The sequence below is a fragment of the Cheilinus undulatus genome, linkage group 1 (genome assembly GCF_018320785.1).
Source record: "Cheilinus undulatus linkage group 1, ASM1832078v1, whole genome shotgun sequence".
In the NCBI taxonomy this organism is placed as follows: domain Eukaryota; kingdom Metazoa; phylum Chordata; class Actinopteri; order Labriformes; family Labridae; genus Cheilinus; species Cheilinus undulatus.
This window is the reverse complement of record NC_054865.1, coordinates 1,477,393-1,765,750: the sequence shown is the minus strand read 5'-3', so window position 1 is coordinate 1,765,750 and position 288,358 is coordinate 1,477,393. Positions and strand designations below refer to the sequence as shown.

The 288,358-nt window shown below is 40.6% G+C and overlaps 5 protein-coding genes across 12 annotated transcripts in view; 3 read left to right on the top strand and 2 right to left on the bottom strand.

Moving 5' to 3' along the window:
• sh2d7 (SH2 domain containing 7) overlaps positions 1-211 on the bottom strand; it is a 4,421-nt gene extending 4,210 nt beyond the window's left edge. Inside the window, exon 1 of the mRNA XM_041789703.1 lies at positions 75-211. Coding sequence (XP_041645637.1) covers positions 75-211 — 137 coding nt within the window. The remainder of the gene's footprint in view (positions 1-74) is intronic.
• A 3,025-nt stretch (positions 212-3,236) lies between these two features.
• Positions 3,237-30,574, top strand: dapk2a (death-associated protein kinase 2a). 2 transcript variants are annotated; one of them, XM_041788778.1, is made up of 8 exons: positions 3,237-3,514; positions 18,506-18,727; positions 22,236-22,374; positions 22,610-22,739; positions 22,823-22,898; positions 22,986-23,138; positions 23,219-23,264; positions 28,293-30,574. In XM_041788778.1, the coding sequence occupies exons 1-8, from the start codon at positions 3,453-3,455 to the stop codon at positions 28,944-28,946; spliced, it is 1,482 nt and encodes a 493-aa protein (XP_041644712.1). In that variant the 5' UTR covers positions 3,237-3,452; the 3' UTR covers positions 28,947-30,574. The 2 variants fall into 2 exon arrangements, with proteins under 2 accessions (XP_041644712.1, XP_041644721.1); XM_041788787.1 differs by lacking the exon at positions 3,237-3,514 and adding an exon at positions 3,651-3,657.
• Positions 30,575-47,914: 17,340 nt separating this feature from the next.
• herc1 (HECT and RLD domain containing E3 ubiquitin protein ligase family member 1) lies at positions 47,915-165,175 on the top strand. Of its 7 annotated transcripts, none has more exons than XM_041786312.1 (79): positions 47,915-48,094; positions 57,349-58,325; positions 61,125-61,220; positions 62,568-62,762; positions 68,321-68,632; positions 68,929-69,025; positions 73,605-73,748; positions 73,967-74,094; positions 74,301-74,445; positions 80,306-80,477; positions 81,229-81,363; positions 82,743-82,908; positions 83,255-83,380; positions 86,540-86,761; positions 90,331-90,483; positions 93,634-93,766; positions 93,980-94,171; positions 94,438-94,662; positions 94,951-95,124; positions 95,211-95,325; positions 96,237-96,357; positions 98,174-98,345; positions 102,864-103,203; positions 107,354-107,474; positions 107,573-107,624; positions 108,832-109,103; positions 109,460-109,675; positions 109,843-109,963; positions 111,259-111,496; positions 111,586-111,758; positions 112,069-112,224; positions 112,308-112,414; positions 112,489-112,599; positions 112,675-112,845; positions 113,757-113,996; positions 115,868-115,951; positions 116,973-117,532; positions 118,569-119,199; positions 119,522-119,795; positions 121,542-121,752; positions 121,842-122,008; positions 124,361-124,477; positions 125,072-125,327; positions 125,585-125,706; positions 125,798-126,024; positions 126,946-127,214; positions 129,758-129,810; positions 129,913-130,113; positions 130,206-130,380; positions 130,899-131,166; positions 131,949-132,162; positions 132,748-133,007; positions 133,542-133,669; positions 134,679-134,815; positions 136,181-136,381; positions 136,477-136,607; positions 136,699-136,922; positions 138,389-138,509; positions 138,675-138,821; positions 138,985-139,086; positions 139,170-139,343; positions 139,833-140,132; positions 141,648-141,713; positions 141,830-141,955; positions 142,316-142,454; positions 142,756-142,937; positions 143,071-143,226; positions 143,322-143,444; positions 146,570-146,672; positions 147,743-147,912; positions 148,015-148,153; positions 148,846-149,015; positions 150,403-150,572; positions 150,998-151,163; positions 151,248-151,324; positions 152,296-152,548; positions 160,012-160,164; positions 161,890-162,195; positions 164,553-165,175. In XM_041786312.1, exons 2-79 carry the CDS (start codon positions 57,375-57,377, stop codon positions 164,736-164,738), a joined length of 14,931 nt encoding a protein of 4,976 aa, XP_041642246.1. In that variant the 5' UTR covers positions 47,915-48,094; positions 57,349-57,374; the 3' UTR covers positions 164,739-165,175. The 7 variants fall into 7 exon arrangements, with proteins under 7 accessions (XP_041642246.1, XP_041642239.1, XP_041642261.1 ...); XM_041786305.1 differs by having other exon boundaries at positions 102,840-103,203; positions 118,593-119,199; XM_041786327.1 differs by having other exon boundaries at positions 102,840-103,203; positions 121,842-122,002; positions 132,799-133,007.
• Positions 165,176-173,827: 8,652 nt separating this feature from the next.
• LOC121510282 (circadian-associated transcriptional repressor-like) lies at positions 173,828-219,505 on the bottom strand. The gene is made up of 6 exons (XM_041788293.1): positions 219,311-219,505; positions 213,775-214,255; positions 205,278-205,353; positions 202,322-202,400; positions 181,814-181,928; positions 173,828-175,801 (listed from the first exon to the last, which is right to left on the bottom strand). Exons 2-6 carry the CDS (start codon positions 214,213-214,215, stop codon positions 175,451-175,453), a joined length of 1,062 nt encoding a protein of 353 aa, XP_041644227.1. The 5' UTR covers positions 214,216-214,255; positions 219,311-219,505; the 3' UTR covers positions 173,828-175,450.
• Positions 219,506-249,312: 29,807 nt separating this feature from the next.
• Positions 249,313-259,115, top strand: LOC121511124 (homeodomain-interacting protein kinase 2-like). Its single transcript, XM_041789689.1, has 8 exons — positions 249,313-249,519; positions 250,209-250,400; positions 251,242-251,420; positions 253,023-253,146; positions 253,533-253,652; positions 255,585-255,733; positions 256,258-256,965; positions 258,977-259,115. Exons 1-8 carry the CDS (start codon positions 249,313-249,315, stop codon positions 259,113-259,115), a joined length of 1,818 nt encoding a protein of 605 aa, XP_041645623.1.
• Positions 259,116-288,358: the final 29,243 nt, after the last annotated feature.

Sequence of the window (288,358 nt, the reverse complement as noted above, 5' to 3'; positions counted from 1 at the left end):
ACAGGGTCAAACCTAGACTAGCTCAACATCTTCTTCTCTCCCCTCTTTCAGATCCTGCAGTCAGACTTTCTCACCTCCTCGCAGCAAAGCCTTGAAACCAGTCTGGGAAGTTCCCGTTGTTGAGGATAAGAGGAGCCTGAGTCTCAGTGAACCAGCGGTGGACCAGCTCCTTCAGACCCCCCTCTGAAGGCTCCGTGAAGGTCCTCTCCATCCTCACAGCTTCCTGTCTGAGCAGCTCACTCCGGTCTGACTGTGAAAAGGAAGCCTAGCTGCCTCATTTGACTGTTTTAGCTGGGCGTGTGTCTCGCCTGAATCGTGCTATTGTTTCACTCTATCGGCTGCACTCAGAGTCGCCGGTTTCATTTGACTATCTCTGTTCCTGCTCACTGATTCAGTTTTTTAAGTTATTTTGGTGCTGTTTGCTGCTAATAGAGAACTACAGGACAACCCAAAAAGGTAAATCTAAGTCCTCAAACAGCCAACAGTCCTTTATCCAAACTCAGCACGTCCCAATATCTGAACATATTTCTACCCTAGCTGCTCCATGGCTAACGTTTTCATTGAGAGAGACTGTGACTCTGGGACATGAAGACAGAGACAGTGAAGACCTGGGATCCCTTACTCTCTCTCTGCTGTAGCTTTTTTTAAGATTTATTTCTGGGCTCTTTGTGCCGCTGTTATAAAGGGGGACAGTGGGCAAAAGCAAAGCTCAGGCAAAGTCAGTGGATTGTCCTGGTATCAGGTGGATCCATCTTTGAAAGGTTCCAGCTGATACACCTGTTCCTGGTCAGAGAATACCCGACCAATCAGCATCCTTTAGGGAGAGTGGGGTTGTAACCAGGGGTTTAGATGAAGGCTGCAGGTCTGTGAACAATGGTGGTGAGATTAGCATGTAGCAGCAGTTTGGTCTGACCTGGACTTTAAGAAGGAAGAACTAAGAACCAGACTGAAAGATTTTCTTGGTGGAAAAGATGTTTTAGCTCTTCTCCTGACCGGCTTCAACAGTTTTGGTAGCTGCTTCATTATCCTCACTGTCACTGGTTTTAGTGAAACCGGGACGGCCTCACATTGGTCTTTGACTGAGCGACACCGGGGGCGTAGTTAGGGATTCTGGGCCCCCAGAAAGAATATTACACAGGTTAATCAGCCCCCCCGCTACGCCCATGGCCAACACTCATCACAGCAGCTGGCTCTGCTCTTAGAGGTTTCCTTCAAATCATTAGAAAAAGCAGCCTATTTCTACTTTTTCTAATAATCAAAGTAGTGAATTCTGAGGATTTAAACACTTTACACGGCACATCGTATTCATGTCAATACAAAATAGACTTTTTAAATAATAATAATACAGTCGAGGTAGCCCACCAGGGGGGATAAAGGGGACCCAACCAACTGGGGGTGGCAAAAGTGGGCAAAAGGTGGCAAAAATGGGTTAAAAGTAAGGAAAAGACAAAGTCAAAAATGTGTTACAATTGGAATAAGGGGCCAAAAAGGGGGTTAAAAGTGGCAAAAACATGCTGAAAGTGTCAAAAAGGTGGCATAAATGGGTTACAAGTGGCCAAAAAGAGTTACATTTTGTAGAAAGCTGGTAAATGGGTTAAAAGTGATAATAAAGGGTAAAACTGGGCAAAAAAGTAGCCAAACTAAAGCAAAAGTGGGTGAAAACTGGCAAAAAGGTGGCAAAAATGGGCTGAAATGTCAAAAAGGTGGGAAAATAGATTCCAAGTGGCAGAAGAGTTGCTAGAAGGTGGTAAAAGGGATTAAAAAGGGGTAAAAAATGGACAGTAACAGCAAAAATGGGTTAAATGTGGCAAACGTTCCAAAACAGTGGGAAAAAATGGGATAATAAGAAGTGGCAAAAATACTCAAAGGCAGCAGGTGTCAAAAGAAGAGTCAAAAATGGGTCGAAAAATTGGTTTACTTGGTTAGAAATAGCATGAATTAATAATTTCAACTCTGCTCAATGCTACTGATTCAACTTACACACACTGATATCATCAGTGAATCACTGCTGTGGGAGGGCCCATTCTCTGGGGGTTGCTCAGGGGTCCAGATCTGTGGGCAGGCCTGGTTACAGCACTTGTCAGAAAGTCCTAGTCATAACATATGGTACAAGATCCCACAGCAGACCTGGACCTGCCTTAAGGCACACTAGTGTACCTTGGCACATTATTTGAGAATCGCTGCTGTAGAGCAGGGATCCTGAACGTGAGGCTCTTTTATGTCTTAATTTTGAATATATTCATTTAATTATCCATATCCATATGCCTTTTGCCATCACCCCTTTTATCCTGTTTTTCTACCCATTTTTGCCACTTTTTTGCCACTTTTACACCATTTTTGCCCATTTAAGCATCCTTCTGCCGCTACCACTTGTTTCCTATTTTTTGTTCACTTTCCACTCGGTTTTTTTTTTTTTTTTGCCAATTTTGGGCCTTTTTTTGCCACCTGTAACTCATTTCTGTCACTTCTCACCCGTTTTTGCTACTTTCTGCCCCATTCCACTTTTTCTCCCCAGTTTTGCACCTTTTCACCTGTTTTTTGCTGCTTTTTGACCATTTTTGCCATCTTTAACTTGTTTTTGTTGCCTCTTCAACCTGTTTCTGCCATTTTTCACCACTTATATTGTGGCTCTTGCAAAGGTTTTTTCAATAATTCGGCTCTTCGGTTGAGTAACACTGCTCTAGTGAGTAAATGCTTAGAGCTTTATCCTTATTTATTTGGTCTTGTGGTCTGTTCTCCTGTGACAGCAGGTGTCTCCTACCTGAACAGGTGGAGGAGCCACAGACAGGGAGCTCTGCAGCACCAGAACCTTGAACCAAAGCTTTGAAAGTGTGCAGACATTTCTGCTATCCTGTTATTCTTTACACTATCATGTGTTTAGTACTGATGTAATTCTGATTTACTCCATTAATCCTATGATGGTACAAAAATAAGCCACTGGGCTTCAGTCTGTTCCTTTTCGGTTGCTGTCTGATAAACTATCATGTCAAAAATGATTTTATTTTTGTTTTTAAACCGAAATAAAACATTCATTCAAAATGAACCTTTTACTTGCTGTGCTTTTTGACCAATCAGAACCAATGAGAAACATCCTGTACAGAATATTTCTCTCTTTTATTGAACTAAGGAGTGTAAACGGATTTAGTTTGAAGTCTTCCGGACCCCTTCCTTGTCAGGCAGGCTGTTACTTATTATTAAGAAACCGTTTCTTCCTCTCAGTAGGACCGCGGGTCAAACCGGCGTCTTTGCGCACGAGCTTCGTGTGAGTGTCCGCGTGGTGGACTCGGAGAGTCTGAGCACTGAGACAGAGGACAGGACCGGGACTGAGGAGGACGACACGCTGGAGTCTAACTCGGTGAGATGTCTGAGATGAGCTGAGGACTATTTCTGTTCCAGTGGCACCAGAACGATCCAGAAGGTTCCTCCTCTCCAGGAGCTGCAGGACTGCAGACATGGACCCATTCAAGCAGCAGAGGGTGGAGGATTTCTATGAGATCGGAGAAGAGCTGGGAAGGTACCAACATGCATGGACTGGCTCCTATTTAAACCGAAACGCATGCGTCTGCTTTAGAGCTGATAGCAGGAGAACCAGGAGAGGTGACTGATCCAGATCCACATGTAGACACTTCAGCACGTCCCTGTGCGGCACGTCTGCATGTAAAGAAATGAAGTATTTAAGCTTTCTGTTAGAATTTATGGTCTAAAGCAGTGGTTCTCAAATGGTGTGGCAAGGAGACTAGTCTAGGTGTGCCTTGGGAATCTGTCTGGACCCCTGAAAACCCCCAGAGACTGGACCCTCCCCAGCTGTGATTTATTGATGAGTGTGTGTGTTGGATCAGTAGCATTGGTGCTAGCATCCTGGCTAACAGTTAGCTCATTAATCAAGCAATGATGGGGTTGAAATTGGTGTTGAAGTTATCATTATTCATGCTACTTTTAACCAAGTTAACACGTTTCTACCCATTTTGCCACTAGTTTTGTCAGCTTAAACCATTTTTGCTGCTTTTTTGCAATTTTGCAACTTTTTAAAAATACTTTCGACCCATTTTTTGCAACTTTTTGGAACTTTTTGCCACATTAAACCCATTTTTGCTACCATTTTGACAGTTTTTGCCTGCATTTGCTATTATTTGGACATATTTAGCCAATTTTTTCATCCCTGTTTACCACGTTTTATCAACTTTAACCCTTTTTGCAGCTTTTCTGCGACCTATACCTATATCGTCACCTTTTTGACACTTTCAACCCATTTTTGCCACCGTCTTGCTAATTTTCACTCACTTTGCCTTTGTTTGGCCACTTTTTTTTGCCCATTTTTTTAATCACTTTTAGACCATTTTAACCACCTTTTTACAACATTTAACCCCTTTGTCCACTGGTGACCCATTTCTGTCACCTTTTAACTCTTTCAACATGATTCGCCACTATTAACCAATGTTTTGGCCCCTTATGCCAATTGTTAACCATTTTTGACTTTGTCTTACCACCTTTTTATCCAATTTTGCCATGTTTAATCATCACTTTAACCAATGTTTGCCACCTTTCAGGCACCTTTTGCCCACTTTTGCCGGCCCCAGAAACCTCTCCCCTTTATCCCCCGTTATGGGCCATCTTGACTGTAACATTATTTAAAAAGTCTATTTTGTATTGATATGAATATGCGTGCCTGGAGATTTTGGCTTAACCTTAGATGTGCCTTGGGCGAAAAGAGTTTGAAAACCAATGATCTAAATGAGCTGAAGAAAATAAAATCACTGCTACAGCAGCCAAATAAACACGGAGGCACTAAATGTAGACAAGAATGATGAAAAATTCATTTCTATTGCAGCTAAACAAACAAAAAACTACATTTCTCTTCATTATTTTACTGTTCTTGCACCCAGATGTAGACTTGCTTTGCAGTCAGGCAGAGAATAACAACCATGACACACTAATTCAGATAAACTTACATAAAACAGACTTTAGAGACAGGAGAGTGTTTCAAACAAAGATATGATTTATGATAGAGGCTCTCTATGTGAGCACATCAGAGAAAGATCAATAAAATCATTTAAAAAATCACAAACTGGCAGCTCTGTGACCTCAGACCTACAGGAAATGTTCACTTGGTTTGATTTTCATTTGATAAAGTAGTTTTGGTCAGGAGTTGTTTGCAAACTTCTTAATCCTTCAAAATACTTAAAGACAGTGTGATCAGAATTCAATCAATCAATTAATCAGTCAAGTAATCAATCATTCAATCAATCAGTCCTAAACTTCAGGATGCCACGGCCCGAGTAAAAACATTTAAGTCTTCCATAAAATCAACTATGACTAAAGACTCAAAGCATTCAGCTCCATATTTTCAGCGTCACAGAGTCAAACTAACCAGTCAGCATCTCTTCAGTTATTTTGATCAGGCATCCACAAAGTCACCTACATGTTCTCTATGAACATTCCTCTCTGTAGACGTAGTTTGTGGCTCCTAGAAACTATTTCCTGGTAGTATTTACAGTCATGGACAAAAATGTTGGCATACCTGGAATTTTTCCAGAAAATGCATCATTTCTCCCAGAAATTGTTGCAATCAACAAATGTTTTTGGTATACTTGTGTTTATTGCCTTTATTAGAACAACACAAAAAATCCAAAGGAAAAAGAAACTCACACAACACAAAACTCAAAAAATGGGCCGGACAAAATTATTGGCACCCTCAACTTAATATTTGGTTGCACACCCTTGGGAAATAATGACTGAAACCAATCACTTCCTATAACCATCAACAAGCTTCTTACACCTCTCAGCTGGAATTTTGGACCACTCCTCTTCTCCAAACTGCTCCAGGTCTCAGATTTGAAGGGTGCTTCTTCAACAGCAGTTTTGAGATCTCTCCATAGGTGTTCAATGGGATTTAGATCCGGACTCATTGCTGGCCACTTCAGAACTCTCCAGCTTTGTCTCCAACCATTTCTTGGTGCTTTCTGAGGTATGTTTGGGGTCATTGTCCTGCTGGAACACCCATGACCTCTGACCCAGACCCAGCTTTCTGACACTAGGCCCTACATTGTGGCCCAAAATCTTTTGATAGTCTCCAGATTTCATGATTCCTTGCACACAGTCAAGGCACCCAGTGCCAGAGGCAGCAAAACAACCCAAAACATCCTTGAAGCTCCACCATGTTTGACTGTAGGTACTGTGTTCTGTTCTTTGTAGGCCTCATTCTCTTTTCTGTAAACAGTAAAATGACGTGCTTTTCCATAAAGCTCTACCTTAGTCTCATCTGTCCACTAAATGTTCTCCCAGAAGGATTGAGGCTCACTCAGGTACATTTTTGCAAACTCCAGTCTGGCTTTTTTATGTCTCTTTGTCAGCAGTGGGGTTCTCCTGGGTCTCCTGCCATAGCGCTTCATCTCATTCAGATGACCACGTATGGTCCCAGCTGACACTTTTGCACCCTGAGTCTGCAGGACAGCCTGAATTTGTGTGGAAGTTGACTGAGGATGTTTATCCACCATTCCAACTATCCTGCGTTGCATTCTTTTGTCAGTTTTTCTCTTCTGTCCACATCCAGGGAGATTAGCCACAGCTCCATGGGTTATGAATTTCTTGATTATATTACACACAGTGGACAAAGGAATCTCAGGATCTCTGGAGATGGTCTTTAACCTTGAGATTGTTCATAGTTTTCCACAATTTTGCTTCTTAAGTCCTCAGACAATTCTGGGCTCTTCTTCCTCTCCTCCATGCTTGGTGTGACACACAGACACACAACACAAAGGTTGAGTCAACTTTTAGACATTCTAACTGGCTTCAGGTGTGATTTCTAGATTGCAGCACCTGTTACTGCCACAGGTGAGTTTAAATGAGCATCACATGCTGGAAATAAAATGATTTACCCACAGTTTTAAAAGGGTGCCAACAATTTTGTCCATTTTTTGAGTTTTGTGTAAAATTATGTCAATTTTGGCTTTTTTCTTTGATTTTTTTTCTGTTGTTCTAATGCACATAAAGGAAATAAACATATGTATGCCAAAAACATTTGTAACTGCAACAATTTCTGGGAGAAATGGTGTATTTTCTGGAAAAACTCCAGGGGTGCCAACATTTTCGTCCATGACTTTATGTCTCCACAGAAGGACTTTGCACTTCATCCACATGGTACGGTGGCCAGTAATGGCAAACGGTCTGCAATAATAATAATACTACAGTCTACAGTCTGTAGTTATATCAGGGTGTGAACGACGGGGGGATGGGGAAGATTCCTCCCTCCTGGTTCTGGTTTACCTCCTCTGATGACACATTTTCATCTCCAGGGTACAAGCAACAACATACTGGAGTGTTATTACCAGTAATGACTTTGAAAACGCAATCATAAGTCCGTCCTCGGCTCTCTCTTCCATCCGTCTCTCCCTCTCGTTCTTCCTACTACAGCGCCCCCTGGAGGCCAGGTGCTTTTTGTTGTTTCTGGTTTTGGAGCTCGTTTTGGATCAGGATCGTTTCTGTATTAGAAGCAGGTTTGTCGTTCATGAATTTGTTTTTGATCCTTGGAGAGCGTTTTGCCAGTTGCATTGCGTTTCCCCTTTTGAAGTTCGTCTGGACTTTTGATTGCGTCTCTTAAGCTGGAGCGTTTCTCTGATAGAAGCCATTTTGTTTCATTAAAGTGGGGGTATTATACCTTTTTTCAAGGCTTTACACCATCTCTCTGATACCCACGTAGTAGCTTCACATGGTTTACAGCTCAAAAAACTCCTCATGTTTCTCACACTATTTTAACCTCTGTCTAAAACGCTTCATTTTCGCTGCTGTCCCCCCGGACCTGCTTTCCCGATTTTCCGGAGGCTGGCCGGTGGCCAACTTGGTCCAGCTGAGTAAAATATGGCGAATTTTGATATACGTCCATACGTGTTAGACCCGGAGTCTGACCCTGATAATTTGGAGAGACAGGGGGAAGAAATCCAGCAGCAGCAAAGGATAGAGCAGGGCATATCTGTTTGTTAAGTGTTTAATTACTGTGTTACTAAATGGCTAAAAGGCCTTGTGGGGGCGGTCTGTTCCGCTTTGTCGGCGGCATGGATGAAGCAGTCAGGAGATAATATTGCGATGACCTCATCAGTTCGTTCCATAGAAATCTCGTCTCGGGGAAATCTCAGAGGGATTTTCAACAAACCGTTTTCAACAGTTTACACTCTAATTCTAAGATTACTGCCACATACATTTATCTTGTGGTTAATGATGAGTACTAACAAACAAATCTGAGAGCCAGTGTAACATGGAGATTAAACTAAAACTAGACTGAGAAACAAATCAATAGATCTGTGATGACTAAAACTAGACTGAGACTAACAAAAATAGATCTGTGATGACTAAAACTAGACTGAGACTAACAAAAATAGATCTGTGATGACTAAAACTAGACTGAGACTAACAAAAATAGATCTGTGATGACTAAAACTAGACTGAGACTAACAAAAATAGATCTGTGATGACTAAAACTAGACTAAGACTAACAAAAATAGATCTGTGATGACTAAAACTAGACTGAGACTAACAAAAATAGATCTGTGATGACTAAAACTAGACTGAGACTAACAAAAATAGATCTGTGATGACTAAAACTAGACTAAGACTAACAAAAATAGATCTGTGATGACTAAAACTAGACTGAGACTAACAAAAATAGATCTGTGATGACTAAAACTAGACTGAGACTAACAAAAATAGATCTGTGATGACTAAAACTAGACTGAGACTAACAAAAATAGATCTGTGATGACTAAAACTAGACTAAGACTAACAAAAATAGATCTGTGATGACTAAAAAATAGACTGAGACTAACAAAAATAGATCTGTGATGACTAAAACTAGACTGAGACTAACAAAAATAGATCTGTGATGACTAAAACTAGACTAAGACTAACAAAAATAGATCTGTGATGACTAAAACTAGACTGAGACTAACAAAAATAGATCTGTGATGACTAAAACTAGACTGAGACTAACAAAATAGATCTGTGATGACTAAAACTAGACTGAGACTAACAAAAATAGATCTGTGATGACTAAAACTAGACTGAGACTAACAAAAATAGATCTGTGATGACTAAAACTAGACTAAGACTAACAAAAATAGATCTGTGATGACTAAAACTAGACTGAGACTAACAAAAATAGATCTGTGATGACTAAAACTAGACTGAGACTAACAAAAATAGATCTGTGATGACTAAAACTAGACTGAGACTAACAAAATAGATCTGTGATGACTAAAACTAGACTGAGACTAACAAAAATAGATCTGTGATGACTAAAACTAGACTAAGACTAACAAAAATAGATCTGTGATGACTAAAACTAGACTGAGACTAACAAAAATAGATCTGTGATGACTAAAACTAGACTGAGACTAACAAAAATAGATCTGTGATGACTAAAACTAGACTGAGACTAACAAAAATAGATCTGTGATGACTAAAACTAGACTGAGACTAACAAAAATAGATCTGTGATGACTAAAACTAGACTGAGACTAACAAAAATAGATCTGTGATGACTAAAACTAGACTGAGACTAACAAAAATAGATCTGTGATGACTAAAACTAGACTGAGACTAACAAAAATAGATCTGTGATGACTAAAACTAGACTGAGACTAACAAAAATAGATCTGTGATGACTAAACCTAGACTGAAACTAACAAAATAGATCTGTGATGACTAAAACTAGACTGAGACTAACAAAAATAGATCTGTGATGACTAAAACTAGACTGAGACTAACAAAAATAGATCTGTGATGACTAAAACTAGACTGAGACTAACAAAATAGATCTGTGATGACTAAAACTAGACTGAGACTAACAAAAATAGATCTGTGATGACTAAAACTAGACTGAGACTAACAAAAATAGATCTGTGATGACTAAAACTAGACTGAGACTAACAAAAATAGATCTGTGATGACTAAAACTAGACTGAGACTAACAAAAATAGATCTGTGATGACTAAAACTAGACTGAGACTAACAAAAAATAGATCTGTGATGACTAAAACTAGACTGAGACTAACAAAAATAGATCTGTGATGACTAAAACTAGACTGAGACTAACAAAAATAGATCTGTGATGACTAAAACTAGACTGAGACTAACAAAAATAGATCTGTGATGACTAAAACTAGACTGAGACTAACAAAAATAGATCTGTGATGACTAAAACTAGACTGAGACTAACAAAAATAGATCTGTGATGACTAAAACTAGACTGAGACTAACAAAAATAGATCTGTGATGACTAAAACTAGACTGAGACTAACAAAAATAGATCTGTGATGACTAAAACTAGACTGAGACTAACAAAAATAGATCTGTGATGACTAAAACTAGACTGAGACTAAAATGCATTTCATTTAAAGACTAAAACTGAGACTAAAATAAACACAGTCATTACTTTGCCCTGAATGTGTTTTAAAATTCCAGTTTATTACATTTTTGGGATAGAGATGTCTATTCTATACATCAAACATTTAAATGTCAGTTTTCTAGAATAATTTGCCCCAAAATCCAATTTTCCATGTTTTTAATGCTTGTTTTATTAAAAATGAAAAAACATAAAATCATAAAATCAAATGATTTTATACTGAATGTTCAAAAAATCAAGATAATCACAGTTAGGTATGTTTTCAAAAGTGTTCAGCCTGAGTTTGATCTACCTTATATTGTGTTCATTAAAATACAGAATGATGTACGATATCCATGACCTCTGGTAGCTCACCTGCAGTACCTCTGAGGACCAGCAGGGGGCCCGGTCCAAACTTAAGGAAGCACTGGTGAAGTTCATACCCTTCTACCTGGTTTACAGACTTCAGTGAAACAGTTAGAGCTACAGGGATTATAGAGTGATGGATAAATGTAAGGTTAATAATGATAATATAGATAGATCTATATTATCTATAGATCTATATCTATCTATAGATCTATATATCTATAGATAGATAATATAAGGTCATCGCTGTCAGATGACTAGAAAAGAGCAATAAAAGCTCAGGTCCTTCTACCATGAAATAAGTGGATTGTTGTTTAGATGGATGATGACAGTAAATCAGTGGTACATCTGCAGATATATATTGAGTTAAATATCTTTGGTGTATAATCAGTATGAGCAGATAGCATCATATATGCTACGATCTAACGATGCATGACGCCTCTATAGCAGTTTAACATGCTGGCAGACTGCAGGAATATATGGCAGTGTTTCACCTATGAGACGAATCATTCAGTTAGTGGAGCTTTAAGAGAAACTCCTAAACATGCCAGTAGGCTATGGATATACAAACAGGATCATAAGATCATGATCTAACGGAGAATTGTCAGAGCTGCACATGGAGGGGCTGAGCGGGTGGTGGGGTGGGTCCTTGTTTACGGGTATCTCACCAACTTACACACCAAAATCTTAACAAACTGGGCGGCTACCTCCCCACCAGAGCCAGTCGACCGGTAGGGACCAGCTAAAATGGGAATACCTGCAACAATCCAAGGATGTGCATGTCAGCATGAATCCACCAGTACAACAGTTTAATAAAGTTACAGTCTCAGCATGAATCCACCAGTACAACAGTTTAATAAAGTTACAGTCAGCATGAATCCACCAGTACAACAGTTTAATAAAGTTACAGTCAGCATGAATCCACCAGTACAACAGTTTAATAAAGTTACAGTCAGCATGAATCCACCAGTACAACAGTTTAATAAAGTTACAGTCAGCATGAATCCACCAGTACAACAGTTTAATAAAGTTACAGTCAGCATGAATCCACCAGTACAACAGTTTAATAAAGTTACAGTCAGCATGAATCCACCAGTACAACAGTTTAATAAAGTTACAGTCTCAGCATGAATCCACCAGTACAACAGTTTAATAAAGTTACAGTCTCAGCATGAATCCACCAGTACAACAGTTTAATAAAGTTACAGTCTCAGCATGAATCCACCAGTACAACAGTTTGATAAAGTTACAGTCAGCATGAATCCACCAGTACAACAGTTTAATAAAGTTACAGTCTCAGCATGAATCCACCAGTACAACAGTTTAATAAAGTTACAGTCAGCATGAATCCACCAGTACAACAGTTTAATAAAGTTACAGTCTCAGCATGAATCCACCAGTACAACAGTTTAATAAAGTTACAGTCAGCATGAATCCACCAGTACAACAGTTTAATAAAGTTACAGTCAGCATGAATCCACCAGTACAACAGTTTAATAAAGTTACAGTCAGCATGAATCCACCAGTACAACAGTTTAATAAAGTTACAGTCAGCATGAATCCACCAGTACAACAGTTTAATAAAGTTACAGTCTCAGGGAAAACCTCCAGAATAAGATGGATCAAAGATCATCAGATTGATCATCTGTTGTGTCAGACAGGAGTAAATCCGGCCAGCAGACTCCATCTTTCAAACTTAGACTGTTGATGGTGTTGACTCTGTTCTGCTGTTATTCTGGCTAACGGGAGCTTTGTCATTGGTGTAAGCTGAGCTGTGTTTTTGATAATAAGGCCAGAGTTGGCGTGCAGCATTGATAAACAGACTCCTCATGTAGGTCATTAGCTGTTACTGCTGAACTCTAATGTAAATCCTACTGAATCATTAACTACCTGCTGCATGCCTTCTGCCCTCTCATGTGTCTGCTGTGTTTTACTGACGCCTCTAACAGTCTGAATGTCTCCAGACAACAGAAATGCTCCAAACAGAGCAACGAGAAGAGCAGCAGCTGGTGTTGTGGCCTTGCTGTGAAGTCGTCATGTGGAGACAACTGTTGTGCCTGTCGACCTGCGTTCTTTAAAGACCGGTCTATCTTTAGCTGCAGCTAAATCTGCTCTCAGAGCGGCTGCAGACCAGGAAGTCAAGTGTTAGCTTACAAAGCGTTGAAGGGAAGCAGAAACAGGAACAGCTGCAGCTCATAAACCTCTGAATTTTAAACACTTCAACACATGGAGCCAGGGGCGTAGCGAGGGATTCAGGGCCCCTAGAAAGACTATTACACAGGGCTCCCCTTAGTCAGCTAGCCAAGCAACAAATGTTACAAATATAAATGCATTTTGATGTTTTTTAACCATAATTTCCCAAATTATGAGCAATTTATTTATTACAGCTAAATTAAATTTACTTGCATTATTTTGTAGTGCTGGACCACACGATTTGGACATTTTTAAGAGAGGGGACTCCCACAATTGACCTATGGCTAAGCCACGCCCCCTCCACTCACTCGGACAAACAATGACCATTCAGTGACAGAAGCTATGCCAGGTGTCACAGTAGGAGACATTTCACAGGAGGCCATTGATGATTTCTGGAGACAGAAAGATCACATATCATCTAGACGTCACCAAAAGGGTCTAAACTACGCATTGGAGGGATATATTAATCATTTTATTGTTGAGAAGGTCGATAAAAAGCTTCAGTTACAAGCCAAAATTCACAGGCCCCAGTGCAAACGTGATAAACCACATCTCGTTGCCATCGCAATCTCAGACCACAAGATAGAGGATCAGCATCAAAGAGCCACTGAAGTTCAGGTTTTTAGCTCAGAATATGAGAAAAATATAACGGCCTTTTTACCATCTTTACCAAGAGTGTCTCTCTGTTAGTTTGGTGCTACAGTGTTTACATTGAATCATTCTGCATAACGTTTGCTAACCTTTGTTATCTCTGCTATTACAGATAAGTGACTGAAGCTAAGCTCCAGAAGTTAACGTTAGTTTAACTAGAGCCCTTTGGACAACAGCTAACAATGATGTACGATCACCAAAGAATGAAAACTAGAACAAAAAATGCCAACGAGCTCCCAGCAAACAACGTGACACAACGAACAACGCAGCTAGGAGCTAACGTTAGGCTAACTTTAGCTAACATTAGAGATGTTAAAGATAACTTTATATTTCTTTCCAGCAAAGTCACAATATGTAGCCTCAAATACGACGTTGGCTTACCGTAGGACAGATGTTAATTTTATCCATGTTGCGTTGATGTTGTGGTCTACCACAAAACTTTTATCCAAAGAAGACACTTTTCTCAGTTTAGATGTGGTTTAGGAACGGGTAAAAAATACACTCCCTCGCTCAGCCTCTCAGGATACCTTGTGTTGGAGTCGCATGTACCACATGAACACCGTTCGAACATTTTTAAACTTAAAATCTCAAAAAACCTCATAAAACCGGACGAAAACTGACTTTCTTCAGTGGACGTCTGGGCAGAGGATGTCCGAGTGTATTGGAGTGGTATACGCACTGTGATTGGCTCATCGTGTTTGAGGGCGGGACTTAGCCATAGGTCAATTGTATTTTCTGTTTGATACAAATTTCAGTCCGTTGACCGATTCATTTAGTCACTTTTGATACAATAATGAGACACATTATTAAGAAAAATTAAACTAGAAAAGCACTCAGAGAGCAGACCTCTGCCATTAGCCCTATCTCCCAATAGTGAAGAATCCTTTAAAAAATTCCTGGATCCGTCCCCATGTGCCCCCCACCACAGCATTTGCTGATTACTCCCTCCCTGGTGGTGTGGAAACACAGTGAGGCAAAGCATTGGCTTCGCTAGGGGTGGACTGTCATGGTGGGAGCATTGCCTGCTGGTGCCAACAGATGCACTGACAGTCTCACCCATGGTCTCACTGGACGACTGGAAGTCATGGCAGAGGGTGAATATTCCTCTATTCCTCCCAGCATTGTGAGTATTCTCGCTATAATTCGCTGTCTTTCGCTCTGTTACGCTCCGACTTGTCTCCTCGACCGGGCGTGCGCCTTTCAAACTCTATAAACTCCAGAACTTTGAATAGAAACACACCCACAATGCTGCTGGGATTGAAGTTACCTGTGTCCGCCCTCTCCTGGTGTAAAGTGGTAACAGCACAAACCTCCACCATTAGCCCTATCTCCCAATAGTGGAGAATCCTTAAAAAATTTCTGGATCCAGACGGTGATCCGTATCACTCCCAAAATCTAATCAGTTCTTCCTTATGCCATTTCTGATATTTCCTGAAAATTTCATCAAAATCCGTCAATGACTTTTTGAGTTATGTTGCTAAAAAACGAACACATGACCTCCTTGGCAGAGGCAATAAAAACACTTCTCACTGTAGGCATATGGAAGCCCATGCCATTTAAATAAAATGTGGAAGTAGGAAAATAAAAAAGAAATCCAAAGTCATAATTATGAGATTAAAATGTAAAAATATGAGATAAAAAAATCATTTACTCAATTATAACTTTTTAATCAAAATTTTGACTTTTTAATTCATAATCTTGACTTTGTATCTCATTATTATTACTTTTTATTTTATAATTATGACTTTTTATTTCATAATTCTGACAGAATTTTTTCAAGAATTGCTGTATTTTCACATTTTTTTCTTTTATATTGACCTACATGGGCTTCCATACAGGCATCTCAAGGGCCCCTCCCTACTGTGGGCCCGGGGAATCAGTACCCTTTCTCCCCCTGTGCTCCGCCCCAGCATGGAGCTCAGCAGCGTTTGTTTGTGTTGTTGTGCTGTGATGAGAGTTTCTATGAGTGTCAGCCTTATCACTCTGCAGCAGAATGTCTCTGAGTCTATTCATAGACTGAAGAGGGAAAATTTGAGCCACCGCTGAAGCACAGGCACTCCACAGTCCAGGAGCATGTGTTACTGTGAGTCCACGTTAGCTTCAATAGAAGAACTGGGGTAATAGTAGTCCAGTGGTCATGATCGTCCATGTACCAAGGCTGTGACCGGGGTTCAAGTCTGACCTGTGGCTGCTCTCTCACTCCTCTGTCCCACCTTTTAATGAAGGAAAAATCTAAGATGTTAAGAATAATAAAATAAGAAACTGACAATCAAAAATAGGGTAAAAAACTGGAAATAAAGACGAATAAAAAATGAAAAAGGAATACAAGCTCAAAAGAGGCAGAACAATAGAAGTGGAGGGGTGAAAGCTTGTGTGCAGATATAGAAGAGCAGAATGAAGTTCTATTCCTGATCTCCTGCAGGGTTCCCTGTTTCTCCTGCACACATGGCTGCTGAGGCCATGTGTGCAGGAGCTGATGAGGCTTCTGCATGTTATGACTCTGAAATAATACGAAAGCAGCTGATAATAAGTCTGATAAACAACTAATAAAAAGATGTAATGAGCCAGAATAAGATGTGAGGGTCTTACATTTCATTATCATGATTTTTTTTCTAATAAGATGCAGTTTGTTATTTTATTTCTCTTAACCCTTTACGGCACTGATCAGCAACTGGCGGCCTGGGGGCCATATCAGGCCCCCCAAAGCTTCCTGTCCGGCCCCCAAAAGATCATTAAATTCAGAAAAAAAGGAAGAGATGTTGTGGTTTTAAGAGTATCTTTGGCTTTAAATGTCTGCAACTGTTAAATCCTTCCCACGAACAATTAAAACAGTTTTAGAATGACTTCACATTTGATCTGTTTTTACTGAAATTTACTGTCATAACTATTAGATATTTAAAAAAGGGTTAAGGTTAGCAGAAGTGCTGCAAAAATGACCAGATAAAGAGGTGAAAAGGGGTTAGAGAGTAGCAAGATGGATGATAAAGTGGTGAAAAGAGGTTAAAATGTGGCCAAAAAAAATGTAAAAGAGGAAAAAAGGGGCAAGAAGTATAAAAAAATGGACACAAATGACAAAAACAGTGTAAAAAGTGATGTTAAGGGCTTAAAAAGTGGCAAAAAAATGATTACAAATGACAAAACAGTGCAAAAAAGTAATGAAAAGAGGTAAAAATGGATAAAGAGTGGCACAAAGGGGATAAAACATGCAGGGAAAGTGGTTTAAGGTGGTTAAAGAATGGCAAAAATTGTCTTAAAGGGGCAAAAAGTATCAAAAAGGGGTTAAAAGTGTCAAAAATGAGTTAATAGTGGTGCTAAAACACAACTGTGGAGGGCCTTTCTCTGGGATTTTCAGGGGTCCAGACAGTTCTGCTGTCAGGCCTGTCTCCCTGTGGCCAGCTGCATAATAGACATAACAGGGACAGATCTCATATACCTGATGACCCCTGCTCTATGGCCTACCATGGAAGGCAAAGCCGAAGATTAAATGAAATCTTTCTCAATTTGCAAAAAGACAGCATACTCATAAAAAAAACTAAGCACAGTAGTCCCATCAAATCTCTGAGTGTGCCCGATACTTTTGAGCATGCCTGTGTTTGCAGACATGTTGAAAAACTAACAAGTGTGACTTGTGACCTACAAGAAAACACTGTGATAGGTTTCATGCAGACAAGATACGTCATCATATGTACACGTAAAGTAGGACGTGCTGTTAAAGGCAGCGTTCCAGATTATGTTATAGCATATTGTTTTTGATGTGTGCCCTTTTACTACATTTCTGCCTAAGAAGGAAGGATATTTCTGGAAGGAATCAGAACTCTGGGACTCATTGAATGTGTGATATGTTAGTGTTACTCCTCTGGTTTTATATGCAAAAAGAATTTTTGCTCTGTCTCATTTGGTTGCAATTTTAGCTGCGGTTAAAAGTAGAAATGCATTGGGAGTGCTGGTGATCCCGTAGGTCTCAAAGGGCTACAAAACAGATCCATAAGATCTGAGTAGTTCTTTAGTGAAGCACAGAGCTACATTCAGACCGTTTAACTGTATGTCAGCTGTAAACACTAACAGAGTTAAATGCTGCACAGAGGAACCCTTAGAGAGGACCACAGATGGACTACAACTCCCTTCAACAAACATTCCCACTGCATTAGGAGCTTTTAGACCAGTGTTACTCAACCCTGCTCAACCAAAGAGACCAACTGTTGAAAAATACCTGTGCAAGAGCCATGATATAAGTGATGAAAAGTGGCAAAAATGGCTTAAGTAGCGTTACAAATAAATTAAAGGTTGCAAAAATGGTCAAAAAGCAGTGTGTGAAAAGGGTCGAAAATGGGGAGAATAGTGGAAGAAGGGTCAGAAAATAGCATAAATGGGTGAGAAGTGACAAAAAAAATGAGTTACAGGTGGCAAAAATGGTCCAAAAGTGGCAAAAACGTGACAAAAAAAATGAGTGGAAATTGACTAGAATGGGCAATAAGCAGTCAAGAGTGGCAAAAATGGACAAAATAATAGGAAACAGGTGGTATTTAAAGGCAAAAGGTAGCTTAAATGGACAAAAAATGTGAAAAAAGGCAAAAATTGGATATAAGTGGCAAAAATAGGCAAAAAAAAAATAGGAAATAAGTGCTATTTAATGGCTAAAGGTAGCTTAAATGGGTGAAAAGTGGCCAAAAATGGGAAAATGGGAACAGTTATTACGTTTTGGTTGTTCCAATTTTGATTCTGTAGATAAAAATCATATTAATGTATTAAAAGCTATAAGTCTGTAGCTTATTTTTAATAGTTGTATTGTAGGGGCAATGCTTCCACAGTCTAAATGTTATAATGTTAAATGTCTGTTAATGAACACCTCGCCACACCTGTGGTCTGAGGTGTCTGACTTCCATCATGTGAATGATCCTCTGTGTGGTTCTTTCTGTGTTTCAGTGGACAGTTCGCCATCGTCAAACAATGCAGGGAGAAAAGCACCGGGCAAGACTTCGCCGCCAAGTTCATCAAGAAGCGTCAGAGCATGGCGAGCTCCAGAGGGGTGAGGCGTGAGGAGATCGAGCGGGAGGTGGACATCCTGCAGCAGATCCAGCACCCAAACATCGTCACACTGCACGACGTCTACGAGAACCGCACTGACGTGGTGCTCATCCTGGAGCTGTGAGTGGGACAGCGTCACTGAACACACACAGATGAAGACAGCAGGCAAAATGTCTGATGAGGAGGTTTAGGTTTCCACATTTTAAAGGATACACTCCATCATGTAGACTTGAAAACTTCTGCTTCATCAGGCAGAGGGTTGGACAATCAATCCCTTTAAACAGGGGTGTCAAACTCAATCACTGCAGGGGCCGAATTCTGAATTTGGGTCCAACCTGAGGGCCGAGCAGGGTCCACATTTAACCACAAACTGTCAACCTCATTTTCACCAGCAATGAATTATGGGGGAAAATGATGATAATCTGATGATAAAGGATTTTAAGATTGAAAAAGGTCTAAATTAGTGGTTTTCAAAGTGTGAGGCGGGCCTCCCCTGGGGGGCGCCACAGAGCTTCAGGGGAGGCGAGGTGATTTGCTTTGCTAACCTCTGCTGTGCATGGAGCAAAATGGATAAACTTATAGTTACTATAGGGACTATGCTATAGAGCAGTGTTACTCAACCAAAGAGCCACATGATTGAAAATACCTTTGCAAGAGCCACAATCTAAGAGGTAAAAAGAGGCAAAAACAGCTGGAAGTAGCAATAAAAATAGGTTAAAGGTGGCAAAAATGGTCAAAGAGCAGCAAAAAAGGGGTGAAAATGGGGAGAAAAAGTGGAAAAATGGTCAGAAAGTAGCAATAAGTTGTGAGACGTGACAAAAAAGTGAGTGGAAAGTGACTAAAATAGGCAAAAAGCAGTCGAGAGTGGAAAAAATGGGCAAAAAAGAGGAAAAAGTGGTATTTAATGGCAAAGGGTAGTTTAAATGAGCAAAAAGTGGCAAAAAAAAATAAACTTGGCAAAAAATGGGATAAAAGTGGCAGAAAGACGTCACAAAAATGAGCAAAAACAACTGGAAAAAAATGGGGTATTTAATGATGAAAGGTAGCTTAAATGGACAGAAAGGTGAAAATGCACAAAAATGGGATAAAAGTGGAAAAAAAATGAGGAAAAAAAAGCAAAAAGAAGTTGTAAAATGAGCCCAAAAAATACAAAAAAGGGTATTTAATGGCATTATAACTGAATAAGAGGGAAAGGCAGATGTTTAAGGACATTTGAAAACCAAAATATCCAAAATATATGAATGTTAAAAATGTTTAAAGATTAGACATAAATGTTTGAAATATTGTTGTTTAATTTTTAAAATTTGAATCCTTTTTGTGGGTGGGGGTCCACTGAATGGATCAGTTCTTCTTAGGGGAAGCTCACTCTCACACACTTTGAAAACCTCTGATCTAAATGATGAGTTTAAAGGCTCAAAATCTGAGATGAAAATTCAAACTTGTTAGCTCAAAAAGTTCAAAACATGACATTAAAAGTCACAATAATGTTTTTTAAAGGCAAAAATATGAGATAGAAAGTTGAAATCATGATTCCTAACAGTCAAAATATGAGATAAATTCAAAATCATCTTTTTAAAATGTCAAAGCATGAGAAAAACATTTACATTTTGAGTTTTAAAGGTCAAAATATTACTTTAAATTTTAGATTGAGGATCTTAAAGGTGCAGTGTGTAAAACTGAATATCAACATCTAGAAGTGGGTTCTAGATTGCATTTCTCTGCTGGAAACTGTGTCAACCAGTTGAATTTAATGTGTATCTGTAATGTGAACACAATACAATACAACATGATAACTTTATTTATCCTTTTTTTCCTCTATGTTACCATGGAAACATGTAAAAATTCCAAGATGGCAGCATCCATGGAGGGGACCCTCCCTATGGAAGAATTAAAGGTTTATTCTGAGTTGTTTTTTCAAAATAGCTATTTTTGAATTTAGATGACTAAACACTTCTTTAGATAGACCGTCTTAGAAATGTTTCACTTTATTTTACCAAGTTTGTTCAGCTAAATGCTACTAGGCTAAATATTACACACTACACCTTTAAAGGTAAAGTCAAAGATGAAAAGTCTAAACTGTGAATTGAAAATGTCAACATATAAAATAAAATGTCAAAACCATAACTTTGTGTCCTAACTGTGAGATGCAAAATTAAGAAACATAAATGTATTTTACCACATTCCTGACTTTTTATCTAATTATTTTAACTTTTTATTTTTCTAATGACTTACTGAGGATATTTTAAATCATCAGGGTTAAGTTTACATTTTTAAACTGGAGGACCTCAAACCAGTGGGCCAGTACTAATAAAAATATGATAGGATCTGGTGGGCCAGGTGTAACTGTACCATGGGCCAAATTTGGCCCCCAGGCCTTGAGTTTGACACCCCTGGCTTAAAAGATGCAGGCAAATGCCTGCCTGTTTTTCAAAAACCTTGGCAACATTTCAGCCTGAAAACCACTGAAGATGACATTTTTGTATCATGACAGGCCTTTTAGAATAAACCTGCAGAGCCTCAGCTGTAGTTTTACAAATGCACTGCCAGTGTATTTGGAGTCTGTCAGAAATATTTGGTCATTATAAAAGAAAAATAATCTAAATTAGATTCCCTCACAGTTTAAAAGAATCTGTGATCATGAAAACGTGATTGCAAAAACCATGCTTTAGAGTTATAGAACTCTTAAATGTTTTAATACACAGAATATTTAAGGAGGAATGCATGCTGTACACAGCAGCAAGGAGAGGAACCCAAGGTTTGGGATGTATAACATTCTTTTTAATATGTTAAGCTCTCTCTACTAGGACTGTTAAGGAAAAAAAATCATTCAAAACAAATCTTTATAGGGGAAACACTAAATAGAGACGCGTGCACAGAGGCGATTGATTAAACAAAGAAAGTTAATATAAGACTGACGAATAAATGCTGGTAAGTGAGGAATTTTAGTGTAAACAGTGAGGGAGGACCTGCTTCTATTTCAGGGTCAGTATCCTCACCATAACATTCAGACCTGAGCTCTTTCATGAATATAGATTATTTGATGATGTGGAGCAAACCAGAAAAATGGATTAAGGTTATTGATACCTTTGAAATATGAAGCCCTACGCTGATATCATCCATCCATCTATTCACGACACCGCTTATCAAGTTAGGGGCTGGAGCCTATCACAGCTGTCATTGGGCGAGAGGCGGGGTACACCCTGGACTGGTCGTCAGTCAATCGCAGGGCTGACATATAGACACAGACAACCAGGCACACTCACACTCACACCGATGGGCAATTTAGAGTCACCAATTAACCTAATGAGCATGTCTTTGGTGGGAGGAAGCCAGAGAGAACCCACAGATGCACGGGGAGAGCATGCAAACTCCACACAGAAAGGCCCTGACTGGGAAGTAAACCAGGGACCTTCCAGCTGTAAGGCAACAGTGCTGACCCCTGCGCCACCGTGCAGCCCCCCTTGTTGATATCTTGGGGAAAATAAATGTCCAACAGTGCAGCTTTTAGATTTAGATATTAGTCTAGTCTTCCCCCTGGCAGTCTAAGAATGTTTTTAGTCCGTTTTAGTCACCAAAATGACCACTGGCACAGATGAACTCACATAGGGTGTTGGTTTTGATGTTCAAGGGTCTCTGGAGGAGAGCTGTTTGACTTCTTGGCTCAGAAAGAGTCTCTGAGTGAGGAGGAGGCTACACAGTTCATCAAACAGATCCTGGAGGGTGTGAACTACCTACACTCCAGGAAGATTGCTCACTTCGACCTGAAGGTTCGTCCAAAAATGAGTTTTAATCACAGTAAGGAAACACTGACATGTCTGCACAGGGAGATTAGCAGTGAACAGATCACAGCCTGATGTTAAATAGTTATACTGGAGTTATTTTCAGCATGCATCCCTCCCACCCTTCTCATCTCATGCCATCTTTGGAGCGCATCATTGGCAGTTATTTATGAATAATTCCAGTCTGTAGTGTTTCTGTCCTCTTTAATTCTCTCTGTCTCAGCCTGAAAACATCATGCTGTTAGACAAAAACGTCCCGCTCCCCAGGATCAAGCTCATCGATTTTGGTCTGGCCCACAAGATTGAAGCTGGAGTGGAGTTCAAGAACATCTTTGGAACACCTGAGTTTGTAGGTGAGACAGATCACTGCTTCCTTTACTTTCTCAGAGAAATGTTAGCTGTTGCCTCCACATCGACCTTACTCTTGTCATTGAAGCTCCAGAGATCGTGAACTATGAGCCGCTGGGACTGGAAGCTGACATGTGGAGCATCGGGGTCATCACGTACATCCTGCAAGTGAAACTCAGCTAACAACACAGTATCCCTCACAGACTGATGCACCAGGCTCTAACTGTGCTTCACCTTCTGCTTCTGTGCAGGCTGAGCGGAGCGTCACCTTTCCTCGGGGAGACCAAACAGGACACTCTGGGGAACATTTCTGCTGTGAACTACGAGTTTGATGACGAGTTTTTCTGCCACACCAGCGAGCTGGCCAAGAAGTTCATCAGCCAGCTGCTGGAGAAGGACAAGAAGTAAGAGCTGGAGGTGGACACGATCACAAGGAGGTTCAGCTCTTTTTACCTTTATAACTGTCTATTTATTCTTCTTACAGGAAAAGACTGACTATTCAAGATGCTTTAAATCACCCATGGATCAAGGTAAAGTTAAAAGACACCTTTGCATTCTTTTTGTTGTGTGATATTAAGGCAGACGTGCACTAAGGCTATGGGAATTAATTTGGTGGTTCGAATTTAATCTGAGTACATAAAAACTCATTAATATTCAAAAGCTGACATTACTATTCGAGCGTGTTTTTAAAATATTTTTGCTGTTTATAATCGTTCTGGAGTCTCTCCCCTCTCTCCTTGGCCTCCACTTCACCCATATGTAGGTGTAGGGACCAAATGTTTTGTCACATCTCGTGTGACATGATGAACAATAAAGTTTTCATACCAAAACACAGAGACACCAATGGCCGCCATTGGGGATGTTTATCACCAAGGTGGTTACACGCTGGTGGTGATTTGGCAAGTGAGGCGTCGCTACATCAAGAGGTGCTGATGTAGAGAGTAAAACAGCGATGCCCAACGACGGTAACCCGCTGTTATGGTGGAAAACGTCCCGGTCCAGGTATCCTCTCCTGTCCCAGCTGGCACATCATTACCTGTGCAACCCGGGCACCTCTGTCAGGACGGAGAGGGTTTTCTCCACGGCTGGGACGATAGTGAACCAAAATCTCTCTGTTCTTGATTCAGAAAACGTGGATCGCCTCGTGTTTTTATTTTCATTTAATTCTGTTCGACATTAATACCTACTGAGTCTAAAAATGGTGATTTGGACATATTTTATTATTCTGGCTGTAAAATAGTCAGGAAATGCCCTAAGTCTGAGAGCTTCGGTCCCTTTTCCCAGGAGTACTTGAACTTGACTTTTCAACATCTGGTTAATGATTATTGCACATTATATGGAATTGTCAGCAGTTTAAAAGAAGAAAAACACAAAAATAGATTTGTTTTTCATGGCTTTTATGAGAAGAAAGGTTGTTATTACTCATGAAGTTTTGATTTGACATTTGAAATGTGAACCTATACATGTTTAGAACAATCACCAGTCATTTTTTGAGTCTAGGACTCTGGGTGTGCAGAATAGAGTGCAAAAGATAACTATATACATAGGAGACAATTAGTGCAAATAAAGGTGGAAAAATGCATTCTCAACATTCTCAGTAACATATTGTTATTGCACATGACAGACACGCACAAATGCCACTAACGCTATTTTTTGAAAACAAAACGCTCGCTCTCCTTATACTCTCTTCCTTCACTCTCCTTTCTCGCTCGTCTTCTGCCAAAGCTGCCGTTTTGGCGGTGCTGTTTTACATAACCGTAATATACAGAGCTTAACAAATTTATTAGACCAGCTGTCATATTTGTCTCAGAGACCATCCAGTATCATGAAGTGCTTTAATGTGGACTCTTTCATTTTCAGTCAGCTCTCCACGTTTTACCATTTTGAGCAGGAATGAGGAATTTCAAACTGAATTCACCCAAATTTGAGCTGGCTCACTGGGCTTCTCTGAGAAGTCAGAAAGTAATCAAGCATAACATTCAACCACTAATACTCATTTTTCTGATCAGGAATGCAAGTAAATAACTATAATTTGACATATTGATCAAGAAATATTAATGTGCTTTACTATTTTTTCAGTTTTTTGTAAATCAGTAAATTTGAAAATTCATGGATAACAATAAAAATTCTATTTTAGCATTGAAAATACCATTTGAGTTAAAGAGCTTCTAAATATTGGTGTATTAACCATTGCAGAAACATAAAAATGATTTTGGTAATTACCAGTGTTGTTACTTTAGGGCAGCTGTGGCATGAACCTTACTTTGGTTAGGGTTAGGGTGGTCTAAGACATTTGTTAAGCACTGTATATCTTTAAAAAAAGGTGGACATGTAGAAGTAGAGAACACTGGCTGCATGTGTGTATTTAGGTGCTCTGTTCAGGCTCCATTACAACGTCCATCCTGTCTTCACATAAACCAGTCTGGGGTCCACTGACATACATGCATGGGTGTAGCACAGGGGTGGGAAAGGGTACTGATTATTCTGATTATGATTATTATATGATTATGATTATTATGATTAGGATTATTATACTAATATTACTTTTTGAATTTCCCTTCGGGGATAAATAAAGTTCTTGTATTGTATTGTATTGTATTGATTATCCAGGCCAACAGTAGGGAGGGGTCCTTGGGAAGTCTGCAATGAAGTGTGTGTTTTTATTTATTTTTTCTGAGGAATTAGTGTCATTACTGAATGCAATCAACTGAATGGATTGAGTAACAGACTGAAATTTGAATCAAACAGAGTGAAATTAAATACAGGAGGGCCCTTTAAAAATGTCCAAATGGTATAGTCCAGTGCTGCCAAATAATGCAAGTAGATTTAATTTAATCGTAGTAAAAATATTGCTCATACATTGGGAAATTATGGTTCAGAAATACATTTAAATGCATAGATATATGCAAAAATGATGCAACTTTTGTTGCTTGGCTCGTCAGCTAAGGGGGGTAATATTCTTTCACTGGGCCCCCCTTAGCTATGCCCCTGCATACATGAGCCATGATTCTGCAACCACTGCACCAGCTGTTCATCTATAACTATGTGACTGTGTCATGAATTATTAATATGATACTCTGGTTTAAAATGTACACATTTTAGTTTGCACTTCTCCCTTTGTATGTATTTTGTCATTTAAATTTAGGAGATATTAGCCCTTTCCTTTTGTATTGTTCTTTAAATGTTCCTCCTCCAGATTCAGGACATGTTACCTTTTTCTGGATGAAATGGACCACACCAGGGTTTTAAAGTGAGTGAGAGTGAGCCTCCCCTAAGAGAAAATTATTCATTTGGTGGACCCCCGCCCACATAAAGATTCAGATTTTAAAAAACAACAACAACAACAACAACAACAAAAAAAAACGTAACCATATTTTCAAACATTTACAGTCATGGACCAAAGTATTGGCACCCCTGGAATTTTTCCAGAAAATACACCATTTCTCCCAGAAATTGTTGCAATTACAAATGTTTTTGGTATTCACATGTTTATTTCCTTTTTGTGCATTAGAACAACACAAAAAAATCTGAAGGAAAAAAGGCAAAATTGACACAATTTTACACAAAACCCAAAACAGGGCTGGACAAAATGATTGTCCCCCTTTTAAAACTGTGGGTAAATCATTTTATTTCCAGCATGTGATGCTCATTTAAACTCACCTGTGGCAGTAACAGGTGCTGCAATCTAGAAATCACACCTGAAGCCAGTTAGAATGTCTAAAAGTTGACTCAACCTTTGTGTTGTGTGTCTGTGTGTCACACCAAGCATGGAGGAGAGGAAGAAGAGCCCAGAATTGTCTGAGGACTTAAGAAGCAAAATTGTGGAAAAATATGAACAATCTCAAGGTTAAAGACCATCTCCAGAGATCTTGAAATTCCTTTGTCCACTGTGTGTAATATAATCAAGAAGTTTAAAACCATGGAGCTGTGGCTAATCTCCCTGGATGTGGACAGAAGAGAAAAACTGACAAAAGAATGCAACACAGGATAGTTGGAATGGTGGATAAACATCCTCAGTCAACTTCCACACAGATTCAGGCTGTCCTGCAGACTCAGGGTGTACAACTGTCAGCTGGGACCATACGTGGTCATCTGAATGAGATGAAGCGCTATGGCAGGAGACCCAGGAGAACCCCACTGCTGACAAAGAGACATAAAAAAGCCAGACTGGAGTTTGCAAAAAGGTACCTGACTAAGCCTCAATCCTTCTGGGAGAACATTTTGTGGACAGATGAGACTAAGGTAGAGCTTTATGGAAAAGCACGTCATTCTACTGTTTACAGAAAATAGAATGAGGCCTACAAAGAAAAGATCACTGACTGTGTGCAAGGAATCATGAAATCTGGAGACTATCAAAAGATTTTGGGCCACAATGTAGGGCCTAGTGTCAGAAAGCTGGGACTGGGTCAGAGGTCATGGGTGTTCCAGCAGGACAATGACCCCAAACATACCTCAAACAGCACCAAGAAATGGTTGGAGACAAAGCTGGAGAGTTCTGAAGTGGCCAGCAATGAGTCTGGATCTAAATCCCATTGAACACCTATGGAGAGATCTCAAAACTGCTGTTGCAAGAAGAACCCTTCAAATCTGAGAGACCTGGAGCAGTTTGTAAAAGAAGAATGGTCCAAAATTCCAGCTGAGAGGTGTAAGAAGCTTGTTGATGGTTATAGGAAGAGATTGGTTTCAGTTATATTTTTCTCAAGGGTGTGCAACCAAATATTAAGTTGAGGGTACCAATAATTTTGTCAGGCCCGTTTTTTGAGTTTTTTGTAAAATTAAGTCAATTTTGTCTTTTTTCTTCAGATTTTTTGTGTTGTTCCAATGCACATAAAGGAAACAAACACATGTGTACCAAAAGCATTTGTTGACTGCAACAATTTCTGGGAGAAATGATGCATTTTCTGGAAAAATTCCAAGGGTGCCAATACTTTCGTCCATGACTGTATATCTAATTTTAAATATTTTTATCATTTTTATATCTTTGATATAAAGCGCTACTCAACCAAAGAGCCAAACTGTGGAAAAATACCTTCGCAACAGCCACAATCTAAGAGATGTAGCAAAAACAGCTTAAAAGTAGCAATTAAAGTAAATTATAGATGGCAAAAATGGTCTGAAAGCAGCACAAAATTGATGAAAATGGGCAAAAATGGGGATAAGAAGTTAAAAAAAAAAAGATGGGTGAGAAGTGACAAAAAACATGAGTAACAGGTGGCAAAAACAAGGCAAAAAAATGAGTACAAAAAAGCAGTCAAGAGTGGCAAAAATGGGCAAAAAGTAGGAAAAAAGAAGGTATTTAATGACAAAAGGATGCTTAAATGGGCAAAAAATGGCAAAAAAAAAAAAAAACTGTGAAAAAGGGCAAAATACACACTGCTGATGATGAAGGTACAAGTGCTTAAAGAAAGTTCCTGAGGCTTGTTAGCTGTTTTATTGATGAGGGGTGTTTTAGAGCTTTGTAAGGCGCCTTTGACCCAGACCTTTCTGATGACGCACTCATATGAATTCTCTGTTTCTCTCTCCTCTCAGTCACTAACTTTTCTTTTTCAACTTTAAAGTTCAACGAGCACAAGGAGGAGAATAAATCCGTGGAGCCGAAGAAACGGGAGCGCCGCCAGCTGAAGACGAAGCGTCTGAGGGAGTACACCATCAAGTCTCACTCCAGCATGCCGCCCAACAACACGTACGTGAACTTTGAGCGCTTTGCCCAGGTGGTGGAGGACATTGACCAGATGGAGAGCTCGTTCGTCAGCCTGGCAGCGGCTCACGACTCTCTGCAGGAAGACATCGACGCCATGGTGTCCATCTACAACGAGAAGGAGGCGTGGTACAAGGAGGAAAGCGAAGGGGTGCGACACGAGCTCTCTCAGATCCGGTACGAGTTCCGTAAGGTGGAGGCGTTTAAGAGGAGTCTGCAGGACGACATGCAGGCCTTCAGCTCCAACCTCAGCGCCGTCAGCGGCCGGTACCAGGAGAGACAGAACCACTTTGACGCCCTGCGCCTCGAGCTCAGCAACGAGCTGAAGTGGGTGCAGGAGGTGATGGGGTCGTTCCCTCTGGATGGAGGAGGAGGAGGGTACTCCAACTGTAACTTCTCCACCGTCTTCAACAACGACGTGAACGAAGCTCTGAAGGAGCTGCTGAACCGATCGTGTGGAGGAGAGCTGCTGTCCGGGATCAACCTGGACTTTGAGACTGGACAGCAGAGATAAACACCACTTCCTGCAGAATTATTTAAAATATACTCTAAAAAAAGATGAATGAAAGAGAAGATGAGTTTTTCACCACAGAATATCTGAACCATGAAATAAGCCGTTTTAGAAAAGACTAGTTAGTTTGTTCTGGTGTTATTATCTAATATTATTTCTTCACTGTTTTGTTTTTCAGCAATATTGGACATGTGATTCCTGCTGACCTGTGTCATTTACCAGCATCAGCTGCAGTAATGCTAAACTGTAAAGGCTTTGAATGCAGCACTCCGGCATGTGATTTTGTTCTGCTTAGTTTGGACACTAGATGGTGCTGCTGCACTCATTCTGTAAACAAACATTTTGATGTGCTCTCCTCACAGATAAATTGAGACAACAACACGAATGGTAAACGTACTAACAACCAAAATATAAACAATCAGTGGTGGACTCAGAGGGGGGCAGGGGGGCCAACAGGCCAGGGACACATATCTGTGTTAGAAAAACCTGAAAAAGTGATTTTTGCACAATATGTCCCCTTTAAAGGGTAGACATGCATTTTTCAGCCAAGGGCCTCAAAGATGGAAATGAAGGCTAAAGCGTATAAATTCCCCTGTGGTAATGACCTTAGGAGAACACCGTTAGCAAAGTCTCTGATTCTGAGCGCTGAAAACAGAGCTGAAGATAAACAATGCCAGTTTCTTGATTCTGTATTTCCTGGTGAGTTGTTTTGAAGCAGAATAAGCTGGGTTCATTTCCCTGTCACAGGCCACGGTTACATGATGTTTTTTAATTCGGAATTAATTATTCAGAATTAAATGATTTGAAATTAAAATATTCTCCTTCGTGTTTACATGGAAATAACAATTCCGAACTGAGGTTTACATGGAAAACATGTTTAATCGCCTTTACTCAATTCCGTTTAAGGTCTGGGGGTTGGGAAGGGTTCTGATTGGACAGGGGATGGACGTGACGTACTTTCTACCGGAAGAAAACAAACTCCGTCCGCTTCCGTCCATCCACTCTTATCATTTTATCCATATCTTCTAAGGCTCTTATTAAATAAATTGTCTCGGCTCAAGTCCAACACTTGCTTCGGGCGGCCATCCTGGAATATGTGCCCGCTAGCGTGGAATATGTGCGTCATCGTGACAGGACAAGGGAACAAGGGGCGGTAATGCACCAAAGTGATGGATGCCAACCACCATAAAAACTATGAAGAAGAAGAAGAAGAAGAAGAAGAAGAAGAAGAAGACAAGGGAACGAGCATGCGCAGAATGACCGGAATTCATTTAAATCGGAATGAGTGTATACATGATAGAGGAATTATTCAATTCGGATTTAAAATCAGAATAAACCAGCCACTTACTTCGGATTTAAGTTTAATTCAGAATGGTCATTTTCATTTGGAATTAGGTGTTTACAAGGACTTTTTAAAGAGGATTTAACTTTAATTCTGAATTAAAGGGGAATTAAAGCTCTCATGTAAACGTAGCCACAATGATCTGATGGAGGTAAAGTGTCTCATGATTCATTTAGAATACCCTTTAAAGCAGTGTTACTCAACCCTACTAAACCATAGAGCCAGATTATTGAAAAATACCTTTGCAAGAGCCACAATCTAAGAGGTGAAAAGTGGCAAAAACAGCTTAAGTAGCATTTAAAATAAAGTAAAGGTGGCAAAAATGGTCAAAAGGCAACAAAAATGGGTAAAAGGTTGCATAAAAGTGGCAAAAATGGGCAAAAAAGTAGAAAAAAAGTGATATTTGATGACAAGAGGTAGCTTAAATGGGTGAAAAGTGCAAAAAATGGTTGAAATAGGGTAAAAAATGTTCCCTTTTTAAGGTTTTCTGGGGGAATAATATTTAAGATTAAGACATAAAAGAGCCACACATTGAGTATCACTGCTTTAAAGTCACACTCTGAGTCATGCCGGGCCAGCTGCTGAATCACAGAGCTGACACGTGTTTTAGCAGCGGGGTGTGAGGTCAGATGGCAGTGACGATGAGGAGAGCTGCAGCTCAAAGAAACAGGAAGAGGTCAGAAAATACAGGAGCAGCTCCTGAAAGCATCACCCTCACACCTCTGTGATAAGGGCTTTTCAAAGAGTATTTCTGTTAGTGAGGAGATCGTGTTCAAATGAGGGTAAGCTGCCTTTTTTCATCACTAACTAGATCATCTTCCTGGGAAGCCTCTTGTCCCATCTTTTTTAAATAAATTTTGTTAATCCATAAAAAAGTGGCAATTCATCTGTTCCTCTTTTGTTTCTAAGTATAAACTCAATTCTTACCACGAGCATACATCAAACCTGTGTTTAAATACTGAAACCAGAAGAGCAACTCAGACTGAGAAACACATTTCAACATTGATATAAATATAAAAGAATTATCAAACTCAGAAAACAAAACACTCATCTGTGTATTTGTTACCTTTAGGATGGATCACTGAATCCTCTTCAGAGGTGTTTATTTCCAATTAAATACTCAACAGATCATATCACTCCTGTCCTAGCTCCTCGGCATTAGCTCCCTAAAGAATCTATTTAAAACTTCTCCTCCTTCTCACAAAGCTCTAAGTGGTCAGGCACCAACCAAAGAATGGGAGTCAGATCTTTCAGCTATCAGGCCCCTCTAGTTTGGAATCATCAGGGTCTGAGAGGCAGACACTCTCTCTACCTTCAGGAGTACACTGGCTTAAAATTTTCCTCTTTGGTAAAGCTTATCTTTAGTTGGTAATATAACATAATATGATGTGATATAATATCACATATTTAAAAAAATAATATAATGTGATATAATATAATATAAAATAATATGATATGATATATCACATAATTAAAAAATAATATAATATGATAAAATATAATATAAAATAATATGATATGATATATCACATAATTAAATATAATATAATATGATATGATATAACAATATGATACAATATATTATATATAATATAATATAAAATGACAAAAATATAAAATAATATAATGTAAAATAATATAATATAATGTATTGTAATTTAATATAATATGATTTAATATAATGTAAAATAATGTATGATATAATATGATGTAATATAATATAACATGGTATGATATAATATGATATAATATATTATAATAGGATATGACATAATATAAAATAATATGATAGAATATAACATAATATAATGTAGTATAATATAATTCATATTTATGATATTTATTTGTTTTAGGCCTTCAATTTGCATTTATTTATGAATTTTATCCTTTTCCTACCTTATTTTTTTGTACTATTTTATATTTCAGTTCTTAGGTCTTTAGTTTTGGTCTAGTCTTTTTCATGGAAATAGGTTGTTGACAAACATTTGATCATAGTTTTAGTCGACAAAATGAACACTGGTCCAGAGTTTGTTTATTTCAATGTAACTCATACACTCAGCAAGTGCGATCATTGCATTCAGAACATTAAATAAGCATTATTACAGGTAAGACAAAGTCTTGATGCTATGCTCAGTTGGTATCATGTTCAAAAAATGTAATTTTGAGTGTTATAAAAAATACAGTGATCTTTGTAGTATCTATGTGTTACTGCTGATTTCAAAGCAACTTCCTCAGAGCTGCAGGATGACCTGTGATCAGACCAGACTCTTCATTCAACTCACCGTCCAGTCTCAGAGCTCCACCGTAGCCGTCATCTCCCATCTCCCATCCTGTCTGGGTGCAGCTTGCCGTGAGAACTCAGGAAGACGGTATTGTCGATCTCTTTTGTTGTTGTTGCTCTTTTTTGCTGTTGTTGGTATCGCTCTTTTGTTTTGTTGTTGTTCTTTTTTGTTGTTTCATCTGTGTAACTAAACCTTTGATTTTTGACAACTATTTTATTTAAAATATTAAAAACTTGTAATGAAAGTGTATGTTTTATTACTTTTAAAATCCTTAAACAAATTTTTCTTTCCAAATTGTTAATTAGCAGTATTAATATTTATATTTCATAATATTTTATTCAAGCAATTATATAAAATATATAAAACATATTTTATATTGGTGTTTTGCTAAATTTGATAGATTCTTTCAATCTAATATGTTATTATCTTTATTATATAAGCCTGCCACTACCACTCATCATTTGAGGCCAAATAAATTTTATTCTTAACCTTTAATTTTTTAGAAGCCATATAATCTAAACCTGCCACCACATTTTAAATCCTAAAACTATTTCTTCCCAAATTATCAATTAGAAGTATTTCTGTCCATAATATCTATTGATATTTTTCTAAGCTTAAGTGTTTATCATGATAAAGATGTTTTATATTGGTCATTTTATTTAAATCTTACTTGTTATAATCTAAACCCACCACCAGCCCTCATCGGAGAACAAATAAACTTTATTCTTCACTACATTTGTTATTTAAAACCTTTAATTTCAAGCTATCTGTATTTTCCTTTATTTGAATTTCTCTGCTATCTTTTGTTTATCTAAACCCTTGGATTTCAGCTACTCCCTGATTTCTAAAATATACACCTCTTTATTCTGATGAAAATGCATAAATTATTTTTCTTTTAAAATCTTAAAATATGTTTTTACATTTCCAAATCATCAGTATTTCCCTCCATAATCTCTAATGATATTTTCTTAGCTAAAGTATTTACTATGATAAACATGTTTTTTTTTTTTTTTTTTTTTTTTTTTTTTTGGTCATGCTAATTAAAATCTTACTTGTTATAATCTAAACCCACCACCACCAACCCTCACTGGAGGACAAATAAACTTTATTCTACACTGTGTTTAATACTTTAGGTGCTGTCTAATATCTTTATTTTAAAATTATGACCTATAAATATATTATATATTTTATATTTGGATTTTGCTTGGTTTTAATAATTTTTTTCAGAATCATAATTGTTATAATCTAACAGTTTGATTTTAAGCAATTTAGTTTTTTCTCTCCTATTCTGTGATTGTTTTATATGTGTAACTGAACGCTTGAGTTTTATCTACTCTGTTATTTCAAATATTTACGTTATTCTAAAAAAAATGTACAAGTTATGTTACTTTTATTCCTAAATCTATTTTTCCCAAATTATCAACTAGAAGTATTCCTGCTCATAATTTCTATTGATATTTTTCAAAGCTAAAGTATTTATTACAGTATTTATTACAATAAACAGGTTTAATTTTGGTCATTTTTATTTCACTCTAACTTGTTTAATATACCCCGACATCAGAACTTGATTCTACACTACATTATATGTTTTAAAATAATATCTAATATTTTGATGGCAAGGGTCTTTATCTTTTTAATTTTCATTCATACTTTTTTGTATTTTATTTTATTTTATTTTATGTGTGTGCTTTCTTTCGTTTGTTGTCTGTCGTGTGTTTGTGTATGTGTATAACTAAATAGGACTAACTAAGTGTCGGCTACCTGGAAATTTGAAAAATTACTTTTTTCCCTCACTCAATTTTCCAACTCTTTCTTCTCTACCAGTCGCTTCTCTTTCTTTTGGCTGATCTTTCCTTCCAAAGCCATTTGTTCCCTAACAAGCTTCTCCCTCTTCAGCTGTTCTTTAATTTCCATGCACACTTCTCATCCGGGTTAGCACCTCCAGCCTCAATGCATGCCTCTTTGGTGTGGCTCTTGGAGAGCGCTTTGACGATCTTGTCCCTCTTGTATTCCATGTAGCTAAGCTTGAGTCTGGAAATGTAGCCCCTCTTTGGAGGAGATTCCTCAGATTTCTCCATTCTCTCCCTTAAGATCTGCTCCTGTCTCTCTCTTTCAATTTATTCCTGTCTCTGCTTCTCCTCCTGCACCAGTCTCATCCTTTCCTCTATTTCCTTTTTCTCTGCTCTCTCTGACTCCTCCAGTTTCCTTGCCTCTGCAGTCTCTTCCTGCTCCCATCTCTCTATCGCCCCCTGCCCCTGTCTTTCCCTCTTCTCCCGTTCCTGTCTCTCCCTCTCGTCCCTCTCCTGCCTATCCTTCTCTTCTTGCTCCCATCTATCTCTCTCTTGTTTCTCCCTCTTTTCCCCCTCCTGTCTGCTCCTCTTTTCCCATTCCTCCATCTTCCTCTCCTCCCCCTGCTGTCTCCTCTTTTCCTGTTTCTGCCTTCTTTTCCCTCTCCTCTCCTGTCTCTGCTTATCTTCCTGGTCCCTTGTGTCCCTCTCTTCCTGCTCCTGCCTTTCCCCATCTTCCTGTCTCATTTCCAGCTGCCTCCTCCTTATCTGTTTCCTGTGTCTACTCTCCCTCTCCTCCTGTTACCTTGCCCCCATCTCCTCCTGCTCCCATCTCTCTATATCCTCCTGCACCAGTCTGTCAAAATTCTCCTCTTCTTCTATTGCCTCCTGCCCCTGTCTCTCCCTCTTATTCCGTTCCTGTCTCTCCCTCTCCTGCCTATCCTTCTCTTCTTGCTCCCATCTATTTCTCTCTTGTTTCTCCCTCTCTTTCCCCTCCTGTCTCCTCCTTGTTTCCCATTCCTGCCTCTTCATTTCCTTCCCCTGCTGTCTCCTCTTTTTCTGTTTCTGCCTTCTCTTCTCTGTCCTCTCCTGCCTCTCCCTCTCTTCCTGCTCCTCTCTCTCCCTCTCTTCTTGCTCCTGCCTCTCCCTCTCTTCCCGCCACTCTCTCATCTTCTCTTCCCGCCACTTTCAGGTCTTCCCCAGGGTCTCCTCCCAGTGGGACTTGCCTGGAACACCTCACCCGGGAGGCGTCCAGGAGGCATCCGGACCAGATGCCCGAGCCACCTCATCTGGCTCCTCTCAACGCGGAGGAGCAGCGGCTCTACTCCGAGTCTCTCCCGAATGGCCAAGCTTCTCACCCTATCTCTAAGGGGTGAGGGAGATCGATTCCTGTCCTGCCGCTCCACCATATGAGGTCTGTGAGCTGCACTTTGTCTGGTCCCTCACCTAGGACCTGTTTGCCTTGGGAGACCCTACCAGGGGCACGAAGCCCCCGACAACATAGCTCCTAGGGTCATTGAGACAAAAATATGACAAACAGCCCAAATGGAAATTTGTGAGTTTGAAAGGTTAAAATATAAGATAGAAGTAAAATTTGTGCGTTTAAAGGTCAAAATATGAGTTCAAATTCAAAATCATGAGTCTAAAAGGTCAAAATATGAGATTAAAGTCAAAATCAAACATTTTAAAGGTCAAAATATGAGATTAAATACAATGTTGTGAGTTTAAAAGTTCAGAGTATGAGATAAAAGTCCAAATCATGAGTGTAAAATGGTCATAATATGAGATAAACATGAAAACCATGATTCTAAAAAGTCAAAATATGACAAATGAAGTCAAAACTGTGAGTCCATAAGGTCAAAATATGAGATTCAAGTCAAAACTAATTATTTAAAAGGTCAAAATATGAGATTAAATTTAAAGTTGTGAGTTTGAAAGTTCAGAGTATGAGATGAAATTCAAAATTACAAGTGTAAAATGGTCATAGTATGAGATAAACATCAAAAACATGATTCTACAAGGTCAAAATATGGCAAAGTCAAAATTGTGAGTCTATTAGGTCAACATATGACAAATGATGTAAGAATTGTAAGTTTTAAAGGTTAAAATATATGATTAAATTAAAAATCATGAGTTTGAATGGTAAAATACGAGATAAAAGTCAAAATCATCAGTGTAAATGGTCATAATATGAGATAAACATGAAAACCATACTTCAAAAAAGTCAAATATGACAAATGAAGTCAAAATTGTGAGTCCATAAGATCAAAATATGAGATTAAATACAAAGTTGTGAGTCTAAAAGTTCAGAGTATGAGATAAAAGTCAAAATCACAATTCCAGAAGATCAAAATATGACAAATGATGTAAAAAGTGTAAGTTATAAAGGTCAAAATATGTGATTAAAGTCAAAATCATGAGTTTGAACAGTGAAAATATTGGACAAAATTCAAAATTTTGAGTGTAAAATGGTCATAATATGAGATAAACATCAAAAACAAGATTCTAAAAGGTCAAATATCACAAATAAAGTCAAAATTGTGAGTCTAAAAGGTCAAAATATGAGATTAATGTCAAAATAAAACATTTTTAAGGTCAAAATATGCAACCAAATTTAAAGTTGTGAGTTTAAAAGTTCAGAGTATGATATAAAAGTCAAAATCACGAGACCAAAGGGTCAAAATGTGAGATAAACATCAAAATTGTACTAACTAGTTTACAAGATTGAAATACCAGGTATGAGATTCAATTCAAAATCAGTCAGAAAATTTAATATACCAAAAAAAAAACATACAAATTGTGAGTTTAAAAGGTCATATGACATCAATGTCAAATCATAAGTCTAAAGGGTCAAACTATGATAAAATAAACTCAAAATCTCCATCTCCATCTTCATCTTCTTCCGCTTATCCGAGATCGGGTCACGGGGGCAGCAGCCTAAGCAGGGAGACCCACACTTCCTTCTCCCCAGCCACTTCGTCCAGCTCTTCCTGGGGGATCCCAAGGCGTTCCCAGGCCAGCCGAGCGACATAGTCTCTCCAGGGTGTCCTAGGTCTTCCCCGGGGTCTCCTCCCAGTGGGACTTGCCCGGAACACCTCATCCGGGAGGCGTCCAGGAGGCATCCGGACCAGATGCCCGAGCCACCTCATCTGGCTCCTCTCAATGCGGAGGAGCAGCGGCTCTACTCCGAGTCTCTCCCAAATGGCCGAGCTTCTCACCCTATCTCTAAGGAAGAGCCCAGACACCCTGCGAAGGAAACTAATTTCAGCTGCCTGTATCCGTGATCTTGTTCTTTCAGTCACGACCCACAGCTCATGACCATAGGTGAGGGTGGGAACGTAGATCGACCGGTAAATCGAGAACTTCGCCTTTCGACTGAGCTCTTTCTTCACCACGACGGACCGGTGCAGAGACTGCTCACTGCAGACGCTGCGCCGATCCGCCTGTCGATCTCTTGCACCGTTCTTCCCTCACTCGTGAACAAGACCCCGAGATACTTGAACTCCTCCACTTGGGGCAGGGTCTCATTCCCAACCCGGAGAGGGCATTCCACCCTTTACTGACTGAGGACCATGACCTCAGATTTGGAGGTGCTGATTCTCATCCCAGCCGCTTCACACACGGTTGCGAACCGTTCGAGTGAGAGCTGAAGGTCACGGCCTGATGAAGCCAACAGAACCACATCATCCGCAAAAAGCAGAGACCCAATCCTGAGGCCAACAAACTGGAAGCCCTCAACGCCCTGGCTGCGCCTAGAAATTCTGTCCATGAAAGTTATGAACAGAACCGTTGATAAAGGGCAGCCCTGGCGGAGTCCAACCCGCACTGGAAACGAGTCCGACTTACTTCCGGCAATGCGGACCAAGCTCTGACACCGGTCATACAGGGACCGAACTGCCCTTATCAGGGGGTCCGGTATCCCATATTCCCGGAGCACCCCCCCACAGGATTCCCCGAGGGACACGGTCGAATGCCTTCTCCAGGTCCACAATACACATGCAGACTGGTTGGGCAAACTCCCATGCACCCTCTAGGACCCTGCCGAGAGTGTAGAGCTGGTCCACTGTTCCACGACCAGGACGAAAACCACATTGCTCCTCCTGGATCTGAGGATCGACTATCCGACGGACCCTCCTCTCCAGGACCCCTGAATAGACCTTACCGGGGAGGCTGAGAAGTGTGATCCCCCTATAATTGGAACACACCCTCCGGTCCCCCTTCTTAAAGAGGGGGACCACCACCCCAGTCTGCCAGTCCAGGGGCACTGTCCCTGATGTCCACGCGATGTTGCAAAGGCGTGTCAACCAAGACAGCCCTACAACATCCGGAGCCTTGAGGAACTCAGGGCGGATCTCTTCCACCCCCGGGGCCCTGCCACCGAGGAGCTTTTTGACCACCTCAGTGACCTCATTCCCAGAGATAGAAGAGCCCACACCCGAGTCCCCAGGCTCTGCTTCCCCATCGGAAGGTGTGTCGATGGGATTGATGAGGTCTTCGGAATATTCCTTCCACCGACCCACCACGTCCCAATTTGAGGTCAACAGTTTGCCATCTCCATCATACAAGGTGTTGACAGCATACTGCTTCCCCCTCCTGAGATGCCGGATAGTGGTCCAGAATCTTCTTGAAGCCGTACGGACGTTGTTCTCCATGGCCTCCCCGAACTCCTCCCACGTCTGGGTTTTTGCCTTGGAAACCTCTGAAGCCACAAACCACTTGGCCTGCTGGTACCTGTCAGCTGCCTCAGGAGTCCCGCCGGCCAAAAAGGCCCAATAAGAGTCCTTCTTCAGCTTGACGGCATCCCTCACCGCTGGTGTCCACCAGCGGGCTCGGGGGTTACCGCCACAACAGGCACCGACCACCTTACGGCGGCAGCTCCTATCAGCCGCCTCAACAATAGAGGTACGGAACACGGCCCACTCGGACTCAATGTCCCCCGCCTCCCCCGAAACTTGGTTGAAGCTCTGTCGGAGGTGAGAGTTGAAGCGCCTTCTGACAGGGGACTCCGCCAGATGTTCCCAGCACACCCTCACAATACGTTTGGGCCTGCCAGGTCTGACCAGCATCCTCCCCCACCAGCAGAGCCAACTCACCACCAGGTGGTGATCAGTTGACAGCTCTGCCCCTCTCTTTACCCGAGTTTCCAGGACATGCGGCCGCAGGTCCGATGATACGACTACAAAATCGATCATCGAACTGCGACCTAGGTTGTCCTGGTGCCAAGTGCACATGTGGACACCGTTATGCCTGAACATGGTGTTCATTATAGACGTTCCATGACGAGCACAAAAGTCCAGCAACAGAACACCACTCGGGTTCAGATCAGGGGGGCCGTTCCTCCCAATCACCCCCTTCCAAGTCTCACTGTCATTGCCCACGCGAGCATTGAAGTCCCCCAGCAGAACGAAGGAGTCCCCACAGGGAGCGCTCTCCAGCACCCCCTCCAGCGACTCCAAAAAGGGTGGGTACTCTGAACTGCTGTTCGGTGCATACGCACAAACAACAGTCAGGACCCGTCCCCCCACCCGAAGGCGGAGGGAGGCTACCCTCTTGTCCACCGGGGTAAACCCCAATGTACAGGCTGCCAGCCCGGGGGCAATCAATATGCCCACACCTGCTTGACGCCTCTCACCAAGGGCAACTCGAGAGTGGAAAAGAGTCCAACCCCTTTCAAAGAGGACTGGTTCTGGAGCCCAAACTGTGCATCGAGGTGAGACCAACTATATCTAGCTGGTACCGCTCAGCCTCACACACAAGCTCAGGCTCCTTCCCCACCAGAGAGGTGACGTTCCACGTCCCCAGAGCCAGCTTCTGCAGCCGAGGATCAGACCGCCAGGGTCCCTGCCTTCGGCCGCTGCCCGCACACAACGCATCCGACCTCTATGGCCCCTCCTACGGGTGGTGAGTCTATTGGAGGGGGGGCCCATGTTACTTCTTCGGGCTGTGCCCGGCCGAGCCCCATGGGTACAGGCCCAGCCACCAGGCGCTTGCCATCGAGCCCCACTCCCAGGCCTGGCTCCAGGAGGGGGCCCCGGTGACCCACGTCTGGGCGAAGGAGATCGATTCCTGTCCTACCGCTCCGCCATATGAGGTCTGTGAGCTGCACTTTGTCTGGTCCCTCACCTAGGACCTGTTTGCCTTGGGAGACTCTACCAGGGGCACGAAGCCCCCAACAACATAGCTCCTAGGGTCATTGAGACACGCAAACCCCTCCACCACGTTAAGGTGGCAGCTCAGGGAGAGGTAAACTCAAAATCATGAGTCTTTAATGTCAAAATATGAGATTAAAGTCAAAATTGTACACTGTAAAGGTCAAAATAGGAGAAAAAAAAATCAAAATTGTGCCTCCAAAAGGTCTAAACGTAATTAAATTCACACACAAACAACAAATGTGCAACAAAGATCTTCAAGAAGCAGACAGAAAACTTCAGCTAGATGGTTAGTTATTGGAAAGACTGGCCTAAGTCTAAGTTAAAAATTCACTGAGGAAGTTGGCCTGAGTCAAATTTAATGCCTTATGTGTATAATGTCCTGGCAGCAGAAATGTATTCAAAGTGAGCAAAAATAGGAGTAACATTTCTCACAATACCAAAATCTTTTTCTTCTTTTATAAAGATTGGTGGAAAGATGTGTGCCTCAATGCATTACAGACTTCATTTCATGAACAGTCTATATTTCCTTGCTTTTAAAATATTTTAAAATGGATTTTTTTCTCTACAGCACAGTAAAAACTCATCATTGATATAATTATTACTTTAATGCTGCTTTAGCACTGTGGTGATAGTAATCCTTTGGTATTTAAAAAAACAGGAGTAAATGAATCACAAATGTCTGAAAACGTTATTAGCTTGAAAAACGACATTTTGAGACAATTTTGTGGAAAGCATAGACATTATATACGTAGACGCTTCATTGGCCAGTGGGCCGTACGTCAACGCCGCCGCCATCTTGCCAGAGGTAGTCCACGTTATACAAACGACTCATAACGACCACTTAAATGTAAACTTGTGTGTTTTTAATCACAAAACCCTTCATCCTTCATTGACTTACATTGTTTATGAAACGGTCTTTCCTCTGGTAATATGGCGGATACGTTGACGTATAGCGACAGCGGGGAACCACGCAGCACACATGCTTACTCTACTGCTGCAACTAGACCCATCTGAGCCTACACTCCCTCCTAGTGGTGGCTTAGTGAACTACAACAACCGTTTTACATAGGCAGTGCAAATTAAAGCTGTAAATGCATAGAGGGCATTTCATATACAACACTAGAAAAGCACTCGGAGAGCGCAGACCTCCGCCATTAGCCCTATCTCCCAATAGTAAAGAATCCTGTAAAAAAAGAAAAAATCCTGGATCCAGACAGTGATCCGGATCACTCCCAAAGTCTAAGCAACCCCCCCCCCCCCCATTATCCCATTTTCGCTAAATTTTTACCACATCTAACCCTTTTTTGCCAGTTTTTTTTATTTTTTTGCCAATGTAACCCATTTTTGCTTGCTTTTTTGGAACTTTTGCCACATTTAACCCATTTTTGCCACTTTTGTTTGAGTTTTTTTTAACCACATTCAATCCATTTTTGCTACCTTTTTAGGAACTTTTTGCCACGTTTAACCCATTTTTGCTAGCTTTTTGGAACTTTTTCTACAGTTAACCCATTTATTGCTGCCTTTTTAGGAACTTTCTACCACATTTAACCCATTTTTGCTACCTTTTTGCCCCATTTAACCCATTTTTGCTATTGTAATGCCATTTTTTGCTGCTTTCTCCCATCACTGTTAACCCCTTTTTACCACTTTGAAGTAACTTTAACCCTTTTGGCCACTTTTCTGCCACTTGTGATCTATTTTGCCACCTTTTTGCCACTTTTGCCCACTTTTGCCTTTGACCACTCTTTTCCCCATTTTGCCCTTTTTTCTTATCATTTTTATCCCATTTTTTACCACCTTCTTACACGGTTAATCCTTTTAGGCCAATTATAACTCATTTTTGCCACTATTTTGACACTTTCAGATTTTGGCCAATGTCAACCCATTGGTTGGCCACTTCTTTTTACCAATTTTCACCCATTTCTGACTTTGTTTAGCCAATTTTTGCCCAATTTTGCCATGTTTTTTCATCACCTTTAACTCATTTTTGCCACCTTTTGCCCACTTTTGCCATCTTCATGATTCCCCAGTTGGCTGGGCCCCAGAAAGCTCTCCCCTTTATCTCCTCTTATAGTCCGTCTTGCCTGTAACATTATTTAAAAAGTCTATTTTCTATCAATTTAAATATAGTGTGCCTTCAGATTTTGGCTTAACCTTAGGTGTGCCTTGGGTGAAAAAACCACTGGTTAAGACTAAGTCCTGCAAACTTAGATTAACATTTGAACCTCAGTTTTGTGTAATTAAAATAATTGGTTTTAGACTTGTAGTGAATACTTAAATAGTTGATGTAGAACAAGCACTGCACACTAAAAATAAACAAGTTTTTTAACTGACAAAAGTCAAGTTTAGTTTACTTGTTATTTTTGAGGCAACAGGTTTCCATATTTTTTTTAAGTAAGCTCAACTAATTTTGTTTTACAGTGTCCAAGTGACTTGTTTAGAATAAGTAGCTATTTAGAACAGGTTAAAAAATACTGAGTTAATTCAGCTCAGTGTTTCTGACATCGGTGCAAAGTTTGAAGGAAACCAGTCAAATCTCTCTGAAATATCATGTTCACATTTTGGCCCACACAGACAGAGTGTGTGTCTGTGTGTGTGCCTCAGCTATCACCATGGAGGGGGAATAAAACAGCCCATCCCTTCTCCTTGACCTTCTCTGTAATCTCACTGTCTGAAGCTCTGAACCACCAGGAGGACGTTCTAGTTTTCCTCCTCATCTCCGCATCTTCATTTTTACATCCTTTCATTAATTTGAAGTCTGTGTTTGAATCCATGCAGCCCATGCATTCAGTCCCCTTTCAGTAGGTTTTTTGTTTGTAGATACTAAATTATTTGCATGTAGATGTTGCATTATTTCTCATGAAAACTGCGTTAAACGATTTTCAGAGGCTTCCTTTTCATGACCTTGGCAGAAACAAGAGCTATTTAGTATTTCTGCATGGACTGATGTGGATGAAAAACAGAAAACAGAAACATGTTGTGTTTCTGAGATAATCAGTGAAAAGCTGCTGGGAAGGGCTCAGCGTCTGCACAGCAAAGATAACGCAGAGTTCACATCCTGGCATCACACAGTGACTCCTAGCCTCCACACAATAAATATATATATATCACATAAATATTCTTTAATGACTGTAACTGAATACTGATGTGGGATCTTTCCTGATGTATACACAAGACCAGGTTTCTTAAACCCTTCAGTAATGACTGGATATTCTTTATTAGATGAAATGACATTAAACAGAGAAATGTTGGTACTGATCACCACTGACTGGCTGCATTCATCCTCATGTCTGTGCTCTGTGAGTGTGTGAGCTGGACGTCTCTGTGCTCCGTGAGTGTGTGAGTGTGTGAGCTGGACGTCTCTGTGCTCCGTGAGTGTGTGAGTGTGTGAGCTGGACGTCTCTGTGCTCCGTGAGTGTGTGAGTGTGTGAGCTGGACGTCTCTGTGCTCCGTGAGTGTGTGAGTGTGTGAGCTGGACGTCTCTGTGCTCTGTGAGTGTGTGAGTGTGTGAGCTGTTTAAATTCCATTATTTTATTTTCTTCATTTAATGGAATTCTTGAGGAATGGAAGTCATGTGGCCATTGGGAAAAGTGAGCATTCCAAAATAAAAGCTTCCATGTCAAAAAGAGCCATCCATTGAATTTTATAGTATTATAATAGGCAAAAATGGTCTGTAGACAATGTGTGATAACAATGTAAATTGTAAACGTACTGGCAATTTAATGGACTGTAATGTTATTACTTTTTGAAAAAAAAAATATTCTTATTTCATACATATAAAATAAGATAAGATAAGATAAGATATTCCTTTATTAGTCCCGCAAGGGGGAATTTTAATTTACAGCAGCAAAAACTATCTTAGACAGAGCAGGCCATTGGAGACAGAAAACAATAGAAATATAGTACAAATAAAAGGTATATTGCAAGAGCACAAATAAATCCAAAAATCTACATATATATATGTGTATATATATATATATGTGTGTGTGTATGTGTGTGTGTGTATATACACACACACACACACACCCCCACACACACACACACACACACAGTATATAACTATTATCATACTGTTAAAGGCTCCCTGTGTTGTCTCCAGGTCCTATGATATTTGGGGCATAGTGTGAGAGTGTCTCTACATGTCTGATGTCACATAGAAGAGCCCTCAACCCCTCAGGTCTTTAGGCTCAGTTCACCTCAGATGACTGTATCTGTAGGTAGATTTGATCTGCAGTCAGGGGAGGATGATGTCCTCAGTGAGACAGATACAAACAGGAGTGACGTGGAATAGCATAATAGACAGGGACGAACACAACAAAAAAAAAAAACTCTCTACAAAATTTGAAATTATTTTTCAGATTACAGAAGGATAAAAATAAAAGAGCTGAAGCTCCACCAATCTCTGTTGTCCAAACGATTGCAAAATGCTGCAGAGGTGCAATTTTGAATGCTTCTATGGAAGATAAACGTGATAGAAGGCCGAGGGTGCCTTATAGGTGACAAAACGTGCCTTATTTGGTGCCCTCTTAGTGGACAAAAGTTCACAACTTGTACCTTTTGTGCACAGTGTGTACACAAAATTCCCCTCCCTTGTGTATATTTGTGGAGTACATGGTTCATAATTACTCATCTGTTTTATTACAGGAGCTGCAGTAGGTAATCAAAATAAGAATGCTTACTCTTAAACAGGGTTTCCGTCTATTTCACAATACACCTGACTTTTTTTGTGCTGCGGAGCCCCAAAGCATGCAGCAGGTGCACTTTTATTATCACTCCTGCCCCTCAAACATTCTGAGTCCACCTCTGCTCTCAGGGCTGGTCATCGCTTTACTCAACCCTGCTCAACCAAAGAGCGAAAAAGCCACAGTCTAAGTGGTGAAAGTGGCACAAACAGGTTGAAGAAGCATTGAAAATAAGTTAAAGGTGGCAAAAAAGGGTCAGAAAGTAGCAAAAATAGGTGAGAAGTGACAGAAATGAGTTACAGGTGCCAAAAATGGCACAAAATTGGCAAAAACGTGGCGAAAAAATAGTGAAAAGTGACTTAAATAGGCAAAAAGCAGTCAAAAGTGGCAAGAAAAGGGCAAAAAATAGGAAACAAGTGGTATTCAATCACAAAAGGTTCCTTAAATTGGAAAAAAATGTGAAAAAGAGCAAAAATGGGATAAAAGTGGCAATAACGGGCAAAAAAAATAGGAAAAAAAGATGTATTTGATGGCAAAGGCTAGCTTTAATGGGTGAAAAGTGGCAAAAAAGTTTCCCTTTTTAAAGGTTTTCTGGGGAAATAATATTTAAAATTTAGACATAAAAGAGCCACACGTTGAGTATCACTGCTGCAGATATACTGCCAGACAAAGGGGCTCTGCTCCATCATGTTCCTATGAAATATTTGGTCTCATTTCTGTCATGAAATTTAGTGAGGCAAACATGCAAATAGCATGTTGTCCTGATTATGTGTTGGAGTCATTTTTCATGCAGAAATGAAAACTTTCAGGTGGAGAGGTTGGCACTCTTACGTCAAAGCAAGAAGGTTTGAATCCTCTATTTGGAGTTTGCATGTTCACTTTAGAACGGTGGGTTCTCTTCAGGTTCTCTGCCATCCTCCCTAAAACGTACTCATTAGGTTAACTGGTGTCTCTTAAATTTCCCACAGGGCAACTGTGTGTGAGCATAAACATTTGTCCGTCTCTTCATATCAGCCTTGTGATAGGATGGGGATCAGTCCAGGGTGTAACCTCGTCTCTCACCTTAGCATGCCTGATCTCGCCCATTTCTTGATGCTAAGTGAGGTGGTGTAACTGGCAAATATTTGATGACAGAAACATGCAACTGGGGCTGTGAGCTCAGGCTCATCCATAGGTAGAGTTCATCTTCTCTCTCAACCTGGAAGTCTTGGCTTCAGCCCCCAAAAGCCACATATTAATGTGTCCTTTGGCAAGACACCTAACCCCGAGCTCCTCCCACTGCTTCATCAGTGACACGTGAATGTTTGAATGTGGGATGAGTGGGAATGAATAAGTGGGACCTTCACTTAAAACATGCTTTGAGTGGGCAGATGAATAGAAAAAAGCTCTAGAAGTCTAACTCCATAGATCAGGGGTGTCAAACTCAATCACAGCAGGGGCCGGATTCTGAACTTGAGTTTAACCTGAGGGCCTACCAGGGTCCATATTTAACCACTGAGTGTCAACCTAAATGACTTTGAGATAATAAGATCAACATGACAAGTTAAAAACTCAAAATCTGAGATAAAAAGTCAAACTTATAAGATTTAAAAGTAAAAACATGACATTTAAAGTCAAAATAATGTTTTTAAAAGGCTAAATATGGGATAGAATACTGAAACCATGAGTTTTAAAAGTCAAAAAGTGAGATGAAATTCAAAATCATGATTTTTAACAGTCAAAATATGAGGTAAACATCAAAATCATGAGTTTCAAATGTCAAAACATGAAATTAAATTAAATTCATGTGTTTTTAAGGTAAAAAAAAAACTGAAATAAAAGTTAAAGTTATGAGTTGAAAAAGGTCAAAACATGAGGTAAAAGTCAAAATCATGACTTTAAAAGGTAAAAAAACTGAGTTACAATTAAAAATCACGAGTTTTTAAGGTAAAAAAATGATATAAAAGTGAAAATTATGAGTTGAGAAAGGTCAAAACATGAGGTAAAAGTCAAAATCATGACTTTTAAAGATCTAAATAGGATTTAAAATGATCTAAAAGTTCAAGTTATGAGTTCAAAAAATCAAAGTTATTAGATGTAAAGGTTAAAATATGAAATAAAAAGTAAAAACCATAACTTTTAGTCATAACTGTGAGATGCAAAATTGAAAATTTAGAGAAAACACAAAGTTCTTCCTCACATTCCTGACTCCTGACAAGTTCACATTTTTATACTGGAGGAAATCTGCAGACCTCATACTGGTGGGCCAGTTATAATAAAAATATCATGTGATCTGGTGGGCCGGGTATAACTGCACCACGGACCGGATTTGGCCCCCAGGCCTTGAGTTTGACACCCCTCCATAGACTAAAATTTATGTTGCCAGTGTTGACACGGTCAAAATAATTAGAAAGGACACGAAAATGACCCCCCCAAAATAAACAAGAAATAAAACAACATTAAGCTTCCTGTTCTAGAAATGAACATTATAAGCTGTATTGATAATGAGTAAGTCTCGTGAGAGTTAAAGTTACAACCAAACCCGGTTCCCCCTAAATAAAAGCCTGGACTATTAATTGAAGCTTTACTAAACTACACCATTACCTTTCAGTGTTTTATCCTATTACCGTAACCGTTCTTTAAACCGTTCATCATGCATTAATATAAAACAGACAGGCAGACAGACAGACAGGGAGGTGTAACGTCACGGCGGGGCTGGGGCTGAGAGAGGGGCCGGGTCTGAGCGGTTTGATCGCAGTGAAGGTAACGGGGAGAGGCGGGCGGAGACATGGAGATCCATGCAGGTCTCTGTCTCCTTCCACAGTGACCCAATCAAGGCGAACATATAAAAACTGAACTGCAATGAAGCACAGTGACTTTCTTGTATAAGCACAACGAGAAGAAGAGGAAGCCGCTGACAGTTTACGGTAAGCTTTTATTCTGCTAACGGTAGAAAGTGCAGCGAACAAGCTAACTGGTGTTTCGGTGTAAAGAGTGGCCGTGTTATCTGACGACTCTCAGCCGAATGCGTCTGTGGTTGTCGTAGTTACAGTAGATGATGAAAACGGAAAAAGTCCGAAATCAATGCTTCTGTCTTCTCTAGGTTTCTATAATGCTAACAAAAGTAGTTATGTTGTGCATCATTATTAAGAAAAGTAGCAGACGGGATATGATTAAGGCGTTTTTCGGCTTTGAACAGTAAGTACGACAACCACAGACGCTTTCGGCTGAAAGCCGCCAGTTAACACGGTCTCTCTTTAAACCGTAACACCTGCTATGATACAGCAGATAAGTCAATGCATTTCTTGACAAAATAAAAAAACACTATACTGAGCAGAGACTTTTAGCATAAATGCATGTTATTATGAGCAGATGACTTACTTATTAGCACCCTGTCATACCTGCACATTGACGTGTTACGCCTATTTTAACCTAATATTTATGCTTTGCTAGCTGAGTGACGTTAGGAGAGTTAGCTTACGTTAGCTAACATAAACAGTAGCGTCAGTTGACAGCCGTCTTTATTGTTTGAATTCAAAGAAAACACAGCCATAATGGACGGTAAAGTGTTGGGCAGCAGTAATAGTGAGTAATGCTTTTGTGAACGTGCCTGGTGTCATATAACATCTTTATTATGGGGCCGTCTGCAGTAATGTCAGTGATTTGTACAAGTGTTAGCTAGCTGTAGGTGATTACCATTACAGGGTAACTGCCCCTCTAATCTGACATAACAAGCAGACTAGTAAACCTTCTAGCGCTGTAGGGTTTGCTACCGCTGGTTAGCAAAATGCTAACGACACAGATTGTACCAAAACAAAATAAATGCTGGTAATGGGTCGTATTTGTACATTAGTTTTCATTCAGCTAGCTCTGTGCTAACTTCTGCTGCATTCAGGATCTCCTCGAATGCTCGGAGATCCGAAAATATAGAGCCTTTCTCCCAAGTACACAATCTTTGAGTCATTAAGTTGAAATAAAATTGACATAATTACTAAATAATGCAGCATAGTTCATCTCTCAAGGCAGAATTATGTCCACTAGCACGCACTACATTTACATTTACAGCTACAACTTAATGTCATATCTGTATCAGGGTAGAGCCCTGAATTATTTAGCTAATATGGAAGTTAATACCCAGATTCCTTAACCGACACACTTATTTTTGCTAAATTTGCGTGAAGTACTTCACTGGGCCCATATTTGTAGAGTTGTTCCATCTTATTGCAGTCTTCCTTTAAATTTCCAAAGTCTGATACGAATACATCCGATAATGCTTACACCAGTGGTTCTCAAAGACACACTAGTGCCCTATGGAAGGTGTAAGTGTGAGGTGGGAATTTGTACAACCATACATTATTACTACAACTTCATGGCAAGTACTGTGACCAGGCCTGTGCACAGATCTGGCTGGACCCCTGAACAAAAAAAAAAAAAAAAAAACAGAGAATGAGACCCTCCCCTGGTGGGATTTATTAATATCAGTGCATGTGTGTCGGATCAGCAGCATTTTTGCCATTTTTCATCACTCTTATCCTCTTTTTACCAATTGTTTGCAACTTTTAATCATTTTTAAACACTTTCTTGCTACTTTTAACCATCATTATGCGCATTTTCACCCATTTTTTTGCCTTTGTTTTGCCACCTTTTTGCCCTATTTTGCTATACTTTTCATCACTTTTAACCCATTTTTCCACATTAAGCCCATTCTCACCCATATTTTGTCTTTGTTTGCCACCCTTTTGCCCTATTTTGCTATACTTTTCATCACTTTTAACCCATTTTTACTAACTTTTTTTGCCACTGGTCACCCATTGTTGCCACCTTTTTGACATTTTCACTAGTTTTTGCCACTTTTAACCCATTGTCTTCCACCTTTTTGCCAATTTTTGCTATAATCAGGCAATTTTTTTCATCACTTGAATCCCTTTTTACCACCCTTTTTGCGACTTTGAACCCATTACTGCAACATTGTGCCAATTTGGCCTATTTTCATCTTTGTTTGGCCACTTTTTTCCCCATTTTTTGCTACATTTTTTCATCACTTTAAAGCCACTTTTACTACCTTTGCCAAGTCTTTTTACCTTATTGACACTTTCAACACATTTTTGCCACTGTTACCTCATTGTTTGGCCACTTTTTGCCACATTTTGCTCATCTTTTACTTTGTTTCACCACTTTTTGCCCAATTTTGCCATGTTTTTGCACTTTTAACAGTGTGAATATGGTGCGCCTTGAGATTTTGGCTTAACCTTTGTTTTTCCTTGGGCAAAAAAACCTTTGAAAACCACTGGCTAACACCACCCCAATAATCAGACTGTAGCCTACTCCTTAACAGCCATAGTGTTGGTTGTAACCTGATCAGTTTGATTGTAAACAATGTGAAAGAGTGTTTGAGAGAAAGTCTTTCACCTTCACAGATATCTAGGGAAAAAAAGAATTCAAGAACTGACAGAAAATGACAACGATAAAGACCATATTGTCCAGCTAAAAGGATTGTAGCTGTCATAGATAGTCAGATAGTCGTTTAACCACAGTTTTGATTATTATGGATTAGGTCTGCTCATTTTATCACTACTGCAGTATTAGCTTCCACATTAAACAGAGATGCACTGATACTGATACCAGTATCGCAGGGGTGTCAAACTCAAGCCCTGGGGGCCAAATCCGGCCCAGGGTGCAGTCATACCCGGCCCACCAGATCATATGGTAATTTTATTATAACTGGCCCACTGGTATGAGGTCTGCAGATTTCCAATAAAAAGATTTGATAAAAAATCAGGAATGTTGGAGAAATTTGTGTTTTCTCTATATTTTCAATTTTGCACATCACAGTGATGACTAAAAGTTATTGTTTTGACTTTTAATTTCATTTTTTAACCTTTACATCTCATACCTTTGAATTTTTATCTAACATTTTTATCATTTAGATTCATAATTTTACATTTTAAATTCTATTTTGACATTTTTAAGTCATGATTTTGACTTTTATCTCTTTCTTTTTTATCTTAAAGACTCATAAATTTGAAATTAAATCTCATATTTGGACATTTTACAGTGATGATTTCGATGTTTATCTCATATTTTGACGGTTAAATATCATAATTATGATTTTTTTCTCAGTTTTGCTGACAATTCCACCTCCTAACTTTGACTTTATCTCATTTTTTACCTTTATAACTAATGATTTTGAATTTTATTTCATATTTTGACCTTTAAAACCCATGATTTTGACTTTTTGCTCATTTTTTGACTGTTAAAAATCATGTTTTTAGTATTCTATCTCACATTTCACTTTTCAAAAAACATTATTTTGACTTTAAATGTCATGCTTTTATCTTTAAAGCTCATAAGTTTGTCATTTTGTTTAGATTTTAAGTTTTTAACTTATCATGTTGACCTTTTAATCTCGAAATCATTCATCAGTGTTTTACCCCCCTATAATTTCTGGTGACACTGAGGTTGGCAGTCTGTGGTTAAATGTTGGCCTGTTCAGCCCTCAGGTTAGACCAAAATTCAGAATCTGGCCCCTGCTATGATTGAGTTTGACACCCATGCAGTATTGGGTAACGGTGCTGGTACCAAGTGTAAGTACTGGTACTTGTACTCATAAACATAACAGACACTGTACTCAGTACGGGTTTGGGGTCATGTCACCCTCTTATTTTGTAAGTATGTGGTTAAAGTTTGATCCATATCTGCAGTTTTTTTATATTTTAACATCATGAGAAGAAACTATGCGCTGATAAATTGTGGAATTAAAGGATTAGGAACATCTGAAGAAAATAATACAAACTTTCAACATAAATTTAAGAACAGTCATGATCTTGTAAAGTACTCATTTGTACTTTGTATTGTTGAGTACCCAAATTTAAGTACATGCATTCATACTTGGTGTGGGATAATGTTGTATTGGTGAATCCCTAACAATAAGCAAACAGCAAAAGTCCATATTTTCTGTAGTGAATAAGAAAAATTATTTAAATGCCTTCTCACTCAGCATGTGCTGCTTGCATTTAACACGCTGTCACACCCTTTTCATGCAGTCAAACAAAATGAAATCTAAGCTTATCTATCAGCTATTTTCAGCGTAATTGTTGCAAATATAGTGAAACAAATTCTTCATTTCATTTGGATTCACAAGGAACATGCTGCAAATAGCTATGGCTGAAGCTGATGTGATTTATTTAGAAATAAATCACATTTATTATTATTATTATTATTATTATTGTAAAGAAGCATAGCACAGCAGAAATGATACATGTATTGCAAAGATATCAGGATGACGCCTTCCCCTCTATCAGTCATGACTAAGTGAAAACAACTGTGATAATAATGTGAGATACTACAGAGGTTTTTAGAAGCTTGGATGCTTCCATACTTCTTCAATACCAGGTGTTTTAAAACAATAGAACTTATGTTTTTAGTCATTTATATTATAGGAAAGTACAGACATTTCAAGAAGATATGAACAAATTCAGAAGTACTACTTTATTTGGCTCTACATTTTAATTTCAGTCACATAATCGCACAGCTCTGGTTTACACTACAGGGATTCCCTCGCAGACTGAAGGGGATTTTAAACAGTAGTTTATTTTCTTACTACAGTAGAAGGCAACCCCTTCCAGGCACAACACCTGAGATGAACTATGTGACTGTACACATGAACTGAAATAACCGGAGAAGCATGCAGTAAATTGTAGGTTGACAAGACAGTGGGTCTGCCCGGCAGACAGACGGAGGGCGATTCATGTGCTGTCAGTCTGGTTAAATCACGTGAGGTTAAATATGGTAACATACAACGCAGCCTGAACACCTTGTATTTTTTTGCAACGCTACAACAGACACAGAAGAAGTGACATAATTACTGTTTAAAGCACGTAGAGCCTCTAAGCTTTGGTACCAAATCATCTGACACTGGTGTGATTCATACAGCTATCACCATAACAGTGGTGCCACCATATCAATAACAGTGATATTAGAGTGTATCTGATCACACCTTACATTTTGTCTTTGAGGATTTGATTTTAAGAAGACAAATAAAGAAGGAATTGAAAAAGCACTGAGAAGCCAGTCATCAAGCCATGAAATCTAAATAAAATGTTTATTTCTTCTCACAGGTGCAGAACCACGCGTCTACACTGTAGTAAAGAGCCACATAGCCAAAATCATAGTGGCGTCATGATGACAACGTTGATTTATCTGGTCTGTTTTTAGGTTGATCTGATGGTAGTCAGAGACGGCGTTTTCAATACCATGACCACTTCAGTAACCAACGTTCAGACGTAGTCCAGTACCTTCTATAGCCTATGATTGTTTTTTCCTTTGCGCCATCACACTGTTTAGATCAGGGGTGTCAAACTCAATCACTGAAGAGGCTGGATTCTGACTTAAGGTCTAACCTGAGGGCCTAACAGGCTCCATATTTAACTGTCAACCTCATTTTTCACCAGTAGTAAAATTATGGGGAAAAATTAACAGTGATGATAAATGATTTTGAGATTTAAAAAGTCAAAATGCTAAGTTAAAAAACTCATAATCTGACATAAAAAGTCAAACTTATTAGTCCAAAAGGTTAAAACACTAAATAAGATGTTAATAAAATGCTTGAAAAGGCAAATGTATATTAAAAAAATTAAAAACCATATTTTCAAGGCAAAAATATGACTCTTAATTTAAAACTGTGAACCTGAAAGGTAAAAATGTGAGATAAAAGTCCAACTAATAAATAGAAAAGGTCAAAATTTGAGATAAAACATCAAAGTTATTGGTGAAAAAGGTTAGAACAAAGGATTAGATGTTAAAATAAAGCTTTTAAAGGCAAATATATAGATAAGAAAGTCCCAATCATGTTTTAAGGCAAAAATATGACTTAAAATTTAGAATAGTGCACCTAAAAAGGTAAAATATGAGATAAAAGTGGAAATAACAAATTGAAAAGGTCAAAATATGAGGTAAAAAGTCAAAATAATAGCTTGAATTCATAATTGTGCAATGAAGAATTCAAAATGTGAAATGAAAACACAAATGTATTTATTTTCCCACATTTTTTTGTTTATTTATTCCTACTCTTTTTTTCACATTTTTATGAATTAAGGAAATTGATATCATCAAGTTTAAGTTTACATTTTTATACTGGAAGAAATCTGCAGAGCTCGTATTTTAGGACCAGTTATAATAAGAATATGATCTGGTCTTGTGGGCCGTATGTAACTGTATTACTGATGAATTGGTAAAGAAAATGTTTCTCTTTCACACATAAACTAATGCTTGATTAATGGTCCATGATTACTCTGAGTTAACCCACAAAGGTGTAAATGTAACTGTGTGGTATTTTCAGTCTTCTGTATTCATGGTTTTGTTGGGTTTGTGTAGTTTTATCTTCATTTACTCTCAAGTCAGAGACAAACATTAGACGTATTCGTTAGTACAGTATTATCATATCCAACAGGAAACTAAACAGCCTCGTTCATCAGCTGCCTCTGAAACAACGCCTGGATCAGCAACGTAATCAAGAGTGAAAGAAGAACATGATTAATTATTGCTTCTAAAGCCATTAGGCACATTAAACATCAAGTACTTTAGAGTATCTGCAAATGACTGTGTGACCTAAACTCAGATCTGAACCTAATCTATCCTATCTGACATGTTTGCATCATCTTCTGAGTGCCAGCTGAGGAGTTTTGTGGCCTGGAGTTGATGTGCCTGCTGTATCTATTGTCAAGATAAGCAGAGGAACTGGTAGGGTTCTTTCTGAGAGCTGGTCTGGTTAGCTTCTGATAGCTGGGAGGGTTAGCTTCTGAGAGCTAGGGGGTTAGCCTCTGAGAGCTGGTCTGGTTAGCCTCTGATAGCTGGGAGGGTTAGCCTCTGAGAGCTAGGGGGTTAGCCTCTGATAGCTGGGAGGGTTAGCCTCTAATAGCTGGGAGGGTTAGCCTCTGAGAGCTGGGAGGGTTAGCCTCTGATAGCTGGGAGGGTTAGCCTCTGATAGCTGGTCTGGTTAGCCTCTGATAGCTGGGAAAGAAGAACATGATTAATTATTGCCTTCTGAGAGCCATAGGCACATTAGCCTCTGATAGCTGGGAGGGTTAGCCTCTAATAGCTGGGAGGGTTAGCCTCTGATAGCTGGGAGGGTTAGCCTCTGATAGCTGGGAGGGTTAGCCTCTGATAGCTGGGAGGGTTAGCCTCTGATAGCTGGGAGGGTTAGCTTCTGAGAGCTGGGAGGGTTAGCTTCTGAGAGCTGGGAGGGTTAGCCTCTGATAGCTGGGAGGGTTAGCCTCTGATAGCTGGGAGGGTTAGCCTCTGATAGCTGGGAGGGTTAGCCTCTGAGAGCTGGGAGGGTTAGCCTCTGAGAGCTGGGAGGGTTAGCCTCTGAGAGCTGGGAGGGTTAGCCTCTGATAGCTGGGAGGGTTAGCCTCTGAGAGCTGGGAGGGTTAGCCTCTGAGAGCTGGGAGGGTTAGCCTCTGAGAGCTGGGAGGGTTAGCCTCTGATAGCTGGGAGGGTTAGCCTCTGAGAGCTGGGAGGGTTAGCCTCTGATAGCTGGGAGGGTTAGCCTCTGATAGCTGGGAGGGTTAGCCTCTGATAGCTGGGAGGGTTAGCCTCTGAGAGCTGGGAGGGTTAGCCTCTGAGAGCTGGGAGGGTTAGCCTCTGAGAGCTGGGAGGGTTAGCCTCTGAGAGCTGGGAGGGTTAGCCTCTGATAGCTGGGAGGGTTAGCCTCTGATAGCTGGGAGGGTTAGCCTCTGATAGCTGGGAGGGTTAGCCTCTGATAGCTGGGAGGGTTAGCCTCTGATAGCTGGGAGTGTTAGCCTCTGATAGCTGGTCCTACAGTTATGTCAAGCTTTACGGTAGTAAACTTTCCTTCATGTATTGATTCTTTAAAGCAAAGTTTGGACTCTAACACCGGTTCTCCATGGGTCAGCATGTGCATAATGTTTACATTGAGGTACCTTGAGTTTGTCCTTGAATGTCCACTCTAACATGAGTGGACAGACTTTCATCAGTGCTCTAAGACTGTGGTTCCCAAATGGGGTGGAGTTTGGTCAACGTTTTGTCATTAAAACAGTATAACCACTGACAATATTGTGATAAAGATGCTATTTTTGCAGGGATATGAAAACAGTGATTTTTTAGCATGATTTTAGGTGTGCCTTGGACTAAAACAGCCTGAAAACCACTGTTCAAGGGGCAAGGAGTCAAAATTCAAGCAGTGGTTGTGAGAATATGTATCTGTTTTCTAATCTAAGCTAATTCACTCTAAGGGCTAGTTTTCTTCCAAACAGGGTCACTCTGGAAAAGTGGGAAGTGATGATGCATTGGTCTAATGAGCATTACTGCACATGGCTAGTTTTTTAGAAAAATAATAACAACCTTTTTATTTTTCACAAAGTAGTTTATAAATCAGTGCCAACACAAATATCTTTACATTTTAAACCCAAATAAATAAATTTCATTGATCCGGCTGCTGCTGGAAAATCTACAAGCAATATCAGTAGACACTAATTGATTATGTTCTGTCCTGCAATAATGCAGAATCATTCATGTCCACATGCATCGTAGGAACTCTAAATATTACCACCCATAATTATTTATACTGGCAGAAGCAATTAGCTGCCACATGACTTGGCACTCTGTAAAATTTGTCCTTCATTAAATAAATCAAGTTCTACATTTTGTCCTTTGACACATGTGCATTTTCGTAGATAGCACAAAGATGTAAACTTGCAGAAAATGTCAAGGAAACCTGCCTACACCAGCATTACATTTAAAGAGATGATGATGAACTGTTTAAAAATGTCTCTTCTGGATCTGTTTTCATGCATAGTAAAGAATTTTCCAAGAAGGCTCACATGAAAATATGATGAGCTTTTAATAACATTGTAAACATTTCCATTAAGTTATTTTAATCAGAAGGAAAGCATTTATCCTGCAAGGAATTGATTAAATAAACCATCTCCAGTATGTCTGCAAACTACTCTATATCTCAGCCTTGACCGTCTTCAGTAAAGGCAGTCTATGTTTGATTTTACATTGATTACTTGTCTGCTCTGATCATTTATAAATGTGTCGTACAAGAATTTGTGACATATGCAGACATTAAATAATGCCTGCATATAAAACATATATAATCCAGACACTAAGAGGACTTATCATATTAATATTTAGCATGATTTGGTCTTCCTGTTTCCAGGACTGATGGCTCCAGAGTGACATGCCATGGCTTTAATGATCCCCCCGGTGAAGCTCAAATGGCTGGAGCACCTGAACAGCTCATGGATCACAGAGGACAGCGAGTCGATCGCCACGCGGGAGGGAGTGTCTGTGCTCTACTCAAAGCTGCTGGCCAACAAGGAGGCGGTGCTGCTTCCCCAGCAAGTTCTTTGTCTCAAAGGGCCCCAGCTCCCAGACTTTGAGCGAGAATCCCTCTCCAGCGATGAGCAGGAGCACTATCTGGATGCTCTCCTCAGCAGCCAGCTGGCTCTGGCCAAGATGGTCTGCTCCGACTCCCCCTTTGCTGCTGCCCTGCGCAAACGTGTGCTGGTGCTGCAGAGGATCTTCTACGCACTTTCCAACAAATACCACGACAAAGGGAAGGTCAAGCAGCAGCAGCACTCCCCAGAGAACAACTCGGGCTCTGCTGACCTGCACTCTGTCAGCGAGCGACCACGCTCGAGCACCGACGCCCTCATTGAGATGGGAGTTCGGACGGGCCTCAGCCTTCTGTTTGCTCTTCTTCGCCAAAGCTGGATGATGCCCCCTCCACCTGGTCCTGGTGGAGGTCCAGGGGGCAACATAAACTTGTGTAATGATGTCATTCACACAGCCATCGACGTGGTCAGCTCCCTGCCCCCCCTGTCTCTGGCCAACGAGAGTAAGATACCCCCAATGGGCCTGGACTGCCTGGCCCAGGTCACTACCTTCCTGAAGGGGGTGACCATGCCAAACTCGGGGGCAGATATTTTAGGGCGGCGGCTGGCCTCTGAGCTGCTGCTGGGGCTGGCGTCTCAGAGAGGATCCCTGAGGTATCTGCTGGAGTGGATAGAGATGGCTTTGGCTGCTTCAGCGGTGGTCAGCACGATGGAGGAGAACAAGGTGGTCCAGAACCAAGAGGGACTCATCGGTTATGACTGCTTCATGAACATCCTCATGCAGATGAGACGCTCTCTGGTAAGAAAACGTCACCAGACATTTTCTAGTTTTCAAGGAAAACTTCCAAACTAACTATCTGACTTATAAGAACTGAGTATTAAAAACTAGATTGATAATGGTTTATGTATTTGATTTTTTATGATCATGATTTAAAGAGTAAGTCTGTTATAAAGTTGCTAATTGGTTGTACTTGCTCTGGTGGATTTCTCCTTGCTGTGAGGTTTATGGCTGCCAGGTCCAAGGTGAATAGCTACAGGAATACAGAAGATGTGGTTACTTTACAGTTGTACTTGGAGGTGAAGAGTAGAGCAAAAACCACAAATTCATATGTAAACCACAGTTATTTCTCTCATTTTCAAAAACCAAATCCTTAAAGCATACAAAGAAAGAAATCTGTTGGTTCAGGAATTAATCTCATTTACCATTAGTTTCATAGTTACAGAAGAGGATTAGGATCATTCAGACAGCTTTGTTTTTCAAATTCTGAGCAAAAGGTCAGAATAAATAGCCTTGCAAAGCTCTCATCTGAACCGTTTGGGCCCGGTTAGAAAGTGACAGGACCAGTCAGCGTCGAGGGGCAGTACTTTTGGGCGGCGGAGTCGTGATGTAAGCAAGCAGCAACGAGTGGCTGGTGCACCCTAAATTCTTTTTCCATCTGCCGCCTGACCTCCTGTACACAGTAGTTAGGTTTTTCCTCAAAGATTTTTTCCTCTACTCCTGTTAGGGTAGGGCTGTGCACCTGCCCTGATCTCACAATTCGATTAGACAAGGATCATTATACAATACAAGAACTTTATTTATCCCCGAAGGGAAATTCACTATGTGAATATTCACTACTAATTCACTACTATATTCACTACTCATTATGCCAGTCAATATGATATTATGATATTTTACTGTGGATTGCATATTCTGCTTTCTTTAATGCTGCACATTGATTTTTTCATCAATGAATATTTGCCGCCAGATAAATCCAAACTCCGTTTTTATTTTTGGAAAGTGCCTACGAGAGTTGTGTCAAAGTAAATGTATTTATACTGTGAACCAAAGTAGATGAACTAAATAGTTTCAGTAAATCTATCAGTAATGTTGGTATACAGTAGGGGTGAAACGATTCCTCTAATTATTCGGGTGATTCAAATCAAAAAATTCCTCGAGGCAAATTATCTGCCTCGAGGCTTTGCTTAAATCAGTCATGTATCTATACGCCTGTACTGTAGCCTGGACATCGCGACATTGCACGGCAAGCTGTGTTTCACACGAACGGCTATTTGTGTGGCACAATGTACTTGTTTTCGCTGTTACTATAACGCAACACGCATGATACGAGGCGTGAAAATCACGAAGGAAGAGAAGTTGATGCAGTGATGCTTACAGGCATGCGTCCTGCGTTTTTACGCAGCCACTGCCTGCGGCTGGCAGATATGGTACTAGGCCTAATGAACCTACGCAGATCTCCGAGTTGATCTTGCCTGCTGACTCGCTTGAGTGAGATAGCACTTAGTTTGTGTCTGCAGACTTAAGGGAATGTCATGAACTTCTGGTTTATTGTCCCGATGGTTTCACGGAGCATCATCAGGCGTCATGATTCAAGTCCTGTTTTGGGGCTTTCCCTCTCTCTCTCTCTCTCTCTCTCTCTCTCTCTCTCTCTCTCTCTCTCTCTCACCCTATCTCTCTCTCTTTCTTCCACGAGTACACATCATACATTTAATTATAAATTATTTAAAATTCAGCGCACTGACGTCTTGATTGCAGCGTATTTTTCAAGAAGTTTCTACATCCCAAATAATTTTATAAGACTTATATTGATAATGAATTGACACCAATTAAATAGAAACACACTATTGCCACAGACGTTGACTGAGACTAAATAGGTCAAAGTTCATCATCATATAGTCAGGATTCAACAGGTCACAGAAGCAGCTTTAGCCCTTAAAATGCATTCTCTATGTCAGTGGACAGTCTTAAAAGGTCATATTTTTATGATGGATGAACTCACAAACAAAAATGTGCAGAAATTTAAAGTGAACACGCTTTGAAACATAGACCATATTCCTGTAATCTAAAGGTTCACCTTTTAGACATCATCAGACCGCTGTGTGAATGATGGAGCTTTATTGTTTCTATAATGTGAAATATTACACACATGTATAAAATACAGGATGTTAAAATGATTGTGTCCCTTTACTTTAATGACAAATTGGAAAATAAAAATAAACTACAATAGAAGAAATAAAGTGTTGACACCCAAAATTTCCTAGGAGAGGATCCCTGAAACCCCAAATATGGCATAATCTAATGTCATTATTTAACTTCCTTTCCTTGTAACGTTAAGAAATGTAAACTGTCATCAGAACTTCATTGCACTTTGTAAAATATATTTTCTTTAAAGAATAATACTAATTTTGAATATAGAAGTATTTCATTTAAGGGACCCAGCTTCTTTTCTCATTTTGTCTAGTACTACTTCTCTTGAAAAAGCCAAAGTGACTGATTAAAAAATGCAATATTTCTTATTAGAGCACTCGATTAATTGTCAGAAGAATCGATAGAATACTCAACTACAAAAAGAATCTATTACTGCAGCCCTAGTTTGAACCCTATGAAGCATGTGTGTGTAATCACAACAAGTGTGTAATAAATTCAGACAGGTTTGTGGTTGGCTCCCTTCATGCTGTCCACAGACTGGATTTGGCCGGTACCTGATACCAGGATTAGATTGGCCCATCTCTGCTCTTGTTGTGATGTTCATATCTGGCTGATTAGATGTCCTAGAATGCATTGTTAATGTTGAGTTGTTTATGTGTGATGTTTCAGGGCTCCTCAGCAGATCGCAGCCAGTGGAGAGAACCAACACGCACATCTGATGGCCTCTGCTCTTTGTACGAGGCAGCGCTCTGTCTGTTTGAAGAAGTAAGACATTTCGAAAGCATTTTTATATTCAGGACTTTGTGTTTATATCAGCTTGTGTGTTTGTAACACCTTAGTGTGTGTCTTTTGTGTTGTCTTGTCTTCTACTCTTCTATAAACTGGCCTTGAGTCTCATTAAAGGTGCTGTATAAGTCCTTGTTATTATTATTATTGTCAATAACATGCTCCTCATTAGGGCTGGGAAATTAATCGCAAACTAGATTAAATCGCAATATGGCCTGCTGCAGTTTTCAAATCTCAGAAGTTGCAATATTTCTTTAACTTCAAATGTATCTAAATACCAGTTTAATAAACCAATTTTTTTTTTTTTTACAGCAGAGATTTTATGCAGATTATACGAACATTAAAGTGTCCATTTTTTATAATGGTTTACCAAAGTCCTCCTTTTTGTGTTTTATTTGTTTTTCTCAATCAACATGAGTAACATAAAAATGATAGTTTCCTTAAAGGGATACTTCAACATTTTGGCAAGTTCGCCCATTGCCATAATTCCTATAGTCTTAGTAATAGGTTCGTTTCCTTTAGTTGTTGGTGCAAGCTGTTTCTAGATCTGGGGGGACTGATATACCAGCTGCACAGCTAACACTATGTTAGCAGATGGAATTTTTGCTTTCCCTCATCAAACTCGTCAAATACACAATCCAACAACTCCAAAACGCTTCCGTGGACAAGTTGAGACCTGTACATTCATAAACAAAGCAAATAACATCACATTTGCAATACGAGCAAAAATAGTTGGCTCATTCTATCTAACACTGATGAAGCCTAGCGTTACTTCAGGAAAGCCATACCCCAGCTGTGATCAGCTGGTAGCCAGCCTCACCTCCTCCACCCCAGCCGCCTCCTTTATAGCTTAGAGCTTGTTGCACCCTCATATTCAGATTCATGCTGCTGTGGGTTGATTGCTTCTGAAATAATTCCATTGTTTTCAATACCCATGGTCTTATTTATGCAATTATTTATTGCTTGAATATGTCAGAAAATACACAAGATTGACCCAAGAATAATCACGTATTAAATCACAATCGCAATATTTTGGGGAAAAAAAATGCAATTAGATTATGTTTGCAAATGGTTCAGCCCTACTCCTCATAAGGACAAATAGCCTGTGATTATTTTAGTCTCTTCTTTGTGTGCAGGAATCTCACAGTTGCTACTACACATCACCTCAAAGGCTATATCTGATTTTAGCTCTATTAAGAAATCTGTCTGTAGGATTTTACCTTTAAGAGTTAATCATCTGTTGGAAAAAAGTACACCAAGAAGACAATTTCAGACTATATATCTTTTTGTAAGCCATTCTTAAATCATGCTCTTTACTTCCTGCAGGTCTGTCGGATGGCGTCAGACTACTCTCGCACATGTGTCAGTCCAGACAGCATCCAGACAGGAGAGGCTCCAGTGGTGTCTGAAACATGTGAGGTGTATGTATGGGGCAGTAACAGCAGCCATCAGCTGGTGGAGGGAACACAGGAGAAGATCCTGCAGCCAAAGTTAGCCGCCAGCTTTGCTGATGCACAGACAGTAAGAGAAACTTCATGTTTGTGTGTTGCAGAGCTGTTTGTCTGCTGATGTTCAGGAAGGGAATATTTGCTTTTAGCTAGAATGAGTAATGATATACCATCGCTCATCACTGATGGACTTTTAATGCTGCAGAGTCTGCAGTGTCCAGGTTTAAAGCTCCGCCTTCGATCAGAAAGTGCAAAGCTGTGGGAAGCTTGTTTGGCCGTGCTCTGCAGGTTACTTCAGTGTTCATGTTTTTACTCTGTATCAGGGCTGGGCGATATAACCAGTTTTTATCAGGTTTCCTTCTCTGGAGGTTTGCACTTTAAAATGTATGCTTAAACCCTCAAACAAGCCTGTGATGTGAAAATCACGAGTCTTTGCAGATCACTGATTGATGTTTTTGAAAGTGTCTGTGTTCAGTTCTGACTACGCTGCGACTGCACCTGTGATTTCAGGTTTCATTTTTCTCCTGTGGTGGTAAAATTGTAAACTTTAAAACACCTTATTTCTTATTGTGGCATTTTTTAGATAAAAATATTCAAATGACAAAAGAAGTGGGGGTTGTTAGAGTGAAGACCCTGTCAGAAATACCTTGTTTTTATCATTGAGTTAAATGAGCATCAGTGCTGCTACAGGTAGTAGCTGGAGTTTGGAGTTACAGTATTTACAAACGCTTCTTTGACCACGATCAGAGCTGCAGTCCATTTCTTTGATTCATCCCAGACTTTAAACAAACAGTTAATGGGATGAATCGGTTTTCATGTTGATGCAGTGTTAGCAGGGCTGGGTATTATTAAGAACCTCACGATTCAATTCGATTTCGATTCTTTAGGTTGCGATTTGATTCGATTTTGACTTAAATTCTTCAGTGTCGATTCAGTAAGAAGTAGAAATACACAAATAACCTGTTGACAATTTTTTAATAATTAATTTCATGCCCATGTTAACATATTTGGTAAGTCACCTCACATTTTTGAGCGATTAAACATCTGAAAATAAAAATTTGCACAATAATAACTTATTTGTGTATATGGAGTACAAAAGTAAAAAACATGACAGCTCTGTATAAACACTGAAAAAGTAAAGTGTATGTAAACTTAAATACTATTTCTGTCCTCTTGGAAATTGTGATAAACCTCACATAACATGGTTATGGTTGGTTCTTGTTGTTTGGTCAAGTGCGGCCTCCGTCCATACACACGCGAATCACACGCACAGCGACCCCCACTGGCCAGGAGGTGAATTGATTCAGAGGATTTGCTGAATTGATACTGAATTGGGGGAGGAAATATTGCGATGCATCGATTAATCGATATTTTTACCCACCCCTAAGTGTTAGGTTGGGCATTTTGCAGCAGGGTTGGTTTCATCCCCAGCTCCTTCAGCCACATGCTAGTGTCTGACTTAGGCAAGACTCTTTACCCCAGTTTGCTGCATCTGTGGCATGTGAATGTGTATGGATGTGTTTAAATGGGATTATTTGATACTGATGGCCAATCCTCCACTTCAGTGTGTGAATGTGGAATAAATGGCTGTGTGACCTGTGGTGCAAAAGTGGTCTGAGCCACCAGATGACCAGAAAAGTGCTATACAAGCTCTGGTCCATTTATTGCATCTGTACCAAAACTAAAGCATAGACTCAGCATGAAATAAATGGAGGTGTAATATTGTTTGTTTTTGCTGGTCGACATACAACTAATGAGCTGCTAACTAATTTGTTAATAAGGTCAACAGGAAGAAGGCCCAAAGTAACTAGCTTAAAGGGGAAATCTTATCTCCTAGCATAGCAGAGGCAGACGTACTTCTAGTGATAAAGTGATGCTAACTATCCCTAGGACAAGGAAAGTAGTCCAGTAAAACATCCTAATGGATGTGAAAACTGTGCACATAACTGACTGAATGATGCTCTGTAAATCTGTTGTTCAGTGTGAGGAAGTAAAAGGATAAAAATACAGCGTGAAGACAATTTTGTGTTTTTAAATGATTTAAAGGTAAATCAGCAGCTGGCAGGCCAGGTAGAACATGGGTGTTTTAAAGGCTGATGGAGGACTTTGGTGTTTCTCAGAATAAAAAGGGAATAAATCTGAGCAAATTCTGATTCTATAAAAGTTTGATTTGGCTTAAAGCTTCTATTTGTTGTTCTTTTATTTATACTGACAGTTTTATATCAGCCTACACAAGTCTTATTTTTCTACTGTGACTCATGTTTTAATGCCTTTCTTCTCATTGAGTAACAACAACACTAAAGAAAATCCATGAATGAGCCCCTCCCACCTCCTCCTCCATGGTTACGTCTTTATCTGAACATCATTTAATGTCAATTTTGTAACTTCACTCCACCCTAATCTTTTATTCTGGATTTATTATAAGAACAAGCAGTCATGAGTTTCTTCTGAATTTTACTCCCTTTGGGTTTAATGAGGAGAACATGCTTCCTCACAGCGTTTAAAAATGGAGTTACATGGACATGCTGATATTCAGCACATTCACATTAAAATGTCTCTACAGCTAGTGCTACAGCTGTGCATCAGAGTAATCTAACATGCTCTATTATCAGGCCTGTGTTATGTGTTCTTTGACCTGTATTTAGTAGACGGAGAGCATAAGAAACGGACTTTTGCTGTTACAGATGGAGAGAACAACACAATGTTAATTTTCTTACCATAATGTTTTCACTATTAAACCGCATTATGATGATAAAAACAGACAACAGATGTGTATTTCACTAAGGACATTGTCTTTATTACATTTCACATCTTTTTCTTTCATAGGCTGTGGTTAATCGATGGTTGGCTGATTTCATCACAATCATGAGTCATGAAAATAGACATGCCATTCTGTAAAGTAGAAAATAGATTTAAAACCAATAAAGGAAAAATGCTTAAATTCATAGATACTAGGGCCGGGCAATTAAATATGATTAAATTGCAATATGGCCCGCTGCAATTTTCAAATCGCAGAAGTTGCAAGATTTCTTTGACTTGAAATGTTTCAAAATACCAGTTTAATAAATCAATTTTATGCAGTGGCAGAGATTTTATTCACATTTAAGTGTTGATTTTTATAATGGTTTACAAAAATCCCCCTTTTTGTGTTTTATTTCTGTTTTTCTTAATCAAAATGAATGACATAAAAATGATAATGCCCTTAAACAAAGCAAGTGACATCCAATTTGCAATGAATACCTTCAGGAAAGTCATACCCCAGCTGTGATCAGCTGGTAGCCAGCCTCACCTCCTCCACCCCAGCTGCCTCCTTTATAGCTTAGAGCTTGTTGCACCCCCGTATTCTAATTCATGCTACTATGGGTTAATTGCTCCATAAATAATTTCATTGTTTTCAATACACATGGTCCTATTTATGGAATTTTTTTGTTGCTTGAATTTGTCAAAAAATACATAAAATTAACTCAAGAATAATTGCATAGTCGATCGCAATATTTCTGGGAAAAAAAAAAATCACAATTAGATTTTTTTTTGCAAATGGTTCAGCCCTAATAGATACATAATGATATGCATTAGGATTGTGTCGTAATCTGCAGAGTCCAGTTTGCAGGACTAATGTACCCAGAACTCCTTTTACCCGTTTAGAGAGGGACTTTGGGACCAGAGAGCTAAAGTAAGCCTGAGTAGAAGAAGAAAGTCTGTAGCTTCCATCTCTTTTCAAGTGAATAAAATCATACAGGTATGATGGAAGCAGGTTAAGTGTAGCTTAAAAATACTTTATGTCAGTGTTTGACAAGTGTTGCTTGTCAATGATTTTGTGTACGAGTGGCCAGTGAAGACCAATCAAATCAATCATACAGAATCAGTGTTAATTTTGGCAGCTGTTTTAATTTTAGTCTTAGTCTCAGTATTTTGATTACGTCTTTTAGTTTAAGTCACATTTAAGTCATATCTACCCTTTTTAGTTTGAGTCTAGTTTTAGTCTACGAAAACTGAAAAACGTTTTAGTCCTTAAAAAGTCCTCACATTTCACATCTTTACTTTTAAGCCAAGCATTTATTCTCTACCTGAATCTGGTACCAAATTAGGGCTGGGAAATGAATCGCAAATTAGATCAAATCCCAATAGTCTGCTGCAATTTTCAAATCGCAGAAGTTGCAATATTTCTTTAACCTGAAATTTGTGCCAAAATATCAGTTTACACCTCTTTTTTTGCAGCAGAGATGTTGTGCATTAAATATCATGCAATCATTCAAGGGACATTTTTTATACTAGTCTGCAAAAATCCTACTTTCTTCATTTTTGTTCATGTTTCTTATTGAATATGAGAATGATATGAAGACAGCCATTCACTTCAATACAAATTTCATATCCAGTTTGCAGTACAAGTCTAGATCAGCACAATAAGTTATCTTTTAGAAGTAACATAAGATGAAGAACTTTAGAAATAATTGCATATCAAATTGCATTACTGGGAGTAAAAAATAGCAATAAGATTATTTTCCTGAATTGTTCAACCCTATATCAAAACATGGTAGTGTGTTCTCTGTGCTCTGCCAAACCTGGGGTCCCTGCTTTCTACAGCTGAGAGGCAGAATAGACACAGATGCATTGTTTTTGACAGATTTACCCACAGTGGAGAAATATCACAGATTTTGAATGTCTGATGAAAACAACATCACATTTTAGTCTAGTTTTAGTCATCACAGATCTATTTTTGTTAGTTATAGTCTAGTTTATGTCATGGAAAACAGGCTGTCGACAAACATTTTTAGTCATAGGTGTAGTCGACAAAAGTAATACTGTACAGAATACAATGATGCAAAGATTTAAGGCATTGGGAAAATGCATGTATATATAAAACATCAGTGTTATCAGTCAGTGATAAAAGTGGTGGCAACACGCCTTTTTCAGCAAAAGAAAAACATCTTTTTGCTGAAATACAAACCAACCACAGCTTTGACTTTGTTACTAGCTGCTCAATAAGAAGCTTCAAAGATGGACTCATCAGAACCCAAGGTATTTATAAGAAGACAAGGACTCAATCCCATCACACTGAGATGTAGTAATAGAGGGCAGGTTCAGCTTCTTATTCTTTGAGTTTGAAGAAAAGTAAAGTCAAGGATCCTCCTTTATCTCCCGACCCACCCTGATGCTCATTTTTCTGCAACAGCGTAATATTTATTACTGCTGCCACTTTAGGTTTTTCAGGAAATGGCTGAAGCATGCAGAAATTTCAGCAGTTACACTTAAATCTTCATCATTTGCCTTCCTGACCTTCTCATGGAAAATTCAGAAAGGCACTTTGAAGTTGATTTGAATAAGGAGATTCTGGTGCGCTGGCAGCACCTTCCTGCTGATCCGTCTTGATCTGCATTTATTCACTAACCTGTTTATTATAACTGGTGTCATATTACCATACTTTATGAAGAACACCTTCATCTTGGTAGAATGGTGTCTCGTTAGTGCATTGTTTGTCCCTTATTGACCGTCTTCCTCTGCAGCCTAAATCATTCTTTGTATAATCAGTTAAAGATGTCCAGAGCTTATCATTACACTCTCTATTTTTATCTCATCCCATTTCACTCAGTCTGTCTATTAATAAATTATCTTTTCCTCATTTCTCTGCAGATTGAAGCAGGTCAGTACTGCACTTTTGTGATCTCCTCCGATGGCTCCGTTCGAGCCTGTGGGAAGGGGAGTTATGGCCGCCTGGGGCTGGGAGACTCCAACAACCAGTCCACCCTGAAGAAGCTCACCTTTGAACCCCACCGCGCCATCAAGAAGGTGTCGTCATCCAAAGGCTCGGACGGCCACACGCTGGCCTTCACGACGGAGGGTGAGGTGTTCAGCTGGGGGGACGGTGATTATGGCAAACTGGGTCACGGGAACAGCTCCACTCAGAAATACCCTAAACTTATCCAGGGGCCACTGCAGGGGAAGGTAGGGTTTCACTTCCACACATACACTATTCTGTTCACAACCCCATCTTTCTGTTTGTTAAACATGGTTCTGAAATGTTCTCCTCTCTGTGAAATATTTCTGCACAAAATATACCCCATTTTAATTGAAATGATTGAAATGTGCTGAATATAGAAATCCAGATGATGCATTTTATATGAGCTTGTTTAGGCAGCTTTCTGTCCTCTATAAAAGGTAAAATATATATGTATATATATTTACATATTAATTAAAACATGATAAAGATTAAAAATGTACATGGCTGTTGTTTGCTTCAGGTGGTGGTGTGTGTGTCTGCTGGATACAGACACAGCGCTGCAGTCAGCGAGGATGGAGAGCTCTACACGTGGGGAGAAGGAGACTTTGGGAGATTAGGTAAAAAAATGAACTGATATATCCTGAGAAGTAAGGGATGCCTTTATATTAACCTGAACTTTAACATAGGCCCTGTGTAGGGCTGTATGTTAACTTTTTCTGCCCATTGCGCTAGTGCTACAGAGGTAGCACAATATAAACCAACATCTCTAAAACCAACATGTAACCAAAACATATGCTTAGTAAGTGAATGTACTTTAAAACCAACACCACAACAGCCTAATTTACAGCTCTCAATTAATGTCTAACAAAGCAAACAGCCAATCATCGTTAAGAATTTTGGGGTGCAGCAGAAAAGAGAGACGCTGACGGTTCATCTCCACATTCAGACACAAAACAAGAGCAACCTGCAGGAAGCTGACTAACTTCATAGAGATGTTGGTGCTTAAAGATGATTAGAGCAGTATGATTTGGAAATCAGACCTTGAGATAGATCAGACACAGGGGGAGATGATCTTCCTTCATGAATGCTATTTGCTGCTGTCCCCATTTTATTTGTCTTTTTTTGTAATTACTTAAACTTTAATGTGTTCTAGAGACCGAAGTTTGCTTCTTTGTTCATCTTTAAACTGTGTTTCAAGGACTGAAGTGTTAGGTCTATGCATTTATATATTGGTATTGATCTGCTAAATTGAATTTGTAAATATCTCCATATTGTATAAACCCCAATTATTGTTAATCCTAGAAATAGAATAAAGTACAGGTTTTATGTTCTTATGTGGGCCTTTTTAATGGATTTCTTGCAGGTCAATTCAAAATGACCAAGGACCACAGTTGGCCCACGGGCCATAGTTTGGATGCCCCTTATATATTTACTGATACTCAGGGTAATAGGAAAATATTTGTAACATTATTAGAATTTCATTAAACACTGTTAGAGTCTGGTCCATATTGTACTATCACACTGGGTTCTGATGTTTATAGAGCTAATGTAAATGAACGCTCTTTTCTCTCTAACAGTGTAATCATAACATCAGAACTATTGGAGTTAAATGGTAAATAAAACAAAAAAATCTATCTCCAAATCGTGTCTTTACCCTAACAATAGAGATAAAGTTTATGCAGTGTTGGATGTATTGATCTACTCCTCTGTGCTCCTGTCTCTCTCTCTCCCTCATCTCTCCATCAGACACTGCTGTCTGTCTGTCCGTCTCCTATCAGACCTGTATGCTACATTCAGACGCGTATTAGCTTGTTCACCAGACAGAAGCAGCTACGATATTAGTGAAGGGAAAATGCATCCTTTTATTTATTAACCTTAAATCAGAAGTTTGCACAGACTGAGCGCTCTGTCCTCTTACTGACGGTTCACTCACTGTGACTGTCAGTGCATATTTGGAGAGGTTGAGGAGAACAGAGAAGTAAGCTAGGAGATACTCGTTTTTAACATCGTCCAGCCTACCTGCCTCAATAAAAAACTTGGGATTAAAGCAGTGCTCCTCTTAAACATACCAACCACTAGGACTGGGAGTATATGGCCTAAAATTGATATCCCGGTATATTTTTGCTATATCCCGATACATGATATATATCACAATATTTTGAAATGGCCTCTCAGCAGCTGTATAATGTTTAATTTGGCCCCAAATGACACTAGGTTGGTGATAAAAATAGACTGTTCTATTGGATTTTTAATAAAATTGTTTGCAGAAAGTAAAAATCATTATAAAGTTAAATTATGCTGTTTTATTTTGAAAAGAACTTCATTCAATCTTTTACTTATAAATCAAAAATACATAAATCATGAAATACTCTGTATTTTACAGTGTATGGGAAGTCCTGAAATGTTTTCTGTTATGTTTACTATTGATGATTATAAAATGATTATTTTCCTCATTAAGGGTAAAGCAAACCTACACAGAACTCACCAATCCTGCATGCAGTAAATGGCCAAAACCCTGCAGTCTAGTCCACCATTCAGGCTCACAGCTGTGATTATATTAGTCCATTATCTGTGCTGATGAACGCTGGACCACTTTCTGACAAGTTCATAACATGAGAGCGTCTTTAGACCTTATTCAAGAAACTGTCCTGTGTGATCATGGAGGAGAAAGCTTGTCTAGAGGCAGGAACATTTTAACTTCTCGTTGTTGGTGTTTGAACTGTTAGACTGAGATAAGTCTCCATTGTTGTGGAGATGTGGATCACATCTGTCCGTTGCTGGGCCGTCTTCTCTCTGACATGTACGACTCTGGCAGGGAGTTTTCAGCAAAATGTTAGCCTCTAACTAGCCACGCTGCTGTGTTTACCTTCCTCTCCCTTGCTTCTCACTGCTGATGCGCATGTGCAGAGGAGTTTTCTGGATTGGTGGAGGAGAGAGAGAGTGAGCTCGCTGTTGTGAGAGTTTCGTTCAGGGACAATGGGAGAAGCGAAAGTCCAGTGAGAAATGCATGCTGACGACTCAAAACTTCCACATAATTTATTCTCGGATATTCGCGATAAAGTCATTTTTTACATCGTGGGTGGCAAAAGCCGGGATACATCGAGTATAGATATATCGCCCAGCCCTACCGACCACCTGTTCTGTGTATGCTCAGAGCCTACCCCGTCTGTATGAGCTGCTGCAGGTCACTCTCTCACCATCGTATCAGCTGCGGAGCGTGGCTGCTCGCACTCCAGATGCAGGGGATTACGCATGACGAGAGGAAATAACATTCTGCTTAAATCTAACGTGCCAGAAATATAAAATTGGGCATGAATTTCAAATCTCAAATCAAAGTGGAGTGAAGTTTTTGTGACAACAAGTTAAACCTAAAGTCTTATCTGCACCTGTGCAATAAGAACCAAGAGACCAATTTTCTTGTAGCATTAGCAACAAATATGTCACACTGAACAGCCCTGCTGTAAGCCTCTGCTGACTGTCAGTTTTAAAACTGTAAAGTTTCCTTTCAGTTAATGCTGAGTTATTTTAGGTTTTAGTCGTCTCTTATGGTGCTCCCACCTTTTGAAAAGTTCAGTTCAGTGAAAATTAAGATTCTCTTTGAGTAGTATCTCATTGGAGGTAGATATCTTTAATAACACATTGATAAATAAATAATTAATGTCATATATCTCCTTGTAGTTCAGTTATTCTGTTTTGAGTTTGGTTTATCCCGTTCAGGGGTTCTAGGCCAGTATAACCTCAGGACCGACCATCGCCTGCTTCAAGAGAAATTTTGACCACAATTTCTAATTTTTTTTCTCCTTGCAAATGAATTGGTTGAAAAATGGTGCAGCTTCTACAATGAAGCTTCTACAATAAAACAAATACATCACAGAATTTTTGCAACTTTTTCAGGGCTGCATGGTATTATTACTATGTGATCCATATCATTAGTATAGAAGATGATTAGGGCCATTGAAAAAAATGAAGATCCCACCTTTTTTCCAATTCAAGGAGTAAGTTTGGTTTCTGAGAATGAAGACAGCATTCTGAAAGTAAAGTCAGAATTAGGATGTTATAGTCGGAATCCAATTGTTATTATTATTATTAATAATAATAATTTTTTTTTTTTCTTAAATTTTGGGCCAAAGAAAGTTAGATCCCATAAAAACCATTCAGTGGCCCTGATCCCCTTTGTGAATGTGAATCAAATGTATTTCTTTCTCTTTTCTATCAGTTCGACGCTAATGAAGGTTGTGAAGTTTTCCTAAGGAACCCCTGGAGGGATCTTCCTTTTAAGCTTTTATTAACACGTAACTGTGAGACGTGGCTCTTTATCATTTAAACCTCCTAATGAGTTAGGCACTGCTGACAACACCCCTGAATCTCATTAGAGGTTTGTGAATTGGCCCTGGCTGCTTTCAGAGAAATAGCATAGACCTTTTGCTCAACTGTTTGCTTACTGTAACCCTGAGTATTTCATCTTTGCTTGATTTCAATGAAGTCAGAGAGCTTTTACTGCAGCTGGATTTGAAGACCTCCCTCTTATGTGCTCAACAAAGTGATAAAATTTACCTGGACAAGACAAGGAGTCAGACCTAAAAGAAAACCTTTTCTTCAACTCCTGGTAGAGCATGGTCCGTATGAGCAGAGGCCAACTCTAATCACAGCAAGCCACGTTCAACCACTTACCTATGAAGGGTTTGAAATTTAAGATGGCACTTTGATCAAAACGCGATTGAGACTTTCATTAAATCAATAATCTCAAGATGGGACTATGTGACTGTGTTTCTTTGTTGTGGGTTTGGTTGTTAATGTGAAGCATTTATGGTGACATTAATGTCTGCAGTCACAAACTGTAGGTGAATCAAAAGGAACAGGATGGGGAAATGCTAGCTTATATATATATATATATATATATATATATATATATATATATATATATATATATATATATATATATAATTTGTCTTCAAGATGAAATAACAGGGAATTTGGCAAAAACAATGTTGACGTAACATGCAGTAATGCAAAAAAGCTATTAAACTTGTGACATTGGCTTACTTTAGAAGAAGATGAGTCTTTTCTGAATGCAGGCTGCAGGAGAACCGAGCTCTCCTTTAGACCCTCTATTTGCAAAAAACCCCTCCAGAACATTTTTTCTTTAACCATGCTTTAGTCCAATCTTTAATCCTGACATCTTTCCTGGGACTGCAGGTCACGGTGACAGCAACAGCAGAAACATTCCTACTCTGGTTAAAGACATCAGTAATGTGGGAGAGGTGTCATGTGGGAGCTCTCACACTATCGCTCTGTCAAAGGACGGACGCACGGTGTGGTCCTTCGGAGGAGGAGACAACGGTGCGTCAAATTCATCCCTCAGTATACTTCAGAATTTGAACAATTTACATTTGCATGTTAGGACCTTTCTAGTGTAAACGTTTCCACGCTGGAGTTTGAGAATTAAGGAGACTCCTGTATTTGGTCTTGAAGTGTGTCAGAAATGTGTGTCAAACAGTTAAATATTACCAAACTGTGATAATGTGCTCACTCTGTATTTAACTTGTGTCATCCTGCAGGAAAACTGGGTCACGGTGATACCAATCGAGTCTACAAGCCAAAGGTAGTGGAGGCCCTGCAGGGTATGTTCATCAGGAAAGTCTGTGCAGGAAGCCAATCATCTCTAGCCTTAACCTCAACGGGACAGGTACAACATCACTGAGGACACATTTAACAAAATAAAAACTCAAACTACAGGCCGGATCTTTTTCTGATGTTTACACTGGACATTGTGGTAGATGCCAAGGTCAGGACTGGTTATATCAGAATGTTTTCTTGGAGCAGGACCAAGAGTAAAAGCTTTTCGGTGTGTAATCATGCAGTGATGCTGATCCATGCCTTTTTGGTTTTTAGGTGTATGCTTGGGGCTGTGGTGCTTGTCTTGGGTGTGGTTCCTCTGAGGCCACAGCGCTCAGACCCAAACTCATCGAAGAACTCGCCACGACCCGGGTGGTGGACATCTCCATAGGGGACAGTCACTGTCTCGCCTTATCACACGGTACATGTCTTTGTTTCTTGGCCTCACTTTCTCCTAGCTGTCTCTTTTCTCTGTAAAGTTTATCTTTAAAATCTCAGAACAATGATTAATAAATCCTTGTTTTGGTTTGTTGTGTGACAGAAGGCTATGTTATATTAGCCACCAGGCCAAATTGAAGCCATGAAAACATCTTTAAGTATATAACAATAACTTTCAACAGAGTTTAGAGCTAAAAATTCAGAGTTTAATTTTCTCATCTTAAAGTGATCTAGTATTCCTAATATTTCCATTCCTTGTGAAGCTGTGTTTCTCTTGTGTTTATGAAGGTTCTTGTTGTAAAGTTTTGCTGATACATTCCGTTTTTTTGGTCCTGCTTTTCAAAATAAAAGTCTCAAGGACAGCAAGAAGTGAAGACTGTTATTGTGACAAATTTTGCAGAACTAGAAAAAGAAATAGAACGTGTATAATCAGATACTTCATAGAACTTTAGAACGCCACGCTGTCAGAGACTAGGGTGTAACAGATGGATAGATACAGTGCCATGAAAAAGTATTTGCCCCCTTTCTGATTCCTGATTTTTTTGCATATTTATCACACTTAAATGTTTCAGATCATCAAACCAATTTCAATATCTCACTACGACAACAAAAGTAAATTCAAAATACAGTTTCTAAATGATGATTTGATTTATTAAGGGGGAAAAAAATCCAAACCTATCTGACCCTATGTGGAAAAAGTTGTTAAATCATGAGTTAACTGGGATTAACCAAAGCTGAGTTCAATTTCAGTGGCCACACCCAGGCCTGATTACCGCCAGATTTGTTGAATGAAGGAATCCCTCAAATAGAAGCTGTCAGACAAAGTGAAGTAGGCTACAAGATCTCAGAAAGAAATGTATCATGCCACCATCCAAAGACATTCAAGAACAAATGAGAAACAAAGTGATTAAAATCTGCTAGTCTGGAAAAGGTTACAAAGACATTTCCAAGGCTTTGGGACTCCACCGAACCACGGTCAGAGCCATTATCCACAAATGGAGAAAACTGGGAACAGTGGTGAACCTCCCCACGAGTGGTCAGCCAACCAAAATGACTCCAAGAGTGTAACGACGACTCATCCAGGAGGTCCCAAAAGAACCTAGAACCACATCCAAAGACCTGCAGGCCTCACTGACTAAGTTAAGGTCAGAGTTCATGACTCAACCATGAGAAAGACACTGGGCAACTCAGGCATCTTGGGAGAGTTCCAAGGCCAGAACCACTGCTGACAAAAAAAGAACACAAAGGCTCGTCTCACATTTGCCAAGAAACATCCTGATGATCCCCAAGACTTCTGGGAAAATATTCTGAGGACTGACCAGACAAAAGTAGAACTTTCTGGAAGGTGTGCGGCCCGTTACATCTGGAGTAAAAATAACACAGCACTTGATAAAAAGAACATCATGCTAACAGTCAAACATGGTGCTGGTAGTGTGATGGTCTGGGGCTTCTTTGCTGCTTCAGGACCTGGACCACTTGCTGTGATTGATGGAACCATGAATTCTGCTGTCTACCAGGAAATCCTGAAGGCCAACATCCGGCCTTCAGTTCATGACCTCAAGCTCAAGAGCTCTTGGGTTTTTTACCCCTTAAAAATTTAAATAATCATTCAGACAGTGCATTTTGTATTTACTTGGGTTGTCTTTGTGAAATATAAAATTGGTTTTAATGATCTGAAACTTTAAGTGTGATAAATATGCAATAAAAACAGGAATCAGAAAGGGGGTACATTCTTTTTCATTACAGTGTGTAATCAAAGGCCACCATGGCTGGTAGGTTGGGCAAATTCTACCAAGACAGAACAAAAATATGGCATTAAGTTGGCTGTTACTATTTTTTAAATAGCCTACATATATTTTAAAATCTCTCATATCCCCAGGCTCATTGCATACACATGACTCGTCTGATGGTTACTCTGATCCAACAGTGAGTTCAAAAAGGGCTGAACTGTTCAAAAAGCATGAGGAAATAACAAGTACAAAGACCAAGCAAATATTTAAAGTGAAATTCAGATATTTTTAGACATTTGCCCTATTTCTATGTAGGGCAAAATTTTTCAAGTGTGTAATAGATTTCTTCAGCCTTCAGCAGTGAGACAGACTGTAATGTCTGGAACATAATCCATGATGGATGAAAGTAAAAGTGGTTGTTTTTGTCACTAACAAGCTAACACTGTTATTCTAAGTGGCTGGAATCATTACAGTGAGGATCCCTATGGAGGCGGAGTTCTCAGTTAAAGAGGAAGCTGATTTTTAACCACAAACAGCCATCGCATCACTCTACAAACACACCACAACACAATGCTTGATAAAAACAGTTTTTCCCGCAGAATAAGAGGCTTGCTGGCCTACAGTATATGGAAGCTTCTGTTTGATCATGTCGGGTTATGTTCAAGCTAATTCCTCTGTCCTGGACGGTTGAATTTGTCTATTTACTCTTGTTGCTTTGAGGAGAGTACTGTTTTCTTCTGACTGTGGTGGACAATATCATCGTATGATAAGCCCTTTCTCTTACCATCATGTTGTCAGAGTCTTTAGTGTAACTAAACTCTCAGACCACCTTTTCAGATGTAAACCTGTGTATATGCAGATTTAGCACTATTAATCAGTAGGGATGCACCGAAATGAAAATTCTTGGCCAAAACCGAAAATGAGGAAATCAGGGCCGAAAACCGAAACACCGAAAAAATATTATGCCAATTATTAGTACCATTGCATTTATGGCTATGACTGTGTCAGCTACTAACCTCACTAAAATCAATTGCAATTGCAACAATTAATATTAATGCTTCAAAGAATAAATCAGTTACAAAATTATGCAAATATTTATTAAGCATTTCATTCCAACAATGCACAATATGAAATAAAATAAAATACAAAATAAAATGTTTAACTTGACCCCACTCATGTCTACATTAAATCAGTGGTTCTCAACCTTTTTTCAGTCATGTACCCCCTGTGAAGTATTTTTTCAGCCAAATACCCCCTAAACAGCGCAAAGCTTTTTTGCCAAAAAGAAAGACATTAAAGAGCACTGTGACAGCCGTCTGATATATCAAACTTTGTAACTGATAAACACTTTCAAATTACAAATAATAGATTTTTTTTCATACATTTTAAATGTTAAAAATGCATGGCTAAAGTCATGGTCTTCTTCTCGTCTCTAAATGTGGGAATTCAAATTAATGTAGCTGTTGAAAACAGTGACTGGAAAGGCTTTAAACCCAGAAGTGTGTAAAACTCTGCTTGGCTGCAGCGGTCTCTCTGGAACAATTTGGAAATAAAAACATAGAGTAAGAGAGAACTTAAAACCTGTGAATAATTAACTAATTATAAAAAAGACTTCTCTTTTCTCAAACTGAAATCATGAACTTAGTTATAGATCAGCATTTCTTCACAAAAAATAAATCATAAACTTTTTTATGAATGGAGAGGTTGTGAATACAGTGATTGACAGGCATGTGCCAGTGTGGGTCAAACCATCCTGCCATGGGGGAGACTCAGGGGGGTTTTAGGGTGATTAAATATAAGAGCCTACACAATATTAACTCCAGTTTATAAACTTAAGGTCCTTACACTCTATACCCAATTTTTTTCATACAAATTATTTACACAAAATATTTACAGTTAGAACCTGTAGCGAGTCAAAGCAAGCTTCCACACCTGCAACATCATTTTGCAGCGCGACATTGCTGCAGATATTTAAGTAGCGCATTTGTGCTCTTATGGACATGTCCGGCTGCCTGTCTCCCTCTCTACCAGGCTAAAAAAAAGAGGCAAAAACACAAGAACTGATATAGACAGATATGAGGAGATATCAAACATCAGGTGGTGTTGGAGAGGAGGACATTTTTGTTCTTCTGTCTACCTTAAAAATCGGCACCACCATCACCATGTGCGCTCGTTGGAGCAAAACTCACACAGCTGGAGCTGTTTCTAAACTACCGGTACTTTAGTGAAATATTTACCAACACAGTCTCCTCTGACCTCAGACAAACGACTTCTAAATGCTGCAGATAAACCAGCTAAATGACTTCTCTGGACAGTCTTGAACACAAACAGGTGAGCCAGTCTGTGCGCTGTGGAGAGAGTTAACTCTTCTCACCACGAGCCTCAGCTGTGCCCTTATTACTCTTATTGATCATATTTGACATAGAATGGATGAAAAGTCACACCCTCCTCTTACAAACTTGGCTGGCACCGTGAATGAAACAGTGAAAAGAACGGCACTAACGTCCTGGCTGTGCGTAAAAGCGCCGCGTTACGCACAGAGTGAAGGACAGAGAGGGGCAAACCTCCTTTTATCTTCTGCTTCAGTAAATATTGCTGTTTATCAGAGGACAGAGAAAGCACACCGCAGACGTTCGCAGCACGAATGTGATTTTAGAAAGAAAGGCGTAATATACTCGCAAAATCGTGTTGCTCCTGACGTGCAAGGAAAAGCGCTATTTTTCTTAAATTGCCGGCATGTATTTTAAAATCTCACCTACCCCTGGAGTGCCTTCACGTACGCGTACCTCTATTTGAGAACCACTGATTCAATGCGTGCTAGCCGCGGTTTTTGCTTGCGTCATCACAACGTCGTGTTTTGGCCTTGTTGTTTCGGTGATCAAAATCTTTCGGCCGACAACCGAAAATGCACTTTTGGGCCATTTTCGGCCGAAAATTTTCGGCGGCCGAATTTTCGGTGCATCCCTATAATCAGTTATGGTTTAGATCTCAACATTTTATGTCAAAATATGTAAATTCTACATCTTATGTGTGTTCCTGTAAAGCGTCCTTGGGTTCCTTGAAAGGCGCTATATAAATTCAAGATATTATTATTATTATTATTATTATCTTGTGTTGAATTGTGTTTAGTGACTGCCCTCTAGAAGGTGAAACCACTTGCTACAAGTGAATTATATTAAAAAAAAATCTTCTGGCTGGCCTGAAACCAAGGTAGATAAAACTTGGGGGTTTGTTTATGCTTGAAAATAAAAATCTACGCCTGTCAGTGATTAAAACACTTACTGTTAGGTTGCACTAACGCTAGGCCCAGCTGCCTCATACCTTCCTGTTCTCTCTGAGTGGCCAGACAAGTGCAAAAGCTAACCCTAACCCTAACCCTAACCCGTCCTCCAGGGCTGAACAAGTCATTGAAATTTTATTGGAAGTTTTATTGGAATGCAGTGGTCTCTAAGGTTAAAAGTGTGCCAAAGATCCATTTCAAGAACAATTTTAATTCAAATATGTAAGTCTTCTCCAACATGTCCTCTCTTTTCTCCTTGGCAATAACTGCAGTATAATAAATTGCTGATCAATATTCATCAATTCCAACTTCAGAATAATTCGATTGCTCTCAGTTTTGATAGGCTTCAGTACAAAAACAAGTAGAAAGTGTGGTAACAAGACCAGACAAACAAGTACGTGGTGCTCACAAGGGCATAGACCAGTGGTTCACAACCGGTCTAGCCTCAGGACCCACTAGTCTTTTTCATGACAAACCACAACCCAATTTTCCAAACGTTTCCAACAACCCATGTTTAGTTATTTTAAAATGTTGCTGTTTTTTACCTTTGAAGGAACCAAATAATACATGACCACTGACATGTTTTACACCCCCCTTTTCCCATGATATAGAGAATGGAAAATGATCTGATGGTCAGCGTAGAGAACATGACTTGTAGTCAGCCATGCTGCTTGTTGTGTATCGGTGCCTTTGCATAAGCTGCTGTAGTGTGACAAAGCCCAGCTCTTCATTATCTTGAACAAATAGGACTCAGTCTTAGAAGTAACAGCATAAGGACTAAAATCATCACAGTCTTAACCTATTATATTTCCTTTTTCCCACCCTCCATCTAGACAATGAAGTCTACGCATGGGGCAACAACTCCATGGGCCAGTGTGGACAGGGGAACTCTACGGGGCCGATCACTAAACCCAAGAAGGTCGTCGGCCTGGACGGAGTCGCTATTCAGCAGATCTCAGCCGGCACGTCCCATAGCCTGGCGTGGACGGCTCTGCCCAGAGACAGGTCAGCTACCATCATACTGTAAATATCGGGGGTGGGGGTGGGGATGGGGGGCTGGATTTATAGAACAGGGGAGGAGATTAAGCACATAGTTATTTTAATTATCTTCTAAGGAAAGAAACTGATTTTTAAAGTATTTTTTATTGCCATGAGGTTGAATTGTTGCAGCATTTTTAGCTTTAAGTTGATGTTGTGTCTTGTTTTACCCATTTCTGTGAAAAATGGTTATGTAACAGTATGTTGTTAGATAACAAACATTTGGCGGATTATTTAAGCATTTATTTGCTGCTGTAGCCAGAAAAAGAGTGGTTGATTTTTCAATAATGAGGTTTTAAACTACTCAGTGTTACTCTCTATGCCTACCATATAAAAATAAATGGTCTGTTTTTTCTCCGAGTGTTGTGACTCTGACATGTGGGAGGTTTCTTTTACAGAAAATAGTCTGCATAATTTGGCACTGCCACAGAGTTTAATCCAGTTTGGGGACTTCCACTGACTTTGTAGAGTAAAGTTCGCTTGGGCAGTATTCTGTAACTTCTGTATATTGATAAACTTGTTGGCTAGGAGTATGGGATGGTATTTTCATATTAGGTTGAGTCCAGGCCTAGCAGGGATCCACTAAAAGCTGGTCTGGTCTGTGACCCTCTTCTGGGTTAAGAACCGCTGGTCTACAATATATCTGATGCAAATCCCTTCATCCCCTCAGCCTCTGTGCTCCAGCATTCATCAATATTTCCTCTCTTTGGCTCTCCAGACAAGTGGTGGCGTGGCACAGACCGTACTGTGTCGATCTGGAAGAAAGCACCTTCTCCCACCTGCGCTCCTTCCTTGAACGATACTGTGACGGCATCAACAGCGAAGTTCCTCCTCTGCCGTTCCCCTCATCCAGGTGAGTGACAGCAGGGTGAAGGCAGGTTCATCTCTGACCAGATACTTTGACTTTACCTGTGTTTTCTCATGTTATTCTCTTTAAGCTTAGTCATTTACAGATATTAAATAAAGAAAAACCCACTGAAATAACTGAAAACCAGTGTTAACTTTGGCAGCTGTTTTTAATTTTAGTATCAGTCATTGTCTTTAGATGAAAGGTCTTTATTTTTTGTCCCATTTTAGTCATTTCTGCCCGTTTTAGTTTTAGTTTTAGTCTAGTTTTAGTCCATAAAAGGCCTCACATTTTAGTCTTTACTTTTAGTCCAAGCATTTATTTTCTTGCCTAAATCTGGTACTAATCATGGTAGTGTGTTCTTTGCACTCTGCCAAACCTGGGGTCCCTGCTTTCTACAGCTGAGAGGCAGAATAGATACAGATGCACTGTTTTTTGACAGATTAACCCACAGTGGAGAAATATCACAGATTTTGAATGTCTGACGAAAACTACATTACATTTTAGTCTAGTTTTAGTCATCTTGATGAAAACTAAACTTAGTTTTTGTCAGTTTTAGTCATCACAGATCTATTTTTGTTAGTCTTAGTCTAGTTTTAGTCATCACAGATCCATTTTTGTTAGTCTTAGTCTAGTTTTAGTCATCACAGATCTATTTTTGTTAGTCTTAGTCAAGTTTTAGTCATCACAGATCTATTTTTGTTAGTCTTAGTCTAGTTTTAGTCATCACAGATCTATTTTTGTTAGTCTTAGTCTAGTTTTAGTCATCACAGATCTATTTTTGTTAGTCTTAGTCTAGTTTTAGTCATCACAGATCTATTTTTGTTAGTCTTAGTCTAGTTTTAGTCATCACAGATCTATTTTTGTTAGTCTTAGTCAAGTTTTAGTCATCACAGATCTATTTTTGTTAGTCTTAGTCTAGTTTTCGTCATCACAGATCTATTTTTGTTAGTCTTAGTCTAGTTTTTGTCATGAAAGAAAAGGCTGTCGACGTGTAGTTTTAGTCACAGGTTTGGTCGACGAAATTAACTACTTTAAACTGATGAAGTAATGATGAAAATAATTTAAAAAGAAAAAAGAACTGATAATAATCAAAGATTGCTTTTGAATCATGGATGAACAGAATCAGTGTTTTCTAAAATGATTGTGTTGAAGCACAATTCAAAAGCAACGTCTGATTTTCACTAGTTAATTTTCAGTACATTTTTATTGATTATTACTTTGTCAGTTTAGGTTATTTCGGTGACCATTGTGGGGTTTTCTTTCTTTAACAGAAGGGTCCCAACTATTTTGTCCATGTGTGTAAATTATATTCCTAGATATATATGTCAGCTTGAAACGCAGCTCCGTCAAGGAAGGGTTTTGCATTTCTCATATTATTGCAGGGAGCATCATAACTTCCTCAAGCTGTGCCTTCGACTTCTGTCCAATCATCTGGCTCTGGCTTTGGCGGGGGGTGTGGCCACCAGTATCTTAGGTCGTCAGGCCCGGCCTCTGAGGAACCTTCTTTTCAGACTGATGGACTCCTCAGTACCAGATGAGATTCAGGAGGTGAGATGACAAAGATCTGCTGTTTTTAATAAAGACAAAAAGACCCCCACCCTGGTTCCTGCCAAGAACTCTTCCACAGCACTGAAGGTCCTGTCCCTGAAAGTACTGCAGAGTAGTGGTCCTCGTAGTAGAAATGATCTCCATCTACTTACATAAAAATCATACCTTCTCTTTTGTGAATGCAGTGAGTTGTATTTTCTTTATAAGACTTGTTGGTCTAGGTGAGAGAAAAATGCTTGTACTTGATTCAGCTCTGTACTGAGTGTTCTGTGTCACCTGTGAAATGAGAACCTAGATCCTCCGATCACCTGAAGCCCTGACAGCTTGTCTGCCTCTGTCCCTCCAGGCGGTGATAGAGACTCTGTCTGTAGGAGCGACCATGCTGCTGCCTCCACTCAGAGAGAGGATGGAGCTTCTCCACTCGCTGCTGCCCCAGGGCCCTGACCGCTGGGAGAGTCTCTCCAAAGGACAGGTGATACCGCATACTTTTAATATCTTATTTTATACCGATAGGGCTGTACTGTCTGTAAAGTGGTTACAACCTGCTGATAATAAACATGAAGGGCCTTGTTTAGAATCCACATCCAGAAATATTTTGATGCAGACATCTTTATATTCAGTAAAGATAAGCTGATAAGCTGGGGCGTTTCCACTTTAGCTCATTGTTTTGTACTGGACCAGAGTGTGATTGCCAGCTTTGAAAAGTAGTTTCAAAAACTACTAGCTCATCTGTTTCAAAAGACCATATCAAAGGAGAGGAATAACTTCATCAAAATTGCAAATAAAATAAAATTCTGCACACTGTCAAAATTGCACAAATACGTTTGCGACTCTTGAGTACAAAACATTCACAGTGTGCCGGAGTTTGCTTGCAATTTTCATCCACAGAAAGAAGAAATGGGCCAGAGACGAATATCTGTTTTTGTCTGCATGTTATGAAACATTTAGTTTAATTTGATTAATTTTGATGTTAGTCGGCTGTTTGTCCATGAACAAACTTGTTGTCTACTCATACGTGGGCCAGTTTTTCTGGATTAATGAACTCTGAGTGAAATAATGATCATGTGACCCGCTGTTGTCCTCAGTGTGACCCCCCAGCAGCAGCACGTTTGCTGTAAGGCTCTGTTGTTTGTAAGGATTACTTTGATTATCCAGTAATCCTCTGATTGTTTTCTTGATTAAAGGATTTAAAGCTAAGTCGATGAACTTAAAAATGTCTCAGAGGCCAAAGTGATGTTTGGGTTTGTTTGATTCTTCTTTTATTATTATTAACAGCTGTTAAAAGATGGAGACTCTCGTGGAGACATGGAAACATGGGGAGCCTCATCCTCCTGACAGGAGGATGAGGCTGAAAAAACATATCTATGCATGTTAGGCTGCTTCTGTTAATCTGGTACTTTAAAACAGCAGTTATGTTGTTTTCAAACAACACAACAGCTGTTATTTTGATAATTATGAGAACTTCCATTGCTTTAAAGAAAGCATCAGGATGAGTCAGTCGGTGCATGAAGGAGGAAAGAATCATTGAACTCACAGTGTGCAGAATTAATGTTTTGCACACTGTTAGCAGTATTTGATGGAGTTACACAGCTTTAAAGTTTTGGTAATTAAACAAAGAAATGACTAGGGATGGGTACCTTTCACGTTTGAACCGGTACAGTACCCATTCCTGGTACCTGTGAACTGGTACTGGCACACAACGGTACCCATTTTTGGTGCTTTTGTGGGTGAATAATATGCTAAAATAAATGTTATATAACCTAAAAACTTCTGAATTTTAGATATTTATTTCTCAGTATCAAACCCAGTGTTTTTTCTTACATTGCACAAATTAAAACCCAGCCCACTACCCCCTATTCCTCTAATTTACCATCTTTGAAAAATGTGTTTTGGGGTCCATGGAGGGCAAATAAGTTAAAAACAAATGAACAATAGAGTATGAAGACAAAATAACTAAATGAATAAATTAAAAATTTTACCAGTTGAAGTTTTACAAATGAAAGTAAACAAACTACTTGCTCTACCATGAACTACATGTACTGCACATCTTATTTCCTCATGCAGTTCTTTTTCCAACAAAATTAAGATGTCTTTCCCTGGTAAGAGCAGAGTCTGCTCCTCACCCATCAATCAATCGTAACCATCCACACAGCACAACCGAGCCTTAATACGAACAAATGGCACACTCCTGAACTGTGCACACTGAGTCTGTTACGTTCTATTTGTATTTACTGCAAAAAGTTAACAGAAAGTGGCACATTGATTCATTCTGCGATAAAAATAAGCAGTGAGGACTGTCACTCCTTCAAAATCACTCTGAATCCATCCTGACAGAAAGCTTCATACGAGCTGGAGAGATGGAGAGCAACTTTTAGGACGCACTCACACTAGGCAGTCTGTACTGTGCCTTAATCCAGTGTCTGTTAGGGGACTGAGAGAACAAATGCATCCCTCTATCTGGTATATTTCTGTAGTTGATATCCACATGATAAATGGGCAAATCACGCTGTTTAAGGTGAGGATTCTGTAGAAGAGAGAGGGAGAGAGGGAGGGGGGCGAACGAGCAGGAAACAGCAGGAGTCGATCTGAATCATCAATCATCACACAGCTTTCTCAGTTTAGCGGTTTTGCCATGGTAAACCGTGAACTTCATGTCACAAATATTGCAGCGTAACCTGCATCGTATTTTGAAAAGTGGAGCGCTACCTTTGACCGCTTCCTATCAGCCATGCTTGTTTTTTTAATTCAGTCAGCTGCTACCAACGTCATTACTCTTGTGTGTGCAATGCTGCGTTTGCTACTGGTGTATAAAATTGACTACTCTTCCACTCTCTTGCAGTCACAAGAATGTGTTCAGGTACCAAAACATGGTACCGTTTGATTTTATGTGAGTCGGTGCTCGGGAGGACAGAATTCGGTCAGTGCCCATAAAAGTACAGAATTCTGTTTCCATCCCTAGAAATGACCCAATATTTTTGATAACTAGGACTTCCATTTTGGTTGCCCTGGTATGGAAACGCATAGCACTGTCAAGCCTGCACAATACTGGATTATTGCCAATATCTAATACCCCGTCTAAGATGACCGCCTCAGTGCTCTCTACTGTGATGTAAACTACTGCTAACTGACAAAGATGGCGTCTTGTAGAAGTAGTGAGGTTAAACTCTGTGGTGATGTAGAAAATGGGGATGAAGTCGTTCACAGGCTGTTTCAGGTCAAACTCATGTATAACAGAAGCATGTAGTGACGGCGTTCAGCTCAGGAATGTGGACCTGCTAGCACTGCTAATGCTAACCACATTCTTTAAACCAGCGTTGTATGGTTATAATGTAATGCTGGTTTACAGAATGTGTTTATTTAAGCGTAGACTAGTCATTTAGAAATTGTGTAATCAGGTGTGAAGTTACACTCTAGTACCTTATGGAGGCATATTAACACCAAATGATAGTTCTAGGTAACTTCGTCTCTGCTGTTTCTGTTAACATGCCTGTAATACCATGCAACATTAATCTATATAGTTTAATTTTAGCAGCTTCATACTGAGCTTTAAATTCTGGATCAAGAGAACCCTAAATTATTGAATTTTAGGTTGTTTTCTGCAGGGTCTTATTGTACTGTATTATTTCCTCAGAGGATGCAGCTGGACATCATCCTGACCAGCCTGCAGGACCACACCCATGTGGCGTCTCTCCTCGGGTATAGCTCTCCTGCCGACGGCCCCGAGGCTCTTTCATCTGCCTCCGGCTTTACGGCGTCTCCAGACCCGACATACGGCGCCACAGCAGGCCATCCTGACACCCACCTGGCTGAGATCCTGATGAAGACTCTGCTCAGAAACCTCGGCTTCTACACGGTGAGTTTTTAAATGGAGCTCTATTGGAGGGAGAGTTTCTCTGATTGATTTGACTCTGCTTTAATCGATTAATAAACAATGTTTGCAGCATCATGGCGATCCGTTTAGCATTGACAAAGGCAGAAGGGAAGGAAGTCATCAGTAAAGTGGACATATCTCTGCCTCACTCCTCTCTCAGAGCTGCAGAATGACTCATATTTAATCCTTTGTTATCATCACCTGCTGCCTCTTTCCTGGCACAGCAGTGGTTTGTTCCTGTGCTTGCTCTCTGAAGGCTGCACTTATTGATTGTAACACACAGAGGGTTATTTTAAGTGTGTGTGATTATGCAGGCCTGAGCAATGAATGATTCTCAGACTGCAGGGCTCTCTGTCTCTGAGTCACTGCCTCTTTCTCTTCATGCTCCTGAGATGTTTCTCAATCTGCCGTCTGTTTCAGAGAAAGAAACATAACCACTACTCAATGATAAAATGTGATTCAATCAAAACATACAATGACTTGGATAAAATGACATTCTGTAGCTTGAAATCAGATATTATCCAAACTCAAGATAATATCTATACTCCAGGTTACATCAGAGGATTGAGAATAAGTAATGTAGTTATAGGACTCTTTAAGAAAGTTGAATGTTGTTTGGAGCCTCAGTGATTTGCTGAAGTTCAGTTATTGTGGAAAAATGAGTCGTGACGTAAACAAGCAGCAGCAAGAGCTGGTGCAGTTATGGAGGAAAAGATTAGTGTGGATGCTGCTAAAGCGCCAGTTTTATCAGAACTTGACGACATTTCTTTGTTAAAGAAGAACAAAGAACGGCAGTGAGTTGTTTTCTTTTCAAAAACGACAAAAGTCGTGTACTGACAAGGGGTGTAAATCACCAGTTTCATCGTGATACGATACTATATAGATTCTCAGGACAACGATTCGATATTAGCTGATATCACAAAGTCTGCCACGATTCAATTTCAATTCGATTTGATTTAGAGGTCTGCGAGTGATATCAGACGATACTGTGAACCCATATACCACAATCTGTTACTTTTCAAATAAAGGAAAAAAACACAATATTGATACGTTTTGAGAATTTTATTGCCAAAAGCCATTTACATAAGAAACATTCTTCAACAAAGTGAACAAGGGGATGCGCAGGGAGACTTTCAAAATAAAAGTGCAAGGTAAAGATGGTGATGGATATCAATGTTTATACTTTCAATCAATTTGATTGAATCATTGCTCAAACAATCCATATATCGATCCAGGTCGATGAATCGTTACATCCCTAGTACTTACATGTCTATAGTTGCCATGTTTTGCGTTATTCCTCAGTAGCTGCACACGTGCAACTCGATAGCGGCTACGTCATGTGTTTTGTTGCTCTGATTGGCCCATAGAGTTGTGACAGACAGAACATTCATCCAATCACACTCTGAGCGTTTCCTATTGAAGCTTTCCCAGATGGATGTGTTTCACACATCCATCTGGTGTGTCAGGTTAGAATTTGATGGCAGCAACTCATCTCAAAAAAGTTGGGACAGAACAACAAAAGGCTGGAAAAGTAAGTGGTACTAATGAAAAACAGCTGGAGGAGCATTTTAACACTAATTAGGTTATTATCAACTGGCCAGTAACATGACTGAGTGTAAAATAGGGGTGGGAGAAAAAATCAATACAGCATAGTATCGCAATATTTGTTGTGAGGTACATTGTATCGTCTCATCCATTTTTTTTTTTTTTTTTTGTTTGTTTTTTTTTATGAATTGCTAATATGAACTGAAGTCTATGATAATAGGAAAGTGAAATCAATTATTTGGACAATTGTTTGTCCAGTGAGTTCGGCAGAGGTGATGGTCATAGAGCAGGAGAAAGTTAGTACAACAAACATGGCAGCACCACGGGAAGGACATTAGGAATGCAAGCAGGACACGAATGAGATGGACATGACACATGGGGTTTGCAAGAAGTGCTACATGAAAATAAAATACTGCGGAAATACGACAAACATGAGGGCAAGACTAATGCTAAATCAGCTAAAGAGTTGAAAAAATAATATAGATCGCAGTATATCGCAATACATGGTATCGCAATACTCACTTTATTGCAAAATGTTAAAAATGGAAATTATATTGAATCCTGACCTAAGTATTGTGATAATATCGTATCACGGGGCCACTAGTGATTCCCACCCCTAGTGTAAAAGGAGCATTTTAAAGAGTCTCTCAGGAGTAAAGATGGGCACAGGTTCACAGATACGAGCATTAAAAAACAGATGTGATTCTGTACTGAAATCACTGCCTGGGCTCAGGAACATTCCAGAAATCATTGTCTGTCGACACAGTTGGCCGTGCCATCCACAAATGACAGTTAAAGCTGGATCATGGAGAGAAGAAGCCATATGTGAACAGGATCCAGAAACACTGCCATCTTCTGTGGACCAAAGCTCATTTAACATGGACTGAGGAAACATGGAAAACTGTTCTGTGGTCAGAGGAAACATGGAAAACTGCTCTGTGGTCAGAGGAAACCACAGACATCGTGTCCTGTGGACTAAAGAGGAGAGGGAGCATCCAGCTTGTTCTCCTGGCTCAGTTCTAAAGCCTGCATCTCTGATGGTATGGGGTTGCATTAGTGCCTGTGGCGTGGGCAGCTCTAACATCTGGAAAGGAACTATCAATGCTGAGAAGTAGAGGGAGGTTTTAGAGCAACACATGCTCCCATCCAGACAACATCTCTGTCAGGCAAAGCCTTGACTATTTCAGCAAGACCATGCTAAACCACATACCACATCCATCACAACAGCATGGCTTCACAGGAAAAGAGCCTGGGTCCTGGACTGGTCTGCCTGCAGTCCAGACCTTTCACCAATAGGAAACATTTGGAAAAATCCAGGAAAGAAGACCCAGGACTGTTGAGCAGCTCGAATCCTACATCAGACAAGAATGGGACAACATTGCTCTCCCAAAACTCCACCAGCTGGTCTCCTCACTTCACAGATGTTTACAGACTGTTTTTAAAGAAGATGGTAAACATGGCCCTGTCCCTACTTTTTTGAGATGTGTTGCTGCCATCAAATTCAAAATGAGCTAATGTTATCATGAAATGTTAAAATGTCTTGGTTTAACATCTGATCTGTTGTTTCTGTTTTACTGAGAATCAAATATGGGGTTATGAGATTTGAAAATCAGTAACTTCTGTTTTTATTTACAATTCATGTGGCGAACCAACTTTTTTGGAATTGGAGTACAATGAGTATAATATTTCAAAGAAGGAAACAAAAGTCACAGGAGATAAAATAAAGAAGAGAAGTTTGAGTCATTAGATCTTAGGCTAAGTTTTAGCTTTAGGACCTGAGGCTGGTTTTTGAGTTCTCACTGCACATGTTCTCAGTAGTTTTCATGACCTGCTTTAAATTCCAAGACCAAACGATGACGCTCTGAACATTTACCTTTTCATTAACTCACCTGAGCTCACCTCTCTCAGGCCATGACACACATGTCCCAATTTCTTCTGACACGGTGATCTCTGTGAACCCTCAGTAGCTCATACCTGATTTTTCTGTGTGTTTTTGTGTTGTTTAGGATCAGGCATTCGGAGAGCTGGAGAAGAACAGTGACAAGCTGCAGCAGGGCACGTCCTCGTCTGACAGCAGCCAGCCGGCTCACCTCCACCAGCTCCTGTGCTCCCTGCAGAAACAGCTGTTGGCATACTGTCACATTAACTCTGTCACTGAGGTACAGCTCCATCTCTTTACATCACTGCTGCGCTATGGAGGAACAGTTTACATCATCTTTAACTCTTCTTGGTCCCCATCCATCAGGGTCATATGATTAAACTGCCCATTCTATGACATAATGTTTGTTTAGGTACCAAGAAGAATTGGTAGATGACTGCTGCGTGATGTTGGATTTGCTGAAGTGATTAGCTTGTTAACTTCAGAGCTCACATGGTTTTGTTTACGAGCTGTAAAATGATGTTAGACATCTCCAAATCAGTCTAAAGCTGATGAATGAGGCAGAGTGACTCCGGGTTAAATCACTTTTGATGCTTGCATGCTTTCAATGCTTTGGTCGTGGATATTTAGAAGTTCTAGTTTAACAGAGATGTGTTCTCAGAATGTTCCTGATGCCAATTAAGTGTCGGTCTCTCTCTTGGAAATAATCTTAGAACATTTTAGGTTTACATGTGACACCACATTCAGTGATTGAGGTGTGTTTTTGAATATAAATAAGGGGTCAAGAGTGAATAGAATAGCATCAAAATAGATACTGATTCTCCAAAAAGTCGTAGAAAGTAGCATAGATCCCTGCAGACAGACTGAACCATGACGAGTGGATTACTGTGTTGTTAAATGCCATCATTAAATACATGAATGGATATGTCACTAAAAGTGAGCGTCTATTTTTACTTTTCTAAGTTCCACCTGGGCTAGAGACATGCATTAGTGTTAGGATGAGCTGAGTTTGAGTTCTGTTGAAGTACTGTTGGCCATTTGAGGATTGGGATTTACCATTTAGGTATGTCCTGTAGATTCTGGCATTGGCACCTTGAAAGGGTCTTTGTTCTCTTGCTATGTTTGTTTTTAGCTAAATGGGGAACGGCTTCATGTTGTTCTCTGTTTGGAACCCCCGAAATTGCAAGAGCTATCAAGATTAATCACACTAATGATAAAAATAAAAGGTCAGTGATTGGGAACACAAGGTTCATATGAGCCGTCTGAGTTTTTAAAGGTAAATGAGACATTAAGGAGCAGCGGTGGACTTATTTTACATCACTGTGGCTGAAAGGAGTTGTACAGTGGCTTAACAGAAGTGTGCTGAACGGGACAATTATTTAATTAATCACAGTTAATAAAAAAAGTCCACAATAAGTCCCTTTATCACACTTTGGTTCAGCCATCTCAATGACCCCTGCAGCCACAGTGAGTCAAAATAAGTCCACTGCTGCTCCTTAACGTCTCATTTCACTTTCATATCAGGCCCAGTTGCGGAGCGATTCCTCCCCCTTTTCCCTGCTGGCTTGCTTTCACACTGGCAACATCGCTCCGTGCTGGGGCCCACTTGCGTCTGTACTCAGTCTGAAACAGCAGGTGGCAGCATGCTTGTAGCTGGTTTACAACCCCGCCAAGGAGGAGAGAGAAGAAGAAGCTACCATGGCAACCACTCGGGTCATGACCTGAGCGAGGATTGTTTGTGTTTATCCCAGCAAAAAAGTCTATCCTGAGGCCATGGATGATTTGAAATCACTTTTTAAGATGCCAGCAACTTTTCTCTTTGTATCTGCACATCTACGTGCAGCTCAGAGGATTAAATGGGTTTGCGCTGCACAGATACAGCGTTTTTTGAGGCGACAGGAGACTTTAATTGCCTTTGCAATTGTTCATCTGTAAGGTGAGTCACAACAGACCATTTATTGGATCCTGATAATTTCCGCCCTTTATAGAGGAAAAATGTGAACAAACTGCCGTGCTGTGGATAGAAGTTTAGTTTTTACGATGACGTCATAAAGCTGATGTGAAGCTCTGTCCTGTAGCCGGGTACGGTTGCATTCACATCTCATCTAAACCGTGCCAGAGTCCATTTGACCTGGTGCCTGAGCTCAGTTTGTTTGCATTCACAATAACAAAAACAAATCAGGTTTCAGGCTCAAGTGCACTCGGATCCATGACTGGGCCCCTAGTGTTAAAGCCACCTTACAAACTTATGACAGCTCAGTGGACAAGTCAAAAATCATCTTTGAGTTACCAAACATTTACCTCTTTACTGTTCACTTACTTTCCTTTACATCCATGACAAGTTCAGTTTTCTGTGGTTGAGTTCATGTTAAAATCTCCACCTCTAAGGTTGTACAGGTAGATAAAGTCCCTGTCCAACCAGGAAGTCACTTACCCTTAAGCAGGGTGTACATTTTGCGATTTTCCTGCAATTCAGCCACAAATGTAGAGTCTCACAACTCACTCTGAAGTCGGGCTGACTTTCAGTCAGATCAGGCGTTGTTTGTCGTGCTGTGAACAGGGGGGTATGACCGCTGACCACAGCCCGTCGTACGACCCCATGACCTGCTCCTGACTGGCCGGAAGGATTTCTGGCATGTTTGATATTTTGGTTGAATGATTCCAGACACTTCACAGTGACAGCAGAAACGGGAGCAGAATAAACAACTTTGGGGGATTATTCTCCTTTGTAAATGGTCAGACAACGTCCTAAATTACCATGACAACAGCTAGACTGACTTTCTGATGCACACCTGCTATGATAAAGGAAATAAACAAGCAGGAAATGCTTGTGCACGATGGACGTGCGTCGTAAATGATTCAGTCGCACAGTATGAGATGACATTCTGCCACGACTGTCGTATGGTCGGCTTGAAATTGCACAGCATATACCCAGCTTTAGTTAAAGACTGAAGAAACAAAAATGATACTGAAACAGTTTTGAAAGCTAAATAGTGAAATTTAAACTTAAAATAAAAAGGATTAATATTAATTTAATTAACTCCAGAAACTCTGAGATTATTCTCAACTGAAAAAATTCAACCTTTTGACAGCCTTACCAATCACTAAAACTTTTCTTGATAGCATGCTAGGGCTCTCTCAGCTCCTCACTTAAATTAAAGTGAGAGCTATTTTTTTTAGATGGAGGGTCAGAGCACATGCTGCTCTGGAAAGGAATGAAATCAGCTACAAAGATGACCAAACCAGTGAACAAATGGTTAAATTTTTTTATGTATGCAGCATGCAGTACAGACACCATCTGATCTAAATTCCTGGTCCTGTGAAGCTAAAATCAAGATTAAAATTAAAACATGATTTAAGGCTCACCATTAATATAGACTCTTACAAATGTAAGAGGTTTACACTGTCTGATCCTGATGTGTTTCTGCAGAACTCGAGCAGCGTGGCTTTACTCCACAAACATCTGCAGCTCCTGCTACCTCATGCCACGGACATCTTCTCCCGCTCAGCCACTCTGATCAAAGAGAGCTCGTGGAACGGCAGCATACGAGAGAAGCTGCAAGGTGAGGAAATGCTGTCATGGAACAGAAACAGTCTGGTTTCTTTCTCTGACCCTGCTGCTACCTCGGTCTGTTTCGCCTCTTATGCACTGATTCTTCACTTTTAAGGAAAACACTCTCTAATCATATTTTTTTTTCATTAACTGATATTCTTTAGTCCACTTATGAACCAGATTCTCCACCAAAACTTCCCCCTCTGTCTCTTCTCCTCTCCAGATGTGATCTACGTGTCAGCGGCGGGCAGCATGCTGTGTCAGATAGTCAACTCGCTGCTGCTGCTTCCCGTGTCAGTGGCAAGGCCTCTGCTGAGCCACTTGCTTGACCTGCTGCCTCCTCTGGATCGCCTCAACAGACTGCTGCCGGCTGCCGCACCGCTGGAGGACCAGGAGCTGCAGTGGCCTCTGCACGGTGAGAAAAGATGAATATTTACAAGCTGAAGGATCCGAAAGAGCTGGTTTGAAGTCTTAGTTAAAGGTCCCCTCATGAACTTCTCCGTCAGTTTTCTTTCTCTTTGTGGTCGCTGTTATTTTTAGTTGTTGGGGATTAAAAGCCAGGAAAGGCTTTGAATGAAGCATTTCCTGTCTATTAAAAAGTTACTGAAATACCAGCCAAAGTGAAAGATGTAAAGACTTTAGCCCTCCTTCGTCACTGCATCCCCTTTTCTAACTCTGCAGGTACGTCGGACTTCGCTGAGCCAGCCTCGGGGATGTCCCTGCCTCCGTCAGCGCTCTCCTGGGTGTGGTTGGTGGATCTAGAGAGGACAGTCGCTCTTCTGGTTGGCCGTTGCCTCGGTGGGATGCTGCAGGGAGCTCCAACATCTCTGGAGGAGCAGGACACTGCATACTGGCTCAAAACGCCACTCTTCAGCAACGGACTGGAAATGGACATCCCACAGCTCGGTAAGGACACGCCCCTGATGGCTGAATTCATCTTTGTGATTGTGTAATATACTTAAAGGTTTTACAATTCTTTCATCACCCTTTGGACAGTTAAACAAGATTATTTTCTATTTAAAGGCAGGGGAAAAATGTTAGTTCAGTAAAATAGCCAAGCCACTGATTCATAAAATGATAAGGCTGCCACAAAGCTCCTAAAAATGTAGTTAAACTTCAGAAGTTGGTGTGTAGTTATTTGCTGTTTCTTCTCTGATAATTGCCATGTTCACTGTTTGTCTCTGTGTCCTCCAGACGCCTGCATCAGCTCGTTATTGGAGGCGGCTCTGTCTGGAAACGAGGAGCAGAAGCCGTTCGACTGCACGCTGCGTCCTGACCTCAGCGTGTTGGTGGATCTGGCGCTGGGTTCCTCTAAAGAACCGGCCAACAGTCTGTGGATCAACATGCAGGACTACGCCATCAGTAAAGGTCTGCACGATGATGGGAATGAGCTCTGTTTTCTGTGAAATAGAAGGGACTGTGTTCTTACTGGACTGTGTGGTTTTGTGTTGCAGACTGGGACAACGCATCCCTCAGTAACGAGTCCCTGTTAGACACTGTGTCCAGGTTTGTGCTGGCGGCTTTGCTGAAGCACACGGGGCTGCTGGGACAGGGCTGTGGAGAGGGAAGGTATGGTAACAGTTCATCTTTGGTTATTTAAGAATTAAAGTGGCAGTAAATAACAGTATTGAACATGTGATCAAAACCTCCCACCTCTCATTCTTGTATTGCTCTACTGAGCCCCACTCAGAAAATGAGACGATAAAACATAAACAACCATTGTTGGTGAGACCGTTCAAACCAGCTGGATATATCAGAAGTAGATGACAGAAGCACAGACAATTACAGCGTAGCCCCACACAAAGAGAAGAGAGCGAGATGAAGAATGGAAGCACGATGCCAAAGGCAAAGTCTGACGGAATAAAAAAACACACAGGCCATCATACAAAATATGAATGATCCATTATGAAGCATTTTCCTTTTTACAGCTGATGGCTTTCTGTTGTCCTCTCAGGTGCTCCTTTTGAATGTATATATATCCTAGAAGAGCACTGACCGTGAATACCAGAGATGATAGCAACGTTTGAAATGACTTTTTAGGTGGTTGTGATACAAAAGTTTTTCAGTCCTTCTTTTGGTACTTTGCTTCCATTGTGCAAACATTTTCTCTCATGTTTAACCACTAAAAACATCAGGATTTGTCAAACAGGAGACGACTTCTGCTTTCTAAAAGCCTCTTCCTATATTCAGCAGCTAGATGAACAGGATATCAGCATTAAACTGATTGGACACAACAGATAAACATCTGCAACTGATATCTGTTTATGCCTCACTATTTGCTGATGGCTGATGTTGGTCAACAGGGCCAGTATCAGTCAAAGCCAGTGTTTAAATGATGCATCAGTGCTGCAAAACAACATTTTTTACGGTCTATAAAGCTGAAGTTAAAGTAAAGCTTTGTTTTTCAACTTGGCTGCAGTTCGAACACTTCTACTGAAACAGAATGTATTTAACATCTCCTATTTTCATTTTCCCATCAGGTACCAGCCGTCAAAGTCCCTAGCAGAAGTTTATCGCAGTGTTTATAAGGTCAGAAACCGCCTGCTGGCCTGTAAGAATATGGACTTCATCCAGACCAGATCCTCTTCACGTGAGAGGAGGGTGAGAAATCAGAACTTCATAAATATGCATTAATTTTGTAGTAATATGCATGTTGATTGTGGCTGCGTCTGGGCATGAACAATAATGGATTTTTGCTTTTATCTTATATGCCAGTGTCAACAGAATCACTTTAGCTGATACGGACAATAGTACCGATATTTAAATATATATTTCAGAACTATAACTCCAGTCCTTGAAACACACTTCAAAGTCTTAGAAATGAGGATAAGCAAAGATAAAGACTTCAGCTGACCTAGGTCCATTTGTCCTGCTTATAACTCTACAGACTATTTGGACATACTGCTGATATTTAGAGCTGATATATGCAAATATTTACAGGGGATACAGGCAGATATTTACAGGTGACACAGGCAGATATTTACAGGTAACACAGGCAGATATTTACAGGTGACACAGGCAGATATTTACAGATGATACAGGCAGATATTTACAGGTGATACAGGCAGATATTTACAGGTGACACAGGCAGATATTTACAGATGATACAGGCAGATATTTAAAGATGATACAGGCAGATATTTACAGATGATACAGGCAGATATTTACAGGTGATACAGGCAGATATTTACAGATGATATAGGCAGATATTTACAGGTGATACAGGCAGATATTTAAAGATGATACAGGCAGATATTTACAGATGATACAGGCAGATATTTACAGGTGATACAGGCAGATATTTACAGATGATACAGGCAGATATTTACAGGTGATACAGGCAGATATTTAAAGATGATACAGGCAGATATTTACAGATGATACAGGCAGATATTTACAGGTGATACAGGCAGATATTTACAGGTGACACAGGCAGATATTTACAGGTGACACAGGCAGATATTTACAGATGATACAGGCAGATATTTACAGGTGATACAGGCAGATATTTAAAGATGATACAGGCAGATATTTACAGGTGACACAGGCAGATATTTACAGGTGACACAGGCAGATATTTACAGATGATACAGGCAGATATTTACAGGTGATACAGGCAGATATTTAAAGATGATACAGGCAGATATTTACAGGTGACACAGGCAGATATTTACAGGTGACACAGGCAGATATTTACACGTGACACAGGCAGATATTTACAGGTGACACAGGCAGATATTTACAGGTGACACAGGCAGATATTTACAGATGATACAGGCAGATATTTACAGGTGACACAGGCAGATATTTACAGGTAACACAGGCAGATATTTACAGGTGACACAGGCAGATATTTACAGATGATACAGGCAGATATTTACAGGTGACAGGCAGATATTTACAGGTGATACAGGCAGATATTTGCAGGTGATACAGGCAGATATTTACAGGTGATACAGGCAGATATTTACAGGTGATACAGGCAGATATTTACAGGTGACAGGCAGATATTTACAGGTGACACAGGCAGATATTTGCAGGTGATACAGGCAGATATTTGCAGGTGATACAGACAGATATTTACAGATGATACAGGCAGATATTTACAGGCGATATAGGCTGATGGTTTCAGTTGATATAGGCTGATGGTTTCAGTTGATATAGGCTGATTTACAGCCAATTACAGCAGATATTTACAGCAGACTAAGCAGATATTTACTGGGTTATAGGCTGATAATTATAGACATTATAAGCTAATAGTTACAAATGATACAGGCCGATAATTACAGAGGTCATACCGGTTGTAAATATTGGCAGAAATGTACTTATCTGCCGATACAGATATCACGCCAACATTGTGCATTTCTAGCATCATCCTCTTACTCCCTGTACCCTGATGGTAGTCATTTGGTTTCAGATATCCGACAATCAGGACTCTCTGGACATGGACCCTCAGGAGCACTCTTTCACACGCACCATTGATGAGGAAGCAGAGCTTGAAGAGCGAGCCGACCGTGAGAGAGAGGAGGGGCACCAGGAACAAGATGATGAGGAGGAGGACAGGGAGCATGAAGTCATGACAGCTGGGAGTAAGTAGACGTGCCTGGAGTTGAGTTAATACACTACCAATGTGCCAATCATAACCAGTTTAGTCACACTGAACTATAAAATTTTATCAGAACAGGATGAAGCATTACACTGCATTCCAAATTATTATATAAATTGGACTTTAGTGTCATAAACATTCAGTTTTTTTGTTTTTCAATGAAACTCATGGATGGTATTGTGTCTCAGGGCTCTCTGGATCACTGAAATCAGTCTCACACACCTGTGATCATTAGTTTGCCAGATGAGCCCAATTAAAGGAAAACTCCGTAAGAAGGACGTTCCACATTATTAAGCAGGCCACAGGTTTCAGCAATACGAGAAAGAAAAAGGATCTCTGCTGCTGGAAAGCCTCAAATAGTGTAATGCCTTGGACAAGGTATGAAAACATGAGATATTTCAGGAAAACTTAAGAGTGATCATCTTACTGTGAAGAAGAGATGTGTGTGTGATTCGGAGCACAGACGGGTTTGTGCAGATAAAGGTATAATGAGTAATTAAGAGAGCAGCTGCTAAAATGCCATTACAAAGCAGCAAACAGGTATTTGAAGCTGCTGGTGCCTCTGGAGTCCCACCAACCTCAAGGTGTAGGATCCTCCAGAGGCTTGCAGTCGTGTATAAACCTACTATTCGGCCCCCCCCAACCAATGCTCACAAGCAGAAACGGTTGCAGTGGGCCCAGAAATACATGCAGACTTCTTTTCAAACAGCCTTGTTTACTGATGAGTGCCGTGCAACCCTGGATGGTCCAGATGGAAGGGTAGTGGATGGTTGGTCGATGGCCAACATGTCCCAACAAGGCTGTGATGTCAGCAAGGAGGGGGCAGAGTCATGTTTTGGGCAAGAATCATGGGGAGAGAGCCGGCAGGCCCCTTTAGGGTCCCTGAAGGTGTGAAAATGACCTTGGCAAAGTATACAGAGTTTCTGACTGACCACTTTCTTCCATGGTACAAAAAGAAGAACAGTTCCATCTGTCTGAGGTCAGAGGAGACTGTGTTGGTAAATATTTCACTAAAGTACCGGTAGTTGAGAAACAGCTCCAGCTGTGTGAGTTTTGCTCCAACGAGCGCACATGGTGATGGTGGTGCCGATTTTTAAGGTAGACAGAAGAACAAAAATGTCCTCCTCTCCAACACCACCTGATGTTTGATATCTCCTCATATCTGTCTGTATCAGTTCTTGTGTTTTTGCCTCTTTTTTTTAGCCTGGTAGAGAGGGAGACAGGCAGCAGGCAGCCGGACATGTCCATATGAGCACAAATGCGCTACTTAAATATCTGCAGCAATGTCGCGCTGCGAAATGATGTTGCAGGTGTGGAAGCTTGCTTTGACTCGCTACAGGTTCTAACTGTAAATATTCTGTGTAAATAATGTGTATGAAAAAAATTGGGTATAGAGTGTAAGGACCTTAAGTTTATAAACTGGAGTTAATATTGTGTAGGCTCTTATATTTAATCACCCTAAAACCCCCCTGAGTCTCCCCCATGGCAGGATGGTTTGACCCACACTGGCACATGCCTGTCAATCACTGTATTCACAACCTCTCCATTCATAAAAAGGTTTGATTTATTTTTTGTGAAGAAATGCTGATCTATAACTAAGTTCATGATTTCAGTTTGAGAAAAGAGAAGTCTTTTTTATAATTAGTTAATTATTCACAGGTTTTAAGTTCTCTCTAACTCTGTTTTTATTTCCAAATTGTTCCAGAGAGACTGCTGCAGCCAAGCAGAGTTTTGCACACTTCTGGGTTTAAAGCCTTTCCAGTCACTGTTTTCAACAGCTACATTAATTTGAATTCCCACATTTAGAGACAAGAAGATGTACCATGACTTTAGCCATGCATTTTTAACATTTAAAATGTATGAAAAAAATCTAATATTTGTAATTTGAAAGTGTTTATCAGTTACAAAGTTTGATAAATCAGACGGCTGTCACAGTGCTCTTTAATGTCTTTCTTTTTGGCCAAAAAGCTTTGCGCTGTTTAGGGGGTACTTGGCTGAAAAAATACTTCACAGGGGGTGCATGACTGAAAAAAGGTTGAGAACCACTGATTTAATGTAGACATGAGTGGGGTCAAGTTAAACATTTTATTTTGTATTTTATTCTATATTGTGTATTGTTGGAATGAAGTGCTTAATAAATATTTACATAATTTTGTAATTGATTTATTCTTTGAAGCATTAATATTAATTTCTGCAATTGCAATTGATTTTAGTGAGGTTAGTACACAGTCATAGCCATAAATGCAATGGTACTAATAATTGGCAAAATTATTTCTTTCGTGTTTCGGTTTTCGGTTTCGGCCAAGAATTTTCATTTCGGTGCATCCCTATTGTTGAGAACCTTTGGAGCCTCCTTAAGCTAAAGACCTATGAGGGAAACAGCAGCTCTGGGAGGATATTCAGACCTCCTGCAAAGAAATTCAAGCAGAAACTCTCCAAAAACTCACAAGTTCAATGGATGCAAGAATAGTGAAGGGGATATCAAAGAAGGACTCTTATGTTAACATGGAAATTTGAGATGTTTTTGATTGAAATAGCTTTAATTTCAGTAAATATGACCTCCTGATGCTGCAGATTCAACCAATTTTCAGTTCTTTACAACCTATGAAATGTTTTGAAACTCTGCTGTGCTTAATAATGTGGAACAGTGAATTTTGAGTTTTTTATTTTTGAAAAAAGAAAAAAAAAGTTATCGGGAGATTTGTTTAATAAAATTTTAATTGTGCTCTAATGGTTGATGACTTGAAAATTATACTATCCGTCATTTGCACCGACTATTTAGGAAAATCAGAGAAAAATATAATTTGCATAATAATTTGGAACTCGGTGTATTTTGATATTTGATAAGCCTGAATACATCAACCGTTTGGATGGTTTGTATTTGACTGTGCAGTTTTGCTTTGCACTGATAAACCGACATTTACTGGCTTTTTAAATGTGTTAATGTCTGTTATTTTATTGAGTGCATTTTAAATATATTTTGTTAATGATTTTTGTAGCTCTGTTTTTGTTGCATTGGCTCATATGGATTCTGACAAGCATTGATGTGAAAGCCTGCACTCTGACACAGTGGCTGAAGAGGATGCAAAGAATTTGAATTAATATCAGACATGCCAGTGTTAACACAATAATTTCAATGACATCAAGTTTTAAAATAAATGCATTCAATTTCTTTAAAACCCTTTTAATGACATGCTATTTTACATGCACTGTAGCTGAGCTCCTGTACTGTGCAATATCATTCATTTCACTTTTGAACACCTTTTGGACATTTATTAATTTACTTAACATCAGTAGGAAATTCTATTTTGCATGGTTAAACTGGTGTTGCAACTTTTAACTGACCAGAAGTTCCTGTTTTCTTTCAAATTAAATGCAGATTTTTGTTCAGACAGGAAGTAAAGTACTTTTAGTCCAAGTAAAAATTATGAGGTTAGAGCATAAAAAATAACTTTTTAATGTGAAAGCCTCTTATCATAATTGTTCACCATAACTGGAAGCAGCTAAACGTGACCATGAGCATGTAAATGCTCTCACATTAACTGGGATTATTGGACTTCAGTGTGTCATTTTGTACATGCGCTCCTGCACATCAGAATGCTAGTGTGAAACATTCTGATGACTCAAACCGAGCTGATGTCTGTCACATATCACTCTGCTGCTGTTCCATGGCAGAAATTTTCCCAGTGACAGTACTGATACCAGTTTACTGCCCCCAACCACTACTACCTATACATTTGGCCTATAACATGAAGGGGTAGGGTGAAGAACATCAAATCATCGCCACCACTGCTGCCCTGGAAGTGCACAAATGTCTGTAATTTCCCCGTAAATACGATTTTAAAATTACAACAAACATTTTCCACATTGATTTGATGTTGTTTCAGTTAATTTGTGTCCACCTGATTTTGAACAAGCATTCTAGAAATCGCTGTGCTGATTTATCAGGAACCTGAAGAGTGTGCAATTTTTTTCACAAGGAGTGTTCACAACTAACCCTTATAGCTCTTTTAAGAGGGGCGGCACTCAGAACTCAGGGGAGGGAGCTAAAGTTAAGAATTAGAGTTAAGTCATGGTTTCAGACCACACTGCTGCAGCACTCATCTTAATAATCCATCTAATAACCTAAAATTGACATAATGGGACAGTCTTATGTGGTCTTACCCAATATGGCGTCTTACTTACAGTAATGTTTGTGCCTTTACTCTTAAACGCTGAAGCACTGAGGTTCCAAATTAAATAATATACATAAATAAATTATGAAATGAGCTTTTGAGCACTGCTATGAGTAACCTTTAAAGGTAAATTTGTAGAGCAAACTTCAAAGTGTTTAAAGCTAAATGTTTTATTTGCATTAGCAGGAGTGTTTTATTTCTGATCTTTGCATCCTCTCTGAGTGCATCATGTGACCGTTGCCTGTTTTCTAACCCAGCATCTTGTGTGTGTTTTTTGTGTGTGTGCACCATGCACAACACAGAAATCTTTCAATGTTTCCTCTCAGCACGGGAGGTCGCTCGCAGCCGGGACCGAGAGCGAGCCAGCAGCAGCACCGGACTGGGATCGGGCTCTGCTTCCAGGAGCGGAGGAGGTGGAGGTGGAGGAGGTGGGGGAGGAGGAGGAGAGGACGACTCCATCCTGTCTCAGGAGGGGAGGAGAGGCAGCTTGGGGCTCCCAGAAGGCCAGGACCTGTACACGGCCGCCTGTAACTCCGTGATACACCGCTGTGCTCTACTGCTGTTAGGGGTGAGCCCGGTGCTGGGAGAGCTGAGCAAACAGAACCAGGAGGATGGACAGACCCAGTCCAACCCGGGGACGCAGGAGTGTCTGAGCTTCATGACCAGGTCAGAGCGAGACCACAGAGATACCATGAGGAGGGAGGGCATGAAGGTGTAGAGATAAAATGTTTGTCCTCTCTTCTTTTGTTATAAAGAAATCTCTCTTTATCATGTCTTTATTCTCAAAGACAAGTATCAAATGTGTTTGTTTTTCCCCTCTTATTTTGAGGTGATTTCTCAAAGAGAATTTCCTTTATTATAACGCTGAAACAAACTCTCAATGAAAACGTATGAAGAAGCACATTTACCCTGTAAAGGGCATTTTCACATGAAGCAAGATTGTTCATAGCTTGTTTGAGCATGATTGCTCCCCTCCCCCACAGGTTTGCATTATTTAATGTCTTAGTTTGAAGTAGAAAAAGAGCTCAGTAGCCTCCAAGGTTTGAATCAACATTTAATTGCTAACATTTTTTTCAGTAAAAATACACACCAAATTAAGATTAAAATCTGCAGATATTTGTCTTACATCTTGCTTAAAAAAACATGATTGCACTTGATTTTTGGTGTCAAAGAGCCTTCTCCTTGTTATTAGCTGAGATAAAATATGGCTTTAAAACTACAGACACTGCATTTTTCCACTTTCTGTACATGCAGAGCCATGCATTACTGGGCCAATCAGAGAGCCGGGAGGGTGTGTCTACTGTTCTGTAAAAATTTAGTTCAGTTCACGCCGGGACCTTGAAACCTTTAACCTACTTTTATCCTGTTCAAACAGGTTTCATCAGATCTCCTACCTACATCTTTAGATTCCTGCCTGGGGCAGATTGAACCTGATGGTATCTGGTTTCTGTTCTGCAGGGTGGGGTGTGTCGCTGTCACTTTAATGTATATGCATGCCCTCATTTACACTTTCAGGTATTATGTACTGAGCTGTATATCAGGCTTTAATCTGAGACTTAATGGAGTGACTGGAATAGTCACTTTTTGTCCTTACTTTACATCTAGCCATGCATTTTAAGCCCCAGGAAGAATGAGTGGTGGAGCACCTCACCTGCCTGATCTAACCTTTTAATTACAGTGGACATCAGGCCCCCCACCACCTCTGTAGAAGAATTCACCACCCACATTTTCTAAAAAGTTCAACCCCTGTGTGCCAGTTTGGCTCAGTCCTCACCCCACTGGTCCCAGGATCTAACCCAGGTCCTGGTGCTGTTTGGTGAATGTTTTAGCCCTCCCTACCTCTCTGCATACTTCCTTTCTCTCTCTTATCAGCTGTCCTTCAAAATAAAGGAAAAACAGCTTCTTTTCCACCACTGAATTGTATCAAATAAAAAATTTTGAAGTTTTGGGCTCAAAAGAAATAAAATGCATGTGTTCATTTTATTTTTCTCCATTTTCCTGAGAAAGCACGGACATTTGGTCATTTCTTTAGGAATTTCCTTTTCATTTTGGTAAAAAAAAACCAACTTTGTTATAAGAGGAAAAAGATATAAATAATTTGAACTTTAAAGAAAAAGACCAAAATACCCATGAGATTCCAGGAAAACCTAAAACAATGTATGAAGTAGGGCTGGGTATTGTTAAGAACCTCATGATTCAATTCGATTTCGATTCTTTAGGTTGCGATTCGATATTGATTTAAATTCTTCAATGTCGATTCAGTAAGAGGTAGAAATACACAATTAATCTGTTGACATTATTTTGATAATTATTTTCATGCCCATGTGAACATATGTGGTAGGTCACCTCACATTTTTGAGCAATTAAACATCTGAAAATAAAAATTTGCACAATAATAACTTATTTGTGCATTTGGAGTACAAAAGTAAAAAACATGACAGTTCTGTATAAACACTGAAAAAGTTAAGTGTATGTAAACTTAAATAATATTTCTGTCCTCTTGGAAATTGTGATAAACCTCACATAACATGGTTATGGTTGGTTGTTGTTTGGTTGAGTGCGGCCTCCATCCATACAACGTGAATCACATGCACAGCGACCCCCACTGGCCAGGAGGTGAATCGATTCAGAGGATTTGCTGAATCGATATTGGATTGGGGGAGGAAATATTGTGATGCATCGATTAATCGATATTTTTACCCACCCCTAGTATGGAGGCACTGTATGTCCACTTAGGCTTTATGCTGTATTTTTTTCCTTATAATTATAAATAAAAATTAGCATTTAATATTGCATACACACACAAACGTACCGTAAATGGGCACCGTTATGTACTGGTACAGATTGCAGGTACTGGCCATTGGTTCAAATGTGAAAGGTAGCCAAACTTGAAGCACAGAGACATGCATACATGCAGTATGCAGTAAATAAATTTACTGCCTATGAATCCCAGATTTTCAGTCAATTGAAAACAGCAGTAAGCACATACACTATATTGCCAAAAATATTCACTCACCCATCCAAATAATGTAAATCAGGTGTTCCAATCACTTCCATGTCCACAGGTGTATAAAATCATCACCTAGGCATGCAGACTGTTTCTACAAACATTAGTGAAAGAATGGCTCGCTCTCAGGAGCTCAGTGAATTCCAGCGTGGTACTGTGATAGGATGCCACCTGTGCAACAAGTCCAGTGGGGAAATTTCCTGACTCGTAAATATTCCACAGTCAGCTGTCAGTGGTATTATAACAAAGTGGAAGCCACTGGGAACGACAGCAACTCAGCCACCAAGTGGTAGGCCACGTAAAATGATGGAGCAGGTTCAGTGGATGCTGAGGTGCGTAGTGTGCAGAGGTGGTCAACTTTCTGCAGAGTCAACGCTACAGACCTCCAAACTTCATGTGGCCTTCAGATTAGCTCAAGAACAGTGGTAGAGAGCTTCATGAATGGGTTTCCATGGTCGAGCAGCTGCATCCAAGCCATACATCACCAAGTGCAATGCAAAGCGCTGCATGCAGTGGTGTAAAGCACGCTGCCACTGGACTCTAGAGCAGTGGAGACGCCTTCTCTGGAGTGACCAATCGTGCTTCTCCATCTGGCAATCTGATGGATGAGTCTGGGCTTGGCAGTTGCCAGGAGAACAGTACTTGTCTGACTGCATTGTGCCAAGTGTAAAGTTTGATGGAGGGGGGATTATGTTCTTATTTTTCAGGAGCTGGGCTTGGCCCTTTAGTTCCAGTGAAAGGAACTCTGAATGCTTCAGCATACCAACAGATTTTGGAGGGAACAGTTTGGGGATGGCCCCTTCCTGTTCCAACATGACTGTGCACCAGTGCACAAAGCAAGGTCCATAAAGACATGGATGAGAGAGTTTGGTGTGGATGAACTTGACTGGCCTGCACAGAGTCCTAACCTCAACCCCATAGAACACCTTTGGGATGAATTAGAGCGGAGACTGAGAGCCAGGCCTTCTTGTCCAACATCAGTGTGTGACCTCACAGATGTGCTTGTGGAAGAATGGTCAAAAATTCCCATAAACACACTCCTAAACCTTGTGGAAAGCCTTCCCAGAAGAGTTGAAGCTGTTATAGCTGCAAAGGGTGGACTGATGTCATATTAAACCCTATGGATTAAGAATGGGATGTCACTGAAGTTCATATGTGAGTCAAGGCAGGCGAGCCAATACTTTTGAGAATATAGTGTATGTGCTTGTTGATCTGCTGAAATATCCTCTTGTCTGCATTTTTCATGCCAGTATCTGTCAACAATCAGCGTCTTAATGTTCATAGTGCTCCACAGCCCAGTGTTGATTTATCCATAGACTCTGTTAAACAGAGTTTTAAAAGTAAAGACATCATCCTTAAACTTCTTTTTAACTGTTTGTCTAACATAGCTCATGATGCAGGAGTAGCCAGTGACACACACACAAACTTAAACACACAAACATATCAGACAATTCCAAGAATGAAATTTCTTGTTAACCCTTGCTGCTCCTGTAAAATTAGACTAAAACCCCTCAGAATGGAACACAAAATAAATGAATTATTTAACTGCGATAAGGGGGAAAGCATTTTTGTTTTCCTGCTCAGATAGTTTAGTGACTGACAGGCATGTGCACAGAGAATTATGGTAAATTGGACAGTAGAAATTGAGAATAGTGTCAGATCTGAAGGGGAAAGCTTTGGTCTGATGTTGGCAGTATTTCTTAAACGTCTGAATACGTTTTGTGATCTGGCTGTCAGATGTCAAAAGCTTTTGTCACAGATGGTTCTGAGGTTTTCAGCAGTTTCTTGTGCCGTGTTTTTGCTTTGTAGGAGTGAAAGTCTGAGTGCAGAGAGCCGCTCGGTGCAGAGCAGCCCAAGTTACAGACTGATGAAGTCCAGAAGCGAGTCTGACCTGTCCCAGCCCGAGTCAGACGAAGAGGGATACACACTGGTACATCTCACACTCTCTATTTACTATCCTTTATTATCAACAAACTGAGGAAATTCTGACTTGATTCAGAGATAAATTAACCTCTTGTTTTCTTCCAGAGTGGAAGGAGGAACGTTGACCTAGACTTGGCGTTCTCTCACAAAAAAAGAGGTAAAATACGATTCTTCTGTCTAACTGTGAGGAGAAACGATGATTCAGGGTCTTTGTTGTCATCAGTCATGTGTTACTCTTGTCTCTCTGTCTCTCGATCCCTGTGCCGATAGTTTATTTGCTTCTTTTGGGCCAGTTGAGCCCCAAACGCAAGAGGAGCTCCAAGCAAGTAAACGATGGCATGTTTCTTCCTCTTCCTCTCTTTAGCTCATACTTCCATAACCACGACGCCCCTATCCCCATTCATCCATCATGATGAGGGCCTTACTTTGAGCTTAACGTGAAGACTACAGTGGCCGACAAGGGCAAACAGTTACCAACAGCTAAAAGACAAGTGTACACAAGTGCATGGCATATTCAGAAGTGCTGCAAAGGAAAAAGCACATGCAAACAAAAATAGAGTAAAATACAGCGACTGAAGCCTGCAGCAACTGGAAGAAATTTGCTGCAAAAGGCAAAACAGCTGCATTAATATCAAACATGCTGCAAAACATGAATGATACAAAATCAAGAGACATAAAGGAGAAGCAGCTGGGTAACAGAAATACTGCAGACCCATCATGTGAGTCATGTCTGTTTGTTGTCCGTTGCAGCGTGTTTCAGTCTTTGCATTTGTTCCAGATGATTGCATTCCCCTTTTTTGTTGTTGCAGCATTTCCAAATATGCTCTGCATTTATCCTCATGTATGTCATTTGCCCTTGTCTTCCACTGTAGCAGAATCTTTAAAGTCCAGTCACTGAGATGGTACGTACACTGCTTTGTGAGAGATTGATGAGCCTGTTGTTTAGATAAATCATTCTCTGTTCTGACTGTTTAACTTTGCACAATGATGGCTCATTTCTCATGAAGAATTTAATTTTTGTCACTAAAGAGGATCGGTAAACTAGAAGTGACTATTTAATAGATGACACTCTGGCTTGAGGGACTTTAGCTCCGACATGGAAACATCCAGCGTGGTTACCATTTCACCTGTGGGCTGCAGCACGTCCTCCTCAGTGGGTACCACAAACCCAGTGCTCCCATTATAGATGACTTCATTGGCTTGTGCTGCATGAAGAATCAGCATTCAGCCATTCAGTGAACTCTCTTGCAGTAATAATGCATCACCAGCTAAGAGCTTCAAAGAGACATCCATCAGTGGAGTGATCAGTGCATTTATGTGTCTGAAGGGCTGCTCTCTCCCTCTCTCTCCCCTCCTGTCTGCAGGTTTTCTCCACAGCTCTCCAGACTCCCTGGCAGAGTCGTGGTTCAGGGCCAAACTGAGCCGGCAGCGCAGCTACAGCTCCGCCCACTCCTACGAGGAGTCAGACCTGGACCTCAGCCGCTCTCTGGGCATCCACGCTCTGATCGACAACATGGTCAGCTTCATCAGCGGTGACATTGGACTCGCTCCGGCCTTCAAGGAGCCAGAGGAGAGTATGTCCACCAGCCCACAGGCTACGATTCTCGCCATGGAGCAGCAGCAGAGCCGGGCTGAGGTGAGGAAGACAACCAGGACTTTTTTAGCTCCCCACCCCCCCCGTGTTATTTCAAACTTCAAACCAAAGGAGGAACAAAATGGTGATTTCCATGAAACAGGTCACACAATCAGTTTTACTATAGCTCTGTGGACCCAAAATAAACAGATTTTACTGGGATTAAATAACAATAGATAGGCTGTAGTGCCTACATAGATGAAGGTTTGTGAAAAGTCTGCATTCATGATTTTTCAGTTGTGAGTGCATACAACAAACCAACAGCTTGTTGTGTATTTTTAATGGAGTTTGGTAGGAACTGTCAGCCTTAATATATTCACTGCGATGTGATTAGTGTGTTAAACATGTTCTATGTCCAGCTGCGGTTGGAGGCGCTCCATCAGATCGTGGTGTTGATCTCTGGTATGGAGGAGAAAGGCAGCCAGCCTGGCAGCACAGATCGATCCAGCAGTGCCTTCCAGTCCTCATCCCTGCTCACCTCCGTCAGGCTGCAGTTCCTGGCCGGTTGTTTCGGCCTTGGCACGGTCGGCACAGGGGGGCTAAAGAGAGAGAGCGTGCAGCTGCATCACTATCAGGTATGAAGCCACAAACTTCTTAAGTAAATAACGTCACATGACAGTCACTGCAACCTGTTTACAGCTGCAAACTGAAGCTATCAGCTAAAGAAATCCACATCTTTACATCCGCCATTTAGACCCCAAATATGTTGTTTAAATGTGGCAGTGTATATTTTTTCTTTCAGGATGGTGTGAAAGCAGCAAAGAGGAGCATCCAGATGGAAATCCAGACGGCCGTCCATAAGATCTACCAGCAGCTGTCCGTCACTCTGGAGAGGGCGCTGCAGGCCAACAAGCACCACATAGGTAATACAGGCCCATTAGCACTTTGATTTAAAGGTTGTGATTGGTCATTCAGATACCAAGGGATGTCTCTTTAGTCTGTGCATCCATACTCTGCATTAACATGTTCAGTGTTATCAGAACTCTCTGCCCTTCATCTTATTTTACAGCATCGTTTCTGTGGCTGTCTTACTGTGGCTTGGTATTCCTGCATCCTGTGTGCAGTGAAGCTGCTGAATGGGGGACAGCTAGATAAAAGAGGCTCACAGTGCCTCTTTAACAGCTTTTCTCCCTCATGTTGTCAAAAACCTGCGTTTTAAGAATAGCATTTTAACTTCACTATCGTTATTCTTGGGGCTTTTTGCCTTTATTTTTGATAGAAAAGCTGAAAAGAGACAGGAAACATCCCCATGATCAGGAAATAATCACATGATCAGTGTGTCAGGGATTCTAGCCTCCAAATATGGCTGCCTGTTCAACAGCTGAGCTAAACTGGCTTCCTTACACGTACTTTTAAAGAACAGGTTGATATAATATTTAGCAAATAAATCTTGTACTGGTTAGATTGAAATGACGACCCAATTCAAGAGGACTAGTTTGGAGGGATGATGAGTTGTTCATGGATGAGCCAGTTCTAAGAGCCGGCTCCTTTAGTGAGTCAGGATCTGGCTCCAACTGGAGAGGCAGTTTTCCTTTGCCTTCTTTTGTTGTTGTTTTAGAGACATAAAATGTCAAAATGTTACCAAATGAGGATCAGTTTTTCAACTGAAAGAGCAGCGCTTGTTACCGAGCTGAGATAAATAATCTGGATCTCTAAAAAAAAAAAAAAAAAAAAAAAAAAAGCCAAATTTCCCATCTCTCCAAGTGAGGCTGCATGGACATCCTTGATGCCATGGTAGTGTAACACAGTCTAGTCAGGATGAAAGTGTCACAGACCAGCTCTGAGCTACTGGGTTTCAAACCACCTTCAGTACACAAAGCTTTAAGGATTACCACCTGGTCTCTGAGTGATCTTGTTTATGTGTTGTATAAATGGGGTAAAAGAGTTCTGCTGAAAACCTGCAGAGGAACCTCAAGTCTGAATGAGGTCCCATGACTCACATGTACGTTTCCATCTGTGTGACATGAATCTGGCAGCCTCACCTATCATGTTTGTTTATGAACCTGAAATCTGCCCTGAGCTGTTCTCTTGAAACAGTTCATGTTAGCACACAGAAACAAAATCAGGACAACTGTAAAAACGGGTTGAGTCAGATTTAGTCATAAAGGGCCTTCCCGTCTGATTTGATCTTCTCCTCTGGTTCTTTTCTCCTCCCTAGAAGCCCAGCAGCGCCTCCTACTGGTGACAGTGTTTGCTCTGAGTGTGCGGTATCAGCCTGTGGACGTGTCTCTGGCCATCTCCAGTGGTCTGCTCAACGTTTTGTCTCAGCTTTGCGGCACAGAGACGATGTTAGGACAGCCGCTCCAGCTGCTACAGAAACCTGGGGTATCCCAGCTCAGCACCGCCCTCAAAGTGGCATCCACGCGCCTGCTGCAGATACTCGCCATCAGCACTGGGTGAGAGCTTTAGGAGGTCTGAAACTGGAGAAACCTTTACCCCGCAAACAGATTAAATAAACCCCTCTGTTTATTTTCTCTTATTTCAGGACATATGCTGACAAGTTAAGTCCGAAGGTGGTTCAGTCGCTGCTCGACCTGCTGTGCAGTCAGCTGAAGAACCTGCTGTCTCAGGCCGGAGTCAGCCTGCTCTCTGTAGGAAGGGATCCGGAGGACGCCAAGCACGAGGATGGAGCAGACTCTGAGAAGAAGGACTTCAGAGGTGACAGAGGAGTTTTCTGTCTTCACTCTTAATGACACTGGGCTTCATAAACAGATATAATCTGAAGATTTGTCTTATGTTTGTACTTAAATTGCTCCGGTTTAGCTCAGTTGGTAGAGCAGTGGTTGCAGGTTTTAATCCTGGTCTTGGTACTGTGTGGTCCATATCTTCCACCACTCTCTGTACCTGTATTTGGTGTCTTCTCTGAATAGAGGCAAAAAGGCTCAAAATTGTTCTTAAACACTCAGTAATTTCAAACAGAACACGATGCAGCCTGTGACTGTAACTTTGTTGTTTTATTGATTTTCAGCTCTGATCCGTAAGCAGCACACAGCTGAGCTTCACCTCGGAGACTTCCTCGTCTTCCTCAGAAGAGTCGTGTCATCCAAGGCCATCCAGTCCAAAATGGCTTCCCCGAAATGGACCGAAGTGCTGCTTAACATCGCAGCTCAAAAATGCTGCTCAGGTAAAACCAGCTCGATCAACATGATCAATAATTGATGTGATAGAAACACAGCAGAGACTGGAGCTCCTGTTCTTTAATGGTAGGGGTCCCTCTGGTGGGAAACCTGAGAACTCGTCTCCTCGCCCTTCATGTCCTGGAGGCTGTCCTGCCTTCCTGTGAGGCTAATATGGAGGACGACCAGATGACACAGGTACACAGCTTACTTTGCAGACACCGGTCCTTTAGTACAGACGCTTTAAGCTCACCTGTTTGACTCTTTTTCAGGTGGTTGAGCGTCTCTTCTTGCTGTTGTCTGACTGCATGTGGGAAGCGCCCATCGCTCAGGCCAAACACTCAATCCAGATTAAAGAAAAGGTTCAGGAACTCAAACTTCAGGTGGATAAACAACCTTTATCCTCATCTTTTAATGTGGTGGTGGTTTTTGTGAGTGACTGACTGTTTAATCCACAGGGAGAGGCTGAGGAGGAGGATGAGAACCTGCCCATACAGGAAGTGTCCTTCGACCCTGAGAAAGCTCAGTGCTGCGTGGTGGAGAATGGGCAGGGGCTGACTCACGGCAGCGGGGGAAAAGGATACGGCCTGGCCTCCACGGGGATCTCCTCTGGATGTTATCAGTGGAAGGTCAGTTATTTTTCTATCTTTTTTTAGAGGTAGAAAGGTTTGAGTTCTTACTGAAGATTGTGTCTCAGATCAGTAAATACCACTACTCAGTGTACAGATCTGATACTGTCGACAGACATAAATCTGCTTGGTTCTGCTTTTCCAAAGCATTAATGCAGCTGTTAGTTGATAAAAAAGCAAAAAGACCTCTGTTATATAGAGACCCTGCAAGCCTGTAAACCGGTGATTTCAAACTTAAGATGTAGCCAAAATATCAAGGCACACCATCTCCATGTTCATGCAAAATCTCCTCTTAAACATTTGTTTATGTGTATCTTTTTTCATGCATAGTTGTAGTAACAATGTATGGTTGTTTATTTTCACAACAAACACACCTAGACGTTCCTGGCCTTCACCATTTGGGAACAACTGAAGCACACAAATACACTCATAAATGTACATTTCTGCAGCAAACATTTCAGCTATATCTGCTGTATTCACAGTTGTTGATTAAAGTAATCTGCTCTAGCAAATCCAAAACCCTTTGCGCCTGTTACTAGGCATTTTTACACTGAACTGTAGAGGTAGAAAATGCCAGGAATACCACAGAGAAATCCTGGCTTTCTAAGAGGTTGTCCAATTTTTGGGTACTTTGTGATAATGCAACTTTTAAATGATATTTATCATAATAATGGTTATCTGAAACAATGATGCAATCAAAAAATACCAGTGCAAACACACACAAGTATCTTTATGTGTGTTTCATATATTAAGTGTCTTGTTTTTAATACATTTAATGCGTTTATTTTTGCTTATTAATCCTCTGCCTTGGAACATAGAAAACTTATTGAACTGTTCTCTAACATGTGCATACACATAACAACATATCCTTGTATTGGCTAACTTACCCACTCATTCTTTTTTTTATGTAGTTCTACATCGTGAAGGAGAACCGCGGTAACGAGGGAACTTGTGTTGGCGTTTCACGATGGCCCGTGCACGACTTCAACCACCGCACCACGTCTGACATGTGGTTATATCGAGCATACAGTGGAAATCTTTACCACAATGGAGAGCAGACGCTAACACTCAGCAGCTTCACTCAGGGGGATTTCATCACCTGTGTCCTGGACATGGAGGCCAGAACCATTTCCTTTGGCAAGAACGGAGAGGTGAGACCTGAACGGACCTCTGTGTTCAACATCAGACAATGAGGCAGAGATAAATGCTTCAGACAGTGGGGATATACAGTCATGGACGAAAGCATTGGCACCCCTGGAATTTTTCCAGAAAATACACCATTTCTCCCAGGAATTGTTGCAGTTACAAATGTTTTTGTATACACATGTTTATTTCCTTTATGTGCATTGGAACAACACAAAAAATCAGAAGAAAAAAGACAAAATTGACACAATTTAAACAAAACTCAAAAAATGTGCCAGACAAAATGATTGTCCCCTTTTTAAAACTGTGGGTAAATCATTTTATTTCCAGCATGTGATGCTCATTTAAACTCACCTGTGGCAGTAACAGGTGCTGGCAATCTAGAAATCACACCTGAAGCCAGTTAGAATGTCTAAAAGTTGACTCAACCTTTGTGTTGTGTGTCTGTGTGTTACACCAAGCATGGAGAAGAGGAAGAAGAGCCCAGAATTGTCTGAGGACTTAAGAAGCAAAATTGTGGAAAAATATGAACAATCTCAAGGTTAAAGACCATCTCCAGAGATCTTTAAATCCCTTTGTCTACTGTCCAAAATATAATCAAGAAGTTTATAACCATGGAACTGTGGCCAATCTCCCTGGATGTGGACGGGAGAGAAAAACTGACAAAGGAATGCAACGCAGGATAGTTAGAATGATGGATAAACATCCTCAGTCAACTTCCACACAAATTCAGGCTGTCCTGCAGACTCAGGGTGCAAAAGTGTCAGCTGGGACCATACATGGTCATCTGAATGAGATGAAGCGCTATGGCAGGAGACCCAGGAGAACCCCACTGCTGACAAAGAGACCAAAAAAAGCCAGACTGGAGTTTGCAAAAATGTACCTGAGTAAGCCTCAATCCTTCTGGGAGAATATTTTGTGGACAGATGAGACTAAGGTAGAGCTTTTTGTCAAAGCACGTCATTCTACTGTTTACAGAAAACAGAATGAGGCCTACAAAGAAAAGAACACAGTACCAACAACCCCAAACATGGTGGAGCTTCAAAGATGTTTTGGGGTTGTTTTGCTGCCTCTGGCACTGGGTGCCTTGACTGTGTGCAAGGAATCATGAAATCTGGAGATCATCCAAAAATTTTGGGCCGCAGTGTAGGGCCTATTGTCAGAAAGCTGGGTCTGGGTCAGAGGTCATGGGTGTTCCAGCAGGACAATGACCCCAAACATACCTCAAAAAGCACCAAGAAATGGTTGGAGACAAAGCTGGAGAGTTCTGAAGTGGCCAGCAATGAGTCTGGATCTAAATCCCATTGAACACCTATGGAGAGATCTCAAAACAAAAGGGCAATTTTGCAAAAGAGGAGTGGTCCAAAAATCCAGTTGAGAGGTGTAAGAAGCTTGTTGATGGTTATAGGAAGTGATTGGTTTCAGTTATTTTTTTCCAAGGGTGTGCAACCAAATATTAAGTTGAGCGTGCCAATAATTTTGTCCGGCCCATTTTTTGAGTTTTGTGTAAAATTATGTTAATTTTGTCTTTTTTCTTCTGATTTTTTGTGTTGTTCCAATGCACATAAAGGAAATTAACACGTGTATACCAAAAACATTTGTAATTGCAACAATTTCTGGGAGAAATGGTATATTTCCTGGAAAAATTCCAGGGGTGCCAATACTTTGGTCCATGACTGTACTTATGAGGCAGGGAACTGTTCAGCATGTTTGCTTTTATATGAGGCGTACATGTATTTGTTAAATAGTGTTTTATGCTGTGGAGAACTCTAAATACTCCAAATTTAACTACAGAGAAAGTCCTTAAAATGAAAAAGATAAAAACAGAAAGCTCTTTAGTCCCCTTTCCTCACAGAACTTGTGATTTTTTTTTTAACAGGAGCCAAAGCTGGCATTTGAGGACGTTGATGCTACAGAGCTGTATCCCTGTGTGATGTTTTACAGCAGCAACCCTGGAGAAAAGGTGAGAAAAACACAAACCTCTCCAGGTGAAAACACAAGAAATCACAAACATGGGCTTTTCAACCAGTGGCTGTTTTAAAAGTTTGTACTCCATCCTGGTATGATGAAGCATGTTTGCGGTCATATGACCCTGATAATGATGTGAAAAAGTCAGATAAGGGTCAGGTATTGAGGATCAGCTGTTAGGAATCAGCGTGAAGGGAGGAAAGTTGGTCCGCCAGAGCTCTAGGTGGCGCTGCACGTTGTGCTTATCATCAGAACATTTCTACATCCATCGGCTATGATCCCTACACTTTACAACACAGTGATTTTTAACCACAGGTGAACTGGTTTACCTGGAGAGGAGGTGATCCAGATCACTAATGACTCAGACCTGTAGACCTCCTTCTACAGGTCTAGACGGATGAAAGGAGACTAGAGTATAGAGGAGCCTAGGACTGAGCTAAGAGACTAGCTGAGCCTCTTTAGCAGCTTTTTTCCCTCGTTTTGTCTTTTAATGGAAACACTGATACACTATTAAGATAATAAAACTCCTGGGGTAAGAGACTGAGTAATGATGAGTCATTCATGAGCAGGTCAGCCATGAACAATAGGAGCTATGTCCTGTTTGAGAGCCAGTTTCCTTTCTTTTATTTTGCTGTTATTTAGTCCATATTCAAAAAGCCAAACTGGTACCAGATGAAGAGCTGTTTGGGAGCCAAAAGGCCAGCTCATATTCCTGAGCTGAGCCAAGTGATCCAGATCTATTAAGTTTTTTTCCTTTGAGATTATGTTTGGGGCGTTTTTGCCATATCCAGATAGGACAGCTGAAGAGAGACAGGAATCATGGGTAGAGAAAGTGGTGGAGGACATGCACAGCGCTGGACCAGGAATAGATCCCTCGATTAGTGCAATAAGGACTCAGGCCCCAGTACGTGGGTGCCTGCTCCACCAACGGAGCCAAACTGGCACCCAGGGTGGTGCATGTCAGGTATCCATGCTCACCCTGCTCATACGTACTGTTTGCTCTGGTTATTCTCCAGGTGAAGATCTGTGACATGCAGATGAGGGGAACTCCTCGAGACCTCCTCCCAGGTGACCCGGTCTGCAGCCCCATGGCCACAGTCCTAGCTGAAGCCACCACTCAGTTGATCCGGATCTTACACCGCACCGACCACTGGACTCATCGCATCAACAAGACCATGATCGAGCGGCTCCACAAGATCAAACCTTGCTTCAGAGAATCAGCCAGCGTGTCGGGCAGCAGCGGGGGTCAGCGGCTGAAAAAGAGCCGCTCGGTGCAGAGCCGTGAGGAGCACGACGCTCAGAGAGAGAGCCAGGACACGCCCACTAGGACGGAGGAGGAGCGTGGACGCCACGGGCGGCAGCACGGTCTCGGGGAGCTGTCGGAGCACCACCTGAGGACGCTCTGCACCGAGGTGTGGCCAGTCCTGGCGATCATCGGCGGGGCGGATGCAGGACTGCGTGTGGGTGGTCGATGTGTGCACAAACAGACGGGAAGACATGCAACTCTGCTGGGCGTGGTCAAGGAAGGAAGTACGTCAGCCAAGGTGCAGTGGGATGAGGCGGAGATCACCATCAGGTATTGTGTGAGACTTTTCTGTGGCATCTTATGTCACCTTTGACTTTTCCCTCTGTGTCGCTTTGTTTGCTAGTCAGTTTTAAAGAAATACTGAGTTTCAAACTTGATGGATCCCACTTAGTCATAGCATTTGACTTTGTTTTTGTTATTTCTCTACAGAAAAAAACGTTTTTGCTGTGCATGGCCATTCAGTTAAACCATCTAGATATGATTTCTGGTCCATATTGTTGATCCCTTTTAAAAAGAAATAGACTCAGTGGTCGTTCTTATATTTTAACATATTTAATGTCTTAATACCTTTCTAGTTAGCTTTAGTCAAAGAGCCACCTGCTAGAAAGAGGGGCTGAACCTTCCAGAACAAATTTTATTGGATTTACAAGCACCTTCAAGTCCTCATTTGATATTCTTCCAGATCAAGTGAATTTGTTTTCTTTCACTATAATGGATTACATTTTCTTCTGGTGTGTCCAAACATGTTAAAATGAGTTGTATTCATGTTGTTAACAGTAGTGCGAGGGCCAGGCAATGGCTGCTTGTTGCTTAAATTATTCATTCATTTGCATAGCCATTAGGTTAGTCTTTAGCTGCTGAACTCAGTGTTGTCCTCAGAACCTTATCTGACCTTTTCATGCTGTAAACACTGCATAATGTAAAACAGCTGCTGTCATCAGAACACTTTTGTAGGTCCATCTACTTTGCATGAATTCTGTTTAAAGTCATTTATGGCATTTTGAACTGCAGAGTGAGCTCAGTGTTTGTCCCATTCTCTGTATAAGCCTCCAGCTTTCACTCCTCATGATTCATTCTCCCGTCCTTTGGTTTGATGCTTCCACATTTTGTTTTTTTGCTCTTTTGCTTCACTATGATCCACTGCTCTTCTGCATGTCTGAATTAATCACTGGACGGCATGCTTTGTAGCCCTAACATCCCATCTCTCTGTTTGTCTGGCATGCTGTGCTCTTTCTCTCCTGCCCTGTCCCTCACTTTGTGTTTCCTTCCCTTGTCTCCTTTCACTCTTCATTCCCTTCGATTAAAGCTTCCCAACTTTTTGGTCGCCTAGTGACACTCCTCTCTACAACCTGGAGCCCTGCGAGCCGCTGCCCTTCGATGTGGCACGTTTCCGTGGACTCACTGCCTCCCTGCTGCTGGACCTCACCTACCTCACCAGCATCCACGAGGAAACTGCCGCAAAGCTCAGCGCACGGCGTCATGAAAAGAAGCACCGTAATGCAGCGTCCACTGGGCACGAGCCAACCAGTAACGAAGAGAAAGCAGACAACGAGGGACACAACCGCAGTGAACAAAAAGAAAACGCCGGAGCCTCTTCTGGAGCAAACACCACCACCTCAGACCTCCGGGTATCTCACAGCCTGGACGAGGTGAAGGCACATGTTGCCCCAAACTCTAAATCCGAGAGCGAGATCTCCTCCGTGGTCAGCGGGGGGAACGAGGCTCTTTTCACCACAGCCACTCACACTCCAGCTGAAGGGAACAGGAAGAAAGGTCACGACCACAGCTCCAGGAGTCATGAACACTCACCATCATCCATCGCCACGCAGTCAGAGATCCACGCCGTGCAGCTGTCCTACCTTTACCTGGGAGCCATGAAGGCACTGAGCGCCCTGCTGAGCTGCAGCAAGTATGCAGAGCTGCTGCTCATCCCAAAGGTACTGAAGCGGCTCGGTTTAGTCCTGTAGAACCACTTTACCGCCTCTGTAACCATAATGATGATAGGAATCATAATGATTATTTTATTTTTACAGCACTTTTTAATCAAGAGTTCAAAGAGAGCGTTGACAAATGTTCAAAGGCAAACAGAGCAAAGCATTAGAACACAACAGCAAAAACCAGAGCAGCTTCCTACTTCTAAACACAGTGGAGAAGTTGACAGTCTTGGTTTCCACCTTCGTGTTGCAGCTAGTTTCATTTATCTTTTAGATATGCTGATCGACCAAAGTTTCATGTATCTTCCTCTCTTATTTTACCCAGGTGTTACCAGAAGCGGCTCCCAGTGGGCACAACGCTGATCTGAACGCTGGCTCTGGTGGGAGCACGTCTGCCGCGTCACCCGTGTGCCAGGAGGAGGTGGAGATGCGTGCAGCCCTGCAGTTTCTCATGCGTCACATGGTGAAGCGGGCAGTGATGCGTTCTCCGATTAAACGGGCTCTGGGTCTGGCCGACCTGGAGAGAGCTCAGGCCATGATCTACAAACTGGTGGTGAACGGGCTTCTGGAGGAGCCAAGCGGAGGAAAAACGAAACCAGGTGTGGTGTCACCTGTATTTGATAAGACATCTGAAGATAGGAAACATGGGGAGGGAGAGTGGGGGAAGAATTCTAGCAAGTGATGTCAGGATCAGCTATTAAACCTGTGGCCAGTGTAAAGTAGAACCATAACATCTAAGTACCATATATGGAGGCCTGCTCTGCCATCAGAGCTATAGGGACTTTGCGGTTCAAAAAAGAAGTTTAAGGCCGTTAAGACAACACAAAACAAACAGACCCAGGAGGGGACTGAGTTTAGAGTTGAGGGTGTTGAAGAGCTGTGTGTGTGCGTGGGGATGGATGTGTGTGTGTGTGTGTGTGTTTGTTTGCCAGGAGTGCATGGGAGTGTATATGGAATGCATGCATGTGCTTTGGTGTGTAGGTTGCACATGTTTATGACAAAACGAGGGAGAAAAGCTGCTCAAGAGTATCAGCTAGCCTCTTAGCTCAGTCCTAGACTCCTCTAAAATCTGGTCTCCCTTCACCAGTCTGGACCTGTATTAGGAGGTCTGCAGGACTAAGTCATCACTGATCTGGATCCCCTCCTCTCCAGGTAAACCAGTTCACCTGTGGCAAAAATCACTGTATTGTGTAGGGATCATAGCGGATGGATGTAGAAATGTTCTGATGATAAGCACGATAAGCGTGGTAAGTGTGCAGCGCCACCTAGAGCTTTAATGGACTAACTCCACTACATTCACATCAGTTCCTAACTGCTGATCTTCACTTCCTGACCCTCTATCTGATATTTGTCTGCCATCAGGGTCATGTGACTGCTGACTTTTGCTCTACAAATTTTCACAGCATCAGAAACAAAACCAAAGACAGGTTTTCATCTAAAAACTCAAATAAATTATTGGGGCTGGCACCCAGCTGACAGTCAGGTGGTGGATTAGTTGGTGGACATGCTCTCATATAAATGAGTTTAAAAAGATTTATTGTGCTTCAAAAAGCTGGTTATTTTTGTAAAGATTGGATGATATCCAGTTTTGTTAAATCTTTCACAAATTGTATGCACTTTACTGCCATGTGGCAAAAAATAATATAATATAATACACAAAAATCAGATAATATAAGAGGCTGTTGTGGAGGTTGTGACCCGGGAGCAGTGAGAGAATAGAGACAGGCTGGACAAAAGCAAAGCCAAGTGAAAGATGTGCTACATGGAGGCAGAATATGTATAAATACTTCCACTACAACTAAAGGTCTCAGAATCTCTTTCTTATTGCATAAAAGGAGTTGTCTAGCTAAAATATTCACATGAATTAAAACTGAATAGACTCAGTCTTAGTCCTCTCCATCCAATTCCAGGAAAGATCTAATCCAGAGTCATAACCTCCAAATAGATCCAACTGATTCAATTCTACAAATATCAAACCCTTTTAGATTGCTCTGGCTAAACTCAGAAAGTACAGTAGCTAGGTGAAGCAGCTTTTCACAATAAAAACCCCCGGGGCAGAGACGGACATAATGGCTTATTATTGATAATACAGGGTAATACAGGATTGATAAATACAGGAGGGCTAAATACTCCTACCTTGTAAAATTACATTAACAGAACTAAATTTAACTGAAAGGTTAAAATTTTATAACTGTTTTTAAACATCTACAATGAAAATAAATTAAACATTCACCCTTGATTATTCATGTTTTAACGGGCACTCTGGTTTTGTTCGTCTTTGTTTCATCCTCGCTGTACTCTGAGATTCTATCTGACTTTAACCTTTGTCCATGTTTCTCCCCCAGGTGTGAGGAGTGAACCAGAGGGGGAGGGGGAGGGCACAGAGGGGGAGCAGTTAGCACAGACCCCCGTCACCACCAGCCCCTCTGCCTCCAGCACCACCTCCTTCATGAGCTCATCTCTGGAGGACACCACCACCGCCACCACACCCGTGACAGACACAGAGACGGTCCCGGCCTCTGAGTCTCCGGGGGTCATGCCCCTCAGCCTGCTGAGGTCAGATCAGATGTCCGAGCACGCCGCCTCTACTCTGGTTTTGTAATATAAGATGGTGAATATGATCTGTGTGTTTGATGTGACTACAGGCAAATGTTCTCCAGCTACCCCACCACCACGCTGGTTCCTACCCGTCGAGCTCAAACCCCCCCAGTGTCCTCTCTGCCCACCTCCCCCTCAGACGAAGTGGGACGGCGGCAGAGTCTCACGTCCCCTGACTCCCAGCCCAATAGACAGCAGAACAGAACAGGTACCTGTAAGTATGGCCGACTGCTTCACTAGCCTGCGAGTCGATGTGTTAGAGTGCTCTGTATATGCAGAGCCTTAAAGCTCAGCCTGTTTGAGACTAGGGCGGCTTGAGGTTTAACTTTGTTTTTTGGAGGGAACAAACACTCAATGGCTTAGTTTTTTTTTTTTATTCTTTATTTGGGATCACACATAATAGACAGTGGTACAATGACTAGCAGAAAGACTCCCAGCATGATACCTCTTTTAAGTTTTTCTTGAACATAGAGATAAAATGAAGGAAAAAAATAATAGCAATAAAAAGAGAAAAAAAAAACAACAAATTACTATTTACACTTAGTGACATTAGAACATGAGGTGTCTCTTATCTAATAAAACAGGAGAAAATATTTTCATACAGGTGTCTGTAAATAAATGAGTTCAAACAAAAAAAGGGTGTTTAGGAAGGATATAGATTTTCCATTTTTCCCACAATTCTTGGAATTCTTTCTTCTGGAGCCGCAATGAAAAGGTGATTCGTTCCATTACATAGATTTCATAAGTTATACTGTACCAATCTTCTATAGTTGGAGCTTCTGGCTTAAGCCATTTTTTGTTATTGCCTTCTGGGCAGCAATACTCAATACTGCAAACAAAGAGTTGCTCCCAGTTAAAAGTAAATGTAGTCACAAATATATTTGCCAATTCTTTATGGATATCACTCCAGAACCTGTTCACTTTGGGACAGGTCTAGAGCAGATGAAAATGATTAGCTTCCTGGGAACCACAATTCCTCTAACAGTTGGAGACAGAGTTGCTTAGTTTAACCCCTGTAGTAAACAACGGCCTGTAAATATATGACATTTCTGGCTGATAGATGAGTGACTGACTGAAACGCTGAGGTGAGAATGAGACATGTCGAAACAGTGATTGAATCAGAGATACAAAGAGCAACACTATGACCAAGTCTAAATAAACACAGTATTCTCCTCATGGAGAATAGAAGTTAACTTATTATGCATTTACAATCATGTGCAATCAAAAGTAGCAGCACAAGGGAGGAGGAGGGGGAGATTCAAACGGTCTCAGATCAGCTCGTTTCTTCACCAGCTGCTAGGCTAATGATTTTCAGGAGCATCTCTGTGATCTTACTGATTTCCAGGTTAGTATTGTGTTATGTCAGGAGTGTCAAAGTCAATCACAGTAGGGGCCAGATTCTGGATTCAGGCCTAACCTGAGGACCTAACAGCATCCCCTTTTTAACCAGAAACTGTCAACCTCATTTCACCAGTAATGGATATGTACTGAAACTTAGCACTGATGATAAATTATTTTGACATTTAAAAAGTTAAAAAGATAAGTTTAAAGGCTCTCAATCTGAGAAAAGTACATTTATTAGTTCAAAAAGGTAAAAACATGAAATTGAAATTGAAAAAAAATGTGTTTAAAGTCAAATATATTCAAAAGAAAGTCAAAATCATTAGTTTAAAAGGTCAAAATATGAAATAAAATTTGTAATCATGAAATTAAAAGTCAAAACATGATTCGAAATTTCAACTTGTGAGTCTAAAAGGTCAAACTATGGGATTATGAAGTCAAAGTAAGGAGTTGAAAATATGAGGTAAAATATTTGGTTTAAAAGGTCAAAATATCACTTAAAAATTAGAGTTATAAATCTTAGATGAGAAGTCAAAATTGTGAGTTGAAATGCTCAAAGTATGAAATTAAAAGCCAGAATCCTAAGTTTGAGTCCTAATTGTGAGACGCTAAATTGAAAATGTGAAATTAAAACACAAATTGATTTCTTTTTCCCCATTCCTGACTTCTTATCTAAATATTTTTACTCCTTCATTTTTCAGATTTTGTGACTTAATGATATCTTAAATCATCAGGATAAGTTTGCATTTTTATACTTGAGGAAATCTGCAGACCTCAGACTGATGGACCAGTAAGAACAGAAATATGAGATCATCTTGCGGGCTGGATTTAACTGTTCCATGGGCTGGATTTGGCCCCCGGGCCTTGAGTTTGACACCCTTGTGTTATGTCATGGTAGCTGCTGCTTTGCATTTCTGTGGTACACTGACCTCACAAGACAGTTTTCCCCTCAACAAAAGCTCTCAGCATGTTTAGTCTCACAAGATCTAAATCCCATAACACCCCTAGTGATCAATAATGCAAATTTAGACAAAAGAAACCAATCAGATTTCACCACTACCCTTAGTCTCTGTTCCAGCGATGGGCAGGGGGGCATTTAGGGGGTAAAAGTTAGAAAAAGGACCGGGACCAAATTAAGGAGACTCATCAGACTCTGCAAACATATCTTCATAACGGGGATTCTCAATCTTTGAAAGGCTAATTCACATATTAATGTTTTTTTCAGCTCTGTCAGACCCAAGCAGCAGGCTGTCCACGTCGCCTCCTCCTCCAGCCATTGCTGTGCCGCTGCTGGAGATGGGCTTCTCTCTGAGACAAATAACCAAAGCTCTGGAAGCCACCGGTAGGTCTCCAGATTCGTGTGCTCCCATAACAACACCGTAGATCTAACTTCATTCAGGTGAAAAGGTTAAAGAGTGGTTCTTACCAGCATGAATAAGACCGAACACTTAGACTTCAACACATCAGAGTGAGGGAAAGACCCGAGGCGAACTGGGCTACAAATATTATGTTTTCAATAATTTATCTTTACAAAAAGAGCTTAAAATAAAATGTCAGACATGTGAAATAGAGAAAAATGCTAATGCCTATTCTGTAGAACTCTCACAGCTGATGTAAAGAGAATAATTGTGGTCTGTCACAAATAAGCAGCACAGTACATGAATGAGAAACAGCACCAAAACAACAAGATATGGATGTTACCTCTACAAAAATGAAAGATTTCTCTAGATTTGGAAACTTTTGTAAATATCAAAGCTGATGTTAGTAAACAGTAGAAGTGTGCAGTACTTATATCTGTAGACATTTTTAACTGAAGCATATTTCAGTGGAGGATTTTGTCATCATTTAGCAAACATTCATCATTTTTAAGTACAGTAGACCTGAGCTGACCTGAACCATGGCCATGCTAGTACCTCAGGTGTGTTTCTGCTCTCAGGTGCTCGTGGAGAAGCAGACGCTCAGAACATCACCGTGCTCGCCATGTGGATGATTGAACACCCTGGCACAGAGGATGAGCACGACGAGCCTCACACCCGAAGCGGTAACACCGGAGTGGACGGGTCGGACTCGTCCTGTCCGGGGGCTACGGCATCGGCTGGAGGGAAGTCTCTGGACCGCAGCTCGTACCTGTGCTCACCTGGAGACATCGCCAGCGCTGACGCTGCAGAGATGGAGGAGGGCTTCAGTGAGAGGTAGATGTTGGAATCTCGAATCACAAATACATGTGTGAAACTTTGTTATTTAGGAATGTAACAATATCAAAATCTCACAACATAATTCCTCACTAACAAGTCCAGGGTACGATATTCATTGTGGTATAAAAAACCTCCAAAGCAACGAATGAAGACTGGGAAAACAGTGACGTCAACATTTATTAAACAAGAGATGCCAATGTTAAATGTTAATTTGTGAAAGTATTTTTGAAGAAGTGTATTTGTGTTGTCTGTAGTCCTGAGGGTCTGGATCAGGATGCTGCGTCAGCCTCCAGCGGTCCTCCGCTCAGAGGGCGCTCTGCTGCAGGCAGGAAACACCGCTTTGACCTCGCTGCTCGGACGCTGTTAGCCCGCGCTGGTGAGAATGAGAGACACCTTTTATCCTTCTCATGCAAATCTAATGGCAAAAAGCCCTAATTTCCTCACCTTCCTCCTCCTATCCTCTTCAGCCGGTCTGTACCGGTCGGTTCAGGCTCACCACAGCCAGTCCCGTCGGGAGGTGCCATCCCTGCAGCAGCAGCAGGATCCGGGCGCTCTCTACGACTTCAACCTGGATGAGGAGCTGGAGATGGACCTGGACGAGGAGACCATGGAGGCCATGTTCGGACAGGACCTGGCCAGTGACACGGACATTCTGGGAATGTGGATCCCGGAGGTACTGGACTGGCCAACATGGGTGTGTGTGACTTTATGCTCCGGCTCGAGGGCTGCCATTATTCTGCTCTTTTCCCACAATGCATCACTTCTCATGCACCGTAAACTCATAGTGGACATGCTCAGTGAAACACATCTGCAGGGTCAGACACTCACTAGGGCTGGGCAATACAGAGTAAAACACATAAACATCTTTCAGCTGATATGAGATACATCTGTATTTATGGATATTTGTTTATGTAGAGAATTAACAAAAGGCTGTTAAAGAACCAGAAATATTAATCAAATCATTAAAACCTGTTTGATAAAGTAAAAGTCCTGGACACCCAATAATGGACAGATTTCAGTTTTAGTTCCGGCAACAGATTTTAGGGAAAGTTTAACAGTATTTAAAATAGATACCACCCAATCCTGATTCCAACACTGGGCATTTTTGATCATCGTGGGTGTCTCTGACTTAATTCTGCCCTGATATCAGACAGGTATGAATATTCTTCTATTTTACTCTGAATATAAATGCTCCCAAAATAAATGAAATGTTTAGTTTGCCATTTGAACATTTAGCGGTGAATAAACATATGACTGTTGTGTTCTTGCAGTAAACAGTCTTTTTCTTGAGTATTCGGCCTGGCAGGACCTTTTTTTAGTTAACATCAGCTACATCTGTATCTATGCTGTCTGACCCTGTATCTCATTTGATAATAGATCCATTGATCTTAAAGTCCATACATTGCCCAGCCCTGACCTTCACCCCCCTCAGCTCAGCTAAACTAACGCCTCAGTGCTGCTTGTATTTAACTCATGACTGCAGAGCTCCCATCATTCATATTTCTATCACATCACACTGCATGGTCGCTTCCCGCCGGTCTGAGGCCTAACAGCTCCGTCGTGTTTCTGTGTCTGTACGTGTGAACGTGAATGTTGGTGTGTTCATCCCTCGCAGCACGTCTGCGAGACAGACGACAGGGACGAGGTGGTCGTCTGTGAGCTCTGCGAGGCCAACGTGGCCAACTTCAACCAGCACATGAAGAAGAGCCACCCCGGATGTGGACGCAGCGCCAACCGGCAGGGCTACCGCAGCAACGGCTCGTACGTGGACGGCTGGTTCGGAGGGGAGTGTGGGAGTGGAAACCCGTACTACCTGCTGTGTGGCGCCTGCAGAGAGAAATACCTGGCTATCAAAAGCAAAGCCAAAGTCCCCATCGTAGAGAGGTACAATGAAGAAACACACAAGGAAAATCTTCTTAAGCAGCCATTTATCTTCCCTCCAACTTTTTATCTTTGACCAGAGTGCAATGACTGTGTCATTTAACAAGTAGCATTTAGTAAAAATCTACACCATAAAGACCTTTAAAGAAACAGAACAACACAGACGGTTCTCTTTGACCCAGAAATCTCCCCTTAGTCTTTTCTCTAAAACAGCAGTGTCAAACTCAAGGCCCGGGGGCCAAATTCGGCCCGTGGTACAGTTATACCTGGCCCGCAAGATCATATCATACTCTTATTATAACTGGCCCTGAAATATGAGGTCTGCAGATTTCCTCCAGTATAAATAAACAAACTTACTTTGGTGATATCAAATATTCTTAAGTCATAAAGATGAAAAAAAAAATATAAAGAATAAAAATAATTAGATAAAATGAAATGCGGGAAATTCATTTGTGTTTTCATTTCATATTTTTGATTTTGCATAGCAAAATTATGACTTCAAACTATTATTTGGACTTTTATCTTATGTTTTGGCCTTTTATATTTATTATTTGGACTATTTATTGCATTTTGTGACCTTTTACATTTATTATTTGGACTTTTAGCTAATATTTAGGCTTTTCCAATTTATTATTTTGATTTTTCTATCTCATATTTTGACTTTGTCAATTTATTGTTTCGACTTTGTCTTATTTTTTGGCTTTTTATATCATATTTTGACCTTTTTAATTCATAGATTTGACCTTTTTATCTTGTATTTTGACCGTTTGGGTTCAATATTTTGATTTCAAGTCATAGTTTGGCCTTAAAACCATGATTGTGACTTTTCTTTTTTTATATATTTGCCTTTTAAAAGCATTAGCTTAACATCTAATTTTGTATTTTGACCTTTTGCACTGATAAACGTCTTTTTTTAATCTCAGATTTTGAGCCTTTTAAATTAAAATTTTGACTTTTTAAATCTCAAAATCATTTATCTTCAGTGCTAGTTTTTTCCCTATAATATCTTACCGGTGAAAATGAGGTGGACAGTTTGGTTAAATGTAGACCCTGTTAGGCCCTCAGGTTAGACCTTAATTCAGAATCCGGCCCCTTCTGTGATTGAGTTTGACTCCCCTGCTCTAAATCTTCAGATTTTTCCCACAACAATGGTCATGACCCAGTTTAAGGCAGTTATTTTCCTAAATAATCTTCAACTATGTGGTGTCAGTACGATTATTGTACTGCCCTGTTTCATCAGTGCCTCCCTGACCTCTAACTGTAAATATCAAACGTGATCTTGGTCTGAATGACTAGGACTGAATATCCTCTATCCAAAGAGAGTGAGCTTCATGAACGGGTTATTATGCACTTTAACAGCTCATGTACATGACGGAGAACATAAACAAATCTAGTCCTCTCGGAAGGCGGGGTTTAAACCAATTTTACTGCTACTACTTTTTCCAACCTTTGCTGTAAGTCATCGATCTGGGATAAAATACTCAATTTTGCAATCCCAGGTTAGGCTGCCTCTATTTATGTATTTATTTTATTTATTAGTTTATTTGACAGGAGCCATGCAAAACTAAACTGTCAAGCCAGAGTTAGCTACAAAGCTAATTTTCATCTGTGGTTCCTGGGCAGGAAGGTGTAAGAACTTTACATTATAATGATAAAATAAAACATGCTAGCATTTAAAAAACTATACACATCCTACTCAACAACAGTCAATCACTTAAAAAAACACATTTAAAATTATATTTCATTGTCTCAAAAATTGATGCATTCAGAGGATTAAATCAGTGATCACATGATTGTTTTTTCCTTGAGCCATGATTTCAGAATCCTGTCAGAATCCTCCTAATATCCAGCGAGCAGACCGGGCCCCTTGAAACATCTTAAAAAATCTTAAATTGGACTTTTGAAATTGAAGGCCAAAAAAAAGTCTTTAAAAATATATATATTTTTTTTTTTACATTGAGAGGTCTTAAATTATAGACGACACTTTGACTAAGACATGTCCCATTGCATTCTTTGTTTTCTAGCTAAATTCATTTGATTTTAGTCATTCTTTTTGCGTATTATCTTGTCCATGTTACTGTTTAGAGTGTTTACAAACCATGATCACAGACAGTTGTGCGGTTCCATGGTCTGTGAGTTTTTGAGGATCATAATATCAAAAATCAGTTAAACTGATTTTTTTCCTGTTGTCTCCTATTTTTTTGAATTGGTTAAGTTTAAAAAATCATTACCTTGTAGGTCAGGACCAAAAACTTGGTTGCAAAGTCATTTTAATGTGATCTGGGAAAAAGTAGAAAATAGTCAATGACATGCTTTCATTCTGATGAACTGCCTCATTACCATTCGGTAATTGAATTTCAGATTTGTGGTTGATGAGGCGATGGTAGATCCTGACTGGTCTCGTCTGAGGAAAGATTTCCTCAGTAAGTTGGGAAAAGGATACTGGGAATCAGGCAGGATTGTTTTTTTGGCACCTCAGTGTGACTCCTCCTGTCTATCTTACTCATTTTCAGAAAGGCTAATGTTTATGTCTTCTGTGTGCTCAGGTATAAGGGACAGGCTCCAGACCTTCTGGGAAAGCAGGACAGCGTCTATGAAGGTACACAGAAACTCAGTGATACATCTGAAATGTTCCTGCGATCTTAAACAAATGTTTTTCTGTGGTTATAAACCCTGAATGTTTGGATACGTCACTCTGCAGAGGACTGGGACATGCTGGATGTGGATGAAGATGAGAAACTGACTGGAGAGGAGGAGTTTGAACTTTTAGCGGGACCTTTGGGCCTGACTGAGCGAAGGATCGTCCCTGAAGCGGTTCAGTTCCCCGACAGCGACCCGCTGGGAGCCTCTGTTGCCATGGTGACTGCCACAAACAGCATGGAGGAGACGCTGCTGCAGATCGGTGAGGACAGATGAATTCATTCATCTTTTGGTTTTCCTCTGGTAGAAATGGAGTGTGCTCAGGTTCATATCAGTGAATGCGTTTGTGCTCAGGCTGTCAGACCTCAGTGGATAAGAGCTCTTCAGGCAGAGTGACCCTCGGTGAGCAGGCGGCGGCCTTACAGAACCCTCACGACCGGGTGATGGCGCTACGGAGGGTGACAGCTGCAGCTCAGGTGCTGCTAGCCAGAACCATGGTGATGAGAGCGCTGTCTCTGCTGTCTGTCAGGTAAAATACACACCTGCATCTGTCTGTAAGCATTTAGAGTTCTGATTTTATCATAGAACATGTAAACCGAGGTCAGACTACATGGCTTCTAGATTTACTTTTCAAAATAAAAGCAGGTCTGACTATCCTATATTAAGGCTGCATAAAACCCCAAAATGAAACAAAAATAGTTTTAAATACAACATATTGGAATAATAAATTGACAAAAGTGGAGATTTATCACAGTAAACTACAGAAATTCTAATATTAAGGACTTTTAATGATTTGACTGTTTTTACTGATCCACTGCATCATATTGAACCACAATCTTACAGTCGGTACGTAGACTGAGATGCTCCTTGACACGTTGACCCCTCATGTGGCCCCTCTAGGAATGACACACTGCGAATTAGATAGGAAGAAACTTCTAATTCAAGACTTTAAGCAGCAGACTTTAAAAGTAGATTTAGTCAGAGCATTCAGTTCTAGATTTCTTTTGCATAACCCCCCCCCCTTTTCTCTTTCTTTCCCATCCTCAGTGGTTCCAGCTGCAGCCTTGCCGCTGGTCTGGAGTCACTCGGTTTGACCGACATCAGAACTCTGGTCAGGTTGATGTGTTTGGCGGCAGCAGGTCGAGCCGGTCTCTCTACAAGTCCAACAGCCGGCTCCGGACATGCTGAGAGGCCCCGAGGAGCCGCCAAGGCCAGCAAACCCATCTCCTGTCTGGCTTACCTCAGCACGGCTGTGGGCTGCTTGGCGTCCAACAGTCCCACCGCCGCCAAGCTGCTAGTGCAGCTCTGCACACAGGTACGCAGACTTGGACTGGGTGTTTCCCACAGCTGAGATGTCACTATGATCATACACGTTGATCTTGGATAATAGAATGTTTCTGCAAAAAAATCTCAACACAGGAAAGGCAAAGACAACTGACTGCTTAAAACAAAAAATCAAAGTCCTCAGAGGTTTTAGAAGAACTTTTAAATGTCCTGTTTCGAATCCCTGAGCTTTTGATGAATACATTTACAATATTATTTCATTTTTCAAACTTAAAATGACGCTCTCTGTTGACTTTTGTGCTTTATTATCATACAAGGCTATCTGACAGCTAACTATGCTGGTGTGCTGTCACGTCAATGGAGGTTGGCTGTGTTGTTTTTGTAAATCTTTCATACTGTGTGATTTATGTCTGGACATTCTGGTATTTGAAGAAATCTTGGATACACCACTATCTTCATTTTTAGCCTTGGATAGACTTTTCCATCAATGCTGGTTTGTTTTAGTCTGAGGCGTGTGTGTTTAGTGTCTACTGCCACCTGTTGGCTTTATTTGTTGACTGCACCAAAATCATGTTAATTTCATAACTGCCTTATAGATTCTGTAATATCTATCAGTGCACATATCTGAGGAAGAGAGATGAGTTGTACAGTGTCTTTGAGTTTTCATGAGAAGGGCTTTATAAGTAAAATGTATTAATGATTGTTATCATATATTCCCACATCCATTTTTGAGCACAGGCCTTGACCTGACTGGCTCATGGTTTGAAAGAAAAGCTCTAAAAATTCATTTCACTTTGTTTTTTTCCTCTTCAGAACCTGATTTCTGCCGCTACCGGCATGAATCTGACCACAGTGGATGACCCGATCCAGAGAAAGTTCCTGCCCAGCTTCCTGCGTGGTGTGGCGGAGGAGAACAAGCTCATCACGTCTCCAAACTTCGTGGTGACTCAGGCTCTGGTGGCACTGCTGGCTGATAAAGGAGCCAGGCTCAGACCGGCTTACGACAAGGCGGACATGGAGAAACGAGGTTTGTAGACTCAGAGGACGAAGCAGAACATAGTCCATGTGCTCTGACTTTTGTGACATAGTTAATGTGCATTTCATTATCTCATTGGTTGATCCATTACCCTTTTATTGTGGTGAGTACAGAGATGTTAGACACTTTGTCTTCATACATTTTTAAATATTGAAATTATGGAATTAGACAGATATGAACATGGCATCACCTCGACTAAATAAGCCATATTATTTTTTTTTGTGACACCGGTTCATCAAATTGACTAGTTGTTGCTCAAAAATTTAAATCCCACCAGAAAACTAAGTAATTAGAACAAAAGAGAACAGTTCCCCTTCCTGTTTTATGTTTTTAAGGTGGAGGTGATGCTGAAGTGTATTTGTATCTGGCTCAGCTCTGAAATGATCTCATGAAAATCAGCATGCATTTGTGTAATTCATGCGTTATTGCTGTAATTCATCAATCATGCCTGTTCAGCTCTGCATTGTTTCTGTTCATTCAGATCATCTCTGTTTTCTGTTTTCATGTTTGTCTTCATCCGTGATTCTTCTCTCACTCACTGGGAAACCTTGTCACCTTGTTTTCCATGTCGAGCAGGTCTAATTGCGCATTTATATGCCCATCCTTCCCATAATCCCTCCGCTGTAGGGCCTCTGGAGCTGGCCAACGCTCTGGCGGCCTGCTGCCTGTCCTCCAGGCTCTCCTCCCAGCACCGCCAGTGGGCTGCTCAGCAGCTGGTCCGCACGTTGGCCGCACACGACCGCGACAACAACCAGAACCGGCCGCAGACCTTCGCCGACATGGCGGGGGACCTGCGGAAGTGCTCTTTCATCAAACTGGAGGCTCATCAGAGCAGAGTGAGTGGGGAAACAGATTTATCTGACATTTTAAGACTCGGACCTGATTCAGAGATGTGTGGGTGGATTGTTGGTCCATGCACTTTGGTAATCTTATAAATTTAATTTATCCAACACTGAAAAACTTCAGTCTTTTTATGCAATATGACAAAATGTCATTGGAGCAAGCAGCCTAGCAGAAACAGACAAGCTTCCCTTCAGAGGAGAGGCAAAACCTCTTCAAGATTTTTGACAAAATGCAGTTGCATTTCACCCTGGATTCACCCTCTCCTGGGTGACTGATAACCTTTGCAGATGAGACGGACAACCTGATCCTGAGAGCAAAAGTGGATGTTTCAACCCTTTAGGACTAGGACCTGAACGAACATTTTGGTTGATTAAAGTCGTCCACTATTTTTATGCATCTCTTCTTAGACATAATGACGTATGGAGTGCACCGAGCTAACAGCTCAAGGTTTCATTGGGTTTGAATTAAATGGTTCTCATTCTTTAATCTTCTGTTTAAATGTTTGAGTTTCCATCTCTGTCTTCCAGGTGATCACCTGTGGATGGTGCAGTAAGAAAGGCCTGTTAGCAACCAGTGGGACTGATGGGACAGTCCGAGTGTGGAACGTCACCAAGAACCAGTACACCCTCCAGCAGACCTGCATCTTCAACAAGGAGTAAGGACTTCTTAAACAGCACTAAAGCCTGGTTTAGACTCCTGTGTTGAATCTACATCCAGCTGTAGTCGCATCCATGGTAGTGCGTTGGTGTCTCCATCTAGCTCTGCAATTTGCCACCCAAACAATACCAGGCTGGGGGATTTTTATGCCAGTTTCTGGTCCTGCTTGTTGGAGTACAGATATGGGTTGCACCAACTGTGTGTAAGTTCAAACGTAGCCTATTTTGAACGCAAGTTCTTTCTTACAACGATTTTACGCTGTCCTAACATTTAAGGTGTTGCACCAGCTGTGATAGTTTCTACGTAGGCTTAGGTTATAACTTAAATCTTACACCTAACCCCTACTAGGTGTCAAGTCCTCCGTAGTGTACGTCTGTCATAGTGATAGCTCCAAAAGATGTGATAACCCTGAGGGTGACGAGGAGTTGAGATTTATTTATTAGCAATCCCCCCCCCCCCCCCCCGACTGGAAAAGAGTGTGTAATGTTGTAGTTGTACTGATAATTATTGATCATCTATTGATTGTACTGCAGTCACTGCAAAGAACATAAGAGAGGAGGCTGTTAAATCAGCTGAGGGTGAGGAAGGAGAATTTTTTCGCTGAGAGCTACATGGATGAGGAAATTAATGTCTGATATTTTTGAATAGTAATGAGTAGAATCGACTAGTTTTGTTGCTGTCTGCAGCCATTTGTGTCGCAGTGGGGTACACAACATATGTCAGATCCTGCAATGAGATTTAAGAGCAGGTAACGTTGCTGATTGCATTTAATAAATGCTAATTAATGATTGAGCAGTTACATGTACTTGCGTACTCCCTAAAGAGCTTAACGTTGTGCTAACGATGTGCAAACGATGTGCAAATGATGTGCTAACATGCTGCCTCATTCAGCTTTATGGGGTGATAATATGTGGGACTGTTTCCTGCCGCACTGTAGAAGCTAAATGAAAAGAAACAAAAGCAGCTGCAGCTTTGGCTCTGATTTGTGTGAATGGTGTTTTTTTCAGTGATGGCTCTTCAGAGGAGGGGATGTCCGGTTTAGGATCTCCCAGCGACCCGTGCCTGTCTCCTCTGGCGTGGAGTGTCACAGGGAAATACCTGGCCTCAGCCATGGAGAAAATGGTCAACATCTGGCAAGTGAATGGTAAGGATTTATGTATTTCCTGCTGTGTAGTTTTGGCTAAATGTTTCAGTCTGAAGTGTTGGAGCAGCTTGTATGGTGGTGTGTGAGGTCTACAGAATATGAATGAGAGGACTAACACTTTTATAGCTCCCATTTAAAATGAATCTGAGGACTAGATGTGGTTCAGTCATCACTTCCTCCTCTCAGCACTCAGCCTGTAGCTTGCTCCATCTGTCCTCGGACACTTTCAATCGCCTCAAGCACCAAAGTCCATAATCACACTGCTGATAACCGCCACAAGCACATTCTCTCCATCTGCCATTTTAATGTGGCTGTGTCCTTGCTGCAAAGGCAATGGGAACCCATAAGTTTAGGTGGACATTATTCTGGGATGATATTTACCCACAGGCAATCAGTGTGCCTCTCTGGAAAGTTCTCTTTCCCCCAGATTCCACATACTCTGTCTGCACAGTTATCTGCATGCAAAGTGCATGGCAAGGCAAATCACTCCATTTTCAGTCAGTTTTTACAGTCCAACAGTGCACACTCCAGCCGTTTACGGCACCTAGAAGCACCACTCTCCTGCTTGAGCTGTGTGCCAGGTCTGCATTCACTTCTGGCTGATGCCAAAACACGTGAATCCAGGTAGAGCCAATGCATCCCAGCAGGAGGAAGAATGTGCAGATACAGCTGACTCAGAGGTACATCACCCTGCATGGGTGCAGTTTTGTAATCAAAAGTAAAAAAGATACAAGTGGAAAGAGGCCACAGGCTCTGAGCATCACCATTCAGATCTCCAAGTGACTCGTTTGTATGAGACAGCTGTCAGATTTGACTTCCTCACTCGCCCCCACATTACCAGAATCAGTTAGGATTCAACAGGTCATGTTCACAATTTTACACCTTAACATAAGCTTCAGAGGTCTGTGGATGAACACTCATTTTTTATGGAGGATCAATTTACAAACATAAAAATGTGTCTTAAAAATTAAATAGACCTTGATCATAATTCTACAAGAGTATAACGCTTTCATGGCTGCTAGAATGTGAAACGTCACATTCATGCACCAAATACCAGATAAATATAAAGCAGACAAAAGAAACTGACATTTACTAATTTTATGACAAAGTGGAAAACAAAAATATACAAAAATATACTAAATAAAGCATTCAGCATTCTTTTTTTTTAAATTTCAAAGGAGAATGCTTAGAAAAAGTGAAGTGAAAGTGAATCTGAGAAGTTTTGTAGAATGTAGTCACTCAGAGCACCTGTTTAAGGAGCTCTCTGAAGAAGAGCCACAGCTGTGGAGATGATAGAGGTGAATAAAGTGTTAAAAGAATAATTGATAACCGGCTTACCTACTGATACTGTTTTCCTCCTTTAAGGTGGTAAGGGTCTCCTGGATGTGCAGCCTCACTGGGTGTCGGCTCTGGCGTGGCCTGAAGAGGAGGCGGAGTCTCTCTGGTGTGGTGAACCCAAAGACATGCTGCTGGTGGGGCGTATGGACGGGTCTCTGGGCCTCATCGAGATACTCGACTCCTCCAGCATGCACCGCACCGAGCTGGAGCACTGCTACAGGAAAGACGGTAAGAATGACGTCTGATCTCTGCTTTTAGAGACTAAAAAAAAGCTTCTGTCAGATTAACCTCATCTGTCTGTCACTTGTTCTCTCATCTGTCAGTGGCTGTGATGCACATAGCGTGGTACAGTGAAGACAAGCCTTTCGCTGTCGGATACGCAGACGGGAAGCTGCTGATTGGATCTAAAGAGCCTTTAGAGAAAGGAGCCATCGTTGTCATCGATGCACACAAGGTTTACTGTGATACTGAAATAAATACACTGTTTTGATCATGAAGTCGTTGGAGTAAAGCCACGTTCATACCTTTTTGTTGTTTTTTTCCAGGAGTCGATCGGCAGCATGAAGTGGAGTCCTACCGGTCAGATCCTGCTCACATGTGCCAAAGAGGAGACAGTGAAGTTGTGGGCCAGTCCGGACTCTGGCGCCGGCTCAGACTCTGGCTCTGGCTGGCGCTGCTTGCAGAGTCTCAGACACCCATCGCAGGTTAATGGCGTGGCCTGGTGCAGCCTGCCAGGACGAGCACCAAAACCCCTCAGCATGTTAGCCATGTAGGTCAAACAGCTGGTTTAAATGCTGCTCTTCTTTCTGCACTCGTGTTGACATCTTCATTTATTCTCAGACTGTTTGAGAAATCTTTTTGGTGATGTTTACGTCTGACACAGTGTCAGCATAACACACTCACTGTCCACACTGCATACAGGAACCCGGGCGTATGACGGGCAGTTTTCATCCGATTAAGAGATTTTGAAGTTGCACAGTTCCCTCTGATGCTGGGTTGACTTTCAGCATGATCATATCTTGTTTGTTGTGCAGTGCACATGAGTGCCAACCATGGCCTGACTGGATGGATGGATTTCTTACATGTTTACTGTTATGGTAGTACAACTGCACAAATCCCACTAAAGAGCATAAAACACGAGCAGAATCCTTAACTTTGGGGCCCTTTTCCCTTTATTAACTAGTGGATAGCATCTTAAAGGTCACATATTATTCAGAATACACTTTTTCAGGCTTTTCAAGCAAAAATATGTGCCCGTAGCCTGTCCACCTTCCCCCCAAGAATCAGAAAAATCCATTCCCTCCACCCTCTCTTTTTCCACCTTTCAGAAAATGTGTGCTGAAACAAGCCATTCTCAGATTTTCCCCTCATGATGTCATGTGAGGAGTTAGCCCCACCCCTCCCATTTCAGTCAGCCCTCTCCACTTGGAAGAAAGTTCCGCCCTCCTCTCCCAATCCTCCTCTTGGATCAGGAGAGCCACATCCATTAATCCACATCCATTTCCTGAGAGGGGCGTAGTCAGGGGCGTAGTCGGACAGCTCATTAACATTTAATACGTGCGTTGTAAGTGATTCAGTTTCACAGTATGAGTGGACACTGTGTGCACCCGGCTTCAGATATTTAATTTCCTGCTCTTTAAATTTCAGATTCCTCTTAACAATCTGAAAGTTAGTGCTTTTATTTCTAATGCAGAGAAATCAAAATTTCATGCTTTTATCAAAGAATCCTTGACTGTAGGGCATACAGTTTTTCCTCCGGGTTGAAACTAATCAGAGCTCAGTGCTTTTTTTGGCTTGTTTAGATTTAGTCATTAGAAAGACCTTACATTTCAGTCTTCTCTTTATATGAAAACCATTAACTTCTTCAAACTAATTTATTTAGCCACACTGTAAAATGAAGCTAAATTTAAAACCCTAATATTATTGCTCTATAAATACTTAAACTTCTGTCAAATACACTGATGAAAAAACATCTATTACTGTGTTACTGCCCATCCCTACATCCAACAGTCCAGCACTGATATTATAGTCTGGTTTTAGTCTCCTTGATTAAAATGAAATCTTTAAATCACTGTTTTTATCTGCAGGCCTCTGACTATCTGTGTCTGAGTAAACACAGACACTGCTGTGAGCTGAACCAGCATGAGACGACTCCAAAACTTTCTGGAAACCTGCTGACTTTGTCTAAAATCTGTTCTCACATTTTCGTGCTCATGTATTTGTTGTTTTTTTCAGATGCTGTCAGAACGGCCTCGTGTCAGTCTGGACTGTTCCTCAAGACATCTCCAACTTCCCAGAATCCTCCTCTTTTGACTCAGAGGGATGGTGGGAGAGTGAAGTCACTCCTAAATTCATGGTACTGAAACACGTCCAGTTTGAAGTTACCTCTATCAGAGACTTTTCTTCTTCAGGTCTTTGAAGTGATAATGTAGTGAACCAGTTAATTCTTTGTCCAAATCATTAAATACATTTGACAGAAGTTGGTTGGTTCTTCCTTTAACATGACGTGTCCGTGTTTCAGCCCTCGCGGTGGTCAGGAGACGGAGCCACGTGTGTTTTCCAGCTGAAGGGCCACATCACTCCAGTCCGGACGCTCGCATTCAGCCCTGACGGTCTCGCTCTGGCGTCTGGAGGAGTGGGAGGCCTCATGAACATCTGGTCCCTGCGGGTAAGAAACAGACTCAGGATGTATGGTAACACAGCGGATACGAGTCACAGACGTGTAAAGATGATTCATCGCAGACGTGTCTGACCGACGGCTGTAGATCACGCCAGTTTACGTTCATGCTGAATACTTCTTCAGACTCACTGTGTCTGTCTGTGTCCTTCAGGACGGCTCAGTGCTGCAGACAGTCGTCGCCGGTTCAGGTGCCATCCAGAACATCGTCTGGATCCCAGATGTGGGCGTGGCTGTCTGCTCTAACAGGTCAAAGGTGAGATATCCTGAGTCCTGTTTATCCCTGTTTTACTCCATCACTAAAAGAAAAGCTATTTATTGACTCTTCTCTGTCTCTAGGACGTGCTGGTGGTGAACTGCTCCAAAGAGTTCATGTCATCTAACCACGTGTTGGCCACCTGCCGCACAGCACTCAAGAAGCAAGGCGTGGTCGGGCTCAATATGGCGCCCTGCATGAGAGCCTTCCTAGAGAGACTTCCTGTCATGCTGCAGGAGCAGTATGCCTACGAGAAGGTACACCACACTGAGGGGGTGTTTCCTACAACATCACAGTACCATGCTGACAGATCAGCTCTCATGGATGGTATTATTATGATTTATTCATCTCTATAAAGAGATATCTACAGCCAAGGTCAGCTAACGATCCAGCATAGATCAAACTACACAGATCCACTTGACGCTGTGTTTAAAGGCCATTGTCAGTTATATAAAGTGTCTACGAGAGAATGATAGATGATGATTGGCCATTCTGTAAATCCTTTATTGTAGAGTGATGCAGGTTAAACAAGAGTGTGACTTGTCTGATCAGATAAAAACAGACCAGAGGTCCTCACAATGGATGATTAAAATCTGATGAGTTTAGTAGCTGCCTTAAAATGCAAAAAAATCTGGATTTTTTTAAAATAAAAACTGGATCCTATGCAAACCCAGTCTTAAAGTATTAAATAAATATAATTGAACAGTTTTAGCTGAAGGGTGCTCCTCGTCTTCTTCCCCCTCCAGCCTCACGTGGTGTGCGGTGAGCAGCTCGTCCACAGCCCCTACATGCAGTGCCTGGCCTCCCTCGCTGTGGGCCTCCACCTGGACCAGCTCCTGTGTCGCCCCCCTGTGCCCCCTCCCCTCCGTCACTGCCCTCTGGAGTCCGGTACGGCCGTGTGGTGTGCCAGTGAGTGGGCGTGGCTCGACTGTTTCTCCACCACAGTGAAGGCGGCAGAGGCTCTTGCTAGGGGCGCAACCTTCCCCGAGTCGTTCTCTGTGCCTGACCTGGAGCCGGTGGCAAAAGACGAGCTGGCTCTGCTCATGGTGAGAGATGTCGCTGTTTCTGATGATGCTCAGTGGCAGTATGATAAAAATAAGTGTATAAATATGCTTCAGTAGTTGTATGGTAACAGTATGTTTATAACAACAGTATAAGGACAGTCAGTGAGTAATAATGCTTTAACAGTTGTATGAAAACAGTAACATTAAAACAACAGTTTAATAACAGTGTTTAAAAGCATGGTAATAACAGTGTAATAACAGTTAGTATATAATAACGCAGTAATAACATTATAATAACAGTTAGTGTATAATAATGCTTAATAACAGTGTTTAATAGCGTGGCAATAACAGTATAGTAGTGTACAATTAAACCCTAACAGATGTGTGATAACAGTTAGTGTGTAATAAAGCTTTGACAGTTGTGTGATAACAGTATAATAATAATTAATGTATAATAACTTGGTAATAACAGTATAACAACAGTTAGTGTGTAATAACATGGTTATAACAGCATAATAACAGTAAGTGTGTAATAACACGGTTATGGCAGTATATTAACAATGTATAATAAAGCTCTGACAGTTGTGTGATAACAGTGTGTAATAAAGCTCTGAAAGATGTGTGATAACAGTATAATAACAGTGTAGAGTATATAATGCTCTAACAGTCGTGTAATAACAGTGTGTAATAACACGGTTATAACAGTATAATAACAGTGTGTAAAAAAGCTCTGACAGTTGTGTGATAACAGTTTGTAATAATGCTCTGAATGTTGTGTGATAACAGTATAATAACAGTTAGTGTATAATAATGCTCTAACAGTCATGTAATAACAGTGTGTAATAACACGGTAATAACAGTATAATAACAGTGTATAATAAAGCTCTGAAAGTTGTGTGATAACAGTTAGTGTATAATAATGCTCTGACAGTCGTGTAATAACAGTTAGTGTGTAATAACACGGTTATAACAGTATAATAACAGTTAGTGTGTAATAAAGCTCTGACAGTTTTGTGATAACAGTATAATAACAGTTAGTGTATAATAATGCTCTAACAGTCGTGTAATAACAGTGTGTAATAACACGGTTATAACAGTATAATAACAGTGTGTAAAAAAGCTCTGACAGTTGTGTGATAACAGTTTGTAATAATGCTCTGAATGTTGTGTGATAACAGTATAATAACAGTTAGTGTATAATAATGCTCTAACAGTCATGCAATAACAGTGTGTAATAACACGGTAATAACAGTATAATAACAGTGTATAATAAAGCTCTGAAAGTTGTGTGATAACAGTTAGTGTATAATAATGCTCTGACAGTCGTGTAATAACAGTTAGTGTGTAATAACACGGTTATAACAGTATAATAACAGTGTATTATAAAGCTCTGACAGTTGTGTGATAACTGTATAATAACAGTTAGTGTATATAATGCGCTAACAGTCATGTAATAACAGTTAGTGTGTAATAACACGGTTATAACAGTATAATAACCGTTAGTGTATAATAAAGCTCTAAAGGTCTTGTTGTAAGAGTGTGTTCTCTGATTTTCAGGACAACAGTAAATGGGGTTCTGGCATGGATGAACAGATCATGTCCTGGGCCACCTCCAGACCAGAGGTGATTGACGCTCTCACCTGGATCAGCTCTAATGACCGGTTTCTCTGTTTAATCTCGTACTCTGCTGACGATAGCAGTGGTTTAAACTCTACCTGTGCTTTTGTTTGTGTTTGTAGGACTGGCACCTGGGGGGGAAGTGTGATGTGTACTTGTGGGGTGCAGGTCGACACGGACAGCTGGCTGAGGCAGGCAGGAACATTCTGGTGCCCACTACAGCGCCATCTTTCTCTCAGGCTCAGCAGGTACACTCGCTGACTAATGGCTCTATTTTATGTAAACTCTAAGAACTCAATCTTGTTTCTGTTGTCACCACCAGGGGGTCCAGATAGTCATATTGTCATTAACTCATAAAATCAAAGATTTAATGCAACTTTTACCACATATGAAGAATAAACATTTACCACTATTTTAAGTAGTGCCTGGTTGTAATACTGCCCTACCACCAGCAGGTGGCTGGAGCACACTGAAGTGCTGCTAGTTGTCAGTAAACATCAAAAACAAGAGTTTAGGGTGATAACACAGTTATTGCTCTTCTTGTCTCTGTGCTGTGTCTGACTCCTTCCCCCTCTGTCTCTGCTCTGTTTCCACCTCTCCTTTATCAGGTGGTCTGCGGTCAGAATTGCACCTTTGTCATCCAGCCTAACGGGACAGTGTTGGCGTGTGGGGAGGGAAGCTATGGCCGTCTAGGACAGGGAAACTCTGACGACCTGCACGTTCTCACTGTCATCTCAGCTCTGCAAGGTGTTTGATATATGAGCATTTCAAAAATGCCATAAATGATAAATATGACCTTATTTATTGTATTCTGTTGAATAAGATGTTGGAACTATGAGGAGTAACAACCTCAGATATCTGTGATCAGATATCTCATGTACAGAGGCTTTGTCCTCAAAATGAGTGACGGGGGTTCAAGTCCTGTCAGTCCCTGGGCATGAAATACTCATATGACCCAAGTAATTTACCTGTTAGCATCTGTTCATGTTTAGCTGTCCTAATTGATGCCTAATTGAAAGACTGTTTCTTCATCTCTGTGGTCTTCCAGGTTTCGTTGTGACTCAGTTGGTGACGTCCTGTGGCAGTGACGGTCACTCCATGGCTCTGACGGAGAGCGGCGAGGTTTTCAGCTGGGGGGACGGAGACTACGGTAAGCTAGGTCATGGAAACAGCGACCGCCAGCGCCGACCACGACAGATCGAAGCCCTGCAGGGAGAGGAGGTGGTGCAGGTCAGTAAGGGGCGGTTTCATCTAGCTTTTATGGACGTGTGGTTCAGAGTTAACAAAAACAACACACTTTGGGTCTTTTTAAGTCCAACTGCTTCTACAATCCTCTTTCATTTTCTCTTTTTCTGTCCCTCAGATGTCGTGCGGTTTTAAACACTCAGCTGTGGTCACTGCTGACGGGAAACTCTTTACGTTTGGAAACGGTGACTACGGCAGGCTGGGCTTAGGAAACACCTCCAACAAGAAGCTTCCAGAGAAAGTCACAGCTCTTGAAGGGTACCAAGTGGGACAGGTGGGACAGGAGACTAAATGTTTTTATTCTTTGTTATTAATGAGCACAGATAAAATGATTGTAAGAGTGTGGAACTATTCTTTTGTCCTTTTTAGGTGGCCTGTGGTCTGAACCACACATTGGTCGTCTCTGCTGATGGGATGATGGTTTGGGCATTTGGTGACGGTGACTATGGAAAACTAGGACTTGGAAACTCCACAGCCAAGTCCTCTCCTCAGGTAGGAGCTGCTGTGTTTCTGATGGCTGTTTCAGACTGGCAGCAGTGTAACAGCTGCATTATGCCTGCAGGGTTTTTCCCGGCTCAGTTTGAGGCTGAGGTGGTACCAGTCTGATCATGTGCACTGTCACCTTTCTATGGGGGTCTAGGGCATGCTCCCCAGGGAGGAAAAATTGTTCATTTTAAAGTTAGATACATCAAACTAGTGCACTTTAAGAGGCTAATTCTATACAAATGTTTTTCTCTTTGTGCAATGTTGTGCTCTTGGAGCTACTTAAACCAGAGACACAGTGATTACAGTTTGATGTACCAATTCTAACTTCTGCTGTTTCCTGGTCTGACCTCCTGATAAGGATTTTGGATTATACCAGTTTTTGTCCTTAAAAAGTTTCTTTTTTAAATCATAAAGCCTTTTTTTTACCCTCTATTTAATGGGTGTTTAAGGTCCATAATAAACGCTGACTGACTAATGATAAAACACCAACTGTTCCCAAACTTATAAACTTGTCAGCTACAGTGCTGTGGAAAGTATTTGCCCCCTTTCTGATTCCTGATTTTTTTGTATATTTATCACACTACAGCCGGCCACACACTACAGGACTTTAAGCCTGATTTGGGGCAAGATTTGACTCCCCCCACAATCATGGGGGCGTATACCGACTGGAACCTCGTTATTTGTCGATTATTTGTCTGAGTAGTCTGCATGTGTGTGGTGTCAACACAATTCATTTACTGCTCCAAATTATGTCGTAGCCTCCCAAACCCCGAATCGTAAATATCAAACACGTTTGATATTTACGATTCAAGGTCATAGTGCCGCTGACGTAGTACCCACAACAACCAATGAGAGCGAGCACACCGGGTAGCGTCACCAGATGAATCATACGTACATTCACCACTCACAACCATAAACACAATGATACCTAAATTCCAGCCAGGATTTCGTCCTGAGTCTTTCCCTTGTTTTATGATTGTTGCTGCACCTGTAAAACATGCCAGGACAGTCTGTTGTGAAGAGACAGCATGACTGTATCGACAGACATCCGTGTTTTTTTTCTGAAGTCACGTGATCATGCAAGGTTGTAGGCAGGTCAGCAGGTGTGTGGGCTCCAGTGATCTGACAGTCTGGCTGAGTCGTCTAGTGTGTGCGTTCAGAGGATTAAAGATGAAAAATCTTTGGAAATTGTCCTGAAGTCTGTGGTCTCCCACAGTTTTAAAATCGTTTCAGGTTAAAAAATCTTTCACTGTGTGGCCGGCCTTAAGGGATACTTCAATATTTCGGCAAATTCGCCCATTGCCATAATTTGTATAGTCTTAGTAATAGGTTTGTTTCCTTTAGTTGTTGGCTCAAGCTGTTTCTAGATCTGGGGGGACCGATAAACACTATTGTTGCAGATGGTATTAATGCTGTCCCTCATCAAACTTGTCAAATACACAATCCAACAACTCCAAAACGCTCTCGTGGACAAGTTGTGACCTGTACATTCACCACGCTGTGAAATAATCCTGGAACATTACGAGACGGAGATGTTTTAAAGTTAAATGCAAAGCCGGAAATACCCTCCAGACATGGCTGCTGCACTGTGTCACTCCGCCCAAGAAATTGTGTTACATAATTATACGTTATTATTTCATAGCGTGGTGAATGTACAGGTCTCAACTTGTCCACGGAAGCGTTTTGGAGTTGTTGGATTGTGTATTTGATGAGTTCGATGAGGGAAAGCAAAAAATACTGTCTGCTAACATAGCGTTACCTGTGCAGCTGGTATATCAGTCCCCCCAGATCTAGAAACAGCTTGCACCAACAACTAAAGGAAACAAACCTATTACTAAGACTACAGGAATTATGGCAATGGGCGAATTTGCCAAAATGTTGAAGTATCCCTTGAAATGTTTAGTATCATCAAACCAATTTTTTTTTATCTCACAGAGACAACTAGGGGTGTGGCATGAGATCTCACAAAATCAGAACGCCACGAGATTCAATCTTGCGAGATCAATATTGCACAGACACTTGAGGCAGCAGCTCTCCTTACAGAAAACAATACAAACTTGAAGTTATAACAGATTTCAAAGATGCCCTGGATACCTTAGAGCTGTTGTTGAGAGAGCTAATGAAGAAACGGAGCTGATCTGTGACCTATTCAGTCACCGCTTCAAACCCCACCCCCTCCTTCACGTGTGCTACTGGAGGCCGACATTTTCCACCAATGCATAATAAGTTCATGATTACAGTGGTAAATGATGAAATGCTGCTGCTGGGAACCTGCGCAGACTCTGCTAGTTTGTGTATGTGCGCAGACTCGTCATGCCTCCTTCTCGTCTCACCGTCTGTCAGTCACTCATCCATCAGCTGTTGCTGTGCTATCATCAGACAGAAGTTTAACATGAGTAGCTAACAGGCCGTTGTATATTGCAGCGGTAAACTGAGCAAAACAAACTCAGTCTGAGCGCCATAGAGTCCACTGTTAGCTCCAAAAAGCGAAGTTCTAGCTCCAGTTAGACACGCCCTCTTTGTTGTCTGACAGCAGACAGAGCAGAGACACACACTCACTCACCAACGCACACACTAACGCTCATCTGTGTGTCGTGTCCAACACTGTCAAAGCTCATCTGAGAAAAAAAGATCACAAAACGATAAAATAAGCTATTTCTTTAAATTACAGCAAATGTGTTATTGACAGAAATATTTCTTTTGAGTGTTTTAAAAATGGATGTCCTTAAAAGAGGATGAGAAATTGTTTGATTTTACGGATGCAGCTCTTTATATTTAGGTCTGTTGTAAATAGGTTTTAAATTACTTTCAAAATAATCTAAATGAATTATGTTTAAATATGATATTAAATATAATTATTGCAATTCTAGCGATGGGAGCATAGTGTAGTAAATTAAAGATTTTATAGAATATTAAAATGAAGAGGTCTGGTTTGAAGAGCATTGAAATGTACAGTTTTGAGTAAGAGTTAGACCAGACAAACTGCAAGCATTGATAGCTTATCCAGTACAACAGGAGTTAGTTGGCGCTGTGAGGTTTCATGTGAGCTGTGAAGTGAGGATGTTCATCTGTTAAACTAAGCATGCGTTTGTTTCTGAGTAAATCTATCACGTTTATTTTCATTTCCTCAGAAAGTGGACGTTCTGTGTGGAATCGGCATCAAAAAAGTCGCCTGTGGAACTCAGTTCTCTGTGGCTTTGACCAAAGATGGAAAAGTTTACACGTTTGGCCAAGGTATGATACCTTTTTATTAATAAACGTATTCATTTTTTTTTTTTTACCTCGGCTCATGGTAGAGGTAGGAGCAGGGACTAATTTGACGTTATTTAAAAACATACTAAGTGTTTTTAAAGCAAATTTGCATGCTATCAGTGAACCGGATTCTTATTTTTTAATTTACTTTTGCTTCACACAAAAAGTTGAGTGTTAGTTTTTGGCTGATAAAACATACACGTTAAAAATCTATATTCCTTTATTTCTTAGAATGTTAACTGTGATATTATTTTTAGATATAAACTTTTTGTGTAAAGACTTCAAAAAAATGTGACTAAGATTTTGTACATTTTGATGTTTTCTTCACTAATGACTGATGAAAGAAAAAATGTCAGAGTTGTAAAATGTATTCATATAGTTTAATTTTTTAATGTTTTATTAAAACGACACATTTGCAGTTTGTCGAAACAAAGACTGTGTAGATGGACGTTACTAAATCCAAGATGGCAGCATGAACTGTCAGCTCCCGATTTAAACGTCGTGAAACCCAGAGATGCATCTTCCAGGAAGATTGAAGACAGTACTGATGTTTGACATTAGAATTTAGACGATGTCCAAAGTTTTTTACACAGCTGTTTTCATTTGAATATTCCTAGTATGCCGTCTATTTCTCTCCATTTGACCACAAAATCAGATCAGAGTTTATCTAACAGGTTTCTTGTTCTGTCCTGTAAAATCTCTGATTTGATTCATCAGTTAGATTTATTAGATGTCAGCAGAAGTTTGATGGGACACAGAAAAACTTTGGTGACTGATTTTGGTTCATGCCACATACTTTAGCCCATGGCAGATGTTTGTGAACAGGGCTGGAAACCGTTGTAATAAACATCTCTATCTTTGGTCTGGAGGAAGGAGTGGATGGTGACTCTACAGCTTGGTTTATTCACACCTAAGAAGGAAAATCGCTCTGCTGGCAGAAACCAAATAAAGCCGCCATGCCAAGTTTCAATGCCAAAACCTCACTCTGTTAGACCTCAAAGATCCATCAGCATTAATCTCACTTAAAGATTTTATTGTTTACGTTCATTCAGACCGTCTGATAGGCCTCCCTGAGGGCCGAGCTAGGAATCACAACCGTCCTCAGCAGGTCCCAGCTCTGTCAGGGATCCACATCCAGGACGTGGCTGTGGGAGCTGAACACACGCTGGTGTTGTCCTCCACCGGAGACGTTTACACCTGGGGCAGCAACTCAGAGGGACAGGTAACCCGGGGACCCACGTATACGACCATGTTGGGATTTGGGATCATAGTGACGCTTAAATCATTGATGAAGCTGACTTTCTTCTGATTCTCTGCCGTGAAGCTTGGTCTCGGTCACACCAACCACGTCAGAGAGCCAACAGTGGTGACGGCGCTGCAGGGCAAAAACATCCACCAGATCTCTGCAGGACGCTGCCACAGCGCTGCCTGGACCGCTCCGTCTGTGCCGCCCAGAGCGCCAGGTAAGATTAGCACTCACATACTAACGCCCTGTTTGAAGTTACTGCTCATGTTCAGCTACCAGGTGACTTTATGTTTATACTCTGAATTAACAGTCTGTCGTTAATAAAGACCTGACATCAGAACACGATCAGACTCAGACCATATTTGGTCTACATTCAGGCATGCCCACACAGAGCATTCAAGGCTGAACACTCGCTGTCTGATGTGCAGACTTTTATCCTGGAGGTCACATTTCCTGTGTAGTAAATACCAAACTCAGGCACGGCCCATTGTTTTCAGATGAGGCATTGTCCCTGTTTGATGAACAAACACAAAGGAATGTCATGTTTTATAACTGGGAGCTGCTGAGTCCTAATACCAGAGATAGAGTACATACCAAAGGATTATTTACATGTGATAATAGACACAAGTACGTGTAAATGAATTACAAGACAACCAAATAAGATCTTAATGGATAGCACTGTATAATCAGGTGCAGTATGGGTAAAAACCAAATGGTTAGTAATGATGGAGACAGCTCTGTCATTAGTGCCAGGGTTTTAGCTTAGTCAGTAAATGAGGCGTGTGTACCAGAAGATTTACTTTTACCATCCTCTCTCTTCTGCCATCCTCTCCTTCCTCTTGTTTTACCTCCCTCCTCCTCTCCTGCCTCCGCGGTCGTTGTGTCCTCCCGTCTTTTCCTTCTCTTCAGGCTCATCCGTTCCTCTTCAGCTCGGTCTTCCCGTTGCAGTTCCTCCTCAGTACAGCGGGTTGAAGGAGGTGAGCATCGAGGCGGTGAGGGCTCGCCTTCGACTCCTTTATCACTTCTCTGACCTGATGTACTCGTCATGGAGGCTGCTCAACCTCAGCCCCAATAACCAGGTACCATCACCACCAGCACGTAAAAACATGTTTTTGTCTAAAAGATCAGCTCAGTGCAGGGCTCATCGACCACATTCGCACTAGGGCCAGCTTTTGTCACAAGACGCTGTAGGGGCTGGACTACACCGAAATAAAATAAAATAAATATTAGTGTAATAAAACTGTCATTGTATTAGTGTTTCTATTTTATTTCAAAATCATCATAAGAGCAGTTGAGATGTTTCAGCAGCATACTTCAGTGGCTAGTCTTTTTGTCCATCACTGGCTTTGACACTGATCTGCTGTGATTGGTGAAAAATGAGCAGGAAAAGCCTTTAGATCAAAATCCTCTAACTCACGGGTGTCAAACTCAAGGCCTGGGGGCCGAATGCGGCCCACGGTGCAGTTTTACCAAGCCCGCAAGATCATTTCTTATTTTTATTAGAAGTGGCTCACCTGAATGAGGTCTGCAGATTTCCTCCAGAATAAAAATGTAAATTTAAACTTGAAGGTTAAAAAGAAAACCTTGTTGGGTCATTTAAATCTGAAAAGTAGAGAGTAGAGCTAGTCAGGAATGAGGGAAAGAAATTAATTTGTGTTTTCATTTCATATTTTCACTTTGCATACCAAGATTATGATTTAAACGTAGGATTTTGACTTTTTATTTCATATTTTGACCTTTTAAATTCATAATTTTGACCTCTTTTCTCAAATTGTGACCGTTTAGGTTCACAAATTTTCATTTTAAATCATGTAACCTTTTGAGCTTCTACATTTGACTTTTAATCTCATATTTTCACTTTTTAAACTCCTGATCTAGAATTCTATCTAATATTTTGACCTTTTAGACTCTTGATTTTGTATATTATCTCATATCTTGACCTTTAAAGTCATGATTTTAAGTGTATATCTCATATATTTGCCTTTTAACAACCTTATTTGACTTTTAATTTTGTATTTTGACCTTTAGGAATTAAAAAGTTGACTTTTTATCTCAGATTTTGAGCCTTTAAACTCATTTATTCATTTATTTATTTAGCAATTATTTGACATGGACACACAGCAACATTGATGCAGTGATATTTAATCATTTTAACTTTTTTTTAGAAATCTTAAGATCTTTCATCATCACTGTTTAATTTTCCCTATAATTCATCACCTGTAAAAACACGGTTGACAGTTTTCGGTTGAATCTTGACCCTCTTAGGCCCTCAGGTTAGACCTAGATTCAGATTTGGGGCCCTGCTATGATTGAGTTTGACACCCCTGCTCTAACTGATGAAACAGTCCTGTCTGTCAAAGTGGTGTCTTGTGTTAAAGTAACAAAGATTTAGATTGTAGAGGATTTACAGCAGTGCCACATTTTAGTTCAGTCTTTAATTGTCCAAATCTGTCATTTTCCCTGCAGAGCTGCACATCCCACTACAACGCCGGCACCTGGGGGATCGTTCAGGGCCAGTTGAGGCCCCTGCTGGCCCCGAGAGTATACACTCTGCCCATGGTGCGCTCCATAGGAAAGACCATGGTACAGGGCAAGAACTATGGCCCCCAGATCACCGTCAAACGGATCTCCACGCGGTCAGTGAGCCTCTTGCCACACTGAGACTTCAGTTCATGAGAAATACCAGACTGAATATCAGTGTTTGTACAGGAGGACAGGGATCTTCTCTCAGAACAAACTCAAAAACACTTAGCTTTGTTTGAAATGATCTTGTTTCACCTTTCTCTCAGTTCAAAAAGTTATTGGGATGTCATGATCAATGTACATATGATCAGATCAAACCTGGCCAAGTCGTTCCATATTTAATGAACATTGTCGTGGATCATACCTGTGAATTTGAACTGAATCATTCTGAAAGGAGAGATTTACACCTTTATTTCTACACATTTAAAATGCCCTGTGTCTGATACAGGCTGTTGTAAAGACGCCCTGGGTCTCTGCAGGTGTCATGTGACTGAAACATTTATCAACATTGAACAGTTTTCCACATTTCTCTGTGCAGGGGCAGGAAGTGCAAACCGATCTTCGTGCAGATCGCTCGTCAGGTGGTGAAGCTGAATGCCTCGGACCTCCGCCTGCCCTCCAGAGCCTGGAAGGTCAAACTGGTGGGAGAGGGGGCGGACGATGCTGGCGGCGTGTTTGATGATACCATCACGGAGATGTGCCAGGTATGAGCGCAGCTCTTAGCAAAACCTTTAGAGTTAAAGAACTGCGGTTCTACCTTGACGTTTCTGACTCTGTGGCGTTTTTAGGAGCTGGAGACGGGGGTGGTCGACCTGCTCATCCCCTCCCCCAACGCCACAGCAGAGGTCGGCTACAACAGAGACAGGTGAGGGAGATGTGTAGAAACCATCCCATTCATTTTTAAAGTCTACCTCTTGTTAGAACTACAAGTTTATCTTATAAAAGAGCTTAAATTAGATAAAAAACTTTACAGACACCAATAATCGACTCCAAAATACGAACATGACCTGTGGAGCTGCTCACACCAATCATTTCAGCCCGTCTGCCTGACAGTATGTGATGTCGGAGTGAAAATGAATAAAAACATGGTAGCTTTGGATGTTTTTACTCCCTGCTACACTTGGTTCAGCTAAGCTTTCTAAGTGGTGCGCTTCATTTGTCCTGACAGTCAAACCCTGGTGCAGACTAAGCAAAGTTTTATTTTATTTTTGTAGATACACCCACAACACTGACAGCGAAAAACCTTGATTAGAAATGTAATTCCTCTCTTAAAAGAGATTTAATCATAATAGATTCATACTCTGATGCTGATAAGCAGCACAGACTGCTCAGGATCAGTGCTTTTTGCCTTTTGTGTGTTAACGCTCCATTAAAAAGGGTTTCTCTTGTCTTTCACTTGTTTATTTCGTTTTAAACTTCTTAGTTTGAGATTGATGCCATTTCTTGCATTCCTGCATGTTTTCATCTTTGCATCTTTCCTTTTTATATCTGTAACTTTTCCAAGGTCAGGTTGTTTTCTCACAGTCGCCCTTTTTTCCAGTCCTGCACAACACAAGACCAAAATAAAGCTGCTAAAAATGTGCTTTAAGCCCAGTTGTTCTGCTATAAAAAATATAGATACCAAATAAACAACAGAGTTTATTATGAACTTGCTTAAATCCCCCCATAACACAGTACAAGTCTTCAAAGAGCAGCTAATGTGCTGTTTTCTTCTCCAAACATGAACATTAACAGTATTTCTATTAGGCCAGTGTGCTGACCGGTCTACTGTCCAGCTGTCAGCATCATTAAATCCACACACACTAACATCCTCTCTGCCTCCTCTGGTCCTTCAAGGTTCCTCTTGAACCCGTCCGCCTGCCTGGACGAGCACATGCTGCAGTTTAAGTTCCTGGGTATCCTGATGGGCGTGGCCATCCGAACCAAGAAGCCCTTGGACCTCCACCTGGCCCCCCTGGTGTGGAAACAGCTGTGCTGCATCCCTCTGCAGCTGGAGGACCTGGAGGAGGTGGACCTGCTTTACGTGCAGACGCTCAAAAGCATTCTTCACATTGAAGACAGCGGCATCACCGAGGATAATTTCCATGAGGTGAGGGATCAGGATTTACTTAGATATCAGCTTACGTCGCTATAATGGTGGTATTTTTAAATGATTGGCTTGTGCTGAGCATTCTGAATGCATGTTTGAGGGTGGGTAAAATTCTGATTATTGATTGTTTCCTTCAAAGCTGATATTGGTCAACTTTAAACAGAGTCCGGCTAAATAAAGACTTGGGCATGTCACGATGCACCTAAACAAACCTAATCTGATCTCCAGGGTCCACATTCACCTTGTGGGGTTCTTATCTGCCTGACCAGGTCTTCTTTTACCCGGTCAGGTCTTCATACACCGAGGTGTGTCTTTGGCTTAGTCCAATTTCTAACTTTTACTCCAAGCCCTTGACTTCGTGTGCCCCCTTTCCCCTTGAAAGAGCGTTTAAGGGGGTTGTGGTAGCGAGGTGGTGTGGACACAAGCTGTACTGGTACTGAGCTGGTACTGAGCTGTAGTCTCCCGTGGTGCGTTCACATCAATCTGGGCAGTTCTTGGTGATCTTGGGTCTTTGAAATGGACCTTTTCAGGGGGTTGTCACGTTAACAGAATTCTAGTAATCACAGTGACAGCACTGAAATATTTAAGACACTGGTTCAAATGAGTCGTAGAGTGAGGAAGAATGAACATTTAACTGGCAGACATTTTTGATGAAAGGCTTTTTTTCTCTCTTCTTTTCATGTGCAAACTGTCTCTATTGTCGCTAGCATGCTCAGTTTACCCATTTCCTGTCTGAACCGCTCGTCTGCTTGTTTTTGGCGGTCTGAGCAAAGGCTTGGATTGGCCAAGCAGAGTTACATGTGATGATTTCTGTCACCAAGTCCAAAAAAGCTGCACTGCACAGTAGACAGACTGCTGTTTAAAAGCAGAAAAAGCTTTTCTGTTTCAAATGAAAATGCACAGGAGTTAGCATGTTGATCCTTTATAATACCCCCGCCTATAGAGAGCCCAGACCTTATTTGTTTGTGCAGACCACAACCCCAGCCTTCATACAGGGCAAACTGAGTCAGGGTCATCATTACTGGAAATACAGTTTATTTCAATGGGCCGCCTTTGTGAAGACCAGGCAGTATTTGTTTGACACGCTTTAGTCGGCTACACTGTGTGCTCTCATTTCAGACTAGTAATGGCAAGAGAGGTCAGAGAACTTAGACTTTTCTTTGTTTGACATCTCTGGAGCAGAACTTCTGGAGAAGTTCGTGAAGGTGTGAGGTTCCGTTCAGTGCTGCTTGTCATAATCTCCTGTAGTACAGAGGTAGATTCATAACGGAAAGAGAGGAGGGACATAACTCAGTATTTCTTTGTTATTTCATTTTTTAAATGTGAAATACTAAAGTAAAAATGCCTAATGCTCCAAAAATGTTCCATATTAAAGAAAATTGTTGTTCTGGAAATTTGCAGAAGGTCAAAGTTCACAGCTGCTTGTGTCCACACAGCCTGGATTTATGATTCTGGATGTAAATTAGCCTTTGGCGTCATCATTGGAAACTTTTACAGCTTGTAAAAGCTGAAGGAGCGTCATTTCTCCTCCTCAATAAACAGTATTTACTCTAAACCAGCGCCCTGACACCACTCTGTGTTTAAGCTAAATCTCCCACTAACACCAAACCTCCCAGGGCGACTGATGACTGTTTTGAAGAAGTGGACGCGGCGTTACCTCGACCTCCATGTGAACGCTTGATTCATCAGAATCACACAGATAATAAGCAGCCAGCTCCAGCCTCTGAGCCTGTTTTTATTCCCACAGACCGACTGAACCGTCACAGTGATGTCACATACCGAGGCCGGCCACGCCCACGAGGCAGCCAATCATGTGATTTACAGGACGTTGATCCTGTTTACAGACCACAGAGAGCAACACTAACCCAATCTGAGCTTGCATTCCTGACTGTGACAACAGGGACAGAAACGCAGCTCTGACATGTTGAACAGAGAGAGCTCAGTGGTGGGGGGGCTACAGGGGCCCAGGAGGGTCTAAATACAGCTGAAGTTCATAGAGGTGCTCTATAAAACCAAATCTTCATCAAATAAACAGTTAAAAACACTTTAATTGGGAAAAAAGTCATCTTTATCTTCTATAGTATACTAAAGAGGGAATATGTGAAGCTGTTTATGCTGCAGTTGAGTGAAACGTTTAAGGAACTAATGATAAATGACTAAATGACCCTGCTCCAGGTATGCTTCTCACCTGCTGAGTTAACACAACAACTCTTGTGTTTCTCCTTTTGTCCATTAACAGTACAGGCACATTTAAGGTTAAGCTAAAGTCTCAGGACACACCATATTTAAATCAATACAAAATAGACTTTTTAAATCAAGGTGGCCTATAAAGGGAGAGCTTTCTGGGGCCCAGCCTACTGGTGGATCATGGGGATGGCAAAAGTGGGCAAAAGGTGGCAAAACAAAGTCAGAAATGGGCAAAAATGGGTAAAAAAAAAAAAAAGTGGCCAAACAATGGGCTGAAATTGGCAAAAACTTTTTGAAAGTGTCAAAATAATGGCAAAAATGAATTTCAAGTGGCCTCAAAGAAGGGTTAGGTGTTGTAAAAAGGTGGTAAAAATGGGTTAAAAGTGAAAAAAAAGTGGTAAAATTGGGCAAAAAAAGTGGTCTAACAAAGGCAAACATTGGCATAAAGGTGGCATAAATGGGTTGAAAGTGTCATAAAAGGTGGCATAATAGATCACAAGTGGCAGAAATGGCAAAATGTTTAAAGTTGCTAAAAGGTGGTAAAAAGGGGTTAAAATTGATGGCAAAAAATGGCCAAATTGCACGAAAAGTAGCAAAAAGGTGGCAAAAATGGGTTTAATGTGGCCAAAAGTTTCAAAGTAGGGGGAAAATGGGTTAAAAGTAGTAATGAGAAGTGGCAAAATACTAAAAAAAAAACAAAAAAAAACAGCAAAATGGTTTAAGTTGTCAAAAGAAGTGGCAAAAATGGGTAGTAATGGGTGGCAATAATAGCTTGCCATGCTTTTAAGTGCTTAATGAGGTAACTGTTAGCCAGGACGCTAGCACCAATGCTACTGATCCAACACAAATACACTGATAACATCAATAAATCCCATTCTCTTGGGTTTCTCAGGGGTCCAGCCAGATCTGTGGGCAGGCCTGGTTACAGTACTTTCCATAAAGTTGTAGCAATAACGTATGGTACAAATTCCCACCTCATACCTGGACTTGCCTTAAGGCACACTAGTGTGCCTTGCCACACCGTTTGAGAACCACTGATCCAGATTCATGTTCAGAAGTGATCAGAGACTCCTCAGTTTCATCTCCGTGTTTTTGGAGTGTTTGCCAGTCACATCCCTGAAGATGAAAAATGGCCATGCTGCTGAACTATCAGAATGTTTTCACTTATGTAATAAGAATGTAATCCAACATATTCCCCTGCTTTTTCATCCTGGGCCAGAATCAAAGGTCTGACAACAAAACAGATCCATTACTGAAGCGGCTTTTAAATGAAGACAGATGTCAAACCCTCAGCCAGCAGTGAATAAAAGGCACACCAGTGTGGAGGTAGGCAGAGCCTGGAGCAGCTTGCATTTGCAAGAAAACAAATCACCATGACCCTTCCTGACCAACAGTAGATCAGACTTTTACTCCGTGCCAGCTGGAAAAAAATCAGTTCACACACGAACTGCAAATATTCATTTCTACAATTCTGAATTAGTTCAAACTTTCCAGAAACATCTGCCTTTTATTACAGCAGCTTTAGCCCAGCAGACCTGCTGCTGGTATTTTTTTCCTCTTCACACCAGATGAAGCTAAACTAGTGCAAAGACAGTACAGGAGACGTGGCTTGTTAGCTGTGCTGTTAGCATTAGCAGCACTAGCACTTAGCTTTTAAACTGTACGATGATAATAACCTGGATGGTCTCTTTCCTCTGTAGCCTAAGGACACGGCGTCTGTGGTTTCCTCTAACCACAGAACAGTTTTCCATGTTTCCTCTGACCACAGAACAGTTTTCCATGTTTCCTCTGACCACAGAACAGTTTTCCATGCTTCCTCAGTCCATGTTAAATGAGCTTTGCCCAGAGAAGACGGACCACGGTGTTTCTGGATCCTGTTCACATATGGCTTCTTCTCTCCATGATCCAGCTTTAACAGTCATTGGTGGATGGCACGTCCAACTGTGTTGACAGACGATGATTTCTGGAATGTTCCTGAGCCCATGCAGTGATTTCAGTACAGAATCATGCCTGTCTTTAATGCAGTGGCCCCTGAGGGCCCCTTCAGCCTTGGCCCTTGCTCTCAGAGATTTCTCCAGATTCTCTGAATCTTTGATGATATTATGGACTGTAGATGGAGGAGATTCAAAGTCTCATGTTTTTCACAGCTTGGTGAACCTCTGCCCATCTTCACTTCTGAGAGACCCTGCCTCTGTAAAATGCTCCTTTTATACCCAGTCATGTTACTGAGCTGTTGATATTTAAGCTAATTATCAAAATGCTCCTCCAGCTGTTTTTCATCAGCACTTTTCTTGTTTCACTGTCCCTACTTTTTTGTGATCCCTTGCTGCCATCAGATTCCAGATAAGCTCATCTATTTCATTAAATGTTGGACTGTTTTTTTCAGGTTGTTTGTCTAATGCGAACATGAGTTTGATGCTCTGAAACACTGAGGTGTGACAGATATCAGGACTTCCCACAGCGCTGAAACTTTAGCTGAACAACGTCCCATCAGTTATCAGCTGATGCTGTGATCCTGTGTTTAATGAACACTGTTTTTAGTGAATAGTGTTTAAATTTGTCTGTTTTGTGTTTTTTTATGTTAGATCTGTCAACTAGGAGTTTAAGTGGATTTGAAATGATTCCCCCTGGAGCATGCAGAATTAGTCACAGATCCCTGTGTTATGAGTAACATTTCCTACTTTGGTTAAACAACATCTTGGAGAAGCTACAGTAAAAACCTGGACTTTATTTCTTTGTTTTGAAACTCTGGGATGGATTTAAAAAGCCTCGGGGAGCTGTGGGGTGGAAAGGGTTAAACTGAGAGCCAAACTGAGGCTCTGGTACATGCTGTTCCTCTCCCAGACTGATACTAGATCAGTCTGTGGCCTGAGCCATTACTGATACGTCCACCCTCACACTAACCACAGCTCCCCCCCCCTTTATAAACCCACAGCATCAGAAAGCTAACACATCCAAACAACCTCACACAACCCCGGCTCTGTAAAAACCCCGGCCTGCAGGAATGCCAGGGCCGCTGTTGATGCAGCACATCCTGCCTGCCGGAGAGACTTGGCCCCGCTCCCGGCCGTGTAGAGTGAAGGGGAGGGGGCTGGAGCCACAACAGTGCCACGGCCGGCTTCATCAGCCAGGCCAAGGGAGGAGAATGCTGCATCTGCTGCTCTGGCATGAGAAGAGGAGAGAAAGAATCTCCTTGTGCTCATTTTCAGCCCGTCCGCTGGCTCTGCTTTAAATTCTGCCAGACGAGCCGTCAAATGTCCCACCATGGTTTTAGGACGCTGCCAGGACGGTGAATAAATGAATGCATGATCACATAAATTACAGCTTGTGTAACCCATGGGCTGCGTCGTTGTTCTTTCCAAAGACAGCTTTTACCGCCCAGTATTACAAAACATTCAGAGCAGAGCCGAACAAACGCTGTGGCTTACTGAACACTTAAACAATAACATGCCACTTTGACATTTTCTGATTTTACAGAAAAAATACTGAGAATATAATCCAGTAGATTTTCCAAGATGATCAGATGTGTGCTGGCAGCTCACTTGATCATTTTTTAAAGGGAAATCTAGAGCTCAGAGAATTGATCAGTCATTTTAAATGATCAAATGATTGATTAAATGATTAAATGAGCTATTTTTACTGACATGCACCAATGACAGCATCTGTATATTTATCTGACCTGCTGTTCTCATCTTCTTTTCGAAGTTCTATATGAAGAAACGATCCTCCCTCACGTCTAAATGAAATATAGTGATTACTCCATATTTTGTAATCTTAGAGATCCTCCTTTTTTAGCTCTGATGACCTGTTTCCTGCCAGGTCAGTAATGATATGTTGTTTGTTGATGTCTTTAAAGTGTGATCACTGTAAGTCTCCTTTGTGCTGTTTTTGTTCTGATATCCTGCAGTCAGGATTCTGTCTGCCTCTGTTTCTCCTCTCTTACCTCCACGTGTGACCTGATGGTGACTTCTTCTCCAGACTGGTCTAAAGGACCCTTAAAGAGTTCATGCCAGCAACATTGTTGTTTGCATTTTTTGACTTCCACCAAAATGTTAAAATGGCTGAGTGAATCTCCCTTCCTCCTAAATATTTGCTAATCTTTCTTTTTAACCCTCTGGTACCCCTTGTGCCAAAAATGCAAACTTAGTTAATTTTTTTTTTTTAAGCTTGTCCTCTTTCACAATTAATATTATCATGTATTGTATTTTTTTTTTTTTTCATTTTTGCACAATTGTCAAAATTCTGTCCCAGCCACAACAATCAGGCCAACAGAAATAAAGTAAACCTTTTTTATAGCGTTAATATCCCTGCTGTCTTTAGATCCATACGCCATTAAGACATGAATCATGCATTTTCTGGTTTCTGGGCTTCATTTGAGAGTTGGGGCTTTACATTTGCACCTGGACCATTTTTTTACCCTGTGACATCACTTTTACCATATATGGGCGAGGGCAGGAAATCCATGTTTTTTCCACCAGATTTCAGTGTTCTACTGCCCTCTGCTCCCCTTCTCACTAACTCTCTGAGGTTTTGTTTCAGTGCAGATCAGTGTGTGAGTCTGTGAGTGTGTCTGTGCAATAATCAAAAAATAAGTTCTCTCATTTTCATGTAGTAACTTGCAAAAAAAAATCATTTCTTGTGTATTTTGCATCTAAAAATGCAGTGACATCATCAATGAAACATGGCATTTAAAGGGTTAAAAAATTAGAATGAATGAGTATTTGACATTTATGGTTAGGGCTGACCTTAAATGAGAATAATATAATTAATAACAGTAAAACAATTTTAAATGTATGATATTTATAACATGATTTAAAGGTGTGCATTTATGCACAGAAGGGTGAAAAACGTGAGTATTTTAGAAAAACTGACCTCACAGAAAAACTAATAATGCATTTTAACCAATGATGCTACTAATCAATGACATATGCCAGGCTGCAGTCAGCCATGAATACGTTTTTCACTTTGAGTGTAGTATCTTGAAAAAATCAATTTGTGTTTTTTCATCAAAAAATGTTGTTTGTTTACATTACAAACATGGCAGTTAAAGGGTGAAAAGATATGACAGTTATTGAGTATTTGGTATTTTTGTTAATGGCACAAGGTGATGAAACAAGGAAAAAAATAAACAGTTAAAAATAAAGTAATATCACTTTTTTATTTACAGTTATAACCCCCCTGTGCTTTTTTTGCACACTAGGAGGAAAATGAAGCAGTAATTTGTAGGACACCAGAGGGTTAAGTAATCCAGTGTGTTTTTTGTGTTTGTTTTGCAGATGATTCCTCTGGATTCTTTTGTCGGGCAGAGCGCCGATGGAAAGATGGTACCCATCATCCCTGGAGGAAACAGCATCCCTCTGACGTTCTCCAACAGGAAGGAGTATGTGGAGAGAGCCATCGAGTACAGACTGCATGAGATCGATCGACAGGTCAGACTCCAGATTAAAGAATGAGAGCTAGAGAGAACATCAGGGCCGTGTGGTGGTTCCTCCCTGAGATCACTCCTCAGTGGAAAACAGCAGATGAGAAAGTGATGCTGAGAAGTTATGTGCAGCGACTCAGACCAGTGCTGATATTTGGTAATAACAGGATTGAAATTTCTCAGATAATATTGAAATTGCAGTTACTAATTGCAGCTGTCCATGCAGTTGTGCTCTGCAGTCTGACATATCGATTGTGATCAGATTAATTGTGCAACACTAACGCATACAAGAGATGAAGGATACATTATTTTACATCTACTACTGCACATGTGCGAATATCAGTTTTTTTTTATTTTAGTAATTCACAGTAAAATTCAGAGAACTGATCAAGTTGCATGCAGAACTATCAGGCAGTAGGTCATCACAGATACACCAGCGTGACACTCGAGGCAGATGCATAATCACACAAAGCGATCTTGAGAGAGTGTACTGCTGCTTAAAGCAGAACCTTGTCCTGGCGCTCTTTAACGCCTTGGTCTCATAAACGGTCTGTTAACGGCGGTCTGTGTCACAGCTGCAGGTGAACATTACTGTCAGAGTCACAGCAGCTGAAGACATTACTATGGCTGAACATGTAGAAGAAGCATCACTTCGAACATCGTTAGAGGGTTACTGATGTGTGAGGGACAACACGAGAAGTTCTGTCTCTCTCCACTGTTCCTCCTTCTGTGTGGGTTTGTCAGAGCTTCTATCAGAGGGTAGGACGTCTGCAGAGATGGGAACTGATATGATTTTATTGATATTGATGCCATTATCAATTCTTCTTATTGATCCAGTTTTTTATTGATTCCTTCCTGTGAATTTTCTTCTTTGTAAACGTAGACTACATTGGTTTTCATTAGTAAAAACTCTAATTTTATTGATTCTCTTTCTCTCTGAACCAGATGAAAACCACCTTCAGAGAGAGTCAGTGACCAGCACACTTTAACGATAGGCTCTAATGATCAGTTTAGAGAACTAAAAATGTTCAACATATAGGAGGAGAATAAAAATAAAAATTCTCTTGTTTTGTTGGAAATGTCTCTGTTAAAACAAAACGATCTTCAATCTATGAAGCTGAATTAGAAAATAATGCTCCTGCTCATTTTCTTTAAAAGATAAAACCTTAAAATTAAAAAAAAATAAAGTAGTCTCTGGATCTAAGAACTCTGGATGAATGAAAATAAATGGAACTCCTGTACAGAATTCACCGTTCCTGTGTAGAAAGATGCCTGCCTTGCATGAAATCACTGCTTCACAGATGTTGCACGTCGCTCTGTTGGCATAATTTTTGAGAATGAAGCCACACTTTAGACCACTTCAGTCTGTTTTTGTGACTGTCCGCCATGTTTACTTCCTCTGTTCTTCCTCACTTCGCTGACTGACACCCTCTCTCTCTGAGAGAGAGAGAGAGAGAGAGAGAGAGAGGCTGTGTTTTTGAAGGCAGGTGGAAGTAAGGCACGTGACTAAATGTCAGTGTTGATAGATTGAACTGGTTTTGATTTCCATCCCTAGGACAGTATTTGTTTGTATTATAGTGTCGTATTTATGAAATGGAAGTAGGACGGGGGTTTAGATCTGTTCAAATATGAATTAAAGTCATCAATAAGAAAAAAATCTTAAAGTTAAGACAATCTGTCGCTCCATCTTCATATAAAACTTTAACGCCGTCCCTCCTCTCTCCTCCTTTAGGTCGCGGCGGTGCGTGAGGGCATGTCATGGATCGTCCCTGTGCCGCTGCTCTCTCTGCTGACGGCCAAGCAGCTGGAGCAGATGGTGTGCGGGATGCCAGAGATCTGCTGCGACGTGCTGAAGAAGGTGGTGAGGTACCGGGAGGTGGACGAGCAGCACGCGCTGGTTCAGTGGTTCTGGCAGACCCTGGAGGAGTTCTCCAACGAGGAGCGCGTCCTCTTCATGCGCTTCGTCTCCGGACGCTCGCGGCTGCCCGCCAACACGGCTGACATCTCGCAGAGGTTCCAGATCATGAAGGTGGACCGGGTGAGTCAGGAGGGAGCGGAAAGTCTGTGTGAATTTATGAGATACATCCAAACATGCTGAGAGAATGGCGCTCTGGTTCAGTAATGGAGGTTTTGTTATTTTGATTTTGAGGATGGTCTGCACTTTAAGAAATCAAAGGTAAAGTTATGTTGCCAGTGATTTTTAGATTTTAAACAAAGAATTTGTGTGATTTAGGCAATGATGCAGGAGGTTGTAAAGCAATGTCGATGTCTTTGTGCAATTTGGTAAGTGTGGGGAGGAGTTTGAGAAATAACCAATGTTTAAGTGCATTTATACTGTGGCTGAAGGATTTTAGGAAACGCTGGCATGTTCAGGCGGTTTTTGCAGAAGTCAGAAAGAAGTTTCCATCGTTTGTAATTCAGACAGCGAATGCTGAAGTTTAGGAAATGCTGCCAGGGAATTTGAGCCGTTTAGACAATGTGCAGGAGTTAAGGAGATGTTGATAACATCTTTGAGCTGTAACTAAAGTGTGAAGAGGAGTTCAGGGAATGTTGGGGAAGGTCAGAAGCCCGAGAAATGTTGAAACGTTACCGTTAGTGTGTGCAGGAGTTTAGGAAGTGTTGCCAACGTTTCTGTGAAATTTAATCCAGACAGAGTGGAGGAGTCTGGGAAACTAGCTGCTAGTTTTTTTTTTTTTTTTTTTTTTTTTACAGTTAAGGGCATTTGTGCAAAAGTGAGGGAAATATTTGCAGCATTTGTGGGCTGGTGCAAACATGTGAACAGTTTGGGAAATTTTTCTTCGCACAAAATGTTAGCAGGGCTGTTGTTCATTGCCAGAGGTTTGTGTAATTTTAACTGTTCAGGAGTTCAGGAAATGTTGACAGCATTTCTAAAGGTTTGTAGAAAGTGTGAACAGGAGTTCAGGAAATGTTGCTAACGTTTTGTGGATTTGAAGAGCATGTGGAAAGAAGAACATTGACAGCATTTCTGTGCAGTTTAGGCAGAGTTGTGTGTTCAGGAGTTTGGGAAACATTGCCAGTGTTCTTGCAGTTTAGAAAGTGTGGACAGGAGTTCAGGAAATCTGACTGTTTTTTAGCATTAAGAAATATGAAAGTGTATAAATTGTGCTGATTTAAAAAAAAAATGTAGTGCAACTAATCGAAAATTAGATTAAATTGCAATATGGCCTGCTGCAATTTTCAAATCGCAGAAGGCACAATATTTCTTTAACCTGAAATTTGTAACAAAATACCAGCTCAGAAGTTTTTTTGCAGCAGAGACATTATGCATTACATATCATGCAATCATTTTAGGGGCATATTTTTAGAATAGTGTACAAAAAAATTATATTTTCCTAATTTTTGTGTTTTTCTTGTTGAATATGAGAGTTGTATTAAAATTATCATTCCCTTTACAACTACAGTTCATATCCTATTTGCAAAATGAGTCAAAATCATCATCATTAGATATTTTTTCAAAGTTGTCCAGCCCTGGTTTAATCTAATATTGTGTTGGGTTTAGTATAGAATGAATTATTGCTTGTTTTGTTGGAAAATAAATGAGATGAGGAACTTAAGAAATAACATTATAAATATTAAATTGCAATGGCAATATTGGGTAAAAAAAATCACAATTAGATAATTGTCCCAACTGGTTCGGCCCTAATTTAAACACAGTGTGCATGAGTTTAGGAATGTTGACAACTCTTTTGTTGACCTTGTATGACAGAGTGTATGAAATGTTTAAGATGTTTTAGAGAAATGTTAACAGTTTACCGGAGCATAACCCTGTTTTTGTACAATTTAGAAGCAATGCAGGAGTTTGTAAATTGTTGCAACGTTGTTGTTTTTTAAAATTTAGACTGCATGTGCATGAGTTAGGGAAATGTCTCCAATGATTCTGAAATATTTAGATAATGTGGAGTTTTGGAAATTAGCCGCTGTTTTTGTACATTGTAGAGCACTTGTGCATGACTTCATAAACACTGACAACGTTAGAGGCAGCATAACTGGAACAGAACAGCTACTAGTATTTTGTGCAACCTAGGAAATCTTATTGTTTTTCTAGCAGTGTAAAAAATTGTTTCTAAAATGTTCTGAAGTTGAATTTCTTTTTTTTAGCATTTAGACACAGCATGAGTTAAGAAACTGTTGCTAATGTTTTTGAGTTAGACAGTAAATACACAGTTTTCCTTCAGCTGTTTTTTGTTTTTTATAACCAAGGAAGTCCAGACTTTGTTGCCTGTGTTTTCTTGCTTTGGTGTCAAACATGAATTATTATTTTCTTTTAGCAAAAGAAGATCTGAAAGTGAAATAAAAGTGTCTGGAATAGCCCTTCCTTGTATGACGGACCCTTTCACTCATCTAAATCTCTGCTCTCTCTGTTTTTCCGTGCAGCCGTACGACAGCCTCCCCACCTCTCAGACGTGTTTCTTCCAGCTTCGTCTCCCTCCGTACTCCAGCCAGGCCGTCATGGCCGAGCGGCTGCGCTACGCCATCAACAACTGCCGCTCCATCGACATGGACAACTACATGCTGTCCAGGAACGTGGACAACGCCGAGGGCTCGGACACGGACTACTGACGCCGGCCGGTCACATAGACGGTCTCATCCGAACACAAACACGATGCTCAGTCATCAGTGCACAGACGTAGGGAACTCGTGAGCAGGCGGGCCACTTTTTAAATCATTTTATCTTCTTTAAACAGCACAGATTTTCATTTCTCCCTGTGGTTTATTAGCAGTTTTTAAACGACAACACAGAAATCCACACGAGAAGTGCATTTAGTGTTTCTTTTTTCATTACTCCACATCCCATTTTCAGGGTTTGTGCATGGAGGTTTATTTGTTTGAAATGTGTATAGAAGAGAGCGAGTGGTGGAGGAAAAAGAATATTGTACATTGTGTAAAATGCTTCATTAGGAAATGTTTTGCATTATATCCATATTTATTGTTTTCATTGCCTATGCTGAGTTCCCCAAAGCAGACAGAAAAACAACAATAAATGCTGCAGAATTCAACCTGCTTTGTGCCTTTTTAAAGATTTTTCATGCAATATAAGAATTAAATATGCAAACATAAGTTTTTGTTGCATGACAGCTAGAAAATCTAGAGTTTTAATGACATTATAATACAGTGTTACTCAACCCTGCTCACCCAAAGAGCCAAACAGTTGAAAAATATCTTTGCAAGAGCCACATCTAAGTGGTGAAAAGTGGCAGAAACAGCTTAAGAAGCATTAAAAATTAATTAAAGGGGCAAAAATGGGTGAAAAGGGGGGAAATGGGGGAAAAAGTGGAAGAAGGGTTAGAAAAGTGACGAAAAAACGAGTTACAGGTGGCAAAAACGGTTCAAATGGGGCAAAAATGAGTGGAAATTGGCTAAGGGCGCACTCACACTGCTCGAGCATCCAGGCCTGGGCACGGATACGTCACGCGCCGACGTCATCACACGAAGCATCCACCGTTCATGACTTTATAGGTGTTGGTGACTCTGTATTTATAAGTGTTTTTTTAGGCTGTAAAATATCAACAGATTTCTACCATGTCTGATCTGATACCAGAGGTATTTCAGCTGACACCTGACATCAGCAGCTACATACAGAGCCCAGTGAGGAGAGAGAGAAAAACGGTTCATAGTGGAGAGTTATCGCTCACAGCAGCTAATCTGGAGTCTGATCAGAGTAACAAGCACTTCTGATGAATGAAACCCGGACTTTTTCTCTCATATGAGCCCCTACAGCTGCTCTTCTGCGTGTCAGTACACTACGCGCCCTGAACTGAGCCTTTTCTCTGCGTTTGGATGCCTTTCAGTGGTGCACCAAACAAGCTCTCATGTCACCGGAGAGCCTGTGTTCAGATCAGGATTAAATGTTCAGATCAAAGATGTTTTTAACGGTGGTGGGAGCGATTTTAACCCTCTGATGAGTGAATGCGCCTCAGGATTAATAAACGATGCTCCGTTCAAACGTCAGCGATCAAGATCCCAATTTCACTGCTTGGTGACATGAAATAGAATTAGAGGTCGGTTATTTCAGTGGATGATACTTTGGTATTATGTCTTTTAATCAGAGAGGTTAAATCAGCCATGTGATTAACCGTCACACACTTGACCGTGTATTTGACACTCTCCTTTACGCACGGAGGATGAGAGGTGTTTGTTATCCTGTGAGCTGCTGTTTGTGACTAAAACAAGGGAAGAAGTTTTATTTACAAACCAAAAATCCTCTCACAGTCATTAAAGCCTGACTTTGCCAGAAACTGGTCAGAAATGTGGACTGGACTGGGATCCATTAGAAAGAGGTGGTGGAGCTGTGCGAAGTTAAATTCTTCAGCTCTTATAAAATCTTTGTAGCTTGATGAAATACAAAGAGACAAAACACATATTTCTCTCTCTCTTAAACCCCTGCTGTCTCTACAGCTGCTGCCTCTGCTCTGGGGTGGGTCCTGTTGTTGTTACTTCACGCTACGTCACATTCCCGCGCTTGTGCTCCTTCATTTGCATCCGTGCCGTGCCTAGGCCCACCTCATCCATCCGTGCCGGGGCCGCGAAGCGTGCCGCGCCTAAGCACAGAACGATTGCACTCACACTGGCCAAACGTACCAGGCTTTAGGCTGAAACGGCCACAGGCACGGTACGGATGGACTAGTGTGAGTACACCCTAGAATGGGCAAAAAGCAGTCAAGACTGGCAAAAATGGTCAAAAAGTAGGACGGAAGTGGTATGTGATGACAAAAGGTAGCTCTAATGGGTGAACATCTGTGAAAAAGGGCAAAAATGGGTTAAAGGTTGCAAAAAGAAGTGGCAAAAATGGTAAAAAAATAGGAAACAAGTGGTATTTAATGGAAAAAGGTGGCTCTAATGTGTGAAAAGGGCAAAAAAGTTGTTCTCTAAGGTTTTCTGAGGGAATAATATTTCAATTTAAGACATAAAAAACGTAATACTATGAACGCACACTGGATTGGATTACCTTGAGTGTGCTGACGGGGTCGATAAGGCCTCAGATTGATTTAGTTTTTAATGCAGACATTGTTGATCTGAGTTAATCCTGATTAATGTGATTAATCTTGACCCTGCTCAGTCAGGGTTAGGGTGAAAATCTGTCTAGTGTTTGAGAACGAGGGATAAAAAGGGAAGAGACAAGCATTTTCTCTCAGAAACATCACATTTATTTCAGAAGTACAAAATATCACAAAGGCCATTTTAGGAGTAAATAAAAGTGAAAAAGTATTTACATAAAGAAAAACCTCAACACATCAAACTGTGAGCTCGTGTTGGTCAGAGCTGTCGTTAAAGGGCAGGTTTGGATTTCTCTGTCTGAAAACACACATTTACGTACAGAGCAGGCTGACAGTGAACACATCACGGTAGCAGAGCAGCGGTTTATGGGGGACCTGACGACCGACGCATTGGCTGGAAACCTTTAAGAAGCACAAGCAGGGAGTGTGTTTGAATAACTCCAACACCTGCAGGGAGTTTGGTTGGACTTGTTCACTGGTTTTGTCAGTGCTTGGTCAGGCTTCATCCTTAGACACCCGCCGCCCCTCCCTCTTAGTCCTAACTCTACATTCTGCACGCTCCTGTCTAGTGGAAGGGTCCCTGATTCTAGTTGAATTGAGGAAGGCCTAAGTTCTAGGGCTGCATGGACCTTCAGACGGAGATTTTCAAGAAAAACACACCACACAGAGGGGGTTGGGGTGAGAGGGCACTCCAAATCAAGAGTTAGACTAAGCCTTAATCATCAGGCTAAACAAGAAGGAAGAAAAGCCTAAAAATAATGTTTGAGCGGTAAATTAGCTACCACCCTGTTTGTATTCGAACAGCTGAATTGCAGGAAAGAGAGCACTGGGAACGGCCAAACTAACAGCGCGTACACCCCTCACTACCAAACTATCCAATAAATGTGCAACCGACACATGGGAAACTCACATTTTTGTGTGAGCCCTGAGAAGTCTGAGTTTTTGTTCCCTCCTTACTCCTTACAGCAGATTCTCCTCGTGTTGTTGGGTGGTTGTTTTTGGTATAATGAGAAAAATCTACACAACAGTTCAGTGTTCTAAAGCAGCTTCAGCCAAACTGTGAAAAAAGTCTGATTCAGTCTCCACCACATTTACAGAAGTGATCTCACCAACAGGTTAAAGCACCAGTGGAGTTCATGTTCCAGTAAAATCTCCCTGTTTAAATAAAGCTTCAGCAGTGTTGACTTCTAAATCTGTAAAATGAAGTGAGAGGTTTCTCTGGGTCTAATTCTCCCCTGTAGCTGCTCTCAGGGGCATAGCTAGGGATTTTGGGCCCCCAGAAAGAATATTACAAAGGCCCTCCTTAACTGGCTAGCCAAGCAACAAATCAGTGCATCAGTTTTTACAAATACAGTGCTTAACAAATTTATTAGACCACCACCCAAATAAGGTTTATGCCACAGCTGCCCTAAATTAACAGCATTGGTAATTACCAAAATCATTTTTATGTTTCTGCAATGGTTAATACACCAATATGTAGAAGCTCTTTAACCCAAATGATATTTTCAATGCTAAAATAGAATTATTATTGTTATCCATGAATTTTCAAATTTACTGATTTACAAAAAACTGAAAAAATAGTAAAGCACATTAATATTTCTTGATTAATGTCAAATTCTAGTTATTTACTGTCATTCCTGAACAGAAAAATGAGTTTTAGTGGTTGAATGTTATGCTTGACTCATTTCTGACCTCTCAGAGAAGCCCAGTGAGCCGGCTCAAATTTGGGTGAATTCAGTTTGAAATTCCTCATTCCTGTTTAAAATGGTAAAATGTTCCTGTTTTAGTTTTTAGTTTTAAACTAGTTTTGAAAGATTTCTAAAATTTTTATGTTTTCTCGTTTTTATGACAGGTGGTCTAATAAGTTTGTTAAGCACAGTATATATGCATTTAATTTATTTTTGAGGCATAGTTTTTCTTCATTTATGAGCAGTATTTTCACAGTGGTTTAACTGAATTGACTTGCATTTATTTCGCAGCGCTGGACTATACCATTTGGACATTTTTAAGGGAGGAGCAGAGGCCCCCCAGTATTTATTTTACTCTATTTGATACAAATTTCAGTCTGTTAACTGATTCATTTTGTTGCTTTTGATTCAATAATGACACTAACTACTAAGAAAAAATAAATAAAAACTCACTTTTCATTGCAGGCTCCTCAAGGGCCCCTCCCTACTGTGGGCCCAGGTAACCAGTACCACCCCCGCCCCCCTGCACGCCCCTGGCTGCTCTAACTGCTAATGGTGTGAGCCAAGGTCTTGCTCGTCGTATTCCTTGCTAGTTAAAGCCTGAATATTGCAGTGAGGCTGCAGAAATCCCACACAGAATGTTCCAGAGTCTGACACTCGTAATGCAGGGAAGCATATGAGTTTACAGCGTTTCTCTAGGAAGCACAGCTAACGTTTGCACAGCCTAACACGGGACAGACTGGTCGTTAATGCACCAACTCTCTCTTATTAAATTTCCTATAACCTAGCTACTATAAGCCTTGGTTATTCTATTAAATCTTACTGGATGTTAGCTAATCTAACGTTGATTATGTAAGGCCTCTCACATTAAAAAAATCAGTTAAGATTTTAAAAATCTGTTGGAGTGTCAGGCTCACGTGGGTTTGAAGCTCTAATTTCCTCTCTAGATCAGTGGTGAATCAGGCTCATTGTGTGCAAACACCTGCAAATGCAAGTCCTTTAAGAACAGGGGTGTCAAACTCAGATTGAGTCTGGGGCCAGATTTGCTCCAATGAGACGTCCTGAGGGCCGGACTTTTTAGGCCAGGAGTGTCTCATAGCGGATTCTGAATTTAGGCCTGACCTGAGAGCCTAACAAGGTCAACATTTAAACATAAAATGTAAACCTCATTAGTAAAATATGAAAAAAAAAAATAACGCTCATAATAAATTATTTTGAGATGAAAAAAGTCAAACTAATATGTTTAAAGGTTCAAAGTCTGAGATAAAAATTCAAACTTATTAGTTCAAAAGGTTCAAACATGAAATCTGGTGTTGTTGTTGTTTTTGTCTTAATCAACTCCCTACATCTATAAAAACAACTCCAAAAACTACCGAGACTGAAAAATCTTCTCAGGAATGACTTTATGATTCATCCATTTTTCAGAAATTCAGCAGTCAGCCCTTACTAGCAAATATGATGCATGTTTAACACGCATTTATCCGTCCATTCTTGAGAAAAACTGCCCTTTTCTGGGGCAGTTTTCCTTTTTAGGCATTTTGTGAGAGCAATTTACCTGCCTGGGTTTTTTCACTTCCTGCACAGCATATTTAACCCGACAGATCTATCTGGGAAAGCTTCAATAGCAAACGTTCGATAAAAGGCAGAGGCTTTGAAAAAAACTCGGAGTGGGATTGGATGAACGTTCTGTCTGTCACATCTCTGTCGGCCAATCAGAACAACAAAACACGTGACATAGCTGCTATCAAGCTGCGCGTGCGCAGCTACTGAATAACGTGAAACATGGCGACTGTAGACATGTCAGTACACGACTTTGAAAAGAAAACAACTCACTGCTGTTCTTTGTTCTTTTAATGAAGAAATGTCGTCAAGTCCTGATAAAACTGGCGCTTTAGCAGCATCCACGCTAATCTCTTCCACCACAACTGCACCAGCTCTTGCTGCTGCTTGTTTACGTCACGACTCTGCTGCGCCTGAAAGTACCAAGAGGGTCTGGCTGCAGACCTCGACAAAACCTCTACACTGGGGCGTGCGGTAGCAGACCCCGACACCTACGCTATTAAAACCCGAGTGGTTCAGTTAAGTTATTAAAACCTGAGTGGCTAGATTTAGGGTAATCCAGTGGGCAAGCGGCTAGAGCAGAAAATTCAGCTCGGGCAATGTACGTCATGCCCCAGTGCAGAGGTCCGCCCCAGTGTGCAGGTCTGCGGCTGAATGCCCCAGCGTAGAGCTTTGCTCGATGTCTGCAGCCAGATACGTCTCGAAAGTACTGCCCCTCGTCGCTGATTGGTCCTGTCACTTTCTAACCGGGCCCAAACGGTTCAGCTGGGAGCTTAACAAGATGGATTCGCCAGTGAAAAACAAGGAAACGGGCGTATCCATCTGCTTTGTAAGGTTACAGCATATTAGCATCAAACCCAGACTACATAACAGCCATTCAGCTAAAATATCTCAACCTCCTGATAGAGAAAAATCTCACTCTTAGAGCCCGAAAATCTGTATATTTGAAAGAAAAGAAAATATTTAAACAAAAAATATGCTATTAAACAATTTTTAAAAAGTTTATTTGAAAGTTTGGCCCCCAAGGTGCCTGTATAGGAAAAAGCGAAAAAGCTGGCCGTTGTACAAATGTATTTGATGACCCCTGTTTTAAACCATCAAGTTCATACGTCTACTGGAGGAAATCTGCAGACCTCATCCTGCTGGGTCATACCAGTTATAACAGAAAGATCTGTTGGCCAGACACAACTGTACCATGGGCCATATTTGGCCCCTGGGCCTTGAGTTTGACACCCCTGTTTAAGAATATCAGCCTCAAACTGAGACGCAGAGTGTAAATGACGCTCATTCATGGAAACAATGAGCTCCACCTAGTTTGGAGCAAATTGCACATTTTGTAGATCCTAAAAAGTTGCCAACTGTTTGAGAACAGAAAACTGCGGCAGGACGAATCAGCAGAATCTTCACAGACACTGAGTGTAAAGCTCCACATCAACATCATAGATCTGGTTTATAAAGGCGCCTCATTGGTCGTGTAATTGTCTTTCTGTATTTCTAAACTATCGATCAAACTGTGCTTTAAAACCTGTGCAACAAAGTTTGAGCTTTTATTTCCAAAGCCGATTAGAAAATCAGCAACGGCCCACATCTGATCTTCTGCCATGAACAGACGTCGTTTCTTTAAAGAACTCTGAGATTCTGTCAAGAGTCTCTAATTTTGGCTTCCAGGATGAGGACGCTGCAGGAAGCAGTTAAAATGGTCGGCACAGAAAGCTCCGTTAAGCTCCCTAGAAACGCCACTTGTTGCTAAATAAATCCTTCATCAGAGGCTTAAAGGAGCTTCCTGGTGTGCAGACCGTTTTTACTGGTTAGGTTGGGGATGTGTGTGACTGAATTAGACGGACTACTAGAATCAGGATGGAGAATATGCAGGATGGGTGCTCATATCCTGTTTTCAGAAGAGAAATCTGCCGTCCGAACATCTCTCATCATTAAATATGTTCATATTAGAGAAATATCCTGATAATTCCTGATGTGGGTTTAGTCTCCGGTCACCAGACGGCTCTGCTGCGTTTTCAGCCTGAGGTAGAGGAATCTTTCAACAGTGAAGAGGAGCTGATCAAACGGAGCAACAGTCTGAAGATCACTCCACGCCTCACCAAGGCTGACAGAGATCCCAGGATTAAAGCTTGGATAAGAATCTAGTAAAGGTCCAATGATATCGGTACGTTTGAGACCACAGCAGCAGGAGTGGACACCACATACTGGATCGGTCTTTTAATTACAAACTCCTTCAGGCCGTCTAAACATGGGTGATCTTTCAGAGCCCAAACTTAACTGCTGTATTTGCTCACATCTGGACGTGGCTCTTTGTCGTTGCTTGCAGCAGCTGTTGGTTAAAAATCTGAATGAAGGTCCGAGTTTTTTAAAGCTTCAGCGTCGGGTTACACCAGCTATGCACAACTCAAACTGGGCATGTGCTATATTTCAAATACACACAGGGCTGCTGAATTAGACTTTTAAAGACCATTTTAAGACTAAATCAAAGTCAAATGTTTTATAGCAGCGTTCATCAAGTACATTTGCACAAGGGCCAGATTTAGTCTCAACAGAAACTCTTGGGGCCGGACTTTCAAATCCACAAAAATTAAATGAACATTTTGGTCTGTTTGAAATATTATTACAGTAGTGTTTGTATTTTCCTTTTAACTACAGGACATTTTCAGTCATCACCAGTGAGATCTATCCCTATTATCTAGAATGCAGCACGCCTGACAACAGGATTGGCCGGACTGCTGAAAATCCAAGAGAGTGGGCCCTCCCTAATTGTCATTTAGCACCAATATTAACTCATTTTTGACACTTTTAACCCCTTTTTGATTTTTTTGCCTCTTTAACCCAATTTTTGGATGATTTTAACCCCTTTTAAACCACTTTTCCTGCATGTTTTATCCCCTTTGTGCCACTCTTTTATCCATTTTTGACACTTTTCTTCTATTTTTGACACTTTTTAACACCCTTGATTACATTTTTTTCAACAACTTTTGCTATTTTAAAACCATTTTTCCACTTTTAACCCATTGTTGATACTTTTTGCCCATTTTGCCTAATTAACCCAATTTTAACCCCCTTTAAACCCTTTTTCCTGCATGTTTTATCCCCTTTATGCCACCCTATTATCAATTTTTGCCACTTTTCTTCATTTTTTGCAATTTTTTAACCCCTTTTCTTTACTTTCTTGCACTATTTTTTGTCATTTGTAACCAATTTTTGATACCTTTTGCCCCTTTGTTCCTCCTTTACCATTTTTGACACATTTTAACCTCTTTTCACAACTTTTTTCTGCCAATTTTTGCAACACTTCTACCAACCTTAACCATTTTTTTAAATATCGACTAATTTTGACAGTAAATTTCTGTAAAAACAGATCAAATGTAAGTCATTCTAAAACTATTTTAATTTTAATTGTTTGTGGGGTGGATTTAACAGCTGCAGACATTTACAGCAAAAGTATAAATCTTCTTCTCCTCCTTTTCTGAATTAATGATCTTTTGGGGGCTGGACAGGATGCTTGGGGGGCCCAATGTGGCCCCTGGGCCGCCAGTTGATGATCAGTGTTTTATAGTGTTGGTGCATCTTTGATTTTGTAGATGTAATTATTTCCTAAATTAATAGCATGACTTTATCCAAAGAAACTGTCACTGATAGTCCTCCGGACCAGAATAATATTTCCCCTTTTCTAAATCCAGCTGTCTGTGACTTGACAAGCTGAATCCCAGTAAACTACATCAGACAGCTCGGGTCGAGTGGCCACGGCTCGTTTCAGAGTGCTGTGACATTTGACCGCTGACTGCAGCCGTAGTGTGCATGTGCGTTTTCAGAAACTGCTGTTTTCCCTGTTTACACGGAGACAGGGGCGTTTTGAAAAACTTCCACTCTGGAGCCTGTTTCCAAATTGTTCCATTTTCCGGCACCAAAACGGCGTTGTCGTGTAAACGGACAGACGCCACAAAAGTTTTGCGTTTTCACCTGAAAACGCTGTTGTGTAAAACAAGGCCTAAAGAAGTATTTGTTTTGTCTGATTTAATCTGGCACGTTGCTGCTCATCGGGTGGTTAAGGCTTCTTTAACGCTGAGTATTTATTCCTGATACAGACACAGGCTGTCCCACACTGTTAGGTCTGTTTGTTTGGTTGAGCAGCACTAGCAGGGATGTCAGGGGGATTCAGGTACTACGTGGACACACAGGAACACTGTCAGGCCTCATAAATGTTTAAAATTAAAGGTTTTACCCTGCAAAATGAGGGTATGGAAGTCTACCAGCTGATCAGGCTGCAGAGAAACACACCAATGAACTTCAGCTTCTCTCTGTCCCTGCTGGTCTCTGCTGTTCATGCACTGTTCCCAGGTCAGATTTAAAAACCCGGTTTTAGATGAATAAATAATCCAGATGTCTCTATACCGGGGTTTGGTTGTATTAATGTTACTAAAACGGCCCTCGGGACGTCTCATTGGAGTAAATCCGGTCCAGTGTGTGCATTTGGAGGATTATAATGTTAAAACCAGTGATAACAGTCTGTATGAGGGCGGTCTGCCATGTTTCTAGCATCAGTTAAGATTTGAGCTCATCTAGTGTAGAGTCAGCCTTCCTAGTCTCCACTGAGGGTTTCTGATATAACTTTAGACTGAATTTATGCATAGCTGGGGCAGCAGGACACGGTTCTTTCTGAAACCATCCCCATTAAAATCCGCCTGCATGGTTTTAAAGGAGTGTGGTATCAAAGGTACGGTATCATGGACCATTCTGACATCCTTGATCACATTCAGATCCAGAAACACTCTCCACGTTTTCATCCTGTCTTTGTGTCCGCTCTGCCAACATCATTCCAACCTCAGAGCTCTTCAGAGGAAACTCAGAGCCAAATCCAGTCCCTTTGTTACATTCAGACTCTTCATGGTCATTGTGATCCAGACCGCCGGCGAGTGCAACGCTGGCAGCAGATTTAAAATAAAAAATGAGAAGAGTCTGAAACATGGGTTTGTAAGGCCTTGGACTGAGTGGAAGCCATGTTTGTCCAGAATAATCCGTCTCACAGCGCCCACTGATCCTCCCCCGCTGTCCGGGGAGCGATGATGCTCTCCTTCGCCTGCAGGAGGCGCTCCAGACACGGCGAGATGATCTTGAAGGGTGGCGGCCCCCTGCTGATGCGAGGAGGAGCAGAGGGGAGGCGCCGTGGAGGATCAGGGTGGAGGTCTGAAGTTGAGGAGACGGCGCTGTCCTGGGTGGGCAGAGGTGAGGAGGGGGAGGCGGCGACCCGGGGGGGCGTGGGCTCAGGTGTTTTCAGGGAGCAGATAGGAGACGTGTGGAGCCATTTGAGACGAGTGGAGGAGTGAGAGTCCACGTCAGAGAGGGGAGGAGGAGAGGCACAGCTGTGAGGAGGCTGGAGAGGAGACACAAAATATACAAAACTTTACTGACAAGAACAGTACAGGTTACTGCTTTTAATATTGGAGAAAACAATCCAGCCCCGCTATGAAGTCTTCTATTACCCAGAAGTCTCTGCTGGTCTTAACGGTGGTGATTTGTTGGCTCATTTGTTTTGGCTTCCTAACGGCTCCTCAACTATTCTACTATGCTTTTTAGGAAATTAAACAAATATAGAATATAGTTTCAGCCATGACTGATGCTGATTTAACTGATATGATCGATACAAGTTTACTGGACCACAACATCGTCTATAAAAAGAAAAGCATTCATCCCCTTTATTATTTCCCCATTATCCTTTTATTAAATTTATAAAACATCATGGCCAATATCATTTGGCTTTTTCAAGTCCAGCCACAAATCCTCTGTTTGATTGATGTCTGGACTTTGACTCAGCTCCAAGAACATTCCCTTTGTTGTCCTTGAACCATTTCTCTGTAGCTTTCTCTGGATGCTTCAGCTCATTGTTCTCCTGCAGACTGAATAAGATTGTCCTCCGGGATTTATTTTACCATCTACCTTTACAAACCTTCTAGGGTCGGCTGCTGACAAGCATCCCCACAGCATGATGCTGCTGAGAAGCATCCCCACAGCATGATGCTGCTGAGAAGCATTCCCACAGCATGATGCTGCTGACAAGTATCCCCACAGCATGATGCTGCTGAGAAGCATCCCCACAGCATGATGCTGCTGAGAAGCATCCCCACAGCATGATGCTGCTGAGAAGCATCCCCACAGCATGATGCTGCTGAGAAGCATCCCCACAGCATGATGCTGCTGACAAGTATCCCCACAGCATGATGCTGCTGAGAAGCATCCCCACAGTATGATGCTGCTGAGAAGCATCCCCACAACATGATGCTGCTGAGAAGCATCCCCATAGCACGATGCTGCTGAGAAGCATCCCCACAGCATGATGCTGCTGAGAAGCATCCCCACAACATGATGCTACCACCAGCGTGCTCCACAGTGGGGATGGTGTGTTTGTGGTGATGTCAGTGTTTGGCGTCTTGTCTGATGGTCTAAAGCTCCATTCTGGTCTCATCAGACCAAAGAACTTTCTTCCTCTTGACCATGGAGTCTCCCACAGTCCTTCTGGTGAACTCTAGTCCAGATTGAATCTGAGTTTTCTTCATCAGTGTCTTTCTCTTTGCCACTCTCCCATAAAGCTCTGACTGGTGAAGAACCAGGCCAACAGTTGTTGTCTGCAGAGTCTCTCCATCTCAGCTGCTGAAGCTTGGAGCTCCTTCAGAGTAGTCATAGGGTGCTTTCACATTAGGCCCAGTTGTTTCAAACTGCGCCGCAGCGCGATTCCTCCCCCTCCCCCTTCCCCCCGGCTTGCTTTCACACTAGCAATATTGAACCGTGCCCGGGTGCACTTGCGTATCTACTCGGTCTGAAACAGCAGGTGGCGGTATGCACATAGCTGGTTTACAACCCCTGCAAAGGAGGAGAATGAAGAAGAAGCTACCATGGCAACCACTGGGGTCATGACCTGAGCGAAGACTGTGTTTGTTTCGACCCGGTAAAAAGTCCATCCTGCAGCCGTGGATGATTAAAATCACTTTTAGGATGCCAGCAACTTCACTCTTCGTATCTGCACATCTACTACAGCTCAGAGGATTAAATGGGCTTGCGCTGCACAGATGGTTTTTGAGGTGACAGGAGACTTTTATTGCCTTTGCACCTCCTCTCACTGACTCACACTTGTGTTCATCCGTAAGGTGAGTCACAACAGACCGTTTATTGACTGGATTCTGATGATTTCCGCTTTTTATAGAGGAAAAATGTGAACAAACTGCCACGCTGTGGAAAGTCTTCATGGTGTAATGGTAGCCAGGAGTACTGATGAACCAGTGACTGGACCTTCCAGACACAGGTGTCTTTCTACTACAATCACTGAGACACATTCACTGACCTCAGCTGATCCCCATTTCACTAACTGTGAGGCTGCTAGCACCAACTGTCTGGGCCTCTGCTGGATTAAGTCAGTCACCTTAAAAGGGTGAATGTTCATGCAGTCATTTATTTTATGTTACAGATTTTCTTTCAGTTGACTTTGCTCTGCAGAAATCTGTTTTCACTTTGGCATTAAAGAGGTTTTTATTTTGTAAATTCATTTGTCAAAAAGCCAAATTTATATTGTCCATGGTTGATTTATGAAACTAATAAAAGAGGGTGAAGACTGTTTAAAGGGACTGTAACTCCCAGCTGGTCTGTCTATAAGGCTGGAAAAGAGAAAGGAAGGAGCTCAGAGAGGCTAATAACACGGTCCATCGGCAACTAAAGCAAGTCTGACCAACATTTATTACAAACCTAAACATTTCCCATCGCTCATATAAGAAACTTAAACACGTTTTATTATTGCCTGTTTTCATCCAGCTCCCTTCTTAGTAAATCAGTTTGAGTTTTTATTTCTTTAGACAGCAGATGAACTGGTTGTATGTAACTGTTAGCTCAGAGTGTTAGCCATGCTAGGACCTGCACTAAAGAAAACTGAAACTAAATCCTTAACTGAGGTGTTTGACCCCGACGATGACTCGGTTTTTAACCTCTTTACTTCACTGACACAGCCTTACTGAGCGCTGGTTATTTAGAGAGAGGAGGGTGAGCTAGTCTGAGCTAAGATAACCCTCCCAGTAAATGACGGAGCATTGGTCAGTCCATGAACATGACTAACAACCAGCTGTTTATCCCTGTTTCCTGTCTGGCTCATCTCATCATCACTAGATGATTATCTTGTCCTCTGACTTTTTATCTTGTTCCCACAGCATACTGTTCTCTCAGATGTCACCAAGGAAGCAGCAGACAGCTGAACATAGCATGTGATGTTTTATTTACATTCACCTGATAGTCATTTTACCATGCAGACCTTGAATGCATCATAGCTGTTTGTAAGGGTGGGTTAAAAACAGCTGATTCCCCACTTATTCTTTTAAATCTACAGATAATGTGCTTGTATGTCTAGAAGATTCAGTTGTTGTCCTGTGAACTAAATATTATTATCATAATAAAACCAGGTAAACCAAGAAAACAGTCTTATTTCCCTGAATCCTGATCTATTTATGGAACCTATTTCTACATTTTCTGCACCTACAGTATTTTTAAATTGTCTGTCCTATTGTTCATCAGGCACATTTGAACGGGGATTCTTCCAGCTGTAGCTCTACACTGCTAGCCTGTTCTTCTGTAGTTCTCTATGACAGTCCCAGACGGCTAAAATATTAAATATTAACATAAGGAAGACTGGGATTAAAGTCACGGACACATGGCCACGCAGTAAAGACCGTACCTTAACATGATCTTGATTTTTAGTCATAATGGGGTCAAACAGCATTTATTTATGGAGCGTTCAAGTTGGCGAGGACTCGCTCCATCCTGCTGAAAACAAAGAGGAGAGGAGCTGCAGGCTGAGATCACTTCAAGCAGCCTGCATTTAAATGAACGCACAGAAACAGATGATTAAACTGTTTAAATCTTTTATAATAACCATGGATATTTTAAAGATTCACCGCTGTTTCTGTCTTGGCAGGTAAACCTGGTGTAGAGAGGCTTGCTAAGAACTCAGTAACAATAAAAAGCAGACCAATGTCAGCTGTAGCAGTTAAAACACCAGGGGTGCGTCCGAAAAGTCCATCTTGCTTAGGAAGGTTCCTAACTGAGTGAAACGACCCGGAAGTATTTTAGTGTCGGCCACGATAAAGGCCGTTCAAATTCTCCAAGTGAAAAGGAAAGGAGCTTCATTATTTCCTTTATTATCTCCTTTAGCCTAGGAAACACTGGAGCATCCTTTACCAAAGGAGGCATGAAAAGATGTCCCACAATGCTTTGTAAACTTCATTTAAAGTGACGCACCTGTTGACCGCTCATCAGAACAGGTGAATAACGTGACTGTAACTTTACTAGCCCTGATTTAAACCGTAAGATTCAGTCAAACGTATAATCCATGAGATAAACGGAAGGCAGTAGGGATGAACAGAGGAATATTACAGACCTGAAAACTTTATCATTCATCTTATGATCACCATTTCATTTCTTCTCATTTCCACTTCATTCAAACAGTAAAGCGACCAGTCAGTGTTTTAAACTATGTGTTTTGCTATTTTGAAATATTAAAGTAAATGTGATAAACCTTTGATAATCACAACCAACCAAAGCGATGAATTCGGCATGTTGTGAATACAGGCTGTATCTATCATCATAATTACGCAGGGAAGATGCGGTTTCTAGAGCTTTTCACATGACGAGCTGAAAGAAAAACAGAACCAGAGTAGACTCTATAGAAAAATTAACAGAGACGAAAGAATTAAAGAAACAAATGGATAGGTAGGGAATAAAGCAAAACAATTCGTTGTGAAATTAAAGGACTTGAACATTATTCATCTAGTCGTATTGACTTAGCAGAAAGTTCAGATTAAGAGAAAAGTTTCTGCTGTTCTGGACGTTCACAGTCACAGTTCCTCTTCCTGAAGAGACTTTAGGATATAAAAGTCTTAATGAGATCATATCTCTGACGTTTCAGCGTTTCATTCACAGCACACAACAGAGAACGCACTGAGCGGTGGATGCCAATTTTGTAGTCCATCAACGTTAAATTGTAGTTTTACACAAAAAAGTTTGAGTTTGTCGGGGGGCAGGGGTTTAGTGTGGGTCTGTATAAACAATGGGAGCTAGCTGAGCCGTTAGCCTGGCAGTAGCATTGGTATAGCGCCAGTTTAATCAGAACTGAACCAAATTTCTTTGTTAAAACTAGAGCAGAGAGCGCCACTGTGAGCTCCTCCTGGTGGAGAACAGGTTTCTGCTCCTTTCCTGACCGGCTGCGGCGTTTAATCCACATCATAATCCACCTCCTAAACTACGGCAGCGTTTACTGGTAGGTCTGCTGCAGAGCTGTGCATGTGTGCTCCTACATCATGTTTTGTTGCTCTGATTGGCCGGTGATGAATGTGATGGACAGAATGTTGGTCCAATCAGATGTTTTTTTAAGTTCTGCCGTTAGATCACTGTGAAATATCAGCGCATGGATGTATGACACGGTCTATCTGGTGTGTCAGGTTAGCAGATAAATCTAGAGGCCAGTCAGGGTTCTATATAAAGAGCTGGTTCATATTTTTGACCAGCAGGATCCACCACCACGTTTCGGTCCCTGTTCACAGCTGATCTGAGCCGATGAGGAGGATGTGTGTCCTGCAGGAGATCAGGTTATTGTTATAAATCTTCCTGCTAATCCCAGCTGCAGACTCAGAGGGTTTCCTTTACTTATTCTCCAGGTCGGCAGTCTGGTTGACTCTGATTCATGATGTGCTTTTGGAGCTCTGAAGAACTGACTCACGTTGGCGCTCCAGTGCTGTTTGTGCTGGACTCTCCGGTCCGTGTGGCTCAGATGTAACGTGTGTTTGGATCAGATTGGTCTGCACCGTACTGAAACAACCCAACAGGAACACATGGACCTTCACACCCTCGTTTTATTACAGAGAGAGACTGTCTGCAGGTAAACGTCTATAGAGTGTATTTATGTTGTCTCCTTAAACAGGATGAACATTTACACCGTTCTGGGAGGATGAAGTCAGCAGCTTTGCTTTGTTGTTTGTGGCTTTTTTGTCATTTCTGGATAAATGATTCCTGAGTGTATTTACTCATCTGTGAGTGGACACATTCTTGTGTTTGAGGCCGCTCTGGTTTTCCCCTCTTTATTAACCTCCACTCTTCTTATGAAACGCCGGCCGTCTCCAGTAAAAACACTTTAAACCCTTCAGAGGATTCAGTTACATAACAGCTCCATGTCTTCACTGAGTACACGGGGAATATGCTGCAGCACTCCATCTTTGTTTTACCCTTTTATAACTCCTGTTTTTATGTTTTTATTTGTCTGTCTTTATAGAAATAAACTCCTCCATGAGCCCATGCCAGCACACGGACTGTAGCGTCGCACATTTACAGTATCATCAGATAAAGGCGAGGGATTGACCTTGAGTTTCTTGGCTGCGGGGCTGTCGTCGGTCTGCGTCCCGTTCAGTTTGATGTGAGGAAACCAGCTCTGGAGCATTTCTTCTATTTTCAGTAAAATGCTGAGGAATCGTCCGCTGTAGAAGAGAGAACAGAGTCCATGAAATCACTGAAATACTTTTATCAATGCTTCAGGCAGCTGTCACGCTCCTTACAGAAATACTTCAGAAATAAAAGACCATTTAGGCTGTTAAATGTTGATAAAGTTTGACCACTAATTTCTCTGAAATTTAGCTGTTTAGTTCCTTCAGACGTGTCTTTAGTCAGACCAACGACCTCAAACATAAAACTGTTTACTGACACTCAGAGAGGTCGAAGGGCGGCTGAATGTTCTGAGATTTAAGAAGCAGAAACCAGACAGAGACCGCTTAGAACAGGGGTGTCAAACTCAAGGCCTGGGGGCCAAATCCGGCCCATTGTGCAGTTATACCGGCCCACCAGATCATAAGATATTTTTATTAGAACTGGCCCACCAGTATGAGCTCTGCAGATTTCCTCCAGTATAAAATGTAAACTTAACCTTGATGGTTTATAACATCCTTGTTGAGTCATAAAAATTAGAAAAAGTAAACAGTAAAAATAATTTGATGAAAAGTCAGGAACGTGGGAGAAATGAGTGTTTTCTCTAAATTTTCAATTTTGCATCTCAGACTTATGACTTAAAGTTAGTGTTTTTACTTTTTATTTCATATTTTAACCCTTACTTTTTATAAGTTTGACTTTTTCTCTGATATTTTTACCTTTTAGATTCATAATTTTAAATCCTATTTTGACCTTTAAAACTCATGATTTCGACTTTTATCTCAGTTTTTTGGCTTTTTAAAATCATGATTTTGACTTTCATGTTTTGACCTTTTTCAACCCCTTACTTTGACTTTAAGCTCATTTTTTTACCTTAAAAACTCATGATTTTTCATTTTATTTTATATTTTGACATTTGAAACTCATGATTTCGATGTTTACCTCATATTTTGACTGTTAAAAATCATGATTTTAAATTTTATCTCACTTTTTGACTTTTAAAATTCATGGTTTCAGTATCTATTTCATGTTTTGCCCTTTAAAAACATTATTTTGACTGTAAATATCATGTTTTTACCTTTAAAACTTAGAAGTTTGACTTTTTATCTCAGATTTTGAGTTTTTAACTTATCATGTTCACCTTTTAATCGCAAAATCATTTACCATCAGTACCAAGTTTTTACCTCCTATAATTCATTTCTGGTGAAAACAGTGTTGACATTTTATGGTTAAATATGGACCCAGTTAGGCCCTCAGGTTAGTCCCTAGTTCAGAATCCGGCCCCTGCTGTGAGTCTGACACCCCCGGCTCAGAACGAGGAGAATTAGCAAACAAAGATTTATGGAGAAGGACAAGTTTGTTCTTCCAACTCCAGCCCTTATTTAGAAGATCTTTGATCTATAGGGGGCGCTACACACACCAGCAAAGACAGAGAAGAAGCTCTTACACATAAAGTCTGTCCACAAAGTCCAAGAATCACTCCTAAAGCATCACCATCACAGGAAAGTGTCAAAGCAGGAGGAGAGGAGAGGAGAGCCTGACTGCTCTTACAGATGTTCCAGATGTGACGAGGGTTTGCTATAAAAACTACAATTTACCATTAATGGACTACAAAATGCACACCTATGGCCCGGTGTGACCTCTGTGTTTGGTGCAGCCGAGGAAAGGTGAAAACCTCTGAGATGAAAATAAGGTTTTATAACACGACTGAGCAGCTGGAAGACCACAGTCAGTACCAGTCAGTGAGTGAAATTTAAGCCCTCATTCTTTGACCTGTCATTGGTCAGCTACAGTGAACGACCATCATCCTCCACCGTCCCAGTGGAGCCAGGACTGACTGGGACAGACATCAGTGGAGTTGACTTTATTTCTCATTCTCTCTGGTGAAAAAGCTGCAAACAGATAAAAGCACTCTGACTCTATCTCACAAACAGCATCACCAGCAAACACAGCTAGCAGATAAATGAGAACAAATATTCAGCTCGATGTCCACAGGTAGGCCTACCTGTCGAGAAAGGCACATTAAAACTCATTCCTGCTGTTGCCATGGGGATTTGAGATTCTGTCTGACAGTTTGAGAGGAAAAATCCCCCAAAGTTGAGGATTCTGCTCCTGGTTCTGCTCTCACTGTGCAGTAAAGGTTGTTACAGTTAAAACAGGTTGATTTGGTTATCTGACACTAAAATAAAAAAAGCTTTTATATAAATTTAGCTAAGATAACCTTTATGTGAGTTTATGAAAACCAAAGTCAAACGGATGAGGGCCACATGTCCTCGGTGTTATTTCTGATACGAGCGGACTCACAGAAACGTCCTGACTGAAGACTTTACACAACACTTTTTTAAGGTCCTGAGTTTAATTCAGATGTCAATTTTAATAAATAAATGAGAGGTTAAAGCTTGTCTTTTTGGATTTAAAATAGTACGATGTTTACATTCTTTTACATTCTCACCACAGACCAGGATCTCATAAAACTGAACTAAGCCAATCTTTACAACATTAAAGCTAGACTCACAAACCAGAACGTAAAACTAAAATATCCTCGGTGCTGTCGTATCAAACGTCAGAAATCCCTCCAACGGTCAGGAGCAGCTGGTCGGCCCATGGTCAACACGCCAAACGACGCTCAATCAGGCTGAGCGCCGGCGTGATTTCTGAGCGGGTCATACGGCCTTGACAGCTCACAACTCCCATGATTCTCAGCTGCCTTTTGTTATTGTTTAGATTGAGAGCCCCCTGGTGGCTGAATTTATGTACAGCGGGTTTAAAGATGCAGAAGGACTCTAAAAATGGTTATTTTGACTTATACTTTGATTTTAACAGGATTGAATGTTATTAAAAATCACAATTTCTATATCACTAATGTAAAAATGATGATGGAGTATAAACTTGATTATTCCAATCGGTTATTCCAAAAAAGTTGGGACACTGTGTAAAAAGTGAATAAAAACACAATTTCATGATTGTCAAATCTCATAAATCCATATTGTAGATCAGGGGTTTTCAAAGTGTGTGAGAGTGAGCCTCCCCTAAGAAGAACTGATTCATTCGGTGGACCCCCACCCACAAAACATTTTTAACATTCATATATTTTGGATATTTGGGTTTGCAAATGTCCTTAAACGTCTGCTTTTCCCTCTTATTCAGTTAAAATGCCATTAAATACCCCTTTTTCATATTCTTTTCCATTTTTGCCCTTTTACACATTTTTTTGCCACTTTTTGCCCGTTTAAACTTCCCTTTGCCATTATATACCACTTGTTTCCTCTTTTTTGCCCATTTTTGCCACTCTTGACTGCTTTTTGCCCATTTAAGTCACTTTCCACTCATTTTTTGTCACTTCTCACACATTTTTGCTACTTTCTGACCATTTTTTCAACTTTTTCTCCCCCTTTTCACCCTTTTTTTGCTGCTCTTTGACCATTTTTGCCACCTTTAACCCATTTTTATTGCTACTTCCAGCTGTTTTTGCTTCTTTTCACCTCTTAGATTGTGGCTTTTGCAAAGGTATTTTCAGTCATTTGGCTCTTTGGTTGAGTAACACTGCTCTATTGTCCCTATAGCAACTATAAGGCTATCCATTTTGCTCCATGCACAGCAGAGGTTAGCAAAGCAAATCACCTTTTGTCAGGTTTATGGTTCTGCGCCTCCCATGAAGCTCTGTGGCGCCCCCCAGGGGAGGCCCGCCAACCACTGATTTAGAACTTATCAGATGTTGAACTGAGATATTTTACCACTTCAGGAAAAATATTAGCTAACAACAAACAGCTGAAAGAGTTAGTGATACCAATGAAAAACAGCTGAAGGAGCATTTTAACACTAGTTTTAACACAGGGTCTCTCAGAAGTGAAGATGGGCAGAGATTCACCAAGCTGTGAAAAACATGAGACTTTGAATCTCCTCCACCTACAGTCCATAATATCATCAACAGATTCAGAGAATCTGGAGAAATCTCTGAGAGCAAGGGACAAGGCTGAAGGGGCCCTCAGGGGCCACTGCATTAAAAACAGACATGATGCTGTGGTGAAATCACTGCATGGGCTCAGGAACATTCCAGAAATCATCGTCTGTCAACACAGTTGGCCGTGCCATCCACCAATGACAGTTAAAGCTGATCATGGAGAGAAGAAGCCATATGTGACCAGGATCCAGAAACACCACCGTCTTCTCTGGACCAAAGCTCATTTAACATGGACTGAGGAAACATGGAAAACTGTTCTGTGGTCAGAGGAAACATGGAAAACTGTTCTGTGGTCAGAGGAAACATGGAAAACTGTTCTGTGGTCAGAGGAAACATGGAAAACTGTTCTGTGGTCAGAGGAAACATGGAAAACTTCTGTGGTCAGAGGAAACATGGAAAACTGTTCTGCGGTCAGATGAAAACTATTCTGTGGTCAGAGGAAAACTGTTCTGTGGTCAGAGGAAAACTGTTCTGTGGTCAGAGGAAAACTGTTCTGCGGTCAGATGTATTTTTTGTTCATTTTCATTAATGTGTTGCTGCCATCAAATTCAAAATAAGCTAAAATTTTTCCTGAAATGGTGAAATGTCTCGGTTTAACAGCTGATCTGTTGTTTCAGATTTACTGTGAATCAAATATGGCTTTATGAGATTTGACAACCATTAACTTCTGATTCTAATTACATTTTTACACAGTGACCCAACTCTTTGTACATCACACCTCCTCTTTATTGTGATTCCAATAAAATTTTGATTTTTCAGACTCAGTACTTGTGACTGAAGATAAAATGTTCTTCTAAGTTTTGGAACTCTTTGATATTAACATTTATAGAAACTGGAATATGGATGTATCCAACATTTAGAGCTGTGAGGTCATTCATTTCTTCAGTGACATCGAGGAGGTCTCACTGCACATTAACACCCCCCCCCCCCGCCCCTTCTCTGATCAGATGGCGTTGCGATGTCTCGCCAATGGCCGTTACATAATCCTCATAAAGCCTCTGCAGACTCATCGACGAGTCGCTGCATCTGATTGGTGGACGACATGAAACGGCACAAAGACTGAATAAATAAAAAGGCCTGAGTGTGTGTGTGTGTGTGTGTGCATTCCTCCATGTCTGTGTGATGCTATCTGATCACACATACGAGGCTCACATGACGTGGAGGCGAGTGGAGCATGTTCAGCTCCACATGAGAAATGTGACCGCAGCACACACACATGTACACACACAGCCCACACGTGGCAGCAGCGGGGGGGGCGGCCCTCCTTCCATTCACAAGCTATAAATAGAACAGTAAGCCCTGGAGCGCCGCAGAGGCCCCGCCCACCGCTCACAGCCACACATACACACTGTACTGTAATCCAGCCAAGTTTTATCAACCAAAAACGCCGCTACACTCCAGTCACCAGGAAGATGAACATTTACTGTTTTACTGATAACCAATGTCAGAGTGATTCTTTAAACATTTAAAGAATTTATCATTTATTATTTCTATTTAACTTTAATTGATCCTATTGATCAGGGACCAATCACTGTCAGCCATTTTTATATAAAATGTGATTGGTAGACCAAAATCAGAGCAATAAAGGAAACAAGTATGAGAACACACTCAGCTACATTAAATAACTGATTATTTTATATTGAAAAGAAAGAAAAATAATCAAGTTTTTCACTAAAACCTACATTTCTTTTCTATGCCCTCACATGTAAATTAGGACAGTCAAAAGAATAAATGTTTCATTAGTGATTCATCTCAGAATTTCTGCAGTTAAACCTGATTAATTGCATCCTTTTATTTCATTTAAAAGTCACTTTTTTCTCAAAAAAGTTCCACCAGTGCCGCCATCTGGGTGTACTGCGGCTGTACACACCAGGAGCCTGTAGAGAGCGCTGCACAGCGCCATGAAGCCCTGAGTCGCTCATTGGAATCCTGTTTATTTCCCTTTAAATGGAGCCACTGGTAAGGAACACACATTTGTGGGATGAGCAGCAGAGCTGAGGATGTTGGCTCCACCCATCTTAAACTGCTTATTCTGCTGTTTCTACCAACTCTTGTTTCTGTGACAGTTCTGGTCAGCATGAGTCCAGAATCTGCCTACAGCAGCTGGATCGTAGGGTAAAGGAGGAGATGTGGAGAATGTTATGCTGATTTCTCAGTTTGGTCAGGTGACATGCTCTAGAAGAGTCCTGATTGGTCCAAACCTCCTCATGTGAGAATTCTGGAGGCCACTGTTCTCTTAGGAATCTGTAGGAATTCTGTAGTCTTCCCCACATCTGTGCCTGTCAACAATCCTGTCTCTGAGCTCTGCAGCTCCTTTGACCTTTGACCCTTGGTTTCTGCTCTGATATCATTGTCAGCTGTGAGGTCTTCTATAGAGAGGGGCAGAGCCTTAGAATCATGTCCAATCAGGTTGATTTAGGACAGGTGGACTCCAGTGAAGGTGTAGAAACATCTCAGCAGAGACCAGAGAAACCTGAGCCACGTTTACTAAAGGCTCTGAGTGCTGATGTCTGCGTGAGATTATAGTTTTTAAATAAATGTGTAAAAATATCTAAAACTCAGTTTTCCCCTTTGTCATGATGGGTGCTGAGTGTAGATCAGAGATTTTTTTACACTGTAGCTTCGAGCTGATGAAAGGAAGGAGGTCTGAATCCTCTCTGTAAACACGGCTGACCTGGAGCCTCTTTTGGACTAGGGCTGGGCAATTCATCCAAAATTAGACTCAATCTCATTATGGCCCTCTGCTCTTTTAAAATCCCATTAGGTGCAATATTTCATCAACCTGAAATGTGAGTCAAAATACCAGTATAAAACTTTTTCATGCAGCCGAGATGTTAAGCATTACATATCATACAATCATCCAAGTGCCATTTTCTAAGAACAGTCTACAACATGGGTGTCAAACTCAAGGCCTGGGGGCCAAAACCGGCCCGTGGTACAGTTCTACCTGGCCCTCAGGATCCGATCATATTTTTATTCTAACTGGCCCACCAGTATGAGGTCTGCAGATTTCCTCCACTTTAAAAATGTAAATTTAACATTCAAGGTTCCAAATATCCTTGTTAAGTCATAAAAATGGAAAAACTAAAGAGTAAAAATTTATCGGATAAAAAGTCAGGAATGTGGTGGGGGGAAAATTTGTGTTTTTATTTAAGACTCTCAATATTGCATCTGAGATTTACGACTTAAACTGATAATTTTGAATTTTTATTTCATATCTTAACCTTTTTAATTCATAATTTAAACTTTTATCAAACATTTTGACCTTTTGGAGTCACAATTTTAAATTTTAGGTCATATCTTGACCTTTTTGACTAAATTTTTCTAATTTCATTGCATGTTTTGACCTTCCAATTCCTAACTTTGACTTTTAATCTCATATTTTTACCTGTTTGACTCAAAAACTATGATTTCAACTCATATTTTGACCTTTTAAACTCATTAATTTAACTTTCTATCTGATATATTTACATATAAAAACATTAATTTAACTTTCTATCTGATATATTTACATATAAAAACATTAATTTAACTTTCTATCTGATATATTTACATATAAAAACATTAATTTAACTTTCTATCTGATATATTTACATATAAAAACATTAATTTAACTTTGTATCTGATATAATTACATAAAAAAAATTATTTTGTATCTGATATATTTACATATAAAAACACTATTTTAAATTTTAATTATGTGTTTTTACCTTTTGATCTCATTCATTTAATTTTTTTTATCACAGAGTTTGAGCTCTTAAACTTAGCATTTTGACTTTTTTTTTTTCGAAAGGTTTTCTTGTCCAAAATGTATCTCTGGTGAAAATAAGTTGACAGTTTATGGTTAAATCTGGACACTGTTAGGCCCTCAGGTTAGACCTAAATCCAGAATCCGGCCCCTGCTGTGGTTGAGTTTGACACCTCTGGTCTACAAAAACCCTACTTTGTCATTTTTCTATGTTTTTCTTATTAAATATGAGAACGATGTAAAAAATTATCACTCCCTTCAATACAACAACTCACATTCAATTTACAATGAGTCAGAATAATCAGTTAGATATTTTCCAAAATTGTTCAGCCTTAGTTTAATCCAGTATTATGTTACAATATACAGAGATTTATTGCTTGTTTGTTGGAATATACTGCATTTAAAATGGAGAACTTAAGAAATATAGCATATCACATTGCATTCGCTATATTGGGAAAATTAATGGAAGTTAGATTATTTTTCCAAATCATTCGGCCCTACTTTGGACTGATGTTTTTCCTAATATTGAGATTATGTTTTAATATGCAATGATTTTTTAAGTTCCTCATCTTCTGTATTTTAGTAAAACATCATTCTACATACTGACTAACATAATAGACAGATCAAACATAAACTGCTGTTTCAATATAGCCCACATGTTTTGTAGATCTGCTTTAATCACACACTGATTGGTTGAAGTTACAGGCTTTTATAATCAGTCGTCATGACGACAGAACAACGCTCTGACAAACAAGTGTGGAGTAAACATGAAAGTCATGATAAAAACTAATCTGAGGCTTTATCAGAGATGATCCAGACTCACTCTAGTAGACTGGGATTCTGACACACGTACAGGATTACAGAAATATTCTATCACCTTCAGGGATCTGAAACTGGATTAACTGTTCAGACCAGGTTTATGAGCACCTGTTGGATGCAGGTCTGGGTTTAATGCTCATTCTTTCACACAGTTATGACTGCAGAAGCTGAAGGCAGATACTGTGCATCTCTTTACCGTGCTTATTTATTGCAGCATATATAATTGCACATTGCAAACGTTCTTGTATTCTGCAGGCCTGATGTAAGTATAGAAAATAAAACAGGTCATTGTTTGGAGCGTGGTTTAGAGGGAAACAAACTTTTTTTTAATCCAGTTCCATTATTATTTAAAGAGGACCGCCTTTGACCCTGAAATCCTCTGATTCATCCTGATTAGGAATAAAAATCAAACTAAAGAGAAAATAAAGTCATAATGAAGGCAGACCCTCTCTGCTCTCTCTTTTCCTTTTTTCTGTATTTGTAATAAAAATGTTTTATCCCCCCCAGAGTTTTCTATTTACTTTTCATCAGCTCTCGCTTTAAATCTAAATCTGTAAATCCTGATTTATTCAAACATTTTCTGATGTTTACGTCACATTAGGAGGAAGAAAGGACCATTTTACTGAGGCTATAACCTGCAAACATTCAGCTCTCCTCGGCTGGGCTCAAATAAAAACAGAGAATCATTTTTATTTACGGCCTCCTGCCTCCTGCCTGAATGAACACGGTAAATATCCAGACTTTAAACATCTCTGCTGACTCGGCTTTACGGCCTGGTCGTCTCTGATTTTACAGCCTGCTGTTTATCGTGAAACTCTGGATCCTAAAATAAACATGTCGTCTGTCGTGGTTCATTATGGCCGCCGTGTTTCACCCACACTGCAGGATGTGTGTGTGTGTTCAATCAGACGTTGGACGCGTCCCGCCTCCTCCGCTGCAGCGCCGTGTGCGGTCCTATCAGACGAAGCGTTTAAACTCATAGCCCACATCCCATCTACTGACCGACCACGAGAAACTATGAACATGTTGGAGGAAACGCTCGTCACGATTGTGGTTTTATAGAAAATACATCATAGAAGAACTAGAGCTGTGAAACTACAGGAAGCACAGCAGACCTTCTCCTCTCCTCTCTTAGTTCTAACGTTTTAAAGGACGCTAGCTCTAGATCTTAACTCCAGGTCTATCTCATGACTTCTAAACTGCCAGCATTTTCACTTGTTTGACCTGAAAGCTGATCAGTGTGCAGGTTTTTGTGCTGATGGACCAGTTTTGGTCCAACAGGCTGATATCAGTTAACAGGTCGTTTGCAGTCACGTCACAGTGAAGATCCTGACGGAGGCAGGGAAAGGATTCCTGCATGGAGAAGCTAGCGCTATCAAAACGGATGAATCCCAAAACATAAGCAGTATAGCTCACACAGAGACACGGCTGCAGACGTGGATCCATCTAAAGTCTGGGGGGGCAGAGTCAGGAAAAGCCACTTCCACAGAGCACTCCAGTTCCCAGTAAACCTGGTCTCTCTGGTGTATCAGGAGCTATTTTTGACAAAACAAGGGAGAAAAGCTGATAAAGAGGCTCAGCTAGCCTCTTAGATCAGACTTGTCCAGACTCTGGTCTCAGTCCTAGACTGCTCTAGACTCTGGTCTCAGTCCTAGACTGCTCTAGACTCTGGTCTCAGTCCTAGACTGCTCTAGACTCTGGTCTCAGTCCTAGACTCCTCCAGACTCTGGTCTCAGTCCTAGACTGCTCTAGACTCTGGTCTCAGTCCTAGACTCCTCCAGACTCTGGTCTCAGTCCTAGACTGCTCTAGACTCTGGTCTCAGTCCTTGACTCCTCCAGACTCTGGTCTCAGTCCTAGACTGCTCTAGACTCTGGTCTCAGTCCTTGACTCCTCCAGACTCTGGTCTCAATCCTAGACTGCTCTAGACTCTGGTCTCAGTCCTAGACTGCTCTAGACTCTGGTCTCAGTCCTAGACTGCTCTAGACTCTGGTCTCAGTCCTAGACTGCTCTAGACTCTGGTCTCAGTCCTAGACTGCTCTAGACTCTGGTCTCAGTCCTAGACTCCTCCAGACTCTGGTCTCAGTCCTAGACTGCTCTAGACTCTGGTCTCAGTCCTTGACTCCTCCAGACTCTGGTCTCAGTCCTAGACTGCTCTAGACTCTGGTCTCAGTCCTTGACTCCTCCAGACTCTGGTCTCAATCCTAGACTGCTCTAGACTCTGGTCTCAGTCCTTGACTCCTCCAGACTCTGGTCTCAGTCCTAGACTGCTCTAGACTCTGGTCTCAGTCCTAGACTCCTCCAGACTCTGGTCTCAGTCCTAGACTGCTCTAGACTCTGGTCTCAGTCCTTGACTCCTCCAGACTCTGGTCTCAGTCCTAGACTCCTCCAGACTCTGGTCTCAGTCCTAGACTGCTCTAGACTCTGGTCTCAGTCCTAGACTGCTCTAGACTCTGGTCTCAGTCCTAGACTGCTCTAGACTCTGGTCTCAGTCCTTGACTCCTCCAGACTCTGGTCTCAGTCCTAGACTGCTCTAGACTCTGGTCTCAGTCCTTGACTCCTCCAGACTCTGGTCTCAGTCCTAGACTGCTCTAGACTCTGGTCTCAGTCCTTGACTCCTCCAGACTCTGGTCTCAGTCCTTGACTGCTCTAGACTCTGGTCTCAGTCCTTGACTCCTCCAGACTCTGGTCTCAGTCCTTGACTGCTCTAGACTCTGGTCTCAGTCCTAGACTCCTCCAGACTCTGGTCTCAGTCCTAGACTGCTCTAGACTCTGGTCTCAGTCCTTGACTCCTCCAGACTCTGGTCTCAATCCTAGACTGCTCTAGACTCTGGTCTCAGTCCTAGACTGCTCTAGACTCTGGTCTCAGTCCTAGACTGCTCTAGACTCTGGTCTCAGTCCTAGACTGCTCTAGACTCTGGTCTCAGTCCTTGACTCCTCCAGACTCTGGTCTCAGTCCTAGACTGCTCTAGACTCTGGTCTCAGTCCTTGACTCCTCCAGACTCTGGTCTCAATCCTAGACTGCTCTAGACTCTGGTCTCAGTCCTAGACTCCTCCAGACTCTGGTCTCAGTCCTAGACTGCTCTAGACTCTGGTCTCAGTCCTTGACTCCTCCAGACTCTGGTCTCAGTCCTTGACTGCTCTAGACTCTGGTCTCAGTCCTAGACTCCTCCAGACTCTGGTCTCAGTCCTAGACTGCTCTAGAGTCTAGTCTCAGTCCTTGACGCCTCTAGACTCTGGTCTCAGTCCTTGACTCCTCTAAACTCTGGTCTCAATCCTTGACTCCTCTAGATTCTGGTCTCAGTCCTTGACTCCCCTAGACCCTTGTCTCAGTCCTAGACTCCTCTAGACTGAAGTCTAAGTCCTTGACTCCTCTAGACTCTGGTCTCAGTCCTTGTCTCCTCTAGACTCTCATCTCAGTCCTGGACTTGTCTAGACTCTGGTCTCAGTCCTTGACTCCTCTTGATTGTGGTCTCAGTCCTAGACTCCTCTAGACTCTGGTCTCAGTCCTTGACTCCTCTAGATTCTGGTCTCAGTCCTTGACTCCTCTAGACTCTGGTCTCAGTCCTGGACTCCTCTAGACTCTGGTCTCAGTCCTAGACTCCTCCAGACTCTGGTCTCAGTCCTAGACTGCTCTAGACTCTGGTCTCAGTCCTTGACTCCTCCAGACTCTGGTCTCAGTCCTAGACTGCTCTAGACTCTGGTCTCAGTCCTTGACTCCTCCAGACTCTGGTCTCAATCCTAGACTGCTCTAGACTCTGGTCTCAGTCCTAGACTGCTCTAGACTCTGGTCTCAGTCCTTGACTCCTCCAGACTCTGGTCTCAGTCCTTGACTGCTCTAGACTCTGGTCTCAGTCCTAGACTCCTCCAGACTCTGGTCTCAGTCCTTGACTGCTCTAGACTCTGGTCTCAGTCCTAGACTCCTCCAGACTCTGGTCTCAATCCTAGACTCCTCCAGACTCTGGTCTCAGTCCTTGACTCCTGTAGAAGGAGGTCATGAGTGATCTGGACCCCCCCGCCTCCAGGTAAACCAGTTCACCTGTGTAGAGTGTAGGGATCACAGCTGATCAGTGTTGGGTAGCGCTACTTTTGAAACTAACTGGTTAGATTACTGCGTTACATACTGACAAAAGTAACTTGTTCCGTTACTTCGTTAGCTACGTCTAAAACTAACGTGTTAGAGTACTTTTACGTCACTAAATATTAAACGCTTTAGCCAATCATTCCACTCGGCGGTTTGAAAAAAACAACAGATAACGACGTCTGCATCTGAATGTCAGACTCTAATGCCAATGAACAGCCTCATTTACAGCCCATAATCTGTATCTGTGCAGCCGGAGAACACCGCTAACAGACAGGGAAACCTTTACAGCATTTTAACATGCTCACAATCTGACAACAAGCTGAGCTGAGGCCGACAGAATCACACCAACGCTGTGTGTAATAGCAGCGCGTAATCGGAACGGCTGCACAGCTGATTGAATGAAAGCAAACGGAGCTTTTAAACTTATTTCACCAGGATGCCGCTCTTGTCCCTTTTATCCAAAAGTCCATCATAATGGGGATAATTCCACAGTCATGCTGTCCTCTCTGTCATCTCGCTGGAACAACAAGCTAACAACGCGCACATCATGGCACAGAATGTTCACCTTCCGCTGACACAGCGCTACGTACCAGCGTGACTACAGGAAGAGAGAAGGACAAACGGAGCAGACGATTCAAGAAGCTTCCTTCATTCCTTTCTCTCTTGTTGAAGCCCCTGAAGACAAAGGATTTTTTTAGTAACAGATTACTTTTATGAAGATGTAACTACTAATGGGATTACTTGAATTGTAAAACTAACGTGTCAAGTTACTCTTTACAACAGAAAAGTAATCTGAGTACTCTAAAGGATTACTTTGTAACGTGTTACCCCCAACGCTGCTGCTGATGGATGTAGAAACGGGGAAAGTGCAGCATGCAGCGCCACCTAGAGCTTTAACAGACTAACTTTCTCGCTGATGTTCTTCACTTCCTGACGTCAGAGTCTCTCTGAGATCACATGACTGCAAAACAAGCGGCACCTTCAGTTCAACGTTGGTGAAGCCTGTTTTTTCATATAAATGAATATTTAAATTCATTTTCTGTCTCATCAGAAATCTCATACCAGAGCCTGTGAGGCTGTAGTTTAAGGTGAATCTTCCTATGATGTCAGCCGTGTCTGAACCGTCCTTTAAGGGAGCAGATGTGGAGTTTTCTTCTGACTTTATTCCTAAAATCAACATTCAGACGAACTTTTCACCAAGAGGTCAAACTAAAGTTTGAGTTTCTCTCCCTTCTAAAGCCTTTTTTGGTGAAATGCATCGTCTCATCCATCAATAAATCAAAGTATTGATCAACACAAGACTGCGTCGTTTCCTGAGTTGTAAGCCTGATTGTGTGTGTGTGATTGTGGGTGTGTGTGATGTGTGTGTGTGATGAAATAAAGTGGTGTGAGTGAGCAGCAGTGGTCTGAATGTTTCCTGATGTTTGCTCCACGTGTTCTTCATCAGCTGCAGTTTGTGCCTCTTATATAATCTCTCTCTCTCTCTTTATATCAGACCTCTGTACGGAGGATCTCTGTGAAGGAGTCTGATCTATCTGAGGCATCGTAAAACAGCTGAGAGTGAAGTGTGCCGAACGAGGATTTCATAGAATCACATCTGCAAAAAAAAAAACTACACAAATCAGAGCTGAAGGCTAACTCCACAGCTTAACACCTTCAAACATAAACATCTGCAGCTCTGAATGTAGTCATCCCACAGAAATGTCCACAGATGTAAAAGCAGATAACTCCAGCAGGGAAACATCACCTTCAGTTATAACTGTGTTAGACTGTAGTCATGGCCATGAAACAGGAAGTAGGGCTTTTTTCAGAGTCTTAAAACAATCGTAGAGCAATCAGTCCTGGTGCAACATTTTTGAATGAGAAGGAGAAAGGATTGATATCAATTGTGGAAAATTCTTCTTGAAATAGGCGCTCAGAGGGGTTCCTCTGATCCAGCAGACGTTTTTTCACATGAACTCACAGGACAAGGCTGTGCTGCTTCCTATCAAAGCGAGCGACAGTCTTAAACATGGAGGGTACAGACTTCCCGAGACTAAAGACAGGGAATTTAAGTTATTATAGAACTTAAAAAGCTGTCTGATGAGCGTTTCTGTACGTTATTGATCTGTTTGGACACCTTTAAATCCACTCGGCTCAGATCTATGGCTCTCCGAGTGTTTTAGGACTCTGAAAAAACTACTTCCCGTTTCATGAAGAACAAAAAACTGACCGTTTCTACATTTTTCTGTGACTTGATCTTAACCCTCTGGTATCCCTGCAAATCGCTGCCTAATTTTCCTCCTAGTGCATAAAAGCACAGGGAGGTTATTGCTGTAAATACAACAGTTATATTAGTTTATTTTTAACTGTTTAATTTTTTCCTTGTTTCATCACCTTGTGCCATTAACAAAAATACCAAATACTCAATAACTGTCATATCTTTTAACCCTCTAACTGCCATGTTTGTGATGTAAGCAAACAACATTTTTGATGAGAAAAAACACAAACTGATTTTTTTCAAGATACTACACTCAAAGTGAAAAACGTATTCATGGCTGACTGCAGCCTGGCATATGTCATTGATTAGTAGCATCATTGGTTAAAATGCATTATTAGTTTTTCTGTGAGGTCAGTTTTTCTAAAATACTCACGTTTCTCACCCTTCTGTGCAGAAATGCACACCTTTAAATCATGTTATAAATATCATACATTTAAAACTGTTTTACTGTTATTAATTATATTTTCTGATTTAAGGTCAGCCCTAACCATAAATGTCAAATACTCATTCATTTTAATTTTTTAACCCTTTAAATGCCATGTTTCATTGATGATGTCACTGCATTTTTAGATGCAAAATACACAAAAAATGATTTTTTTGCAGGTTACTACATGAAAATGAGAGAACTTATTTTTTGATGATTGCACAGACACACTCACAGACTCACACACTGATCTGCACTGAAACAAAACCTCAGAGAGTGAGAGAGAAGGGGAGCAGAGGGCAGTAGAACACTGAAATCTGGTGGAGAAAACATGGATTTCCTGCCTTCGCCCATATATGGTAAAAATGACGTCACAGGGTAAATAAATGGTCCAGGTTAAAATGTAAAGCCCCAACTCTCAAATGAAGCCCAGAAACCAGGAAATGCATGATTCATGTCTTAATGGTGTATGGATCTAAAGACAGCAGGGATATTAACGCTATAAAAAAGGTTTACTTTATTTCTGTTGGCCTGATTGTTGTGGCTGGGACAGAATTTTGACAATTGTGCAGAAATGAACAAAAAATACAAAACATGATAATATTAATTGTGAAAGAGGACAAAGTTTTTAAAAAAATATCAACTAAGTGTGCATTTTTGGCACAAGGGGTACCAGAGGGTGAAACTGAAATGAACTCACTGACAACAAACCTCAAACCTTCAGATTTCATTACATCTGAGAAATTCTTACAGTTTAAAAGAGGCTGAGACTTTTACCTTTCCTGTAAGCGTAATAAATCCATGCATGTGCTTCTGGTTTATCATGTTTGTGGGCAGTTATGTTTCCGGTTTAACAGGAGCTGATATCCGTTTGTTTGCATGCACAGTAAACATGAACTGTTGAAGTCTGATAAAGACTTTGTCCCTGAATCCATGATTTGACTGCCATGATCTAAATTCATAAACATCAAACATGCTTGAATCCAGATTTGGCTGTTCTCATGGGAGCAGACCAGGGAGTAGCGCTGCATCAGAACCACTTTTTAGCCCAAGTACAAGACTGAGTAAAAACCCAGACTGAATAAAAACCTACATACTGTACTAAAGAAGACCTACAATCTGAAGGTTTTATTCATAATATGTAATGATCCTCCACTGTCCTCTACATGATCTTTCTCTACAGTCTGCTGGACTTGAACATCCTCGTTTATGTCAGAGCAGAGGTGTCAAACTCAATCACAGCAGGGGAGGAATCTGAATTCAGGTCTAACCTGAGGGCCTAACAGGGTCAAGATTTAACTGAAAACTATCAACCCTGTTTTCACAGGTGATGATTATAAGAAAAATTAAACAGTGATGATAAATGATTTTAAGATTTAAAAAAAAAGTCAAAATAATTAAATATCACAGCATCAATGTTACTGCATCCATGTCAAATAAATGCTAAATAAATAAATAAATGAGTTCAACTTTATAAGATTAAAACTCAAAATAAGGTTTTTAAAAGGCAAATATACAAGATAGAGACTTAAAATCATGAGTTTAAAGGTAAAAATATGAGATAAAAATCTAGATCAGGAGTTTAAAAAGTGAAAACATGGGATTAAAAGTCAAAGTTAGGAGTTTTAAAGGTCAAGATATGATTTAAAATGAAAAATAGTGAGTCTAAAAGGTCAAAATATGAAATAAAAGGTCAAAATCCTAAGTTTCAGTCATAATCTTGGGATGCAAAATGAAAATATGAAATGAAAACAAATGAATTTCTTTCCCTCATTCCTGACTTTTACTCTAATTATTTCTACTCTGGGTTTTTAGATTTTTATGACTTACAAGGATTTTTTTTTAAATCTTCAAGGTTACATTTACATTTTTATACTGGGGAAAATCTGCAGCCATCATCCAGTGAGCCACTTCTATTTAAAATATGAAATGACCTTGCAGGCCGGGTAAAACTGCACCGTGGGCCGCATTTGGCCCCCAGGCCTTGAGTTTGACACCTGTGTGTTAGAACATCACCGACTCCATCTCCGCTCCTGTTGGATTACTGCGACTCAAACATCCCGCTGTAGAATTAGACTGAGTCCAGTATCTGCAGAGACCTGGGGTCAGAGTCGACCCTGGTACACAACACTGGTACTGGTGTCAGTGAGTCTAAACCTAGAAGCGTCGCCATGCTGGGCTCTCAAACAGCTCAGAGAACATCAACACAGCTAAAACTCAACCTCAGCCACGATTTCTACCATAACATTCTCACGTTTAGTTAGACTGAAGGAGGAAGGGTCAGCATCTCTCTACAGACGTCATGGTCAGTGTTTGACAGGATCTAACGTCACGTGTTTATGCCTTTCAAACAATCAAACACTTATGGGGCTCTTAACTACAGTTCTAACTGTTCTGCTGTTGGGTATTTGATCAAAAAGAACAGTTTTAGAAGGAGACAGCTGACCTTTTCCCCACCTAAGACTTGAAAGAGTCTTTGAACCAGCTCAGGACCCTCATCATGTCTCTGCACCAAGTCTCTGGGTCCTGATTGGGTCAGCTCTAAGTGTAAATCATAAAATCAACCTTCGAATGTTTCCTGTGATTGTCAGACTCTCTCCTCTCAGCTTATTGTTCTGTTCTAACAGACTAAACTCTAACGGAGGAGACTTCAAAGATCGAACAAGGCCGTCTGAGATCTGCTCCATCACCACAGTGACGTTTCTGCAGGTCGCTCAGAGTGCAGGAGGAAATCTACGACACAGTCAGTGTAATAAATACCAGCGTGTATAACTAAAGGTTCTCTTTATAAAAACAGGAGGAGTGATTGAACACAACCACGGCTCTTTGTTTGTCCCTGCAGGCTTTATTTAACAAACTAGTACTAAGAGAGCTGATATTATACTGACAATAATGATTCTGTTTAGTCAGCATCAGACGGAGAGTCCCAGTCTACTCCCCACATTCTCACAGGTGTGTTCATCAAACATGAACTCTATATAGATGGAGCCAGACTTAGACCTCTATGCCAGCGGTTCTCAAATGGTGTGCTTTGGCACACCAGTGTACCTTAAGGCAAGTCTGGGTGTGCCGTGGGGATTTGTACCAAACGTTATTACTACAACTTTATGGCGAGTACTGTAACCAGGCCCGCCCACAGATCTGGCCCCTGAAAACCCCCAGAAGACTGGACCCTCCCCAGTCGGGATTAATTGATGATATCAGTGTGTGTGTGTGTGTCGGATCAGTAGCATTGGTGCTAGCATCCTGGCTAACAGTTACCTCATTAAGAGCATGACAAGCTATTATTGGGTTAAAATAGGTGTTGAAATTATTCATTCATGCTACTTTTAACCAAGTTAACCAATTTCTCTACCCATTTTTGCCACTTCTTATTACTACATTTGACCCATTTTGCCACTTTTTGCCACATTTAACCCATTCTTGCTACTGTTAGCCACTTTTCACCCAGTGTTGTTATTGTTTGGCCATTTTTTCCCATCACTTTTAACCCCTTTTTACCACCTTTTAGCAACTTTAACCCTTTTTTGCCACTTTTCTGCCACTTGTGATTTAATTTGCCACCTTTCTGACACTTCAGACCATTTCTGCCACCTTTTTACCAGTTTGTGCCCACTTTTGCCATTATTTGACCATGTTTTTGCCCAATTTTGCCCTTTTTTAATCACTGTAAACCCATTTTTACCACCTTTTTACAGCATTTAACCCTTCTTTTAGGCCACTTAAAACCCATTTTTGCCACTATTTTCAACAAGTTTTTGCCAGTTTTGACCCATTGTTTGGCCACTTTACCTTCTTTCACCCATTTCTGACTTTGTTCGGCCACTTTTTGCCCAATTTGCCATGTTTGTTCATCACTTTTAACCCATTTTTGCCACCATTTGACCACTTTTGCCATCTCCATGATCCCCAGTTGTCTGGGCCCAAGAAAGCTCTCCCCTTTGCCCCCCTCATAGGCCACCTTGACTGTGACATTATTTAAAAAGCCTGTTTTGTATCAATTTAAATATGATGTGCCTTGAGATTTTGGCTTAACCTTTTTACAAATATACATGGATTTTAATGTATTTTGAAGCATAATTTCCCCATTTATGAGCAATACTTTCACTATGGTTGAACTGAATTTACTTGCATTATTTTGCAGCACTGGACTATACCATCTGGACATTTTTCAGAGAGGATCAGAGGCCCCCCAGTATTTATTTTACTCTATTTGATACAAATTTCAGTCTGTTGGCCCATTCATTTAGTCACTTTTGATTCAATAATGACACTAATTACTACTACGACAGCAGGATGAGAAAGTGTTTGTTTCAGTGCCTGAAGCTGATCTTTGTGTGACTTTTAGAGATAAAGTTTGGTTGTTCTCTGAGCAGCTCATTATTTCTAACAGTATTTCTAACATCTTTAACTGCTGCCACACACAAACACCAGATTAAAGCTGAGCTGGGCTGAGAGCAGGAATCAACAGTAGAGTGTCCAAAAACATGAATCTAACGCCGTCTATTTTTATCAGCTGTCGACTTTAAATCAGCCTAAAGATGCTCTCTTGCTGATTTTCAGTTTTCAGGATCTGACGGAGGCAGAGAAGGGTCAAAGACGGTAAAAAAGAAGCGCAGCAGGGACACTGAGCTGCTTTAGCGCTGATATTTAAGGGTGTTTTCACATTAGAGGATTTTTACTGTGCCGGGTGCGTCTGCCCCCTCCTCTCTGGTCTCTTTACTCTAGAAACATCTGTTTGTGCCAAAGCACTCTGTGCATGTACAGTCCGGTCCTGTGGGGGGCGCTCTGCACGTCTTTAGTTTGCAAATCCACCGAGAAGAACAAATGAAGATAAAGCAACCATCTGGGTGGAAACTACCTGGGTCAACATCTGTTTATGCTCCATGTGAACTCATCCTGCCACTACAGATGTTTTTATGAACGACCCTCTTCCTGCCTCCATCTACCGCCTACCTAACATCACCCTGCAGAGGACGGACCAGGACACTACGGTTCCTGAAGAGACAGGAGAACTGACTTTACTACCCTACCCTCTGGTAGGTACCTTATATTCAGGCCCAGCTGGGTTCACATCGCCCTGGGACTCAAGTATGGCCCGCTTGTGTGCACAGTAACCAAAAGAAATCTGGCCAAGTCTCTCTGAGGTTCTTACCCGATGTGTGGGTTCTGAAGGACCCCCATAATTCTCTGGATTCGGTCCATGGCAACGCTCTCCTGGAAGCTGCTCAGACCTGCAGGACCACAGAAACAAAAGAGACTGAAAGAGAGGAAAACTGACATGATGAGAATATCATCCAAACCTGACACCACGGCAACAGCAGGAGAAAAGCTCATGGCTCCACAATACAGGACCCTTCGTGGTTTTAACTGCATACGGGCTCCACTGTTTCAAACACGGACTAGACCAGTGGTTTTCAGAGTGTGAGGCGGGCCTCCCCTGGGGGGCGCCACAGAGCTTCAGGGGGGGTGCAGAACAATAAATCAGAAAAAAGGTGATTTGCTTTGCTAACCTCTGCTGTGCATGGAGCAAAATGGATAAACTTATAGTTACTATAGAGCAGTGTTACTCAACCAAAGAGCCACATTACTGAAAATACCTTTGCAAGAGCCACAATCTAAGAGGTGAAAAGAGGCAAAAACAGCTGGAAGTAGCAATAAAAATAGGTTAAAAGTGGCAAAATGGTCAAAAAGCAGCACAAAATGGGTGAAAATGGGGAGAAAAAGTTGAAAAAATGGTCAAAAGTAGCAAATATTTGTAAGAAGTGACAAAAAATGAGTGGAAAGTAACTTGAATGGGCAAAAAGCAGTAAAGAGTGGCAAAAATGGGCAAAAAAGAGGAAACAAGTGGTATGTAATGGCAAAGGGAAGTTTAAATGGGCAAAAAGTGGCAAAAAATTGTGAAAAGGGCAAAAATGGCAAAAAGGAGAAGCAAAAATTGGGAAAAAGGAAACAAGTGGTATTCAATGGCAAAAGGTTGCTTAAATGGACAAAAAGTGGCAAAAGAAATGTTAAAAAAAGGGCAAAAAACTGGATAAAAGTGGCAAAATGACGTCACAAAAATTAGCAAAAAGAAAGGGAAAAAAATGATATTTAATGATGAAAGGTTGCTTAAATGGGCAAAAATGTGAAAAGGGCAAAAATTGGATAAAAGTGGAAAAAATGGGGGAAAAGAAGCAAAAAGAAGTTGTAAAATGGCCAAAAAAACATGAAAAAGGGTATTTAATGGCATTATAACTGAATAAGAGGGAAAGGCAGATGTTTAAGGACATTTCAACCAAAATATTCAAAATATATTCATGTTAAAAATGTTTAAAGATTAGACATAAATGTTCGAAATGTTGTTTAGTTTGTTTTGGGGTTTTTTTTTGGATCCTTTTTGTGGGTGGGGGTCCACCCAATGGATCAGTTCTTCTTAGGGGAGGCTAGACCCTGCTGGTGCCTGGTCATCTCTGACTCTCCTTGCTCTGTTCCATTTTCACAGGTACCATCAGGTAAGAGCTTCTGTTGGTTTTCCTTCAGACTATTTAGGCTCCTAACATTTATTTTCTTGTATTCTCGTGTAATTTATGGTACAAATTTGTCCATTTTCTGCACTGGGAAGAGGAAGAGTGAACATATATGTGGAAGCACTAAAGCCAACTCTGATAAATCAGCTTGAAGAGATCATCAATACATACTATCTCTCCATGATCTAATCCAGTACCCCTGTGACAGACGGGGGGGGGGCATGCCTGGGTTTGTCTCACACTCCTGGTCCAAGCTTTGTTCAAGAACTGACAACATGAGAAGATCTCCTCCATCAGCACGGTTTGCACTGGGAAAAGTGTTTTTATGATGGATAAAGCATCTAGTCAAAAGTAAAACTCTGACTGTCTTTCTCTGCTGTTTACACTGATGGAAGTTTGGAATTTACTGATGGCTGCTAAAAGCAGTCCTGGGATCTGCAGTGGTTTTCTTCCAGATTAAAGCTTTAAAGTTACGATGGGACGTGCTCCTGCTGAGATGAACGTCTGACTGATAAAAAGCGTCCTGTAATCACGCCGGGTTGGTCTTCCTGCTCTCACATGTGTGCTGGCTGCATGTTGGAGCATGTCGGGGAACAAGCTGCTCATATCTCACCTGTCTGTGAGCGTCTTTGATCCTCCTTAATCCCTCAGCGTCTCACTTTAAAAGAAGTTTAATGACCCGTGAGGCTTTTGATGCGTTTTGTTTGTCCTGCAGCTGTAAATGTGCACGCTCTCTGTGCATGAGTCTAACAGCAGAGGCCCATGATAACCGCTGGATGAGTGTGAATGTCTGTCTACAACTTTTATGAAAGTAGAGAAACGAGGAGCAGCAAGCAGTAAGCCTCAATCAACATTTTTAGTCCTAGCTTGACCTTTGACACAAGGTTTAGATTGTCTGTCTCATATATTTGCCTTCTAAAACACGTTTGATTTTTAATTTCATGTTTTGACCTTTTGAACTCATAAGTTTGACTTCTTTTCTCACATTTTGAGCCTTTAAGTTAAATCTGACCATCATTTACCATCAGTGCTCAGTTATAACCATAATAATGAGGTTGCTAGTTTAGTGAACTGTGACCCTGTTAGTCTCAGGTCAGACCTGAAGTCCGAGTCCTGCTAAAGCAGCGACCGCTGTAGAGATCAGCGAGGATGAAGCTATAGAACCACACTAGGGGGTTTTTGTGGTGTTTAGTTGTTTTAGTTCTTCTGACCGGCTGTAGCATGAGGTTAATTTAGCAGCTGGCTCCACTGACAGTGAACAGTCCTGGACTGACTACAGCTGAGGTTGTGTTTGTAGTTTACACTACCTCACATGTTCTGTTGCTCTAATTGGACTGTCCTGAATGTGACAGACAGAGCACTCCCCCAGTTTTATTTTGAAGGCCCTGCTGTCTATGGGGCGCTGCCCTGATGGATGTGAAGTATATCCCATGAGAATATGGAACAGCTGATCAGGTGTGTTGGGTTAAATCTATTACCCATTCAATTTTCAGCACAAACATTCCCCTCGGTGTCAAAGCTCCTGATGTTAAAGATCCCTTTCTGTCTGATTTTTAAACAAACCCCCGTTGGTCATTGTGTGAGGCAGGATGGGACACTTACGTTGGGAGTACCTTCCTGATCGGAGGCCTTGCAGGATGGAGGACAGCGGGGCGATGTAGCACTGCAGCTCTGAGCACTGAGGGAGAGCAGAGAACGGTTGGTTAGCATGCACAGCTTATCGGCTGCTCCTTCTTCCTGTCCCACTTTTATTGATTTACAGCTTTAAGTGTCTGATTGTCCATTTACAGCCGCTCTGTCTGACACCATTAACGCCGGAGGTAAATGTCCACGTGGCGGTCAATAAGGGGCCCGCATGAACAGCTGATAAAGGCTAATGGAGAACCGATCACCATTGACAGCTTCACACGTGCCGTCTCCTCCCAGCTAAGTGTCTCAGACCGGAACACGAGCGCTGAATGAAACCCTCCACTATCAGGTCGTCTTACACGCCGTGATATCAGCGGGTCATGTTTGATACGGCCCTCTATCATCTGCTGCTATGGAGCTACTGTACCACTTCCTCTCACTTGGGGTCTTAGATTTCTGTCTTTGGTTTCTAACAGGAACAACACAGAGAGCTGCTTCATGCCATCTTTAGAAATCCACAGCTGAAGACTGATGGAGGAGAAAGAGACAGTTTAGAGAATCCAGAAAAAGAACAGAGACTATAAAGAAGGAGGCATTGTAAAACCCTAAATAACAGTTATTCCTAAAAGGGATTCAGCAGAACAAGGTTTAAATTTGAGGTTAAACTAGAATTAACACCTGGCGGTTAAAACTGTGGGGTATATGATCACCACAGTTTCAGGGAGAAGGCCTGGTTTCTGTGGTAGTCTGATTGTTTAATCTTATAAATGGTGAACAGGAGGTCCAGGTCCAGCAACAGTCATCTTTGACTTTAAAATCCAATAATCCATCCATGTGCAAAGTCTGAAGAAAATCCCTTAGAGGGTTTTTGAGATCCTGCTTTCACAAAACTACCCAGGACTGAAGTTCTGTCAGCCTCAGCCGTCACTGTCACCGAGGTTAAAACTGTCACCTGATGTTAAAGCGTACAGCCTCCTGTACTTCAGAGAGCTTCTAGCTACTGCCATCATGCCCGTTTCTGCCCTGGGAGCTTTTATTGTGAAATGCTGCCTTACTGACAACATTGATGTTACAAAAAAAGATTTTTAACAGTAAAACCTAGCTTGATAGGCTTTTTTTAAAAGCTAAACCAGCACAGTAACAACATGACTATTGATATATCAGCTGATATTTACCTATTTAATCTAAACTCAGCACAAAAAGTAGGTAAAATTTGTGTTTGGTACATTATTTCTTTGTTGTAACAATGCTTCTTGGTAATAAATCTTATACCGTTGGAAAGCCTGTTTATTTCCCTTTTAAATGATGCCACATTTGTAAGGAACATGCATTTGTGGGATGAGCAGCAGAGCTGAGGATGTGGGTTGCACCCATGAAAAATGCGCCAAATCTTCTCTGCCAATGCCAAACAGCTTGTGCTAAGTTTATAATACTGATAATCAGCACTTTAAACCAATATCTGCTGATGCTGATATTATGTTGAGAATATTGTGCATCCCTAGTTCCCTGTTCTCAAACAGCCTCCACAGTCACCAGATCTCAGTCCAATAAATCCACATAATGAATGAGTAGCTGACAAATCTGCAGTAACAGCCTGATGCTGTAGAGTCACAATCTCACAGGAATGTCTCTAACATCTTCACACATCTCTGACACCAGGAATCAAGGCAGGACTTCAGGCAAAATGGGGTCAACTCTGTCCTAGTAAGGTGTACCTAATAAAGTGGCCACTGAGTGTTTAACTGCTCTTCTAAAAGTAGACAGCTTTAGTTTAAGATAAAGACTGCTACAACAGTGTTTTCTGCTTCTTTGACGTCAGATGAGGTTGAGTAATTGCTGAATAAGGAAAGCTCTGGTCCAAGTAACAATTAGAGGATAAAAGTGACTAAAACACAGACGACAACACCTGAAAAACACCTGACCAAGCCAGGACTCAGCTTATTTCTCATCCTTTCAATGCTGCGTCTCTCTTAGAAACGGTTCTCTTTGAAAGAGTTTCATCCTTTGAGTAACATATGTGAAAACTTGTTTCTTTAGCCGATAATTTCAACGATTTAAAAAATGACCAGAAACATTCAGAGGCTTAAATGCACATTTAAAATATTCCACCACCAGGGGACTCACAATCCAAATACTAACATGAAGGCCCTCAGTGTAGCAGGCAGTCTTTTCATCGACTAAAACTATCTAACGATCTGTGATGACTAAAACTAGACTGAGACTAACAAAAATAGATCTGTGATGACTAAAACTAGACTGAGACTAACAAAAATAGATCTGTGATGACTAAAACTAGACTAAGACTAACAAAAATAGATCTGTGATGACTAAAACTAGACTAACAAAAATAGATCTGTGACGACTAAAACTAGACTAAGACTAACAAAAATAGATCTGTGATGACTAAACTAGACTGAGACTAACAAAAATAGATCAAGATGACTAAAACTAGACTAACAAAAATAGATCTGTGACGACTAAAACTAGACTAAGACTAACAAAAATAGATCTGTGATGACTAAACTAGACTGAGACTAACAAAAATAGATCAAGATGACTAAAACTAGACTAACAAAAATAGATCTGTGACGACTAAAACTAGACTAAGACTAACAAAAATAGATCTGTGATGACTAAACTAGACTGAGACTAACAAAAATAGATCAAGATGACTAAAACTAGACTAACAAAAATAGATCTGTGATGACTAAAACTAGACTGAGACTAACAAAAATAGATCTGTGATGACTAAAACTAGACTGAGACTAACAAAAATAGATCTGTGATGACTAAAACTAGACTAACAAAAATAGATCTGTGACGACTAAAACTAGACTAAGACTAACAAAAATAGATCTTTGACAACTAAAACTAGACTGAGACTAACAAAAATAGTTCTGTGATGACTAAAACTAGACTAACAAAAATAGATCTGTGATGACTAAAACTAGACTAAGACTAACAAAAATAGATCTGTGATGACTAAAACTAGACTAACAAAAATAGATCTGTGATGACTAAAACTAGACTAACAAAAATAGATCTGTGATGACTAAAACTAGACTAACAAAAATAGATCTGTGATGACTAAAACTAGACTAAGACTAACAAAAATAGATCAAGATGACTAAAACTAGACTAACAAAAATAGATCTGTGATGACTAAAACTAGACTAACAAAAATAGATCTGTGATGACTAAAACTAGACTAAGACTAACAAAAATAGATCAAGATGACTAAAACTAGACTAACAAAAATAGATATGTGATGACTAAAACTAGACTAACAAAAATAGATCTGTGACGACTAAAACTAGACTAAGACTAACAAAAATAGATCTGTGATGACTAAAACTAGACTAACAAAAATAGATCTGTGACGACTAAAACTAGACTAAGACTAACAAAAATAGTTCTGTGATGACTAAAACTAGACTGAGACTATCAAAAATAGAACAAGATGACTAAAACAAGACTGAGACTAACAAAAATAGATCTGTGACGACTAAAACTAGACTAAGACTAACAAAAATAGATCTGTGATGACTAAAACTAGACTGAGACTAACAAAAATAGATCAAGATGACTAAAACTAGACTGAGACTAACAAAAATAGATCTGTGATGACTAAAACTAGACTAACAAAAATAGATCTGTGATGACTAAAACTAGACTGAGACTAACAAAAATAGATCAAGATGACTAAAACTAGACTGAGACCAACAAAAATAGATCTGTGATGACTAAAACTAGACTAAGACTAACAAAAATAGATCTGTGATGACTAAAACTAGACTGAGACTAACAAAAATAGATCAAGATGACTAAAACTAGACTGAGACTAACAAAAATAGTTCTGTGATGACTAAAACTAGACTAACAAAAATAGATCTGTGATGACTAAAACTAGACTGAGACTAACAAAAATAGATCAAGATGACTAAAACTAGACTGAGACCAACAAAAATAGATCTGTGATGACTAAAACTAGACTGAGACTAACAAAAATAGATCTGTGATGACTAAAACTAGACTGAGACTAACAAAAATAGATCAAGATGACTAAAACTAGACTGAGACTAACAAAAATAGATCTGTGATGACTAAAACTGACAAAAACTAAGTATGGTTTTCATCAAGATAACTAAAACTAAACTCAAATGTAATGTAGTTTTTTGTCGGACATTCAAAATCCGTGATATTTCTGTGGGTAAATCTGTCAAAAACAATACAGCTGTATCTATTCTGCCTCTCAGCTGTAGCAAGCAGGGACCCCAGGTTTGGCAGAGTGCAGAGAACACAATACCATGATTAGTACCAGATTTAGACAAGAAAATAAATGCTTGGACTGAAAGTAAAGACTAAAATGTGAGGACATTTTATAGACTAAAACTAGAGTAAAACTAAAAAGGGTAGAAATGACTAAAATGTGACTAAAACTAAAATGCATTTCTTTTAAGACTAAAACTAAGAGTAAAATTTTAAAAAGCTGCCAAAATGAACACTGGTAGAGAAGAAACTATGGGAGGAACTCCCAGCCATGGTAGGAAGGCTGGAGAATCATCGTGACCAGATAAGCAGCAGGTCATGCTTCCTGACAGTATTTCAGACTGGGGGCATGTTTGCTGCCTGTGGGCCGAGTTGAGTCAGGAAACACTGAAACTAGAAAAGCACTCGGAGAGCGCAGACCTCCGCCATCAGCCCTATCTCCCAATAGTGAAGAACCCTTCAAAAAATCCCTGGATCTGTCCCCATGTGCCCCCCACCACAGCATTCACCGATTACTCTCTCCCCAATGGGATGGAAACACGGTGAGGCAAAGCATTGGCTTTGCTATGGGTGCCAGCAGATGCAACCATGGTCTCACTGGATGACTGGAAGTCATGGCAGAGGGTGAATATTCCTCTATTCCTCCCAGCATTGTGAGTTTTCTTGCTGTCTGTCTTTCTCTCTGTCACGTTCCGACTCGTCTCCTCAGTCGGGTCTTTCAAACGCCAAAACTTTGAATAGAAACATGCCCACAAATGCTGCTGGGATTTAAGTTGCTCATGTCCGCCATCTCCTGGTGTAAAGTGGTAACAGCACAGACCTCCGCCATTAGCCCTATCTCCCAATAGTAAAGAATCTTTTAAAAAATTCCTGGATCCAGACGGTGATCCGGATCACTCCCAAAATCTAATCAGTTCTTCCTTATGCCATTTCTGCCATTTCCTGAAAATTTCATCAAAATCCATCCACAACTTTTTGAGTTATGCTGCTAACAAACAAACAAACATACAAACAAACAAACAAACAAACGAGCACGGTCACATAACCTCCTTGGCGGAGGTAATCAACGGTTGAATGAAATTTACTAGTTTTAGTCCAGAGATGTGCATAGTTATAGAAACAGGATCTTGTTATTTTTCTAATGTTTCCTGCTATAAAATGTTCATAGCTTTATTCTATTAAATGGTAATTATTTAAGGGTTAAATTTATGGTTGAAAGAGTTCTGAAATGATCTATGAGCAAAAACATTAGTTCACTTCCTATGGCTTTCTGCCCTTTGAGGATGACTAAACTAAGACTAGATTAAAAAAAGATCAAATGGATGAAAAGTTAAGTCTTCACCACGGAGACTAACATGTTAGAGCTGGACTTGATGACATTCAAAATCCAAGAGATTTCTCCACAGTACATTTGAGGTATGCAGTATTGTCATTAGTATATTTAAATTCAAGTAAGTATTCATAGTGCATTAATATGAGCTTATAACAACTTTACAACTTGGCTGAATAAATAAAGTCGAAAAAGACTAAAATATCTAATAGTTTCATCAACTAACATTGAACTACAATGTATTTAAATTTCCTCCACTCGAGACCAAAACTATAAAGAGTGAAAATGACTAAAATGTGACTTAAAGTCATTTTAACCTAAAGCCTAAGTTTAAATTTAAAATAGCTGCCAAAAAACACTGTTTCACAGGCTTACGTAGACTTTTTAGACTAACTGTATAAATACCTGGTATCCATCAGATCCAGACAGATCAGTTATCATAAATTTCAGCATTCTTCATCTCTCTGTCGTCTTTGAAACACAGATGTATCAACAATCTTTCCCTCATGTTGACTGACCTTTGTTGATAACTTTTGAAATATTTGTTTACTATTTGGCCAAGATTCAGGGAAAATTAGGGATGCACAATATTATCGGTCTGGTATTGGCAGATATTAGCTAAAAAAGGCAAATATCGGTATCGGCAGATATCAAAATTTCTGCCGATATATAGAGCAGATATTTTGCCTTTGAATTTCAGCATACATTGTAAATATTGTGTATATGTACTAATAAATTAATGAAGTTTTAGGCTGAACCAACCGATCTATGTCAGTTGAGGTCTTTTTCTTTACTTATCTTCATTCTTTAAACTTTGAAATGTTTTTTAACGACTAAAGTTTGTTTCCTTGGTCATCCCCAAACTTAAAGTGTGTCCATAAGGACCGAAATTTCTTGTCCAAAAAGCATATTTAAATATTGGTATTGGCTAAAATGAATCTGTAAACATTGGCATATCAGATATCAGCAAAAATCCAATGTCGTGCATGCCTAGGAAAAATCCCCCAACATCCCCAGCTTCACCAACACTCTACCCTCAGCTTTTAAAGATGATGTCATCCTTTAAAATGTGTAAAACATTCTTTGTCTTTTACAGGCGGGCCAGTCAGGCTCCGCCCTCTTTGGCTGTGAAGCCATGCTGTTGTAACTCACGGAGAATGTAGCTCGGCTACATCTCGCTGAATTAAAAAAGACAACCAATCACCAAGCACAGACAGCAGACAAAGAGGCGGAGCTGAGGTGAGTCTTCAGGCCATTTCAGACTGGAAGCGTTGCGTGTCCACTCCAGCATGAGCCATGACAGCTTTCATACCATCTCCATAAGCCACAGCTCCGTCATTCAGCATCAGTTTTACCTTTATAAACCTCCCACAAGTGACCTGATCAGTGTACAGCAGAACTGTGACAGGAGGAAAGCACAAACCAGAAGTGCTCTCATGCTGTGTTTATCCTTCCTGTACCGGTGTGGACACAGACAGCTTCACTTAAAGTAGAAGTCTGGAGAACAACTTTATTAAACAGACGCATTTTTGGCTAGTGACCTTCATCAGGGTCATCAAGAAAAAGACTGCAATCATATTCTACAGATGTGGACATACATATTTGCTCCAACAAAGTAAATACTGCTCTCCATCACTGTCCTGTCCATTCTGGCCAATAAACACGCTCCACGTGGAAAATTAAGTCAGATCTTTATTTTCTACATTCTACACGAGTGACGCACGGTGCTCTGAAAGCTCTGATTAACATGAAAACAAAGTGAAAATCAATGACCGTCTCATGCTGCCAGTCTGAAACAGCTCCTGACAAACAGCTACAGCATGCTGGCTAGTGGTCGTATCAGCCATACCTCTAATTATACACCACTGGTGTGTTCCTTCAACCCAAACAGTTAAAGAATAAACCCCCCTGTCCTGTGTGTGTCCATAAAACATTGACTATTCTGACCAAAACATTGTATTAACTAGGCTGCAAACGGGGCTACCTCTGCTGAAAACTGGACATTTGAACATGGGGGTAAATGGGACCTCTGCTGCTTCTGATCACGGCCTCTAGTGGACATGAGAGGAACTGCAGTTTCAGATTTTAACCATGGAGGTTGCTGTTTGGGAAATATCTTTAGTGTTATTATTCACTGTGCTCTATAAGAAAAAGTTACTTAACTTAAACTAAAACATTGAGAATATTCCAAGGCCTTGATCCTTGGCTCATAACTTTAGATAAACGTCTATTATTATAATTTATGTGGAGTCGTGGGTCTAATTTTCACCAGCTTTCTAGAAGCATGAGGATAATTATAGAAAATTCAGAGCCTCTGTGTTACCATGTATTGTGCAGTGATTCCCAAACTGGGGTACTCATACCCCTAGGGGTACACAAAGTGATGTAGGGGGGACGTGAAAAATGAAAATAAGAGCATGATTTTTCTTTCTGATTGATCTTTGAGAAGGAAAACTGTTCTGAATTGTCCAAGATTCATATAGTAGCATATATTCAGTCAGACACCCTTCTCATTAAAGCTGAGGTGAGCTTGTTCTTAACAGTTTAAAGTTCATAACTGAATATGTTCTAGAAATGTAAATTTCTTTTTTCAAAAGTGAACTGGTGTTTCTAACTGAAAATGCTGGTAAATAAGTCTATTTTGTGGGAAATAATTCACTTTAAGGGATTTTATTTGTATGTTATGCATGCTAAATGTGGGAGGTGAGGGTGGCGGCAGGCTTACAGACACATTTCTTTTTCTAGCGGCTATAAGTGCGTGAGAGTAGGGGGTACATGGCTGGAGGTCAAATGTCTGAAGGGGTACGGGCTGTGAAAAGTTTGAGAACCACTGTATTAGTGGAACAGACCCTGCAGGAGTGGACTTCTCACCTTGAGTAAGAAAAGTTCATTTTCAGTGTCTGCTTCTGTGGTTTCACACAGGCCGTCCTCGCCAACGCTGTGTACTCTCTTCCTGTTTAAACGAAGCTCCGCCCCAACAGAGACCTGCCCACACACCGACATGAATCCATGAACCAGACTGACTGGGGCCGACTCTGAGTCAGATCCTTCGTCCCTGCAGTCGCTCCTCCTCCACCTCCTCCTCCTGGCTGCCCCACAGTGGGAGCAGCTGTTGGGAGATTCCCTTAAAAATGATGGCGATGATGATGATGATGATGAAGGTGATGATGGTGACACTGATGGTAATAACGATGATGAGGGTGCTACAGACAGCTCTGCAGCATGCAGAGGACTTAATCTCTTCGAGCTGTCGTAGTCATCCTCATCGCTGGCGAGCCAGTCGATGGAGTAATCCGAGTCGGAGGTCGACATGTTGGCGCTACAATCTCATCCAGCAGAGAGCATCACCGAGCTGCACAGACAGCAAAAGAGGGAAACTAAATACAGGGTCAGGTGATAGGTCAACAGGAATATAACATTTTTAATGAAAATCAGTCAAAATATACAAGATATGGGACCATAATAACAGCTTTAACAGACCCATATTTACAGCTGTTACAGACCCATCTTTACAGCTGTTACAGACCAATATTTACAGCTGTTAAAGACCCATATTTACAGCTGTTACAGACCCATCTTTACAGCTGTTACAGACCAATATTTACAGCTGTTAAAGACCCATATTTACAGCTGTTACAGACCCATATTTACAGCTGTTACAGACCCATACTTTTAGCTTTTACATACCCATATTTACAGCTATTACAGACCCATCTTTACAGCTGTTAAAGACCCATATCTACAGCTGTTAAAGACCCATATTTACAGCTGTTACAGACCCATACTTACAGCTGTTACAGACTCATATTCACAGCTGTTACAGACCCATATTTACAGCTGTTAAAGACCCATCTTTACAGCTGTTACAGACCCATGTTGACAGTTGTTACAGACCCATCTTTACAGCTGTTACACACCCATACTTTTAGCTTTTACATACCCATCTTTACAGCTGTTACAGACCCATATTCACAGCTGCTCCAGACCAATATTTACAGCTGTTAAAGACCCATATCTACAGCTGTTACAGACCCATATTTACAGCTGTTACAGACCCATCTTTAGAGCTGTTACAGACCCATATTAACAGCTGTTATAGGCTGATGTTAACAGCTGTTATAGGCTGATGTTAACAGCTGTTATAGGCTGATGTTAACAGCTGTTATAGGCTGATGTTTACAGCTGTTATAGGCTGATGTTAACAGCTGTTATAGGCTGATGTTTACAGCTGTTATAGGCTGATGTTTACAGCTGTTATAGGCTGATGTTAACAGCTGTTATAGGCTGATGTTAACAGCTGTTATAGGCTGATGTTAACAGCTGTTATAGGCTGATGTTAACAGCTGTTATAGGCTGATGTTAACAGCTGTTAGAGGCTGATGTTTACAGCTGTTATAGACTGATGTTAACAGCTGTTATAGGCTGATGTTAACAGCTGTTATAGGCTGATGTTTACAGCTGTTAGAGGCTGATGTTTACAGCTGTTATAGACTGATGTGTACAGCTGTTATAGGCTGGTGTTAACAGCTGTTAGAGGCTGATGTTAACAGCTGTTATAGGCTGATGTTAACAGCTGTTATAGGCTGATGTTTACAGCTGTTATAGGCTGATGTTAACAGCTGTTATAGGCTGATGTTTACAGCTGTTATAGGCTGATGTTTACAGCTGTTAGAGGCTGATGTTAACAGCTGTTATAGGCTGATGTTTACAGCTGTTATAGGCTGATGTTTACAGCTGTTAGAGGCTGATGTTTACAGCTGTTATAGGCTGATGTTAACAGCTGTTATAGGCTGATGTTAACAGCTGTTATAGGCTGATGTTTACAGCTGTTATAGGCTGATGTTTACAGCTGTTATAGACTGATGTTTACAGCTGTTATAGGCTGGTGTTTACAGCTGTTATAGGCTGATGTTTACAGCTGTTATAGGCTGATGTTAACAGCTGTTATAGGCTGATGTTTACAGCTGTTATAGGCTGATGTTTACAGCTGTTATAGGCTGATGTTAACAGCTGTTATAGGCTGATGTTTACAGCTGTTATAGACTGATGTTAACAGCTGTTATAGACTGATGTGTACAGCTGTTATAGGCTGATGTTAACAGCTGTTATAGGCTGATGTTAACAGCTGTTATAGGCTGATGTTTACAGCTGTTATAGACTGATGTGAACAGCTGTTATAGGCTGATGTTAACAGCTGTTATAGGCTGATGTTTACAGCTGTTATAGGCTGATGTTTACAGCTGTTATAGACTGATGTTAACAGCTGTTATAGGCTGATGTTTACAGCTTTTATAGACTGATGTGAACAGCTGTTATAGGCTGATGTTAACAGCTGTTATAGGCTGATGTTAACAGCTGTTATAGGCTGATGTTAACAGCTGTTATAGGCTGATGTTTACAGCTGTTATAGGCTGATATTTACAGCTGTTATAGGCTGATGTTTACAGCTTTTATAGACTGATGTGAACAGCTGTTATAGGCTGATGTTAACAGCTGTTATAGGCTGATATTTACAGCTGTTATAGGCTGATGTTAACAGCTGTTATAGGCTGATGTTAACAGCTGTTATAGGCTGATGTTAACAGCTGTTATAGGCTGATATTTACAGCTGTTATAGGCTGATGTTAACAGCTGTTATAGGCTGATGTTAACAGCTGTTATAGGCTGATGTTAACAGCTGTTATAGGCTGATATTCACAGCTGTTATAGGCTGATGTTAACAGCTGTTATAGGCTGATGTTTACAGCTGTTATAGGCTGATGTTTACAGCTGTTATAGGCCGATGTTTACAGCTGTTATAGGCTGATGTTTACAGCTGTTAGAGGCTGATGTTTACAGCTGTTAGAGGCTGATGTTTACAGCTGTTAGAGGCTGATGTTTACAGCTGTTAGAGGCTGATGTTTACAGCTGTTATAGGCTGATGTTAACAGCTGTTATAGGCTGATGTTAACAGCTGTTATAGGCTGATGTTTACAGCTGTTATAGGCTGATGTTTACAGCTGTTAGAGGCTGATGTTTACAGCTGTTATAGGCTGATGTTTACAGCTGTTATAGGCTGATGTTAACAGCTGTTAGAGGCTGATGTTTACAGCTGTTAGAGGCTGATGTTTACAGCTGTTAGAGGCTGATGTTTACAGCTGTTATAGGCTGATGTTAACAGCTGTTATAGGCTGATGTTAACAGCTGTTATAGGCTGATGTTTACAGCTGTTATAGGCTGATGTTTACAGCTGTTAGAGGCTGATGTTAACAGCTGTTATAGGCTGATGTTTACAGCTGTTATAGACTGATGTTTACAGCTGTTATAGGCTGATGTTTACAGCTGTTATAGGCTGATGTTAACAGCTGTTATAGGCTGATGTTTACAGCTGTTAGAGGCTGATGTTTACAGCTGTTAGAGGCTGATGTTTACAGCTGTTAGAGGCTGATGTTTACAGCTGTTAGAGGCTGATGTTTACAGCTGTTATAGACTGATGTTTACAGCTGTTGTAGGCTGGTGTTTACAGCTGTTATAGGCTGATGTTAACAGCTGTTATAGACTGATGTTTACAGCTGTTGTAGGCTGGTGTTTACAGCTGTTATAGGCTGATGTTTACAGCTGTTATAGGCTGATGTTTACAGCTGTTATAGGCTGATGTTAACAGCTGTTATAGACTGATGTTTACAGCTGTTATAGACTGATGTTAACAGCTGTTATAGACTGATGTTAACAGCTGTTATAGACTGATGTTTACAGCTGTTATAGGCTGATGTTAACAGCTGTTATAGACTGATGTTTACAGCTGTTATAGACTGATGTTTACAGCTGTTATAGACTGATGTTAACAGCTGTTATAGACTGATGTTTACAGCTGTTATAGACTGATGTTTACAGCTGTTATAGACTGATGTTTACAGCTGTTATAGACTGATGTTAACAGCTGTTATAGGCTGATGTTTACAGCTGTTATAGGCTGATGTTAACAGCTGTTATAGGCTGATGTTTACAGCTGTTATAGGCTGATGTTAACAGCTGTTAGAGGCTGATGTTTACAGCTGTTATAGGCTGATGTTAACAGCTGTTATAGGCTGATGTTTACAGCTGTTATAGGCTGATGTTAATAGCTGTTATAGGCTGATGTTTATAGCTGTTAGAGGCTGATGTTTACAGCTGTTATAGGCTGATGTTTACAGCTGTTATAGGCTGATGTTTACAGCTGTTATAGGCTGATGTTTACAGCTGTTATAGGCTGATGTTTACAGCTGTTAGAGGCTTTTTAAGGTGACAGGTACGTTCTCGGCCAGGTCCCCCTTGAAAAAGAGATCTTTGATCTTAATAGGACTAGCCTGGTTAAATTAAGATTAAATAAACAGAGCTTATCCAGATCAGTATTTACAGCTAAAATATTCATATCGGCTGACAATGTTTCACAGCTGTTATCAAGAGGCTGATGTTTACAGCTGTTATAGGCTGATGTTTACAGCTGTTATAGGCTGATGTTTACAGCTGTTATAGGCTGATGTTTACAGCTGTTATAGGCTGTATTTTTATTTTTGTCTTTCTCTTTAAGACCTACTGCTTTAATTTTTTTCTTTCACATGCATTTATTTTTGCAGCACCATTATTTCATATTTTGTTCTTGTATTTACTGATTGACCTTTCTCTGATCGGCTGACGTCTCTGTTGTTATTTTTGTGAGATCCTGCCTTTGCTTGTCAGTCAAACCACTTTGTGTACATCTTTTAAAGAGATGCAGTTTAAAGTTATTACTATGATCATTTTCATTATTGCAGCCCTGATTATTAAGTTTGTAAAACATCAAAAATTCCAGTCACAGCCCCTTCTAACACAAGATCACATTTTCAAAAGCCTAAATGCCTCCAATAAACGTCATTCCTGTGAATGAAAACAGAGAGATTGGTGTCTGAGTAAACTGAACCCTTAAACTGTTGTCATATTTAGTGAAATAACTTCATAAATACTTTGGTTATCCATATTCAGCTCTCATCATTGAGGAACTTGATATAAAAATGAGTTTCAACCCTTCTTTGTCGCTGACTTAACAATGCAGAGACTTCTGATCATTGACCTGATTACTTCCTGCTGCCCTCCGCTGCCGTTGAGAGTCCCAGTCTAACCAGTGCTCCCAGCACAGACACTCATAAACACATTACACCGCAGCTGAATGAGCGCGCGCAGACACGGGCCAGTAGATTAAATAACCTCCTCAGCTCCTACCAACTGGGCAGGTCGGCCAACATTATGTAAGAAAACATCCAAACACATGGACCTGCTTCATTCACATGCACGCTCACACGCGCACACGCTGCTCATACAAGTGAGTGTGAAGAAAGAGAGAGAGATGTGTGTGCAGGAAATTAACACTTAAAAGCCTGTAATAAGAGAGGAAACAGCGCGGGAAACTCACCTGCACAGGTTGTTTTAAAGCGCTGAATTTCACCTCACAGGGATGATCTTTAAAAAAGAATCCAGGTGATAAATCCAGGTGAGCTCGCTGTGAGTGAGTGAGCTGCACAGACACTCAGCTGGAGGGAACCGACTGTTCCCCGACCTGCTCGGTGAGCTGAGGACACGAACCAGCAGCAGCAGCAGCAGCAGAGAGAGAGAGAGGGTCTATGTATGAGAGAGAGAGAGAGAGAGAACGAGAGGGTCTATGTATGAGAGAGAGAGAGAGAGAGAGAGAGAGAGAGAGAGAGAGAGAGAGTCTATGTATGAGAGAGAGAGAGAGAGAGAGAGAGAGAGAGAGAGAGAGAGAGAGTCTATTTATGAGAGAGAGAGAGAGAGAGAGAGAGAGAGAGAGAGAGAGTCTATGTATGAGAGAGAGAGAGAGAGAGAGAGAGAGAGAGAGAGAGAGTCTATGTATGAGAGAGAGAGAGAGAGAGAGACTGATGATGGAGCGAAACCACCGAGCCAGCAGACTGCAGGCGGGCAGGACTTCATCAGCCCGTGCAGCCTCTCCCTGGGCAACGTGTCTGAGAGGGGCGGGGCTTCAGTACGGCGGCCCAGAACTGAGAAAACGTTTCCACACAGCATATTTAAAATAGTTCCCCAAAACGCTCCACAATATCCACGAGAGAAAAATATTTCACTGAATACATAAAATAGTTCCTCAAAACACAAAAAATTAATGACACACAAAAATGAACCATTTAATGCAAAATAATAATACACACAAAATGGATAAGGGTCAAAATATTTCACAAAAAGGTTTAATCAAAAAAATTTTCCCACATTGCAAAAATGTTTTATGTCTGAGCAAAAAATATTCCAAAAGCACTCACAAAAAACTTATTTCAATGAATGCACAGAACTTCAGACAATGCTACAAAACAATCACACATAGTATAGATGTATATAAACTGATAAAACCCATGAAACACAAAAAGAATTTCATTAAATGTAAAAAATGTTTGTGAATGCAAAATGTAACCAAATGTGAAACCCAAAAATATCTTTATAAGATAATTCCTTAAATACAAAAACATTTGACAAAAGCAAAAACATACAGAAAATACTTCATATTTGGTAAAGAAAAATGATTTTAATGACATAAAAATGACTGACATGAAAAGATAGTATATATTATTTTATATATATGATATATATGAGATTTGATCCTCCCCAATCTTTTTTACACACACACACCCACACCCCCCCCCCCCCACACACACACGGCATAAAAAGGCACAAGATGCACACAATGTTTCAGGTAATGCAAAAAAAAAACCTCTTCAGTCTAGTTGATTTAACTGAATGTGCAATGATATCCACAAAATGCAATCAAAAAAGAAAAAAAAAGGAAAAAACAAACAAAAAGAAAGAAAAAATAAAATCTTAAAAAATGTAAAAATAAAACAAAATGTTTCAAAAGATGCCTGGATGAATTTCATTAAATAAATATGACATGAATCCTTGAATTAAAATAATAATAATAAAAATTTAAATCACAACATGTAAGTGTTTTGTGACACATGAAAACAATTGTTGAATGCAAAACTATTCAACACACAAAAATAAATGAAAAATTTGGTAATAAATACTATAAAATTAAAAAAATGCCAAAAAAAATACAAAAATAAAAAATCATAAAACATGATATGATTCCATGAAACCCGAGCATTTCTTCAAAATAAAAGCAAATACTGAAGTACAAAAATATGTAATTGTGTTTCATTAAAAGTTTTTGAGTTTTCTTAAATGTTTTTGTGGTTTTTGGACAACAAAAACTTTGAACTGGCTCAAAAACATTTCACTAAAGAAAGTTTTAACACAAATAATCCTCTTAATAATTTCTGTTCAGCTTTTCACTGAAACAAAAAAAGTTTCAGGAGAAGTAAAGAAAAAGTAACAAAGCACACACACACACAAAAAACCTTCATGAAACTCAAGAAATGTTTGTAGCACACTAAAACATCAGACTGTTGTTGAAGTTTATGTTTTACATTTTAGTGTACTTTTTGTTTTGTATTAATTGTAATGTTTATGTAGTTGACTCTGTGGGCCACCGTAGATCAAACTCTCCTCCCTCACACACTCACACACTCAGCGGAGCAGGAAACGGTGTCACACTGAATGGAAATTTATCACCGCGGAAAAACAAACAAACCGAGCTGGAACAAAAAGTACAAACGTGACCCCGATGACGTCACAATACGCAGCGTCGCAGCCTGTTTTCTCCTAATTAAGCTCTCTGATTAGATCAGAGCAGTGCGGCACGCGACGACCGGAGGACTAACCAAAGCTGCGTTCAAGTCCCGGGAGAGTTTTCCAGAATAAAGTTCTTAGCAGAGGAGGGTCTGTGGATATGATGAAGAATAAAAAGGCAAAGACAATGCAACAGACATTCAAACTTTAATACATGTCCACAGAACTGATTTAAAACACTTTTAAAGAATATACACTTATTTAAAAACAACAACATAAAATTACAACATAAAATTCAGAACATGATAATGAAGGCTAATTAAATTTGACGGTAAAACACATTCACTGTTGTAGACCTTCATGGTAATGATATTTGGCTTTATAGGAGAAAAAGGCGCATGTCAAACATTTCTTCACATTTAATGTAGAAATTTCTTGAAACACTCGTGTCATCTTTAATATGAGAAACCTCCCTGCATGTGCCCAGTCACAGCAGGATTTCTTTACCAAATACATTACAGTAAGTCAGCTATAGTGTCATTGTAATAAATGAAAATATATCATCCTATCAGATGAAGGCACATCTCAACCCCATAAATCCTGAAGGCCCCTGGCGGCAGATGTTTTTGTAACTATTGGGTTATTTATTAAATGCACATATAACATGTTCTACAGCAGCAGAACGCTCTGGTTCTCTGATTCTGACCATTGACCACATTAACCACATTAACAGTGATCCAGCTCTCCCCGTTCTCTCCTGATCAGAATATTCCATCAAAAGCAGAAAGAGCCACCACAGCCTAAATCCAGTCCATAAACAGGACTACATCCACAAAGATCCACGGACTGTTCCTGAGCATTTCAAATTAGCCGTTGTTGTTCTCAATAGTCTGCTGTTGTTATTGTAGTTGCTGTATAGAAAAATGTCGGCCAACCACAGTGATAAACAGCTGATTTAGTGTCATTTCCTGTTCTGTCCTTCTTATCTCTGAACCTGAACTAGCTAAGGCTCCATGCTGTGGTCAAATTAAATCTCTAACTCCAATCTAAAGGGGTAACTCAGTTCTTCTAGAGTCAATGAATTAAACCAAGCTAAAGTCAAAGTCTGATGATGTTTTTCAGTTTCACTGCTACACCAGTGAAACCAGGACTCATGGCTGATGTGAGGTCAGAGGTCTTTCACGATGGCGCCATGTCAGAGAATACAACAGTGACGTGATCAGCTGACTTTCCACTGACTGTGAGCTCATAGGTGGCAGGGAAGGCACCCCCAACTATGGCTGTATTAGAAGCACTGTCCGAGAAACAATGACCACGCATCAAAAAGGATTATATGGACTCAACATCCACAAAGAACTAGAACTCCAGATGTCCTGAGAACACTGAGAAATTAGCCCAGCAGTGTTAATTCCCTATACTAAAACTATGACTAAAAATGGTTGTGAACAGCGATTTTTCCACAAAAACTAGACTAAGATGAACAAAAATAGATCTGTGATGACTAAAACTAGACTGAGACTAACAAAAATAGATCTGTGATGACTAAAACTAGACTGAGACTAACAAAAATAGATCTGTGATGACTAAAACTAGACTGAGACTAACAAAAATAGATCTGTGATGACTAAAAAATAGACTGAGACTAACAAAAATAGATCTGTGATGACTAAAACTAGACTGAGACTAACAAAAATAGATCTGTGATGACTAAAACTAGACTGAGACTAACAAAAATAGATCTGTGATGACTAAAACTAGACTGAGACTAACAAAAATAGATCTGTGATGACTAAAACTAGACTGAGACTAACAAAAATAGATCTGTGATGACTAAAACTAGACTGAGACTAACAAAAATAGATCTGTGATGACTAAAACTAGACTGAGACTAACAAAAATAGATCTGTGATGACTAAAACTGACAAAAACTAAGTTTAGTTTTCATCAAGATGACTAAAACTAGACTAAAATGTTATCCAGTTTATGTCAGACATTTTAAATCTTTGATATTTCTCCACTGTGGGTAAATCTGTCAAAAATAATATAGCTGTATCTATTCTGTCTCTCAGCTGTAGCAAGCAGGGACCCCAGGTTTGGCAAAGTGCAGAGAACACAATACCATGATTAGTACCAGATTTAGGCAAGAGAATAAATGCTTGGACTGAAAGTAAAGACTAAAATGTGAGGACATTTTATAGACCAAAACTAGACTAAAATGTTTTAAGTTTTTGTCGACTAAAATTAGACTAAAACTAAAAAGGGTCGAAATGACTAAAATGTGACTAAAACTAAAATGCATTTCATTTAAAGACTAATATTAAGACTAAAATTAAAAATAGCTGACAAAATGAACACTGGAGCCCAGTTATAACTAGAAAACCACTCGGAGAGCGCAGACCTCTGCCATTAGCATCATCATCAGCAATCATCGTGACCAGATAAGCAGCAGGTCATGCTTCCTGACAGTATTTCAGACTGGGGGCATGTTTGCTGCCTGTGGGCCGAGTTGAGTCAGGAAACACTGATGAAACTAGAAAAGCACTCGGGGAGCGCAGACCTCTGCCATTAGCCCTATCTCCCAATAGTGAAGAAAAAATTCCTGGATCTGTCCCCATGTGCCCCGCACTACGGCATTCGCTGATTACTCCCTCCCCAGTGGGGTGGAAACACAGCGAGGCTAAAAATTGGCTTCGCTGCGGGTGGGCTGTCATGGTGGAAGCATTGCCTGCTGGTGCCAACAGATGTACTGACAGTCTCACCCATGGTCTCACTGGACGACAGGAAGTCATGGCAGAGGGTGAATATTCCTCTATTCCTCCCAGCATTGTGAGTTTTCTTGCTACAGTTTGCTGTCTTTCTCTCTGTTACACTCCGACTGGTCTCCTGGACTGGGCGTGCGTCTTTCAAACTCTATAAACTCCAGAACTTTGAATAGAAACACACCCAAAATGCTGCTGGGATTGAAGTTGCTCATGTCTGCCCTCTCCTGGTGTAAAGTGGTGACAGCACAGACCTCCACCATTAGCCCTATCTCCCAATAGTACAGAATCCTTAAAAAAAAATTCCTGGATCCAGACGGTGATCTGGATCAGTCCCAAAATCTAATCAGTTCTTCCTTATGCCATTTCTGCCATTTCCTGAAAATTTCATCAATATCCGCCCGCATTTTTTTGAGTTATGCTGCTAACAAACAAACAAACAAACTAACGAACGAATGAACGAACGAACGAACGAACCCGATCACATAACCTCACATAACGTGCAAAAAAACCACAGAAGAAGAAACATTAGATTCAGTAATAGCGGATCTACAAAGCCCGCTGGTTTCTTCTCTACTCAGCATCTCTGTGCTGTTTTTAAAAAGCCTTGGATGTGAGAGCAGAGAGGTCAAAGGTGATTGTTTCTACACTTACAGGCTACATGTGGACATAAGGAAGGAGAGAGCATCAGCTCAGTGTGTTTGTGAGTGCTCTGCTCAGGCTCTGTGACAACATCCACCCTGTATTCACGTGAGCTAGTGAGGTCGATTTACTCAACCACCTAACTGCTATGTGACATCACAGCACACTTCATTTAACATAAATACAACCCAATTCCAAAAACGGTGGGTCGCTGTTCAAAGTAAATAAAAATAGAAGTCAGTGATTGTCAAATCTCATAAATTCATATTTGATTTATAATAGAACATAAACAGATGTTGAAATGAGACATTCGACCGTTTCATGAGAAAATACTTGCCCATTTGGAATTTCATGGCAGCAGCACGTCTCCAATCATTGACTTCTGTTTTTATTAACATTTTGCATAGCGATCCAGCTGAATTAGGGTTCTACTTTTACACAGCGTTTACCTGACTGTTTATAGTTTTTATTTTTTCCTCAGAGAGGCGTTTTGAATGAAAAACAATCATAAATAAAAATGAGAGCACTTTGAGGTAAAATGTGAGTCCCAGCTGCAGCATCTTCACCATCCCAGTCTGTCTTTAAAGAGAAGGATCCATACGGTGGAGTTCTTTCAGAGACTCATCACATGACTCAGCAGCACATAAACATTCACCACACCCCCACAGGATGTGACTAACATATGGAAAACAGACATTACTACTCTATTAAAGCCTGTTTCCATAGGGTCAGGGGTCTGCCTGATTGTTCATCATAAAGATGAAACTCTTAAAGAGCTGAAAACAGGATCCCAGTCTGCCCAGTCTCAGTAACAGTGTGGATGTAAAGGCTCTTTGTTGTAAATACGTGTTAAAGGTTTCCGTCCTGCTGTCTGATCCCGTATAAGGTTATCGCTAACAGGATGTGACACGCTCGACCAGTCCAGGGTTCAGTGGCCTAATCTGACTGAAGGTGCAAGTCATCACTGGGCAGAGGGATCCAGCTATTTTCTGGATAACTGATAGGCTCAGCGAGGACGGAGTTAAACCCAACAGAGACCAACACCACAAACAAAGGGGACGATTGTGTAACACCAGGGGCGTCTCCAGGAACAATGAACAGGAACCACATACGGCCCTGAACCAAGTCCCCCAACCTTTTAAAATGTTCTGTTAAACTAGAACCATTACACAAGTAAACTTTATAAATGTTCTATGAAACTGGAACCATTACACATGGAACCTGTTAAAATGTTCTATTAGACTAGAACCATTACACATGGAACCTTTTAAAATGTTCTATTAGACTAGAACCATTACACCAGTGACCTTTTAAAATGTTCTATTAGACTAGAACCATTACACCAGTGGCCTTTTAAAATGTTCTATTAGACTAGAACCATTACACCAGTGGCCTTTTAAAATGTTCTATTAGACTAGAACCATTACACCAGTGGCCTTTTAAAATGTTCTATTAGAATAGAACCATTACACATGGAACCTTTTAAAATGTTCTTTTAGACTAGAACCATTACACCAGTGGCCTTTTAAAATGTTCTATTAGACTAGAACCATTACACCAGTGACCTTTTAAAATGTTCTATTAGACTAGAACCATTACACCAGTGGCCTTTTAAAATGTTCTATTAGACTAGAACCATTACACCAGTGACCTTTTAAAATGTTCTATTAGACTAGAACCATTACACCAGTGGCCTTTTAAAATGTTCTATTAGACTAGAACCATTACACCAGTGACCTTTTAAAATGTTCTATTAGACTAGAACCATTACACCAGTGACCTTTTAAAATGTTCTACTAGACTAGAACCATTACACCAGTGACCTTTTAAAATGTTCTATTAGACTAGAACCATTACACCAGTGACCTTTTAAAATGTTCTATTAGACTAGAACCATTACACCAGTGGCCTTTTAAAATGTTCTATTAGACTAGAACCATTACACCAGTGGCCTTTTAAAATGTTCTATTAGACTAGAACCATTACACCAGTGGCCTTTTAAAATGTTCTATTAGACTAGAACCATTACACCAGTGACCTTTTAAAATGTTCTATTAAACTAGGACCATTACACTAGTGACCTTTTAAAATGTTGTATTAGACTAGAACCATTACACCAGTGGCCTTTTAAAATGTTCTATTAGACTAGAACCATTACACCAGTGGCCTTTTAAAATGTTCTATTAGACTAGAACCATTACACCAGTGACCTTTTAAAATGGTCTATTAGATTAGAACCATTACACATGTAACCTTTTAAAATGTTCTATTAGACTAGAGCCATTACACCAGTGACCTTTTAAAATGTTCTATTAAACTAGGACCATTACACTAGTGACCTTTTAAAATGTTGTATTAAACTAGAACCATTACACATGGAACCTTTTAAAATATCCTATTAAACTAGAACCATCTCACCACTGACCTTTTAAATGTTCAATTAAACTAGAACCATTACACATGGAACCTTTTAAAATGTTCTACTAAACTAGAACTATTACACCAGTGACCTTTGAAAAAGTTCAATCAAACTAGAACCATTACACCAGGAACCTTTTTCAAACATTCTCTTAAACTAGAACCATTACATCAGGATCCTATTAAAATGTTCGATAAATCTAGAACCATTAAAACCAGGATCCTTTTAAAATGTTCTATAAATCTAGAACCATTACACCAGTGACCTATTTAAAAGTTCTTTTAAACTAGAAGCATTACACCAGGAACATTTGAAAATGTTCTATTAGACTAGAACCATTACACCAGGAACCCTATTAAAATTGTCTATTAAACTAGAACCATTACACCAGTGACCTTTAAATATGTTTTGTTAAACTAGAACCATTACCACAGGAACCTTTTAAAATGTTCTATTAAACTAGAACCATTACACCAGAAACCTGATAAAATGTTTTATTGAACTCAAACCATTACACCAGGAACCTTTTAAAACGTCCTATTAATCTAAACCATTACACCATGAGCCTACTAAAATGTTCTAAGAAACTAGAACCATTACACCAGGAACCTGTTAAAATGTTCAATTAAACTAGATCAATTACACCAGTGACCTTTGAAAACATTCGATTAAACTAGAACATAACACCAGTGACCTTTTAAAATGTTCTATTAGACTAGAACCATTACACCAGTGACCTTTTAAAATGTTCTATAAACTACAACCATTGCAACAGTGACCTTTTAAAAAGTTCTATTAAACTAAAAGCATTACACCAGGAACCTTTTAAAATTGTCTATTAAACTAGAACCATTACACATGTAACCTTTTAAAATATTCTATTAAACTAGAACCATTACACCAGTGACTTTTACACCAGAAACCTGTTAAAATGTTCTGTTCAACTAGGACAATTACACCAGTAAACTTAATAAATGTTCTATTAGACTAGAACCATTACACATGGAACCTTTTCAAATGTTCTTTTAGACTAGAACCATTACACCAGTAAACTTAATAAATGTTCTATTAGACTAGAACCATTACACATGGAACCTTTTCAAATGTTCTTTTAGACTAGAACCATTACACCAGTGGCCTTTTAAAATGTTCTATTAGACTAGAACCATTACACCAGTGGCCTTTTAAAATGTTCTATTAGACTAGAACCATTACACCAGTGGCCTTTTAAAATGTTCTATTAGACTAGAACCATTACACCAGTTACCTTTTAAAATGTTCTATTAGACTAGAACCATTACACCAGTGGCCTTTTAAAATGTTCTATTAGACTAGAACCATTACACCAGTGGCCTTTTAAAATGTTCTATTAGACTAGAACCATTACACATGGAACCTTTTAAAATGTTCTATTAGACTAGAACCATTACACATGGAACCTTTTAAAATGTTCTATTAGACTAGAACCATTACACCAGTGACCTTTTAAAATGTTCTATTAAACTAGGACCATTACACTAGTGACCTTTTAAAATGTTGTATTAAACTAGAACCATTATACATGGAACCTTTTAAAATATCCTATTAAACTAGAACCATCTCACCACTGACCTTTTAAATGTTCCATTAAACTAGAACCATTACACATGGAACCTTCTAAAATGTTCTACTAAACTAGAACTATTACACCAGTGACCTTTGAAAAAGTTCAATCAAACTAGAACCATTACACCAGGAACCTTTTTAATCATTCTCTTAAACTAGAACCATTACATCAGGATCCTATTAAAATGTTCGATAAATCTAGAACCATTAAAAACAGGATCCTTTTAAAATGTTCTATAAATCTAGAACCATTACACCAGTGACCTATTTAAAAGTTCTTTTAAACTAGAAGCATTACACCAGGAACATTTGAAAATGTTCTATTAGACTAGAACCATTACACCAGGAACCCTATTAAAATTGTCTATTAAACTAGAACCATTACACCAGTGACCTTTAAATATGTTTTGTTAAACTAGAACCATTACCACAGGAACCTTTTAAAATGTTCTATTAAACTAGAACCATTACACCAGGAACCTGATAAAATGTTTTATTGAACTCAAACCATTACACCAGGAACCTTTTAAAACGTCCTATTAATCTAAACCATTACACCATGAGCCTATTAAAATGTTCTAAGAAACTAGAACCATTACACCAGGAACCTGTTAAAATGTTCAATTAAACTAGATCAATTACACCAGTGACCTTTGAAAACATTCGATTAAACTAGAACATAACACCAGTGACCTTTTAAAATGTTCTATAAACTACAACCATTGCAACAGTGACCTTTTAAAAAGTTCTATTAAACTAAAAGCATTACACCAGGAACCTTTTAAAATTGTCTATTAAACTAGAACCATTACACATGTAACCTTTTAAAATATTCTATTAAACTAGAACCATTACACCAGTGACTTTTACACCAGAAACCTGTTAAAATGTTCTGTTCAACTAGGACCATTACACCAGTAAACTTAATAAATGTTCTATTAGACTAGAACCATTACACATGGAACCTTTTCAAATGTTCTTTTAGACTAGAACCATTACACCAGTAAACTTAATAAATTTTCTATTAAACTCGAACCATTACACCAGGAACCTCTTAAAATTGTCTATTAAATGACAGCCATTACACCAGTGACCTTTAAATATGTTCTATTAAACTAGAACCATTACCACAGGAACCTTTAAAAATGTTCTAGGTTACTTGAACCATTACACCAGGAACCTGTTGAATTATTCTATTGAACTCAAACCATTACACCAGGAACCTTTTAAAATGTACTATTAATCTAAACCATTACAACATGAACCTATTTCAAATGTTCTATTAAACTAGAACCATTACACAAGGAACTTTTGTAAATGTTCTGTTAAACTAGAATGATTACACCAGTGACCTTTTAAAATGTTCTATGAAACTAGAACCACTACACCAGGAACCTTTTAAAATGCTCTAATAAACTAGAACCATTACACCAGTGACCTTTAAAATGTTCTAATAAACTAGAACCATTACACCAGTGACCTTTAAAATATCCTATTAAACTAGAACCATCTCACCACTGACCTTTTAAATGTTCAATTAAACTAGAACCATTACACATGGAACCTTTTAAAATGTTCTACCAAACTAGAACTATTACACCAGTGACCTTTGAAAAAGTTCAATCAAACTAGAACCATTACACCAGGAACCTTTTCAAACATTCTCTTAAACTAGAACCATTACATCAGGATCCTATTAAAATGTTCGATAAATCTAGAACCATTAAAACCAGGATCCTTTTAAAATGTTCTATAAATCTAGAACCATTACACCAGTGACCTATTTAAAAGTTCTTTTAAACTAGAAGCATTACACCAGGAACATTTGAAAATGTTCTATTAGACTAGAACCATTACACCAGGAACCCTATTAAAATTGTCTATTAAACTAGAACCATTACACCAGTGACCTTTAAAATGTTCTAATAAACTAGAACCATTACACCAGTGACCTTTTAAAAAGTTCTATTATACTAGAACCATTACACAAGGAACCTTTTAAAATATTCTATTAAACTAAAATGATTACACCAGTGACCTTTTAAAATGTTCTATCAAACAAAAACCATTACATAAGGAGCCTTGTAAAATGTTGTATTAAACTAGAACCATTACACATGGAACGTTTTAAAATGTTCTATTAAACTAGAACCATTACACCAGGAACCTTTTAAAATGTTCCGATAAAATAGAACCATTACACTTGTGACCTTTTAAAAAGTACTTTTAAACTAGAACCATTACACCAGTAACCTGAAGAAACGTTCAAACTAGAACCATCACACCAGGAACCTTTTGAAACATTCTTTTAAACTAGAACCATTACACCAGTAACCTGAAGAAACGTTCAAACTAGAACCATCACACCAGGAACCTTTTAAAATGTTCCGATAAAATAGAACCATTACACTTGTGACCTTTTAAAAAGTACTTTTAAACTAGAACCATTACACCAGTAACCTGAAGAAACGTTCAAACTAGAACCATCACACCAGGAACCTTTTAAAATGTTCCGATAAAATAGAACCATTACACTTGTGACCTTTTAAAAAGTACTTTTAAACTAGAACCATTACACCAGTAACCTGAAGAAACGTTGAAACTAGAACCATCACACCAGGAACCTTTTGAAACATTCTTTTAAACTAGAACCATTACACCAGTGATCTTTATAAACATTCTATTAAACTAGAACCATCACACCAGTGACCTTTTGAAACAGTCTTTCAAAACTAGAAGCATTACACCAGGAACCTTTTTAAACATTCTCTTAAACTGGAATCATTTTGAAAGTGACCTTTTAAAATGTTTGATTTAACTAGAACCATTACACCAGTGACCTGAAGAGACGTTCAATCAAACTAGAACCATTACAACAGGAACCTTTTAAAATGTTCTATTAAACTAGAACCATTACAGCAGGAACCTTTTAAAATGTTCTATTAAACTATAACCATTACACCAGAAACCTTTTAAAACTTCCTATTATACTAGAACCATTACATCAGTGACCTGAAGAAACTTTGTATTAACCTAAAATCATTACACCAGTGACCTTTTAAAATGTTAAACTAGAACCATTACACCAGGAACCTTTTAAAATGTTTGATTAAACTCAAATCATTACACCAGGAACCTTTAAAAATGTTCTATGAAACTAGAACCATTACACCAGTGACCTTTAAAAATGTTCTAGGATACTAGAACCATTACACCAGTGACCTGCTGAAATGTTCTATTAAACTAGAACCTGAAGAAACATTCAATCAAACTAGAACCATCACACCCGGAACCTTTTCAAATGTTTGATTAAACTAGAACCATTACACCAGGAAGTTCTTATAATGTTCTGTTAAAGTAGAACCATTTTACCAGGAACCTCTTAAAATTGTCTATTAAACTAGAACCATTACGCCAGTGACCTTTAAATATGTTCTATTAAACTAGAACCATTACACCAGTGGCCTTTTAAAATGTTCTATTAGACTAGAACCATTACACAAGGAACCTTTTAAAATATTCTATTAAACTAAAATGATTACACCAGTGACCTTTTAAAATGTTCTATCAAACAAAAACCATTACATAAGGAGCCTTGTAAAATGTTCTATTAAACTAGAACCATTACACCAGTGACCTTTTGAAACAGTCTTTTAAACTAGAAGCATTACACCAGGAACCTTTTTAAACATTCTCTTAAACTGGAATCATTTTAAAAGTGACCTTTTAAAATGTTCTATTAACCTAGAACCTTTAAACCCTGGCAGTGTTCTGCCATTGAAGCGTGTAAAATACTAGCATAAATAGTTTTGATTATTAACAGGGAAGACATCTTATAGTTGTGTCATTAAATGTGTCTGTGTAAAATGGCTGGTGGGTTAAAGTTAGAATAAACCTTGATGAAACCCTGGTATATTGCCCCTATGTTAAACAATCATAATTGATGATTTAGAGTGAATGCTGCAGTTTGTTCCAATGCTTGGCAGTGAAAATAAAACAAATCTGGCCGTCTCAGTCTCTGGGTTTTTATGATAATTTATCACTTTCTCCGAAACCTCTAGAAACAACACAAATATCCTGTTATCATGGGAAATAGAGTCAAATCCAAAGTTTGCATTTCCTCCCAGCATTAATGCAATGATGTACCTTTCACACATGTTGGTCCTGTCCCAGCCTTTAGTCTGAGGTCTGCACTGAAACATTCCTCATTAAGATGTGTGCGGTGGAGGAGTATCTCCAGAAATGTGGGTCATGGTTTGGGATCAAGAACAGGGTGGTGGTCCTGAGGTAAGGGGACCAAAAAACCAACAACAAATCCACAAGAGTACTAAAATCTGCCAGGTGTGGGAATTTTAATGTGATGCCATCCAGAATATGGAGTATGTATGTAGACGAGGCTGAAGGCCTCTGATTTCTTTAGAATTCATTCTTTTAGATGAATTTGGGCTGTCAAGGTTAATCACATTAAGATTAACTATGATCCACTATTAGTGCACTAATTTTTTTTGCCATTAATCTTATGCTTTATTGTCCCTAACAGCACACTTTGGTAAATCCATGTCAGCGCTCCCTGCAGCCACAGTGAGGCCAATAATCACCACTGCTCCTTAACATCTGGAAGAACAGACTGTAGTCACACAGCTATTTTAGATGCTAATTATTGGAATTTTAAAATGTGATAAAAGGGTGAGAGATTAATCTAGATTAAAAATGTTCATTTTTGAAAACCCTCATTTTTATTAATTCTGAGAAAAATGACAGACAGTAAAGTCCCTATTCTGACTTTAATCTCAGGATTCTAATGTTTAAGTCAGAATTCAGTTGTGTCACCACATGGAAAAAAGAAATAAACTGATAGTAATAAATAAAACCAGTGTCCCTTATATCCATGTGTAATACTAACTGCCACTGAGTGATATCACGGGTGTCAAACTCAAGGCCCGGGGGCCAAATGCAGCCCACAGTGCAGTTTTACCCAGCCCGCAAGCTCATTTCATATTTTGATTAGAAGTGGCTCAACCGAATGAGGTCTGCAGACTTCCTCCAGGATAAAAATGTAAATTTAACCTTGAAGATTAAAAAAAAATCCTTGTTTAGTTGTAAAAATCTGAAAAGTAGAAAAGAAATAATGAGATAAAAAGTCAGGAATGACGAAAAGAAATTGATTTGTATTTTTATTTCATATTTTGAATTTGCATCCCAAGAATATCACTTAAACTTAGGATTTTGACCTTTAAAATTCATCATTTTGACCTTTTTTCTCTTATAATCTGACCTTTAAGATTCACAGTTTTTCATTTTAAATCATATCTTAACCTTTAAAACTCCTAATTTTGACTTTTAAGTCCATATTTTCACTTTTAAACTCCTGATCGACAATTTGATTTAATATTTTGACCTTTTAGAGTCACAATTTTTAACTTTTATCTTCTATTTTGACTTTTTAAACTCATGATTTTAACTCTCTATCTCATCTATTTGCCTTTTAAAACCCTTCTTTCGACTTTTAATTTTGTATTTTGACCGTTTGGACCTATAAAGTTGACTTTTAATCTCAGATTTTTAGCATTTAAACTCATGTATTCATTCATTCATTCATTTTTTTTGTAGCATTTATTTAACAGGGACACACAGTAACACTGATGCAGAGATATTAAATCATTTTGACCTTTTATTTATTTTTTTTTTAATTTTTTTAGAAATCTTAAAATCAATTATTATCACTGTTTATTTTCCCCTATGATATTTTACCTGTGAAAACACGGTTGACAGTTTTCGGTTAAATCTTGACCCTCTCAGGCCCTCAGGTTTGACCTAAATTCAGATCCTGCTGTGACTGAGTTTGACACCTCTGTATTAAATAAACATAATTAAAATCCCTAAGAGACAGAAAAAGCATCCTTTTTGTTGTTTTTGAATTCGTTGAAATCTAACAGAATCCTTCATAAAGTTTGAAGTGTGACTGAATTTTAGTTGAACATTGTTTCAGTGCATAACGGTCCTGGAAGACTGTCAGAGAAACTCCCTGTAGCAGAAAAGTCCAGCACTGTGGTCACATCTTAAAGGACTAAAGATGCATCGGGGTGAAGGGTCGTCCCATTTCATGGGAGCAGATTTCACCACTACCCCTGATTAACGACCTGAGGGGGAACTTGAATGGAGGATTATGGGTAAAAGTTAGAAAAGGAGCTGAGCCCGGGCATGTGGGAAACTTTGAACACACCGTAAACACGTGTGTTGGTAAACCTTCCCCACATTCCTGCTGCTCCCTCATGAACTGCAGACTCTTTGGGCTTTGACACAGTTGGCAGCGAAGCCGCTGACAGGAAGTGGGCCAAAACTCTGCAGCTCATTCTCCAGGCAGGTTAAAAATTGTTCAGTGAGCTGATGAAACATTGTATGGGTGCAGAAATTAACAAAGGCTGTTTGCACCATTTCATGCAAATCCTCCGATCCTGTCAAAGGGAAAGTGTCAGAGGAATATAAATGAAGTGAATCAACCCTACGGTAAACATGAGGGTTTAAAAACATTCAAGGATTGACCTACATTTAGAACAGTGCAGGGTTAGTACAGCACAGGGATACAGGCCTGTTGAGGGTTCAGGCGTAGCTGCTGGAGGTGGAGATCAGCTGCTATCTGATAGTTAATGAAAGGCCTGATGCATCAGAAAGCTCCATAGAACGCTTTGGCTCTAATCTCAGCATGAGTCAGCCTTTGAGTGTGTGTCAAAGAGTGTGAAACCACATAATCCCATCCAGCCGTGATTAAAAGGGCTTTATCTGCTGCTTCCTGCAGCGTCTGAGACATGAAAAGTGTCAGATCGATGGTTGTCAGGTTTAATGACGCGGGCCGAGTGAAGGTGTGTGGAGACGAACCGCGAGGAGCAGACACATTAAACATCCTTCTGTTAGAGAGAGAGGAGGAGGGTCTGGATTTATGGCTGAGACAGCACGGGTGATGGAAAGATCTGGTAGGTTAGTAGAAACACAGTGACACCAAAGAGAGAGGTGCACAGAAACTGTTGAAGAACGAGTGAACTGCTTATGCTAACGCTAGCACAGAAGCATGCTGGGAGAAGGAATATCTCACACAGGCTGATGACTTGTTCAGGTGTGACTTTATTCTCCCACCCTCCAGGTAAGGATAAGAACGTAGCAGAGCCAATCCAGAGGGAGATAACGCCATCAACAGTCACATTTCTTCTTTCATGAACCACTCACATCTTGAGAGGGACCTGGATTCATCCGAGGATCTCCACTCCACACTAGAAGGCAGAAAATCTTTGCCATATCTGCTCTTCTGCTGCTGGAAGTCACCTGAACTAAACGTCTTTTTCATTGTTTTCTTCGTGCATCGCCGCCATATTAATAGAGATAAGTTTGTCACATAACGAAATATAAGTAGACAAAATATATGTGACTTTTCAGACTAACAAGCACAGCGATTACGTAACATTAATTTCACTAAATCGATTTATGATCCAAATTCACGTATCACTGAGCACAGACATAAAATGAGCCGGGGGATTGGCTGGCTGGATGCTGACGTCGCCGCCATGTTGCTAGAGGCAAGTTCACTACGTCATTCAATACAGTAGACAAGGACTGTGCACGTTTTCCGAATAAAAAGCTCAAACCATAAGATTACATGGATTTTAATGAATCATTTAATTAATGATTCATATAAAAATAATAACTGATAGTGAAATAGAAGTATATATAAATAAGTCATAAATCATTTTTCATGAAGATGGTCCATTTTGGCGGAAGTGGTCCGGCACAATAAACGCTACACCAGAAGTACTTCATATACGCGTGATAAAGGCCTTGTTCTTGTTCTTGCCTTCAAGTTACTGGAATAAAACGGCCAAAGGATCTGATTAATATATAAATATGATTATATAGTTTCAAAATAAAAATATCTATACATATATGAAACTGTATTAAAATATAAAGATTTTATTTTAAATCATGGAGTACATCATCCATGTAATCTCATCGTTTGAGCTTTTTATTCCAAAAACGTGCACAGTCGACATCGCATATTATCTCTATGCTCAGTGATACGTGAATTTGGATCATAAATAGATTCATTAACACTAATGTAACATTACCGCTGTGTTTGTTAACCCAAAAACTCACAAATTTTTCATCTACTTGTATTTCCTTACTTGGAGGACTTGCCTCTTCGAACATGACAGAGACACACGGAGAAAACAACGAAGAAGACGTTCAGTTGAAGTGACTTCTGGTATTATGCTGTGTTTGATAGTACTCGGAACTCAGAAAAATCCGGATCGGAAATTCCGACTTCCAAGGTAAATGCGTTTCATTGTGTAAGCTCGGAAAACATGGCCGACTGCAGTAAGCTGATGTTTGTTTTGATGTTTTCGAGGATCAAAAATCACTGTTGGGGAAATACATTAGCTACTTGAGGGAGAGAGAGAAAGAGAAACGTCACATGCTGTAAGTATGACTGGAACGCACCAGCGAGGGAATCCTGCATACGTCATTGAACGGAGCCTGAGTCAGAGTCCTGAGCTCAAGGGCTGTTCTATTGCACTTTTCCAATTTGGAGGTCGGATTTATCCGAGTTCCAAGTACAATCGAACGCAGCATTAGAAGACGAGATATGACGGCGATTTTCCGACTTCCGGTGTGAAGTAGGAGTCCTCCGATGCATCCGGGTACTCTTGGCACATCCTCCATCCAGAGCCTGATGCTGGTCAAACTCCAGCGGTGACTGTTCGGGTTCATTCAGGCCTGTTTTAAATCTTTCTGACAGATAACAGCTCTTCACACAGTCAGTGACATATTTACAGTTTTTTTCCTAAATAATATTCTTTCTTTTTGCTCTTTGACAACAGGTACCTGAGAGCCTGAAACCACTGCACTGACCTGAACCATGACCTCTGGGAAGAGTTAGAACCCGAATGAAAAACTTGACTCATATACACAGCCACAGGCACCAGTTTACATGGTTGCTGGTTGAACCGATACACCGATTTTAAACTCAGCCTTCTAAATCAGACTGTTCCAGTCCCAGCTGGTTTAGTAGACATGTTTGTCTCTGTGCATTAATAATATCACATCGCAGAGGTGTGGAGAATCATAGTCTTGGTTTATCAGGTTGTCTGTAAAACTTTGTGCTACTGTTGACTCTGCAGACTGCATCTACAAACAGCAGCAGGACAACGAGGTGGTCCATGTCGGACCCAGCTCTGAATATCAGCAAGGAAGCTTCTAAAGACAATATTTCTGTTTGGCTGGAAATAAAGAGTAGGTGTCAAAAGTGCCCTCTTCAGAAACTCTGCTGAGAGTGTACCACTGAATGCACTCGGCGTTTTTATAAAGTGCTTATTAGAGGCAAAGACGAAGAAGATATTTGGGCCCGAATCCAAGTCCAGAAGAATACTTCGGCAGTGAAATGTGGTTTCTGGAAGATTCTTTGCTTTCAGGTCAGACCACAGAGAGAACCAGATCCAGCAGCTGTGTGCTCTCCTCCTCAGGGCTCTGCATGTCTGAGCTGTTGTTGTTCAGACTTTTAGACACAGCATCGATAAGACACCAGCGTGAGGACAGAGAGCACAGACAGAGCTGCTGTTGTTCGGTGTGCAGGGACGTCCACGTGAAACAGACAGAGAATAAAACAGTGAACCTTACATGACTGAGACTGATACGTCAGCAGTTATGACTTCTGCATGTTTCATTCAGAACACAAACTGTATGAGTTATTAGCAGGTCTACAGGTTTAATCACCGGTTTAACAAGGCTAGATGCAATCTCCTGAGTGTGCGTCTAAATCTACATGTTTGGGTTTCATTCAGAGCTCTGGGTAAGACTTCTAACCTCATAACATCTCTGTCATCAGCAAAATCCCTCTGGAAAAGCTCCAATCCTCTATGTTTGTGCCGAACAGAACACTGCCAGGACCAATCAGAATCCCTGAGGGAAGGGGGCGGGAGCTGTTAGCTCAGATGAAGCTTTAGGAAAGTGGCAGTTTCATCAGAACTGGACCACCTGTCTTTTTAAATCCAGACTAGAGAGCGCGGAGCAAGTTTGTCTTGGCAGAGAAGATGTTTTTGCACTCTCCCGACTGGCCTTGGCATCAATCTTACTGAAAAGCTCCTACTTTAGTAATCTACAGCAGTGGAAGCTGTCAGCTCAGGAGAAGCACATGCACACAACCTCATTTTGTCTTGTGGCTGTGATTGGCCCGTCATGGATGTGACTGACAGACCGTTCCTCCAGTCAACTTCAGGGAATTTTTGAAAATTTCTGCCCTTCCAACACGCTTTGTATGGGATCTTTCCCAGACAAGTGTCGGAAGAATAATAATAATAGAACAAGAAGTCAGTTTGAATAAAAAAATACTGGATTCACATTCAATCTTATTGCTTATATATATATATATATATATATATATATATATACTCCTGATCCAGTGTTAATTTTGGCAACTATTTTTGATTTTACTCTTAGTTTTAGTCTTTAAATGAAATGCATTTTATTTTTAGTCACATTTTAGGCATTTCTATCCTTTTTGGTTTTAGTCTAATTTTAGTCAAAAAAACTTCAAACGTTTTAGTCTAGTTTTAGTACATAAAAATCCTCACATTTAAGTCTTTACTTTTTGTCCAAGCATTTATTTTCTTGCCTAAATCTGGTACCAAATCATGGAAGTGTGTTCTCTGCACCCTGTTGAACCCGTAGACTATACAAAGAATTGGACAAACCCCGTGTGACGTCAGTCGTCTGCTCACAATAGGCGGAGAAAAACGGCTCTTGAAGCCAATCTGGGGATGCTTCCACATTGAAATCGCGGTCTCAACCGAACTTTGGATCAACCTAACGGCCTGCCCACTAAGCGTGACTTCCTGTCAGCCTGCTAGCTAGCATTCCAGTTGACAGAAACGTAGCCTCTGCCTGCCGAGCTATCTGTCAATCAAATGAGATGCACCAATCAGCTTTCATCCTAAATATAATCCAAACGATCGTGGTACAAAAAAATTCACCCCCCGTACAGTGGGAGCACAATAAGACACTAGCTAATGAGACACGTTTGGTGTTTTGAACCAGGCTGGAAACCAGTTTATTCTGTGTGTCAAAACCGGCTGTTTAACATGTGTGCAGACGGAACTTCAGGTGTTCCTGCAGCCAGCCTCAAGTGGACACTCGCGGTATAGCAATTTTTTGCACTTCCGCATTGGCTTCATTTTTCAGGACCGGAGGTTGCCGCTTGGATACAACAGGCTTTAAGGGGTTTGGACCACATCTCAAAAAACCTGAAAACCCCCTCAAGACAGAAAAAAAAGTTTGAATAAAGGACTCAGCAATGAGTAGCTCCACCGTTCTTGTTGATCACTTCAAAAATTGGTTTTGGCATGCTTGATGAGAGTGTTTCCAGGAGGCTAGTGGGAACGTCGCTCCAAGTAGAGAAGATGGCTTCATGAAGGTCAACCACTGTCTGGAACTGAAGTCCACTTTTGTAATCTTCCCTTGCCATCCATCCCAAAATGTTCTCAGTTGGATTTAGATCAGGGGAACACGCAGGATGGTCCGAAAGAGTGACGTTATTCATTACCATACACACGAGGGCCCTCAGTCCTTACCACACAGACGAGGGCCCTCAGTCATTACCACAGAGACGAGGGCCCTCAGTCCTTACCACACAGACCAGGGCCCTCAATCATGACCACACAGACGAGGGCCCTCAGTCCTTACCACACAGACCAGGGCCCTCAGTCATGACCACACAGACGATGGCCCTCAGTCATGACCACACAGACGAGGGCCCTCAATCATGACCACACAGACGATGGCCCTCAGTCCTTACCACACAGACCAGGGCCCTCAATCATGACCACACAGACGAGGGCCCTCAGTCCTTACCACACAGACCAGGGCCCTCAATCATGACCACACAGACGAGGGCCCTCAGTCCTTACCACACAGACCAGGGCCCTCAGTCATGACCTCACAGACAAGGGCCCTCAGTCATTACCACACAGACGAGGGCCCTCAGTCATGACCACACAGACGAGGGCCCTCACTCATTACCACACAGACGAGGGCCCTCAGTCATTACCACAGAGAAGAGGGCCCTCAGTCATGACCACACAGACAAGGGCCCTCAGTCATTACCACACAGACGAGGGCCCTCAGTCATGACCACACAGACAAGGGCCCTCACTCATTACCACACAGACGAGGGCCCTCAGTCATTACCACAGAGACGAGGGCCCTCAGTCATGACCACACAGAAAATGGCCCTCAGTCATTACCACAGAGACCAGGGCCCTCAGTCATGACAACACAGACGAGGGCCCTCAGTCCTTACCACACAGACCAGGGCCCTCAGTCATGACCTCACAGACAAGGGCCCTCAGTCATTACCACACAGACGAGGGCCCTCAGTCATGACCACACAGACGAGGGCCCTCACTCATTACCACACAGACGAGGGCCCTCAGTCATTACCACGGAGAAGAGGGCCCTCAGTCATGACCACACAGACAAGGGCCCTCAGTCATTACCACACAGACGAGGGCCCTCAGTCATGACCACACAGACAAGGGCCCTCACTCATTACCACAGAGATGAGGGCCCTCAGTCATGACCACACAGAAAATGGCCCTCAGTCATTACCACAGAGACCAGGGCCCTCAGTCATGACCACACAGACGAGGGCCCTCAGTCCTTACCACACAGACCAGGGCCCTCAGTCATGACCACACAGACGAGGGCCCTCAGTCCTTACCACACAGACCAGGGCCCTCAGTCATGACCACACAGACGAGGGCCCTCAGTCATTACCACAGAGACGAGGGCCCTCAGTCATGACCACACAGACGAGGGCCCTCAGTCATGACCACAGAGACGAGGGCCCTCAGTCATTACCACACAGACGAGGGCCCTCAGTCATTAACACAGACGAGGGCCCTCAGTCATGACCACACAGTAAGAGCCCTCAGTCATGAACACACAGACGAGGGCCCTCAGTCATTAACACAGACGAGGGCCCTCAGTCATGACCACACAGACGAGGGCCCTCAGTCATTAACACAGACGAGGGCCCTCAGTCATGACCACAGAGACGAGGGCCCTCAGTCATGACCACACAGACGAGGGCCCTCAGTCATGACCACAGAGACGAGGGCCCTCAGTCATGACCACACAGTAAGAGCCCTCAGTCATGAACACACAGACGAGGGCCCTCAGTCATTAACACAGACGAGGGCCCTCAGTCATGACCACACAGACGAGGGCCCTCAGTCATTAACACAGACGAGGGCCCTCAGTCATGACCACAGAGACGAGGGCCCTCAGTCATGACCACACAGACGAGGGCCCTCAGTCATTACTACACAGACGAGGGCCCTCAGTCATTACTACATGGACGAGGGCCCTCAGTCATTACTACACAGACCAGGGCCCTCAGTCATGACCACAGAGACGAGGGCCCTCAGTCATTACTACATGGACGAGGGCCCTCAGTCATTACTACACAGACCAGGGCCCTCAGTCATGACCACAGAGACGAGGGCCCTCAGTCATTACTACACAGACGAGGGCCCTCAGTCATTACCACAGACCAGGGCCCTCAGTCATGACCACAGAGACGAGGGCCCTCAGTCATTACTACACAGACGAGGGCCCTCAGTCATTACCACAGACCAGGGCCCTCAGTCATGACCACAGAGGCGAGGGCCCTCAGTCATTACCACAGACGAGGGCGTGTCCTGATGAACAGCTGATTTCAGCTTAATTGTTGTTTTCAATAAATTACTCAGATTTTTTTCTCACTCCCATTTCTTCTTTTTGCATTTGAGGCTCTACTTACAACCTTCTTAAGATCAAACCGTGCAAAATGTAAATTCTAGCAATTTCTCAACTGGTTTTAAAGTTTTGATGAGGAGTGATCAATAGTTGATACTGTTAATATAGTTTGACTGCCATGTCATAACTGTGTCTTGTTATTCTGATGTTATGATTCTGGAGCTGCTCACATGTGGACTTTTCTCTCCTGCTGTCTCACTGCGAGCCTTTACACTGAACATGTGACTCCAGAGAGATTATGTAACTCCTCTTTCTTTCATAATGTCAGTTACAGTAAATATTCTCATATAGTACACCCGCCTGGTTGCATAATTTGGGGCTGGACCAGAAGGTGCTCTCTCTTAGACTTCCTGTGTGATTGTTTGTGGTTTCAGTGCTCCTGTAATCGTCCCTAACAGCCTACATCAGGGGTGTCAAACTCAATCACAGCAGGTTTCTGACCGAATGTCTAACCTAAGGGGCCTAACAGGCTCCACATTTAACGGTCAGCCTCATTTTTCACCAGTAATGAATTATGGGGAAAAAATTAACAGTGATGGTAAATGATTCTGAGATTTATAAAGTCAAAATGCAAAGTAGAAAAAACTCAAAATCTGACATAAAAAGTCAAACTTATTAGTCCAAAAGGTTAAAACTCTAAATAAGACATTAAAATAATGCTTTTAAAAGGCAAATATATTAAAAAAGAAAGTCACAATCATGTTTTTAAGGCAAAAATAAGACTCAAGATTTAAAACTGTGAACCTAAAAGGTAGAAATGAGAGATAAAGGTCCAACTAATAAATAGAAAAGGTCAAACTATGAGATAAAATGTCAGAGTTATTAGTGGAAAAGGTTAAAACACTAAATAAGACTTAATATGACTTAAAATTTAGAATAGTGCACTTAAAAAGTCAAAATATGAGATAAAAAGTAAAAATAATACAGTAAAAAGGTCAAAATATATATGAACATGGTCAAAGTATAAAATAAAAGTCCAAATAATAGACTGAAGTCATAATTATGCAATGAAAATTTTAAAATGTGAAATGAAAACACAAATTAATTTCTTTTCCGACCTCCTTTTATCCAGTTATTTTTACTCTTTATTTTTTTCACATTTTTATGACTTAGGGATACATGATATCAAGTTTAAGTTCACATTTTTAATCTGGAGGAAATCTGCAGAGCTCATGTTTTAGGACCAGTTCTAATATGATCTTGTAACTGTACCACGGGCCGGATTTGGCCCCCGGGCCTTGAGTTTGACACCCCAGTCTAAATACTCTACTAGTTATAATAAGGACTTCTGAATGATGCTCTGTATTCAAGCTTTAATATCATGTCTATCTCTGTAAACGGCAGGTAACACATAAAAAATAGTTTGGTACTCATTATTTATTTAATAAGAGATTAAAAAAAATGTTCTAAAAATATTAAAGTCTTATCTCTTTGTGTGGCACTTCTTGGTTAATAAAGCTTTAATCAGTGAAGACAGAAACATCCAGAATATTTTACCTGATGTTATTGGTCTGTTTTATTGTTATATTTGTATGTTTATGTGTTTATGTATTTTGCAAATCTTGTAGCACAGAACAGACATAATCCTAGAGTCCTGTTTGAAACTATTAATAATGTTGTCTCTTCTCCATCACCCACCCCCCCAATTTCCTCTGATGATGAGTGTGAAAGATTTCTATCCTTTTTTGTTAGCAAGATCAACGACATCCAAGCACAAATCACTCCATCTTTTTCTTCTGCTGTTCCCTGCCCACCTCACCAAACAATCCTGGACAAGTTCTCTCCATATCCTATCATTGTTATGCAGATGACATTCAGCTTCATATATCTTTTACACCTCAAAATTACACTAAAGTGTCAGTTTTACTCAGTTGTTTGAGTGCCATTAAAGACTGGATGTCAGACAATTATCTACAGCTAAATGCTGACAAAACAGAGGTCCTTGTCTCGGCCCCAGATGGTTTAGTGCCAGGGATTTTGGAGGAACTTGGTACCCTGTCTACTTATGTAAAACCTGTTCTTCATAATCTTGGTGTTTCATTTAGCCACTCTTTATCTCTAGATCAACATGTCAATAATCTGGTCCGTTCTTGTTTTTTCCAACTAAGAAATATCGCACAACTCAGACACATTGTTTCTACAGCTCAGATTGGGGAGGGTTATTCACACTTTCATTTCCTCCCGTTTAGACTACTGCAACTCACTTTTCACCTGTCTTAGTAAAACATCTATAAATCGTCTACATTTAGTAAAAAATGCTGCAGCCAGACTACTCACCAAGTCTTCAGAGAGGTCACACATCACACCAATTCTGTATTCTCTCCACTGGCTTCCCATACACTTCAGAATACATTTTAAGATTCTTGTGGTCTGCTGGTTGTTCCACACTCCAGACTAAAAACTAAAGGTGACTGTCATTTAAGGTCATTGCTCCAACTCTTTGGAACTCACTTCCATTGAGTTTAAGATCAGCAGAAACAGTTGATCCTTTTAAAAAAGCAACTTAAGACCTACTTGTTTGGTCTGGCCTTTACTTAATCTGTTTTGTGTACTGTGTATTCTCTTATTGTACCTTTGCATTAATTGCTTGTGTTTCTTTTACCTTTTTGTAAAGCACTTTGTGACCTCGCTGTTCTTGAAAGGTGCTATATAAATAAACTTATTATTATTATTATTATGTGCATGTTTAAAAGGATGTGGTCATGTTTCTGTGAATGTTTGTATTTTGGTGTTCTCATGTAATGTACATATAACCTAATGCTTCATGTTTATTTCTTTTTTTTTTTCAATTCAATTCAGAATGAAAAAGACAAATTTACACATTAAAATTTAAAAATTCAAATATTCAAATGCACAAAATCAGAGGTTTCAGGTTGGGTTGGTTGGTTTATTATTAGAGGTATTATTTATTAGTTTTTTAATGGATGATATGTTTTAATTTTGTGTAGTCTGCTTCAGTTTAAATCGTCTGCAGTACTTCCAGAAATAAACTTGACTGTAAATATAACTTTGTATGAATGGAGACATGGTGTTGATTTATGTGTGAAGATTTTTAAAATACATTTTATGTCTTTTTAAAATTCTCTCATCCATGCTGCAATTCCAACATTTAATATGTCTGTATACATTTCTGTGCTGCCAAAATAACACATTAATTTTGATTAATGAATCACCCAAAAATATCTATAAACTAATCACATTAGAAAGTAACACAAATTGATCGCACTGACATCAACCATCCACCATGGCGTTGTCAACTTGCCGAAGAAAGCCAAACTTTCTGTAGTTTTTTGATTTTTAACATTTTATACATCCAAAAGAAAGCACCATGCAGGACTCGTGACCAGGGCAGCCTCTCTCCCTGCCTGTCTGCGCCTGCGCATACACTCACGCAGATGAGCTCTCAGCTGCATGCAGACACTGCCATCTGTAGCCGCTGAATCTACTGATGTGAAGACTGTTAAAGTTTATTCCTGGCATTGCTGAAAAACCTGGTAGCAGGCTCTGATGCTGCTCATCAGCACGTTCTTTCCTTATTAACTTTGGAAAGGAGGACACTTTGCAGCACTTAGTTAAGCAAGAATAATCGTAACAAACAGGACTCTAGCGTATTCCCCACTACAGTTTTGTCCATGATAGTGATGGTATCATGACACAGTGATTCTGAGATATATTAGCTGAAGGACAGTTTGATCCAGGACCACCCCTGGCCAAAGTGAGGCCCTAAGCAGACTCTGACATGAGGCCCCCCAACACTATCGCAACTATTGCCTCAACAGTATCTCTTAACAATCCTCAGAAGTATCTTAAAATAACTAAAGGATATATCACTACAGTGAAAATACACACAAAGTCTTTGCTATTTAGCCTGAGTCAGTCGTGTATTAAGACACAGTTCTCAGTAAAATTATTATTGATTTTAGCCAGGTGGGGAGGAGGCAGCGACGGCATTGTGCGAGGAGGCAGAAGGCTGCAGGCTAGGCTAAGAGCAGCCCCACACAAACCTGTCGTACTGAGCATCTTTCTCTCGGATACCCACTCCCTCGCCAGGAGGATGGGCGACGTGAGGCTGCAGATTTCTAACCACCACTTGGACAACTGTGTTTGCTACTACAGAGGAGACTGCACGCACTTCATTGATCACGGATGGCACTGATCTCCAAAAATAGATATCTTTAGGGTTAATTTACCAACATGTGACAGCCAGGTAAAGTTTATGTTTAGTCTAGCTAGACTAAACATAAACTTTACCTGGCTAGACTGGTTGACAGAAACGGAGCTTCAGCCTGTCAAGCTATCTGTCAATCAAATGAGACGTGCCAATCAGCGTGAAGTGCGGTTTATCCTAAATATAATCCAAACGATTGTGGTACAAAAAATTCACCCCCCATACAGTGAGAGCACAATAAGACACTAGCTAATGAGACACGTTTGGGGTTTTGAACCAGACTGTAAACCAGTTTATTTCGTGTGTAAAAACTGGCTGAGTAACATGTGCAGATGGGACTTCTGGTGTTCCTGTAGCCAGTCTCATGTGGACAGTTGTGGTATTGCAATTTTTTGCACTTCCGCATTGGCTTCATTTTTCAGGACCGGAGGTTGCCACTTGGTCATAACCATAGATATATACAGAAGAGTAGATAGGACACGCCCCTTTGAGCTGCGTGCCTACGGCGAGGCTAAGCTAGTGGGGGCAAAAGTGTCGGGGCATTCCATGGTTGTAGATGGCACGAAAACTAAAACAACAAGGATGCCTGCACATTGTGCTGCATACAGTTTCACACTACACCGTACGGTTGAAACAAAGAAACTGGAAATAACCTTTCATAGGTAAAATTAGTTTTTGGCTCTTTTTTCATTATTAAATCTTGTTTAGAGCCTCAGTAAATACCTGGCTACTAGCAAAACACTAACGCGAGCTAGCAGCTTGACAGCTAAATACCAGACGATTAATAGTAGCTGTAGTATAGTTGTACAAGCAGCAGTAGTAGTATAAATAGCCTTTGGAGTCGTAGAAGTAGTACCAGCATTTGTAATAGTATTACCAGTTGTAGTAGCAGTGCCAGTATCAGCAGTAGTAGTTGCTGTACTACCACTACTAGTACTAGTAGTAGTTATATACGTTATAGTTATATCTATAGTTATATACGTTATTTAAGTCTATAAACATATATATAGAGAGTGAGAGAGAGAGATAAGGAGGGAGAGAGACAAATAAATTAATATTAATGATTATTTGATTACCTTTACAATTAAATCTTTTGATCTAAAAACATATTTTCTATATATGTATATCTTTATCTTTCTATTTTTATACGTACAACTTTATGTCTATGTGTATACATTTATAAATATTTAATGGCTGAACATAAACGATTCCCAGACCTCTGGACTTAAAGAGTAAAATAATTAAAATTGTAGGCTACACTGGTAGAAAGCCCTTTTCCGTTTTTTCTTTTAAAGTCACGTGTTCTGTATTAATAGCACATGTTTTGACGTTGACAATAAAGCAAACCAGATGAAAATCAGTTGAGAAATGAGCAATTTGATTTATTTTCAATGTACATGCATTGCCTTTAATGAGAACGTCGCCCCCGCCAAGATGGCCGCCACGTAGGCACATCGCATAGCGGGCTGCTACAGTGTTCTATAGATATCTATGGTCATAACTGTTAGACTCCATGTTTGATAGCACTGTACCCCCACATTGTGTTGCCATGGTGACGTAGAATTTTGGCTTTGATCTTACATCACAAACCCTTGTAATAAGGGGAGTTCCGGAAGTTGGAACCACACAGTCAGCTTATTTCACTGCAGGTAGTCTAATGAGACACACCGGTCGAGTTTTCTCAGCGAGTTTACTGAAGAAACGGATCAAAGTCGACGATTTTTCAGGTGAGTAAATGTTCAAACACAGATAAAAATAATCTAACAAAATCACAGCTGTCAGATTAAACCTTAAAAACAGGCTGATTTAAAGGAAAAAACAGTAATCAAACGCAATCATGTTGTTGAAATATTAAACCAGATTATTTTTCTGATCCTGGGCCACAACTGAAATCAGGATTACACGAGAACTAGGAAAAAATTAGAACAAGATTTTACAAGGTGGTTTATTTTTATGGGGAAGCGTATTGAATGAGTTCATAGAAACACAGCGGGAGCAAAATGAAACTGGTCTTTGCTTAGAAAGCTTTTTTACCTGAAACTTTAAAACTGTTAATTTTAGCAGTTATTTTTATTTTTAATTTTAGTCTTTAAAAGAAATGAATTTTAGTTGTAGTCCCATTTTAGTCATTTCTACTCATTTTAGTTTTAGTCTAGTTTAGTCGATGAAAACTTAAAACATTTTAGTCTAGTTTTAGTAATGCACCAGCTTCCAACTTAAGAGGACTCTGCATTTATTATTTTAAGAAAAGATTGAAGAAAATTACAGTTTTATCATCTTAATTCAGCCAGAGCTCACAGAGAGGTGGATATTTACTCCTATTGTCTTTTCAGATGGCCGCCAACAGGAAATTTAACCTGAAAAGATTAGTTCAGGGACCAGGAGACGGCAAAAGCCCCCACCAGCTCCCTGACGACTACGAGTTCCTGGAAGTAGTTGGTGAAGGCAGCTACGGGAAAGTGCTGAGGTGTTTTTGCAAAGACACTAAAAGTAAAGTGGCCATAAAGATCCCAACAAGGCCATTTTACTCCAAACCAGAGGTAAGAATCATTCAATCATCCATGCTAAAGTTTAACATCCAAAAAGAGAGTTAAGATAGAGCTAGAGTGAACAGATTTAGGCAGAATTCATGATAACAGGTCCAGATATGTTAGTGAATAACTGCCCTCAAATATTAGACAAAATCATTGGTTTTGTTTTAGTTTAACACCAGACATTTCTTTAGTATGATGAATGAACAATCATTTAGTCTTCTTGTTTGTTAGCCTTTCATTGAAACCTTTAGCACAGCAGTGTAATTTTGCCTGGCTTGTAATTTTCTGAAACTCTCAGATACAGATGAAATATGCCTCCTTATCAGAGCTTGACATTTACACCCCCCAACTAGCCAAACATGGGTGGATTTCAGATGTGGCAGATACCAGATTGACTCAAACTAGTCACTCTGACCAGCTGCATGTCTGATTTTTTGAATGAAGTTAATGAACAGACAGTGTTTCAATATTAGTATTAACTTAATATGCATGAAAGAGGGAAACGGAGCATGTGTTTCATCTCATTCCAGACATACCCAATTTGGCACATACACATAGTTTCCCAACAACAAAACTGTGGCTAGTAAAAATTCTTAGTGGCTAGTAACTTTTCAAAACAAGTAGCAAAAAAAGTTAACATCAAGCCCTGCTCCTTATGGCTTAGTCTCATTTAACAACTTGTCGTTTGTCTCCAGCTGGCCATTCTTGAAAAGTTAATGGCGGAAGGACTGGACCAGCATAACATCATTGCGTGCCATGGAAGTTACCAGACGAGTCATGGCACAGCGCTGGTCTTTGAAAACCTGGATCTCAGCCTGCAGGAACACATCATAAAGGACCGTTGTAAACGTATGCCCCTGAGCGACATCAGAGCCGTCATCTCACAGGTATGTACACCAACATGTAGATCAGGGGGTGTCCAGACATTTTCAGCGAGGGCCGACTGGGCCACTTTCATATAGCTCACCTTTAGTTAGAGGACCCAGCCTGATATACTGTTAGTTAAAGATGCACTTAGAATGAAATTTACCTGATGAAAAATAACAGCCGCACCAAGCCTCGCTGAAAAGAACCAAAAAAACGTTGCAGAAGATTTTATAATTTTGGGGCATTAAATCACAGAGTCGTCACGAAGGGGGAAAAGGAAAAAAAGTTTTTGGTGGAAAGTTTGTAATGTTTAAAAAAAAAGGTTGAGGAAAACTTGGATTCATGAAAACTTGGCTAGTTTTGGGGGGTTAGGCAAGTGTCATAAATTCACACAGTTGAAAAAAATTTTGCGAAAAATGTCTGAAAAAACATGGAAAAACACCCAAGAAGGCTTTTATATTGGAAGGAAGTTACATTTAGTCAGAAAATGTCCAAAAATTGCAAAACAAGTGGTAAGGAAAGTTTTCATTTTGGAAAATTAGTTGGTAAAAAGAATCATGATCTGATAAAGGTGTTTAAAAAAGGAAGTTGTAAAAAAATGCGAAAGATGTTAGGACTTTGGGGGAAAAATTGGCTTAGAGGCTGGAATATTGCTAAAAAATTCCCCAAAAGTCTCAAGCACTACGAAGTGTTGAAACGGTCCAGATCACGGTCTACTGTCGGCCATATTTCATTTTATTTCTATAATTTTCTACAGACTATTAAAATATGGACCACAGGCCACATTAGTGCCCTGGGCCATAGTTTGGACACCCCTGGTGTAGACAGAGGGGACTAACTCTGAGTGTGTTGTGCTTTTAGATGGCCGTAGCTTTGAAAGCATTGAGGAGCAGCAAGGTGATCCACACTGATATTAAACTGGATAACATCATGTTCGTGGACCAGACGCAACCCTTGAGGGCCAAACTGATTGACTTTGGACTGGCCATGAGAAGCTCTTCAGTTCGGCCGGGGATGATGGCGCAGGCAGTTTGTTACAGGTAAGATTCTGATAATCAGCCGGCACACTTTAGGAGGGAAATCCATGTTTGTTTCATCTAAATACAGGAGGCAGAGGCCGACATTTCCTCTAAATTTTAGGATGAAAGACCTTTTTAAAAAGAAAAATGTAATAATTAAAAAAATTATTTTAACTCTTTAAAAGTCTTACATCAACATTATAAGACAAAAAGTCAGAAATAAGAGATTGTACTTCATAAATATGATTAAAAAAAGGGGAATATATTAAATTTTTTTATAATATTGAAATTTTACTCATAACTATCTCAAAGTTTGGACTTTCTTCTCATATAGTTGATTTGTCCTCATGTTTATGACCTCAAATTCCATTTATTGGGCTTTTTATATCATAATTATCACAATTTATCTTTATTCAGACTTTATCTCATAGTTATAACCTTAAATCTCATTGGGCTTTTATTCTTAATTTTGATTTTTTTTTTTTTTTCAAATCATATTTATTCAGTATTACTTTATATCTTGGGGACCTTTTTTTTTTAACCATAATTTAGACTTTTTTTTATCCTTGTTACAACCTTAAATCTTATGAATTAGACTTTTATTCTGCGCTATGACTTCAGATGTTATGATCATGAATTTTTATATCATTATAACTCTTTTTAAAATCTTGTTATGACTTTACGACTCAAGGTTTTTGCACTGAGTTATTTTCTGATCCGTTTAAAAAACAAACGTCACACACTCAAACCTTGCACAGAGAGTCCGTTGTATTTTATTCGTATTCGCTGTGAATATTCGTAGAACGTGCCAAATTGTTTGGTACTGTGATGAAAATAATGAGGCTGAGCCTGTGGCAGTAGCTGGGTTTCCATTACAGTTTTATCAAAAAAACAAAGCGATATTTCTAAAATTTCAACAAAGTACAATGTCGCTTTGAATGTGTTTCCATTGACGAGCGTTTTGGGCACGAGCCCCGTAATTCTCGTAAAATCTCATTTCGCGATTTTCTGCTGCGAGGAAGCTGGACGCTGAAAACCTGTTGTGTGTTGGTACGGTTACAATCACATCTACAGCGGTTGTCTTGACAATTTTGAACAAAAGACGAAGACAATAGATGATAGTTGAGAGGCAAAGTTCAAATGTTTGGTGAAAGCTATGAATAAGGGTACGAGTATGATGTATGAAAAGTCTCTTCTCCTCTTCTGTCCACACGTACCGCGCCATGTTGTCTCAGAGTGACTGGTCATGTGACACTGTACGTCACCTCCTGAGACCTGTAAATGCGGAAAAGTGTTTCCATTGCACTTTTGTGATATATTTCTATATCGAGGCGTCTGAAAAACCTTCTCACCAGAGCAAATTATTAGCGATATTTGAGAGGTTTTTTGAAATTCAGGTGTTTCCATTAACATTGAGATTGATTTGTATTTTATGTGTGAAAGATTCAGATGAAAAAACAGACTCAGTGTGCAAAGGCCTTTACTCACATCTCAGAATGTTTTTAATTGTGCAACTTTGTTGTCAACCAAAAATGAGTGGATTGCAAACATTAGCAAGATGACTTTTGATGAACTTATGTCCTGACGGTGTCGCTGACTCTGATGCTTTTCTGCACCAATCAGGGCTCCAGAGGTGTTTTTAGGACTTCCCTTCACGGAGGCCATCGACATGTGGGCTCTGGGCTGCGTCCTGTTCACTATGCTCTTCCGCCGGCTGCTGATTGAAACACCGGATGAAACTGAAACAGTAAGTCATTTATTCATGCTAACAGATGTAGCACAGCTGCTAAGGAAGGGTTAGCTTTGAACCTTTAATTCTGTTCAACATTACGAACACTTCAGACATAAATGAAGGATGCAAACATAACGGCTAGTTTACTGGAAACGGGGAACCATCCAGAGGTTCACCAGGTTATTTGTTCAGTAATGTTCTCAGATGTTGGTGAGATCTGTCATTAAATTATTAATATAAAAGAAAGACGTTTAAATGCTTATTTTGAAGGTTTTCTCTCAGATGACAGAGGGATTCAACTTCCTGTGTACCGTATGTTGGTAATAGTTGTTGCTGTTAGCATTAGCATGTAAACAGAAGAGAAATGTTGTTGCTGACGTGTTCATGGGTCTTATCTGCAGATGAACTTGCTCGTTGACATGCTGGGTCAGCCGCCGGACGAGCTTCTGGACAAAGGACGATACACAGGCAAGTTTTTCACCAAGACGTCGTCCGGACGCTGGAAGATCAAGGAGAAAAAGGTATTTATTCTACTCTATACTCTAAGTTTTTACAATTAAAAATAACGTATTTGATGACTGAGCAAGCTTCCTACTCCAACCTTAAAATAACATTAAAAAGATTTTAGGAAATGTGGAAACTAGCAGCTAAGATTCATATTAACACACTAAATCTGCTTCTTTCAACAACCTAAGGAGTCTACAATCGAGAAGAAAGCCCCTTTCCATCGAGATCCTCTGCCTTCATATCTGGAATATTGTAAAAAGGTACGTGTGAAGCCGCTTCCACTCAGTTTCATGTTGTGTTCACACCACTACAAATTCATGCGTATCTAAACACACTATCATAGGGGGTTTACTTTTTTCACATGTGTACGGGAGCGAGAGGAGGGGCCTCCTTCTCCAACAGTCAGTCAACGGTCAACAAACATGGCAGCTAATTACACCAATTTTGCCAGATATCAACCCGTTGTCATCACTTTTTTACCACCAATTTTGCTAACTTCAACACATTTTTGCCACTTCAAACCCATTTTTGTCTGTTTTAAACTCTTTCCACCACTTTCTTCTGCCTGTTTTTGCCACTTCTAAACCAAATCTTGCCACTCTCTGCCTAGTTTTGGCTCTGCTGACACATTATTAACCCCTCTTTACCACTTTTTGTGCCACATTTGACAATTTAATATGCTCATTTTTGCCACTTAAATGCCATTTCAGCCGCTTTTTTAATCCCCTTTTACCACTTAATATGCCAGTTTTTGCCACTTTAACCAATTTTTGCCATTTTTAGTTATTTTTTGCCACTTTCATCCAATTTTTGGCACTTCTAACTCATTTCTGCTACTTTTAAACTCCAATGGCACCACCTTTCCCAGCATTTTTAACCCATTTTAGCTATAAGTATTTTAATTCTGTTTTAAACAAAAGGATTAACATTTTTAAGAGGGCTACCTTCTGCAAAAATGAATTAAATTTATTTCTTTCCTTGATAAGAGTGGTTATGATTCAGGTTAAATCTAAAATACCACAGCTTAACTTTACAATGGACCGTGATTTTACTGGCCCCCAGTTTGGCTGGGCCATTTTTCCCCCCTAATGGGCGGCCTTGTGTCCACATGACTATTCTTGAATGTGCATGGCTGTGTTCAGCCACTGTCAGGCACAGTTGGGGCCCCTGGTCTCTGGCACCTTTATTTTGGGGGCGGCAGGCTAAAAAGGTTGAGAACCCCTGCTCTAAGTGAGCTGCGTTTTATTCCTCTGCCGGTAGAACAGGCACGTTGTGTCGTATAGCTCAGGCCACAGACAGACTCCACAAGTCTCTCCTCCTTTTTCCAAGTTCGAATGAACCTCCTTCCCCTCCAGTCTGGTCCTTCGGGGATCCTCCAGTGACGAAAGTGAACTACGTCACTTGAGAATTCACTTAAATTTTGATTTTTAAACTCTCTCAAATAAGCAAACGATGCTAATGGGCTGTTGAAGCTGTGCAAATTCACCTCATCTGTGTTTTTATTACCTTTACATGAAATAACTCGTGAATGATTTTAGTTTCTTTCCTAACTGGGGATCAGTAGGATCTGACTGCTTTAAAAGCTCAGCCTTGTCTTTTAACAGGAATTAAGAAACTACCTACAATCTCTGTAAACTGTTCTTCAATATAGTTTTTAAATAAATACCCCAACATTTCTTCAAATAGTCTAAAGTTAAATTTTTCAAAAAACCCCCAAACTCTCAAAGCAAATTCCCCCCAAACGTACAAATATATACTGAAAAGTCTCCCATTTTTAAAAGTGAACTACTGAAACTTGAATGGACATTCTCCACAGTCATCTTAGGAATCCTCTTAGTAGAAATGATTACCATGTAACGTCCTCCTATGTGGATGCAGGGTCTCAGGATGATAATCTTAATATTATTAACAGTATTGCTTTATTAACCCTCCTGTCTCATTTATAGTTCAGGGCAGGGAGCAACGATGATCCAGAAGAGTACCAGCAGTGCATCCAACTCTTGACGGCCATGCTGACGATGTGTGAGAGCCAGAGGATCACTCCTCAGGAGGTCCTCCAGCATCCCTTCATCACCCAGACCTCCCAGTGCATCCTGTAAGTGTCCATCTGTTTGTCTTACACCGCCTTGCTCACACAGTACTGTAACATCCGGAATATCAGTTGCCTCAGTTTATAAACTTCTTAGGTGAAAATGGTATTGAACGTGCTCCTTATATGCTGGATTCTACAGTATTTGATGATACAGTGTACTTAAAGGGAGTTTTAGGAGCACATCTTAAACCAGGGATGTCAAACTTAATAACAGCAGGGTCCGGATTCTGAATTTGGGGGATTTCTGCATAGAGAAGTACCATCAAAATGCAAACGTTTTTTTTAACTGTTTCTGACATTTATAAAAATCAATAACAATTGCAAAAAACCTGTCCTGGGTGGTCAGTGGGGTAGTACTATAACCCTTAGCAGAGGTTTTCTGAGCCAGGTCCATCAGAGATGAGAGGGAGGGGTCATAAATGATCATGTGGTCAAAGTAACATGACTACAGAGTTAAAACTTCTGATTTAAACACACTCTTAGAAAAGCCAAACTACATACTGACTGTGAATGTTTGAAATCAACAGGAATAAGACATACAGCACTAAGATCCATCAGTCCATCAGTCACCACCGTCAAGCTCCCACAATCCCTCAGTCAACAGAAATCAACGTCCGTCCTCTAGCAGCACAAAGTGTAGAAATACACGGAAAGAAAAAGAAGCAGGAAGACACTAAAAAATCTCCTCCAGTCCCGCCATCAGGTGTGATCATGGTCCAACCTGCAAGAGCTGAAAACACATGCCAACTGGAAGGTGGAGACGAAGACAGGCCGCCACTGAGAAAGGAAGTCTCAGTACAGCCAATAAACAAACACAAACAAAGATCTTCCACCAGCAAGAAACAGTTCCAGCATCCTAGTCCCATCATTAGAACAAAAGTTATCGCGGTTCGACCTGCAACACCTGAAAACACACAGGAACTAGACGACAAAGACTCAGAGCTGCAAAAAGACAGGCCGCCACTGAGAAAGGAAGTCCCAGTACGGCCAACCAACAAACACAAACGAAGATCTTTCACCAGCAGAGACGGCCCCAAGAAACAGTTCCAGCAACCTAATCCAGTCCTTAGAACAAAAGTTATCGCTGTTCAACCTGCAACACCTGAAAACACGCAGGAACTAGAGGATGAAGACTCAAAGGTGCAAAAAGACAGGCCGCCACTGAAGAAGGAAGATAGGCTGAGGCTTACAGAAGGGGAGGGGCTAAAGCAAAAAGAAGAGGAGAGAGAGGGAAGGTAAGTAGAAACCGTTCTGTCTACATGCATTCTGCACTTCAGACCCCGTCCACACAGAGACGAATTCAGGAGTATACGCAAAATTTTTTTTGTCGTATCGGCTTTTCTTTCACACAGAAACAGCGTTTTGGGAGGTAAACGCTACTGTTTGAAACCGAGCCCTAGAGTGAACAAATCCGTCACACATGCACACGTCGAACCAAAACAGCAATGGCGTTTACATGGTTGTGTTCATGCTACAGAAGCTATTTAGCTTATTATGGCTTTTACAGCAAAATCTGATGCTATGACAAACAACATTCACCAGATGTTCTTAAATCCAACATGGAGAACAACCAGAAGAATGAGAGAATCTTCCTCCCTCTTTTGGTGCATTTCTGTGTAGCTTTACAGCGCCACTTACAGGCTTGGCATATATACTACAGCATTTTCAGTGCTTCATGCTTACGCGGACATTTCCTGAAACGATCCTGTGTTTACGGAAAACTTTTTCAAAACAAAACGGAAATATAACGTTTTCGTCTCTGTGTGGACAAGGCCATAGTCTGAGCTTTTAATGCAGCCTTTTACTTTGATATCACCACATTTCTAAGGCTAATTTAGCATTTTTACATCTCTGTTATTACACATCACACCCTTATTAAAGATCAGAGTAGGGCTGGGAAATACGTCACATTTTTCAGATAAATCAGTGTATTTTCAGACGAGATAATTCAGACAACATTGGTAAATCTAGTTCCTGATTTATACTGTCAGCTAAAGGTGTAATGCTACTATGATAGAAGAAGCACTTCAGTCTCAGTCATTATGGACCAAAACTCATATCTTGATGTTTTGAGCTGAATACATGACTTACATGGATTTTATTTATAGAGAAATTTAAATGGTTGTGAATTCATAATTTATTACTTGTTTCAATGTTGAGTAAAATGGATTCTCAATAGCGTATATACTGCAAATTCACAGTGAATGTTCCAATAGATGTGGCTCTGATAAATTTAGAGCTTGTGATAAAGAGAGCAGTGATTTAAGAGGGTGGAAAAAATCTTTGTAAGAAAATGTTGACCATGTGTTAGGCTAGTGTTCCTCAACCCTGCTAGACTAAAGATCCAAGTTGTTGAAAAATACATTTGCAAGAGCCACAATCTAAGTGGCGAAAAGTGGCAAGCAGGGGTTAGGGTAGCAATAAAGTTAGTTAAAGGTGGCAAGAATGGTAAAAAAAAAAAAGAAAAAAAAAAAAGGTAAAAATGGGTGAGACGTGTCATAAAAGGGATCACAGTGGCAAAAATGGTGAAAAGTGTCAAAAACATGGCAAGAAAGAGTGAAAAGTGGGTAAAATGGGCAAAAACCAGCAGAAGGTTGTAAAAAGACAAAAATCAGCAAAGAGTGGCTAAATGGGGAAAAAAGTGGAATTTGATTACCAAAGTTAGCTTAAATATGCAAAAAAAAAATCACAAAGCAGGATTAAAGTGTCAAGAAGAATGGCAAAAACTGGTCTGAAAGCAATAGAAATGGAATAAAACTGGCAGATAATTGCAAATGTGGGCAATGGAAATATACAGACAAAAGATAAAAGTTTGACACTTAAGGCTGAATGTACAACTGTGGGAAACAAACGGATTAAAGTGACATGCAATGGATAATTTCTGAGGTCAGAGTTTCCCTTATTTAAGGTTTTTTATTGGGGAATAATATTTCACATTAAGACAGAAAAGAGCTACAGGTTGAGTATCACTGTGTTAGACTGTCTGTTGGAGTTGTCTGAACTTTTGATGGTTAAAAACATTAGGCTTGATTTGACCAGAATCATGTCAGGGTTTATAATTCTGTTACCGTGGCAACCATGTGTCCAAGAGATCCCATCCAGATTTTTATCATGTTGTTGTCATTCAGCTTAAAAACACTGAGGTATGGATTTTTGGTCCATGTTGCCCAGCCCTAGATCAGAGAGCTCCTTCTTTCCTTTGAAGAAAAGTAACCGAGATAAAACTCTGAATGTGTTTGTGTTTAGTTTGAACACTGAGGACAAGAAGACACCCCTACCACCAGAAGACGGCGAGGAGAAGAAGAAGAAGAAGAAGAGCCGCTGGCAGAGGTTTTGTTCCTGGATGAAGAAGAAGATCTTCTGTCGGGCTGTGGACGTTCTCTAGGACGGCAGAAAGAGCTGAAGCTCTGTGAGGGTTTCTGCAGCAGCATCACCAGTGTTGGGAGAAAATCCTTCAGTCTATTACACATAATTCATAAATACCCATAATTCCAAATAAAGAATTCCTGTGCTGTGGAGGGAAAACTGACGATCACTTAAGGCCGGCCACACACTACAGGAATTTAAGCCCGATTTTAGCCAAGATTTGACTCCCCCGACGATTGCGGGGCGTATATCGACTGGAGCCTCGTCGCAAACGATTATTTCTCTGAGTAGTCTGCATGTGTGTGGTGTCAACACGATTAATTTACTGTCTTGTCACGTTGTAGCCTTCCAGACCCTGAATCGTAAATATTAAACATGCTTGATATTTACGATTCTAGGTCACAGTGCCACTGACGGAGTACCCACAACAACCAATTGAGAGCGAGCACACCGGGTAGCGTCACCAAAAGAATCACACGTACTTCACCGCTCACAACCATAAACACAACTGTACCTTAATCCCAGCCAGGATTTCATCCCGAGTCTTTCCCCCATTTTATATTGATTGTTGCTGCACCTGTAACTCACGCCAGGACAGCCTGTTGTGGAGAGACAGCATGACGGTATCGACAGACATCCATGTTTGTTTTTTCTGAAGTCAGGTAATCATTCGAGGTCGTAGGCAGGTTGGCAGGTGTGTGGTCTTCAGTGATCTGACAGTCTGGCTGAGTGGTCTAGTGTGTGCGTTCAGAGGATTGAAGATGAAAAAAATCTTTGGAAATTGTTCTGAAGTCTGTGGTCTCCCACGGTTTTAAAAATAATTTCAGATTAAAAAATCGTCCAGTGTGTGGCCGGCCTAAGTCAACTAATCAGATCAGGAGAGACGTTTATGAGCTCAGGGCATATCAAATAAGAATCAAAGAAACCCGCAGACCGGTTTGGACCTACACTGGGTCTTCATTAGGGTTTGCCACCATGCCCTGATGAAAACCCTGACCGGTCCAAAGCAGTCTGCCTTTCTTTGACTTCTATGGACTTTTATTAGATATGCTCAGAGCTGTTTGACTTTATCCTGGATCAAGCGAGTGTGCCTGAAGATGGCCCAAGTGGCTTCCCTTTTTAACCAGTCAGATTGTTTGATACAGTTTGCTTGTGTTTCTGCTAAGGCCTCTGAAAATGATCAGCTTTAAAGTGGAGCAACCTCCTAAATAATCTGCGGCGGGACCTCGGGGTTTTATTCTCAGTATTTAATAGACACACCTGCATTTTACCCAACACTGGAGATAACTGCTAAAGAGATCCTCACAGAGTTTCAGAGGGCAGCACGGCAGCCTGGTGGTTAGCACCGCGGCCTCACAGCGGGAACATTTCCTGTCTGTGTGGAGTTTGCATGTCCTCCCCGTGACTGCGTGGGTTTTCCCCGGGACGCTCCGGTTTCCTCCCACAGTCCAAAAACATGCTGCTGCAGGTGAATTGGCCACTCTAAAATGCCCCCTATTCTGATCTAATAACATTATGGAGACAAGGGTGAAGGTAAAGAGACTGGGCACTTTGAGATTAAACCGGAATGACGAGATTGAAAGAAGAAATGCTGAGAACAAAGTCAAACTTAGAGAATAAAGACTTTTTCTCCTTTTTAACATTTTATAATTTGCAGCAAAGATCCATGATCAATAAATCAGTGATCGATCTCTCTTCGGTCTCCCATCACGTATGGAGGTGGAGTCTGTCACCTGTGCGTCTCTACAGGTGATCAGACGGAGAGGAGGAAGAGAGAGAAGAGCGCTGTTATGTCCTCCTGTTAGTGTATGAGGATTTAAAACAATAACAAGGAATGTAGACTATCTCTAAAAAAATGCCAATTTCAATTTCTCAATATTTCGACTTAAATCTTGAAGTGCTGAGCATTATCTTTCCCTCATCTGTGTCCCTAACCGTTTCATGTAAAATGAAATAGAATAAAACAAAACAAAATGCTCTTACTATCTCATGAGTTTTTGTATCATCTTTAAAAAGTGACTTTGTGACCCTTTAGTGAAGGCGGCGTTGGGGAAAAAAAAAAAAAAAAAAAAAAGCCATCATCCAACTTTATTGATCATTAAGATGTTAATGATATATTCAGAATCATTGTACGGTAAACATCAATATTATTCAGCCTGCATTTCCAGTCAGGATTAATGTGAACATTTACAGTGACTTCTCCAGTCTCAAAATGATTCGGCCCCAGGACCGGCGATGCTCTGAGGCTGCTTAGAGGCTTGGGCGTCATTGGACCTTCCATGATCCCAAGCAGACCTCAGATTCCACTGAGGCTTGGTTGAAGAAGAAGTCCTGGAAGATTCTACAACGGCCATCACAGTCGCCTGACTAGAACCCCAGAGAAAATCTCTGGTGGGATTGGAAGAAGAAGCTAAAGTCATAGAAGCTAGAGTCCTCTACTAAGGACTAAAGATGCTGCCATGAAGGGGTCGAGTGGCATTTTCAGTTGGATTTGGGGAAACTGCTTGAAGCACTAGCTGTGTTAAGCTATTTCAGTTCCTTTTGTTTGATTTGTTCACTGCAAACAGCAGGAAGTCTAAAGTTTCACAATATCAGGTTAGAATGGTTCTGATTGTAACTGTGAATGAGTCTCACTTTGTGAACTTACCAACTGAAATAAACTTTTCAACTATATTCTATTGTGCTGAGTCATACCTGTAACTACCGCATAAATAAATAAATATAGGTGTATTTGTTGCTTTGATAAGAGTGATTGTTAATCAGGTAAAACAAAGGTTATCACATCTCAAGTTTACGATGCACCATGATTTTGCTGACCTCCATGGGCCCCAGAAAGCTCTCCCCTTTATCCCCCCTTATGGACCTGCAGAGTAAAGTAGTGTAACCTGAAGGTGGTGGAGATGTTAATAACAACGTGGAAAACTAAGACTCAGGCTCAAAGCAGCCAGGATATAAAGAAAAATTTACAGCAGATATGAACCCAGTGCTAGAATCAGCAGGATAAAACTCAGTCAGCTGACTTAAGGAGGCCGCATCTTATTCTATGATGCGTTCAAGGTTAAATGATTATCTGCAAAGTAAAAAGATATCGTTGTTCAAATGAAACTTCAAGGGGAATATATCAGGTTTTAATGAGAAACCTGAAAAATAAATAACCCTTAAGAGTTCCTTTGATATCCTACGTATTTGTGTCTAAGGACAAAAAAAATGTCTGCTTCCAAAAATATGTAAAAATATAAATATGTATATTTTTTCCATTTTAAATGAGTCAGTCTTTTAAAATCATCTATTGTTGGAAAATACATTTACTTTGCAGTCTTGATTGAAAAGTGGTATAATTTTATTTTTTCATTTGTATTTATACAGCATAAGTCAAAATCAATTAGATTTAACAACAAAAATTATTTTCAGGGTGTTTTATCAACACAAAAACCCAGTGAATGGGCCCTCCACAGTCATGATTTAATGATGACATCAGTGCATGTCTGCTGGATAAACAAAATCAGGGCTTTTTAACCACTTTTCACCACTGTTTCTGTTCATTTATGCCACTTTTCACACTCTATGCTCAATTTTTCCACTTTTAATTCACTTTTGAACCCTGTTTTCCTACTTCATCCAGCCAATTGTTGCAACTTTTTCCACTTTATACCCTTTTTACCACTTTTTAGCAGCTTTTCACCATTTTCCACCCATTTTGGCACCCTTTTTGCATTTCTGTAACCATTTTTGCCACTTTTACCCATTTTTGCCTGTAAAAGCAAATCTGCAACTGTATTTTACTTTTAACCATTTTTTTCCCACTTTGAACTCATTTTTGCCCGTTTATTTACAAGTTTTTACAAGTTTATCTGGCTTTTTTTTTTTTTTTTTGCCTGTTTTTGCCTCTTCAACCCATTTTTGTCACTTTTAACCACTTTTCACAATTTTCTTCACTTTTTTTTATTGCTTTTCTATAATTTTTTTTGACTTTTTAATCCCATTGTTGCCTCTTTTGAACCCTTTTCACCGCTGCTTTCACAAGTTATAACACTTTTTGACACCTATTTCATTGTTTCCACTTTTAATTATTCAACCAATCACATGGTATTGATATACACAAATATACACAAAATAATTGGATATGTAGTGTTTTTTCACAATTAAGTTGACAACATATGTTGAAACCTGTGAAAACAAAGAAGATGGATGGTCTAGGACACCTCTGAGAGAAAGAATGGGAAAACTGTGTTTACTACTACAGAGAAGACTGCCAAACATAATTTCATTGCGTTTTTACAACGCAATGACAATAAACGACTAACTAACTCACAGGACCCCATCAGACTGTTCAGTGTGTTTCAGTCAGGGACTTTATTAGTTTAAGGGTGTACTCACACTAGGCCATCCGAACCGTGCCGTATTCTAACCGTGCTGGAGCCCATCTGACCCCTCCCCTGTCCCCCCTTTGGCCCGCACTCACACTGCTCAACGCATCCAGGCCTGGGCACGGATACGCCACGTGCCGAAGCATCCACCGTTGATGACTCAGTATGCATAAGTGTTGTTTTTAGGCTGTAAAATAGTTACAGATTTATACGATATCTGATCTGACACCAGAATTATTTCCCCTGACCTGGAAGCTACATTAAAGTGGGGGTATTAAGCCTTTTTCAAGGCTTTACACCATCTCTCTGATACCCACGTAGTAGCTTTACATGGTTTACAGCTCAAAATACTCCTCATGTTTCTCACACTGGCGTCCTGAAAACCCCTTATTTTAACCTCCGTCTGAAACGCTTCATTTTCACTGCTGTCTCTTTAACACCCCCCCACCCCCCCGCTCCACGTACCTGCTTTCCTCTGATTGGCTGATTTTCCGAAGGCTGGCTGGCAGCAGGACTCAATGTTTTGTGCCCGCCCCTCCAATGTGGCTAATGTTGTTATGCTAGTACTTGTAAACTTTGAATGAACCGGTCCGACTGAGTAAAATTATTATTACCTGATTTTATCTGAGTTTGACATGTCTAGATCTTTTTACCTGTGCCCACTTTGCTGCCTGACTACTGGTATTTTATTTGCATTGTATTTCCTTTATTGCATTGTATTTCTCTTTTTTGTGAAGCACTTTGTAACTTTTGTTTTGAAAAGTGCTCTATAAATAAAGATTATTATTATTATTATTATTATTATTATCAAAATATGGCGAATTTTGATATACGTCCGTACATGCTAGACCCGGAGTCTGATCCTGATAGTTTGGAGAGAGAGGGGGAAGAAAACCAGCAGCAGCGAAGGATAGAGCAGGACATATCTGCTTGGTAAGTGTTTAATTACTGTGTTTCAATTGCTAAATGGCTAAGACACCTTGTGGGGGCGGTCTGTTCCACTTTGCCGGCAGCACGGACGAACCACGAACCAGTCAGGAGAAAATATCGCAATGACCTCATCAGTTCGCCCCATTGAAATCTTGTCTCGGGAGAATCTCGGAGAGATTTTCAACGAGCGGTTTTCATCAGTTTACACTCTGATTCCAAGATTTCTGCCACATACGTTTATCTTGCGGTTTGAAAATTTGCATACGTGGAGTATGGACACCCAAAATTGTGACTTTATATTTATGTTTTAAAAATTGGAAAAGTATAATACCCCCTCTTTAACCCTCGGTCCCTACTATGTCCATTTTGAGGACATTCATCATTTCTATCATCGTTTTTTTTTTTTTTTTTTTAGTTAATAGTCACATTTTTATAGATTGAGGCATCAAATTTGGCCAAAGTTATTATTTTTCTTCATATCAAAAAAAAAAAAAAAAGAAAACCGTGTCACCCATAGAACGGCCATGACACGAAGTAGCTACATCCAGCCTTGTTTGTCTGAAATTGGACACATAGACTTCTATTAAAAACATGTTTTTTGACTGGTTGTCTAGGGCACCAAAACAACTTATAGCACCCATTTTTCTGCAGTCAGTCGATCACCAGGGATCTAAATTTCACCGTTAAACAGTGATCCAGCGGATAGTGCAGCGCACCATTTTAACCCTTTCAGCAGCGCAGACATTGTTTTCCTTCCATGCGCTCAGACTGTTTGGAGCGCTATTTCACCCGCTAAACATAACCAGAATTAAATGAACCGATTTATGCCACTAGATATGGATGTCTGAGTGGGCTAGATGTGTAAGGAAAAGTTTGTGTGTGACGGGTGTAAATCTGCGTGTATGTTTACAAGCGGACATGCCGTAAGTGAAATGTTTACTTTAGGATATATTACCTGTGGATTCTGCAGCCTGGGACTAAAAAAGAGGGACATTTGGACAATTTCAACTTTGCCCTCACTTCATAGTTAGTGGATTTACAAGCATGAGGATAACACGGGTCTTTTCGATCAATAAGTAAGAATATATCATATCTCAAAGATGCAGTACATTTATATCTGTGAGTAATTGGAATATCTGTAGTCACATTTTGGTTAGAGATGGAAATGCGCGTGTTCGTGGATCATATCCTACATATATCCTCTGATTCTTTATGCCTGCACATAAAATAAACCTAACATGAACAAATGCATTCAATTGAATGAGCTTTGGTGAAGGAGGAGGCTCGAGAAAAGGATGGTAAAACTGGCGTGTTTTACGCACGGATGGACTCCTCTGTTTAGCATAGACGCTATCTCACTGAATCCAAGTAATAGGCATAGTGGACATTAAGTATTATAAAAAGGGTGTAACATTGATTTTTTTTTTTTTTTCAGTAGTCAGGGTTGAAGTTGTTGAAGAGATCTGAACTAGTGAAAGTTTTAATAAAAAGTTGAAAAATTAGTATTTTATTAACACCTTTCTGCATGTCCGTTTTCAGACAAACAAGGGTGGATGTAGCTAAAATATGGCATTCAGCACTACAGAAAAAATTTCAATGCATCAAAATAAATTTTACTATTCATCATTGGCATGGCCCAGACTCTATTGAAAAAAAGTTTTTTTTCCTAGATCATTTTATATGGGAGTTATGGTGTTTTTGTGTTTTTTACCATAAAAAAAATAGCAGTGACATAGTGTACAGTAACTGGCATAAAAAACGTGTAACGTTGAATTTTTATTTATTTATTTTTTAGTAGTCAGGGTTGAAGTTGTTGAAGACATTTGCAGCAGTGAAAGTAAAAAAAAAATGTTGAAAAATGATTATTTTATTAGCACCTTTCTGCATGTCCGTTTTCAGGACAAACAAGGACAGATGTACACCGCGTTCCACATTATTATGCAAACGATGTTTTTCTCTGATTTTCTGAATATCAATGTGAATGACAGTCATAATATTTTTCAAGTCATCAACAGTTAGAGTATAATTCAAATGTTTTTGAACAAACTTAATAATGATAACTTTTTTTTTTTTAATAAAAACCTCAAAATGCACTTTTCCACATGTTCCACATTATTAAGCAGGCCACAGGTTTCAGCAATATGGGAAAGAAAAAGGATCTCTGCTGCTGAAAAGTGTCAAATAGTGTAATGCCTTGGACAAGGAATGAAAACATTCGATATTTCAGGAAAAATTAAGCATGATCATCGTACTGTGAAGAAATTTGTGGCTGATTCAGAGCACAGACGGGTTTGTGCAGATAGAGACATAATGAGGAAGGTTTCTGATGGACAAATTCATCAGATTAAGAGAGCAGCTGCTAAAATGCCATTAAAAAGCAGCAAACAGGTATTTGAAGCTGCTGGTGCCTCTGGAGTTCCACCAACCTCAAGGTGTAGGATCCTCCAGAGGCTTGCAGTCGTGCATAAACCTACTATTCAGCCCCCCCTAACCAATGCTCACAAGCAGTAACGGTTACAGTGGGCCCAGAAATACATGAAGACTCATTTTCAAACAGTCTTGTTGACTGATGAGTGCTGTGCAACCCTGGATGGTCCAGATGGAGGAGTAGTGGATGGTTGGTGGATGGTCCCGGGATGAGGCCGGGACGTCAACAAGGAGGGGGCGGAGTCATGTTTGGGCCGGAATCATGAGGAGAGAGCTGATAGGCCCCTTTAGGGTCCCTGAAGGTGTGAAAATGACCTCAGCAAAGTATACAGAGTTTCTGACTGACCACTTTCTTCCATGGTACAAAAAGAGAACCGTGCCTTCTGTAGCAAAATTTTCTTCAAGCATGACAATGCTCCATCTCATGCTGCAAAGAATCCCTCTGTGTCATTGGCTGCTATGGGCATAAAAGGAGAGAAACTCATGGGCTGTGTTCGAAACCGCATACTTACCTACTACTCATACTAACTATTTGAGTATGCAGTGTGTCTACACTGGCAGTATGCGATTTTTGAGTATGCGAGAAGTTCCCGGATGCATACTGCATTCGCCAGAAATGTTGAGTATTCATCATGAGCTTACTACGCATACCCAAATTACCCAAGATGCAACGCAACGTGACCGATCGTCACTTCCTTGCCGCGAACAGGACAGGAAAAAAAATTATTTTTTTTAATTTTATTTTCTTAGATATAATTTTACTGCCAATTTTTATGCTAGGAGGCATGTTATATTAGCGATTTCTCATTGGATTTACATTGATTAAAAAATAAAATAAATACAAGTAACTTACATCTGACAACAAGCCCAAGTCGATAGCGACCATGATGTACTGAAGACGGCGGGCCGATCTTCGTCTCATAACCGACAAGACTCTCCGCCGGTAAGGCATCATGACTGGTCAAATTCCGTCAACGGGACGAGATCAGTCCAAACGGCAGTCAAGCAAGATATATTGCAGGTAGGATCGCTTCTTTGTTTTTCAAAGTAAAAGCACTGATTTATCATTATGGGGTTTATGTATGAGAAAGGGAAAGGGGTGTTTTATTTTGTGAAAATAACCGGAAGAGCGTTGCTCACTATGGCTAGCTTAAATTTCGCCAAATTCGTTCGAACAAAATTTTAAACGATTGGTATTTGGACGAACAAACAACACACTCGGGATCTAAACGGCCACTTTCTTGCCAGATATTTTTAAAAAATCACGATAAAGTGATATATTTAAAGAGTTTAGAGCTAAAGTGACATCAGCTTCAGCCTGTCAAATTCGGCTCGGGTAGGAGCGCAATGCATTGTGGTTTTGGTTTACAAACCAAAAATTCTCTCACAGTCATTAAAGTCTGACTTTGCCAGAAACTGGTCAGAAATGTAACCTGACACGCCAGATGGATTTTTTTCACACATCCATCTGGGAAAGCTTCAATAGGAAACGTTTGGGAAAAGGCAGAGGATTTGAATAAAACTCAGAGTATGATTGGGTAAACTGTAAACTTCTGTCTGTCACATCTCTACGGGCCAATCAGAGCAACACAACACGTGACGAAGCCACTATCAAGCTGTGCATGCGCAGCTACTGATGAATAACGGGAAACATGGCAACTACAGACATGTAAGTACTCGGCTTTTGTCTTTTTTGAAAAGAAAACAACTCACTGCTGTTCTTTGTTCTTCTTTTAACGAAGAAATGTCATCAAGTTCTGATAGAACTGGCGCTTTAGCAGCATCCATTGTTAACGTCTCGACTGTGCTGCGCCTGAAAGTACTGCCCCTCGTCGCTGATTGGTCCTGTCACTCTCTAACCGGGCCCAAATGGTTCAGATGGGAGCTTTGCAAGATGGATTCGCCAGTGAAAAACAAGGAAACGGACGTATCAATCTGCTTTGCAAGGTTATCATAAATGTGGACTGGACTGGGATCCTGCTTTCTCTAGCATGCAGCTGCTGCTTGGTGGGCTCTCTGAGGCGGGTCCTCTTGTTATTAACTTCACGCTACGTCACATTCCCGCGCTTGTGCTCCCTCATTTGCATCCGTGCCTTGCCTAGGCCCACCGTGCTGGGGCCGTGAAGCGTGCCGCGCCGAAGCATGGAACAATTGCACTCACACTGGCCAAACATACCAGACTTTAGGCTGAAACAGGCCCAGGCACGGTACAGATGGACTAATGTGAGTACACTCTAAGTCAAGAAAAAATCTATACAAGGTCTCTTACAGGATAGGTAAAGGTCATGTGACTCTTGTGTTATGGTGGGTCCTTCTGGATTAAAGGGATACTTCAACATTTTGGCAAATTCATCCATTGCCATAATCCTATAGTCTTAGTAATAGGTTCATTACCTTCAGTTGTCGGTGCCAACTCAATGTAAACAGACGGTATTCCGGTTTTCCCTCATCAAACTCATCAAATACACAATCCAACAACTCCAAAACGCTCTTGTGGACAAGTTGTGACCTGTACATTCACCATGCTATGAAATAACTGTGAAACATTATGAGACAGAGATGTTTTAAAGCTAAATGCAAAGCTGGAACTACACTCCAGACATGGCTGCTGCACTGTGTCACTCCGCCCAGTGGTTTACTCAAGAAATAGTTCCCAGTATTTGCTTCATGTGTTGTAATGTTACAGAATTATATGTTATTATTTCATAGCGTGGTGAATGTGCAGGTCACAACTTGTCCACGAGAGCGTTTTGGAGTTGCTGGATTGTGTATTTGATGAGTTTGATGAGGGAAAGCTGGAATACCGTCTGCTTACATTGAGTTGGCACAGCAGGTCCGAACTCGGCAGCGGCCGATCTAAAAACAGCTTGCACCGACAACTGAGGGTAACGAACCTATTACTGAGACTATAGGAATTATGGCAATGGACGAATTTGCCAAAATGTTTGAAGTATCCCTTTAAGCTTACATCTTTTGTGGCCCTTTTTTAAACCTAAAACTCACTAAACTCCACAGAGAAACTGTACCCATCTGTTAGGCTGTGCAGCCTACCTTCCACGCCGATGTAGGTACCAGATCTGTCCGGGGCCTGCGCCTGCTGATGACGTTGTGATTGGCTATGATGACCTCCGAATTACTCTGAAACCCTCTGTATGTTTATGCTGAGGGCGTGAGAAACAAAATTTTGAATAAAATATTTTCATTCTGCAACATTTACTGTCTGAAAGGCCATGACTCGCTGTTTGCTTTTGCTGTTCATCAGAAGGATCTGTGATTGATCTCTTAAACAATAGTTTAACAAGTGTGAGAGAAACAAATCATTCATTTTTGAAAAGCAAAAAAAAAAAAAAAAACACATTAAAATGTTTTTTTACTACTTTATACCTATATATTTTTCATCATAAATATCTTTCCACTATTTAATAGTTAAAATATTAGTTTTACCTACAAAAGAAGGAACTTTCATGAAAAAAAACACAATTTACAATAAAAAGTAATAAGCACTTTAGAAAAAATCTGAAAAACAGTCACTCAGTAAAAATCATGAACATCTGTCTTGAAATGAATGATTCAGATTTTTTTTTTATTTTTTGGAAGGTTTATTTTGGGCATTTTTGCGCCGTTATTTTGATAGAGGAGGATAGTGGATAGAATCGGAAACAGGGATGAGAGCAGGGGAGAGACATGTAAAGGGCCTCAGGCTGTCGGCGTATACGGGGCGCGCCTTAACCACTCGGCCACCTGCGCCCCCGGATTCAAATATTTATCCATCATTCAACTCAGCTGCATTGTGGTTTGTCCACACGGAGTTGCCGTAGTCAACAATGTTTGTGACAGTGCAGGATGAAGGCTCAGGCCCCCGGACAGATCTGGTACCCACACCGTTACAACCTTTCTTAAAGGAACAATGCTAACTATAATCACCAGAGGCTAATGCTACAATCACTGCTACGTAGCTCTTTCATTCAACTTCATAAATACTGAAATATCCCTTTAAGAGAGTAGGAGGGAGGACCTTCTAGCAAATTCAGATTTACACCGATGTTGTAGTGGGCTAGTTTTTTTTTTTTTTTTTTGTAGAGAGCACAGTGCTGTGAGTTCATAAATATTGGTTTATCATGAAATTAACGTGGAGCGTTGAAAATACGGTCAGTCTGTCCCTGCACAAGGCATCGTGGTCACAGGTATGTTTATTGGATTTATTACTCGAGCTCACTCACTAACTGTGGTTTTATCACAAATCTGACTTTTTTTTTTTTTTTTTAAATCTGAACTACTTATAAAATGAACGTTTGCCTATGGCCGTCAGCTCTCAGTATTCCAGCATAGATGAACTCTTGAACTGAGAAGCTGTAAAAACACTGAAACTCTGATATTTCTGTGGATGTTTCTAAAGAGTGGCACATTTCTCTTTTGTGTGCCGTTTAATACAATCGAATTATAACTACTGAATCACGAAATGTGTGGGTATTTGCCCATTTTTCACGTCTGCTTTAACAGAAAGTCCATTTCTCATCCTGTCAGTTACAGCTCATCATGTCGGCTAGCTTTGGTTTGTCTTTGTGTCCTACAAACATTAGTGGTCCTTTTCATGTCATTCATCCACAGCAAGCACAGCCCAGGACTATTTGAGTGATATTTCTGATCGTCCTGTCCTGCCCATAGCAGCAGTAAAACCTGTTTCTGCCAGTACAGTATCTGATTTGGAGCTCAAAGTAAATGTTCAACTTTAAAATGGAAATATAAAAGTACCCTCTTTTGTATGGGTCTGCTGTGCTGGTGAAAACTTCAAGAAACTTTTATCCGATGGATGACTATTCAGGCTCCATGTCTGAGTTACAGTGGGGTATGACTCCGACCTCCGCCCTGATTTACTGCTCTGCTTTAAATCAGACTAAACACAGAAACAGAGAAATCCTCTCTGCATGTGAATGAGAGAATCTGTTTTCATGTAGGTTTGGTGTTGACCTTATAGCTTCTGCTGGAGCGTTCAGGAAAAACTGTAAGAACAGTAAAGTGCTCTTTTATTGAGCTGCTCCCAAAGTCCTGAACGTTTAGTCTGATTGTCTGGCTCAGCTTTTTATCAGCTGTTTTCTCCTAACAAAGGTTTTACAGTCATGACTGCTCAGCTGTTGTTGAACCTTCAAATACAAATACAACATGCTGTCCCCCAAAAGCTGCAGAATCATCATCATAATGAGTGTGTCAGATATTCCTAACATTTGTGACTGAAATGTGTAGCATTCACTCTTTCTGCTTTTTGTTTTGTTGTTTATGCCACAGCGCAGATAGCCAAATAGATGTTTCTGGAATCCCTCTGTCCATGCCTACGATCGTACCTCCATCAGGGCCGTTATGGTGAATATGATTTTCAAGAAAATCTACACTGTCTCCCCTGTATCCTTCTCCTGTGAAGCCATGCTGTTGTGATGGATGTGGTCTGTGGTTTAGCGTGGTCTTGCTGACAGAGACGTTGTCAGGATGGGAGCATATGTTGCTCTAAAAGCTCTCTCTACTTTTTAGCATTGATAGTTCCTCTCCAGATGTTAGAGCTGCCCACGCCATAGGCACTAATGCAACCCCATACCATCAGAGATGCAGGCTTTAGACCTGAGCCAGGAGAACAAGCTGGATGCTCCAAATCCTCTTTAGTCCACAGGACACGGCGTCTGTGGTTTCCTCTGACCACAGAACAGTTTTCCATGTTTCCTCAGTCCATGTTAAATGAGCTTTGGTCCAGAGAAGACGGCGGAGTTTCTGGATCCTGTTCACATATGGCTTCTTCTCTCCATGATCCAGCTTGGTGGATCCAGCTCATTGGTGGATGGCACGGCCAACTGTGTTGACAGACGATGATTTCTGGAATGTTCCTGAGCCCATGCAGTGATGTCAGTACAGAATCATGCCAATTTTAATGCAGTGGCCCCTGAGGGCCCCTTCAGCCTTGTCCCTTGCTCTCAGAGATTTCTCCAGATTCTCTGAATCTGTTGATGATATTATGGACTGTAGGTGGAGGGAGATCCAACGTCTTCACTATTTTAGATTGAAGACATTTTTCTGAATTTGCTCCACAAATGTTAGACTCAGTTTTTCCCAGATTAATGAATCTCTGCCTCTCTAAAATGCTCCTTTTATACCTAGTCATGTGACTGGCCTGTTGATAATTAACCTAATTAGTGTTAAAATGCTCCTCCAGCTGTTTTTTATTAATACCACTTACTTTTCCAGCCACATCCCTGCTTTTTTGAGATGTGCTGCTGCAATCACATACAAAATGAGATAAAATTTTCAGGAAATTGTTAAAATGTCTCAGTTTAACATCTGATATGTAGTTTCTGTTCTACTGTGAATCAAATATGGTTTATGAGATTTGACAGTATTTTCTTTTTATTTACATTGTACACATGTCCCAACTTTTTTGGAATCTGTGTTGTATAAACTTGTGTCTTCTGTAGGAACATTGACCATCGTTGCCTCATTTCAATCATTTGTAGAATAAAAATTGTTGAATTCAGTGTTATGCCCACACATGGAAGTCTCGTGAGTGATGACAGGCTGCACCAATCAGAGACATCCCTCTGGCACACTGGGATTATGGGTAGTGTAGTCCTCAAACCCAAGACTGTAAGCAAACCATGATTTTCTTCAAAGAGGCTGATATTTATGAATTTGTGTCTCCTACAGGGAGGTACAGCATGGTTTTACACTCAGGTAGCTGGTGTGAGGTTTACCTTGGATGGTAATGAAGTCTAATCAAATCCACCATGGAACAAATTAACAGGACCATCATGAACCACGATGCTGAGCTGTAGAGGGACAAACACTACTCAGTGTCCCAGAGCTTAACGCTTTACACCAGGATAAAATGTGATTGCTGAGAGTGAAGGTAAACCACTGAGGCCTCTAGCTGAACAAGAGGCACTGCCTGCTGAGTTTGACAGAAGGAATTTAACAGTCTGACTCCTTTAAAAACATTATTCTGTCCTCTTAAGACTCTCTTAGGTCCGACTATAAATGCTCTGTCAAACAACCACATCTCTGACGAGGCCAAACAGGGCCAGACAGTTTTATTTAGATAGTGGGATTTAGACATAGAGGCCAGTCAAGGCGACTTACTATGGCAGAGAACATTTAAGATACTGTTGAACTGAGCAGTCATGCTCTCCATGCTGACCAGATGTGACATCCCTCTCTGCCACTGTTTCAGGATGAACTCTGTCCTTTTTCATACAGGAATCTAAATCCTGAGTTGAAGTTGTGCTTGAACCTCAAGATATCCACACGGTAATCCAGTATTTCTACACTGAAGGATATTTAAGTAAAATACCATCATTAGATTTGTCAAAAAAATCAATCCATTAAAAATCACAAACATCTGAAAGGGATCCTGTCAGGATGTGATTTTCTGGGCTCTCATTTATAAAACAGAGCAGAAAATCCAGAATGAAATGTGTCTGCATCAATAGAGTGGCCCCTGATAAACCCATATAATGGTCCCTTAAAAAACCCATATAATGGTCCCTGACAAACCCAGAGAATGGACCCTGATAAACCCAGAGAATGGACCCTGATAAACCCAGAGAACGGTCCCTGATAAAACCCAGATAATGGTCCCTGATAAACCCCTATAATGGACCCTGATTAACCCAGAGAATGGTCCCTGATAAACCCAGAGAACGGTCCCTGATAAACCCAGAGAATGGACCCTGATAAACCCAGAGAACGGTCCCTGATAAACCCAGAGAATGGACCCTGATAAACCCAGAGAATGGACCCTGATAAACCCAGAGAATGGTCCCTAATAAACCCAGAGAATGGACCCTGATAAACCCAGATAATGGACCCTGATAAACCCAGAGAACGGTCCCTGATAAACCCAGAGAATGGACCCTGATAAACCCAGAGAACGGTCCCTGATAAACCCAGAGAATGGTCCCTGATAAACCCAGAGAATGGACCCTAATAAACCCAGAGAATGGTCCCTGATAAACCCTGATAATGGTCCCCGATTAACCCAGAGAATGGTCCCTGATAAACCCAGATAATGGTCCCTGATTAACCCAGATAATGGTCCCTGATAAACCCAGATAATGGTCCCTGATAAACCCATATAATGGTCCCTGATAAACCCAGAGAAGGGTCCCTGATAAACCCAGAGAATGGTCCCTGATAAACCCAGAGAACGGTCCCTGATAAACCCAGAGAATGGACCCTGATAAACCCAGAGAATGGACCCTGATAAACCCAGAGAATGGTCCCTAATAAACCCAGAGAATGGACCCTGATAAACCCAGATAATGGACCCTGATAAACCCAGAGAACGGTCCCTGATAAACCCAGAGAATGGACCCTGATAAACCCAGAGAACGGTCCCTGATAAACCCAGAGAATGGTCCCTGATAAACCCAGAGAATGGACCCTAATAAACCCAGAGAATGGTCCCTGATAAACCCTGATAATGGTCCCTGATAAACCCAGATAATGGTCCCTGATAAACCCAGATAATGGTCCCTGATAAACCCAGAGAATGGACCCTGATAAACGCAGATAATGGTCCCTGATAAACCCAGATAATTGTCCCTGATAAACCCAGATAATGGTCCCTGATAAACCCAGATAATTGTCCCTGATAAACCCAGATAATGGTCCCTGATAAACCCAGATAATGGTCCCTGATAAACCCAGATAATGGTCCCTGATAAACCCAGATAATGGTCCCTGATTAACCCAGATAATGGTCCCTGATAAACCCAGATAATGGTCCCTGATAAACCCAGATAATGGCCCCTGATAAACCCAGAGAATGGACCCTGATAAACGCAGATAATGGTCCCTGATAAACCCAGAGAATGGTCCCTGTTAAACCCAGATAATGGTCCCTGATGAACCCAGATAATGGACCCTGATAAACCCAGAGAATGGTCCCTGATAAACCCAGATAATGGCCCCTGATAAACCCAGATAATGGACCCTGATAAACCCAGAGAATGGTCCCTGATAAACCCAGATAATGGCCCCTGATAAACCCAGATAATCGTCCCTGATAAACCCAGAGAACGGACCCTGATAAACCCAGATAATGGTCCCTGATAAACCCAGATAATGGTCCCTGATAAACCCAGATAATGGTCCCTGATGACCCAGAGAATGGACCCTGATAAACCCAGATAATGGTCCCTGATAAACCCAGATAATGGTCCCTGATAAACCCAGATAATGGTCCCTGATTAACCCAGATAATGGTCCCTGATAAACCCAGATAATGGTCCCTGATAAACCCATATAATGGTCCCTAATAAACCCAGAGAATGGACCCTGATAAACCCAGATAATGGACCCTGATAAACCCAGAGAACGGTCCCTGATAAACCCAGAGAATGGACCCTGATAAACCCAGAGAACGGTCCCTGATAAACCCAGAGAATGGTCCCTGATAAACCCAGAGAATGGACCCTGATAAACCCAGAGAATGGTCCCTGATAAACCCTGATAATGGTCCCTGATAAACCCAGATAATGGTCCCTGATAAACCCAGATAATGGTCCCTGATAAACCCAGAGAATGGACCCTGATAAACGCAGATAATGGTCCCTGATAAACCCAGATAATTGTCCCTGATAAACCCAGATAATGGTCCCTGATAAACCCAGATAATTGTCCCTGATAAACCCAGATAATGGTCCCTGATAAACCCAGATAATGGTCCCTGATTAACCCAGATAATGGTCCCTGATAAACCCAGATAATGGTCCCTGATTAACCCAGATAATGGTCCCTGATAAACCCAGATAATGGTCCCTGATAAACCCAGATAATGGTCCCTGATAAACCCAGATAATGGTCCCTGATGACCCAGAGAATGGACCCTGATAAACCCAGATAATGGTCCCTGATTAACCCAGATAATGGTCCCTGATAAACCCAGATAATGGTCCCTGATTAACCCAGATAATGGTCCCTGATAAACCCAGATAATGGTCCCTGATAAACCCATATAATGGTCCCTGATTAACCCAGAGAATGGTCCCTGATAAACCCAGATAATGGTCCCTGATAAACCCAGATAATCGTCCCTGATAAACCCAGAGAACGGACCCTGATAAACCCAGATAATGGTCCCTGATAAACCCAGAGAATGGACCCTGATAAACCCAGATAATGGTCCCTGATAAACCCAGATAATGGTCCCTGATAAACCCAGAGAATGGTCCCTGATAAACCCAGAAAATGGTCCCTGATAAACCCAGATAATGGTCCCTGATAAACCCAGAGAACGGTCCCTGATAAACCCAGAGAATGGTCCCTGATAAACCCAGATAATGGTCCCTGATAAACCCAGATAATGGTCCCTGATAAACCCAGAGAATGGTCCCTGATAAACGCAGAGAATGGACCCTGATAAACCCAGAGAATGGACCCTGATAAACCCAGAGAATGGTCCCTGATAAACCCAGATAATGGTCCCTGATAAACCCAGATAATGGTCCCTGATAAACCCAGAGAATGGACCCTGATAAACGCAGAGAATGGTCCCTGATAACCCAGAGAATGGACCCTGATAAACCCAGATAATGGTCCCTGATAAACCCAGAGAACGGTCCCTGATAAACCCAGAGAATGGACCCTGATAAACCCAGACAATGGTCCCTGATAAACCCAGAGAACGGTCCCTGATAAACCCAGATAATAGTCCCTGATAAACCCAGATAATGGTCCCTGATAAACCCAGAGAATGGTCCCTGATAAACCCAGAGAATGGTCCCTGATAAACCCAGATAATGGTCCCTGATAACCCAGAGAATGGACCCTGATAAACCCAGATAATAGTCCCTGATAAACCCAGATAATGGTTCCTGATAAACCCATATAATGGTCCCTGATTAACCCAGATAATGGTCCCTGATAAACCCATATAATGGTCCCTGATAACCCATATAATGGTCCCTGATAAACCCATATAATGGTCCCTGATAAACCCAGAGAATGGTCCCTGATAAACCCAGATAATGGTCCCTGATAACCCAGAGAATGGACCCTGATAAACCCAGAGAATGGTCCCTGATAAACCCAGATAATGGTCCCTGATAAACCCATACAATGGTCCCTGATTAACCCAGATAATGGTCCCTGATAAACCCAGATAATGGTCCCTGATTAACCCAGATAATGGTCCCTGATAAACCCAGATAATGGTCCCTGATAAACCCAGATAATGGTCCCTGATAAACCCATATAATGGTCCCTGATAAACCCAGAGAATGGTCCCTGATAAACCCAGACAATGGTCCCTGATAAACCAAGATAATGGTCCCTGATAAACCCAGATAATGGTCCCTGATAAACCCAGATAATGGTCCCTGATAAACCCAGATAATGGTCCCTGATTAACCCAGATAATGGTCCGTGATAAACCCAGAGAACGGACCCTGATAAACCCAGATAGTGGTCCCTGATAAACCCAGAGAACGGTCCCTGATAAACCCAGATAATAGTCCCTGATAAACCCAGACAATGGTCCCTGATAAACCCAGAGAATGGTCCCTGATAAACCCAGAGAATGGTCCCTGATAAACCCAGAGAATGGTCCCTGATAAACCCAGATAATGGACCCTGATAAACCCAGAGAATGGACCCTGATAAACCCAGAGAATGGTCCCTGATAAACCCAGATAATTGTCCCTGATAAGCCCAGATAATGGTCCCTGATAAACCCAGATAATGGACCCTGATAAACCCAGAGAACGGTCCCTGATAAACCCAGATAATGGTCCCTGATAAACCCTGATAATGGTCCCTGATAAACCCAGATAATCGTCCCTGATAAACCCAGATAATGGACCCTGATAAACCCAGATAATGGACCCTGATAAACCCAGATAATGGTCCCTGATAAACCCAGATAATGGTCCCTGGTAAACGCAGAGAATGGTCCCTGATAAACCACGATAATGGTCCCTGATAACCCAGAGAATGGACCCTGATAAACCCAGATAATGGTCCCTGATAAACCCATATAATGGTCCCTGATAAACCCAGATAATGGTCCCTGATAAACCCCTATAATGGTCCCTGAAAAACCCAGATAATGGTCCCTGATTAACACAGATAATGGTCCCTGATAAACCCAGATAATGGTCCCTGATAAACCCATATAATGGTCCCTGATAAACCCAGAGAATGGTCCCTGATAAACCCAGAGAATGGACCCTGATAAACCCAGATAATGGTCCCTGATAAACCCAGATAATGGTCCCTGATAAACCCATATAATGGTCCCTGATTAACCCAGATAATGGTCCCTGATAAACCCAGATAATGGTCCCTGATTAACCCAGATAATCGTCCCTGATAAACCCAGAGAACGGACCCTGATAAACCCAGAGAATGGTCCCTGATAAACCCAGAGAACAGTCCCTGATAAACCCAGATAATAGTCCCTGATAAACCCAGATAATGGTCCCTGATAAACCCAGATAATGGTCCCTGATAAACGCAGAGAATGGACCCTGATAAACCCAGAGAATGGTCCCTGATAAACCCAGAGAATGGTCCCTGATTAACCCAGATAATGGTCCCTGATAAACCCCTATAATGGACCCTGATAAACCCAGAGAATGGTCCCTGATAACCCCAGATAATGGTCCCTGATAACCCAGAGAATGGACCCTGATAAACCCAGATAATGGTCCCTGATAAATCCAGATAATGGTCCCTGATAAACCCATATAATGGTCCCTGATTAACCCATATAATGGTCCCTGATAAACCCAGATAATGGTCCCTGATTAACCCAGATAATGGTCCCTGATAAACCCAGATAATGGTCCCTGATAAACCCAGATAATGGTCCCTGATAAACCCATATAATGGTCCCTGATAAACCCAGAGAATGGTCCCTGATAAACCCAGATAATGGTCCCTGATAAACCCAGATAATGGTCCCTGATAAACCCATATAATGGTCCCTGATTAACCCAGATAATCGTCCCTGATAAACCCAGAGAACAGACCCTGATAAACCCAGAGAATGGTCCCTGATAAACCCAGATAATGGTCCCTGATAAACCCAGATAATGGTCCCTGATTAACCCAGATAATCGTCCCTGATAAACCCAGAGAACGGACCCTGATAAACCCAGATAATGGTCCCTGATAAACCCAGAGAACGGTCCCTGATAAACCCAGATAATAGGTCCCTGATAAACCCAGACAATGGTCCCTGATAAACCCAGATAATGGTCCCTGATAAACCCAGAGAACGGTCCCTGATAAACCCAGATAATGGACCCTGATAAACCCAGATAATGGACCCTGATAAACCCAGATAATGGACCCTGATAAACCCAGATAATGGACCCTGATAAACCCAGATAATGGACCCTGATAAACCCAGATAATGGTCCCTGATAAACCCAGATAATTGTCCCTGATAACCCAGAGAATGGACCCTGATAAACCCAGATAATGGTCCCTGATAAACCCTGATAATGGTCCCTGATAAACCCAGATAATCGTCCCTGATAACCCAGATAATGGTCCCTGATAAACCCAGATAATGGTCCCTGATAAACCCAGAGAACGGTCCCTGATAAACCCAGATAATGGACCCTGATAAACCCAGATAATGGACCCTGATAAACCCAGATAATGGACCCTGATAAACCCAGATAATGGACCCTGATAAACCCAGATAATGGACCCTGATAAACCCAGATAATGGTCCCTGATAAACCCAGATAATTGTCCCTGATAACCCAGAGAATGGTCCCTGATTAACCCAGATAATGGTCCCTGATAAACCCTGATAATGGTCCCTGATAAACCCAGATAATTGTCCCTGATAACCCAGAGAATGGACCCTGATAAACCCAGATAATGGTCCCTGATAAACCCTGATAATGGTCCCTGATAAACCCAGATAATCGTCCCTGATAACCCAGAGAATGGACCCTGATAAACCCAGAGAATGGACCCTGATAAACCCAGATAATGGACCCTGATAAACCCAGATAATGGACCCTGATAAACCCAGATAATGGACCCTGATAAACCCAGATAATGGTCCCTGATAAACCCAGATAATCGTCCCTGATAACCCAGAGAATGGACCCTGATAAACCCAGATAATGGTCCCTGATAAACCCTGATAATGGTCCCTGATAAACCCATATAATGGTCCCTGATTAACCCAGATAATGGTCCCTGATAAACCCATATAATGGTCCCTGATAAACCCAGATAATGGTCCCTGATAAACCCAGATAATTGTCCCTGATAACCCAGAGAATGGACCCTGATAAACCCAGATAATGGTCCCTGATAAACCCAGAGAATGGTCCCTGATAAACCCAGAGAATGGTCCCTGATAACCCAGAGAATGGACCCTGATAAACCCAGATAATGGTCCCTGATAAACCCAGAGAACGGTCCCTGATAAACCCAGATAATGGACCCTGATAAACCCAGATAATGGACCCTGATAAACCCAGATAATGGACCCTGATAAACCCAGATAATGGACCCTGATAAACCCAGATAATGGACCCTGATAAACCCAGATAATGGTCCCTGATAAACCCAGATAATTGTCCCTGATAACCCAGAGAATGGTCCCTGATTAACCCAGATAATGGTCCCTGATAAACCCTGATAATGGTCCCTGATAAACCCAGATAATTGTCCCTGATAACCCAGAGAATGGACCCTGATAAACCCAGATAATGGTCCCTGATAAACCCTGATAATGGTCCCTGATAAACCCAGATAATCGTCCCTGATAACCCAGAGAATGGACCCTGATAAACCCAGAGAATGGACCCTGATAAACCCAGATAATGGACCCTGATAAACCCAGATAATGGACCCTGATAAACCCAGATAATGGACCCTGATAAACCCAGATAATGGTCCCTGATAAACCCAGATAATCGTCCCTGATAACCCAGAGAATGGACCCTGATAAACCCAGATAATGGTCCCTGATAAACCCTGATAATGGTCCCTGATAAACCCATATAATGGTCCCTGATTAACCCAGATAATGGTCCCTGATAAACCCATATAATGGTCCCTGATAAACCCAGAGAACGGTCCCTGATAAACCCAGATAATGGTCCCTGATAACCCAGATAATGGTCCCTGATAAACCCAGAGAATGGTCCCTGATAAACCCAGATAATGGTCCCTGATAAACCCAGAGAATGGTCCCTGATAAACCCAGATAATGGTCCCTGATAAACCCAGATAATGGTCCCTGATAAACCCAGATAATGGTCCCTGATAAACCCAGAGAATGGTCCCTGATAAACCCAGATAATGGTCCCTGATAAACCCAGATAATGGTCCCTGACAAACCCAGATAATGGTCCCTGATCATGACTAACCTCTGGTAGTCAGAGGTGAACAGTGTGTCAACTATTACTATGTTCTGATGTTGAAATTAAGTATTTGTGGTTGTTTGAAACTGCTTTTTCAGTCTTTTTTTGCCACATCTGTTTGATACTTTTAACCCATTACTGTCTCCAGCAGTTGGAAGGTATAGAAAATAAACTTTCTGACACTGAAACTGAGGTGACTGTGATTGAAAGGTTAGAAAGAACTCGTTGGGATGCTGCTGCACGCACTCCTCTAGTGTTAAAGAAATCCTCCATTCATCATTAAGCACAGGTTTAACTGCTGCACTGATTTATTCATATGTGAGATTTCTCCACATGCCTGCTCATATTCCATGTTCTGCTGTAAAAACATTTCTACCTCTAAGGTATGACCTGGAAAAGGGAAAAGACCAAAATTCCTTCGATCCTCCAGAAATGTGCTGTAAATTCCCAGTAATTCTTTTTTATTGAGAGTTGAGTTTAGTTTGTGGGTGTGAGTCTGACAGCACATCCCTCATCTCTGGACACCCACGTCTGCTCTCAGAGCTCTGGAGTCAGGTTCCTGAGATTCTGTGAGAACGCTCTGATGTCAGCTTTTATGTGAACATACTGTCTGAAAATACTGAAGATTTAAAACACGGCCTCCCTCCAAAAACTTACACCGCTCTTTCTGTTGTTAGTGCAGCTGTGAGATCCTTCCAGTAATATCACATATTTACTGAGCACTCCAGATAAAGATCATGCTCTCAGAGCAGGAAATGTGCTGACTCAGATAAGAGAGGAAGGGACACGCCGATGGCCACCATGTGGACTCAGTCCACCATTTCAACCTTGTGGTCCTTAAAACGAGCTAAAATTATACTTTCAGACCAGATAAGGGCCAACTGTTGGAGACCAGATCCCCATTGGAGCATTGTGAGCTATCTTCCATGAATTGCTTTAAAGAAATGTGGGCGAACCGCTAAAAGAGATGGGTTTATTTATTTTTATGTTCGTTTCTCCTGCTTTTCAGTACATGCATCACAGTAAAAATGGAGCTTCTTTCTAACAAAAATAAAAGTCTATGACTGTTTTCACAAAAACGCTCCTAAAATAAAAACCCCTGAGATCTGGCAAAGGCTGACCACACACTAGAGCAGAGGTTTTCAAACTTTTTTCGCCAAAGGCACACCTAAGGTTAAGCCAAAATCTCCAGGCACACCTTATTTAAATCAATACAAAAATTAAATAATGTTACAGTCAAGGTGGCCCATAAGGGGGGATAAAGGGGAGAGGTTTCTGGGACCCAGACAACTGGGGGTGGCAAAAGTGGGCAAAAGGTGCCTGAAAGGTGGCAAACATTGGTAAAAGTGATGATAAAACATGGCAAGACTGGATAAAAAAGGTGGTAAGACATGGTCAAAAATGGTTAACAATTGGCATAAGGGGCCAAAAAATTGGTTAATAGTGGCAAATCATGTTGAAAGTGTCAAAAAGGTGACAAAAATGGGCTACAAGTGGTCAAGAGGGTTAAATGTTGTAAAAAGGTGGTTAAAATGGCTTAAAAGTGATTAAAAAATGGGCAAAATTAGGCAAAAAAAGTGGCCAAACAAAGGCAAAGTGAGTGAAATTTAGCAAGACGGTGGCAAAAATGGGTTCAAAGTGTCTAAAATGTGATAAAAAAAAAAAAAAGGTTATAAGTGGCAGAAAAGTGGCTAAAAGGGTTAAAGTTGCTAAAACATTGTAAACAGGGATGGAAAAAAATGGCTAAATATGTCCAAATAATAGCAAAAGTAGGCAAAAACCATCAAAAAGGTAGCAAAAATGGGTTAAATGGGGCAAAAGGTTCCAAAAAAGTAGCAAAAGATGGGTCAAAAGTATTTTTAAAAAGTTGCAAAATTGCAAAAAAAGCAGCAAAAATGGTTTAAGTTGACAAAACTAGTGGCAAAATGGGTAGAAAACGTGTTAACTTGGTTAAAAGTAGCATGAATAATGATAACTTCAACACCAATTTCAACTCAGTAATAGCTTGCCAAATGAGCTAACTGTTAGCCAGGATGCTAGCACCAATGCTACTGATCCAACACACACACTCATCAATAAATCACAGCTGGGGAGGGTCCAGTCTCTGGGGGTTTTCAGGGGTCCAGCCAGATTCCCAAGGCACACCTAGACTAGTCTCAAGGAACACTAGTGTGCCTCAACACACCGTTTGAGAACCACTGATCTAGAGGACTTTAGGACTGAGTCTGGGCCAGATTCGCTCCCCCTTATGTTGGGGGTGGTAGTGGTGGTTTTGACCACCCGCTCACAGCAGCAGCAGCAGAAACCACCAGCTCCTGAGAGATCTACAGCACGTCCCAGTGAAACCCTCTGATATGAAGCTCAGAACATGTCATCATGAGGACGGTGGAGAAAGTTCCTCCTCTTTAACGGAGAGGCTGAGGAAGAGGATGGTGTTTAAATAGGCCTGCTGTTGTCTTTGTCTGTCTGTGTTTTCCTCCTGACTCGTCCTCTAATGGCTGCTGATATCAGACGGCGGGTTCTTACCGTCTCAGTGTTTGTGAATGTTTGGTACAGGTGTTGTCCTGGATGTTTGGCTGGCTCAGACTAAATACTGGTGACCCTGAACTCTCACTTTCTCTCTCCCGTGTTTCTCTGCCTCGTTTCATCCTAGATACACACACACACTTTCTTTCTCTGCTGTATCTGCTGTGTTTTTCTGCAGAACATAAATAGCAGCAGAAATGTCAGAGATGTTGGTGTGACGCATGATAAGAGAGCTGCACATGTAGATCTGTGTCAAGCAAACTGGAGCCCATGGAGGTCAGCATAATCCTGGTCAACTGTAAAGTTAAGCTGTGAAATCCACATTTTATATTTAATCTGAAAAATAAACACTCTTATCAAAGAAATAAATGTTTTTTTCATTCATTTGTGTAGTACATGGCCTTTTTAAAATGAATTTAAATGAGTAAAGAATAGCTGAAAAGGGTTAATTACAGCAAAAAATGGTGGAAAAGGTGGTGAAATTGGAATTTAAAATGGGTTAGAAGTCAGGCTGAAAGATTTAAGAAATGTATCTAATTGCGATTTATTATGCGATTAAGATGCAAAAATATCTCATTGTGATTTTGGCTCATGCACCAACTTTGAAATTGTTTGCTGAAGGGATGAGAATTTCTAATGTTATTAGGAGGATTTTTGTAAAGTATTCTGAAAAAAGGCACTTTTATGTTTGCATAATGTGTGGAGCAAAAAACCTCTGCTGCTGCAAAAATGTATCAAATCAGTATTTTGACACATTTAAGATTTGAGAATTGCAGCAGGCCATAATGGATTTAATCGAATTTGCAATTAACTGCCCAGCCCTAGTGAGACGTGGCAAAAATTAGATAAAAGTGGCAAAAGAGAACAAAATAATGGCAAAAATGGGTTTAAGTGACAAACACAGGCGTAAATAATGGTAAAAAATGATTAAAAGTGGCTGAAATGGCTTTTAATTGGCAAAAATGGTTGGAAAATTGGTAAAATGGGCTGAAAATTGATACAAACTGGTTAACTGAGAGAAAAATAGGCAGAAATAATCAGAAATGGGTTAAAACTGGCAAAAATGAGCACATTAAATGGTGAAATGTGGTTAAATGGGCTTAATAGTGATTAATAGTGACAATAATGGGCCAACAGAGGCATAATTAGGTTAAAATGAGCAGAAAAAAGTGGTGGAAAGGGTTTAAAATGAACAAAAAGGGGTTTTAAGTGGCAAAAATGTGTTAAAATTTGCAAAAAGGTGATGAAAACGGGTTAAAATTTGGCAAAGTTGGTGTAAAGTGGCAACAGAGTAATTTTACAAATATTCTTCATTTTTTAAGGGCATCTGGAGACCTCCTCTCAGTGTCTCACGACCCCCAAGGGGTCCTGACCTCAACGTTGAGAACCCCTGCTATAGAGGACATCAGAGGAAGGTCTCTCCACTCTTCACCAGCAAACAGAAACCACTCAGCAGGATGAACAACCAACCACAGAAGCTTCCAGATCTGCTGGATGGAGATCTGGTCAGTAGTGAGCCGCTGTGCTGCTTCTCCTGTCAGTGTCCATCACTGTCGTCAGTCTCAGGTCTGGTCGTTAGTGGTGAGGCTAATTAAAGAGAAATACTGAAGAGGTGGTTCCGTATTATTAACCAATCACAGCTTTCATGTGATACGGGGAAAAAGAAAGATCTGCAGATGAAAAGCCTGAAGTAGTGCAGTGTCTCAGTAAAACTGAAAACTCTGTATTTGAAGAAAAATGAAGAGAGATCATCGTGGAAAGATTTGTGTGTGACTCAGAGATCAGACGGGTTTGATCAGATAGAGGCGTAGTAAAGTTTCTGTGAGGTGCATTTATCATTTTTAGAAATTAGCTGTAAAAAATCCACTGAGTAGCAAACAGTTTTTGAAGCTGCTGGTGCCTCTGGAGTTCCAAGATCCTCTGGATCAGGATCCTGCAGAGGTTTGCTGATGAGAGTAAATCTGCATTTCAGCCCACGAGGAGAAATGACTCAGGAATACACGAGGACTAACAGTTTGATTCACTGATGAATGGCGTGCTACATTGGACGGTGTTCTGGAAGGTTGTTGGAGCCACCATGTCCCAACAGGGCTGCAACGTCAGGAAGGAGGTGGTGGAGTGATGTTTAGGGCTGAAATCATAGGAAGTGAGTCTGTAGACCCTTTAAGGTGCCTGAAGGTGCCAAAATGACCTCAGCTAAATATGTGGAGTTCCTAACTGCCCGTCCCCTGCCCTGGTGTAGAAAAGAGAACTGTGCCTCCATCCATTTTCCATTCTTGACACCACTTATCCCATTGGGGGTCGTGGGGGGCTGGAGCCTATCCCAGCTGTCATTGGGTGAGAGGGGTACATCCTGGACTGGTCGCCAGTCAATCACAGGGCTGACATATAGAGACAGACAACCAGGCACGCTCACACTCACACCTACGGGCAATTTAGTTAACCAGTTAACCTAATGAGCATGTTTTTGGTGGTGGGAGGAAGCGGGAGAGAACCCACGTGTGCAAACTCTGCACAAAAAGACCCTGACCAGGAAGTGAACCAGGAGGCAACAGCGCTAACCCCTGCGCCGCCGTGCAACGACCGTGCCTTCTGGAGTAAAATCAGTTCAATGAAGACGATGCTGGTAGAAATCCCACTGAGGCTTTGGCTGTTGGCCCCCATCATCCCCTGACCTTTAACCCTTTAACTGAGACCCTGTGGAGCATCCTGAAAAGGAAGCTCTATGAGCATAGACAGACCTCCAAACAGCAGCTCTGGGAGGAAATTCTAGCATCCTCAGAGGAGATCCAGAAACTCTACATGACTTGTTAAAGGTAGAATCAGAGAGGGCTCCTGTGCTAACGTGGAACTGGATCTGTAAAACAGCTGTGATTTGAGAAAAATTACTTCCTAATAATTACAACAGATTTCTGTTTTCAGTCCTGTAGAAACTGTTGAGGGTTTTCAAATTCTGTTTGCAGAATAATTTGGAAAACTGCAGTTACAATTCAAAAATGCCATGATTGGTAATTTAGTCCAATAAAATCCAGATTAAGGAAAGGAAAATCCTACTGACTGCCACTTATCTAGACTTTTTAGGAAAAATAAAAATACTGTATGCATGTTAATTTAAGACACAGTGGAAATAAGGACTAGAAAAGTCTAAACTCTATGACCTCTAGATGGTTCAGCCTGAAATGGATCAGCTGGTCAGGACTGATCCTGACAGACTTCCTGCCTCTGCTGCTGCTAAAACCCAGGACTGTGTGTGATGCAGACACCTGATCCAGGTGTGTGAACCCTGTGGTTATTACCCAGACGGAGACCTTAATAAGCAGGTTTATCATTTACATGTAAACAGGACCTGAATGAGACTGAGCGTGATCACAGAGTCTCCTGTTTGTACAGGTAAGGAGCTCTACGGGACAGAGGAAGACCACCACACCCACGGTTAACCACAGAGCATGTTTGAAGATATACGGGGCTGGTTTATCTCTGAGAGCGTTCATACGGACCAAACTCCTCCACAGACCGGCCCACAGACCCATGATGAGGACGTGAACTCGGTGTCCTCAGCCCCGCCTCTCTCTTTGGAAGATCACTAAAGTCTGAACTCTTCAAGCTGAACGTCTGCAGGAGTGAGAGACAAACAC

Coding starts and splice junctions, on each gene's coding strand:
- herc1 (XM_041786281.1), top strand. CDS start 57,375: ATGGCTTTAATGATCCCCCCGGTGAAGCTCAAATGGCTGGAGCACCTG. Junction 112,846..113,756: donor CTGGATGTTATCAGTGGAAG/GTCAGTTATTTT, acceptor TTTTTTATGTAG/TTCTACATCGTGAAGGAGAA. Junction 130,381..130,898: donor CTGTCTCTGCTGTCTGTCAG/GTAAAATACACA, acceptor TCCCATCCTCAG/TGGTTCCAGCTGCAGCCTTG.
- LOC121510282 (XM_041788293.1), bottom strand. CDS start 214,215: ATGTCGACCTCCGACTCGGATTACTCCATCGACTGGCTCGCCAGCGAT. Junction 205,354..213,774: donor ATGAACTTTTCTTACTCAAG/GTGAGAAGTCCA, acceptor GCTCTCCCTCAG/TGCTCAGAGCTGCAGTGCTA. Junction 202,401..205,277: donor ATCAGGAAGGTACTCCCAAC/GTAAGTGTCCCA, acceptor GTGGTCCTGCAG/GTCTGAGCAGCTTCCAGGAG.
- LOC121511124 (XM_041789689.1), top strand. CDS start 249,313: ATGGCCGCCAACAGGAAATTTAACCTGAAAAGATTAGTTCAGGGACCA. Junction 251,421..253,022: donor GCGCAGGCAGTTTGTTACAG/GTAAGATTCTGA, acceptor TGCACCAATCAG/GGCTCCAGAGGTGTTTTTAG. Junction 253,147..253,532: donor CACCGGATGAAACTGAAACA/GTAAGTCATTTA, acceptor TCTTATCTGCAG/ATGAACTTGCTCGTTGACAT.
- dapk2a (XM_041788778.1), top strand. CDS start 3,453: ATGGACCCATTCAAGCAGCAGAGGGTGGAGGATTTCTATGAGATCGGA. Junction 23,139..23,218: donor CTGCTGGAGAAGGACAAGAA/GTAAGAGCTGGA, acceptor TTCTTCTTACAG/GAAAAGACTGACTATTCAAG. Junction 23,265..28,292: donor TAAATCACCCATGGATCAAG/GTAAAGTTAAAA, acceptor TCAACTTTAAAG/TTCAACGAGCACAAGGAGGA.